The sequence below is a fragment of the Hyperolius riggenbachi genome, chromosome 2 (genome assembly GCF_040937935.1).
Source record: "Hyperolius riggenbachi isolate aHypRig1 chromosome 2, aHypRig1.pri, whole genome shotgun sequence".
NCBI classification, from domain to species: domain Eukaryota; kingdom Metazoa; phylum Chordata; class Amphibia; order Anura; family Hyperoliidae; genus Hyperolius; species Hyperolius riggenbachi.
Window position 1 is genome coordinate 338,748,025 of NC_090647.1, and position 288,358 is coordinate 339,036,382.

At 43.7% G+C, this 288,358-nt stretch overlaps 2 protein-coding genes across 3 annotated transcripts; both read right to left on the bottom strand.

Annotated features, from left to right (window-relative positions):
* Window positions 1-588: 588 nt before the first annotated feature.
* Window positions 589-67,244, bottom strand: LOC137546687 (peroxisome proliferator-activated receptor delta-like). Its single transcript, XM_068269435.1, has 6 exons — window positions 67,140-67,244; window positions 36,393-36,538; window positions 18,025-18,163; window positions 14,342-14,538; window positions 13,702-14,152; window positions 589-11,182 (listed from the first exon to the last, which is right to left on the bottom strand). The coding sequence occupies exons 1-6, from the start codon at window positions 67,147-67,149 to the stop codon at window positions 10,935-10,937; spliced, it is 1,191 nt and encodes a 396-aa protein (XP_068125536.1). The 5' UTR covers window positions 67,150-67,244; the 3' UTR covers window positions 589-10,934.
* A 19,869-nt stretch (window positions 67,245-87,113) lies between these two features.
* CELSR2 (cadherin EGF LAG seven-pass G-type receptor 2) lies at window positions 87,114-231,375 on the bottom strand. 2 transcript variants are annotated; one of them, XM_068269438.1, is made up of 36 exons: window positions 227,069-231,375; window positions 181,908-182,179; window positions 181,074-181,458; window positions 179,977-180,199; window positions 176,622-176,737; window positions 174,115-174,203; window positions 170,806-170,963; window positions 168,500-168,663; window positions 164,391-164,516; window positions 159,577-159,743; window positions 156,438-156,620; window positions 151,565-151,678; window positions 149,570-149,735; window positions 147,412-147,553; window positions 146,920-147,040; window positions 145,743-145,926; window positions 135,740-135,841; window positions 131,115-131,209; window positions 128,243-128,452; window positions 125,565-125,748; window positions 120,196-120,339; window positions 119,065-119,236; window positions 118,808-118,966; window positions 115,661-115,790; window positions 113,036-113,236; window positions 111,141-111,315; window positions 109,457-109,569; window positions 107,909-107,988; window positions 103,278-103,404; window positions 103,084-103,200; window positions 102,845-102,969; window positions 94,008-94,075; window positions 91,547-91,726; window positions 89,373-89,471; window positions 89,117-89,282; window positions 87,114-87,331 (listed from the first exon to the last, which is right to left on the bottom strand). In XM_068269438.1, exons 1-36 carry the CDS (start codon window positions 230,559-230,561, stop codon window positions 87,310-87,312), a joined length of 8,772 nt encoding a protein of 2,923 aa, XP_068125539.1. In that variant the 5' UTR covers window positions 230,562-231,375; the 3' UTR covers window positions 87,114-87,309. The 2 variants fall into 2 exon arrangements, with proteins under 2 accessions (XP_068125539.1, XP_068125538.1); XM_068269437.1 differs by having other exon boundaries at window positions 87,114-87,438.
* Window positions 231,376-288,358: the final 56,983 nt, after the last annotated feature.

A 288,358-nucleotide genomic window follows, 5' to 3' on the forward strand; every position in this document is an offset into this window, starting at 1 on the left:
ACACACAGATGCTGTACAGACACAAAAGATCAGTATCTGCAAAAGATCCGTTCCTGCCAAAGATCCGTTCCTGCAAATTGCAATGATAGTCTATGAGATCTGCAGATCATCATACACACATGAATTAACTGACATTCATCTGCAGATCAGATCCACCAGGATGGATTTTCAGATCTGCGGATGATTGCTTGATCTGCAGATGAATGTCAGTTAAATCATGTGTGTATGATGATCTGCAGATCTCATAGACTATCATTGCAATTTGCAGGAATGGATTTTTGGCAGGAACAGATCTTTTGCAGATACTGATCTTTTGTGTCTGTACAGCATCGGTGTGTGCAGCATCTTGCAAAGATTTTTTTCTGATGGGGAGTTCAGCTCCATAGAAAAGACTGTGAAGGTATGGCTCTCATACTACATGGAATGGGGTAGAATTGGTCTGTGATCTTTCATTTTCAAAAGACTATGGTCTGATGTGTGTATGTGGCCTAAACCCCACCAATCTCTTCCATGCTGAACAAAAATTGATCACTGTGTGCAAGGCAATTAATGGCCAAATGGATCTAAAGAAAATCAATGACAACCCAGAACATTAGTAAATTTATTTTGAATATTAAATACTTAAAATACATGTTAAGATTGGTAAAATGAAATCTTATATACAATAAAATATAAATCTATATCAAAAATAAGTTGTTAGTAAAATACAAATCATATGCCGATAATACATGTTACATTTTTAATTTTGAAAATTGTGATTTGATAAGGTATGAAATTGCACTATTATTCCAAGATCGTGTGAGTTCAGAGAGTTCACCAGTCATTAGAGAGGAAACAAAGTACACCGGTCTTTAGAGAGCTATGAAGGAATTTTGTCCTTGTTAAAAAATGCAAGTTTACTCATTTTAAGGCTTGGTCCACAATGGTGCGATGCAGTGCTCCATAACAGCCGCTTTGTAAGGCCTCTTTTCATTGAATGGCTGAACTGCTTGTTTGTTGAGCAGTTCATCTGCCAGGCTGCTAGCCACAAGCGCAGAATGGCAGCATTCAGTAACGCCGCGCATCATATTTGACTCGTGGCAGCGAAAACACGTCTCATGTCACGTCTAAGCACAGCAACCACCATGCTCAGATGCAAATACGAGGAGAGGGCGCTTGTCCACTGCGGAAGCAGGAAATTTGGGGCACAAGCGGCTAATGGAAAGTTTGGGTGCCGTTATTACCACTAATACAAATATTGTCTACTGGGCACCTAAAGCAGAAATATGGGTGCCCGATAAATTTATCAGGCACCTAGCCGCCCAGCTAAATTTTTTATTTATTAAAATGTATTGTTTTTAAATTTATCGTTATGAAATGTTGTTTTTATTTTCATTATCTACGGCAGGGGTAGGAATGGGATGCTTAAGGTTAGGCTTCAGTAAGGAGGTGTTTTTAGGTTAGGTGTCAGGAAGGTGGGCTTTAAGGTTAAACATTAAGGGGTGGGGGTTAGGTGTCAGGAAAATGGGTTCTAAGGTTAGCCGCCCAAAATTTCCTTGCGCCTCTTTTTCGTGTATGCTCCACCGCCTGTGCAGAGCACCTGGCTAGTGGACATAAGCAACTGACAGGCGATGAATTCACCGCCTTCAGCTGCCCATCTGAAAGAGGTTTATTGGAACAAGTATGTAGACCAAGACCATCAAATAGGGCCCTTTTCCACCAGCGCGTTTGCGCTGGCTGAATCGCAAAAACGCAAACCGCTAGCGATTTTACAATCGCTACGGTTTGCTTTTTAACATAGGAATCGCGGTAGGTCATTTCCACTACCGCGATTCGTTTTTGTCAGGAACGCGAACGCGCGGCGGAGCGATATTTGCCGCGATTTTGCTATGCAGTGCATAGCATAGCAAAATCGCGGCGGCAAACGTCGGGGAATCGGCGGTAATTGCGATTCAGCAATCGCTAGCGTTCAGCGTGAACGCTAGCGATTGCTAGTGGAAAAGGGCCCTTCGGGATCAATGATGAGATGTAGGTTCATGCAATTTTAAGCAGATTTATACAGCTTGAAAATGGACCAATAAAATGTTGCCTTAGGTTTGTTTTAAATAAATATATATATCACTAGCATAAAAATTGCATCAACTTGGAATTATTTGCATCTAATTAACCATCCCTGCAAACAAAGGAATGTCAAAACTAGAGACTAGGGATGATCAATGAGATGCAAATATTTACGAGCTCATGCAGATTTGTGACCAATCAATTCCCAACCAGGAAATAAACTTGAAAATATTTGCATCTCATTGATTATCCCAACTAGAGACTATCCGAGAGGTGCAAATAATTCCTAATTGCATGCAACTTTGAATTGGACCAATCAGGACTTATTAGCATCTCTCGGACTTAGGGCTCTGCGTTGCGCGTCACTCCTGGGAGTGGAGCTTATGATTGCATTCGCGGGCACAATCACCCTGAGATACAGGCAACCATGTGCTGCGATTCAGTGGTGAATTGCAGCACATGTATGGAAACAGCATACAGTGCAGTCTATGCACTGTCTGCTGTCCCTGCAATTGCATTTCCATAAATGCGGCTTAAAGCGTGCTATATGGAAATGAGCCCACACTAAACTCTAAGGCCTAGTGCACACCAGAGCGGTTCGGCTGCGGTTTGCGATCCGCTTGCGGGTGCGGATCCGCTAGGGTAATGTATTTCAATGGGCTGGTGCACACCAGAGCGGGAGGCGTTTTGCAGAAACGCATACTCCCGGGCTGCTGCAGATTTTGGATTGCGGATGCGTTTCTGCCTCAATGTTAAGTATAGGAAAAACGCAAACCGCTCTGAAAAACGGCACCACTACTACACCAAAATCGCTTCACAAAACCGCAAAATGCTAGCTGAAACGCTACAGAAAAATAAGAAAAAGCGTTTCAAAATCTGCTAGCATTTTGCGGATCTGCTAGCGGTTTTTGGTGTGCACCAGGCCTCAGTTACTTACAATTCATATTATAGGTGCATCTCATTGAATATCTCTAGTCAGAATGCCTTATCTGTATACTTACTTCAGGTCAGTATTACAGCCAGTACACTAGAAATGTTTAGAAAAACAGAACTTCCCTAGCTCTCTGACTGGTGTATACATTCATTTGCATACATGATCCATAGTGTTTATAGTAATGGTCAATAAGATGCAAATAATTCTGAGTTGATGTGGGATTATGCAAATTTAGTATCCAAATTATGAATCTTGAAAATAGATTAATTAAGTTCCACCTTGGCAGGACTCAACTCATCCATTATCAAGCTGCAAGAATTTGCATAATTCTGCATTAAGAATTATTTGCATCTCATGAATCATACCAATGTGTCCAGAACATGTTCTCAGGGCCGGAGCTACCATAGGAAAAAATGGGCAATTGCCCCAGGGCCCCAGAGCCTTTAGGGTCCCCCAAGTTGTCTCTCCCCATCTTAACTGTTGCTCCCCAGGGACTCTGCAGAGTCTGTTAAGTTAGGAAGTGATTGGGGGAGGGTCAGCAGCCAGCTCAGTGGCTCAGTAGGGAAATTTGGCTGCAACAAAGGGCCTCTAATGACACTTTTTGGCTCGGGGGGTGTCTGTTGGGGGGCCCCCAGGCTAATTTTGCCCTAGGGCCCAATTATTTCTTGAGCCGGCCCTGCATGTTCTAATGCTTATTCGCATTAAAAGCTTCCACCTAAGTACTTGTCATTACTAAGGACCTTCCTCCTCTTTGAAAAAGTACATTAAAGTGGAATTTAACGTATACTTAACTGTGCTTAAAATACCTTAAACTTTTGTTCTAAACAATAATTCAGCATACTTGTACTACAGGATAAACTCCATATTCAGCGTTTACTAATGTTATAATCAGTTCACGACAGATGCTAATGACTTTCAATGGTTATTTTACACCTGGAGATGCAGCTGGAGCAGTAATAAGGCCTGGAACCAATAGCAGTGCTTTTATAAGCATTAGTGATTTGAAAAGCTGTTGCTAATGTAATGCTATCTGTCTTATCCCGTTTGAGGGATTTCATAAAAATCCCCATAGCATTGCAATCACAAGTGCTTAGAACAGCGCTGCCACTTGGTCCCAGGCCTAAGGCTTCTTTCACACTGTGTCTGCTGTGTCGCGTTGCAACAGACAATATCATCAAAACACGATGTAATGAAATTCCTATGCGGCTATTCCATTGACTGCGCTATGTGGCGTTGCATCAGGATACTGTACAACATGCAGTATGTTTAAAGTGGCAGTGAGGCATACATTTATTGTACTGTATGGGTGAACCGCAATGATATCGCACAATGCAACTTTTGAGGTTTGTTACAATGCGATCTTATTGCAACACAACGTGCACTGCGAAAGGAGCCTAAAAGCATGTCATGTGAGCAGAGATCAGCACAGATTTTGTCAGGATCTCAAAAGTATAGGTACTCTACTGCTTTAGGGTAGGAACACACTAGGCAGAATCACATATGCATTTTCCACTATATGCTATGGAAAAGGCATATGTGGTTCTGCCTATTGGGTTCCTACCCTTAAAAGTAATCTGTCAGCATACCCATCTGAAATCATGCAGTTTCTGTGTAACATATGTATCAGATTTATACAACTAATGTAACAATGAATTCAATTGCACTGGTCGGCGATGAGCCAGATGTAGGCATAAAATAACTAATTTGATAGAGATCCAAAGCTTGCCACACATTTTCCTAAAGTTTTGTCCTTAAAGTCCATCCTTAGCAGCATGTTGGGCAGAAACTTCCCCTTCTCTTGCATCAGCAGAGATTTGCACATTAGTAGAAGCTTCGGCTTCCAGGCATGAGCAAACTTGGCCCTCCAGCTGTTAAGGAACTACAAGTCCCACAATGCATTGCAGGAGTCTTACAGCCACAGTCATGACTCATAAAGGCAAATGCATTGTGGGACTTGTAGTTCCTTAACAGCTGGAGGGCCAAGTTTGCCCATGCCTGGTCTAGGCGCACACTAGGCAGTGCGGAAAACCATGCATTTTTATTTTTTGGTGCATTTTTGTTTGCGTTTTGTTTTTTGGTGCGTTTGCATTTTGCTTTTTTTTTCAATATTTTACCATTATCTATTTAAAATTTTAAAAATTTTTTTTTTTTTAAAGTGCATGGGTTTTTGAGAACTATGCAGAAAGTTGTGCGTTTTGAAAAACGCACATTGTAAAACGCGGATATGAGTTTTTATATGCGGCCCATAGACTTTCATTATGGGCAAAGACGCTAGCGATTCTGCCTAGTGTGCCACTAACCTCACAATGATCAGTTCCCATAGAAGAATTTCCCCTGCTAGAAGAATGCATGGAGAAATACATGATTGGTTTAACATGTGAGCAGTCTGTAATTCTCTGATTGGCAGGTCAGGATCACATGGTCATATCTCACTTTTTCTCCCTATGTAGGCTAATTAAGACCAACCAATTACAGAAGCACATTCAGTCACCTGATAAAATGGTCCTGTGATTTTCCATGAATTCCGCTTGCAGGAGAAATTATTCTAGGACTACTCCTCTGTAATCAATATTATAAATATATTTTTTAATTTGCAAATCTAATTCCATTTTGTTGTTTTTTTTTTTTTTAATAATAAATGTGGATGGTCAATGAAATGCTAATAATTCAGAGTTTATGTACATTTTATGCAAATGTAAGCACCTCGGAAACTGACCAGTCAAATGCACCAGCTGCATGCTTTTGACTGATTTATTCACAAGCTATAAAATTTGCATCAGCCTGGAATTATGAGTATTTCAGTCACCATCCCTAGAGGTAAAATTAGTATTCAGTCTAATTTACATGCTAATTGTAAGCTAAATTCAGGTACTGGAAATTGGCCTGAAATAATGTTTTTGAGGCTGAACTGCTTATCCTCCTGGATGCTGGTTACAATTGCCTTTCATCTGCAATTACATGCAGCCAAACAACAGCTTTTGGTAACACAGCGTGTCACATTTCACACAAAGTGGCATTCCAAAACGGCCCAAAAACATCTCATGTCGCGTCTGAGGATGGGCCACTTCTTGGGAGGTGGGCTGCCTGTCCATCACCAGTGCTGAGAGCTTGTACAGGACACTATCACGAAAATCATGACATATAAAACGCATGTAAACACATACAATTAAGGAGTGTTTCTTCCACAGTAAAAGTAAAATGAGCCATAAATTACTTTCCTCTAATGTCACTTACAGTAGGAAGTAGAAATTGACAGATTTTGGACTAGCCCATCTCCTCATGGGGGATTCTCAGGGGTTTTTTGCCAAAAAAAGTGCAGCAAGCAGGGTGGCTGGTCAGCATCTTTGTATATATTCTTTTCAGGAAGTGTTTTTATGAGGATTCCAGGCCATGCAGAGAATCCACCATGAAGAGATGGACTAGTTTAAAACCTGTCGCTTCTGTCAGAACTCACTACTCACTACTACCTACTGTAAGTATCAGCATAGGAGAAAAGTAATTAATGGCTCATTTTACTTTGTAAGTGTTTACATGTATTTTAAAATGTACAATTTTTTGCAATAGTGGTCCTTTAATCACGCGCCCAGCCGGTGAACAGGAGCAGCTGACAGGTGGTGAATTCAATGCCTTCAGCTGCTCATAGACAGACCCAGGCATAAAATTAAATTACAATTGAAACCTCCACTTACCATATACATAGGTGTAGCTTTTGGTATAATCTTAAAGAAGAAAGTGGTGCAAGCACAATTCAGTAATGCAGTAGCTAAATGTATCAACATACACATTTTGAATACTATGAACATATGAACAGAAGCACTCATACTACATGGAGATGGTAATTGTTCAATCATTGGCCAACCAAAATTGGATGTGTGTATGCACCCTGAGGCTCCTTTCACACTATGTCATTTGTGTTCTGTTGTAATGCAAAATAACATTTCAAAATTAAACGATGACATTTCTATGGTACATTCCCATCAGGTGCGTTAAGGTGGGACCTGTCAAAGTAACGCATAGCATGCGGTGCGTTTACCAGGCAATACATTTTCATGTATTACTGTCTGTCCTGCTTTAAAGTAAATGTGCCCAGAGAAAATTACTACTGCCATACATAAGACATGGTCCCTTCTGCTTGGCCACAAGGAGGTGTCCTCCCCGCTGCTCCAGTCTGAACCTGCCATAATCATACTGCAGAACAAACATATATATGCCAAAAATAAACATTTGTACAAGAAACACACATACACATAAAAGTAAGGTAAGTGCTATAAATAGACCCTGCCTAATGTAAACAGTAGCTATTGCAGTGAAAGCAGCTGGCTCAAGTGAAAGCTTGAAAGAAATTAAGAGATGGGAGTAGCAGAATCTGTAAGGCCCAAATGTGGAACTCACAGTAATACAAACAGTTTTGGTTGCTGCTGTACTCTCAGGGACTCTGGAAGACCTCTGTGCTTGAGTCTTCCATGTGTGCAAATTTGCCACTGTTATTACTGTACATTGAGGTCTACTTTGTATTACCATTGAAGTAAGGCATATTGCATGGTGTATAAGAACAGTACTAAAAAGCTCTCACTCCCAGAGTACTCAACATATAAGAGACAACGCCTGTCAAACGCTATGTAAAAATGAAATAAGTTTTGCATGGACTGACCCATTAATGACTACAGTATATGACTCTCACCATAGTACTGTATTTTTTTTGGCAGCATATTGGAAAAAGAGTATAGAGTTTAAAGAACATTAAGTCAGTATCCATCGTCAGGTTTATCACAACATTGCATGAAGAAATGATGACTGTAAACCACAGGAACAAACCAGCTTCAGCCTTGAAAGATTGTAGGTGATTAGTCCTATGGATCACTACACTTTGAATATTTTGCTTTATCTTGTGAAATACATGTTCTGGTTTATTAAAGAGTGGTGCTTAATAGTCATGAGAACCCAGCTAACCAAGAGTCTGAAACATACACTTGTCTATAGGATCCAGAGTTACCTCTATGTAACACATTTGTTGGTGGAAAAAGTAAGTGCATTTCTAAGATTATTAATTTTAGATGTAGGGGATATTAAAATAAGGTGTTAATCAGCTGCATGTTTGGGATCCTCTACGAGAGTCATTACCATCTAATGCTACGTACACACATGCGACAACGATCGTTCGTTGAGGACGACGAACAAACTTTTAATTGACGAAAGAACGACCGAAGTAAAGTTAGTTCTAAAAAGTGTGTAACGATCACATCGTTAGAACGAACGTTACACCACGTAAAAGCACTTAATGCGCCTGCGCATAAAATTGTAAAGTTCCTTGGAGAAAAAGTGAAATACGCATGTCCAGCCTGGTACGAACGATCGTTTCCAACGATGTACCACTTTTGCTAACGATCGTCGGTGGTAAAAATCCGCCAAGACAGAACTTTGTTTTGTAGCAATTTGCCTCGTTCGTCGTTTGCCTTAATAGTCGTTGGTTCGTTTTTTGTAACGATCGTCGTTGGTAAAGATCGGGGAACGATCGTTACAAACGACTATAGTCGCATGTGTGTACGCACCTTTAGTCTGATGTTCAGGACACAGGTTTGTGGAAGAGAGTCATGGTTTAAAGGAAAGGTCTGAGGGTAAAAAAAAGAAATCTACTTACCCAGAGCGTCCTCCAGCCCCTGGCAGCCAATCTGTCCCTCGCTGTAGCTCCCATGTCACCTCGCCAGGTCCGCATCTTCTGTACCTGCGTGAGCACGCGGCTTTGCTCACGTGGCCTGGAGTGGTCCGTGCAGAACGCTTGAGGTGCGGCCGCATGCTCGCGCAGGCGCAGAAGATGCCGGCTTGGCAAGGTTGGCATCTGCAATGAAGGAGACCCCGGACCTGTGCCTGATTGGCTGGCATGAACTTGAGGAAGGCCCAGGTAAGTAGATCCTTTTTTTTTTTTTTTTTATCTTTGGATGTTTCCTTTAAGCATGAGTGGGAGAATTCAATGGAATTTTTAGAAACCACTATTGATGTTCACCAGACTGAAGGTTAGGAGATGAGACTCCACCAGTTCACTGCCAGGCAACATCCCTAGTAGTAGATGTAAGATAGATTCCACCAAGAGCAAGATACATTTCAAAGAACCTCAAGCAGCCGGAGTTCTTTCCTGCATTTATTATCAGATTTTCTGAGTCCGCCATGCAGAAAACAGTGATGTGAATAGCAGGGTTGCAATGAGGAAGCCAAAAACAGCATTGCTTCCTGTCAGGAGTTGGATAAGTTAGAAGGCTATTTAAATGCTACTCTGTAGACAGATGAGAGGAATACAGAACATTTTCATCTTGAATAAATACCAATATGTTTGGTGAATAGAAAATAAAGGATTTCAGGATAAAAGCTCTATCCTATCTATAAATATTGTACTGCCAATTTGATGGTATGGGCCTGACTCTGGATCAGGAGGGCTTGCCATAAATATGAAGCAATTAATTTGACTAGCAAAGTTTGCAGTTACTAGCAAATCTATATGTGAAATTAAGGTAAAGTGCAAATGGGTCATGCAGCAAGACAACAACCTAAAGACACTAATCATCCTACCTAGGAATGGCTAAATTTAAAGAAAATTAATCATTTGGAATGGCTGAGTCAAATTCACGACCTTAGCCTATAGAAATGTTGTAGAAAGACACGAAACTGACGCTTTACGTGAGGAAGCCGAACGACATCACTATACTAAAACTATTCTGTAGGCAGAAATAGGCTAAATCACACCCAGTGAAATGTGTAGCTCTGATTAATCATTAGCAGAAACATTCTTGCTGTCATTATTGTCTAAGGGGTGGTGTAGCAAATACTGAAAGGAATGGTTCACATATTTTTGCCACAGGAAAATAAGCAACTTTGCCTCATTTATTCACTAACTACATAACCATTAACCAAGCATAATGCTTTGGACTCTCATTTTCTAGTTTTGGGGCAGAAATACTGAAAATTAAAATTGATTCCAAAACTATTAAGCACCACTGTAAATATGTGCAAATGGTTTAAGTGCAAAGCACAATAACCTACAGCAAATAATAAGAATGACTCTACTGCAGAACAGAGAAATGCCATCCTTTTGCAATTTTCTTTCTTGAGGAACAACACCACATAAGATGGGGTTTAATCCACTGCTGGACATTCCCTCTTGTTAGGGTACCTAGATCTCTTGCCAACCATGGTATGTACAAGACAGGCTGTCATACTAGTTTCCAGTTGAGCTACTTGTGTCACTAGCCTCACTATTTTATATACTTCCATGGAGAATCCACTGGAGTATAATACATATATATATATTTATTCACCCTGAGTCTGGTTGTGGATTCTCCATAGAAACACAAGTGACCTCTTACCGGGGACAATGGCAGCTCAACTGAAAGCCTGAACTTTGCCTGTCTTATAAATTATATATGTGGCAATGGAGACCTCAAGATGCTATTTACTCAACCCAAACCTTATGCTGGATACACACCATGAGTTTCCGCGTCGCACGCGGCCGTCGATACGCGTCGATTTGATTATTTCAGAACATTTCTGAACGAATTTCGATGATTTTTAGGTCGAATGCCATGTAAAGTATGGCAAATCGACCTAACGATCCATCGAAGCTTGAATCGGACATGTTGGAAATAATCGAATCGACGCGTATCGACGGCCGTATCGAACGCGGAAACGCATGGTGTGTATCCAGCATAAGACTTACATTTTGGTGGAGTTACTCTTCAAACAAAAACTTTTCTGTAACAGGCCAAACTTACTACATTTCAGAGTGACATTGATCTTTGTGCATAGAGGAGAAATGTAAGAAAGCTTACAACATATTTAAGTGCTACTTTGATTCAGCAAAAAGGATATCATTTCAAATGTAAATTAACATAAATCAATCTGTTAAGTGACACAAATAGTCTGCTTATATTGCAAATGTCATGGAATCAGATACTACAATGTGTGCAAAATATCAATACATGTCTTTGTAGATCTCCTGCAGGAGAGGATGTAGTGACGCGCTGGACTCAGTACGTTTGATGCTGTGGACAAGCTCTGCATGCTCTGTCACCAGTTGCCGTAGATCTGCCATTTTATGAAGGAGTTTTGGGAAGAGGAAAGGTGCATCTGGGTGAGATGTCTGTAGATGACTCCTGAGAGCACTTAGAATTTTCTCCTGGATGTTTTCTACTTGGGAAGGGTTCATGAGGCCTGGGCGGTCTAGGTGGAAAAGAAAAGGTCATATTTAATAAGTACTACAGAAAAAGAAAAGAGAAAATGGAATAAACATACAAAACATTTAAACAAATGCAAGATCTGTGAACAAAGAAGAAAGATGAAAAGAAAATTAAATGAGTAAATCTAGGCAAATCTAAAATTACATATACCCAAAAGATGTCTTTGCTTGTCTGCCATTTCTTTTAGTTAGAAGGCATTATCACTTTGATAGTACCTTACCCTCACATTACCAAAGCATACAGACACTATTCAGTATGGTTCAGTCACTGAATACAGTAATTTTTAGCTGGACTGGGTGACAATTTTGTGTTTGTATCCTTGCCAACAGATGGGACATTTATTATTGTTCATTCGCTTGATCAAACAGATCACATGTTTTTCCATGAGTTCTGCTACACACTAGGGAATCTAATATACAGGATCTTCTCAAAAAAATTAGCATATTGTGATAAAGTTCATTATTTTTTGTAATGTACTGATAAACATTAGACTTTCATATATTTTAGATTCATTACACACAACTGAAGTAGTTCAAGCCTTTTATTGTTTTCTTATTGATGATTTTGGCATATAGCTCGTGAAACCCAAAAGTCCTATCTCAAAAAATTAGCATATTTCAACCGACCAATAAAAGAAAAGTGTTTTTAAAACAAAAAAAGTCAGCCTTCAAATAATTATGTTCAGTTATGCACTCAATACTTGGTCGGGAATCCTTTTGCAGAAATGACTGCTTCAATGCGGCGTGGCATGTAGGCAATCAGCCTGTGGCACTGCTCAGGTGTTATGGAGGCCCAGGATGCTTCGATAGCGGCCTTAAGCTAAATCCAGAGTGTTGGGTCTTGCGTCTCTCAACTTTCTCTTCACAATATCCCACAGATTCTCTATGGGGTTCAGGTCAGGAGAGTTGGCAGGCCAATTGAGCACAGTAATACCATGGTCAGTAAACCATTTACCAGTGGTTTTGGCACTGTGAGCAGGTGCCATGTCGTGCTGAAAAATGAAATCTTCATCTCCATAAAGTTTTTCAGCAGATGGAAGCATGAACCCACTTTTGAACCAGAAACGGGCAGAAGCGCCTGACCTGGGCTACAGAGAAGCAGCACTGGACTGTTGCTCAGTGGTCCAAAGTACTTTTTTCGGATGAAAGCAACTTTTACATGTCATTCGGAAATCAAGGTGCCAGAGTCTGGAGGAAGACTGGGGAGAAGGAAATGCCAAAATGCCTGAAGTCCAGTGTCAAGTACCCACAGTCAGTGATGGTCTGGGGTGCCATGTCAGCTGCTGGTGTTGGTCCACTGTGTTTTATCAAGGGCAGGGTCAATGCAGCTAGCTGTCAGGAGATTTTGGAGCACTTCATGCTTCTACCTGCTGAAAAGCTTTATGGAGATGAAGATTTCATTTTTCAGCACAACCTGGCACCTGTTCACAGTGCCAAAACCACTGGTAAATGGTTTACTGACCATGGTATTACTGTGCTCAATTGGCCTGCCAACTCTCCTGACCTGAACCCCATAGAGAATCTGTGGGATATTGTGAAGAGAAAGTTGAGAAACGCAAGACCCAACACTCTGGATGAGCTTAAGGCCGCTATCGAAGCATCCTGGGCCTCCATAACACCTGAGCAGTGCCACAGGCTGTTTGCCTCCATGCCACGCCGCATTGAAGCAGTCATTTCTGCAAAAGGATTCCCGACCAAGTATTGAGTGCATAACTGAACATAATTATTTGAAGGGTGACTTCTTTTATTGGTCGGATGAAATATGCTAATTTTTTGAGATAGGAAATTTGGGTTTTCATGAGCTGTATGCCAAAATCATCAATATTAAAACAATAAAAGGCTTGAACTACTTCAGTTGTGTGTATTTGAATCTAAAATATATGAAAGTCTAATGTTTATCAGTGCATTACAAAAAATAATGAACTTTATCACAATATGCTAATTTTTTGAGAAGATCCTGTACACCTGTTCCTACATCACTACTTCCACACATGGAAAAGACAAGGGGATGAATTCTGCAATAGCTACACCCCAACAACTCAAAGTGTCTGGTAACCAGATGAGTGAGAACTGTAACTGTTATGCATGAACCAGTCTGACAAGACCAAGTCACTTAGATCAGGCAATTTATCGTTTATGTAGTGCCAGCCTTGGGACTATGTTATGGTGTACATTTTTGCATGGGAATACAACAAACTAATTAATGACCTGAATTTTAAACATGTGAACACAATGAAAGGCATATCTGGGACATGGCTCATGCTACATTCACAAATGCACTCCGAATGCAGTATGCAGCACTTTCTGTTGTTACAGCTGCCTATGAGTCATAAAAATCTTTATAAAGTTTTGGTGTCAAACCATGATAAGTATTACAGATGTTTCCATGTCCACTTTTCACTACATGTGTACATGTGTTCTTTTCATAAATATGAGGAAAAGAGATGAGATAGGAAGAGAAATGATACAGCATGACAGAATCCAATATTGGAAATGATCTAACCACCACAGAGGATAATAGCAGCTACAAAGAGAGCCAGATCACTGTCGTTGAGTTCCAGTGCATTGAACTTGGAGGCAAAGTGAAACTTGGGCTCCATGATGTGGCAGAACGGAAGACGAAGACTCCGGAGAAATTCACGGGTAACGAAGCCACGGCCTGCGGCTACCAGTAGCCCATCTTTGTTCATAAGTGAGGCTATCATGCAAAATATTGCTTCATGGACCCCATATTTAAGTAGTGTGACCTGATCATTGAGGTAGAGAGCACTGAAGCCTGGGACACTTTTTGCAAAGTCAGTAAGGGCACGAACAGTCTCAACTGAAGTACACTGGCAGCGATAAAATACATGGACTCCAATTTCTGTACCAGGAGGGTCCAGCATTGGCAACTGTTCCCATACTACTCCACGTTCAGCCTGCCACAGGCTGTCCATGTCGTGTATCACAAACGGCTGTAAAAAAACAAAAACAAAAAAATTTAAGACTCATGTTTCAGAATTGAAGCATTAGTAGAAGTTACTAGAGCAATTACACCAAGCAGAATATAAATATCAAGATGGAAAGTCATTCTTAGCAATATAAAAATAAATGACTCGTATTATGCCCAGTAGAGGAACATCAATCTTTCTTTTCATACTTACTGATATGCTACTTCTGCCAGTCAGAATGTCCCTCGCTCTTTTCTTTGTCATGGTAAACGTGTTCATGTAGGAAGAGTGGATTTGTTGGGAGAGAGCCAGCAGGTCAGATTCCTGGTTCTCTGATTTTCCTGCATCTTTCGCTGAGGTCTGTATGAGGCGTCGCTTCTCCGCTTCCGGCATTCGACCAAATCGAATTGCTGAAATAAATTAATGGAGTGTAAAATTTAAGTGGATATACATTTAAATCTTTTTGTAGAGTACAGTCATTAACAGGGTGGCCTGATGCATCCAGCTGTGACATCACAGCTTTATTTATAGCCAAAAAGGAATCCTCTATTGACACTACCCCTATGCTGATAAAAGCAAGGTCCCACGGGGACGATTCTGGGTCTAGTCTATTTATGAATGACCTAGTAGATGAAATAAAAAGTAATGTTGCCATTTTTGCACATGACACAAAAGTTCTCCATATTTATCCATACAGCTGTATGGGTAAGAAAATAGTAAATCCAATTCTGATGAAACTGTAAACTCATGCATCTTGGGTTTACCAATGGTTTAGCACACAATACACATTAAACAGATGGGGACATCAAAGTTGGAGAAGGACTTAGAAGTACTGGTTGCCAATAGGTTATTTAATCATATTCAATGACAAGTAGCAGCAGCTAAAGCAAATAATATTTGGAGATGCATAAAACGCAAAATAAAAACATGGCATGCAAGCATACTGCTGATCTTGGCACTTCTGGGCACTACATTACAGGAAGTACATTATAGTTTTGGAACCATTACAAAAGCAAGCCACAACATTGATCCAAGAGATGGAGGGTCTCACCAGGTAAGTAAGATAAACTATCCTTAATCAGCCAGGAAAAAAACACCTTATAGAGGTGATCTGATTAACAAGTATAAATACACCAGAGGAAAATATAAAAGCTTGGCAGATGAGTTTTTTTGTCCCTAGGCTTGTACCCAGTACAAGGGCACATAGTTTGGTCCGAAAAAAAGACATCTGTCCATCAAGTTGAACCAGGAAAAAAACAAAAACCTAAAGAAAACTGTCCTGAGCCTTCAAATATCCCATTTGATCCAGAGAAAGGCAAAAAACCTTTACAGGCTTGGGCCGATTAGCCTTTAAAAGGAAAAATTATTTCCAAACTCCAGATGGCAGATAAATCCCGTGCAAATAAAAATAACACCTGTTAAAAAGAGTGCCAGATATAGCCGTTATTCAATTTATCATTTAAAAAATGGGGGCCCGGAAGTGCCGTAAAAATGTTTATACTACTGAAATTCTACTATTCCCCACTGTAACTTTAGTAAAATGAGCATCAGAAAAAAAGATAAAATATTGCTTAATTTACTGATACTCTGATACTTCATTCATATAGTAAAATATTTGTAATATCTGCTGATATTTTACTATGACCTAACCTCTCCCTACTCTGATACAGAACCCTCCTCTGGTGGGGCCTAACCTTAGCCCCCTGGCGATACCTTACCTTAACCCCCCCCTGTTGTGCACCTAATCTTACCCCCCTTCCCATGGGCAACTAACCTTAAGGAGGGACCTAACCTTACAGAGGGAATAGTATACTAATGCCTCAAAATATTATTTCCTGTTTTGTGCATCCAGTAATTGTATTTGCTTTAGCTACAGCTACTTGGCAATATACGGTTACTTAAAGGAAAACTTAAGTCAAATATAAAAAATGATTTTTACTCACCCGTGGCATCCCTCAGCCCCCCGAAGCTGGATGGTGCCCTCGCAGCCCCGCTCCGATCGTCCTGTCCCCACCGGTGGCTACTTCCGGGTTCGGCGACAGCCGCCGACAGGCTGGGAACGCGGCTGATTTTCCGCGTTCCCAGCCGCTATATCACCCTCTATGCTGCTATAGCGTATAACATATACGCTATAGCAGCATAGAGGGTGATTTAGCGGCTGGGAACGCGGAAAATCAGCCGCGTTCCCAGCCTGTCGGCGGCTGTCGCCGAACCTGGAAGTAGCCGCCGGCGTGGACAGGACGATTGGAGCGGGGCTGCGAGGGCACCATCCAGCTTCGCGGGGCTGAGGGATGCCCCAGGTGAGTAAAAATCATTTTTTATATTTGACTTAAATTTTCCTTTAACATGTTATCAACCAGCATTCCCAAGTCATTCTGCAAGTCTGATGCCCCCAGCTGTATGCCATTTACTTTTTTATGGTGCATGACTTTACATGTATCAACATTAAATTTCATCTGCCATATGTCTGTCCATATGACCATATTGTCAAAATCCTGTTGTAATATGTTATGATCCTGCTTAGTGTTGATAATTCTGCATCATTTTGCATCATCTGCGAAGATTGCTACATTACTCTGTATTCTGTCTACTAATTAATAAATAAGTCATTAATAAATAATTTAGTCAATTAGTCATTAATAAATAAATTGAAAAGAATTGGACTTAGCACTGACTCTTTGGTACCCCACTGCTAACAGTTTTCCATTTTACATATGATTTGACTATTACCATTGTTTGTCTTGTGGCACTTAACCAGTTCTCTATTCACATACACCTTTTTTCTCCTAGTCTCTATATCAGTTTCTGTACCAGGCTGCTGTGGGGAACAGTGTCAAAAGCATTTGCAAAGTCCAAGTATACTACATCTATTACTTTCCCCAGATCTAAATTAATTTGCCACTTCATAAAAGCTCCACATGTTTGTGATACAGGACCTGCCTTTAGTAAACCCATGCTGTTTTGTACAGCATCCCTTAGGATATCTTCAATCTTTATACACAACTGATGTTAAGCTTACAGGATTATGGTTCCATGGTTTTGATTTCTTTTCCCTCTTGAATAAGGGGGGGGGGGGGGGGGACATCAGCTGTAAGCTAGTCATAGGGAATTGAAAGAGAATCACAAAAAATAAGATAAAGTGGCTTATCAATAACTGAACTAAACTCATTTTAACACCAGCGGGTGGGTGCCATCTGTGCCAGGTGCCCATGTATTGATATTGCTTAAACATGCTTGCACACCTTACTGGGCTAGGCATTAAATGCTTAATGAGGTAGAGCCATATTATTAGAAAAATGCATCACCTTGATAAAGACAGATGCAAAGCATGCATTTACATTTTTGGCTTTAGCTTGGTCCTCCACAATCGAGCTCCTTGACTGATCTTGTAAAAGTCCTATAGTCTCTGTCTACTTTCTTTTCACATGCTTGTAAAAATGTGGGGGATTTAACTTTACATCACTAGCCACTTGTTCTTCCGCTTCCAGTTTCACAAGTCTGCTTCCCTTTTTGCAGTTTTTTGTTACATTACTTATAATTCTGAAGTGCCCTAATATCCTAGTCAGGAAATATTTTTCCCTTTTTTAAGGCTACTTGGCTCAAGCTTTGTAAAGGTTTTTTGCCTTCCTTTGGATCAGGATAGTGCTGATCCAATTTTTCTGGTGGAAAGTAATGGGTGGATACTTTTTTTTCCCCAAAACAAACCTAAGTAACTATGCAACAGTCCCCTTTAATTTGACAGCAGAACATCAACATCACAGTACGTATAGTAAGTAGCAACAATTCGCTGCATCGTAAAGCTCTGTGTCACTTTTACCTATTCTGTACGTGTGTGATTATGTTTTGAAAAATATTATTTTTTTGGGCCATAGGGCTCCTATGATGCAATTGCTTACCATTATGAGACATGCCAAGGTTTAGACATTTGTTAAAACGGCAGTATTGACATTTGTTTCGATTCTTCTTTTGTATTTTGCAGTTGCGATCGCAAAATTCATACTTAAGCCTCATCCGCAGTGTTCGGCGAAAGAAACCCTAGGAAATTGAGAAAATAAATATTTTAGGAAGCTACAAAATATCTAACTGTAACCTGCAGTAGAATTATAGCTAAAATAAAATGACTGATTGCAACTGTTATGTATCAAATATACTGCAATTTCCAGAAAAGCCACTAGATGGCTCTGTGTTCCTGACAGCTTTGTTATATCATGTTTTTATTATTATTATTATTATTAAGTATTTATACTGCAGCTCTGTACTAAGTATACAGCAGGGGTCTCAAACTCACGGCCCGCGGGCCATTTGTGGCCCTGTGGAAAGAATTTTATAATTAATATGTTAATCCTTATGTAAATCCTGTATATTCTCATGTGGCTATAAGGACCACATGCACAAGATTAGATTATTGTGTTAGAGTGACACTTTAAGTAAAAGGATTATTGTTAACCAGAGAATTATCACGATATCACATATATGTTATGTATTCTTCCTCTGAACTATTCACTGTGCGCAGTCTCATGTTTTTTCCACAGCACCTCCCCTCCCCCCTCAGTGTCATTCTGTGCCAGGCCCTGAGGCAGGATGTTGGGAAGGGCAGTCTAAACTAGTTTTCTGAAGGTGGATATGACTTTGAGAGGAATGAACCAAGGAACTGATGTCAGAATATTTCTCTTTCCTGTTGACTTTCTATTCATTTATGAAGGACACAGAGGAGGACCGGACCCACCCAAAAGAAGAAACTGGACATTGCTCATTGGACTCATGGGATTACAGACTGTTTGGAGGGAGGAATATATTAGCATGTTAACTGGGGTATAAAGATCGACAGGTGGAGGAAGTCTCCACCCTTTTGTGACTAGCCGGGCTGCAGCTAGCCTGTTTCTCCTTTAATAAATGCTGGTATATAAAAGGGTCCTCAGCTGAGTGAATAAAGATTTCATTTTCATTGGCACGAAATGGAGGAGTCTCATTGAGTAAGTTTATTTGCTTTTACATCTGGTCTTCATCGAACCGGAAAACCTATAGTCACAGAGAGGTGAGTCCTAGGAGCGCGTTTGCGACTGGCGAATCTGATAAAAAAGCTGGTGAAAGTCCACCGGGACTACGTTTCCTTCAAAAACAGGTGGCCAAACGCAACTAGAGCTCACGTCTTTGTGACGTACGGTTTATTTCGAACCGGGAGACTTCTTCAGCCAAGGTCGGTGAAATCGCCTGCTTAGGATTCTAAAACAAACTTCTCGGGTGTCCTGAAAGCTTCTTAAATTGTAAGTACTACCTTTTATTTCTGTAACTTCTCATACACAGGGCTGCGCTTAGAGTCTAAGTATTGATGTGTTGTTATATTGTTTTGTATGACACAATCTGTGGTCAGTTTCCTAAGCTACTGTGTGCCTCAGCGGAATTGTAAGTTCTCGTAATAGAACACAGCCGCGTAACAGGCAGTAATATCGGAGTGGATCTAGATCACAGGTTGTTTCTGTACTTCAGTCAGTATTAGCCCACACAGAGGTTCATCACGTTGAGTGTTGTCCAGGTCTCAGCTGCAGCCCTCGAGGTGCCTCAGCAGGAACGTTTCCATCTTAGTGCAGGCACTCTGCCTCAGCGGGAATTGTAAGATCTTTGCGCTGTAAATGCAGGAATTGTTACATCTTTGTGCATAGAAGGCAGTATATTCCGGGAGGGGACCACGGGACATTGTAAATCCAACAATAAGTGAGTGAACAGGATTGAAACAGCAGGAATTGTTACATCATAGTGCTGTATATAGATCAATGGGGCAAGGTACAGGCAAAATTAAAGCTACTGATGATGAATATGTCATGCGCAGGAGGAACAAAAACTGGGTAACATATTGTAGCCTGTGGAGGAGTAAATTTGGTTTTTCGGGACACCTTCACCCTGAGGGGTGCAAGAAACTCGTTTCTCAAATTAAATGTGAAGCGCAAGGTGACAGGAAGCTAGAAGGTCGGTTTGGTTTAGCAGAAGCTAAAATATGGCTAGAAGAGGCGCATAAGAGGCAGAAACAGGTGAATACGTATTGGTTAGGGAAAAAGAACAAAGACCTGGAAGTGGTAACATGCACTCCACGCCAAGACCCTCAGATCCCTCCCCCAGTCCAGGGCCAAGCCGTACCAGTCTTAGACCAGGCTGCGGCCCTCCCACATGACGCAGATGGGGCCCCACAGGGAGGTGGAACCAAACAGGAGGAGGAAGGAGGGGCCATGGGAGGTGTGGAGGTAGGAATAGATAGAGGGGGAGTGCTGACGAGGGCCACCAAAAAGAAGATAGAGGGGGAGGCAGGGGTGCACGTTTCACAAATGTATCCACCACTACCCCCACCATATGTGCACCTGCGGGCTACAGCCCCTGCCTGTGAGGCAACTACTATGCCCATGATTCAGATGCCAAACCCTGCGGGAGGTGAGGCTGTGAGGGTTTATAGGCCGTGGACAGATAACGATGTGAAGGAAGCTCTACAGGGCATACCCTCACATCGTGAAGACATAGATACATGCATAAGGGATATGAAAAACCTCCGTATCAGCTATGGCCTAGACGGGTTGGAATGTGAGAGGGTCCTAAGAGGGAAGTTCCAAACAGACTGGCACATGGTAGCTGGTACCTGGAACCCTTTTGATGCAGGGGATCCAACAAAAGATCCACCTGTTCCCCCTAAACCCCTGGTCTGGGACAGTGCTGATCTGATTCAAAGATATGATGCTGTACTTGACAGGGCTAAGGAGAAGTATAAGACGTCACCAGATTGGGGCCAGATTTTCATCATCACCCAAAGAGATGGGGAGGGAGTGGATGAATTAGTAGCAAGGGTGGTGGAGGTTTTCAACAGACATAGTGGCATAGCTCCCCCTGCTGACCGAACGGTAGATTCCCCATACGAACAACAACTTAAGATTGCTGTACACAGAGCTTTGAAAGAAGATGTGGGCAAGTTTGTGACAAAGCACATGGTTAATCATAGAACTTGCAGACTGACTGATTTCCTAGAATATGCCCGGCATGCTGAGCGTGTTATTAAAGAAAAGGGAAAGAAAGGGAAGAAAGCTGCAGCATATGTTTTCGATTACAGTGATGATGAGAATGGTTGCTATGTGAATGACAGTGGGCGTCCACCCCGCCCACGATGGCGCAAAAATAAGGATTATGAAAGTCGCAGAGAACGAGGGGAATGCTTTGAATGTGGAAAGAGGGGTCATCTGGCCAGACAGTGTCCCGAGAGACACCGAGGTCCACAATGACTAAGCGTGGGTGAAGGTACTGAGGTTGTAGAGATTAACTATGCAGATCGCTACAAGCCTGAGATTACCCTATTGGTGGCAGGTGTGAAAGTTAGATTTTTGGTGGATACAGGAGCTTGCAGATCTGTGCTGATGGCTGAAAGTGGTGTGAAGTGGAAACAGCAAGGATCAGTCCTTGCTAGGAATGCTGGAGGTGGGGCATCCTGGGAACCAGTTAGTGACCCAATAGTAGTGGAAGATCCCTGTACAAAAAAGAGGGTAGAATGTCAGTTCATTGTCTCAAAAGCCTGTCCAATTAACTTGTGTGGCAGGGACCTGATAGGTGACCTAGGCATCACCATAGCTCCTGGGGAGGATTCCCTTAGAGTGATAAGGGGGGGGCTCCATAGCCAAAGAGAGTTACATCTGGTATGGATTAATGTTGGATCAGTCCGCACACCAATGGGTTAAAATACAACTGGAAAGGTTTCCTGGAAAGGGGGACTGTACTACCAAGCCCCATGTAACTACCCACTTCCTCAACACATGTGTTCCAGACATTGAATATGAGGAAGAATATCCCCTGGGAAGGAGGGCGAAAGTGAAAGTGACACGTGTGTATGCAGACAGCAAAGGGAATGTTGTGTGTGCGTGTGCAGTACCAGGATACACCAAGAACTCCCCTTTTAACTACATGGGAGATGAAATGTACAGGTTGAATGAGGTGGTGCCCCATGTGCCTTTGAGAAAACCGCAGTGGGGTGCATGGAAACGGTGTGGTGAGCTTGTGACTAAATGGGAAGGCATGAAGAAGGAAGAACTGGAGATAGAGGGTGTAAGGTGGATGGATGTTGATCATGTTTTTACTGGTGAACTGACCAGGTATCAGGAGGCCCCTCCCAATTCTGCCTGACGGTTACTAACAGAACAGGACATCTTAACCGATGTCCCAATTCAGCTGTGGGCCAAGTCAAAAACTGATGTAGGCCTGATCAGAACAGCAGACCCCGTGGTCATTACGCCAAAAGGAAATTACAGACCTTACCAGAGACAGTATCCTTTGAAACCGGAGGCAGAGGCGGGCATTGCCCCTACCATACAGGGACTATTTGAGCAGGGGGTAATCAGGGAAGAAAAAGACTCTCCATGTAATACTCCTTTGTTCCCGGTACGCAAGAATGATGGGACCTACCGCATGGTCCAGGACCTGCAAGCTGTAAATGCTGCCATCATCCCCAGAGCGCCGGTGGTCCCAGACCCCAGCACCCTTCTTAACTCAATACCACCAGATGTGCAGTTTTTTACGATTGTAGATCTTGCTAATGCGTTTTTTTCTGTAAAATTGCATAAGGATAGTCAATTTTGGTTTGCTTTTACCTTCCGAAACAAAAGGTACACGTACACAAGGTTGCCGCAGGGTTTCTGCGAGAGTCCAGCAATTTATTCAACTGAAATTGCACGCTCCCTGGAACCCTTCCCTGTCCCACCTGGGTGTGTTCTCCTGACCTATGTAGATGACCTTTTGATAGCAGCCCCTGACAAGCCCCTGTGTCTGAAGGTGTCCCTTGACCTACTTAAGTTCCTAGCACAAGAAGGTCACAAGGCCTCAAAAGCCAAACTACAGTTCTGCCAGCAGGAGGTTAAATACCTTGGTCACATTCTGACTCCAGGGGGCAAGTCCCTAGACCATGACAGAATTACTGCAATCACTGCCATACCCCCACCTGTCACAAAGAAAGACATGATGACATTTTTGGGTACCCTGAACTACTGCAGAGCCTGGATAGTTGACTGTTCCATCATTACACGTCCATTGTATGATGCTATACATTCACAACCAATGGGTATGCTAGACAAGATACAGTGGGATGACAAGCTGATGGAAAGCTTCCAAAAATGCAAAGACAGACTTAAAGACCCCTTAGTCTTGGCCTATCCCGACTACAACAAGCCATTTCATCTCATGACAGATTGCAGAGAGGGATGCATGACAGCAGTTCTCTGCCAGGAGTGGGGTGACAAAATGAGGCCTCTGGCCTACTACTCAGCACCATTAGACTCAGTCACCAAAGCACTGCCACATTGTGTCCAAGCCGTCATAGCAGCAGCCAAAGCTGTGGACAGCACAGCAGGTATTGTTTTGTATCACAAACTAACAGTGAAAGTGCCACATGCTGTTCATGCCCTGCTCCTGCAGGAAAAGATGGTCTTGCTAACACCTGCTCGTCACCTGTATTGCACAGCCACTTTGCTTGGACAACCCCACATCACTGTTCAACGCTGTACCACCCTGAACCCTGCCACTTTACTACCCTTGCCATCTGACAACCAGTCTCCACATGACTGTATTGAAAATTCCCATCGTAGTTTTCTTCCCCGTCCAGACCTCCAGAGTGAGCCCCTAGAGGGGAGCAAAGTAGTCTTTGTGGACGGCTCTGCAAGCAGAGGAGAGAATGGAGAAAACCTAGTGGGTTATGCAGTAGTGACGCTGGAATCAACCGTGGATGCCGGTAAGCTCCCTTCCACGTTTTCAGCTCAAGCTGCGGAACTTTATGCTCTTACTAGAGCCTGTTTGCTGCACAAAGATCAATCCCTCACTGTCTACACTGACAGCCAGTATGCTTTTTCAACCGTGCATACATTTGCAGCTCAGTGGCACCAGCGGGGTATGGTTACAGCGGCAGGGAAGCCTGTCCGTCACAAAGAGTTGCTTCTCCAACTAATAGAAGCTATCCAAGCACCCTCAAAGTTGGCTATCTGCAAATGTGCTGCCCATAGAAATGATGACTCCCCTGTCACTCGTGGCAATAACCTGGCAGACAAAGCAGCTAAATTAGCCGCAGTTACACCCCCTGCTGACTTGCATTCCAAAGAACCTGAGTCTTTGCAGTCCACAGACCTGTTGAGTTTCCAAAAACAAGTCCCCCAACAGGAGATAGATAAGTGGCTTAAAGCAGGTGCCACTCAGTCTTCCACAGGCTTGTGGATGGTTGATGATAAACCTTGTATACCAAGGATTTTGTTCAGACTGCTTGCAATTGTGACACACGGGGTTTCACATGTGTCAACAGGAGGGATGGTGGCTATCCTTGAACAAAGATACCATGCCCCAGGTATACAATCCTTCCTTAAAAGTTTCTGTGCCCAGTGCACGATTTGTGCCCAGAACAACACGGCCAAAGGCTTAAAGCCAGTGAAAGGACACACCCCATCAGGTACATACCCTTTTCACACCATTGCACTAGACTACATTGAGCTGACACCTTCTGAAGGGAAGAAATATGCCCTGGTCATACTGGACATATTCTCTGGGTGGGTGGAGGTGTTCCCCACCAACAAAGCAGATGCATTAACAGTTGCCAAGGCCCTCACTAGAGATGTAGTACCAAGATGGGGGATCCCAGAGAAGATGATTAGCGACAATGGCAGCCACTTTGTAAATGAGGTTATATCCCACCTGACTACCTCATTGTGTATAGATGTCAGAAACCATTGTGCATACCATCCCCAGTCAGCAGGAAGTGTGGAAAGAGTTAATGGGACAATTAAGAATAAACTCAGTAAAGCCATCAAGGAAACAGGGAGAGGTTGGGCCTGGTGTTTGCCAGCAGTACTACTGAGCATCAGAATAACACCAGGAAGAAAGAGACTGTCACCTTATGAGATATTGTTTGGCAGACAGTACAGACTTCCTGACTTTGACACCCAAGAACAACCCCTAGAAGACTGTGAACTTGCTGACTTTCTGAAGTACACTTGCAGACAAAGACAGAGGGCCAGGTATCCGGGCCCAATACCCAAAGGGGAGGTGGAAGAGGGACAGGAACTGAATCCTGGAGATTGGGTGTGGGTAAAGGTGGTAAAGAGGAAGTGCTGGTCCTCTCCAAGGTGGGAGGGCCCCTACCAAGTCTTGATAAGCACACTAACCGCTGTCAGAATAGCGGAAAGAGCAACATGGGTACATCTGAGCCATTGTAAGAGGGCGCACATGGGCCTTCCGGTCTAGATTAATTGAAGATCCAGAGCCACAACTTGCTACAAACACTCACATGAAAACTTCGGTGGTTTTGAAATAAAAAGAAACTTTTTTTTTTTAGTACCTCGGTCATGACAAGTGTTTAGATTTCCTTCTAAAAACAGTAGCCAGATCCAATCTGTTCTTGATAGTTAGCACCACGGGGTAAAGAGGGGCGGAAATTTGAGATCGTGAGGCGACGGGAACATTTGCTTGAGCCTCAGTGCGACCACGATCTCAAAGGCTGTGGGAAGATATTAGAGGATTCTTCCTAAGGCACAGGTGTAGTTCTTTATCTTGAACCATGGTGAAAGAGGAGATAAAAGGGGGGGAACAGATACGGGAAAGGCTACATGGAGGAATTACTTTTCTTGAACCAGGTTGGGTCAAAACTATAGTATTTTAAAGAAAGAAGAAGAGCCCTGGAATGACAACGACAGATACTGACAATAACATCACAGACCCTAGAAGTGACTTGTTTAAGAATAATAAATCTATTGACTGATTAACTGACGGAACTAAATTTGTCTGTTGCATGGAAAGGAGAACATACCCGAAATCTTTCTCACGCCCAATTGAGACTTATACGTGTACATTGATGCTGCAAAGGTTAAATACTGGGATATGTGGGTGTGTAAACTGAAAGGGAAACTGGATTGTATGACGACACTGGTGAAAGCCTAAAAGGAGACCAGTGCCTGAAGCAAATGCCAGACAGTCCCTGAATGAGAATGCTCCTTCTTTTGTCCCATGTTCCTACATCAAATATGTATGTAACCTTAATGCAAACATGATGATGATGTGCTGAAAGGAGATGGCCAGGCCAACGTGTGAGGCAATAATTCCAGCTCACGGCCAGAGCCTGATTTTTTGTTTTTGATCATTTCACTTCTATACCCTGACGTGCTGTAGTGCATACCCATTTGCAGCAAAGGGGAATAGAAGGCTGTGTTTGCTTGGACCTCTAACCCCTGTAGTGGAGACACATTTGCAGATACCTGAGGCTTAAGTAAGCATAAGCACAGAAATGTGAATGTAAATATTCCTTTTGATATTCATATATAATCAAGCCACAACCCACAGTATTAATTATAAACAGGAGGGAAATGTGGAAAGAATTTTATAATTAATATGTTAATCCTTATGTATATCCTGTATATCCTCATGTGGCTATAAGGACCACATGCACAAGATTAGATTATTGTGTTAGAGTGACACTTTAAGTAAAAGGATTATTGTTAACCAGAGAATTATCACGATATCACATATATGTTATGTATTCTTCCTCTGAACTATTCACTGTGCGCAGTCTCATGTTTTTTCCACAGCACCTCCCCTCCCCCCTCAGTGTCATTCTGTGCCAGGCCCTGAGGCAGGATGTTGGGAAGGGCAGTCTAAACTAGTTTTCTGAAGGTGGATATGACTTTGAGAGGAATGAACCAAGGAACTGATGTCAGAATATTTCTCTTTCCTGTTGACTTTCTATTCATTTATGAAGGACACAGAGGAGGACCGGACCCACCCAAAAGAAGAAACTGGACATTGCTCATTGGACTCATGGGATTACAGACTGTTTGGAGGGAGGAATATATTAGCATGTTAACTGGGGTATAAAGATCGACAGGTGGAGGAAGTCTCCACCCTTTTGTGACTAGCCGGGCTGCAGCTAGCCTGTTTCTCCTTTAATAAATGCTGGTATATAAAAGGGTCCTCAGCTGAGTGAATAAAGATTTCATTTTCATTGGCACGAAATGGAGGAGTCTCATTGAGTAAGTTTATTTGCTTTTACATCCCTCGGTACAATATTTTGTGGCCCGCACCGGCAAAAGCAAAAGAGACACGTAAGCGAACTATTTTACCTTATAGTTCGCTTCAGTGCTCCCAAGTAATCTGCCGTGTCCCCGCCGCAAAACGAGGGCTGCAGAGCCCCCAAATCCCCCGGGCAAACATCCACGACTACGCTGAGGGGCAGAACTTCCAGCTGTAGCTCTGCCCCTCCTGATGTCAATCACCGCACGGATCGCCGCCTCTCCCCGGCCCTCTCTGTGAAGGAAGAGTGAGAGGGGTGGGCAGAGGCGGCGATCCGCCGCGATTGACGTCAGGAGGGGCAGAGCTGAAGCTGAAAGCTCTGCCCCTTCCAGGAAATGCCGGCGGATTGCCCCCCGGGCGATTTGGGGGCTCTGCAGCCTTTGTTTTGCGGCGGGGACACGGCGGATTACTTGTAATGGGAGCACTGAAGCGAACTATAAGGTAGGACACTTCATGTTAAGAAGAAATAATTAAAACTGTTAATAATGACATTTGAGGACTTTTTTTGTGAAATCCCTTATGCGGCCCAGCCTCATCCTAACTTTGCCTCCTGCGGCCCCCAGGTAAATTGAGTTTGAGACCCCTGGTATACAGTCTTGTCACTCAACTGTCCCCAGAGGAGCTCTCAATCTAATTCCTACCATAGTCATATGTCTATCTGTGTATCATGTAGTGTATGTATCATAGTCTAGGGCCAATTTGGTGGGAAGCTAATGAACTTATCTGTATGCTTTTGGGATGCGAGAGGAAACCGGAGTACCTGGAGGAAACCCACACAGAAAACATACAAACTCTGTGCAGATAGTGCCCTGGCTGGGATACGAACCACTACGCCACTGTGCTGCTTATCTCTCCACTTTGTGTTTAACCACTTGAGGACCTAGGGCTTTCTACCCCTTAAGGACCGGCCACTTTTTTTCCATTCAGACCACTGCAGCTTTCACGGTTTATTGCTCGCTCATACAACCTACCACCTAAATGAATTTTGGCTCCTTTTCTTGTCACTAATAAAGCTTTCTTTTGGTGGTATTTGATTGCTCCTGCGATTTTTACTTTTTATTATATTCATCAAAAAAGACATGAATTTTGGCAAAAAAATGATTTTTTTAACTTTCTGTGCTGACATTTTTCAAATAAAGTAAAATTTCTGTATACATGCAGCGCGAAAAATGTGGACAAACATGTTTTTGATAAAAAAAAACCCATTCAGTGTATATTTATTGGTTTGGGTAAAAGTTATAGCGTTTACAAACTATGGTGCAAAAAGTGAATTTTCCCATTTTCAAGCATCTCTGACTTTTCTGACCCCCTGTCATGTTTCATGAGGGGCTAGAATTCCAGGATAGTATAAATACCCCCCAAATGACCCCATTTTGGAAAGAAGACATCCCAAAGTATTCACTGAGAGGCATAGTGAGTTCATAGAAGATATTATTTTTTGTCACAAGTAAGCGGAAAATGACACTTTGTGAGAAAAAAAAAAAAAAGTTTCCATTTCTTCTAACTTGCGACAAAAAAAAATGAAATCTGCCACGGACTCACCATGCCCCTCTCTGAATACCTTGAAGGGTCTACTTTCCAAAATGGGGTCATTTGTGGGGTGTGTTTACTGTCCTGACATTTTGGGGGGTGCTAAATTGTAAGCACCCCTGTAAAGCCTAAAGGTGCTCATTGGACTTTGGACCCCTTAGCGCAGTTAGGCTGCAAAAAAGTGCCACACATGTGGTATTGCCGTACTCAGGAGAAGTAGTATAATGTGTTTTGGGGTGTATTTTTACACATACCCATGCTGGGTGGGAGAAATATCTCTGTAAATGACAATTTGTTAATTTTTTTTACACACAATTGTTCATTTACAGAGATCTTTCTCCCACTCAGCATGGGTATGTGTAAAAATACACCACAAAACACATTATACTACTTCTCCTGAGTACGGCAATACCACATGTGTGGCACTTTTTTGCACCCTAACTGCGCTAAAGGGCCCAAAGTCCAATGAGTACCTTTAGGATTTCACAGGTCATTTTGGGAAATTTCGTTTCAAGACTACTCCTCAAGGTTTAGGGCCCCTAAAATGCCAGGGCAGTATAGGAACCCCACAAATGACCCCATTTTAGAAAGAAGACACCCCAAGGTATTCCGTTAGGAGTATGGTGAGTTCATAGAAGATTTTATTTTTTGTCAAAAGTTAGCGGAAAATGACACTTTGTGAAAAAACACAATTAAAATCAATTTCCGCTAACTTGTGACAAAAAATAAAATCTTCTATGAACTCGCCATACTACTAACGGAATACCTTGGGGTGTCTTCTTTCTAAAATGGGGTCATTTGTGGGGTTCCTATACTGCCCTGGCATTTAAGGGGACCTAAACCGTGAGGAGTAGTCTTGAAACGAAATTTCTCAAAATGACCTGTGAAATCCTAAAGGTACTCATTGGACTTTGGGCCCTTTAGCGCAGTTAGGGTGCAAAAAAGTGCCACACATGTGGTATCGCCGTACTCGGAAGAAGTAGTACAATGTGTTTTGGGGTGTATTTTTACACATACCCATGCTGGGTGGGAGAAATAACTCTGTAAATGGACAATTGTGTGTAAAAAAATCAAAAGATTGTCATTTACAGAGGTATTTCTCCCACCCAGCATGGGTATGTGTAAAAATACACCCCAAAACACATTATACTACTTCTCCCGAGTACGGCAATACCACATGTGTTTCACTTTTTTGCACCCTAACTGCGCTAAAGGGCCCAAAGTCCAATGAGTACCTTTAGGATTTCACAGGTCATTTTTGTTTCAAGACTACTCCTCACGGTTTAGGGCCCCTAAAATGCCAGGGCAGTATAGGAACCCCACTAATAAGGTATTCCGTTAGGAGTATGGTGAGTTTATAGAAGATTTTATTTTTTGCCACAAGTTAGCGGAAATTGATTTGAATTGTTTTTCTTCACAAAGTGTCATATTCCGCTAACTTGTGACAAAAAATAAAATCTTCTATGAACTCACCATACTCCTAACGGAATACCTTTGGGTGTCTCCTTTCTAGAATGGGGTCATTTGTGGGGTTCCTATACTGCCCTGGCATTTTAGGGGCCCTAAACCGCGAGGAGTAGTCTTGAAACTAAATGTCGCAAAATGACCTGTGAAATCCTAAAGGTACTCATTGGACTTTGGGCCCCTTAGCGCACTTAGGGTGTAAAAAAGTGCCACACATGTGGTACCGCCGGACTCAGGAGAAGTAGTATAATGTGTTTTGTGGTGTATTTTTACACATACCCATGCTGGGTGGTAGAAATATCTCTGTACATGACAATTGTTTGATTTTTTTTACACACAATTGTCCATTTACAGAGAGATTTCTCCCACCCAGCATGGGTATGTGTAAAAATACACCCCAAAACACATTATACTACTTCTCCTGAGTACGGCGATACCACATGTGTGACACTTTTTTTGCAGCCTAGGTGCGCTAAGGGGCCCAACGTCCTATTCACAGGTCATTTTGAGGCATTTGTTTTCTAGACTACGCCTCACGGTTTAGGGCCCCTAAAATGCCAGGGCAGTATAGGAACCCCACAAGTGACCCCATTTTAGAAAGAAGACACCCCAAGGTATTCCATTAGGTGTATGGCGAGGTCATCGAAGATTTTATTTTTAGTCACAAGTTAGTGAAAAATGACACTTTGTGAAAAAAACCCAATAAAAATCAATTTCCGCTAACTTTTGACAAAAAATAAAATCTTCTATGAACTCGTCATACACCTAACAGAATACCTTGGGGTGTCTTTTTTCTAAAATGGGGTCACTTGTGGGGTTCCTATACCGCCCTGGCATTTTACGGGCCCAAAACCGTGAGTAGTCTGGAAACCAAATGTCTCAAAATGACTGTTCAGGGGTATAAGCATCTGCAAATTTTGATGACAGGTGGTCTATGAGGGGCCGAATTTTGTGGAACCGGTCATAAGCAGGGTGGCCTTTTAGATGACAGGTTGTATTGGGCCTGATCTGATGGATAGGAGTGCTAGGGGGGTGACAGGAGGTGATTGATGGGTGTCTCAGGGGGTGATTAGAGGGGAAAATAGATGCACTCAATGCACTGGGGAGGTGATCGGAAGGGGGTCTGAGGGGGATCTGAGGGTTTGGCCGAGTGATCAGGAGCCCACACGGGGCAAATTAGGGCCTGATCTGATGGGTAGGTGTGCTAGGGGGTGACAGGTAGTGACAGGAGGTGATTGATGGGTGTCTCAAGGTGTGATTAGTGGGGGGAATAGATGCAAGTAATGCAATGGCGAGGTGATCAGGGCTGGGGTCTGAGGGTGTGGGCGGGTGATTGGGTGCCCTAGGGGCAGATGGGGGTCTAATCTGATGGGTAGCAGTGACAGGGGGTGATTGATGGGTAATTAGTAGGTGTTTAGAGGAGAGAACAGATGCAATGCACTTGGGAGGTGATCTGACTGCGGGTCTGCAGGCGATCGGATGGTGTGGGTGGGTGATCAGATTGCCCGCAAGGGGCAGGTTAGGGGCTGATTGATGGGTGGCAGTGACAGGGGGTGATTGATGGGTGATAGGTGATTGGCAGGTGATTGACAGGTGATCAGTGGGTTATTACAGGGAAGAACAGATGTAATTAATGCACTGGCGAATTGATAAGGGGGGGTCAGAGGGCAATCTGAGCGTGTTGGCGGGTGATTGGGTGCCCGCAAGGGGCAGATTAGGGTCTGATCTGATAGGTAAAAGTGACAGGTGGTGATAGGGGGTGATTGATGGGTAATTAGTGGGTGTTTAGAGGAGAGAATAGATGTAAACAATGGATTTGGGAGGTGATCTGATGTCGGATCTGCGGGCGATCTATTGGTGTGGGTGGGTGATCAAATTGCCCGAAAGGGGCAGGTTAGGGGCTGATTGATGGGTGGCAGTGACAGGGGGTGACAGGGGGTGATTGATGGGTGATAGGTGATTGGCAGGTGATTGACAGGTGATCAGTGGGTTATTACAGGGAAGAACAGATGTAATTAATGCACTGGCAAATTGATAAGGGGGGGTCAGAGGGCAATCTGAGCGTGTTGGCGGGTGATTGGGTGCCCGCAAGGGGCAGATTAGGGTCTGATTTGATAGGTAAAAGTGACAGGTGGTGATAGGGGGTGATTGATGGGTAATTAGTGGGTGTTTAGAGGAGAGAATAGATGTAAACAATGGATTTGGGAGGTGATCTGACGTCGGATCTGCGGGCGATCTTTTGGTGTGGGTGGGTGATCAAATTGCCCGCAAGGGGCAGGTTAGGGGCTGATTGATGGGTGGCAGTGACAGGGGGTGACAGGGGGTGATTGATGGGTGATAGGTGATTGGCAGGTGATTGACAGGTGATCAGTGGATTATTACAGGGAAGACCAGATGTAATTAATGCACTGGCGAATTGATAGGGGGGGGAGGGGGGGTCTGAGGGCAATCTGAGCGTGTGGGCGGGTGATTGGGTGCCCGCAAGGGGCAGATTAGGGTCTGATCTGATAGGTAACAGTGACAGGTGGTGATAGGGGGTGATTGATGGGTAATTAGTGGGTGTTTAGAGGAGAGAATAGATGTAAACAATGGATTTGGGAGGTGATCTGATGTCGGATCTGCGGGCGATCTATTGGTGTGGGTGGGTGATCAGATTGCCCGCAAGGGGCAGGTTAGGGGCTGATTGATGGGTGGCAGTGACAGGGGGTGATTGATGGGTGATAAGTGATTGGCAGGTGATTGACAGGTGATCAGTGGGTTATTACAGGGAAGAACAGATGTAATTAATGCACTGGCGAATTGATAAGGGGGGGTCAGAGGGCAATCTCAGCGTGTTGGCGGGTGATTGGGTGCCCGCAAGGGGCAGATTAGGGTCTGATCTGATAGGTAAAAGTGACAGGTGGTGATAGGGGGTGATTGATGGGTGATTGATGGGTAATTAGTGGGTGTTTAGAGGAGAGAATAGATGTAAACAATGGATTTGGGAGGTGATCTGATGTCGGATCTGCGGGCGATCTATTGGTGTGGGTGGGTGATCAGATTGCCCGCAAGGGGCAGGTTAGGGGCTGATTGTTGGGTGGCAGTGACAGGGGGTGATTGATGGGTGATTGATGGGTGATTGACAGGTGATTGACAGGTTATCAGGGGGGATAGATGCATACAGTACACAGGGGGGGGGGGTCTGTGGGGGGTCCTGGGGAGAATCTGAGGGGTGGGGGGGTGATCAGGAGGGGGCAGGGGGGGAGATAAAAAAAAAATAGCGTTGATAGATAGTGACAGGGAGTGATTGATGGGTTATTAGGGGGGTGATTGGGTGCAAACAGGGGTCTGGGGGGTGGGCAGGGGGGGGTCTGAGGGGTGCTGTGGGCGATCAGTGGGCGGGGGGGGGGGCAGATCAGTGTGTTTGGGTGCAGACTAGGGTGGCTGCAGCCTGCCCTGGTGGTCCCTCCGACACTGGGACCACCAGGGCAGGAGGCAGCCTGTATAATACACTTTGTATACATTACAAAGTGTATTATACACTTTGTAGCGGCGATTGCGGGGTTAACATCCTGCCGGCGCTTCCGTATGGCCGGCGGGATGTTACGGCGGGTGGGCGGAGCCAGTTGCCGGGGGAAGCGCGCGTCATCAATGACGCGATCGCTCCCCCGGCATAGGAAAAGGACGCAACGCCCTAAGGCGTATTGCGGTCCTTAAGGCATCCACTTTGCCGCCGCCCATGGGCTGTGGGCGGTCGGCAAGTGGTTAACTTTCTTGATTATAAAAAGCTAGATTAAACTCAGCCGATAATGACTGCATCTGTGGAGAATAAAGCACATGTAAGTGGGCCCCAGCTCACCCTCAGTGTGCCAACAATCCGCCTGGTGGATTGACTTGGTAGAGCGCAGGCTGAGGGCATTGGTCTCCCCACCCACTTCCCTGCTCTGATGCTCCTTGTGACCCTCCTTCTTCCCGCACATGGCCACAGAATGCATAACTAGCCTAGAGGCTAGCTATACATCTGTACAGCCTTGGCCCAGAACTGTCGCCCGAGGAATCGACTCCTGATCAGTGATGGTGTGTGTGTGTAAAACTGACAAACAAGTGCATTGTCTCTACTGATGTCACCCAATCAAAACCCCAAGAGATGCAATAGATGTCTTTTCTACAAAAGAATGGATATTGACATATGTTCTACTCTTTGCACACCTTTCAAATCTTGTTTGAACAGCAGAACTTGTTGCATGGATGATTTCAGCCTCTTATTATACTGAAAGACTCATAGGATTGTATGCAATTCACTTTTTCACCTGAGTTTTCTCCTAGGTGATATTTTTACAACTTGTAAATAAAATGCCTTTTACACAACAAGCAAAAAAATACTCAAAATCATTTTGACAGTATTTTTTTACCTACTTTTTGGTACTTTTTCCATTGCAAAGTGCTAAAAAGTTAATTTAAATTGAAGATGAAAAATTATCTCCTAGGAGAAAAGTCAGGAGAAAAAGTGAATTGCATATGGCCCATAGTGCTGATACTGTGTGATAGTATTTCCCATCGGAATTTTCAATACTAGTTGCACCTCTACAGGAGCCTGATCTGATATCACCATGTCTTTATATGCGCTGCTTTCAATCTACTTATCAAGGAAAGACTTAGGAACATGTATTCTATTCTAGATGATGTGGAATGCATAGCAGAATAAACAAGAATTCCTGGTCATAAGGGAGCAGGCATCTCCAGGAGTCCCCTAATCCCAAGGTACCCATCATAGAGGCTTGTTCTTCTCTAACCCGCTGTCACCTTTTCTGTCTTCCCTACATTCAGAACTTCATTTAGTTTGGTGGTGACAAAATTATTGGTGTCAAGAGGAATGTTAAAATCACCGAAGATAATGGTAGGGATTTCAGAGGACAGGAACTGGAAAAGCCATGAAGAGAAATGATCTAAGAAAACAGAAGCAGTGCCAGGAGGGCAGTAGATAATTGCAATTTGGAGGTTAGAGGGAGAGTATTGTCGGACTGCATGGACTTCAAAGGATGGTAGAGAGAGTGAAGGAAAAGGAGTGAGTGTCTTAAAGGAGCATTTATGAGAGAGGAGCATGCCCACACCGCCACCATGTTTATTCCCACTTTTAGAAAAAAAAAAATAGAACTGAGGGCAGATTGTAGGCCCGGTACGTGTCAGTTGATCCTGTGGTTTTATTGCACTGTATTGTGGGATTTTTCAATAAATTTATCAGCCTTTTTCATCGACCTGGTCTGGATTGCAGATCCTTCCTTGTTTGCTTATGACTAAAGTAGAACCACCCATAAGAGAGAGCGGAAGGTGAGACTGTGTCAGAAGGAGTCGGCCAAGTTTCAGTGACCCCAAAGAATGTGAAGGCATTGGAAGTGAAAAGATCATGGATAAAGAAGAGTTTGTTACAGACTAAGTGGGCATTCCAGAGGGCAGCAAAAATAGGTGGGGGAGTAAGGTTATTAATATGAGTAAGGTTATGGCAGTGTATGAATAAGTATACCTCTTGGTCAATGTAAATCCTAATTTTGGATGTTGGGCTCCCTCTTTAGTGGAACCCTTACATTTTTCCTTTTTTTCTCCCTTCATTAAAGGATACATCCGAGGAGCATAAAGATGAAAAAATCCACTTTCCTGGGGCTACCCCCAGCCCCTGGCAGCTGTCCTGTGCCCTCGCCGCAGCTCCGCTCCCTGCCGGTGGCCCGGAGTCCCCTCCGGTACCAGAGGCCTACTTGCGTTCCAGCGCGGGTCTCACATAGTCTCGCTGACGTCATCCGGACTGTACTGCGCAGGCGCAGTAGCTCTACGCCTGCGCATTACAGTCCGGATGACGTCATTGCGACCCAGTGAGCCGCATGGTGAAATGCAGGAGTAGCCGACCTGGAAGACGACCTGGCGAGGTTGGCTTCTCCACCGGAGTGGACCGGGAGCCAACGGAGCTGCGTCAAGGGCACAGGATGGCTGCCAGGGGCTGGAGGAAGCCCCAGGTAAGAGGATCTTTTATTTTTATACTCCTCGGACCTTCCCTTTAAGTGGAAAAAATCTAAAGGTAAAATTGAGCAATTAGACAGAAATTTAATTGGTTGTGCTGGCATTTTTGCTTCTGTCTTGATAAATCAATCCCCTTACTGGCATTATTATCTTGTAAGAAACTCTCTATAGAGTATAGCAATCTGTGAATGGTTCTCTTCAAAGTAGAAAAAATAAATGTTACCTTGCAACCTTCACAAGCATGTACGCCATAATGGAACCCAGATGCTATATCACCACAAACTTTACAGTCAACGGTATGCTGACTATCTTGTGTTGGTTGGGTTCCTGAAATCTTCTCATCTGAAACTGGAGATCGAGATGGGATATCTGAAACATTAACAAGACACTTATTAGCATTTGTGTATCGGGAAGGAGAACTGCACTCAATCTGTCAATGCAGCATGTGAAAACACAACTGAACTGACAGTTATCGTCCAGCAATTATAAATAAATTCTAATTGCTAATAAAACAACCATCAATACAACTAAAGCTGATACACAATAGTGTAAAGAAATGTAATGCTGAATATCATCTGTCTACATAATAAAGTCTTGGGAACAATTTACAAGTACCTGAAGTTTCCACATTCATCTGGACAAACAATAATATGCAGTTAAAAACACCAAGGGACCATCCTTATTCAAAACTCCTTGCCACTTAGGAAGGAGATGCATTTTGTCTCCTAGAGAAAAGTACAAATCAGTTCCAGAACAACGTTAAAGAAAACCTGTAACATCAAAAAGTTCCCCTGGGGGTACTCACCTCGGGAGGGGGAAGCCTCAGGGTCCCAATGAGGCTTCCCACGCCATCCTCCGTCCCTCGGGGGTCTTGCTGCAGCCCTCCAAACAGCGGCAATGTAAATATTTACCTTCCCGGCTCCTGCGCAGGCGCTGTGGCGGCTCTCGGCTCCGAAATAGGCGGAAATACCCGATCGCCGTCGGGGTCTGCTCTACTGCGCAGGCGCAAGTCTCCGACGCCTGCGCAGTAGAGCGTTCCCGACTGAGATTGGGTATTTCTGTCTACTTCGAAGCCGAAAGCCGCAACAGCGCCCCCGCTGGAGCCTGGAAAGGTATATATTGAACAAGCTGACGGATTTGTCGGGCCGCTGTTCGGAGGGCTGCAGCGAGACCCCGTGGGACAGAGGATGGCGTGGGAAGCCTCATTGGGACCCTGAGGCTTCCCCCTCCCGAGGTGAGTACCCCCCAGGGGAACTTTTTGATGTTACAGTGTATCTTTAAAGTACCCAGTGAAACTCACTTTAGCTTTGATACTTACCTAAGAAGAGGGATGGCTGTAGATATTATAGAGCCTTCCTGTTCCTCCGTGCTCACCATCGATACTGCACCGCCCCCGCGACCCAGCCGCACGCATTCGCGGCCAGAGGAGAAAGGAAGCCAGGCACAGTGACAGTCAGGAACTTCAAAGTTCGTTGCGGGGTTGGGGACGGGGAGTGAGATGTTCCATCTGTGACTGGGGGGGGGGGGGGGGGGGGGGGCTAGGGGCGGAGTAGAGCAGAGCCAAGTTTCCTCTGCAGACTGCACAGCAAAAATGTAAAAGCTTCTCTGCCCCCCTTTCAAATTAAATAATGGTGCATCCGATACTTCTTGCTTGCTGTGCCGTCACGCAAGCGAATACAAAGATAGGTGGGGGGTGCATGTAGAGCACAGCAGCAATAGCAATGCATGCATTAGCTTAATAATATGCATTGCAATTGTTGATGCTGTGCTATGCATGCTTCCCCTGAGTCCCCCGGCCTGTCTTTCTATTCCAGGGGCACAAGAAAGCAGGCCAGGATCAGAAGCACCATTAGCTGTGAAGCTCGGCTCCCCCCCCCCCCCATCTTTTAATGGCATTGGTGCAGCCTGCCATTAAAGAGACTAGACTTCGCCCTCCATGAACCTACAAACCCCCACCAAACTGCACCGCAAGTGGCTGTCCCAGTCCCTTGGTATTAAGTAGCCAGAAGAATCCACAATATTAAGTAGCTAGAGACGCCCACAAGTATTAAAGGGACACTTAAGTCAAACAAAAAAATTAGTTTTACTCACCTGGGGCTTCCAATAGCCCCCTGCAGCTGTCCGGTGCCCTCGCCGTCTCCCTCCGATCCTCCTGGCCCCGCCGTCAGCCACTTCCTGTTTCGGTGACAGGAGCTGACAGGCTGGGGACGTGAGTGATTCTTCGAGTTCCTGGCCACAATAGCGCCATCTATGCTGCTATAGCATATATCATATACCATATAGCAGCATAGAGGGTGCTAATGTGTCTGGGAACACGAAGAATCACTCGCGTCCCCAGCCTGTCAGCTCCTGTCACCGAAACAGGAAGTGGCTGCCAGCGGGGCCAGGAGGATCGGAGGGAGACGGCGAGGGTACCGGACAGCTGCAGGGGGCTATTGGAAGCCCTAGGTGAGTAAAACTCATTTTTTTTGTTTGACTTAAGTGTCCCTTTAAGAAGCTAGAGGAACCTGTGAAGAAATGCGGCATCTCCTTCCTAAGTGGCAAGGAGTTTTGAATAAGGATGGTCCCTTGGTGTTTTTAACTCAAGGTGAGGCGGCTGTTTCCGCGTCCAGCATGGCGTCACAACGCGGAAAACCCACTGCATGCCGCATAGGCAGAGCGGCGGAATCCGCATTGGGAACGGCGGAATCCGCATTGGAGGTGGCGAGCTTGCCGCATGGCAGTGTCCCTGGCAAAGGGGTTGAGCATGGGGAAGCCGCCGCTGGTGTAGTGAGCGGTGCGGCGGCTCCCACGCTCGGTTCACTGGATACATTGCAAAACAGTACTGGTGTGGCTGGGACTGATAGTCCACCAAGATTCAGAGTGACACGCGCGCGCGCACAGAGGCAGAGCTTATATAACAGCCAGAAGTGAGTCAGCTGACAAATTTTACATCTCTCATTGGTCCAGCAATTAGGGAGGGGCCTGGAGAGTGTTCTGGTATATATACTGCTGGCTGTTCAGTTGCTGGTTGTCTGGCGTTGCGATCACTACGTGGTAGCACGCAGACCTGAGTCAGATCCGAAAGTGTTTCCGGGGACCAGCTGGAGCTGTAATCCTACACTTAGCTAGACTTTGTTGATAGTTTAAAGTACTAGTTTGATTGTGTTTATCTGTTATGACCTTCTGCCTGCCTGACCATTCTCCTGAACTCTGATCCTGTACTTTGCCTTTCTGATACTCTGTTGCCGAACCCCGGCTCGTCCTTAGACTCTGCATCTGCCTTCTGACTTTGTACCTCGATATTTCTGATACCCTGTTGCCGAACCCTGCCTGTACTTTAGACTCCGCCTTTGCCTTCTGATTCTGTACCTTGTCTGTCCGTGTGGTTACGATCTGATCTGTCCGACCTCGAGAACCGACCTTACTGTTAGAGGCGGTTCCCAGTCCTGATAGTGACACTTCCTCTTGAGCGTCACTCTCGTTCTGTCATTCCTTCTCTCAGCCTGACTCCTCCCTTCGGGGGAGTCCAGAAGGAATTGTGCAGTACTCCTTACTGCACTGAGGCCCAGTCCTCTCAATATTACTGTTTGCACCAAACACTCTACTCAGGTGTCCAGAGGTTAGCTTGTATATCTGATTATCGGTGATACTGCAGATCATCAATAATCGGGTATATATCTGTATTGCCAGTGATACTGCAGATCACCGGTAATCAGATCCTCTCTGTGTTACACCGATCGTTACAGAACCTCAGTATTAAGTAGCTAGAGGTGCCCCCAAGTATTAGGTAGCTAGAGGAATCTCAGTATCAATTAGCTAGAGGTGCCCCTGACTGAAGGGAGATCTAATCAGTGAAATGCTGAGAGCAGAGTGAGTAACCACTGATTTACAGTCTGATCAGAGAAGAAGGGAGGGAGGCGCTCAGGGAGGGGAGTGAGCTGTCTTTCCATCATCAGGCGCCTGTAGGCACGTGCATATAGTGCTTTATGGTAAATCCGGCCCTGAATGTCACTGAGTGTCCTCAGAGGAGCGCACAATCCAATCCCTATCCTAGTTATAGACTAATGTCTTCCCATTATATTATTATTATTATGTATTTATATAGCCCTGATAGCTTCAGTAGTGCTTTACAAAGTACATAGTCATGTCACTCGACTGTCCTCAGAGGAGCACACAATCTAATCTCTACCATGGTCATTGTCTAATGTTATACACATAAAAATGTATTTATATATCTCAGCCTATGACCATACCCACTTTCTGCTGCTTGGCCATGCCCTTTTTTGGTGCTTCACACGCTACAGGATTCACTGTTGGAGGCGCATAAACTGTCTTTGTCCCTGGTCAGTGAAAGCCCTAGATACGCCTCTGATGCACAGTATGGATGTGCTTGTGCATAGAAGTAATTAAGATATCATATCCTTTAATAAATTCTACAATTACCGCACCGCTTACTGCACCTCCCTTGGCCTGGCGTCTGTCTCTGTTCTTTATAAAAAAGTCCTGGTACAATGCAGGAGTCAGCGGGGTCGGCGCAGCGGCAGTATGTCCGTGGAAGTACACGCGTACTCCCGCAGGAATACATAGCTGGCCTGAGTGCCCTCTGACCCAGACATACTGCGGTTATGTCTTCGGCGGGAGTGCATTTGTACTCCCACTGACATTCTGCCGCTGCGCCGACTACTGCATTGTAACCATGACCCTTTTATGAAAAACAGAGACAGACACTGGGCTACAGGAGGTGCAGTAAGCCAATGTGCGCCTCCCCACACACACTCATGGAGTCAATTGTAGAACATATTAAGGTCTAAGTTATCCTTAAATACTTTTAGAGGATGCCCAAAGGCTACCAAAGCATCAGCAGATTGAGAACGTTTAACCCTGCACAGCATAGCAACTATGGGCAGCTCGGAGGAGCAGGAAGGCCCTATTCTTAGGTAAGGATCAAACCTGAGTTTCCTCACTTCAGGTTTGCTTTTAAGGATTAAAGGTCAAGGTATTATGAGCAGCCATCACACAGTCCTGATCTCAATGCAATTAAAAAATTAACCTTAAAAACTGAACTGAAAAAAAAAAAAAGTATTGGCACAGAAACTTTAGGATTTCTCCTAGTTTTCTCTTAGGAGATAATATTTAATCTTCTGTTTAAAATAACTTTTCAGCACCCTGCAGTTGAAAAAGTAGGTGAAAAAAGTGCTGTTAAAATTATTGTGAATATTTTCTTGCTTGCTGGTGGCTTAAAAGGCATTTTATTTATAATATGTTAAAATAGTAACTAGGAGAAAACGTAGCAGGAAAGTAAATAAAATAAGGGCCCATGGCACATATGCAATTAACCTTTTCTCCTACTTTTTCTCCTAGGTGAAATTTCCACACCTTTGCCAATATGCAATTAACTTTTTCTCTGTTGCAAAGGGCAAAGAGGAGGACTATTGACGTTTGACTGTCACATTGCTTTGCCTGGTAATAATTGCCTGCAGGGTTGTGAAGTCAAAACAATATTTGGGTACCTGGAGTAGGAAAAAAATGCACCGATTACGACTCCTTCTAAATTAAAACTGTAATTAAAAGAGTTAATATGATAAAATATTCTATTTCTCAGGTAATAGTCATCATAAATAACATATATACAGTAATAGTGCTTAGTTCCCAAAAAATGAAATAAACCAATAAAAAAAACAAGTTATTTGTGCTGCTGCAAAAAGCAGTCACCATATTTTTAAATTTAGATATACATATGTGATTGTGACTGTATATCTGATGTGTACACAGGAATCTTAATATATAATAAACTGGCTGATGGCCCGGCATTGCCCGGGTATGTATTTGGCTGGTGTTAACTGCGCCAACTTTTTCTAACCCTAACACACAATTACTCAATTACTCACTAACCTAGTTTGTGAGCTTTGCAGTCTTTGGCATCAAAAATTTGCATTGAAATAAAACAAATCTGTGGCTCCACCCCCTTTTCTGAATTTGAACCCCAGTCACCCAATGATCAACTGTACCAGGTTTGAGGCTTGTGCCATTAACAGTGCAAGAATGGCAGCAATTAAATATTCCCCTTCAAAATCAATAGGTGAATTTTGACTGGTTTCACAGTCATGAAACGAAGCAATGGGTTAAACTGGAATCCCAGATAATAGATTTGGATGTCAGGGCTTTACCCTGGATCCCTGTGTGTCTTAGAAAGTCTTTAGTTGATATCCCCTTGCTGGTACGGAATGTATTGACAATTTGGGATGCATTGTTGTAAGGAGGGGGATCTCCTTTACTGTATTCATCTATTCCGAGTCCTCTCACTTCCATTTTTGATAATTTGAGCTTTGCAGTTGCAGTTAGAGCGAATACTTTTTTGGGCCTTAATAGAAGGGACTGGCCAATAATGGGAACTTTTTTGGTTAATGTGTCCCCTCCCCCCATCGGGGATCTGCTATCTGCAGGCAGTAGCAGCCCCAACATCTCACAATGGTTACAATATCATCAATTATGTAGTTATGTTAAATCACTTTCACTCTCATCTCAGTTAATGAGGAATTGTACAGCCTTTGAGAGCCTATGTCTCAGTGAACATCGACCAGAACATGCCATCTCAAAAATGTATAAAATAGTGTTGGATGTTTCTCCCAGTCAGTTTAATCACATCTGCTCATAATGGGAAGCAGACTTAGGCAAACAGTTTACATCTAGTGACTGGAAAAAGGCATTGGCACTGACGCATGGGCCATCGAGGTCAAGTAAAGTACAGGAAAGGAATTATAGGCTCCTGATCCGATGGTTTCGTACCCCAGCTCAGATTTCAAAATGGCAACAGGGGGGCTCGGACATATGCTGCAGATGTGGGAAAGAGGTAGGGGATTATTTACATATGTGGTGGGGGTGCGATAGCATTTCTCACCTATGGAGACTAGCTTTTGAGTGGTTGGAGGAAATGAACTCATGTCATATAGCCCACTCCCCAGAGATTGCGTTACTCTCAATGTTTCCAGGTCCAATAAAAAACTCAAAGGGGACTATACTTGGCCATTTGATGTCCTCAGTCAGATATCTGATAGCCAAAAATTGGAAAGTTGACGCCCAACTGGGGGCAGTAGACCTGGCTCAAACCCTAAATGACACAATGAGGATGGAGGAATTAGTAATGTCGGCACAAAATAAGATGGGGAAGTTTTATAGTCAATGGGCAACTTGGTTGGAGTTCAGGGAGAGGCTCGGGGTAACGACTTTGATTGGAGACCGTGGGAAGCTGGTGGAGGATAATATGTAGTAGGATCTGAAGGCTGTGCATTTGGTCGAATAATCCAATTGGGCTGTGTTTTTTTTGTTTAGTTTTTTTTTTTTTTTGTTTTGTGATTGGTGTGTGTGTGTTATGTTAGCTCTTAATTAAATTTGGGTCTGGAATATTTTCAGGACCACCAAGATTTTAGCTACTGAGAATACACCCAGTATTGTGGTGTTGCCATTGAGTTATATCTGTACCGGCATGTTTTGGTGGCTGTACTGTTTTATATTATTGATTGTATATTTTTTCGACTCAAAATAAAAAATAAAGATTATAAAAAAAAAAAAATTTGATTGTTTTTTGTAGGTCCACCCACTTTTCTGCAGATTAATCCCAGTCACCCAGTGACCAGCTGTGCAAAGTTTGAGAACGCTACCATTAACAGTGTAAGAATGGCAGCAATTTACATTTTCCCAGTGAAATTTGTATTAGTCTCCGCCCACTTTTTGGTTATGGTGATAAAAAGCATCCTATATGTTATTCCAGGTAATGTACTATGTGTGTGCCAAATTTCATTCACATCCGTTCAGGCATTGTTGCATGCTTGAGTAACAAACATACAAACTTTCGCATTTACAGTACAATATTAGTGAGATAACATCTCTGCACTAAGAATAAAGCCTGATGTTTAGTTGTGTCACTAGTAGGGATGGTCAATGAGATGCAAATAATTCTGTGTTGATGCAAGTTTATGCAAATGAAGCCCCCACCCCCCCTTTGCTCATGATGAAATCAATTAATTTGATATGCTGTTAAATTTGGGGTTGGTGGCTACAAATTTAGTTACAAAGTACTACTATACTCTACATATGCACACCCTGCAGAGCTGTGAATCCACTGAGAACGTGGTGCACAACTGAACACAGAGGTGTTGTCTATCACCCGTAAACCTGGTTCAGATCATATGTTGAGGAATGTGTATTAGAGGAAGAATCCCCTTGTAATAAGTAGTTTTAATATTTTAATCGAGTAATCTAGATATGTGATGATTTGAGCTCTCTGCATAGCTAGGGCCCAGCTATGAAGGGAAGAATAATTATCTATATTGGATGTGACGCGATTGAGATATCAAAGCTATAGATAAATTATATATGTGATATTGATAAGACTGATCGAAAAGAAATCTTCTATTATTTAGGTTAGGGTAACAAGGCTGGGTTGGTAATTCTATAGACAATAGATCTGCTCTCAGGAATTCTTTGCTTTGAGAAGCAATGGTATGTATAGGATAACCATCCCCCCCCCCCAGTCAGAAGCTGGTCAAACAGCTGTATCTCATTATGTCACTAGTCCAAAGCAGTACAATGAAGCTGTTAGAATACTGGCTTCAACCAGTTTACCATGTGCTTTGAGATACATGAAATTGAAGCAGCTAGGTATGGAAGTCAGCAAATAGAAACCATAGCATGATTTAATTAGACCAATCCAGAGATAGGATCGTAATGCATTATGGGAACCTTCTAAGGAGTTTTAGGCGGGAATGATTCATTCCTGTTCCTCCCCTTGTCCCTTCTCTTTCACAATCACACTTGCACACAGACACATCAACAGACATGCAGACATACAAGCAAATACAATAAGTTTTTATTAATATACTTCCAGATTACTCAGCAATCAATTTGTTCATCTTTTGTAATCATTTATAATGTAACTAAGATTTGTACCTTTATTGATTTATTTTTGAATATTCATGGAAGATCAGTAATGTTAAATAAACAACCACATCCTTTTAAATGATTTACTCTGGTCTCTGAAAGACTTTGTTCTTAAATTACAAATCCCATTTCTAACACCCCTCATTCACCTGCAGAGTACCTGCACGTCACCCTTTAGACCTGTACCCACCTCGCAATTCTTTGGGTGAATTTCCCTACAAACAGCGATTTTTTTGGGGGGAGCGACGAGTGGACATTTCCACGATCTCACAATGTGGGTACAGGCGCTCGATCACACGAGCATCGTTTCGCGTTGCACAGCGATAACTGCGTTTTGTGTTTCATACTGTAAACCAACAAGATTGTTGTATGCAAATTAGAAAGGTTGGCGTTGAGGAGTTGGTGGAATAATAAACTGAGGAGTTGGAGGATTTTTGCACCAAATCCACAGCCCTGTTGTCTGGCAAGGAGAAAGCCCTATGTTGCCTTAGAGAACTTCAGAGAAATAGCTGAAAGGTGTATTATGTGGCATCTGCCAGACACTATGCCAATTGCATGTCTGTGTGCTCGTCAGTTGTAGTGTGTAGCAGACTGTCTACTTTGCGGCGTAATGCTCCACCCCCTTCGCATTGCATCCCCCACAAAATGCCATTCATATGACCCTGCGGCAGAGTGCACCGGCCAGGTGATATGCATAGCCCCCCACATTCCTCATGCCATCCCTCGCCCAGTGACGTACTCCCTGCTGGACAGGAAGTATGTCACTGGGATTCCCATGATTCCATGTCTGCATGCCTCACTGCCGCCGACAGTAACGTGCTGTTTAATTTGGTTTGCGCGCTTAAGGCTTACGCCCGTGTGCTAACCAAGCTTTGTTGATGATTTATTGTGCCCTTACAAATTTTTGTGCGGTCTGCTATGCCTGCCGAGTCCAGCTATGTGTGTTTCCCTTGTGGGTTACACTTTGAGTATACTGGGAGTTGCTGTTTTTTGAGGTTTGGGTCTCTTTATTGTTATTGTATTTTTTACATCTAATGCAATGATTTATTTGTAAGGGTGGTTATCTATTATGGCACACTCAGCCTTACTTTACCACAGCACTAGCATTTTTTGCTTTTGGTCATCATTTGATGATTTATGGTGCTGACTTTGTCAGCATGTTCTGTATTACATGCGTTTTACGCGTCAGTTTGCGGATTTCTGCGTTCGGCATAGCGGCTATTTGTATGGTTCCACATTTGACTTTCTGCGTACGTTTTTACGCATCGTTAGGATGCTTTTACCCATGGATGCGGCTGACGGATGTCGTTTGTTCCGTTTTTCGGCAGTATGCTTCTCGCATTGCCCTCTGGGAGATTGGGAGGAGCGTTATGACAGTGCTGTGGTTTCCCATCAGGTCCTCCTGACTTGTTAAGTGCTGATTGGCCATTAAGGATATGACACTTTTTAAATCATGCTGTGGTAACGGCTGCTGATTTACATATCTGTTATCCATCAGGTCCTCTCATTATGCTTTGCCCTGTGATTGGACATTCATGTTTTTTTGTATTGTGATGTTATCTGTAGGTCCATGTGACCTTATTGAAACTGTATATAAATGCCATTGTGGTTGTTATCTCTTTTGAGTGTGCCTATACAGCTTGAGGAAGGAGTTTGCCTCCGAAACAGCATCTGTCGCTGTCCCTGGGCTTTATCTTTATGCAATAAAGAGCTTAAATACATCTTCGTGGTGCTGCTGATCTCTACTACTCATGCTTTGGGAGCTGCTGGACTACAGCGCCATATCAGCTTAGCACACGGATACCCTCACTAGGGTGCTTATCGACTGTGGTCTAACGAAGGTTTGGGCATGAACGCACGCGTGATCGTGCGCAAACATTCGCGTAGCACGTGGGTGTAAGCATTTACATGCGCAAACCGTCGCGCGCGTCACATCGCATGGTAACTGCATAGCACGGGCGTGCTATCAGTTATCAAGCTTTTGTGAATCAAGCCCTAAGTGTGCTAGGCTTGATTACCTTGCCATTGCGTTACCATGCAGTAACACAGGGTAACGCAATGTGGAATTCCAATGAAAATGTAAAAGGGGCCTGAATAATAATATAACTTTATACACAGCTCAAGGCCAATAACCTTCAATTACTTGTGTAAGTGTACATTTATTCTGGTTGACCTTGCACTGTCTCACATATCAGTGATAAATATAGTGGCTGCATTCTATTTTGGGATTCGCTTTTTCTTTTCCCTTTCCCAATCCCCCTGGTTGTTTAAAGTTTTACAAACATTTTCTCTGATGGGAAAATATGAATAAAGCATTCCTGCATGTTTTTACATGCAGAAGCAGCAGCCATCTCCAGGGGCATTGTGATGGCCAGGAATCACATAGTAAAGTTTTGCTCTGTCAGTTTTTTATCTTTTTCCAATCATGGACTACAGCAACTTTATTAAAGTAAATCCAATAAATTGTATAAAAAATGTTTTACTCTCAGAATCAAGGCTTACAGCTTCTTAACAAAATATGGAAAGAGTGGGTTGAATACATTATACTAACTATGAATTTTTAGTTGTACCATATCCGTATAGTACAGATACACTGTGACTGTACCGCTCCAGGACAGGTTCCAGCGTCCGCTGCCAGATGACTAGCAACATACAAAACTGGACAGGCTAAAACGGACATTTGTTACTAGGCCCATAGGAGAGAATGCCCCTTTGGCCTCTCTGCCTTCTATAGATGTGAACTTAGGCACATACACACACACACACACATACATTCACTCACTCACACGCTCACACACTCACTCTCTCTCTTTCTCATGCTGCAGCCAGGATAATAAAGGTAAGAATGGGTATCCTGATCAATCTGTTGCACTGTACTACTGGTATATGTCTTTAACCTCCCCGGCGTTCTATTGAGATCGCCAGGGAGGCTGCGGGAGGGTTTTTTTTTAATAAAAAAAAAACTATTTCATGCAGCCAACTGAAAGTTGGCTGCATGAATGCCCACTAGAGGGCGCTCCGGAGGCGTTCTTCCGATCGCCTCCGGCGCCCAGAATAAACAAGGAAGGCCGCAATGAGCGGCCTTCCTTGTTTTGCTTAGATCGTCGCCATAGCGACGAGCGGAGTGACGTCATGGACGTCAGCCGACGTCCTGACGTCAGCCGCCTCCGATCCAGCCCTTAGCGCTGGCCGGAACTTTTTGTTCCGGCTGCGCAGGGCTCAGGCGGCTGGGGGACCCTCTTTCGCCGCTGCTCGCGGCGAATCGCCGCAGAGCGGCGGCGATCAGGCAGCACACGCGGCTGGCAAAGTGCCGGCTGCGTGTGCTGCACTTTATTTGAAGAAAATCGGCCCAGCAGGGCCTGAGCGGCAGCCTCCGGCGGTGATGGACGAGCTGAGCTCGTCCATACCGCTCAGGAGGTTAAGGATCCTCTTTAGAGGACCCTGAAAACAATCAAAAACATTACGTATGCTGTATGTCCAAATCCAAAGTTCTTCAAAAGTAAATAATTTATCCTCATGTAACAGTATGTACCGGACTCACCATCATCTTTGACTAATAACAGTACAAATTACTTCCTGGGCAAGACGTGTAAAAAGGGTGCAGGCCTTTATCAGGAATTAGGTGCCGCCATTTCCTGCAGTTGATACTTTGGGCTATATATCGCCAAGTGTATAATTTGGGCAAATAACCACACTCGCGGCTATCGTGTGTTGGTGGTAAACATTGGTAACTGTATAGCCTATTGTATAACCGCACTCCAGATCATAGCGGTGCAGGCATAGCTGAATAACGTTAACGGCTATATGAATAGCCAAATACGCTACTAAATACTTACAGTGACTCCGAGCCGAAGCTTGGGTGCAACCAAGTTCTTACCCCGCAGAGAGGGAAGCCTCAGGATCCTATTGAGGATTCCTTCTCTTATCCGCAGTCCTCTGTTACAGAGCGTGGCCCCGCTCCGAATCAGGGCCGCGCAGCTTCACTTCAGTATTAATGGCCGCACTGTAGCCTTGCGAGCCCGCCTGCTCATGCGCAGTAGAAAGGAGCTTGGGTACACTTTTAATATTTCCCACTAATGAGGTAAATATTTCAATTGTACTCCCACTCCTCTTTACAGGGTTGCTTTAAATACAATTTTTTTTTATCTGGTAAACCAGTAATAAGGAAGCTAACCAGACAATCCAAAAGTTAAAAATCACTCTATGATTCCCCAGTTTACCTGACTCTTATTTGGTACTTTGCCGCACAAAGTAAGTTGCAGGGCATACTGGGTTGTCTTTTTTTGCTTTTTTACTTTCCCCCTCAGACTTAACTAATGCAGCCTGATTGGCTGAAGCCTCTTTCCCTCCCGTTTTCCCCTTCCACACCTCTGTTCCTCTCCAATTGTAAAATTGGCCAATATTTCTCATGCTGAGACAATGTTCTTTCTATTACAGAGCTTGATGGGAGTGCCTGAAGACTGGAAGGAGGGCGGGTAATGCATACACAATCAGGCAGAGGAGAGCAAGGGAGGAAATGACATCAGGATTGGCTTCAAGATAGAGACAGTTAAAATGGAGAATCCTAAGAACGATTTTCTATTTTTTTACTATAGAAAAATCACTCAAATCAAAACGTGGACAATGCAATACATATGTTATGTAAGTAGAGCAAGTATTTATCTACTTTTTTCTGAGATAGTATGGCTCACTGCTCCTCTTTAAAGGCCTTGACCCTGAAATGGCAATATGTTAGAAACATAAATGCTACACTTTTTAGTGCCCTGTGTAAAATACAGACTTTCCAGTAAACGCTGACTTTCCAGTAAGTGCCCCAGATGTTTCCTGCAACAGTGCTCTGATGTTGGGGATGCCGGAGTGCATCCATTGCTATGGCACCACCATTACAGTGGGCAGCACACAGAAGTCATTACCTTGTGTGCAGGGGGCAGAATTGTGCACGAGATGGAGGGATGTGGGCAGGGGAGTTACAGATGCATTACACTGCCCGGTGGCAGACATCACATGGGACCGTCAGCCAGTGAGGGAGCAGATAGCTTCACTTTTCCATCATTGGCTGCCCGGCCCCATGTGACGTCTGCTGTCGGGCCAGCATCAACACCAACCAGCATAACAACCAGCCTGCCAGCCCAGCATCAACACCAGCCAGCCAGCCAACATCACCAAAAGCCAGGCCAGCCAGACCAGCATCACCATCAGCCAGGACAGCATCACCACCAGCCAGCCAGCCAGCCCAGCATTATCACCAGCCAGGCCACATCAACACCAGCCAGCATCACCACCAGCCAGACCAGCACCATCACGAGCCAGGTGAGCATCACCAATAGCCAGGCCACATAATCACCAGCCATGCCAGCATCACAACCAGCCAGCCAGCCCAGCATTACCACCAGCTAGGCCACATCATCACCAGCCAGGTCAGCATCACCACCAGCCAGCCAACCCAGCATTACCACTAGCCAGGCCACATCATCACCAGCCAGGCCAGCATCACCACCAGCCAGGTAAGCCTGACCAACATCACCACAAGCCAGACGAACATCACCACCAGCCAGGCCAGCCAGACCAGCATCACCACCAGCCAGGCCAGCCAGACCAGCATCACCACCAGCCAGGCCAGCCAGACCAGCATCACCACCAGTCAGGCGGCCCAGCATCACCACCAACCAGCCAGGCCAGCATTACCACCAGCCAGGCCAGCATTACCACCATATTCCGTATACAGGGAAACAAAAGAAGTAGTAATAATATCCTCTCAGGTGTGCCACAACACCTACATAGACTTTATACTGATAAAAAGGATATATGTAGCAAAAAACTGAAGAAACTTGAAGAGTTTATATGCAAAATACAAAAGATTTTTATTGAAGACAACACTTGTGCAAAAATATTTATAAAAAGTATCCGTCAAGGAACATTTTCCATAGCAGAGAATGCCAAAATGCATCAGTTGTTAACATCAAGATTAGTGCAATTGTGCAAATTGAGGCGACAACGTCTCAACGGCAATTCCTCTCCAGCTCCTGCCTTGTGCGGCTCCCGTGTCTGAAAATTGGATAAGTGGTTATACCTGGCTTCATGTTGTCCAGATGTTTATTAAGAACATGTGTTAACTATACAGATTTGTCTCTATTTGTGGAGGCTTGATGAAGGGTCTATCCCGAAACAAGTCGATGTTGTTGCCTCAAAACTGATGCATTTTTTGTCATTCTCTGCTATGGAAAATGTTCCCTGACGGATACTTTTTATAAATATTTTTGCACAATTGTTGTCTTCAGCATTACCACATACCAGCCAGGCCAGCATCACCACCAGCCAGGCCACATCATCACCAGCCAGGCCAGCATTACCACCAGCCAGGCCAGCATCACCACCAGCCAGGACAGCCTGACCAACATCACCACAAGTCAGACCAACATCTCCACCAGGCAGGCCAGCCAGACTAGTATCACCACCAGCCAGGCCAGCATCACCACCAGCCAGGCAGACCAGCATCACCACCAACCAGGCCAGCATCACCAGCAGGCCAGCCTGACCAACATCACCACAAGCCAGACCAACATCACCACCAGTCAGGCCAGGCAGACGAGCATCACCACCAGCCAGGCCAACCAGACCAGCATCATCACCAGCCAGCCCATCATCACCACTGCCAGCAGAGCATCACCACCAGCCAGTGCAGCATCATCACTAGTCAGGTCAGCCATCCAGCCCATCTTCACCACCAGCTACCCCAGCATCGCCACCAGCCAGGCCAGCCCGACCAGCATCAACACCAGCCAGCCCATACACAACTAGCCAGGCAAGCCAGACCAGCATCATCACCAGCCAGCCCATCGTTCTCAACCCCAGGCCAGCCAGACCAGCATCACAACCAGCCCACCCAGCATCACTGCCAGCCAGCATCACCGCCAGACAAACCAGCATCATCACCAGCCAACCAGCCCAGCATAACTAATTTCCTTATGCCTCAATGGCAGCACATTGGGTAGTGGCCCTGCCCACACTAACCCATTGGCCGAGTGAATATTCAAGTAGTTTGAGGCAGTAGAGAACACTGCTTTTTTCTCTTGTCCTCACCTCATGGGACTTTGCAGTTTTCTGCAGGACTTTTCTTTTACCCCTTACCTGCCACATCATGTAGCGTCCACGCAGTTCGACTCCCCCTGTGTGAAGGCCCCTGTTCAGCATGTAAATCCAGTTTATGGTGGCACCCCCGTTCTGCTGGTCTTGGGGGGTTTTAGGCATAGTGGTGGATGGTGGCTAAATGCTGCATTACCCTGCTATAGATATTGCCTACTTACGTTTTCAGTCCAATGGAGTGTAATGCGCACTGTCCTTTCCTCTCTGTCTGGTCTGCGGCGCCTGTTTCCCTGCTATGGCTGCGGCATGTCTCTCCAGCGTGCATTCCACGGTCGGGGGGCGTGGTCGGGAGGTCATGTGGCTCCTTTTCCGCATACGCCTCTGTCCCTTCGCTCTTCGAGGCTTATTCCCCACCTTCTGCCTCTTCATACCTCCCGATTGGGCTCCCCATCGCCATAGTAATGTGGGCGGAGAAGGATGTTCTCCTCAGACCAATGATGGAGGTGGGCGGGCTGCCGAACGTCTTCTTTCCTCTATTTAGTCAGCAGCAGCTGAGCGGAGCGCTGTCTCTGGACGCTTACACGCCTGGCTGCTGCTGTGAAGCCTGGATTTATGTATACTGTTATCCGATTTCTTAGGTGAGATGCTCTTATTGGCTGGGGGGTAGTATATGTGGCTGTATATATTTGGGGGAACCTCAATTTTGACTTTAGCTTCTTATTCACACTTCTTGTCTACTACTTCCTTCTATCTTTGCAGTGGGTTTCTGCTGCTCTAAAATGGACACTCAAGCGCCCAAATCAGGCCAGCGTCATATTGATAGGTAAGGGGGTTAGGTAAGTTTTATTTTTTATTGTATTAAATGGGAGTTATTCTCTTTAAAAATTCTAATAGTCATAATTTTGACTATTTTTCAGCCGCCCCAGAAGATCCTGACATAAAAAGTCAAAAAAAGATCATCAAGGAGAAGATCTGAGTCTCGTCGAAGATCTCCATCGTCTCAAAGATGTTCTTCTTATGCAGTAGGAGTAGATCTCCAGTCCGTAACCAGCCACCTATTCAACCGATCCCTCAAATTAGTGGGTGCTGGGCTTGTGGAGATACGGTCATCCCTGGAAAAAGTGTATGTACCAGTTGCTTTGCAGAAATGGCAGGAGAGCCGGAGCTATCTACAATAGACGTGTCAACTTTAATTAAAAAAGCAGTACAGGAGTCGATGGAGACATACGTAGCAAGTCTACCCTCAGGTGCACATCCAATGGCTGAGTCCCGGCCCTCCACTTCAGCTGCAGCTGTCTCTGAGGACACGGAAAATATCACGGGAGGATTTGATTTCTCTCTAGTACAACCTTTCATTAGATCCGTTAGAGAGGCAATTGATTGGGAACAGGAAGAGACCCAAGACGGAAAACCTAAAAAGCCCAGGTACTACAAACACCTGGATAAATCGAAAGATACATTCCCCTATATGGTGGAAATAGAAGAGATTATAAAGGAGGAACGGGAAAAACTAGAGAAGAAGCTGTCTTTATCCAACTGACTAATGAAACTGTATCCACTTTCAGAGGAAGAGGCTAGACCTTTGGATAATGCACCTGTAATGGACGCTTCTGTCATACGTCTCGCCAGACATAGGACTCTCCCTTTAGAAGGCTCTGTCTCTTTTATTGACCCTTTACACTGAAAGGCAGACTTGGATCTAAAGAAGATCTATATTTCGTCGCGAGGTGCCTGCAAACCGGCAATCGCTCTCACGGCTGTAGGCAAGGCCATTAGGGCCTGGCTGGACAGATAACGTAGAAGATGCAATCAGGTCTGACATGGAGAAGGAGTCCATCATCTCTGCATTAGATCTAAAGCTCTCTGCAGATTTTACTGGAGAAGCGGCTTTCGACGTTATAAGGTGTTCAGCTCGCTCAATGGTATACTCTGTGACTGCAAAGAGAGCTCTCTGGTTGAGATCATGGTCTGCAGATTCGAATTCTCGCCAACTATGGTGCAAGATTCCCTATGACGGGAAGGCGGTCTTCTGTGAAAAAATGGATGCAGCTATCGCCTTTGTCACAGGGGGTAAGTCGGGTCTACTACCACAGGACCGTCGTGGGAAGAAGCCTAACACTTCTCAGTCCTCCCAACAAGCCCGGTTCAGAAATGCGGAGTAATACCGTCCTGGTAGAAATTACCGCAAGAACTGGCAGAGTTCTCAATCAACTCTTCAGAGAGCTACTAAACAAAAATCAACCGTTAGTTCTGGGAAACAGCAGAAGTCCTTTTGACAATGGGTCAGTCCAGGATGTCCTGGTAGGAGAGAGATTGAAAATGTTTTCGGACATTTGGAAGGGAAAGATTCCATCCCCTTGGGTGAACAGGACAATCTCAACATTACTGGACTTTCAAAAAGTCTCAGAGAGACAGATTTATGCCAACAAGAATCCCTTAGTGTCTTTCAAAACAGGAAATATTGTTTTCTTATGTAAAGGAGTTGATCCAGAAACAGGCCATCTTAGAGGTTCCTTTACAAGAAAGAGGGAAAGGGTTCTACTCCCCTCTTTTCTTGGTGCAAAAGAAATCTGGGAAGTTGCGCCCGGTTTTGGATTTGAAAGAATTAAACAAGTACATAGTTTTAAAAAGTTTCAAAATGGAATCTCTACAATCCATTATGCAGGCAGTAACCCCAACCGATTGGATGCTATCAGTCGACCTGGAAGACGCCTATCTTCATATTCCCATCCAGCACAATTTACAGAAATATCAGAGATTTTCAGCGGTGGATCGGCATTTCCAATTTGTCTGTCTCCCATTCAGGATATCAACAGCACCGAGGACTTTCTCAAAAGTGTTAGTGTCAGTAGTAGCTTTACTTCCTCTACAAGGACTGCGTCTCCACCATTATCTGGACGACATGCTTCTCCTCTCCGACAACAAGAATACTATTCTTGCACACAGGTCCCTTTTGCTACAAACATTGAAAGACTTCGGGTGGTTAATCAATGTGAAGAAGAGTCAGCTGGAACCAGTCCAAGATCTAATTTTTCTGGGGGCCCGATTTCAGACTCACCACAATTCAGTTTCGCTACCGGACGAAAATATTCCCATCATTCAAGAGAGAGTACTGAACGTGGCAGTATCCACCAAGGCAACAGCGAGACAATGTCTCAAGCTGCTAGGAACACTCTTCTTCACCATTCCTATGTTTCCCTGGGCCCACTGGCACATCAGGGGGTTCCAGTTCGGGTTCCTGAACCAGTCGAACAGGTGGAAGTTAGATCAACAGATCATAATTTTCAACGCCATGAGGAAGAGCCTAGCCTGGTGGTTGGAGAGAGTGAACATCACAGCTCATATCCCGTTATGGATGAAGAAACCGACCATAGTCACGACCAATGCCAGTATGAGAGGCTGGGGTGCTATCTGCGACAGTCGAACAGCACAAGGGAAATAGGACTGCAAAATCGCGGGGAAACCAGTGAACTATCTGGAGCTGAACGCAGTACTTTGTGCTTTACAAGCCTTCCTACTGCAGGTTCAGGGGAAGAATGTACTGTTGAGAATCGACAACAGAACAGCAGTGTCGTACATTCAGAGACAAGGGGGCACTCGCAGTCTACCACTCCTATCGATCACCAGTCAAATCTTTCGATTTGCGGAGGATCATCTTTCTTCTCTAAAAGCGATTTACATACCGGGAATCCAGAACATAGAAGCTGATTTCTTAAGTCGGACTACCTTGGACAACAACGAGTGGTCTCTACACCAACAGTCGTTCAGGGACATATGTCACCTGTGGGGGACGCAGGACATACACCTGATAGCATCCAACACCAACAAGAAGTACACGAGATTCTATGCAAGATATCCGTACTGCCAAGCGGAAGCTGTCGATGCTCTATCAGTTCCTTGGAACTTCTCAACGGCGTATGTTTTCCTACCGATCCTGATAATTCACAAATTGATAGTCCGCCTAGCTTCAGAACAGGTGACCCTCTTAGAAGTAATTCAGAACTGGCCGAGACGACCCTGGTTTCCCCTACTGTTGAAGATGTCAGTGGCAGAGCCTTATCCACTTCCACTCAGGAAGGACCTTCTATCTCAGGGTCCTATCCTATATCCCAACCCGGAACGTCTAAACTTGACTGCTTGGAGGTTGCGAGGGGGAAACTCAGAAGATTAGGCTGCTCGGAGGCTGTCATTGCTACACTACTTCAGGCAAGGAAGAAGACGACTAACGCGACCTACCACAGGGTATTGTACAGATTTATTGAATATGCGTCAAATCGATCTTTTGACTTCCTTTTTCCACAGGCCCAACAAGTTCTAGATTTCTTGCAAACGGGCCTTGATAAAGGACTAAGCATCAATGCTTTAAAGGTCCAAATTTCAGCTATCTCAGCTCTTATAGACAAAAGATGGGCTTTCCACCCTCTAGCAAAACAGTTTGTATCAGCAGTTTTGAAGATCACACCTCCTATTAAAACAACTTTTCCGCAGTGGGACCTGCCACTAGTCCATTGAGGACTGTTCACTGTGGAATCTGATCCTCAAAACAATCTTCCTAGTAGCAATCACGTCAGCCCGAAGAGTCTCCGAGCTAAAGGCCTTATGTTACAAAGCACTCTACACAGTGTTCTACCCTGATAGGGTACAATTATGACCAGTGTATCAATTCTTACCAAAGGTTTCATCGGCCTACCACATAAACCAAGAATGGTCCTTACCTGTGTTCCGAGATAGTGAGTCATCACAAATACACTCTCTGGATGTTGCAAAAGTTCTGAAGGCCTACATCTCAAGAGTCCTTTAGGAAATCTGATAAACTCTTTGTGGTTTCAGCGGGCTATAGAAAGGGACAAGCTGCTTCATCCCGGACAATTAGCTCATGGCTTGTGAAGATCATCCAACATGCTTACCGGGCTATCAATGCGCAACCGCCAGAAGATATCAGGGCACAAGGAGAGTGTCCACGTCCTGGGCTACTTTCGCGAAGGTGCCCCCTGTTAAAGAGAACCCGAGGTGGGTTTGAAGAATATTATCTGCATACAGAGGCTGGATCTGCCTATACAGCCCAGCCTCTGTTGCTATCCCAAACCACCCTAAGGTCCCCCTGCACTCTGCACTCCCTCATAAATCACAGCCACGCTGCTGACAAACAGCTTGTCAGAGCTGGCTGTGTTTATCTCTATAGTGTCAGTATGCTGCTCTCCCCGCCTCCTGCAGAACTCCGGTCCCCGCCTGCATCCCTTCCCTCCCTGCTGATTGGAGGGAATGGAGGGGGGCAGGGACCGGAGCTATGCAGGAGGCGGGGGAGCAGCTGAGACTGACACTACAGATGTAAACACAGCCTCACAGCACGGCTGTGATTTATGAGGGATTGCAGAGTGCAGGGGGACCTTAGTGGGGTTTGGGATAGCAACAGAGGCTAGGCTGTATAGGCAGATCCAGCCTCTGTATGCAGATAACATTCTTTAAACACACCTCGGGCTCTCTTTAAGATCTGCCAAGCAGCAAATTGGTCATCAATAAACACCTTCATTGCTCATTATAAAGTTGATGTTTCTGCATCCACTTCGGTGGAATTCGGGAGAGCCGTTATCTCCTCTTCTTTAGCAAAAAAACGAATACATTTATGTTATCTTTTTTTCTTTCAAACTGCAAACCATTTCTCTCCCTTATTTTATTGTACTAGTTATATCCCAATGTGCTGCCATGGAGGCATAAGGAAAGCGGAAATTTGTATACTTACCTACCAGTAATTTTCTTTTCCTTATGCATCCATGGCAGCACATGGATCCCACCTGATTATTCGGTGAGTTAAATAGTTACAAAAGCAGTGTTCTCTGCTGCTTCAAACTACTTGAATATTCACTCGTCCAATGGGGTAGTGTGGGTGGGGCCACTACCCAATGTGCTGCCATGGATGCATCAGGAAAGGAAAATTACTGGTAGGTAAGTATACAGTTTTCTGCTTTCCAGGCCAGCCAGACCTGCATCACCACCAGCCAGACCGGCATCACAACCAGCCAGCCCAGCATCATTGCCAGCCAGCACAACCTCACTGCTAGCATCACAGCCAGCCAGCATCCCCGCCAGCCTGCCCAGATTCACCGCCAGCCAACCAAGCACACATCACAGCATCACCACCAGGCCAGGAGAGCACAGCACCACCACCAGGTCAGCCGATCAAAGCACTGAAGCCAGGTGAGGGGACATTCTGCCTATTATTGTGAAATGCTTCCTATTTATGATATTTCTATGTGAGAACACACCTCCCGCAATATGAGTGTCACTATATGTGGTGCATTGCAGTGCAGCAAGCTGCGTTACAAAGAGACCACTATACCGCACCGGAATGCACTACTGTGACCGCAGCCTAGCCACACTGCATCAAACAGTTAGCTGAAGATAAGCAGGCTAAGTGCATGGATTACTGGAAACCTCCTGTGGTTTGATGAGAGCAAGATAAACATATTTGGTTAATATGGTGTCATACGTGTGTGGCAGCAATCAGGTGAGTACAAATACATTTTTCCAGACAGCAGAGCAGCACACGTATGCTCTGGAGCGTCAGTGGATCCTGCAAAGGATCCTGGAATGGTATAATCTACCAGTTCAATATAGACACAGTACCGCTTCAGTACAGTGTGAATCCAGCTGTGAATAAAGACATTGAAAAAAAAAGACATTTTAACTTACCTGGGTCTTCTGCCGGCCCCCTGCAGCTGTCCTGTGCCCGCGTCGGGACAAACCAATCATCCGGTCCCTCACAGCGACCCACTTTAGTTTCTGGCGACTTAGCGAGTTGATGAACACTGCGCCTGCATAGCCCTGGCTGTGCACATCCTCGATCACACTCCCGTTCCCAGGAAAATCTCATACTGCGCATGCGCACAATGCTCCCGGCAGCAGGAGTGCAATCAAAGACGTGCACAACCAGGGCTGTGCAGGCGCAGTGGCCATCGTCTGACTGAGTCGCTGGAAATGAAAATGGGTTGCTGCTGGGGACCAGAGGATCAGTTTGTCACGGTAAGGTAAGTTAAAAAGAACCTAAACTGAGAAGGCTATGGATTTCTATTTTTAAAATAATACCAGTTCCTGTATCTCTAATACTTTTAGCCACAGCCTCTGAACAAGCATGCAGATCAGGTGCTCTGACTGAAGTCAGACTGGATTAGCTGCCTGCTTGTTTCAGGTGTGTGATTCAGCTTATACTGCAGCCACATAGACCAGCAGGGCTGCCAAGCAACTGGTATTGTTTAAAAAGAAACATACCACATTTCAATGGCTTTAAGTTTCCTTTAAGCAAGTGTACTTACTTACTTACTTTAAACTGGACTTACATCTTGCATCACTATTAATACAATAGTTGTTGCAGTGGCATATCTACTGTCTGGCTTATATTACAAATGTTCAAACAACTACACACAGCACAGCTGTACCTTGTAAGGGCCATGTCACAAAGCCAGCTGGATTGCAGCAACTAGCTACAGCCCTAAGGGCTGGTGCACACCAAAAACCGCAAGCAGATCCGCAAAATGCTAGCAGATTTTTAAACGCTTTTTTTTATTTTTATGAGGCGTTTTGCTAGCGTTTTGCGGATTGCTGCTGCGGTTTTCAGTATAGTAGATTTCATATATTGTTACAGTAAAGCTGTTACTGAACAGCTTCTGTAACAAAAACGCCTGCAAAACCGCTCTGAACAGGCGTTTTTCAGAGCGGTTTGCGTTTCTCCTATACTTAACATTGAGGCAGAAACGCATCCGAAATCCAAAAAATGCCTCACCCAGGCATTTTTCGTTTCTGCAAAACGCCTGCCGCTCTGGTGTGCACCACCCCATTGAGATACATTGACCAAGCAGATCCGCAGCCGCAAGCGGATCTGAAAACGCCCAAAAAGCCGCTCGGTGTGCACCAGCCCTTAGAGCCTGATGCACATACCAGTGGTAATATTGCCATGTGCAGGCCGGGCACAGGAATACTACCGTACTAATGGCAGCAGAGTACCACGCATTATACAATTAATTAGTGCACACTTATTAGTTGCAATAGTTGCAGCAGTTGTTCGCAAATCTAAAGAGATCTGTGGTAATGGAGAAATCTCAGAGTCAGCAACCAAAAGCAACCAGGTCATTGAAAACCTAAACTCCTTGAAGAGTGAGGGTGCGTTTCCACTAACGCGAATTCGCATGCGTTCCCCGCATGCAAATTCGCATAACCAATAAAAGTGAATGAGCCTGTGTCCACTTGTCAGGAAAACGGAGCGTTTTCTTGTGCAGGAAAAATCTGCTCAGCAGAGCCATCCGAATTCGGACACCGCACACACGCATGCGATTCGCATACAATGTATTTAATAGGGAATTCGCATGGTGTTCTTTCATGCGAATTTTCATGCGAATTCGCATACGATTTCGCATGGAATCAATGAAAAAGCACACAGGCACTGACTGTCCTCACCCATCTGTTCAACCTCTCCTTCTCCACCGGCATCTTCCCCTCTATATTCAAACAGGCCACTGTGCTTCCCCTGCTAAAGAAATCTTCACTTGACCCTGCTCTGCCATCCAACTACCGCCCAATCTCTCTCCTCCCTTTTGCCTCAAAAATTCTTGAACGCCTGGCCCAACAACGCCTGACCAACTTCCTTAACTCCAACTCCCTTCTCGATCCCCTGCAGTCTGGTTTTCGCACAGCCCATTCTACAGAAACAGCCCTCACCAAAGTGGTAAACGACCTTGCCCTTGCCAAAGCCGAAGGTAAATACTCCATCCTGCTCCTCCTGGACCTCTCCTCGGCATTTGACACTGTCGACCACTCCCTCCTCCTCCACTCCCTGCAGCTAATGGGCATTCAGGACCTAGCCTTAGCCTGGATCTCCTCCTACCTCTCCAACCGCTCCTTCACAACATTTTTCAATGGCTCCTCATCCACTCCTACACCCCTCTCAGTTGGTGTTCCTCAAGGTTCCGTCCTAGGACCACTCCTGTTCTCACTCTATACTGCCTCAATTGGTAAAATCATCTCCTCCATGGGTTTCAATTATCACCTGTATGCCGACGACACCCAGATATATCTCCACACCCCAGATATCTCCTCCTCTACCATGGACAAAGTCTCTGCCTGCCTCACATCCATTTCCTCCTGGATGGCTGCCAGGTACCTGAAGCTTAATTTGGACAAGACTGAGCTTCTAATATTCCCACCCCGCACAGCTGCACCCCTCGCAGATCTGCACGTCACTATTGAAAATACTACTATCCACCCTACCTCCCAAGCCCGCTGTCTAGGCGTTACTCTGGACTCTGAACTTTCCTTTACAGCCCACATCCAAGGTATTGTCAGATCCTGCAACTTCCACCTCCGCAACATCTCCAAGATCCGCTCCTACCTGTCACTTGACACCACTAAACTACTTATCCATGCCCTTGTCATCTCCCGCCTAGACTACTGCAATTCTCTTCTATCTGGCCTCCCCTCTAACCGTACTGACCCACTTAAATTGGTAATGAATGCGGCAGCCAGACTGATACATTCTTCTCACCGCAGTGCCTCTACAACTCCGCTCTGTAAAGCACTACACTGGCTCCCCATCAGCTTTAGGATCAATTTCAAAATCCTGTGCTTGGCCTACAAATCAGTGCACAAGACCTGCCCGACCTACATCTCTGATCTGGTCCACAGGCACATACCAGCCCGCCCCCTCCGATCCTCCAATGACCTGCGCCTAGTCGCACCACGCATAACTCAGTCACACGCACGATTGCAGGACTTCACCAGGGCTGCCCCTACTCTCTGGAACTCTCTCCCACCAGCCGTCAGACTCGCCCCCACCTTTAATACCTTCAAACAAGCTCTCAAGACTCACCTCTTCACGCTCGCATACCCCCCTACACCAGTATCATAATATGTTCTGTTAGACCCCCTCTCAAAAGACGCACCTACTGTCTCCACCCCACCCTTTAGATTGTAAGCCTCTGGCAGGGCCATCCTCCCTAATGTATCCATCTTGATTATGCAATCTTACTCACAACCACCCTTCTTGTAGACTCGAACAGTCTCTATCTTGACCTATGACACTGTATTGTTATCAAATCATTTGCATGATCTTGTTTTGTTGTGAGTTTCCGTATGTTCTACCTGTATGTTAACCCATTTATCTATTGTGCAGCGCTGCGTAATATGTTGGCGCTTTATAAATACAATAAATAATAATAATAATAATGGTTAAATTCGCACACAGCGTCATCCATGCGAAATCGTATGCGAATTCGCGGTAAAATTCGCATACAACCGCATGCGATTTCGCTCCTGCATACAAATTCGTCTGCGGAGAATCCGCAGCGATTTCCCACCGCACTAGTGGAAACGCACCCTCAAAGAAAACCGATGGGAAAAAAGTTTCCCAAGTGAATATGTAAGCCTGCTGACAACGTGGAATTGAAACAAAATTAGGTACTTATCCGTTAGCCGGGCGCATCCGGCAGGTGGCGCTAATTACTATTCCCCCTCGAGGCCGACATGGATAGTAGGTAAAGATGTAACTCTGGTGGAGTTTTGTCGCCACCTAGAGGATGCGCCCGGCTAACGGATAAGTACCCAAAATTAACCTGAGGCAATGCGTAGAGTTTAACACGAGTCACAAAAATACAATCACATATTTTATCATACTCTAATCAATGCTTTATTTCATATACTAACTGTATGTGTGTAGCCGTTTGTGTTGTCCCGGTTATATGTGAGGCTAATTTTGTATCGCTTAATGTGCAAATACATCATTTAGCATTATTTTTACACTTGCATGGCAATTTTAATGTTACATTTTTGTGTTCGCCGACAGTCATGTAATTTAAACATAAAAAAATGCACCCTAAAGATACACAATTTAGCACTGAAGTACCATATTATTCCAAAAACCAGGCGTTACAGCAAAATGCGGTTTCCTTCATCACCACATGGTGCTATAGATTCATGGACTACTTACAGTGTTCACAGTCACTACACCCAATATTGTAAGAGACCATGGAAGCTTCTGACTCAAGTGAAATCCAAATCTAGTAATAACTTTTTCTTTAACTTTGGATAGTCGGGGGAGTTACTGAGTTGGATAGTCAGTGGAGTTATTAGGTCATCCATCCCTGTCAGTGGTATTTTTCTATTTCCCTGTTTCAAAGACACACTGAGCCAATGGCAGAACCCTGAGGGGCCTATTGGTAAAACAGCAATAAACAGGGCTTTGAAGTTGGTACAAAAATCACCCGACTCCAACTCTAACTCCGACTCCTCAGTTTATGAAATCACCGACTCCAGGTACCAAAAATTGCTCCAACTACAACTTCTCAACTTCGACTCCACAGCCCTTGCAGGTTTCTGGAGTGAGTACAAAAATCATCTGACTCCTCAGTTTATAAAACCTCCGAGGTACTTATCCGTTAGCCGGGCGCATCCGGCAGGTGGCGACAAAACTCCACCAGAGTTACATCTTTCCCTACTATCCATGGCGGCCTGGAGGGGGAATAGTAATTAGCGCCACCTGCTGGATGCACCCGGCTAACGGATAAGTACCACCTCCGATTCCAGGTATCCGAAAATTGATCCAACTTCACAGCCCTGGCAATAAATCGCCACTGTTTGACTAGGTTCACAGTGGTGCATTGTGGTGAGTATAAAGGCTGCATTCTAAGGGCTGGTTCACATGGCTTTCAGAGGAGTTGCGTTCAGCGGCATTGCGGCAGCGTTGCGTTCGAGCTTTCAGTGGCGTTCAGTTGCAGTCAGTGTTTTTCTCCCCCACAGGGGGACATTAGCCACATCGGTTAACCGTCCCAGGACGCTACATGTAGCGTCCAGGGTCGCCTCGAACGCCAGGGATAATCGGAATCTGAACGCCGCGTTTGTGCAAACGCCGGTAAAAGCCCGGTATAACGCCAAGTCCCGAAAGCCGGCGGTAAACACGGGGCAGATGCCCGTGTTAACCAGTCCTAACACAGCTTGTCGCACTGCAATGCACTACCTATGCGTTGTTCACATTACGGTGCCAATGACAAAGCAGTAAGAATCTACTGCTACCTCACTGAAAGAAACTGCTGCAATTGACTTGTAGAGGATAAAGTAGGGTAAGGCCCTTTTACACATAATCAGTTGGTATGCGTTAGTGTGCATTAGTATGCGTTCATACGTGTTAGTGTGCGTTGCTATGCGGTTTTTCCATAGCAGTGCACTGGGAAGATTTCAGTTAAACCGCTGAACGTTTGAACTGTGCCATAGGAAAACATGGGCATTACTTTGAAAATCAGTTTTCTTTCAGTTATAACTGAGAGCAACTGATTTAGGCCTCTTTCACAGTGCGACATTAAAGTTGCACGTTAGAAAATGTTTTAACGTGGACTAACGCACAGCAATATTAAGTCTGTGCAACATCCACAGTGCACACGTTGCGTTGTGTGTAACGTGTAGCAATATTTAGAAAGTGCTGCATGCTGTGCGTTTAGCAATAAATCTGCTGCGTTGTGCGTGTTGCACATGCTCAGTAATGTTGTTTTTTTTTAAATGTAATGCATGCGCCGTTTTCGTTCCATCACTGTGCGACGAAAACGGCGCACCAAACACAGGGCTAAAGAATGTACTATAATGTCCAAGTTATAGTCTTTCAATGCGTTGCATTAGGGGCACGTTTTGCGACCTTAACGTTGCATCAAACGCAACGTCCCTCTGTGAAAGAGGCCTAAGTGTGAACGGGGCCTTAGCCACCTGAGTGGAAGGGACTTGCAATCACTTCTGACAGCCAGATCCTCTGTGGCCTCACAGAATGGAATAGTATTGGTGAAACTATTCTCATCTGTAGGATGACGCACCTGAAGTGAGAGAATGCAAATAAAGAATGCAAATTGCCTGACTGTCCTGCTGATCCTCTGCCTCTAATGCTGGGAATACACAATGAAGTTTTTTTGGCGCTATAGATAATTTTCAACAGGTCTGATATGATTTTGATCATTTTTCGGATCGATTTTCTCATAGAAGTGGATGGAAATCGATCAGAAAAACGATCGGAAAATCAATCGGCCTGTAAATACTTTTAGCCATTGACCCTGAACAAACATGCAGATCAATGTTTCTGACTGAAGCCTCCTGACTGGACTTGCTGCATGCTTGTTTCAGGTGTGAGATTCAGACACTACTGATGTCAAAGAATCAGTGTGAATCAGCCTCCATACGCCTTTAACTTCAGGTGTCCCTTTAATGCCACTTTATAAAGAGGTCTGTAAGGGTGCATACACACATCAGACTATAGTCTTTGGAAAATGAAAGATCACAGACCAATCTTACCACCCTTCATGTAGTATGAGAGCCATACTCTACACAGACTTTTCTATGGAGCTGAACTCCACATCAGAAAAAAATCTTTGCAAGATGCTGCACACACAGATGCTGTACAGACCCAAAAGATCAGTATCTGCAAAAGATCTGTTCCTGCCAAAAATCTATTCCTGCAAATTGCAATGATATGGCAATGATATGAGTGGCGCTTTGAGTCCGCAAGGAGAAAAGCGCAATATAATGGATTTTTGGCAGGAACAGATCTTTTGCAGATACTGATCTTTTGTGTCTGTACAGCATCTGTGTGTGCAGCATCTTGCAAAGATTTTTTTCTGATGTGGAGTTCAGCTCCATAGAAAAGACTGTGTAGAGTTTGGCTCTCATACTACATGGAAGGGGGTAAAATTGGTCTGTGATCTTTCAGTTTCCAAAGACTATAGTCTGATGTGTGTATGAGCCTTTAGGCCCAGTGCACACCGAGCGGTTTTTGGAGCGATCCGCCGGCCGCATCCGCCTGGAAAAATGCTTGGCTAATGTATTGCAATGGGATGGTGCACACCGGCGGTTTGAGGTTTTTGCCAAGCCGCAAACGCGCCTCCTGCTGCGCGTTTGCGGTTTGCTAAAAAACCTCAAACCGCCGGTGTGCACCACACATTGAAATACAATAGCCAAGCGTTTTCACTGGCTGATGCGGCTGGTGGATCGCATACAAAATCCGCTTAGTGTGCACCCGGCCAAATATCTGCTCTCTGCTCCCAAAACCGCTAGCGTTTTGACGATCTGCTAGCGGTTTTGGTGTGCACTGGGCCATAGTCTCAGTTGCCGATTGGGACAGTCTATTTGGCATAGAGCGGAGTGGATCAATTCAGTGTCTCTGCGCCATTTTCTCCTCGCAATTATGCCTGGGTGGATGGGTTTGCACCATAGGTGGACATCAGCCTGTCCACAGCAGGTGAGGACTTCACTTTAAAGCAAACAGATCCATTTTTTTAGCAAGTGGAAGCAGATGCAATTTTTAAAAATAAGATCTTCTTCCTGCTTTTCTCGGAGCTGCAGAAAAAGTACTGAACGGGTAAGTTTTTGCAGCAAGTGGAAACCGAGCCACACTGTCAGTGGCAGGACAAGGAAAGATTTTCCCAAAAGAAAACACTGAAGTCAGTAATCAAATATTTACTGTATAATCAGCACAGCGTGCCTTGTCATACTAAAAGCATGTAAAAGTCATACCACTAAGTACAAACAAAAAAACTTAACACAAGCATTAATGCATCACCACCCTAATCCAACTACTATATAACATCCTTTTTGTTCTAATTAAATAGGAAAAAAATTACATTGCTTTCTTAAAAGATTACCACATTCTTCCTAGAAACCCTGTAAGTATCAGTATGTGACAGGATAATTTTCACTCTTCTGTATAAACGTGTGCAGAAACTATCCTCCATACTGCTGCTGAACAGAGAAAAAGGATTGCTGTTCTGAAGCTACACATACAAAAGTATATCTCAAACTTACATACTTCCTGTTATGTTTACAGCAAGTACACTGCACATCCACACACAGACATCTTGAACAAGCAGACATTGCTCAGCACATATTTCCAGGCATGCATACACACTCATTTTACTTGTTATAGCTGCTAAGAAATAAAGGATGTATTATTTACCGTCTTTCATCTGTCTGCGATGTCACAAGATAATTTATTATTATTATTATTCAGGATTTAAAGAGCCACCCCATCCCCCTTCGGGCTCTGCTGTTTCCTGTGACTCGGATGACATCACAGCAGGCAGCTGGAATGTTTGTGTGAAGGGGGTGGAGAGTATTACAGACATTCTTTGCAAACTCTTTGGAACCCTCCTCTAAACTTCTGCATCCCTTCGGTCTGTGCACATGGATTACCCCCCTTACTGCAATTGTTTCGCAGCAAACATAAGCAATGATCTAGCTTTCTGGAGAAACTAGACAATGTACACTGTGCTGGCAGCAGCTATGCTGAGCAGGGTTGATTAGTGAGATACCATTTTTAATATGGATTTTTTTTTTAATTTAACATCTCATGCCTTCATCATTCTCTGTTTAGCATTACAATTACACATGAATGCCACATTGCTACCTGAGAAGACAGGACTTAAAAGTTTCATGCTGGGAATACACTATGCGTTTGTTTCGGCAGATAGATGGTTCGATAGATAATTTCTGACATGTTCAATCTAACTTTCAATCATTTTACTGCTCAATTTCTCATAAAAGTGAATGCAGGGGCATAGCAATAGGGGTTGCAGAGGTTGCCACCGCATCGGGGCCCTTGGCCCAGAGGGGCCCCGAAGGACCCTCCCTCAACTACAGTATTAGCTCTCTATTGGTCCTGTGCTCATAATAATCACTTCTATAGATACTTTGATTAGCTGTAATCATTAACAAACTGTTCCCCATGCCCTACTTGCACCTCTGACACTGTGGTTGTCCTTGGCAGGTTTTGGTGCGCCGTACCAATTGTTATGTATAGAGTGCTTGGGGGCCCCATTGTAAAACTTGCATCGGGGCCCACAGCTCCTTAGCTACGCCACTGAGTGAATGGAAATTGATAAGAGAAGCGAGCGGGAAATCGAGCGGAAAAAAGATCCGATCAAAAGGAAAATTGACCAAAAAAAAAACCGCATTGTAGCTCATTGTAAAAAAAACTAGCATTATACATACCTGGGGCTTCCTCCACACCGATCGCTCCCTTGCCGTTGTCCACAGCCTCCTGGATTCTCCGGGCAGAAGCTTCGTTATCGCTTGCAGTCGTGGCGTACTGCGCATGCATGGCTCGCGCGTGCCCCGCTGCGCTTCCGTTGCTGGTTGCAGTGCAGAACGCTTCCAGCTGCAAGAGCGTGACGGGGGAGTGCACGCGGGCGGATTGCGTCTGCGCCGATTGGCCCTGATTGACCAAAGATAACAGAGCTTCTACCAGAGGATCCAGGAAGCTTTGGATGGGATGGGGGGGGGGAGGGGGATCTGGAGGAAGCCCCAAGTATGTATAAAACTTTTAAAGAGACTCCGTAACAAAAATTGCATCCTGTTTTTTATCATCCTACTAGTTCCAAAAGCTATTCTAATGTGTTCTGCTTTACTGCAGCACTTTCTGCTATCACTATCTCTGTAATAAATCAATGTATCTTTCCCCTGTCAGACTTGTCGGCCTGTGTCTGGAAGGCTGCCAAGTTCTTCAGTGTTGTGGTTCTGCTATGAACTCACCCTTCCAGGCCCCTTTATGCACACTGCCTGTGTATTATTTAGATTAGAGCAGCTTCTCTCTTCTCTCTTATCTTTTACAAGCTGGATAAATCATCCTCTGAGCTGGCTGGGCTTTCACATACTGCAGAATTACAGACAAGGGCAAAGCTGTTTGCAGGAGAAAAACAAGCAGCCTGAAACTTCAGTGCATGAGAACTGCAGGGGGGGAAGAAACACACAATGATCTCTTGAGATTCAAAAGGAAGGGTGTATACAGCCTGCTTGTGTATGGATGTATTTTCTATGTGTGGACATACTGTACATCAACCTACTTCCTGTTTTGGTGGCCATTTTGTTTGTTTATAAACACACTTTTAAAAACTGTTTGTAACCACTTTTAATGTGGCGAGGAGCGGCGAAATTGTGACAGAGGGTAATAGGAAATGTCCCCTAACGCGCTGGTATGTTTACTTTTGTGCGATTTTAACAATACAGATTCTCTTTAAGTCCTGGTGTCTCAGGTACACTTTAAAGTGTACCTGAAGGAGAAAACTGCCCCTAGGGAGTATTTACCTAGGGAGGGGGAAGCTTCTGGATCCCGAAGAGGCTTCCCCAGTCCTCACCAGAGGGGATCCAGTGATGGGACCCCCGAAGATCTCCGACAAGGGCTTGTCAGCTGTGCGCAAAGGTGCATAGCGGCTTTCCGATGGGCTCCAGTAGAAATAGCTAAGCCTGATTGGGTTCGCTGTACTGCGCAGACGGCTCGTGCAGCTGAGCTGTGCAATAGAGAGGACCCGTCGGGCTTGGCTATTTCTGCCGAAGCTCATGTGGGAAGCGTGCCACCAAATAAATTATATGGTCTGGGTTGCTGTGGGGGAGCCAGCGCTGGAACGAGCCCGTGCAGGACGACAGCGTAAGCCTCATTAGGATCCAGAGGCTTCCATCTCCCGAGGTAAGTATCCCTCTGGGGCACTTTTTTCCTTACAGGTTTACTTTTAAACTTCATTTGAGACCCCTTTTACACTTGACTTCCAAAGCAGCGTTGTGTTACCCTGTTTTACTGCAGGGTAATGCAAGGCAATGGGGCCTAGCACACTTATGGCATTGCATCGCATTGCACTGGAAGTGCCCGATCAGCCACCGAGCCGGCGCAAAGTGAACAGCGCATTAACGTCGGACTTCCACAATGACGCAGTGGAAGCCATGTAAGTTAATGGGCGATGCAGGAAATGTAAACATGCTGGCGGGGACACGCATGCGCCAAACGATTTCTTGGTCAAATTAAAAACAAAAATCGATTTTTGTGTACCAATCATTTTCGGTTAAAAATTGCAGTGTGTGTCCAACCTTTAGGACGGTTTCACACTGCAAACTGGCGGCAGTGGTGCATTGTGCCCGCCGCAGCGCCAGAAACAGGACTTCAGGGAACACCGCATTAGTGCGCTGTTCCCTTTATGGCCACCAGCCAAGCAGAAAGTGACACATGCTTGCGGTCACTTCCTGGTTCGGGGTATGTGAAAGTGCACAGAAGCGTATTGTAAAAAATATGCTTCTGTACATGAGTGACGTCGGGTCAGAAAATGTTTAAAAATCCCTGCATCGCCATAGACTAACATGACTTCCAGGCCGACGCAGATCGCCGCAAGTTGCCTTAGAAGCCGCGCAGTAACGTTTTGGACCACATAAGACCGAGGACTTCCGGTGTACTGCACCTCGATGCATGTAATATGAATGATCCCATTGACTTGCATTAGGCAAGCGTAAACATGCGTAAAATTTACGCAATGCAATGTCCCAGTGAGAAAGGGCCCCATAGAATTGTATGGGCAGTGAGTTGACATGCAAAATTATTTTGCAACGCAACTGATCACTGTGAACAGGGCCTAAAGAATACATTTGGCAAACCTGAAAAAAAAAAGTTTTTATCACCAGGTGCTTCTTCCAGCCCCTAGAAGTCTGTTAGGTCCCACAGTGCAGCTCCGCTCTGAGCCAGGTCTCCGATCTCCCCTCTGTAAGATTGCAGGAGTCCCCCAGACCAGGGCCCAATGCCGGTGTAATGTCTGATTGTGCTGCCCGGAAGCTCCCTTCCACACTGAGTAGCACGCATGCTCCGTGTGAAGTTAATTATGCTGCTGGTGGTAAAATACTAAATATCTCCACTTCCACACATCCTACACTCCCAGGGCCGGCCCTAGGTTTCACGACGCCCTGAGCGAAAACTGATTTTGGTGCCCCCCCCCCCCCTCTACACCCTCTTCGCACATGCCAACACATGCACAGGCCCATATGCTATTCACCTTTTCTCCTGAGTTACCTCCTAGGACAATGGTTCCCACCCTTTTTGAAGTCGTATATCACACCAAACGCTCAGATCTCTGTGACACGTCACATGTGTATAATAGAAAAATACTAATAACCCCCAAATGGATGAAATGAGTGCATTATTCTGAATACACTTAAAATTAAGGCTAGAAACTTTCAAGAGTAACTGTCAGGCTGCAGAAGCTAATTTAAACCTCTATTCTCCTGTGTTAAACGGTTTAGAAGGAAGCCATAAAGCCATTAGTGAAGATAAAAATCTCAGTTACCTTTGATGTGTGCTTATCAGCAAGGCTTTTATAGAACCATAAGGACGCAAGCCGCATACTAAACTGCAAAGCATTCTGGGGCCCTCCCCTCGGCTGCTAATGAGACGTTACAGCAGCTTGTAATCAGTCCAGCGCGTAGCACTGATAAATCTCCAGGCAGAGTACACTGCAGGAGTCAGCTATTGTTCCTAGCCACATGGCTCATTAATATTCACTGCACACTGTGTTGTTCAAGTACGAGCTTATCTGTGATCAGGAAGCAGGCAGGACATGACGACACATTTGACAGAAAAACATGGAGCCTGCCATGAGCTGTCAGGAGCATCTATCTCTGCATATACTATATACAAATTCTGTGAAATCCAAACGTGGACAGTGAAATGCATATGTAATGTAAGTACAGCCAATCTTTAGCTACTGATATATGTGTTTATTTTCTCTGAGACCTTATACCTAACAGCTCCTCTTTCAGGAATATTCACAAAATTAGTGGGTCAGTCAGACACCAACCCCCCCCCCCCCCCCCAATTTGGTATGACAGCACAGCACCGACAATTTTTAACCCCGTGTTATAGCGGCAGTGCATTTCCCCCCAAAAAAGCGCCCTCAGACTCAGTATAGGTAGGTAGCCAGGTATAGGTGCCCCCAGTATAGGATCTAATGTGTAGGTGCCCTAAATATAGGTAGCCAAGTATAGGTGTAGGTCTCCCCCCATAGGTAGCCAGGCGTCAGTGCCTCCAGTATAGGTAGCCAGGTGTAGGTGCCCTCAGTATAGGTAGCCAGGAGTAGGTGTCCTCCCTCCATTAGATAGCCAGCTTTAGGTGCCCCCTTGGAAGCCGTCGCCCTGAGCGACGGCTCGGGTCGCTCAGGTCAAAGGCCGGCTATGTACACTCCCTATCTCCTGAACCAGCCGGGCTCAGGGGCTGCAGTTTGGCATAGAGGTCGTTCGGGGGGTCCCCTCCCTACCCTAAAAATTTGGGGAGTGTAGGATGTGTGGAAGCTGAGATATTTAGTATTTTACCACCAGCAGCATAATTAAATAGGAAATGTGGCCGCACAGTCTCCTACTGTGCATGCGGGGCAGTGCAAATTAACAGGCAGTGCAATCAAACACATCACCGGTACCTGGGTCGTTTTAAGCCTGTGGGCATGGCCTATTTTCCTCCAGCAGAGTAACACACAGCACTGTGTCAGCAGGTGGCGCTATCCCCCCCCCCCCCCCCCCGTTACAACATCAGCTGTGCTGCATCTTCCTCTGTACAGCCGTGGTGCTAAGGCTGGTCTCCTACTTGCAATTGCAAAATTCTCATAACACAGTGATTTTGCATCTTAAAACAGTGAGTCTGGAGCGATTCAAAGTGAGAGTAGGAACACACTAGGCAGAATCGGATTTGGAAAATTGCAGTCACTCTGTGGGTTCAGCTCCATTGACTTCAATTAGCCTAGCGCTTTTGGAATCATCAGCAATTGCTAGCAATTCCAAAGCATGGCTAAAAGTACTCTAGTGGTCCACAGCCCCACACATCGGGCGCTATATACAAATTATGTTGTGGCACAGCCGATGTTGTAATGAGAGGAGGGAGCCACCTGCTGATACTCTGCTGGTATTTGCTCTGCTAGAAGAAAATAAGAGAGAGGCCAGGCCCATGGACTAGTGGTATGGCTGACTGTAGCTGGGGACACAGCTGACTATCTATACTGGAGAGGGGGGCTACATAGCACTGGGGACACATCTAGCTATTTATACTACTGGGGAGGGCGTGCTTTAGCTATCTATACTGGGGGCGGGGGGCTACATAATACGGGGGGCACATCCAGCTATCTATACTGGGCAAGGGGGCTTCATAACACCAGGGCAATACCCGTGCCCCTGTGAGGTTTGTGGGTGTTGGAGTCAATGTTTTTCTCACATCCCTGTACTATAGCCCCTGCCCTGCTTCCTGGGAGACCCTCAACCACACCAGTGCACTAACACCTGTAACACCCAGCCCCCCATGATCCCTGGATAAATGTTTGGACTACAAAGCGGTCCCTGGGACAGAAAAGGTTTGGGGACCCCTGCTCTACAGGATCCGGAGGCTTCCCTCTTCTTAAGGCTCGTACACAAGTCCAACATGCACACAACCACATGACCAACATGACAAACCACACCACCTGTCGAACCACAGGACCTGTACGTACACACGCCTAGGCGGCTAAACAACCAACTCAATTAACATATTGCACATGCAAGAGGACTGATGGACTACACATTCAAAACAAGTGCAAGTCTTTCAAACAAACAACACATGCACCAACTGCATGATGTCAGACTAACATAGATCCAACAGTTGGATCGGGCAAACTGCCTGTTATCAGTTGCTCGGCAAGTTGTTTGCACGTGTACACATGCCTGATTATGCCTGATTATCATCCAACAGACTAAAGTCAGATGATAATCAGGCTGCAGGTTGGTCCGTGTGTACTTAGCTTTAAGTAAGAATGTGCTTCTTAACGCGAGGATCATCTCGGGTACACTTTAAATTACTGGAGGACCAGAGAACAGCGGCTACCAAAGTCTCCTAACATCAGGATAATTAAGCTTTTCTTGCAATCTCTCTTCTTTTTCTATACCTGAATTTCACCTTTCTATTACTTTCTCTCACTTTTTTTTATTCCTTTCTTCTCTTTTTACTTCCTAAAGTGGGATGAAACACCATATTATTAAGTGAAAAAAATTATAAAAAAATTAATCCAATAAGAAATTGCTTATTTATCTCATCTGTTGTTTTTAGTGTTCACTGTCAGATTTAGGAGAAATGTGATATAAAAAAGGTAAATTATATTTCTGCTGGTTTCCACCTTTACAGTTCTCATCTTTACTGCCATTTCCTTCTTTCTTTTTTTAACCCAGCTCTGTATTAATTTAATCGATTAGAGACATAGATCGCCACTAAATTGCAGGCAATGCTGGGAGGAGCAGGTGCACTGGCCGTGCCTCCAAACATGCAACTTTAGGTTAAATGAAAAGGAGAAACGAATCCGGGCACCGACCACAGAAGCAGTTCAATGTCACCTTTAACCACCTTAGCGGTATGGACGAGCTGAGCTCGTCCATTACTGCCAGAGGGTGCCGCTCAGGCCCTGCTGGGCCGATTTTGATGAAATAAAGAGCAGCACACGCAGCCGGCACTTTGCCAGCCGCGTGTGCTGCCTGATCGCCGCCGCTCTGCGGCGATCCGCCGCGAGCAGCGGCGAAAGAGGGTCCCCCCAGCCGCCTAAGCCCTGCGCAGCCGGAACAAATAGTTCCGGCCAGCGCTAAGGGCTGGATCGGAGGCGGCTGACGTCAGGACGTCGGCTGACGTCCATGACGTCACTCCGCTCGTCGCCATGGCAACGAAGTAAGCAAAACACGGAAGGCTGCTCATTGCGGCCTTCCGTGTTACTTTTGGCCGCCGGAGGCGATCAGAAGAACGCCTCCGGAGCGCCCTCTAGTGGGCTTTCATGCAGCCAACTTTCAGTTGGCTGCATGAAATAGTTTTTTTTTTATTTAAAAAAAACCCTCCCGCAGCCGGCCTGGCGATCTTAATAGAACGCCAGGGTGGTAATTCCCAGCAAACCCGACAGTACATACAGTGTAAATGGCCTGACAGCCATTTCGCAGGTTAACACCCACTTCATCAGAGGCAGAAAACTATTTTCTACCTCTGATGAAGCGGGTGTTAACCTGCAAAACAGCTGTCAGACCATTTACACTGTATGTACTGTCCGGGTTTGCTAGGAATGAATTAAAGGTGACATTGAACTGCTTCTGTGGTCAATGCCCGGAATTGTTTTTCCTCTGTATTAATTTAGCCTCCCTACCGCGACAGCTAGCTGTCCATCCAACTGCCTAGACAGCAGGCTTACATCACTGTGTAAAATCTACAAAGGGAGGAGAGATTCAATTACCTTCTTGTGACAATGTTCTTATGTTATCCAAAATAAGAAGCTGTTTGCTATTTGTATACTGAGATAAACTTATTACTGAAGCAAAAAAAAAAAAAAAAATAAATAAAAAAAAAAAAACAACAATAAAAAACTCCACAATCTCACTGACACGGTTCCTGCAATTAGGCAAAGGTAAAAGTAATAAAAATTGGGGGACATATTGGGACTTATTTTAGAAAAAAGGTATGTTACAACCTCCATTTAACTTACTGGAGGACCACCTACCCAAATGCGGATTTTAAACAGATTACTGAATGAGCGTTCACATGTTTTATGTTATCAGCAGAAACTTAGTGGGCCTGGTTTGTCCACTGGGGTGTTCCTTAGATAGCTCCAGTCGGTTAGTACTTGGCCTCTTCCCTTAGTATGTTTGGAATGCAGATCTTAAGTGTACAAAATAGTTCAACCACAATTAGTATTGTGTAGTCTTTATTAGCAGGAGTGCCAAACTCAAATACAAAGTGGACTAGAATTGAAAACCTGGGACTAAGTCGTGGGCCAACCGCAATGTCTAGTGGCCACCTCCCTCCCTTGTAAAGTTCCCTGGTGTCTAATGGCTCCACCTCCCTCCCCTATAATGTGCCCTGGTGTCTAGTGGCCCTCCTCCCTCTCCTATACACTTTGGTGATGTCTAGTAGCACTTATCCCTCCCCTTTACAGTTCCCTGATGTCTAATGCATCCTCCCTCTCCTATACAGTTCCTTGGTGTCTTGTGGTCCTCTCTCTGTCCAGTTCCCTGGTGTGTAGTGGTCCTCCCTCCCCATACAGTTCCTTGGTGTCTAGTGGTCTGGTGACCCTCCTCCCTCCACTACACAGCTTCCTGGAGCCTAGTGGTCCTCCGTCCCCTGCACAGTTCCCTGGTGTTTAGTGGTCCTCCCTCCCTCCTTTATACAGTTCCCTGGTGTCTAGTGCCCCCTTCCCTCCCCTATACAGGGCCCTGGTGTCTAGTGGGCCCCCTTCCCACCCTTAAATTGTTCCCTGGTGTTTAGTGACTCCCCCTCCTTTCCCTGTACAGTACCCTGGTGTATATTCCCTCCCCCATATTGCCTTCCTGGTGATCTACAGTATGGCTTCAGCGTCCCTGGTGGTCTAGAGTTCCAACATAATGCAAAGTGGGGAATCCACTAGTGTGCCAAATCTGATGGCTCCGTGCCCTGGGTTGGACATGTATGTATTACCGGAAGATATCCCTATGTAATAAGTACTTTTTCATCTACTTGTACTGTATAACTATCACGTTTATTTGCTTAAAGTGTAACTGTCGGGCATAAAATCAAAAATCAATTCTTTATTTTTAGCTGGTAAACAAGTAAGAAGGATGCTAACCAGGAAATCCAAAAGTTAAAAATCACTATTACTTTTCTTGTTGATAAATGATCATTCCCCAGTTTACCTGACTCTTATTTGGTACATTGCTGCACAAAGAAAGTTGCAGAGCATGCTGGGTTGTCTTTTTTTGCTTCTTTACCATCCTCTCAGACCTAACTGATGCAGCCTGATTGGCTGAAACCTCTTTCCCTTTTACACCCTCACCCTGGGTGAAATTTAGCCAGAAACTACCCTGGACACAGAAAATATGAAAACACTTTGCATTAGTGAGGGAACATATGTGAGTTTTTTTTTATTGAAATCTGTGTCTACAATGATCTGATTTCTCAGTAGAGTTGGGCCGAACCTCAGATTTTAGGTTCGCGAACCGGGTTCGCGAACTTTCGCGTAACGTTCGGTTCGCGTTAAAGTTCGCGAACCGCAATAGACTTCAATGGGGATGCGAACTTTGAAAAAAAAAAAATTATGCTGGCCACAAAAGTGATGGAAAAGATGTTTCAAGGGGTCTAACACCTGGAGGGGGGCATGGCGGAGTGGGATACACGCCAAAAGTCCCGGGGAAAAATCTGGATTTGACGCAAAGCAGCGTTTTAAGGGCAGAAATCACATTGAATGCTAAATGACAGGCCTAAAGTGCTTTAAAACATCTTGCATGTGTATACATCAATCAGGTAGTGTAATTAAGGTACTGCTTCACACTGACACACCAAACTCACCGTGTAATGCACCGCAAACAGCTGTTTGTGTAGTGACGGCCGTGCTGGACTGGTGCACACCATGGCGAGAGTGCAGGTTTTGGTGGCTTTACAGCCCATTTGGTCGCCTGGCTGATGTAGCTGAATGACAGAACAGTGACTGTCCAGCTGATCAAATTTGGTCTGACCACAATGAAGCAACGACCTTATTATCTTTTGTGTGCCCCCCGAGACACTCATCTAGGCGCCGGTCATTGCTTCATTGTGATACGCAAGCCCCTTCACCACGGCAAGGTAATGATCACGAAGGGGAATGGGCGCATGTACATGCCTTTTCTTTTGTTGTTGCAGCTGCCCGCAGTGCAGCCAGAAAAATTAGGCAGTCATGTACACGCACCAGAAAAATTATTACAGCGGCCGCTGCTAGCAGCGGCCTAAAAAATTCAGCAATCCGCCTGGAGTCCCGGACCCTGTTGGTGGTGGCGGAGAAGGTAGTCAAGCGGCCTGCAGGCAGACATGCTGTGTGGAGGGACTGGGAGCGACTTAGTCTTCTTGGGGCAGGCCAGGCAGCCAGTCACACGGCGTGCAGGCAGAGATGCTGTGTGTGCGGGGACTGACTTAGTCTTGGGGCGAGCAGCAGCCCTCCAGGATCCATGCCTCATTCATTTTGATAAAGGTGAGGTACTTAACACTTTTGTGACTTAGGCGACTTCTCTTCTCAGTGACAATGCCTCCAGCTGCGCTGAAGGTCCTTTCTGACAGGACGCTTGCGGCAGGGCAGGAGAGAAGTTGGATGGCAAATTGGGACAGCTCTGGCCACAGGTCAAGCCTGCGCACCCAGTAGTTCAAGGGTTCCTCATCGCTGTTCACAGCAGTGTCTACATCCACACTTAAGGCCAGGTAGTCGGCTACCTGCCGTTCCAGGCGTTGGTGGAGGGTGGATCCGGAAGGGCTACGGCGAGGCGTTGGACTAAAGAACGTCCGCATGTCCGACATCACCATGAGATCGCTGGAGCGTCCTGTCTTTGACTGCGTGGACACGGGAGGAGGATTAGTGGCAGTGGTACCTTGCTGGCGTTGTGCTGTCACATCACCCTTAAAGGCATTGTAAAGCATAGTTGACAGCTGGTTCTGCATGTGCTGCATCCTTTCCACCTTCAGGTGAGTTGGTAACAGGTCCGCCACTTTGTGCCTGTACCGAGGGTCTAGTAGTGTTGCCACCCAGTACAGCTCATTCCCCATGAGGTTTTTTATACGGGGGTCCCTCAACAGGCAGGACAGCATAAAAGACGACATCTGCACAAAGTCGGATCCAGTACCCTCCATCTCCTCTTGCTCTTCCTCAGTGACGTCACGTAAGTCAACCTCCTCCCCCCAGCCGCGAACAACACCACGGGAAGGTTGAGCAGCACAAGCCCCCGGCGACGCCTGCTGCGGGTGTTCTCCTGCCGCCGTCCCCTCCTCCTCCTCCTCCCCCAAAGAAACACCTTGCTCATCATCCTCTGAGTCTGACTCATCTTCTGCACACGATTTCTCTTCTTCCTCCTCCTCCCCCCTCTGTGCTGCCGCAGGTGTTGAGGAAACAGCTGGGTCTGATGAAAATTGGTCCCATGCCTGTTCCTGCCGTAACGGTTCCTGGTCACGCTCATTCGCAGCTTCATCCGCCACTCTACGCACAGCACGCTCCAAGAAGTAAGCGTAGGGAATTAAGTCGCTGATGGTGCCCTCACTGCGGCTCACCAGGTTGGTCACCTCCTCAAACGGCCGCATGAGCCTGCATGCATTTTCCATCAGTGTCCAGTTGTCGGGCCAGAACATCCCCATCTTCCCAGACTGTTTCATTCTACTGTAGTTGTAGAGGTAGTGGGTGACGGCTTTCTTCTGTTCTAGCAGGCGGGAGAACATGAGCAGGGTCGAATTCCAGCGAGTCGGGCTATCGCAAATGAGGCGTCTCACCGGCATGTTGTTTTTCCGCAGAATTTCCGCAAAGCGTGCCATGGCTGTGTAAGACCGCCTCAAATGCCCACAGACCTTCCTGGCCTGCTTCAGGACATCCGCTAAGCCAGGGTACTTTGCCACAAATCTTTGAACAACTAGATTCATGACATGTGCCATGCAGGGTATGTGTGTCAGCTTCCCCATATGCAAAGCGGCAAGCAGATTGCTGCCGTTGTCGCACACCACGTTGCCTATCTCCAGGTGGTGCGGGGTCAGCCACTCATCCACCTGTTTCTTAAGAGCAGCCAGGAGAGCTGCTCCAGTGTGACTCTCCGCTTTGAGACAAGACATGTCTAAGATGGCGTGACACCGTCGTACCTGGCATGCAGCATAGGCCCTGCGGAGCTGGGGCTGTGTAGCTGGAGAGAACTGCCACTCAGCCAAGGAGGAGGAGGACAGCGAAGAGCATGTAGCAGGAGGAGAGGAGGTGGCAGGAGGGCTGCCTGCAAGCCGTGGAGGTGTCACAATTTGGTCCGCTGCGCCCTGCTTGCCATCGTTCACCACCAGGTTGACCCAATGGGCTGTGTACGTAATGTAGCGGCCCTGCCCGTGCTTGGCAGACCAGGCATCCGTGGTCAGGTGTACCCTTGACCCAACGCTCTTCGCAAGAGATGACACCACTTGCCTCTCAACTTCACGGTGCAGTTGGGGTATGGCCTTTCTCGAAAAATAAGTGCGGCCTGGCATCTTCCACTGCGGTGTTCCGATGGCCACAAATTTACGGAAGGCCTCAGAGTCCACCAGCCGGTATGGTAACATCTGGCGAGCTAACAGTTCCGCCACGCCAGCTGTCAGACGCCGGGCAAGGGGGTGACTGGCCGAAATTGTCTTCTTCCGCTCAAACATTTCCTTCACGGACACCTGACTGCTGCTGTGGGCAGAGGAGCAGGAACCGCTCAAGGGCAGAGGCGGAGTGGAGGAGGGTGCCTGTGAAGGTGGAAGGGAGAAAGCGGCAGAAGCAGATGATGCACCTGAAGGAGGAAGAGGAGAAGGAGGGTGACTTTTCTTTTGTGTGCTGCTGCTGCTTTTGCTCAGGTGGCCATCCCATTGCTGTTTGTGCCTTTTCTCCAGGTGCCTTCGTAAGGCACTTGTCCCTACGTGAGTGTTGGCCTTTCCACGGCTCAATTTTTGTTGGCAGAGCGAACAGATGGCTTTGCTCCGATCTGAGGCACACACATTAAAAAATTTCCACACCGCTGAGCCACCCTGGGATGTGGGCACTATGGGGACCTCAGCAGCTGATGCTGAAGGGCAAGTTGGCTGGCTGTACATAGGTGGCGATACATGGTGCTGGACACTGCCACCAGCTGTTTCTGACGAAGAGCTGCCCCAGCTTCTTTCAGCAACTTCTCTCCTCCTACTACTCTCTGACTCCCCCTCTGAACTGTCCCCCTCTTCATCTCCTCTATTGGGAACATACAGAGGATCCCTATCATCGTCATCATCGTAATCATCTTGCCCAGCTTCGCTTGCCTCAGACAAATCCAAACATGCACCATCAGTAGGTCCTTCATCCTCCTTACTCGTTACATCCATAGTGTTGCCGCGTAACTCAAACATATGAGCTGGTGAAAATTCATCTGGCTGTAACAACAATGGCTGTGCATCAGTGATTTCAACACTAAATAATTCTTGCGAAGTGTCAAATGCAGCGGAAGTGGTGCTAGTAGTAGCGCTGGTGGCTGAGCAAGATGAGGTGTTCTGTGTCGCTAAATACTCAACCACGTCCTGACAATCTTGGGAGGTGATGGGACGTGCCTTCTTCCGAGCACTGTACTGTGGGCCAGGTCCACACGAAATTACATTTACACGACCTCGCGCAGATCTGCCGGGTGGCCTTCCTCTGGCTCTGGCACTACCTCTTCCTCTACCTGTTTTGTCCATATCGGGTATGCACGGAGTGGTATATCACACTGCGTGCACTCACGTAGGTAGGTGGGTTCACTTAACTGCACAGGTATGCGCACTGATGCGGTGGGTTCACTGAACAGAACAGGTATACAGTGGCGGGTTCACAGAACAGGTATGCAGTGGCAGGTTCACTGAACAGAACAGGTATGCAGTGGCGGGTTCACTGAACAGTACAGGTATGCAGTGGCGGGTTCACTGAACAGTACAGGTATACAGTGGCGGGTTCACTGAACACAACAGGTATGCAGTGGCGGGTTCACTGAACAGAACCGGTATACAGTAGCGGCTCCACTGAACAGAACAGGTATGCAGTGGCGGGTTCACTGAACAGTACAGGTATACAGTGGTGGGTTCACTGAACAGAACAGGTATGCAGTGGCGGGTTCACTGAACAGAACAGGTATGCAGTGGCAGGTTCACTGAACAGTACAGGTATACAGTGGCGGGTTCACAGAACAGGTATGCAGTGGCAGGTTCACTGAACAGAACAGGTATGCAGTGGCGGGTTCACTGAACAGGTATACAGTGGCGTGTTCACTGAACAGAACAGGTATACAGTGGCGGGTCCACTGAACAGAACAGGTATGCAGTGGCGGGTTCACTGAACACAACAGGTATGCAGTGGCGGGTTCACTGAACAGTACAGGTATACAGTGGCGGGTTCACAGAACAGGTATGCAGTGGCAGGTTCACTGAACAGAACAGGTATACAGTGGCGGGTCCACTGAACAGAACAGGTATGCAGTGGCGGGTTCACTGAACACAACAGGTATGCAGTGGCGGGTTCACTGAACAGTACAGGTATGCAGTGGCGGGTTCACTGAACAGTACAGGTATACAGTGGCGGGTTCACTGAACACAACAGGTATGCAGTGGCGGGTTCACTGAACAGAACAGGTATGCAGTGGCGGGTTCACAGAACAGGTATGCAGTGGCAGGTTCACTGAACACAACAGGTATGCAGTGGCGGGTTCACTGAACAGGTATACAGTGGCGGGTCCACTGAACAGAACAGGTATGCAGTGGCAGGTTCACTGAACACAACAGGTATGCAGTGGTGGGTTCACAGAACAGGTATGCAGTGGTGGGTTCACTGAACAGGTATGCAGTGGTGGGTTCACAGAACAGGTATGCAGTGGCAGGTTCACTGAACAGGTATGCAGTGGTGGGTTCACTGAACAGGTATGCAGTGGTGGGTTCACTGAACAGGTATGCAGTAGTGGGTTCACAGAACAGGTATGCAGTGGTGGGTTCACTGAACAGGTATGCAGTGGTGGGTTCACAGTACAGATATGCAGTGGTGGGTTCACTGAACAGGCATGCAGTGGTGGGTTCACAGAACAGGTATGCAGTGGCAGGTTCACTGAACAGGTATGCAGTGGTGGGTTCACTGAACAGGTATGCAGTGGTGGGTTCACTGAACAGGTATGCAGTGGTGGGTTCACAGTACAGGTATGCAGTGGTGGGTTCACTGAACAGGTATGCAGTGGTGGGTTCACAGTACAGGTATGCAGTGGTGGGTTCACAGAACAGGTATGCAGCCAGGAACAAGCTAAGCCTAACTAATCTTTCCCTATGAGAGACAGTCTGCAGCAGCTCGCCCTACTCTCACTAATGCAGGCACACGAGTGACCGTAATGGCCGCCGCTGCCTGCCTTATATAAGGGGGGTGGCGTTCCAGGGGCTAGTGTAGCCTAATTGGCTACACTGGGCCTGCTGACTGTGATGTAGAGGGTCAAAGTTGACCCTCCATGTGCATTATGGGGCGAACCGAACTTCCGCAAAGGTTCGCCTGCGGGACGCGAACGCGAAACACGGAAGTTCGCATGGAACCGTTCGCAGGCGAACCGTTCGGCCCAACTCTATTTCTCAGGAGCACAGAGAGCAATATAAACCAATGACATAAGTTCTATCCCCTTTCCCCAGTTAAAATAAGTAGCAGTTCTTCTGTAATCTTGGAAGTAGATCTGGAGATGGGGCTCAGAGGTCCATCTAGAGCAGGGCTGCCCAAACTTTTTAGGCCAAGGGGCCACATCACCGTTTATGAGATAGCTAGCAAAATAAACTCAAATTATGCTGATTGCCCACTATGCCTGTTATTTTTTTTTATCAGATAAAACATGTCCACTGGGAAAAAAACATAAACCATATGTAACCTTCAGTGTGCAGCATAATTTTCCAGAGTAGCAGCTACCGGCTGCTGACATAGTGGCGACTGCTAATGAATGTGGCTTTACTGCTGCAAGCAGAGCTAATTAACACTTTTTGTCCTGAATTTCTCCCATTTGAATGCTCTGTGTTGATTCAATGTGTTTATATATATTTTCTCAACCTGTAGTTATAAGCAGCACCAGTAGATGGTGGTGTGTTCTCACTCTTCATTGCTGTCTTTGCCATTTTGTGACTGTATTCAGTAGAGCAGGGGGTCCCCAAACTTTTTTGGTCAAGGGCCGGGTCAACATACTTCAGACTGCTGGGGGGCCGGAACATACATAAAATGATGTTGAAAAACATTACATTGAATTTAAGTATTGATTTCCCCCCCAATTTTGCCCGGAGGAAACCTCCCAGCAGCAGCCATTCAGTCTTGCGGCGCTAGCAGAACGTCTTTGTGCACCAGACAGTGAAGCATACCCAGGCGACAACCTGCTGTCCAGTTGGACAGCAGTGTCACCTGATGAACCTGATTGGGAGCAAGCAAATGACTGCTTGCTGGCTTCTACAATATGTGGATGGGTGGTGCCAGCACTGCTATTCTATATGCATGCTGCTGATATTTAAAGGTGCAGTGGGCCACATCTATAAGTTATACATTTGGTGTTTAGAGCGCCAGTGAAAAAGCCTTGGGGGGCCTCATTCGGCCCGGGGGCCTTAGTTCGAGGACCACTGCAGTAGAGTCTCAGTTATCTGGTAATGAGGGGATTGGCTGATGCCTCTGGATAAGTCTGCTTTCTAGTTACTTGTGACTCAATGCTAAAAATAGGCCTAGCTAATACAGTACTATATCCCACACTATATACATAACATAAACTCAGCAGTAATGTTAAAATACAGTAAAAGTATATAAGAACACAAATAAAGTGGCCTTGGTCCTGCCGGTGGAAAAGTGGCCACTGTCCTGCCAATGGCCTGTGTCCTGGTGTCCTCTTCTAGTGGTCTTTGTTCTGCCTTGTGGTGCTTAAAGGATACGTCCAAATTAAGAAAACTAGATCTACTTACCTGGGGCTTTCTCCAGTCCCTTACAGCCAATCTGTCCCTCACTGCAGCTCTGGTGTCCCAGAAGCCCCTTTGTTGGACATGCCGACCTCGCCAGGAATGCACAGAACACTCCAAGCCACGTGAGCGCGATTGGCGCAGCCGTAGGAGATCCCGACCTAGCGAGGTTGGCATGTCCAATGGAGGGGATCCTGGGACCCGTGAGCTGTGGGAAGTGGTCAGTGGATTACATGTGCATCCATATTCCATGCAAATAGGCACATACGAGCGTGGATGGTGAAAGATGGGTGGTGGGTGTGGGGGAGAGTAGCCTGACAGCTGTTTCATGCTCGTGGTGCTTCTTCTGAGGCTAGTGCCACAAGCAGCTGTCAGGTTCATTATCCTTTGAGCCCTACATACTTGTTACCTAGGGGTTCATAAATCCTCAAGCATACATCCAAACTTCAGCCTCTGACCCCTACAGCGGGCACCCTCCTCTCACTGGGACCCTACGAGGTCAGATTCACACTTTAACTGCAGCGAGTATATCTCATATCATCTAGTCCTTTTCTCTGCAACACGGACAGCCTTCAGCTCCATCGACATTTAGTCTCTGGTAGACAAATATTTTTGCATTACTATGCATATGTGGATGCATAGAACATATAGCCTAGCCTGGCATTATCAATTTTAAGTATAAGTGACTGTTTACACTGAGGCCCTGTTCACAGACAGTCATTATAACGTATGAGATATGCAACTGACCAACTGTGAGGCTTGTGCTTTTATGATCGCTTGCATTTGATTAGCGCTTGTTAAAAAAATCGCTCCCATTCACTTTCATTAAAATTGCGTGAAAATCGCAGTGATCGCGTATCCAATTATAGTGTGGATCCTGCCTTATTTAGTCATACCTTGCATGCATGGTTTTTCTAGCAACAATTCCTCTTTTGGTGATTCATATATTTGCCATCCTCATGTGTTAATATAGAGCCTTATGACTCCATCCTTCACTGTACAATTGTTTGTTCTGTGTTCAGCATTTAATTGCAACTGTTATGCATTTATTGACATATTCATTACCATATTTGAAAGCGTTTCCCCCGCTGATAGTTATTTCAGAGCTGGTTTGTTATCTACCATAAATTGTACAAGCCACCACTAGAGGTCTGTGACTGCCCTCAATGATCTTTTACTTGTATTTTATCTTGTGAGACATGTCACTTTTGACCGGATTCACAGTGGTCAGTTGCATAACGCACGTGTTATAATGAGTGTGAACTGCAACTGCAACATAAACTTTAATACAAAGCCTGCATGCAGCGAGTTAGAATAACGCGATCGGCTACAATGCAGTACTGTGAATAGGCCCATACAATTTTAAGGGCAGTGGGATGACATGCAGAAATATTCTGCAACGCAACTGAGCACTGTAAATGAATCCTTTGTTTATCTTTTGGAATATCATACATAGCAGTATGGCTATTCATTGGGATACATAAAAGAGAGTGGTGATGGACAGGTGAGTGTGCTCTGCTGCCAACAATCTGCAGCGGCCCTGGGGGAGCACTAGATGTGCCGGTCGGCCCTGTACTGCGGTGGAGGCAGTTCAAAAGATTTTTAATTGTTTGCAAGCTTGCAATGTGTGGCAGTAATAGAGCCCTCTCTGATCAGATTTTCATCAGAGAGAGCTTTATCTGTTGGTAAAATAAGGTGGCTATTTGCCAGTGTACCTTTAGGATGATATCATTATTCGCTAACTCAACGGTTTTAGGCCTCTTTCACAGTAGGACGCTGCCTTTTGAATGCAACGCAAATTACAACACAATGCCCCAAAAAAGGTCGCAACGCACCATAATGTCCGTTACGGTCGCATACAGTAGAGCATACAGTCAATGAAAAGTATGCTCCTAGGTCATTACTGAGCATGTGCAAACAGTCCAACGCAGCTAATAACGTGTATAACGCACAGCATGCAGCACTTTCTAATAATGCTACACGTTACACACAAACGCAACGTGTGCACTGTGAATGGGGCATTGATTTTTCATTGCAGTGAGTTATTTTGAGTTAAATGTTGTTTTAATGTGCGACTTTAACCTCACACTGTGAAAGAGGTCTAAAAGAGCAAGTTTTTAATATAATACATATCTTCAGGATAGGAGTCTGAGGCTAGGAACACACTAAGCAGAAACGCTTGCATTGCAGAAAACGCTAGTGCTTTTGTCACTAGTGAACATCTATGGGCCGCATGTATAAATGCATAAATGTGCACTTTACAATGTGCGTTTCTGAGAATGCACAACGTGTTGTATAGTTTTTAAAAATGCATGTATAATGCGCATAACGTATCTCAATAGAAAGTAGCAGAGAAATGCATTTTTGATTTTTTTTTTTTAACTACAAATATAATACTGTATTTTACTCCATTAATTAGAGAAAATAATAAAAATGCAAATGCAGCAAAAAATTAATTTTCCGCACTGCCTAGTGTGCTCCCAACCTCAAGGAGATGTATATTATATGGCTTGCTCTTCTGATTAGCAGAGTGATCCAATAAATGGGTTCATCCTTATTCAAAACCTTCTGCTCAAATTCTATTTATAAATAAGAGCAGCTGATTGTAGAAAGGCACAATAATCTGTTCTTATCAAGTAGCTTAATCCTTTTTCATAACTTCATTTCATATGACCAACACTAAATGGTAGTGTGAGAGTCACAGTATCAGCAAGCAAGAACAACAAAAATATGCATTTTATTTCCATACAAACAGCGATAGCATTTTTACAGCACAGTGCAAAAAACTGTAAATATTAATGGAAGTTGAAATCCTCTTTCTGCTGAGTAAGGATTAAAGTCTTAGTCCTCGATGGATTCTAGAGCCACAGTTGTTACATCTTCTAGTAGAGAGTATGTTATTCCAGGCAAGTGCTCAGATGGATGTTTCGTTGCTCCTGGGGTATCGAAAAGGTACGGGAAAAGATAATGTAAAGGTAAAAAAAAAAAATAAAGTTGTGATTATTATAGAATGGATTAATGAGGGGAATTGGGGACGATAAACCTGAACAGAAAAGAGAGGAAAAAAATGAAAATGCATAAATCATCCAGCAATAAACTTTAAGAAAGTACTGTACATTGAAAAACACAGGTATCCATTCTACTTTCTAAAAGCACAGTGTGACATGGATTAAAAGTAATGGCTGCCAACGTACGGTGCTGCTGCAGGAGTGACTGGGAAGGACACTGCCTGGGAAAGAGGTGACTAGAGTGCCGTAATCCCGGCGGATAGTGTTGAGCATTCATGGGTTGAGGTTAGTGTTAGGTGTAGGTAGGGGTAGGTTAGTGGGTAGTGTTAGGCAGAGGAAAGGGGTAGGTTAGTGTTAGGTGTAGGTAGGGGGTATGTTAGTGTTAGGTGTAGGAAGGGGGTAGGTTAGTGTTCGGCAGAGGAAAGGGGGAGGTTAGTGTTAGGAGTAGGAAGGGGGTAGGTTAGTGTTAGGCAGAGGAAAGGGGGAGGTTAGTGTTAGGTGTAGGAAGGGGGTAGATTAGTGTTAGGCAGAGGAAGGAATAGGTTAGTGTTAGGTCTAGGTAGGGGGGGAAGTTAATGTTAGACAAAGGAAAGGGGGAGGTTAGTGTTAAGTGTAGGTAGGGGGTAGGTTAGTGTTAGGCATAAACGGGGGTAGGTTAGTGTTAGGTGTAGGCAGGTTAATGTTAAGCATAAATGGGGTAGCTTAGTGTTAGGTGTAGATGGGGTAGGATAGTGTTAGGCATAAATGGGGGTATGGGGAGTAATAACAGGGCGCTCTACAGATACCCCATTCAGTGGATCGTGAGGAACGAATCCGTTTGAACGGACGGATGTGAACGGATCCATAATTTAACATTGGATTAATTCGCATCCATTAGGATCCGTTCTGTTCAGATCTGCGAATGGAGCGCCAGTGTGAACCGGGTCTATCTCTTTTGGACAATGAATAAACTGTCACAATATACACATTCCCTCGTTAATACTTCTCACATTCATCTATCCACTGTATGCAGTATCCTGTTTTTATACTTAAAAGGCCCGGTTCACATGGACGTCCCGCATCATCTTGTCCAAATGCCTTTCTGCCAGCAAGTATACATAAAAACATTTGAGAGCTTTTGGGGGCTTGCGGAGTTGCTTCCCAGCCTGCAACATTTTTAACCTCCACAAGGGGACACAGAAGCGCAGCACTTAGTGACCCTGGAAGCAGCAAGTCACTTCCAGGATCGCCTGAAACAACAGGGAAGATCGAAATCAGAACAAGGCATTCATGCTTATGATGGTAAATGATGTTAAATGATTGTACAGGTGCTGTCCATTCACTTGGCCCGTCATTAAGCGCGTGTGTAAACTGGCCGTAAACTGGCCCTAAAATGGGTTTTTACAGGATAAGAAGTGGGTGTATGCGGTCCTTTAGCACAAAACAGTCCACAAAGCAGAATTCTTGTGAGCCACTGATTTGTGCAATCTTGTCCTGTTGAATGTATTGTGAGGAACTGTGCCTAGGCAAGGAGATTCTGCTGTATGCAATATACTATTCAAAGCTACTATGCTTTGCCAAAAGGGTACTATGGCTGCACCCTGTATCATTTACTTCTTCAACAAAGTTTTAACACAAGTAATTAAAATGACAAAACATAAGTTAACAATACAAACAAATGTTAAATAAAAACAATGGTATATTCGCTTCTGGATATTATTAATATACACTTACTCAGATTCCGAGGATTCCTTTCTAGGTGTGTCTGGTTTGGCGCTCATCGGAATGGTTGTGACCCCATTTACTTGTCCCTGTGTGCTGTGCTTTTCTCTACTAGAAGGCCTCTGTCCAAGTTCATTATGGATCTGATTAAGTACAGAACGCTGTTTCTTTAAAATTCCTACAACAAGCAATGATATGTTCAGCATTATGCCCACCAATGAAACAAAAATGAGCTATTCCACAAGTAGCGTTCTTTCCATCCACTTGCCTTTCTGGGGCTGAACTGCTGCTGGCTTAGGTGATGCGTTCGCTGGGGCCATTGGAAGCATCTCTCCATTAGCTATAGTTCTTTCAGCTGTGCCGTTATCTGGTTAGAGAAACCCCAGATTAATGCCAAAATGTAAATACAAATTACATTACCCTACAGTCTAGACTTCATTCAAGAAGGTCAAGTGAAGGATTTTCTGAATGTTAATGCTAAAACATATTTATGGAGTCACCATCCATACCCAATAGGTTTATCAGGGTCCTTAGGGTTATAGCAGAGCAGAGAAAGTTTTTGGCGTGGCACACCTTGCCCCGATGGTGGGTGCATACCTGGGTGCTAAGCCACGGCACCCATCAGAATCAATAGTAGGAGTAAAGTTCGATTAGCACACCTTGCTTGAAATGCTGTGCCTGTTTACTACCCAGGTCAGCACAGATATGACAATTGTTTCAGTGCCACGGCGTGTCCCGTTCTTCAAAAAGTGCAGACAAAACACTAGTCTGCCACTTCTGAAGAAGGGGACCCGCCGTGGCCCCGAAACAATTGTCATATCTGTGCTGACTTGTGTAGTAAACGGATACTGCATTTCAAGCAAGGTGTGCTGACCGAACTCCTACTAGGGTTATAGCAGAGGTCTCTATCTCTACAGAGATATAGCTGCAATTAAGCACCATACAGACAATAAACTATAGCCAGCTGAAGAGATTGTTCATGATACTTTATGCTAGGTAAACACCATTAAATTTCCCAGCAGATCAACGGGTCAAAACAATTATTTCCAACTTGTCCCATCAGCTCCCGGGCGATAACAAAATCAATTTTCTGATCACTACTGCACAAAAAAATTGATTCCTTTATCGATCTGAAGCTGATGGGACATGTCGAAAATAATCGCTTCAACCCGTCGATCTGCCTGGTAATTGAATGATGTGTATCTAGAATTAGACAAACACTCTATAGGCAACCAATCATGTATGCTGGGCTTGGCCAAACTACATGTATTGTCCTGAGAAGAGATGGAGCAGAATCAGGAAGCACAATGTTACACATTTGCTGGACAAAGCAACTAGAGAAAAAAATCCTCTGTGGCCAGTTGCTGGTCACCAGTCACCAGAGCTTTGATGGGTACAGAAGAAGGGGATGCCTGTACAATCATCTGTCAGCTGAACCAATAGAAAAGACTGATGTCTGTATGTGGCTGAACCAGTGAAGTTGCATTAGATACCATTAATTATTATTAGCATGCTCTTATGAAGCTGTACTGATTTGGATGGACAGAAGGAATTGGGCCTCTGCTGAACTGCACATTTGTTGGGCACTTCAGCCTCCCAGCTGCAGGCCAACACTGCCATTCAGGTGCAATTAATATGCAGCCAAATGGCAGCATTTGTAACAACACAGGTTTCAGAGCTTGATACGCGGTGGTGTCACCTGGCGGCAAAGAACCCTAACATGCCACACTCATATGTGATCCTACTGGGGGGGGGTCCACAACCAATACGGAGCTCTAACAAGCGCCCAGCAGATACTAAGAAGCAGCTGACAGGCGTTGAATTCATCTCCTTTAGCCTTGCTTGTGAAAGAGGTCTCACTGACTGCAGAATGGCCAATTCATCTCCTGAATGACTAGGTGTCACCAATTCTGAAGCCTTAATGTGGAACTAAACTCTTGCACAAGACAGAAGGAATACATAGAGAAATGCACTCTGTACGTACATTATTTAGAGAGTTTAGCCTGTCTAATCCCCTCCCCCATCTGTGACTGATCACAAGTTGTAATTTAATCAGCTGTGTAAGCTGACTGCCATGGCAGAGAAGCTAATTTGTAAACACAGGATGTTAACAATATGTCGGCTTCCACAAAAGCAGGAAGTAGACACTACAGATGCAGGATTTGAATCAGCTGTAAAAAAGATTTTTTTTCTTTAAATGTTATTATGCTGTTGCTTATCTTTTAGAGCATAGAATAAGTTCTGAATTCAGGTCCACTTTAACATAATAAATCTTTAGCTTCTACTAAACGTCTTCAAATTATATATTACAGTGTCCAGTTAGGGTCTGTCAATTACAGTAATTTCAAAAGGAAGAACACAGTTGATTTGTTGCACTAGGGTAACAGCATCTTTTTTGCTTCACAAAACGCTATTCATGCTGTTAAGATAACAAGACAATACCCTTTTGTGCATTCTGCGCCAGCTTTTTATTGTTGAGGCTTGTTACAACATCCCAGGGTGGCACTCTTGGACCATCACCCCCATCATCATCACTGTCTGAGGACTGAGTGGAAGCAAAGGAGCAGCTGTGGTCATCGTCATCATCATCATCCATTGAAAAGTCACTTTCCGAGTCAGAATCTGTTAATGAGAAATGGATAAATTCACACAACAGAAACCAGAAATCAGCCAGTATCAGTCCCCAGAGAGATTCCTCTTTAGAGACAGCAGTGCCTGAACACAGGACAGTTGGTGCCAGTAACATTCTGATAATGCTTGAGGGAAGGAAGAGATCTCTAGGGCTGGAGCAGCAGATGGTGCACAGTGTGTCTGCTCCTGACTGAGGAGGGAAGCGTAATACAATGTGTTGGTGATCGCAGCTCTGCTGCTGAGAAATGGGAGCCCTTTCAATTTTTAATCAAGTGGCAATTTCCTGTTGTCAACAATAAGATAAACAGATGGCATATGCAGATCTTTGCTTCTGCATACTTGAGGGCTGCTCGAAGCTTAACATTTTTAAGCACACAAAAAAATTACTCTGTTCACTTCACAACTGTAAAGGTGGCTTTACACATATAGCTGCCCACCAGATTCCACCATCAGATAGATCAAAAAAACACTTAAGCCTACAAAAAAAAATAATCAAAAAAAAAAAATCAGTTTTACTTACCCGGGGCTTCTACCAGCCCCCTGCAGCTGCCCCATGCCCTTGCAGTCACTCTCGGATCCTCCTGTCCAACGCCACCAGCTACTTTCACTTTGCCGACAGGCCAGGCCACGTGTAGCCGTCTACGCATTCCCATCCGCAATAGCATCCTGCTCAGGGCGCTATTGCGGATGGGAACGTGTGGAAGGAGACACGTGGCCAGGCCTGCGCAGGCGCAGTAAGCCGTTGATGGAAAATGAAAGTAGCTGGCGGTTGGAGGCAGGAGGATCTGATGATGACTGTGAGGGCACGGGACAGCTGCAGGGGGCTGGTAGAAGCCCCAGGTAGGTAAAACTGATATTTTTTGTAGGATCCCTTGAAATCGGACAGGGATCTATCTGATCTGTGCCACACGCTAGGAACAGATTTTTAATAGATTTCAGTATGCCCACTACATTGATTTCTAACAGATACGATCAGAGTGATCAAATCAGACAGATATTGAAGTAAAAATTGATAAGTGTATGGCCACTTTAAAAGAAAACAAGTGAGAGCAGATGAAAACTACACTGATAGCTGCCACTCTTTTTCCCCCTTATCAATGCTACTTTTCTGGCTTTCACGTGAATATTCTGCCTCCAGGTATGCAGACGGGTAATTATCTTTGCACTCATCTTGAGTCAGCAATTCAGAAAGTGTTAAGTTGGTCGTACACATTGAAATGGCCACACAATGTGACAAATCAATCCCTCTCTGATCTGAATCTGATCAGAGAGGAATCAATTCCCCCATACACAGATTTTCAATAGATTTCACCATCTTCGATACAGTTCAAAGCTATGGGCTATCAATCTACCACCATGTCCGATCAATTAAAATGTACCGTTTGTTCCCTCTTCCATTCTGGACTTTATCAATGTCCATTTTAATGGACACGTCAAAAGTCCCTCCGCTGCTTGCGACTATGGAAAGTATATTAGACAAAGTTTTTGTTGAAATAACATAAAATTAAAAAGAAAGTACTTTGGACAGAGCAACCAATTTCTTCCAAAATAATGTACAGATAAAGTGAGAAATTAGGAGAGGTTCAGGAATTTCCTCTATCTCCCCTGTTTTTGGCATTGCCTGTCCATTTTTAGCTAAAAAGCACTACAGTGGTGCTGTGGATAGCACTTTTGCTGGGCCCTTGCTTGAATCCCAACCAGGGCACTATCTGCATGGCGTTTGTATGTTCTCCCTGTGTCTGTGTGTTAACTCTAGGCACTCCGGTTTAATCCCACATTCCAAAAACATGCAAATAAGTTACCGTAATTGGCTTCCCTTTAAATTGTCCAAAGCCTACAATAGACACATGACTATGGTAGGGATAATTGTGAGAAACTGACTTCAAAAAAAGCCATACACTACAAAAATAACAAGTAGCAATTCATATTTGGTATTGTAACTCACCTACATCTTATTATTGATATTGTTGTAAAAGTGGCAAGATGTTTTGCAGTGTTGTGCATTAAACAAGGGTGTAAGTTACAAACTTGAGATAAACCATCACAAAGGGATTTTTTGCTGTTGGGTAACCGCACCACATGGGGCTACAGCCGCTGCCAATCCACTGCATTAAATTACAGCCAGAAAGCAGGATGCAAGTAATCATTTAATTTCTATTTATTTTTGAAGAGCTTTACACACTGTGTGATGATATGTTTAATTGTACCAGAAAAAAAATATAATGCAATTTACTGCACAAACTAGAAGGAATAATTCATGGCTATACATTACCATCTTGGCGATCTTTTCCACCATTTAACTCCAAAAGAGATTGACCATTTTTAAGTCCAGCTCCATCCCTAGGGGTAAATAATACAATTGTTATGTATATAGTGTCACTGTAAGCTTAAAAACTTACATGCAAAGTGGAATTCAGACAGGTAGATCAGACAGTGAATGCTGCCATAAGCGTGGAATTTAAACCAAAATATTTTCTTTTCTCTTTTTTTCTGGCCATGAGTGGGGTTTCTAGATAAGCAGTAGTGGACTCCCTGTGTTACCACTGTGGGTACCCATGTATCAGGGTGAAGATGAAAGGAGACCAGACTGATGAAGCCAGTACAGACACAACTTGTGCAGGATACACTACAGAATTAATTGGCTGCAGACAGGACCATGACTGCCAGGATACTGTGGAAACTTCATGCTCCCATCCAGTGACTAAGCATTACCTTGTACTCATACTGTGCTGCATGATCTGGTTTGCATGTATTCCTGTATTGTCTTATTGCAGTATGTCACCCCTAAATATTGTCTGTAACCCTAACTAATGTACAGCGCTGCGTAATAACTTGGCGCTTTATAATTACAATAAATAAATAAAGTAATAAAACAAATCTGAAACCGAGCACATTTGCCTGGCAACAGCATCTGGACAACCTCTTTGCCTAGGCACTTGTTAGATGCACCGAGCTCTCTTAAAACATCTGGAGGTAGCTAGTGACTGACAAAAGTAACACTAGATGCAGAGAACATCAGGATTAAAGTGATGAGTGATGGTGATGAGAACATCATTGCCTGCTTTGCAGTATTTACTGATAGGACATTTTAAATTCATTCACTGTATTAAAAAAACAATTGCTCTGCTTTTTAGGGGGAGGAGGAGGCAGATAGAGTTTCCTTTTAGTTCCACATTTAAAGATAGTGAAACTTTACTGTAAATAATGCATTCTAAATACTGCTCAGGCCCCTTTTACACTTGCATTGTAAACCCATGTTGCGTTAGCCTGTTTTACCGCATGGTAACGCAACGGCAATGCAAGGCAATGGGGCCTAGCACACTCAATGCGTCGCATTGCGCCGGAAGTACCCGATCCGCTGCCGACGTTAACACTGGACTTCCACGGTGACGAAAGTAATGTAAGTCAATGGACGATCAATACCTTTTAAAAAGGTTGGTGGTGGCGTTGCAGCACAATATAATAGGGGACAATGAAATATAATAGGGATCCCCAGGAATCCCAGTGATGGACTTCCTGTCCAGCAGGAACTGCATCACTGGGCTAGGGGCAAGGGGGGAGGAAGGCGCAGTGCTAAGCATATAACACTGTCGGTGCATCATTTTTTAAATTCTGAAAGCACATGTTTAGTGTAAACTAGTAAACAATAAGCATTACATTTGGCAGTACATTTTTAAATTTTAATAATCTATTTTCTATCCTGCCCTTCTCTTGAACATAAAGCTGAATGAGGATGACATGTGCACTTAAATGTAGTAACCAAAAGGATATCCTACTGCACCAGATGATTGGGTAATAGTAAAAAAAACATCTTTATTCTTTAATCCAGTGCTGTTTAACTTCACGGGCATTAAGGGACAATTTTTTTTCTGACTACATGGTGGAGGGCTGACTTCCCCTCCCCCAACTGCGCTCCCACCCCAGACTCCGCCACAACTGTCCACCCCAGTATAAGTAGCCAAGTATAGGTGCTCAGTACAGATGGCCAAGTATAGGTGCTCAGTACAGGCAGCCAAGTATAGGTGCTGAGTATAGGTGGATCAGGATAAGGCCCAGGATAGGTAGCTCTGGATAGGTAGCTCAGGATAGGTAGCTCAGGACAAGGCCCAGGATAGGTAGCTCAGTATAAGGCCCAGGATAGGTAGCTCAGGATAGGTTGCTCAGTATAAGGCCCAGAATAGATAGCTCAGTATAAGGCCCAGGATAGGTTGCTCAGTATAAGGCCTAGGATAGGTAGCTCAGTATAAGGCCCAGGATAGGTAGCTCAGGATAAGGCCCAGGATAGGTAGCTCAGGATAAGGCCCAGGATAGGTAGCTCAGGATAGGTTGCTCAGTATAGGGCCCAGGATAGGTAGCTCAGTATAAGGCCCAGGATAGGTAGCTCAGGATAGGTAGCTCAGTATAAGGCCCAGGATAGGTAGCTTAGTATAAGGCCCAGAATAGGTAGCTCAGTATAAGACCTAGGATAGGTAATTCAGTATAAGGCCCAGGATAGTTAGCTCAGTATAAGGCTCAGGATAGGTAGCTCAGTATAAGACCCAGGATAGGTAGCTCAGTATAAGGCCCAGGATAGGTAGCTCAGGATAGGTAGCTCAGTATAAGGCTCAGGATAGGTAGCTCAGTATAAGGCCCAGGATCGGTAGCTCAGGATAGGTAGCTCAGTATAAGGCCCAGGCTAGGTAGCTCAGTATAAGGCCCAGGATAGGTAGCTCAGGATAAGGCCCAGGATGGGTAGCTCAGGATAAGGCCCAGGATAGGTAGCTCAGGATAATGCTCAGGATAGGTAGCTCAGTATAAGGCCCAGGATAGGTAGCTCAGGATAAGTCCCAGGATAGGTGCTCTTCATAGCAATGACTTACCTCGCTCCAGCGGTGGGGTCTGTGGCTTGTCACTGTTTCTCCTCCTTCAGCCGCAGCTCTCCTGACAAGCAGGGGGGACGAGCGAGTCACGTATGAGAGCACGGCGTTCCGATAAAAAATGTGGCCGCATCCCATCAAATTCTGCTGCCGCGCTGCTCCTGGCCAATCAGGGAAGGGATGGGGAGGGGAGATGCATTGCTGAAGGGAAGAGAGCCTCTCCCCTTCAGCCGCATATCTCCCCTCCCCAACCATTCCCCGATTGGCTGCTAGCAGGTGGATCAGGATAAGGCCCAGGTAGGTAGCTCAGGATAGGTAGCTCAGGATAGGTAGCTCAGGACAAGGCCCAGGATAGGTAGCTCAGTATAAGGCCCAGGATAGGTAGCTCAGGATAGGTTGCTCAGTATAAGGCCCAGAATAGATAGCTCAGTATAAGGCCCAGGATAGGTAGCTCAGTATAAGGCCCAGGATAGGTAGCTCAGGATAAGGCCCAGGATAGGTAGCTCAGGAAAAGGCCCAGGATAGGTAGCTCAGGATAGGTTGCTCAGTATAAGGCCCAGGATAGGTAGCTCAGGATAGGTTGCTCAGTATAGGGCCCAGGATAGGTAGCTCAGTATAAGGCCCAGGATAGGTAGCTCAGGATAGGTAGCTCAGTATAAGGCCCAGGATAGGTAGCTTAGTATAAGGCCCAGAATAGGTAGCTCAGTATAAGACCTAGGATAGGTAATTCAGTATAAGGCCCAGGATAGTTAGCTCAGTATAAGGCTCAGGATAGGTAGCTCAGTATAAGACCCAGGATAGGTAGCTCAGTATAAGGCCCAGGATAGGTAGCTCAGGATAGGTAGCTCAGTATAAGGCTCAGGATAGGTAGCTCAGTATAAGGCCCAGGATCGGTAGCTCAGGATAGGTAGCTCAGTATAAGGCCCAGGCTAGGTAGCTCAGTATAAGGCCCAGGATAGGTAGCTCAGGATAAGGCCCAGGATGGGTAGCTCAGGATAAGGCCCAGGATAGGTAGCTCAGGATAATGCTCAGGATAGGTAGCTCAGTATAAGGCCCAGGATAGGTAGCTCAGGATAAGTCCCAGGATAGGTGCTCTTCATAGCAATGACTTACCTCGCTCCAGCGGTGGGGTCTGTGGCTTGTCACTGTTTCTCCTCCTTCAGCCGCAGCTCTCCTGACAAGCAGGGGGGACGAGCGAGTCACGTATGAGAGCACGGCGTTCCGATAAAAAATGTGGCCGCATCCCATCAAATTCTGCTGCCGCGCTGCTCCTGGCCAATCAGGGAAGGGATGGGGAGGGGAGATGCATTGCTGAAGGGAAGAGAGCCTCTCCCCTTCAGCCGCATATCTCCCCTCCCCAACCATTCCCAGATTGGCTGCTAGCAGGTGGATCAGGATAAGGCCCAGGTAGGTAGCTCAGGATAGGTAGCTCAGGATAGGTAGCTCAGGACAAGGCCCAGGATAGGTAGCTCAGTATAAGGCCCAGGATAGGTAGCTCAGGATAGGTTGCTCAGTATAAGGCCCAGAATAGATAGCTCAGTATAAGGCCCAGGATAGGTAGCTCAGTATAAGGCCCAGGATAGGTAGCTCAGGATAAGGCCCAGGATAGGTAGCTCAGGAAAAGGCCCAGGATAGGTAGCTCAGGATAGGTTGCTCAGTATAAGGCCCAGGATAGGTAGCTCAGTATAAGGCCCAGGATAGGTAGCTCAGGATAGGTAGCTCAGTATAAGGCCCAGGATAGGTAGCTTAGTATAAGGCCCAGAATAGGTAGCTCAGTATAAGACCTAGGATAGGTAATTCAGTATAAGGCCCAGGATAGGTAGCTCAGTATAAGGCTCAGGATAGGTAGCTCAGTATAAGGCCCAGGATAGGTAGCTCAGGATAGGTTGCTCAGTATAAGGCCCAGGATAGGTAGCTCAGGATAAGTCCCAGGATAGGTGCTCTTCATAGCAATGACTTACCTCGCTCCAGCGGTGGGGTCTGTGGCTTGTCACTGTTTCTCCTCCTTCAGCCGCGGCTCTCCTGACAAGCAGGGGGGACGAGCGAGTCACGTATGAGAGCACGGCGTTCCGATAAAAAATGTGGCCGCATCCCATCAAATTCTGCTGCCGCGCTGCTCCTGGCCAATCAGGGAAGGGATGGGGAGGGGAGATGCATTGCTGAAGGGAAGAGAGCCTCTCCCCTTCAGCCGCATATCTCCCCTCCCCAACCATTCCCTGATTGGCTGCTAGCAGCGCTGGCAGCAGAAACAGCTGCCGGGCAGCAACATTTGATGGGACGTGGCTTAGCGGCCGCGATCTACCCATACCGCTGAAATAAAAAAGACGGAGAGGTAGAAAGACTAGGTGGGCCACGGGAAGACCTCTGGCTGGCCGGATGCGGGCCGCCAGTTGGACGGTGCTGCTTTAATCCAACATCAAACGTCACAGTTATCACGCTATGATTAAGGAGTCATACTTTGCTCCAATATGCGTGAGCTTTTATCTGTAACGTTTGATGTTGGATTAAAGAACAACGATTTTTCCACCATTACCCAATCATCTGGTGCAGCGGGATATCCTTTTGGTTACTACTTGGACTTTGGCATATGATTTCCCTGCTCCCATATGTGCAGTGAGTGTGAGCTGGTGGTTTGCCCATTCCCTGGATAACCAGGCCACAGTAATTGAAGCTGCGGGCATGGGTTCGTTCACGGCCCTAGCTAGCCTCCCGTATCGAGGAACCAGATGTTCTCCTAAACTAACCCATTCCATGAATACAGTCATATACGTCTGGGACTCTGTCAGGAAATTGCAAACCAGGACAGGTCTCACCTTACCTTCCCTTATGGAATAATAACTCTCTCTCTCATTTTCTTTCCATTCCTGACCCCTCAATTTGGGCAGACAGAGGTACCGTATATACTCGAATACAAGTCGACCTCACGTATAAGTCGACCCCCAAAAGCTGGTATTTTTCAAAGTCTCAAGTATAAGTTGGCCTAGGAAAGTTGATGGGTGCAGGTGGGGACTAGGAGGGGTTACTGGCTCTGCACTTGGGGTCCAGCAGAAGTAATGCCTGCACTTGGGGAACAGGAGAAGTTAATGGCTGTAGTGCATAAAACTCTGCAGCCATTAACTCCTCCTGGTCCCCAGGTGCTGCTTCAGCTTTTCACCGTTCAACTCATTTTGTTCTGCATTCTGATGCTCAAGCTCATTACTGTAATAGGACCAGGAGAAAAAAAATACATAATTACTGACTGCTGTCTAGAGAAGGAAGTTCCATATTAGAAGGCGTTTTAAAAACAACCATTCATGGGCATTTTTTCCACACATCACATTTACCCCTACCTAAAGTTACAGTACTTGCAGCCTCCCAATATAACCCAGCATTCTACTGGCATTCTCTTTGTGCACCCTAGTTCTCTCCTGGCAGTGTTCTCACATATGCAGTGCGGATATATACATCTAGTACTATGGGCAGTTTTCCCTACAAACTCCCCCTCCCCTCCCAGCCGCCATGGTGCCTGCCGCTCTCTCCCCGGGTGGCCACCTCTCTCTCCCCGTGTTCAGTGCATGCAGTGTAGCAGAGCTGACATACGTTACCTAATCCACCGATGCACGCTGTGTCCTTTGATCTCCTCCTCGTTCATGCCGGCGAGCATACTATAGCGTCTCTCCTGCTTCAGTACCATGTGAGTCCCGATGTCACAAGCAGGAGAGACGCTATAGTATGCTCGCCAGCATGAACAAGGAGGAGATCAAAGGACACAGCGTGCATCGGTGGATTAGGTAACGTATGTCAGCTCTGCTACACTGCATGCACTGAATACGGGGAGAGAGAGGTGGCCACCCGGGGAGAAATCGGCAGGCACCATGGCGGCTGGGAGGGGAGGTTTGTAGGTAAAACTGGCCATTATTATAATTAGGAGGAGGCAGGAGGGAGGGAGAGCTAGAGAGGGGGCAGTGCAGTGTAGAGTAATGAGGAGAAAGGGGCACCCCGACCCCGGCTATAAGTTTAGGTCTGACTCGGCTATAAGTCGACCCCTTCACTTTTACATTGTGAGTCATTACTAAATTTCTCGACTTGTAGTCGAGTATATACGATATTTACAGGCTAAAAGACATCCTAGATGGCGACAAACTCCTGCCCTTCGACCAACTTAAAGCTCGATACCAGCTAACTAACAAGTACTTTTTTAGGTACATCCAACTCCGTCACCCCTCCCCTCCTTCGATTCCCCTCTACTGGTGTCTACCCTACCTCTAGAATCCAAAACTGCGCTTCAGAATCTTCCTAAAGCCCTATCTTCTCTCTACAGGTCTGTCCTCCCAGTCACCCTACCTTCCATCTTCAAACTCTTTGAGAGGTGGAGGGCCGATATCCATGATCTTGAACAGGCTGATTGGGAGTAGGCCTTGCAAAATTTAGTTCCTTCATGCATCTCCGCAAGAAACAAAGTAATTGCCCTCAATTGTCCGCAGCTAAATTACACCGCTTCAATGCTCAGGTTTTGGACTCCTGTGCTCGCTGTGGCCAGCAAGATGCCGGTTTCTTCCATATTTTGTGGTAATGTCCTTACCCCTTACAGTACTGGCCTGAGATTGGGAATTGGGTTCAGAAATTATTTCCGAGAGCTGCTATTGTACATGAAGCCAAAAAAATTATACTAACTGATCAACTCTGATATAAAAGGAGAACCCAAACGTCTCCTGTTTCGAAACATTCTGTTTTATGCCAGAAAATGTATTATATTACATTGAAACCAGTCATCACCTCCCACTACAGAAGACTGAATAGCTTATATAAGAAGGGAGCTAGCTCTACTTCTGGTTTAGGTAGTTGGATACTCATGATATTGACCTGTGCTAAGCTTACTGTTCTCTTAATCAGATATGGGTTAATTGGGTTACCCTACTTGATATTACCATCTAAGTGGGGGGGGGGGGGGGCTGCTCTGGTCTGCTGCAACGGTTTTATTAATTGGTATATGTTGTATTTCTTTCTGTTTTTTTTTGTTTGTTTTGTTTTTTGCCGTATGTTTGGCAACTGTGTTCTTAATTAAAATCAGTAAAATTTGTCTTTAAAAAAATGTGTGGCTAAAAAAACAAATGTGCAATCTATTTAAATTTTTCATGCTCCACCCTTATCACTGTCTCTTTCACTGCCCTTTGCCACCACCTCCACCCACATTTTCTATTGTACTGTTGGGAAACGTAGTTTGACCTTAATTGTTCTTCCTACTTTGAGAGTGACACTGCACCACTTCTGATTTAGAAAGTGTATATATAACTGGTAACCATCTGGCTCATACACACAGCCTGATCAGGAAACCCATTAACCATAAATTGATGAACAGATATAAAAATAACATAGGCAAGTGCATAGACTCCTAAATCTAAAGCAGATTTAAAGAGGAACTTTACTGAATTCAACTTAATGATTAGAATTGCTTATATTTTACACATTATTTAGTCAGTGTTTGCCCACTGTAAAATCGTTCCTCTCTTAATATACTTTCTTAAATTTATGAGGTGGTGATTTCTTTACTGCTGGCAAAAACATCAGTGCAGAATGTTTGTTGTGTGTTCTGAAGTGAGCTGAAACAACACCTGGTCTCCCAGAATGGAGGAGAATTCTGCATAGCTAAACAGCCTGGGCTATACATCACAGGGAGTGCATAGTTGCATACCAATATACAGCAATATATAGATATATGAAGTGTTTCTAATGCTGAAACCATGATAACTAATGTAAAATTAGGTATCCTGAATAATGTATTACATTCTACTATGTGTTGTTGTGGTGTCCCTTCAAGGGGATTCCACACCCCCAACAAAGACAGGCCTCATTTCTCAAGTATCGTTAGACCTGGAGGTAGGACTTTTGCTCCAGAAATTAACTACATGTAATGATAAATCTTAGATTCCCTCCTCTTCTCTAGTCTTGGTCCCTTTGACCAGCCTAATTGGGAGAAAACTGAAGCCTCTAGCTCCTTTGGGGATGACAAAATCTCTTTGTCCAATGAAAACTGCAAATAGTGTAATAAAAAAACTCTGGCCACACTCTGGGGGCTCAGGACTGGCCATGAGGGCTGCCAGAGAAGGGATCTCGCACAACCAAACTGTCTGATTGTAAGCACTTCTAGCATAGAATTCGGGAATTACATTGTAAGCATAGACCACATAGCATCATCTTGTTGCTAACTACAGTCTGCCCATTTCCTACATAAACCTAAACTGTTAACAGATCTATCACTCAAACAGCATCTTACCTGAGCAGGATTGGCAGGTAACCCTGACTACCTCTTGAGGCAATAGAGCTGTGCAAAGAGCCAGTTGAAGAACCAAATGGCATATGATAGAGCTGACCATCTAAGTAAGAGTTGTGTGGATGTGACTGTAAGATAGAAATATATGGTCAGATGCAGACACACTGCAATTACAAACACGATACAACATGTGACATACAGAAATAAAAGGAAAAGCAGTAACAGCCCCAGGATGTACTTACCGAGGTTAGAGTGGATTTTGTGGTGACACTTGGTTCATTCATCTTACTGACACTGTGTTTTAGTGATCTGTGTACTTCTTTGCTGAATATTACACTGATCAGGAAGATAAGAGGACCCTGCCAGAAGAAAGCACTATGATATAAACATTCACTTGACTGTGCGGAACACCTGCTTGCAAGATTAATTACAATACCTGAGCACAAACAACGCCAGCGTAGGTATAGTGGAGCAGCAGCAAATCACTGTTAACTGACAGCAGAGCAAGAGTCCAAGATATGCTGACCAGAAGAAGCAGGAAAATGGAACAACGGAGTCCAGACCTAAGAGCAAGCAAAAGCACAAGATTAAACAAGGCTTTACTGGGATGTACTAACATAAAAAACAGCATTTGCTCCATAAGGCAGCAGTACGTTTGTCTGCATTTGGTCCAACGCCACCTTTTCCTTTACTTCTCAAACACATAATAACGGCTTACAACCACTAGTTAAAGTGCCCTGAAGAGCCATAGCATGAATCAAACCTATAGTGAAGTACTACCCACTGGCAGATCATAGCCAGATGGATCAGAGATCTCCGCCGATGAACAATCGTTCCCTGAACCATCTGGCTGAATCTGCAAGCAATTGTTCGCAGCCCGGGAAACGAAGATTGTGTAAACGATTGATTACGCAATCAGGGCAAAACCTGCAAAAGTCAAGTTTCGACCCTCAGTGATTCAATCCAAAATGGCGGTAGTTCTAAAAACAACAATCACAGTGGGTGTCGTGCAAATTTTTACAAATTGTAATTTTTACAAATATAATTTTTTGCTAAACAGTATTGCGCAATATCGTGAAGAGAATTGTTTCTGCCGCAAAATGGCTAGGAAAAAAATCACTTAGTGGATATGGGCCTTTAGTTAGATGGTTATGCAGGTATATGATGTGCAACATTACAATTTGTAGCTGTTTGTACAGTCAGGTAATAAAACCATAAACTCTGATAACTTGAAATTAGTAGAATGTTACTTTTGGTCACAATCTGGCTAATTTGTGAAGCAGAACATATCCAGTCGATAAACTTACAACATTTTTCAGGCAATTTATCAATCAAAAGCATGACTGGCACCAGTGCTACATTTTCTTTTAGCAGCCAGGAGGAAGATGGTTCATAGCTTAGTATGACATTAAGCAGTACAATGCTATCAGAGGTCCCAGTTCAATCAGTCTTTAGATTACTGTTGAACTTTAACTGAAATCAAATGGGGCAAAGTGGTACATTGACCACTACTACTTAATTGATTTACAATTGGGGGAGCGATCAATTGCCTGCTAGACTGGTCTATTTTGAACTTTGTATGGCTAGAGTTCAAGTCCTAATCAGCAAAAAATATTAATACACACATTTTTCAAATTACATACATTTCCCATTATATATGTGTCTGTTGGTAGCTTATAGTGTATTACTACTAGAAATATTAGTTTAATCAAATATACTGTAGTACCCAGTTCTGATTGGTTGCTATGAGGAATTGAGTGAACAGTCCATTACTGTTTGTACCATGTTATGAAATAAAATCTAGTACTGTACAGTATATCATTCATACAAAACTGAATGTGACTGCCACTACCAAGAAAGCTTTCCTGTTCAACAAAAAACAGGTGAAACCACTTTAAATCAAACATGTTATTACTTGTAAGCCCAGCAGCCAAACTCAGACACAGCTTTGTTTGAGATAGTGTACACTACTGCATAGCCATACAGGAAGTGAGAGCTATGCAATAAGATACGGTAATATGAAAGGAACATAAATAAGAGAATGCAGCGCTGTTCATTTCCTTGCTATGTACTAATTTAATTTGTTTTTGGTCAGCTGCTCCCACTTAACAGCCATGCTTTTGGTGTATATGCAGAGCTTCTGTTTGGGTTCAAGGTGCGTTTGTAGTTCCTGGGGGGGGGGGCTCAGCGCATCTCTGATGGAGGCCATTCGGAGGCGGCCTGGTGTTGTGCTGATCCATCTTTTTGCGCAATTTTCAATTTTCGATTTTACTTGATTAGCCGCACCCAGGCTATGCATTTACATGGGTTAGGATTTAGTTAGTGTTAGGCCCCTCCCATGGAGGATTGACTTCTTCGCAGTGGGAGGGACAAGTACTTAATAGGTTGCATGCAAGCTGTTACAGGAAACCAACATCCTCCAGTGGTAGACAGGTCATGAGTATGCTCGGTGTGTATTATATCCCACAAGTGGGGCTTGCACTCTTTTGCAGGTAGGCACTTGCCTGTTTTTAAGTAGCGCTGTTCATTCCCTTGCTATGTACTAATTTAATTCGTTTTTGGTCAGCTGCTCCCACTTAACAGCCATGCTTTTGGTGTATATGCAGAGCTTCTGTTTGGGTTCAAGGTGCGTTTGTAGTTCCTGGGGGGGCTCAGCGCATCTCTGATGGAGGCCATTCGGAGGCGGCCTGGTGTTGCGCTGATCCACCTTTTGCGCAATTTTCAATTTTCGATTTTACTTGATTAGTGGCACCCAGGCTATGCATATACATGGGTTAGGATTTAGTTAGTGTTAGGGCCCTCCCATGGAGGATTGACTTCTTCGCAGTGGGAGGGACGAGTACTTAATAGGTTGCATGCAAGCTGTTACAGGAAACCAACATCCTCCAGTGGTAGACAGGTCATGTGTATGCTCGGTGTGTATTATATACCACAAGTGGGGCTTGCACTCTTTTGCAGGTAGGCACTTGCCTGTTTTTAAGTAGCGCTGTTCATTTCCTTGCTATGTACTACTACTTAATTGATTTACAATTGGGGGAGCGATCAATTGCCTGCAAGACTGGTCTATTTAAGTCCTAATCAGCAAAAAATATTAATACACACATTTTTCAAATTACATACATTTCCCATTATATATGTGTCTGTTGGTAGCTTATAGTGTATTACTACTAGAAATATTAGTTTAATCAAATATACTGTAGTACCCAGTTCTGATTGGTTGCTATGAGGAATTGAGTGAACAGTCCATTACTGTTTGTACCATGTTATGAAATAAAATCTAGTACTGTACAGTATATCATTCATACAAAACTGAATGTGACTGCCACTACCAAGAAAGCTTTCCTGTTCAACAAAAAACAGGTGAAACCACTTTTAATCAAACATGTTATTACTTATAAGCCCAGCAGCCAAACTCAGACACAGCTTTGTTTGAGATAGTGTACTGTACACTACTGCATAGCCATACAGGAAGTGAGAGCTATGCAATAAGATACGGTAATATGAAAGGAACATAAATAAGAGAATGCAGCGCTGTTCATTTCCTTGCTATGTACTAATTTAATTTGTTTTTGGTCAGCTGCTCCCACTGAACATCCATGCTTTTGGTGTATATGCAGAGCTTCTGTTTGGGTTCAAGGTGCGTTTGTAGTTCCTGGGGGGGCTCAGCGCATCTCTGATAGAGGCCATTCGGAGGCGGCCTGGTGTTGCGCTGATCCACCTTTTGCGCAATTTTCAATTTTCGATTTTACTTGATAAGTGGCACCCAGGCTATGCATATACATGGGTTAGGATTTAGTTAGTGTTATGCCCCTCCCATGGAGGATTGACTTCTTCGCAGTGGGAAGGACGAGTACTTAATAGGTTGCATGCAAGCTGTTACAGGAAACCAACATCCTCCAGTGGTAGACAGGTCATGTGTATGCTCGGTGTGTATTATATCCCACAAGTGGGGCTTGCACTCTTTTGCAGGTAGGCACTTGCCTGTTTTTAAGTAGCGCTGTTCATTTTCTTGCTATGTACTACTACTTAATTGATTTACAATTGGGGGAGCGATCAATTGCCTGCTAGACTGGTCTATTTAAGTCCTAATCAGCAAAAAATATTAATACACACATTTTTCAAATTACATACATTTCCCATTATATATGTGTCTGTTGGTAGCTTATAGTGTATTACTACTAGAAATATTAGTTTAATCAAATATACTGTAGTACCCAGTTCTGATTGGTTGCTATGAGGAATTGAGTGAAGAGTCCATTACTGTTTGTACCATGTTATGAAATAAAATCTAGTACTGTACAGTATATCATTCATACAAAACTGAATGTGACTGCCACTACCAAGAAAGCTTTCCTGTTCAACAAAAAACAGGTGAAACCACTTTTAGGCTGGTTTCACAGTGGGACGTTACAGGCGCACGTTAGAGCAGCCTGTAACGCAGCCCACCGCACAGTAATGGAAAATCAATGGGGCTGTTCACAGTGCGGACGTTGCGTTACATTGTAACGCTGCGTCACAAGACAACGTACTGCATGCAGTACTTTGGACACGGCTGAGCCGCGTTAGACTGCTTGCACATGCTCAGTAATGTTGTGGAGGAGAGGAGAGCGGCCAGGCACATGGCTAATTAATATGCACTGCACGTTATGACGTGCAGTGTTTACTTCCTGGAGCAGCCGCTCTGTGCGGCGATTGGCCGGCGGGACCACGTGATGCCGCATGCGCACAAGAGTGTGCATCACGGCATCACTGACGCCAGAGTGAGCTGCACAACGCGGCTCACTCTGACGTCCAGATCCAGCACCACCAGGCGTTGAGTTAGGGGGACGTTATGCGACCTTAACGCCCCCTCTAACGCAACGTCCTGGTGTGAAATTAGCCTTAATCAAACATGTTATTACTTATAAGCCCAGCAGCCAAACTCAGACACAGCTTTGTTTGAGATAGTGTACACTACTGCATAGCCATACAGGAAGTGAGAGCTATGCAATAAGATACGGTAATATGAAAGGAACATAAATAAGAGAATGCATAGGATGGATAAGCAAAGTATGACACAACACTTACGCTGTCCCTTTCTTTTGGAATCCTTTCCTTTGTGCAGCACAGGACACTCGGCCAGATATCACACACAAAAACAGCCCAGTCTTGTTTCATTAAGAAAAGAAAAATAATCTCACATGAGTAAGTTATGTACATTGCAAGCGCTGTAGCAAACTTTATTACGGAACTTACGTCTGAAGTGGACATAATGGAATAGAGAACAGCTAATAAATTGAAAAGGTCTAAAGAAATGTTGAAAATCAATTTACTTAAAACAAACCTGAGGTGTGAGACCTATGGCAGCTGCCATATTTATTTCCTTTTAAATAATACCAGTTGCCTGGCAGTCCTGCTGATCTTTCTGGTCACAATTTGGCTCATTTGTGAAGCAAAACATATCCAATAGATAAACTTACAAACTTTTTCAGGTAATTTATCAACTATATTACACACCTAAAACAAGCATGCAGCTAATTATGTCAGATATGTCATAGACATCTGTTCTGTATGCTTGTTCAGAGTCTATGGCTTAAAGTATTAGAGGAAGAGGACCAGCAAGACAGCCTGGCAATGTGTATTATTTTAAAGTAAATAAACATGTCAGCCTCCATATCCCTCTCACCTCGGGTTCAACTTAAAGCAAACCCCAGCTGTCAAAGGGAAAACAAGTTAGATACTTACCTAAGAAGAAGGAAGCCTCTGGTTGGTCCAGAGGCTTCCTATGACTTCCTTGCACCACCACCACTGGCTAGGACCCTCTTCTACTTCACGGCTGTGCTCCCCTTCATGTACAAGCATGGCAGTAATGTGCAAGCATGAGTGCAGTTGTGCCTGCTCAGTAGCAGGAAGCTGCTTGTCCATGGCCGCACTTGTACAGTAAGGAAATCGAGGCCACGACAACATATCTGACAAGTTCTTGTCGAATATGATCCAAGGGTCTGTGTGTCGCAATGGTGGGGTCAAGGAAGAGATGGGAAGCTACTGGACTATCCAGAGGCATTCCTCTACTTAGGTAGGTATCAAACTATTTTTTTTTTTTTTCGACAGCTCAGGTTTTTTTTAAATGGAGTCTGCCAGGCTTTAGAAATGGTCAATGAGAATATGCAAATAATTCCATCTTTTAAGCAAGCTTATAGAAATTGTAAGCATCCTGAAAGTGGGCTAATCGACAGGAAGTGTTTTTCCATCATGCTTAAGTGGGATTACAAATGTCAAAGAACTATTTTGAAATCAGACAAAGATAAGTTTCCTGGTTGGTTATGAGTGAAACGGTTCATTTGGGCACACTTCCCAATTCAGAGGCAGATACTACACTCTCTGCCTACTTGATCACCTGACAGCACATAGCAGCCATTCTTCAGCTCTGCTCACCTCTGTTGCCAAGATAAGGTAGGTATTGCTACAGAGAATGTATCACTGCAACTTCAGAGGTTAGAAGACGTGCCTTACTTATTACATATACAGAGCAGCTTGACATGGATATACAGGCTACACAGCAATTCATTATGTAATTACATGACTTTTTGGAAAAGAAACATTAGCTTTTCTTTATTACGACATAGATTTCCTTACTGATATCACAAAACCAGCAGGCCCAGCAAAGCTCCAGATTAAAGTGTCTGACACAGAAAGCCAGCAGAAATCAGGGTTGCCATAGCCTTCAGGGTCAAGTCCTACGGCCAAACCTAGAGAAGACAGAATATATAAGGAATTGCACCGAATAGTACAAGGTATAGGTCACTATTACAGATATATCTCCAATAACAATAAATACTGCCTCATAAGAAGCAGTGTTTCCAATCATTAGCATTTCTGCTTTTAGTCATCAGTTTTGGGTCATTATCTTGTCAGGGGATCCAAGGCCTGTTCGATAATCCGAACATTTGTATAGTTTCGGACTCCAAGCACTCAAGAGCTGCAGCCACTGGGATGCAATCAAGAGTCTACCCTGTAGCGTTAGGGAGGCTTGCCTAAGGACTCCTTACTGAATAGGTACTGACTATAGCCAGGATTTGAAACCTGGTCTCCTTTTCAAAGACGGTGCCCTTAACCAGTACACTATCCAGTCACTGTACACTATCCTGGTTGTTTATAATAAATAGAATGGAATGTGCAAATATACATGCAACCAAGCATTTCAATTCCGCAGTGAATCACAATGCATGGATGGAAACATCAGAAAGTGAAGTATACGCACTTTTGGTGTCCCTGTGTTGAGCACACACTGGACCTTATTCAGTTGACTTTTTTTCCTAGATGAAGAAGTACTGTCAAAATTATGTTAAGCATCTTCTTACTTGCTAATGGATTAAAAAGTATTTTATTGCCAAGGTGTGAAAATATCACCTAGGAAAAAAAGTGAATTGCATATTGGCCCCTGTGTATTGCTGAAAAGGCAATCAGCAATGCAAAAGTGGAAGGCCTAATGTCTTTAAAGTCTTGAGGTTTCAATTGATCCTTGCACAAACTTTAAGTCATCCTGAGTCAGGCAAAGCAAAACAGCTCAAAACATAACCAGGCCATCTCTATGTTTCACAGTAGGTATATATATATGTGCTTAATTTTTACATCTCTGAACACATAACTGAAAATAACCTAGAAGCTTCAGTTTTGTTACAACTGTGCAAAGTTCATTTTTCCAGAACCACTGTGGCTTGTCATTACTGGATGCATTTTATTGAATTCCAGTCTAGCTCTTCTTTTATAAATCTACTGTCACTTGAAAAGCAACGGATGGTGGAATAAGACAATGCTAGACTTGACCTTGGAGTTCAACTTCCATCTCTTTGGGATTAGTTCTCAGCTTTTTGTCTGTCTGTTCTGGGATAAATCTTGCCTTTGTGTCCAGACAGAGTCTAAACATCTTAATAATTTTTGCTACTCTTAGCACAGAAACATCAAGCTTTACTAAGGCGGTCTTACAGGAGGAGATTCTGTGTTTACAATATATGTCCAGAGCCTGGTTCTGGAGAGGAAGATCTGTTACTACCGTGTACTAGATGCAATTACAGTGAGGCTAAGGGGGTCATTTTAAAGACAGTGTATAAAAAGTGTCCTTACTGTTTATAACTATTATACATGAGAAAACCATTAAGTAAGGGTACAATTCTAAATAGACTTTACAAATCAAGATGGGAAGGGATCAAAACTAACCTACCCACTAATCACCATTTTACAGAACTAATAGTGAAGACATTATTTATTTGTGTATGGCCAACATTACCGTTTTAACCAAAGCTGAATGTAGTAGACTTACCAGTGATAAAGGCTGGGACACCCCAACCCAGGGCATAGTAGAACCTCATTGGACCAGTATTCACATCTCGGACTTCACTCAGTCGGCGATAAATGTGCAAAATTTCAAGAAATACCCAAGAAAAGCAACAGAGCGAGAGGAAATGGAGGAGGATAGCAATGATGGTGCATGTAAACTAATAGAGATGGGAAAAAGAGATGAGAAGGTACATTCAATAATTATTTAAGCAATGGGGAAAAACGAAATTAACTGAACAACTAACAGCATTTTTTTTTATAATTCAACATTATACTGGCCTATCTAAAGCATTTTTGTCATCAATAACAGTACAAGCATAAAATAATTAATCTCAGTATGGCAGAAGGCAAAACTACAAACAGAAAGTTCAGTTCAACCCCATCCCTTGACTGTTACATATCCACATATCTTCAGACACTTTGATTGCATGCCTGTTCCTGCTGTTAAGCATGTGAAGTTGTGCGAGACTGAACTTCGGATGTAGTGTTTGCGCATTCTTGTTTGCTATTTCAGAGAAACAGCCTCTGCTAAAGAACTTATATTACTCCAGTATTACTCTCCATGGACTTGCTGACTCTGAACTGGCCTCATTAGCCCAAGTAAGCTCCCACATCTGGTCCCAGTCCACACTCAATCCTATACACTTCGTTGCTTGCAGGTAGTTGCCAGATCATTGTGGAGGTCTTCTTCCTGATCACTCTGGCTCCCTGTCAGTGGCGTAGCAATAGGGGTTGCAGAGGTAGCAACCGCTTCGGGTCCCTCCCTCACCGGCAGTGTTAGCTCTTTATTGGTCCTGTGGTGACAATAATCACTTCTATAGATGCTTTGAATAGTGGTAATCATTAACAAACTGTTCCCCATCCCCTTCTTACAACTCTGACACTGAGGTTTTGTTGCGCCATGTCAAGTGTTACATATAGAGTGCTGGGGGGGGGGGGGGGGGGGGGGTCAATGTAAAACTTGCACTAGGGGCACATAGCTCCATAGCTACTCCACTGCTCCCTGTTCCTGTATACCTGCTACTGGTTTAAGGACACTCGAGGTGTAGTGGTATAGTGGGCAGCACAGTGGCATAGTGGATAGCACTTTGCCTTGCAGTGTTGGGTCCCAGTTTGAATCCCAGCCAGGGCACTATCTGCAAGGAGTTTGTATGTTCTCCCTGTGTTTGTGTGGGTTAGCTTCAGGCACTCTGGTTTCCTCTCACATTGCAAAAACATACAGATAAGTCAATTGGCTTCCCCCTAAATTAGCTCTAGACTTCAATGGACATCTGACTATGGAAGGAAGTAGACAGTGAGCCCCTCTGAGGGACAGTTAGTGACAAGGCTATATAATCTGTAAAGCACTGTGGAAAATGTCATTGCTATATAAATACTACTAATAATAATTTGGATGCTGCCATGTTTATTTCCCTTTAAACAATACCAGTTGCTTGGTGTTCTGATTAACATTCAGGCTTCAGTAGTGTCTGAATCATATACCTGAAACAAGCATACAGCTAATCCAGTCATGTAAATAATGCCTGGTACACACAATGCAACTTTCTGACAGATTTACTGTCAGATCGATTCTTTCCAACATGTCCAATCTGATTTCTGATTGATTTTCCATAGAAGTGAAAGGAAGATCGACTGAAAATCAGATCGGACATGTTGTAAATAATCGATCTGACAGTAAATCTGTCAGAAAATTGCATCATGTGTACCTAGCATAAGAATCAGGGATGCAAGGAAATTACTATTTAAGATAAGCTCTACAGATAACATTATTTATCTCATAAGTTTATTTTCAGTTGAGGTTTGCTTTAATTTCTTTCTCTCAATATGTTAAATACACTAGTCACAGTCTGTATAACTCCCTGCACATAAAACACTTACCTCCATGTCAGCCTGGTTGATACCCAGCAAGAAGCTGAGCTGAGACAGGAACAGGGCCAGCAGCAGATTCCGATGGATACTATGCTGATTGAAACGCAGGGATTGTGGGATGCACAGGAAAAGTAAAGTGAGAACAAGAAAGCCCAGGGTAACCCCTATGCAGGAGTAAGTAATGATGCGCAGTGGTAGCACCTCTCCGTTCTGGAAATAGAATGTGGAAAAGTAGGATACGTTAAATTGGTTCTTGAAATTAGTCAAGTTACAGGATAACTGCACACAACCTGTTCCCCTAATTTCCATATCCAAAAAAGGAGTGGCATGGGATAGTGTCTGGTAACAGGGATAGACCCTTTCAAAACAAAACAATGATGCCCCTTCCTACCATGTTACTTACTAATAAAGATGATCTATAAGGCGCTAATAATTTCTGCTTGCATGCAAATAATATGCATATTGTATGCCTATTGCAACTGGCTAATCAAATGCACTTCCTACCAGTCTGGACTGGCCCATTCCCAAACTACCTCCAATATGCATTACATTTGCATGCAAAGCAGAATTAGCATCTCATTAGAGTCTCCTACTGTCTAAACATTCCCAAGTGACTTTCATACCTCTTATGTTTTTGAAAAGACATCCCTACTGTGCAACAGCAGACAGGATCACCCCATTTTGGGATATAACAGGAATGGGGTAAGCGGCTTACTCTATAGGTGTACAATTATCCAAAAAACAAAAATATGAGCATTCACTGTGAATACAGTTGGTCAGATTATTTTGCAACCATCTTCTGTTGTTCTCAAGTACATCAGGTTTTTTTTCCTTATGTAGAACACATAAACTAATTAAAATATAAAAATAAATAACCCCAGTTTGGAGGTCCAAGAGAGCTCAGTGCTAGACTTGAAGAGACTCTGCACTGAAAAATAAACCCTCTGGAAGATAATTACCTCTGGAGGGGGAAGCCTCAGGGTTCCAATGAGGCTTCCCCCTCCTCCATATCTTGGGGGAATCCATCGCTGGCTCCCCCGAAATTTCCTCGACAGGATGTGCCTGCCCGAGTAATATTTACCTACCGTGATACTGCGCAGGCGCACTAGCAGCTCTTCATTCAGGTAAGGCGGAAATAGCCGATCCTCTCCACTCTACTGAGCAGGTGCAAAAGATTTGCGCCTGTGCAGTAGAGCGGATACAATCGAGTTCGGTTATTACCATCTTAACCCGAACGGAGAGCCGCTAGTGCGCCTGTGCAGGACCGTGGTAGGTAAATATTTACCTCGCCGCTGTTCGGGGGGGGGGGGGGGGGGGGGGACACAGCGCTGGATTGCCGGGACACCGGAAGAAGCCTCATTAGGATCCAGAGGCTTCCCCCTTCTGAGGTAAGTATCCCCCAGAGGGGTTTTTTCAGTACATATTTTCTTTAAGCCTGGTACACACTCAATTATGATTGGCCAATCACTAACCAATTTTACCAACTCCATGTAGTATGAGGGTCATCAGATATTTAATACTATGAATGGATTGTGCAGGAAAAAAGGAAAGACAACATACCAAACCAAAGGGTTGCGTACAAACATCAAATTTTGTTCAGCCAATGACTGGCCAATTTTACCACCTCCATGTAGTGCAAGAGTCAACAGATTTTGAATACTATGAGCAGGTTTTGTAGGTAGACCCTCATACTACATAGAGGTGATAAAATTGGTCAGTGATTGGCCAGTCAAAATTGGATGTGCATACTAAGCCTGGTACACACCTTTAATTTTGATTTGCCAATCAGTGACCAATGTACACACCCTTCAGCTTGGTGTGTTGTGTTTCCTTTTTGTACTCAAATCACAGATCATTATGCTGTGAATACACGGGTCGATTTTGCCTCTCGATTCTCCTGCTCGATCGTTTCGACGCTCGATTCTGCAGTCAATTCTCTTATCTCCCGCTCGTTTTTTTTCTTATCTTTTTCCATTCACTTCAATCCGGAATCGAGTGGCGAAACGATCGGGCGGGAGATCGGACATGTCGGAAATTATCTATCGAGCCATCATAATGGCTCAAAATCAAGCCGTATATTCCCAGCATTAAACCTAATGTGCAGATAACAGATTGCAGATATGCGAATCGACCTGTTGCACACAGCAGCAGTGCAGAGTCTATAGGAGGAAATAGAATTTACTAGATCAAAGCTCCACAACAGTGCTGGTATACTCTGGCGTAGATGTACAGACTGTTATTATTATACGTTATTTATAAAACACCAAACATTACAGTGCAACATAATAAAAGACATATAGGATATGGGTTAAAACCATACGCTAAATGTTCATGAAAACATGACCCATGAAAGGAAGAGGACCTTGCCCTATCAGACTTACACTCTGCTTTTACTGGATAAGTATTGGTAAACACTAGACATTTAGGGGGTTCTTACCATATATCTCTTCAGATATGGAAATTAGTAATGTTTTATACTTGAATTATTAAAATGGGACAATTCATGAGTGATTTTAGAACACATGTATTTCATGCATGCTGCTCCTTAAGGAAACCACTCCAGCCATGTTAGAAGAACTTGATATCTCCCTATAGTCCTTTTACAAAAAAAAAATCCCCACTATTCAGACTCACCTCTCTACGTGACATATCCATTAACACTGCAAAGCTGGTCATGTGATTGCATTGGCAGCTGATGTGTGTTTCATTGCGAAAAACCAGCTCACAGCCCCGAGCTGACCATCCACCGCCTGGTGTGGGTAGTCTGAAAGATAATTAAAGGTGCTTTAAATGAGATGACATGAAATGCAAACATAAGTGACCAGCTGTGCCACAGCCACTACACGTTGCCTATAAAGAGTCTAAATGTGAAGGGGAGTCACCCGTGTGGACATTGCTCGATCTGTAATTTAATGCCCCCAACCAAATTTATAATCAATCATAGAGATGACAGAAGGGTCTATCTACAGGATTTTATAAACTGCCAAACTCCCTGGGTTATATACATGCTTGAATGCATATGTGGGAAGAGGTATGTAGGACAAACCCAAAAGCCCTTGAAAATCAGGATACAGAAACACCGATCTACAATAAAATTGGCCCCCAGAGATAATCTGGAAGGTAAGATGCTCACCACAGTGGCAGCACATTCCCTATTATGTACACCTGGAAATATGGACAGATGGAGGGTCTATGGAGTCAAAAAACTATTCCTCAACAATAGAGGTGGCAATCATACAACCAGACTGCTACAGTTGGAGTTACAGTGGATACATAGATTAGGTACGAGATGCCCTATGGGCCTTAATGAAGAATTTGGGTTTGGGTGCTTCTTGCCATCTTAATGAGGTTTGAGTGTAACCATATGAGATTGGGGTCACTGCTTATCTGGTGTGGGCACCACACATTTCGGGCCTGTATCACTGTTGTGGGTGTGTAGGGGGCTCTAGAAATTAAGATATCTATAAGCTCACTTGTGATGTCTCTTATTCTAGGATCTCAAGGTGAGGAGATCTGACTTTTATGTTCTTGTGACATTCTTTATGATATTCTCCAAGACCCTAAGGTGAGAGGGTCTGACTTTCTATACCATTATAACCCCATTTGTTTTAGGACTGTGTTTGTATAGCCTCTCTATCATTTGATCTAAGACCGTGAGGTAAGACGGTCTGACTCTCTTCAAACTTGGGAGATGTGGTGTTGTACCCATGTGTTTATCTGGGGGATGAGTATTAATACTGTGTATCCTTTATGTTCCCCCTGTTTGAACCTATAGGGCTCTACATTCCCTTTTGAATGCCTTATGTGTCAAGCGATGAAGAATCTATACATGGCCACATGGACTAGTATTTAAGAAGATGATGGATGGAGAATCTAGGAGGGATGCGACTTTTTGGATGTGTCTCATATATATATTTTGGATGTGTTCTATATACACATCTTTTTGTGAAATACACAGCTAAATCTACTGTTGTATGCAATTGTTTGGGATTAATGTTTATGGAATGTAGCCATTGGATATGTCTATTCCTCCCAGCACTCAAATTACATTTGGTTTGTGACATAGGCTTGTGGTTACAATTATAGTTACATGAATATTGTTTGTTTTTTTGTTAAAGGATGCTGTCTTCTGTTCCACCACTAGATGTCCTTGGCAGTCTCTCTTTTTCTTATCTTCTTCTTTCCTTATCCTGTTCTTGTCACTGCACCAATTGTACTGTCCACCAGATGTCTCTGCAGAGTCTGCATGGAGATTCCTATGCTTTCCAGTGAATTTTGTCTGACAGGAGCCACCGTAGTCTTAGGGGCGGATACGGCAGCGCCGTTGCTATGGCGACAGCACGCCTGATCACGCCGATGACGCGGCCGCATCCATTGCGGAAGTTTAGCATTTAGTATTTAAGCGACTAGCTGATAGATAGCGTTATCCCTGAGGTAGCTTCTGGCGCAACCGGTAGGATCTGGATCCCCACGGCCCCATCCTCTCCTTCATACGAGGGTAAGCTCTGCTCAGATGTGTGTATTATTGCTTTCCTTACACGGTCATATCTTAACTTGATCTTTACCTACTGCGGGCTTTGGTCCATTACACGTGGTCAATTGATTCTGGATTTGTTTGGGACTGTTCCCTGTTTCATATCCCTTCATTTTCTCACTGGTCTTTTTCCCTGCACTATTCCCCATTGATTATTCATCACCAGTTTTAGTCCCTTCTGGACTTTGTTATTCTATTCCAAAGCATTGTTAACACTCATTGTGGTATTGCTAACACTCATTGTGGTTCACATTCATGTCTATCATATGACCCTACTACAACTGTAATGCACAGCACTTTATGTATTTGTATTTTTGCACAATTCCTTAACCAGCAGCAATTGTCATATTGTTTTATAACCTCTGTGGCTCCCTGGGTCGTTGGTCATGCTAATATAGCTATTAAGCTTTTTTCATTTATTATACCAAAGTGGCTGTTTATTTAAACATGCCCATTGGATCAGCACACTAACGACCCCGGGTCCCACTTCCACTGAGCGGATCTGTGATTATATTGTATTACATTACAAGGGAATGTGGATGGCAAGAGGCCAGGGGATCCTCATTGTTGTTTTTAATTGTTTTTAACCAGTATGTCGTTTGAATCCAGCAATAAAGATACATTTATAAGTTAAGATTTTTGTGGTCTGAGTACTACTATTGATTGATATTAGGGGGACTACTTTTTCCTTTTTCTGTGAATTTATCTATTTTTGGATCGATGATCCTAGTCCCTAGAGATGATATTTCCTAATATGGTACAGCTGTTGGTAAATTGCACCAAACAGCAAGTTTGTGGGCTCTAATTTCTGAAGTGAATAATATGAAATGCAAACTGAAGAGTCTATCTACACACAAACGCATTGCACAACAACAAAACAGACAGTTCTCCTAAGGTGACCGTAGATGATATAATTTTTGTTGTTTCTTCAACCAGAGAAGTCTCATCGATTTTTTTTCTGCTTGATTTGAATAATTAGAACAATCTAACCAATATACTTTACGCTTATCGTTGTTGTTTTTTTTTTTGTTTTTTTTAAATCATATAAAACATTTGTTTTTGTATTTTTCTATCTTATTTTCCCAACAATTACGATCAGATGTTACGCCATCAAAAATAAATAAATAAATAAATCTTACATTTTTTGATAATTTTTATTGAAATCACATGGCAAAATCAATCAATCTGATTGAATCGTGGATGGCCACCTTTACAAGTGGTATCTGGAAACGCAAAGATCTACTTACTGTAGAGAGTGATTCCAATGAACACATATAGGCTTAGAGCGTTCCTGTGTCTCTTTAAGTCTGAACTGCACTGTGATTGGCTGATCCAGAGTTTCCCCTTCTTCTTCGTGAATATAAATGCTCACCACAGGGGAGTTTATCACAGGTCGTTTAGGCACTCTAAAGGAAAAGAAAAGGAAAAAGTGCCACATGTTGGTCTTTACATTAAGATATATACGGTACATATTTCCACTGCTGTTGGCATCTGCTCTGTGTACCTTAGGCTTCTCTTGTCAGGGTCCCACCTCTCAGGCAGTAAAATGCCCAGGCCATGGTATACTATGACAGTTACCACAACTTCAGAGTCTCTTTGGGCCCCTTCCATCCATGTCACCTTATCACGCTTTGCTCTGTTTTGCTCTGAACGATCGCCTTCTAACATATCTGTGCCTTTTTTTCAGAATTACAGAAAGTGGAAAAATATAGAAAACAACCAGTTAACATATAAACATAGTAATAAAAAACATTATTTGGATCTATTTAGTTTACATTTATTTTAATTGAGTTCTTGTTACAATAATTAAAACAGGACTTTACTCCTCCCCCCTCCCATTAGGAAAAGTTCCTCTCACCTACTACTGTGTTTGTGAGATGATTTAAAGTAAGCCTGAGGGGAAAAAACATCCTTACCTGGATGATCTAAAAATTCTCCAGAACTCTATAGGCTTCTCATTGCATTAAATGATAAGCAAATACTTCTGTGTTTATGCAAATGTTATGCAAATATATGCAGCTTGAAAATGGACCAATCAAGTCCAACCCAGGGTTAAATTGATTGGTCCATTTTCAAGCTGCATATATTTGCATAAACGCTGAAGTATTTGCATATAATTGATGATCCTGAACAGCTGCTGATCATGATACATGGGGGGGGGGGGGGGAGCTACAGCAGCAAGTTAGAGGAGATGGCCAGATGCAATAAGGACCCTGGAAGTGGTTAAAGAACATATACTGTATATAATCTGGGACTGTGTATCTATTTTTCTTCCCTCATGTACACTTTAAATACCATTATGATTTTTCTAATTTCAGATACCTGTAACAGAAACATGACTAAAACTATTAGGTCTGTAACCAATGAGAGAAAAATAGGCAGCTCTAACAATTAGTCCCAACCATTGATACAGTATTGATTGTACAATCATACCAAATCTATGTGATATAAGGGACTAACTAAAGTAACTGTCCAAGGCATATTCACTCAGTTTACACACAACTCGTGTCACTCTCACATATAAGGACCCCCTTATCAAATAAAGAGACCATAATTATATGTATTGGACTGTGATTTCAGCCCAAGCAACAAGCTAATTCACACAATGAATTCGTTTTATTGTATCACCTCTTACCATTAAAATTGTGGGACATAAAGTTTGTGATGGGAAGAATAAGTGCAGTCTCCTGATCGCTTGGCTTTACTCCACGTAGGGTTTCATACTGTGGCAGTGTAACACCGGCACGGTTGGCTTTATCCAAACGTGTCACAGACACCACTGTTGGGTGAGAAATACACAAAGAAAAAAACAATGATTTGAAACATTTCTGCAGGTTATCTCCATTATGTGGCTACAAGTGACAAATGATGCTTGCAATGTCTGACTTTAAACTTGGAACAAAAACCATTCCTTGCTTTGCTCTAACCATTGGGATTGTAGTGTAACTAGGCTGGAGCATGCCTCTAACATGTCCTTTAACAGTACAATATTCTCCATTGAATTGTACAGAAAACCACGTAGTACATGGAGAAAATCGACATGAAACAATTCAACGGTCGATTGAAATACAGAATTTTTGTCAATCAGAATGTTGGATTTTACAATCATATATGAAGAGAGCAAATATCCTAATCCTCCCAATTATGAGAACAATTGATCATTACATTGATTACTTATGATCCTGCAAATCTGATCAAATGATCACATCTGAGGAGAGTTCAGTACTGTTAATAGGCACCATTAAAAGTGCTTAAGCCAAATTGGGTAGAGCAAAGTGGGAGTTTTCAGGAAAAGCCATTATCTTCAAACGTAGAAGAACAGTATGTAGGATGGAGCCTAGTAAAATGTTCACCTGCTCAGGGGCGTCTCTAGCCATTTTGTCACTCCAGGCGAGAAAACCTGTGGCGCCCCCCCTCCCCCCGTGTGGTGCCCCGCTGATGAAAATAATCGTAATGCAGCAATGTTTCACCATAAGACAGGCATGGGCAAACTCGGCCCTCCAGCTGTTACGGAAATACAAGTCCCAGAATGCATTGCAGGAGTCTGATAGCCACAGTCATGACTCATAAAGGCAAATGCATTGTGGGACTTGTAGTTCCGTAACAGCTGGAGGGCCGAGTTTGCCCATGCCTGCCATAAGATAAATGTAATGCGGCAATCTTTCACCATAAAATAATCATAACGCATCAATGATTGACCATAAAATAATCATAATGCAGCAATGATTCACTATAAAATAATCATAACGCAGCAATGATTCACCATAAAATAATCATAACGCAGCAATGATTCACCATAAAATAATTATTACGCAGCAATGATTCACCATAAAATAAACATAACGCAGCAATGATTCACCATAAAATAATCATAACGCAGCAATGATTTACCATAAAATAATCATAACGCAGTAATGATTCACCATAAAATAATCATAACGCAGCAATGATTCACCATAAAATAATTATAACGCAGCAATGATTCACCATAAAATAATTATAACGCAGCAATGATTCACCATAAAATAATCGTAATGTGGCCAGCGTTCCCCATAAAATAATTGTAATGCGGCAGCGTTCCCCATAAAATAATCGTAATGTGGCCAGCATTCCCCAAGAAATAATCGTATGTGGCCAGCGTTCCCCAGGAAATAATCGTAATGTGGCCAGCGTTCACCAGGAAATAACCGCATGTGGGCAGCATTCACCAGGAAATAATCGTATGTGGCCAGCGTTCCCCAGGAAATAATCGTAATGTGGCCAGCGTTCACCAGGAAATAATTGTATGTGGCCAGCGTTCACCAGGAAATAATCGTATGTGGCCAGCGTTCCCTAGGAAATAATCGTAATGTGGCCAGCGTTCACCAGGAAATAATTGTATGTGGCCAGCGTTCACCAGGAAATAATCGTAATGTGGCCAGCGTTCACCAGGAAATAATCGTAATGTGGCCAGCTTTCCCCAGGAAAGAATCGTATGTGGCAGCGTTCCCCAGGAAATAATCGTATGTGGCCAGCTTTCACCAGGAAATAATCATAATGTGGCCAGCATTCACCAGGAAATAATCGTATGTGGCAGCGTTCCCCAGGAAATAATCGTAATGTGGCCAGCGTTCCCCAGGAAATAATCGTATGTGGCAGCGTTCCCCAGCAAATAATCGTATGTGGCCAGCGTTCACCAGGAAATAATCATAATGTGGTCCGCATTCACCAGGAAATAATCGTATGTGGCCAGCGTTCACCGGGGAAATAATCGTATGTGGCCAGCGTTCACCAGGAAATAATCGTATGTGGCCAGCGTTCACCGGGGAAATAATCATATGTGGCCAGCGTTCACCAGGAAATAATCGTATGTGGCAGCGTTCCCCAGGAAATAATTGTATGTGGCAGCGTTCCCCAGGAAATAATCGTATGTGGCAGCGTTCCCCAGGAAATAATCGTATGTGGCCAGCATTCACCCGGGAAATAATCGTAATGTGGCCAGCATTCACCAGGAAATAATCGTAATGTGGCCAGCGTTCACCAGGAAATAATCGTATGTGGCAGCGTTCCCCAGGAAATAATCATATGTGGCCAGCATTCACCCGGGAAATAATCGTAATGTGGCCAGCGTTCACCAGGAAATATTCGCAATGTGGCCAGCGTTCACCAGGAGATATTCTCAATGTGGTAGCGTTCCCCAGGAAATAATCGTATGTGGCCAGCATTCACCCGGGAAATAATCGTAATGTGGCCAGGCTGGCCAGCGTATGCAGCCTAGAGGAGCCACTGCCTGCCAAGTGTTATTGGCGGTGGTGGTGGGGGACTCAGGGCCAACCAGGGGGGCATATAAGAAATTATCAAGAGCAGAGGGCACTCACTGTGAGATGTCGCCTCTGCAGATAGTGTGTTTGCACAGTGTAGCGCAGCCGGCGGTGGCACTGGTCCTGGTGCGCCGTCACACACACTCGTATACTCTCGGTCACACGATGCGTTCCAGAGTATGTGACAGGCGGGGGGCGGAGTTAGGGGCGGCGCCGCACGTATAAACAAACTAGCGTGCGGCCGCTCGCTCTGCTGGAGAGGAAGAGGGGGCGGACCAGTAGGCGGCGGCACCGCACGTAAAAGCTGACTAGTGTGTGGCTGCTCGCCCTGGAAGAGGGCGGGGGCGGATCAGTAGGTGAGACAGGCTGAGCTGCCTGTCACAGCCGGCTGCGCAACCTGATAATTAAAAAAAAAAAAAAAATAACACACACAACGCGGCGAGAGAGCGCCCACGGCCACACACGGCGCTCTAGGCCAAAATTTATTGTTGCCTAGTGACAGCGACGCCACTGCACCTGCTGGTTGGGAAGGGATGACACAACATTGTTTGACAGACCACCAGCTACAGGAAAATGTAAACAGAACTCCATGTGTTTATTTTATTTTTAACAGCAATCCCATAAAATACACCAATAATCATTATGAAGGTTTTAGTTCACCGTAGCCTTTGCATTGTTAGTAATGGTGAAAGGGGGTCTTTCCATTACTCAGCCAAATCCCATATCTGATGCAGCTGTAACAGAGAAATGTCCTTGATATAATCATGTGACATCTAACAGCAAATGAAGAAGCTGCTCACCACAGTGTCACAACTGAGCAATTGTATTGGAGCTATAAAAATCATAGTGCATGTTTCGGGTAAGAGCTCTTCATAGGCACACCCAAATAAAAGACATACTCCAAAATATGTAATATGATTTTTATAGCGCCAATACATATGCTCCATTACAAGACTTTCTTTATTTGTTAGTGGAAGGCTGTTTGTACTGACCAGGTTTGGTGTACCTGGTCCTAGGGTGGACACCAACATCCCCTACTTGACTGCAGTTAGGGCTTGTTCACACTATGAGCGTTTGCTGTGTTTTTTAAGCGCTGGCGATTTTGTAAATAGCTCTAAAAGCGCTTGTGCAATGATTTCCTATGGGTGTGTTCATGTATGAGCGCTCCGTTTTCTATTGAATCGCAAACGCGGCTCCTGTACCATTTTCTGAGAGTTTGCATTCAATAGAAAGTGTAGGGAAATCGCAAAGCGCTTGAAAAAGCGTTTTGAATTGTGATTTACCGAGCGCTTTAATAAATAAATACATTGTATTTATTAATTTCCGGATAGAAGAGTCCACTTCCTGACTTACGTCAGGAAGTGTCAAATTTAATCACTCAGCAAAAGCACTTTTAAAATCGTTCAACAAATCGCTCAGCGTTTGCAATTGCGCTAGTGATTTGTAATGTGAATAAGGCCTAAGTGTGCATGGTGTTAGGTAAGTGGAGGATTTTTTGCATAGTAGTGTCAGTCTGGTAACCCTGGATCCATTCATAAAACCTTTCCGCAGCAAGGAAAGAGAGGGTTCCCTAGCTAAAGAGCCCAACCCACTAACCTGACAGGGTTAGATTTGAAGCTCACAAATACCTTTTTAGATTTTTGTGCTCCCCCCCCCCCAAAAAAAAAAAACAACAACAACCAGGCGCAGAAGAATAGTACACTATATTAGCATTATTACATTTAAAAACAAAATAGTCAACCTTTGCAACAAATGAAATAATTATGTTCCTTATAAAATAGGTACGTGCATCATTTCACCTATACAATACCTGTATGTGCAACCATTATTTCTTCACTGTAAGGGTCCTTTCACTCTATGGCGGTGCAGCAAATTGTCGCACTGCTACCGCAGCCTAAGGAAAGTCTATGGGGAAGTTATACTTCCCACGTTCCGGAGTGCCTGATTTAACCCTAGCACATACCTACATCACCGGAAATCATGTTAGTCTATGGCGACGCAAGGTTCTTTAAACACGTTGGCATTGCGACATCACGGCACGCATGCGTGGAAGCATAGTTTTACAATATGCTTCCATGCACTTCCGCATACCCAAAACAGGAAGTGACTGCAAGTGTGCATCACTTCCTGTTTGGACGGATGCCAGATAGGGAACACTGTGTAACTAACGCGGTGTTCCCTGAAGGCCGGTTTTGGCGGTGCGATGCGGTGGAAACACCACACTGCTGATGCCAATTTGTAGTGTGAAACCAGCCGTACAAGTGCTGCCATAATGTCTCCCATATAGCAGGTGCAGCCCTTATTTCTCACATATGACAGGTGCAGCCACTATTACTCCCATATAACAAGTGCAGCCACTATTACTCCCATATAGCAAGTGCAGCCACTATTTATCCCATATAACAGGTGCAACCACTATTTCTCCCATGTAACAGGTGCAGCCACTATTTCTCCCACATCACAGGTGCAGCCACTATTTTTCCCAAATAACATGTCCAGTCATTATTTTATATCTACATGAAGAGCCTTGTCTCATCTGGTGCAAAGGGAACTTAGATTTCCACTATCAACCTCTGTAGCAACTTGGACAGCGGTGTTACAAGCCACAACAATAGATTCCAATTACTATTTACAAAAATGCTCTCATACTTAATTTTCTGGTAGGTATCCAACCTTATGCAGGCCTGTATTACAGAATACTCACCTATGTTTTGTGTGTTAATAGTGAACGGATTCAAATATGTATGTTTCATATTACGGGCCACGTTCTTCATGTAGGTTTCGTAATGCTTTAATAATAGAGCAGTGCCTGCTTCCGAAGACTGGATGCTGTCCCAGTGTTCTTTAGTATTAAGATCAAGAAGATAACTCCCAATCTTCACAACATTCTATCAAAGAAACACAATAACTTTGATCATGAAATCATGCTTTTCGCACAACAAGAAACAAAAAAGTTTTTAGAGATAAGGCTAAGATTTTTTAGAACTACCATTTGTAGGGAAATCAATTCTGTAATGCATATTTCTAGGGAAGAGAGTGTATTGTAATTACTTTTTGGACACCAAATTGAGGTTATTGACCTGACTATATAGTAAGCATTTGGGAAAAGCAAAGACAAAATTAATATTGCCACTAAGGCCTTTTTGCACACTGAGGGCTTGCGGAGTGCTCATTTTTTTACCGTCAAAACCACCACCCATGCGATTGAAGATAAAACCTCCCAACAACACCTAAGCAGTAAGAGGCTGACGTGATTGTATGCACACAACATGCAGCGTTTCAGCTGTAGTAACTGCCCTAAACCACAGTACATGTGTGGGCAGCCGCCAAGTATTCATATTGTTCTGATTCAAATGCCCTAAATATAATTAGACCAATAGGTCCTGGTAAATAATATTAACCAATATTATTTTTTATTATTAAGTATTTATATAGCGCCGACATATTACGCAGCGCTGTACAGTGTATATATATATATCTTGTCACTAACTGTCCCTCAAAGGAGCTCACAATCTAATCCCTACCATTGCCATATGTCTATATTATGTAGTGTAAGCACTGTAGTCTAGGGCCAATTTTTTTTAGGGGGAGCCAATTAACTTATCCGTATGCTTTTGGAATGTGGGAGGAAACCGGAGTGCCCGGAGGAAACCCACGCAGACACGGAGAGAACATACAAACTCTTTGCAGATAGTGCCCTGGCTGGGATTCGAACCAGGGACCCAGCGCTGCAAGGCGAGAGCGCTAACCACTACGCCACCGTAGTCACATAGGAACAGTATGTCCCTTTTAGCCCTCATAAGATGTTAATCTTGATATGGGCAAATAGGGCATTTTGGGGCAACCAAGTTCTCGATGTATTCAGAGTGTAGAGACACGTTTTGAGTCAGATCATCTAATAATTAAAACATATATTTTATTATAAACACATAAAACAGATTTAAGAAAATTTGCATATGGCTAGAACAGACACAAGCTGATAGCCATCAATGTAATCAGTGGTAATCAGTGTTACATACAATAACAAATCCTAATACAATTTTTTGATTGCTCCCCTGCATGGGGGGCTTTTGAATGGAATTTGTTCCCAAGTAGTGGCCCCCACCATATAAACTAAAGTGGGGTCACACTGGGATCAGAGTGTCCGTATATACTCTAATAGCAATAGATATACAATGACCGAGATATACTCAATGTCTTGGCACGTTTCGTGAATAAGACGATTGTATAATTCACTTCTTCAGGAGTAGCGTATTCTCGGCTTAAAGGCACAAATACACTGTAGGCTGGTATTTCTCTGTAGGTTGTAAGTCAAGGAAAATTAGCAGGTCCTGTCTGAGCAGTTATCTGACAAAACCACGTGGAGTCAATGGAGATTTCAGTGTGCGTCTCCAGTATTCATATTTTAGTATGTTGTGGAGTGGTGGTAAGGCAGCAGATACTGGTAAATGCTTGGTTTAGACAATGCATTAACACTAAAATCCAACTCTCAGATGCCATGTTCCAGGCATTTACAAAACTATCAGTGTAAACTAAGCCTTACATATTTTTGTAGTATTTTCCAGCAACCAAAGGCAGATCGATAGCAAGATCATGTGACTGGTATGAGTTACAGGAGGTTTAAAGTGTACTCGAGACAAACCTAATCGGAAAAAAAAGAGATGCATACCTATGAAGAAGCAAGCCTCTGAATCCTATAGAGGCTTCCTTGTCCCCCAGGAGACCACCATTGCCAAAACTTTTTCAACTAAAGCTTGTTGGATACGCCATGCTGTGTACGAGCATGGCTGTCCTGTGCCTGTGCAGTAAGCTGGAGCGACTCTGTGCCACTGCGGCTCTACTTGCACGGATGCAGCACGGCTGCGCTCGTGCAAAGCGAGATGCGTGGACACAAACTTCAAGAGGGTCCCGAGCAGCGACAGTAGTCACAAAGAGGACATGGGAAGCTACTGGAGCATTTAAAAGCTTCTTCCTCAAGTAGGGTGTCTAATGTTTTTTCTTTTACGTTTGTCTTGGGTTTGCTTTTGTATTGTTTTGGGTAGAAATAGATGCATATATACTATAGTATATGACTGCTGAAGGTAATCCACATAATGTATTTCAGTATTTATACTGTCACAGCATGACACAAGACTCACTTGAACATAGATATGCCCCTGCAAGGAATGACTTCCTGTATAATGTTTGTATATATGTAATGGCTATGAATGTATACTAACATAACATTCAACATCATCCCATCTATTTGTACAATTGACAGCTACAAGTCAGCCCATCAATCACAGAACCTTCATGCACACTGATTTTACTGAAAACCATTATGCTAAGCATTATACTTGCTGCCAGTGAGGTAGCTGCTGTGGATACAAGTAAAAAGGTTACCTCTGTGAAATGTACATCCTGAGTTGCTGCCAGGTTGAAACCACTTTCTTGACTTTGTTTCTGCAGAATGGCATTAAGAAGCTGGTATGATATCAACACATCACTGCCCAGGAAGGCTTCTGCTTCTTGTGTGACATTTAGTAGGTCATGAGCAGCATTCTGTGCAACAGCAGGACTTAGAAGTGACAGGTTTCCCTTCAGTGTGTCCAGCTGAAAAATAGATGCGTACAATTTTATAGGAGTCATAGGTAACTCTTCTATAGTAAAAAAAAAAATCTATATACAGGTGGCCATACACCATCAATTGTTTTTCTTTCAAATTAAGAATTTAAATAAATATAATTATAGTAAAAGTTTTAGAATGAATGTAACATTTGAAAAGTTAATCAGAAATATCCGCAGCTTCCAATGGACTTTACATTTTGCTCAAATATATTTCAAATTAATACGATTATAGTGATGATCACCTGCCACTCATTCTCAGCAAGACTTTGAAAATTGGTGAAGGGGAACATGTGTTCCCTGAGCAAATCAAAGTCCCTGTATATTAATGAACATGACTCCAATCAGGAGCCATGTTAATTCATATTAATGAAAGTAATAAGTAAAAAAAGACCATTTCCTGGTAACCCAGGTAGCGTTTGTAGTGCCATCTTTTGGCCAAAAAGTAAAATTAAAATACATAAAAATTACTATAGTAATTTAAAAAAGTAAAAAAAGATTGAACACTTTCTGGTAGTCCAGGATCGCCCCATCGAAGCAGCTCAACTTGGCGCACGCTGTGCACCCTGTAGAGCATAGCTGCAATTCTTTAGTCTTTGGCTGCGTACTGGTAATTCGGATGCCGGCAATAGCTGGACCCCGAGTTACTACGACCCAGATGGGGGAACAGTATTTAACATCTATGGGAATTCTGGCAGCTGCTGGGCGAGCCATCATGTAGCTTGCCTGTGCCCAACTGCCTGGAGACTATTTAATAGGTACTCCACACAATAGTGTTTATAGTGCCATCCTGTGGCCAAAAATTTAAATACGGTACATTAAAACATACTTTAGTTATTAACCCCTTTTAAAAGCAAAAAAGGGCTTGTAATTATTGAAAGGGTACAAAAAAACATATATATGGCAACAAATATATTATCGCCATACACTGTACTAGGAACATAATTTAAATGTTGCGATAGCCGGCACAAATGGGCAAATAAAATGTGTGGGTTTATCTACAGTAGCAAAACTATAGGGGATGGAATTAGAGAAATAGTGTACATTTTTCCTTGTTTTTCCCTATAAGATGTATTGAAAATAGAGCAATTACAAGTATCACCCACAAAAACCTAGTTTTTGGCGAAAAAACAAGAAATAGATCATTTAGGTGTGATAAGCAGTGAGAAAGTTATGGCCAAATAATGAGAGGAGCATTGACAGGTAAAAATGGCTCTTGGCGGTAAGGGTTGTGTTAAGTGGTTAAAGAAATATTGACTTGTGGGGACACCAGACTGAAAATAATAATACAAAATACTTTTTTTATATGAAAAAAATAATTATACATTGGTTGGTCTACTTAAAGAGGCACTGCAGTGAATACAGTATATTATTCAGGATACCAATTTTTACAGTTATTTTCCTGGTTTCAGCATCAGACTCACCTTCTATATCTATATCTTGCTGTATATTGGTATGTAAACCCGCCCTCCCAGCAAAGCTTAGCCTAGGCTGTTTAGCTATGCATTCTGCGAGACCAGGCATTATTTACACTGGCTTTGTAATTCCTGGAAACAAACATTCTGCAGAGCTGCACCTGACAGGGCTAAAGATGTCGCCACCTGTGATAAATTTCAGAATGTCAACCAGGGTGAGGAAAGATTTTACTATGGGGAAACACTGAATAAATCATTTATAAATAAATATTTTTTAAAATAAGCAATTTTACTCATTACGTTATCTTCACTACAGTTTCTCTTTAAATCTGCCATTTTCATATGGAAATGTATTTTAAGTTGTAAAGCTAGCTCCCATCTTTCCCACACTAGTCTTGACACTCCTACCTTTATTGTACTGTGCCCCAAGCCTCTATAAACAACTAGTTCTACATCAGAGTCTCTTATACAGTATGAGAGCAACAAATTACAAAGAAGTTCAATTTCGTATATATTAAAAAGTAGGGGAAAAAAAAATCACATATAGAATTAAAAATTCCAACGAGTTTGTCATAGCTTATTAAAGTAGCCTGTCTAAAGATGTGTATATGTATTGTAATTTCTCTTGATTGCCATTTTGTCAACTGTCTACAGATTTCATCCAAGATTTCCTAGGATCCTCATCTTCCTGTTCTAGTAATTAGCTCATGGCTTTCCCACAGTGCTTTGCGTCAAATTTCGCACGGCCTGTTGCTAGAAATATGAAATCTCCAGCTAATGGAGGATTCATTTGTCTCTGACAAAGTGCTTACTTTATAACATGGGTTAGCACACAAGCAATATCTTTTACTGCACTAATGAAACAGAAAGCAAATTGTCCACTGAAATGCAGTAAGTGCAGATGTCTGATTTGCAAGTTTCTGATTGGCTGATCACATTCATATCAACTTAGCTCTGCTTTTGGTGTACAATAAAAAGTGAGACATTATCGTATGAGTGTAACATGATGTAGTATGATGCGCAAATGACTCTAGTAGGGATATGATTGTGACCCCTCTGAGGAACAGTTAGTGATAAGACTATATATTATGTAATGTTGAAGACATCAGCACTATATAAATACAAAATTAATAAGTAAAACATTTCTAATCCTTCCCTTCACAAAAAAAGTTGAGGTTATTCAACAAACTTTTAAACTTTTCAGATATTTGTAAGACACCAGTGTAGCTACATACCAGTCCTTTCAGAGGTATGAGAGAACGGGAGGTGCAGTTTGACAGGTCTGGAGGTAGCCAACCTCTGTGTTCATCACAGTGACGTATAGCAGTGCCTGCATGGACAATGAAATACTATATTACAAAATGATCCATCAAACTGTTAACTAACATAAATGCAAAGCCTTTATCCCATCAGCAGCTTCGAAGGAATAATCTCATTTGAGATAAGTGCACTGCTTTTGATGTCAGCCAGCACAACTCGCTGTGCTGTAAATTCTTGGAATGCTTTAATGTCTCTCAGCTAGCAGAAAATGTAGAAATTGTAGTATTGTCTTACACAGCTCCCTAGTGACAAGTGGCCATAAATACACATTACAGCAGTACTAATTATTAGAAAGGAAATGCAACAAATAAGTAATTAAAAAATAAATTGGCCTGGAGCACTTGCAAGCTTCTAAATAAATTGGCTGCTAAAGGATTAAAGGGCACCTGAAGCAAAAAAGATATGCACTCTTTTATTTTTGTCCCTTTTTATAAAATGCCAATTGCTTAATTGTGTCATGCTGATCTTTTGGCTACCTGTTAGGGAATTACAAAGTACTAATGATGGAGAATCAGTGCAACAGTCAGATAAATAGCATTTTAAAATGATAAACAAAATAATGACACACTCCACATTTTTCTTACTTCAAAGTTACATTACATGCAGTACATTATGCATTACACAGTATGTAAAAACTGTTTTAAAAAACACCCTTAGTGCATAACCAATTTATTTAGCCCCACTATAGAAGGGCCATCTAATTTTGTCTTGCCAGTGCCTAAATAAATAAGCTGTAACATCACTACCCTCAGTGAATAAAGACTTATATTTAAAGGTCCCCGGTTCGTATCCCGGCCAGGGTACTATCTCCAAGGAGTTTGTGTGTTTTCCTCATGTCTATGTGGGTTTCCTCCAGGAACTCCGGTTTCTTCCCACATCCCAAAAACATACACATAAATTAATTGGCTTCCCCTAAATTGTCCCTAGACTACGATACATACGCTACAGGATGCATACATAGACATATGACTATGGTTGGGATTAGATTGTGAGCCCCTTTGAGTGACAGTTAGTGACCAGACAATATACTCTGTGCATCGCTGCGGAAGATATTGGCAAAATATAAATACTAAATAATAATAAAAAAAATGCCAAACAAACCTAAAATAAAAACACAGCAGGGCCAGATTTGACTAGATTTTGGAGGACCAGCAGAAATAGAAAGCACCCGTCCAATTTGATTGGTAGATGATCATGCCACAAAATGGCAGTGAGCAGCAATAAGAATTGCACGGCAGTGTTTATCTGGTTATAACTAGTCTTGTGCTTTATAGTAAGTAGGTTTTTAAAGCAAACATTATTTCAAATACATGTGACATTATCTGCATCTTCAAATAAGGGACATGCTTACTAATGTATGTTTTCACAGCAGCTTCTTTCCAATAGCTGATATCTGCTGGTGATGTCATGTGTAAGCACAGAACAGGGAAAGTTCACAGTATTTTTAGCTTGAAATGCTATTTTTCACCTCAGAAAGTCAGTAAAAAGAGCTCACTATCAGGCAGGAGCTATTTCTGATCAGGTCTTTACAAAGTTGAGTGAATTATCGATTGTGTGTAAACAAGAAGAAAAAAAGCCATAAAACCTAATTAGTCCTCAAATGACATGGAGGACTAATTATAGCGGATCCGAGATAAAAAACTAACTATAACAAGTAACTTGTCTATATATCTTATCTAAAGTTTAGATTTACACAGCAAATCTAGCTGCAAACAGCTTTATTCCTGTGATACATAGTTACATAGTTATTTGGGTTGAAAAAAGACATAGGTCCATCAAGTTCAACCAGAGAACAAAGTACAACACCAGCCTGCTCCCTCACATATCCCTGTTGATCCAGAGGAAGGTGAAAAACCCTTACAAGGCATGGTCCAATTAGCCCCAAAAAGGGAAAAAATTCCTTAGCGACTCCAGATGGCAATCAGATAAAATCCCTGGATCAACAACATTGGGCATTACCTAGTAATTGTAGCCATGGATGTCTTTCAACGCAAGGAAAGCATCTAAGCCCCCTTTAAATGCAGATATAGAGTTTGCCATAACTACTTCCTGTGGCAATGCATTCCACATCTTAATCACTCTTACTGTAAAGAACCCTTTCCTAAATAAATGGCTAAAACGTTTTTCCTCCATGCGCAGATCATGTCCTCTAGTCCTTTGAGAAGGCCTAGGGACAAAAAGCTCATCCGCCAAACTTTATTTATTGCCCTCTGATGTATTCATACATGTTAATTAGATCCCATCTAAGGTGTCTTTTCTCTAGACTAAATAAACCCAGTTTATCTAACCTTTCTTGGTAAGTGAGACCTTCCATCCCACGTATCAATTTTGTTGCTCGCCTCTGCACCAGCTCTAAAACTGCAATATCTTTTTTGTAATGTGGTGCCAAGAACTGAATTCCATATTCCAGATGTGGCCTTACTAAAGAGTTAAACAGGGGCAATATTATGATAGCATCTCGAGTTTTTATTTCCCTTTTAATGCATCCCAAAATGTTTTTAGCTTTAGCTGCAGCGACTTGGCATTGAATATGATTATTTAACTTGTTGTCGATGAGTACTCCTAAGTCCTTCTCCAAGTTTGATGTCCCTATCTTTGTAGTCCCTTACACACTCCAATGAGTTCTGGGTCACCATGACCTTGCTGGTTAGTCTGTGCCTCTCGGATTTACAAGCCCTACTCCATAGAGCCAAATTAATCCATGCACTGATGAGGATCAAACAATCCGAAACAGTCTGTATGCATGTTGGATTATTATGGCTCTGTACAAATTAACAAGCTGACACATCATTGCATTCCAGCAGTTCTGGAGGTGTGTTTAGCTTCTAAGGGTACAATGGTTAATTTGCATATATTCAGCAGTGTTGCTCTGGGAGACATCTCAAGCTCACTCCAACCTGAATTATCGCAAATTCTTTCTGTTTTAAGAAAGCAAACTTTTGTTTTTCTTAACATCTTAGTAAGGGGGCTTTTAGGACCATTGTAGTCCCTTACACACTCCAATGAGTTCTGGGTCACCATGAGCTAGCTGGTTAGTCTATGTCCCTATCTGTAACCCATTTATTTTTTATTGTGCTAGACCATTGGTACGACCAAAATGCATGACTTTACATTTTTTAACATTGAATTTCATCTGCCATTTATGTGCCCATTTAGCCATCCTATCTAGATACTTTTGCAATATGACGCTATCTTCCTGAGAGTTGATGATTCTGCACAATTTTGTATCATCTACAAAAATAGCAACATTGCTTTCTACTGCATCTACTAGGTCATTAATAAATAAATTAAAGAACACTGGACCCAGTACAGACCCCTGTGGGACCCCACTGCTAACAGTCACCCATTTTGAGTATGAACCATTGACCACAACTCTTTGTTTTCTGTCCATTTTCTGTCAATACAATGAGAGCAGACATGTTCTGTTTGTCACATTACACACAGGCAAGCTGCTATGCAGCTCCAGCCCTCAGCCTGTGAACTTTTTGTTCAAAAACAGTGTTTATTCTTACATAGAGCTGCCGCTGTGATTTCTGCCGCCTGATCGTTAAATTCATGAATGGGAACGATGTTCCCATTCATAATCTCCCCGCCGGCACTGTGATTACAGGTTTCCAATGGAAACCTGCGTCACTTCCTTAGTTACAATGTAACAACACATTGTATCCTATGTAGCGTACAAAGTACGCTAATAGGATTTTTGCTCAGTGGGGACATCTTGTGTGCCAATAGTAAAATACACCAACTGACTTTGGGGGGGGGGGGGCGGGGATAACATCTATGACAAGAGGGCATATAATTATTAAATAATTGGCTAAAAATTAGCGGTGGATGTAAAACTGAAAAAATGCACCTTTATTTCCAAATAAAATATTGTCACTATACATTATACTAGAGATATAATTTTAACGTTACAATAACTGGGACAAATGGCCAAATAAAATGTGTGGATTTTAATTATGGTAGCAGGAATTATTTTAAGACTATAATGGCCGAAAACTGAAAAATAATGATTTTTTTCCTTTTTTTCCTTATTATTCCCATCATAATGCATTTAAAATAAAACAATTCTTAGCATAATGCACCACACAAAGAAAGTCTAATTGGTGGCGGAAAAAACAAGGTATAGATCATGTTGTTGTGATAAGTAGTGATAAAGTTATTGGGGAATGAATGAGAGGAGTTCTGACAGGTGAAAATTCCTCTCGTCCATAAGGTGAAAAATACCCACGGGCTGAAATGGTTAATGTCTGCTGCTGCGTACTCATTCTGATTTCCTTTAGAGCAAACTGTACAGGTGTGCAACAAACCAGCTGTTTCAGATGTATACATGGCTTTTACAGACATAGAGGAATGATTTGCATACACCACTTACTGACTTACAAAGATGCATTATGAGTGTTGCTTCTCACTGACTTTGCACTTGGAATATGTAATAATGTTAATCCAACAAGTTATCTTTGTTCCACATCCTCTATATACAATATATCATACTAAAATAATTATCAAATGATTGAGTATATAGTCTAAAGATAATTACCTATGGAACCCTTGGGACATGATACAGCAGTTGGCAGTCCAAATCGTGTTCTCGGCCACCAAATCTCGGCTTCCACAGCTCGGGGGCAGCTGTCATAGTTCACTGTGAAAGGCATTAACAATGAGATGTACTACATGGTATAAAAAAAACAATATTAGTCGCTGAAAAAGAAAAATAATTGCTCAATAATTCATAAAACTACTGGTCTAAATATTAAAGGAAACCTGTCACTATATAATGTTCTCAATGCAAGGATACATAAGGTGACAGGAGCTTACTTAAATTATAATATATTAGAATGGAGCCCTTATCAATAATACAACACATTTGTCTTATTGATATATGCCCCATTTAGAATATTGGCAAGCTAGTCCAATATATATTAATGCAGCTGTAGTGTGTGCTAATCCCTGTATTTAAAAGTCTGCTTCTAACATCTCGACATAGAACTGATGCACAGGCCAGTGTTATGCTGTAACGCCTGGTTTTACACACAGAGTACTACCAAAACTTGAACCCTAACTCCTGCTGCTTTAATGAAAGTCAGGTTATTTTTCTGTGTTGAGGTTGCATAAGTATTTACATGCATAAAAATGTAATACTAAAATGATTATGCAAGCAGGACATATTTTTTTTATTAACCACTTAAGGACTGCAGTCATAAAACCCCTTAAGGACCAGAGCCTTTTTTTCCATTCAGACCACTGCAGCTTTCACGGTTTATTGCTCGGTCATACAACCTACCACCTAAATGAATTTTACCTCCTTTTCTTCTCTCTAATATAGCTTTCTTTTGATGCTATTTGATTGCTCCTGTGATTTTTACTTTTTATTATATTCATCAAAAAAGACATGAATTTTGGCAAAAAAATGATTTTTTTAACTTTCTGTGCTGACATTTTTCAAATAAAGTAAAATTTCTGTATACATGCAGCGCGAAAAATATGGACAAACATGTTTTTGATTAAAAAAAACCCATTCAGTGTATATTTATTGGTTTGGGTAAAAGTTATAGCGTTTACAAACTATGGTGCAAAAAGTGAATTTTGCCATTTTGAAGCATCTCCGACTTTTCTGACCCCCTGTCATGTTTCATGAGGGGCTAAAATTCCAGGATAGTATAAATATCCCCCAAATGACCCCATTTTGGGAAGAAGACATCCCAAAGTATTCACTGAGAGGCATGGTGAGTTCATAGAAGATTTTATTTTTTGTCACAAGTTAGCGGAAAATGACATTTTGTGACAAAAAAAAAGGGAAAAAAAAAATTCCATTTCTTCTAACTTGCGACAAAAAAAAATGAAATCTGCCACGGACTCACTATGCTCCTCTCTGAATACCTTGAAGTGTCTACTTTCCAAAATGGGGTCATTTATGGGGTGTGTTTACTGTCCTGGCATTTTGGGGGGTGCTAAATTGTAAGCACCCCTGTAAAGCCTAAAGGTGCTCATTGCACTTAGGGCCCCTTAGCGCAGTTAGGCTGCAAAAAAGTGCCACACATGTGGTATCGCCGTACTCAGGAGAAGTAGTATAATGTGTTTTGGGGTGTATTTTTACACATACCCATGCTGGGTGGGAGAAATATCTCTGTAAATCACAATTTTTTGATTTTTTTACACACAATTGTCCATTTACAGAGATATTTCTCCCACTCAGCATGGGTATGTGTAAAAATACACCCCGAAACACATCATACTACTTCTCCTGAGTACGGCGATACCACATGTGTGGCACTTTTTTGCACCCCAACTGCGCTAAGGGGCCCAAAGTCCAATGAGTACCTTTAGGATTTCACAGGTCATTTTACGACATTTGGTTTCAAGACTACTCCTCACGGTTTAGGGCCCCTAAAATCCCAGGGAAGTATAGGAACCCCACAAGTGACCCCATTTTAGAAAGAAGACACCCAAAGGTATTCCGTTAGGAGTATGGTGAGTTCATAGAAGATTTTATTTTTTTGTCACAAGTTAGCGGAAATTGATTTTAATTGTTTTTTTTCACAAAGTGTCATTTTCCGCTAAGTTGTGACAAAAAATAAAATCTTCTATGAACTCACCATACTCCTAACTGAATACCTTGGGATGTCTTCTTTCTAAAATGGGGTCACTAGTGGGGTTCCTATACTGCCCTGGGATTTTAGGGGCCCTAAACCGTGAGGAGTAGTCTTGAAACCAAATGTCGCAAAATGACCTGTGAAATCTTAAAGGTACTCATTGGACTTTGGGCCCCTTAGCGCAGTTAAGGTGCAAAAAAGTGCCACACATGAGGTATCCCCGTACTCAGGAGAAGTAGTATAATTTGTTTTGCGGTGTATTTTTACACATACCCATGCTGGGTGGGAGAAATATCTCTGTAAATGGACAATTGTGTGTAAAAAAATTAAAAAATTGTGATTTACAGAGATATTTCTCCCACCCAGCATGGGTATGTGTAAAAATACACCCCAAAACACATTATACTACTTCTCCTGAGTACGGCGATACCACATGTGTGGCACTTTTTTGCACCCCAACTGCGCTAAGGGGCCCAAAGTCCAATGAGTACCTTTAGGATTTCACAGGTCATTTTGCGAAATTTGGTTTCAAGACTACTCCTCACGGTTTAGGGCCCCTAAAATGCCAGGGCAGTATAGGAACCCCACAAGTGACCCCATTTTAGAAAGAAGACACCCCAAGGTATTCAGTTAGGAGTATGGTGAGTTCATAGAAGATTTTATTTTTTGTCACAAGTTAGCGGAAAATGACACTTTGTGAAAAAAAACAATTAAAATCAATTTCCGCTAACTTGTGACAAAAAAATAAAATCTTCTATGAACTCACCATACTCCTAAGTAAATACCTTGGGGTGTCTCCTTTCTAAAATGGGGTCACTTGTGGGGTTCCTATACTGCCCTGGGATTTTAGGGGCCCTAAACCGTGAGGAGTAGTCTTGAAACCAAATGTCGCAAAATGACCTGTGAAATCTTAAAGGTACTCATTGGACTTTGGGCCCCTTAGCGCAGTTGGGGTGCAAAAAAGTGCCACACATGAGGTATTCCCGTACTCAGGAGAAGTAGTATAATTTGTTTTGCGGTGTATTTTTACACATACCCATGCTGGGTGGGAGAAATATCTCTGTAAATGGACAATTGTGTGTAAAAAAATTAAAAAATTGTGATTTACAGAGATATTTCTCCCACCCAGCATGGGTATGTGTAAAAATACACCCCAAAACACATTATACTACTTCTCCTGAGTACAGCGATACCTCATGTGTGACACTTTTTTAGCAGCCTAGTTGCGCAAAGGGGCCCAAAGTCCAATGAGCACCTTTAGGCTTTACAGGGGTGCTCACAATTTAACCCCCCCCCACATGCCAGGACCGTGAACAAAGCCCACAAATGACCCCATTTTGGAAAGAAGACACCCCAAGGTATTCCATGAGGGGCATGGTGAGCTCATAGAAAAAAATTTTTTTTGTCATAAGTGAGCGGAAAATGACATTTTGTGAAAAAAAACATACAACAATTTCTGCTAACTTGTGACAAAAAAATAAAATATTCTATGAACTCACCATGCACCTCACGTAATACTTTGGGGTGTCCTCTTTCCAAAATGGCATCATTCGTGGGGTCTGTCCTGGCATTTTAGGGTCTCTGCAATCATTACATGTATGGCCAGTATTAGGAGTTTCTGCTATACTCCTTATTTTGGGCATACGGGTACTGCACTCTGGGCTGAAAGGAAAAATGACAGTCAATCAATCAATCAATGTGGATGAAAAAATATCTGCCAAAAAAATGTGAAAAAAAAGAGGGGAAGGCGTCTGCCAGGACATAGGAGCTGCCACCCAAAAACGTCCACCCACTCAGCTCGTATGCCCTGGCAAAGCCGATTTATCCATTCACACCGATCGATGTGGATGAACAAATCATTGCCAGAGTTCTTTTTTGATACAAAGTGCTTGCCAAAGCATAGGAGCTCCAACACCACCCCTCAGCTCATATGCCTCGGCAAACGTATCTTTTTTACTGCAGAGGAGAAATCTCGTCCTGCAGCGCTGCATGCACCGACTTGTGTGTAATCTGACAGACACACAATGCTTCTGTCAGGATGCACCATCAGTGCTGCAGCTGGTTGGTCGGTCGGTCGGTCCACCTGGAAGGGTAAAGGATGGAAAAAAGAGAGAAAAACACACACAAAAAAAACAAGCAAGCAGCAAAGCAATAACTTCATTAACATCAACTTTTATAAACTTTAATGAACATTTTTAACCCAAACATTAACATTGGGAACCAAACATTAACTTTTTTGCTTACCTGTTTTTTTTATTTGTTTTTTTTTTTCTTACCTTTCTGAGGACAAACCTCTCGTCCCCCATGGGACAATATGCAAAGTGCAAATCGCACAGAGATGTGGCGAAGTACATTATGCACTTTGTCCCAAGTGAAAGGAGAGGTTTCTGGCAGCATTGTGTATTAGGGTCTCTGGAAACCTGATGTCTGGGTTCACACTGCATATTGGCGTATCCGGTGGGTCGCGCGCACCGCATCGCCCCAAACAGACCTTCAGAGAATACCGCTAGAGTAGCATTCGACAGTAATCGCATTCGGCCTAGTAAGTAACTGCGTCGCCGTAGACTAACATGACTTCCGGGCCGACCCAAATTGCCACAGAAGCCACCCAGTAACGTAGGCAGTAGGCATGCACTAGCGTTAAGTCAAGCACTTCCGGCGTAGGGGGGGGACCGCAAAGTGTGACTTTCGCTAGGCAATTTTCCCTAACGCATCACGCCAGTGTGAAATAGCACAGAGACCCTTGTGTGCCTACTGCTATGTTTGGAGTTCCCTACTCTCTAAAAGTGTATCTGCTCATGATACCTCTGGAAACACTCCCCTAGGCATAGACCAGGCTGGTCAGGACACATGGGACAGTAAACAGAGGTGTCACGCCTTGTTCCAGCCCTGCTGCAGACACGACAACGTTTTCTTGGGGTGCGTTGATTTGGGCCACACGGAATGGGAAAGGCGTAGTGCCTTTCATGCAGCCGGCTAACTGCATTTTGGGGTTGGGCCACGGCACCTCCTGGATACAGGAGTTCCATAACGATGTCTTCCTGGAATTTAAGGAACGCTCCAGTTCTCCCAGCCTTACTGTAGAGAACAAAGCTGTTGTAAATACCCAATTGAATTAGATAAACAGACACTTTTTTATACCAGCGTCTGGTTTTGCGGGAAACTAAATAGGGCCCTAACATCTGGTCATTGAAGTCCACCCCTCCCATGTAAGCATTATAGTCGTGGACGGCGAGAGGTTTTTCAGTGACCTCAGTTGCCCGTTGAATTTGGACTGTCGTGTCTGTGTGAATGGTGGACAGAAGGTAAACGTCCCTCTTGTCCTTCCATTTCACCGCGAGCAGGTCATCTGTACACAAGGCAGCCCTCTCCCCCCGTGCAAGCCGGGTACTAACGAGCCGTTGGGGGAAGCCCCGGCGACTAGGCCGCACGGTGCCACAGCAGCGGATCCCTTCTATCTTTAAATGCTGATAGAGGGCCACACTTGTGTAGAAGTTGTCCACATAAAGATGGTACCCCTCCTGGAACAAAGGTGACACCAAGTCCCACACAATCTTGCCACTGCTCCCCAGGTAGTCAGGGCATCCGACCGGCTCCAATTTTGAGTCTTTTCCCTCATAGACCCTAAAACCATAAGTATAGCCTGTGGCCCTTTCACAGAGCTTATACAGTTTCACCCCATACCGGGCGCGCTTGCTTGGGATGTACTGTTTGATGCCAAGGCGCCCGGTAAAATGTATGAGGGACTCGTCTACACAAATGTGCTGTTCAGGGGTATAAGCATCTGCAAATTTTGATGACATGTGGTCTATGAGGGGTCGAATTTTGTGGAGCCGGTCATAAGCAGGGTGGTCACTCCGATGACAGGTTGTGTTGTCATTGAAGTGCAGGAAGCGCAGGATCATCTCAAACCGTGTCCTGGACATGATAGCAGAGAACATGGGCAGGTGATATATTGGGCGCGTAGACCAATAAGACCGCAATACATTCAATTTGACTAGACCCATGTTAAGGAGAAGGCCCAAAAAAGTTTTAAGTTCGGAAACTTGGAGTGGTTTCCACCGGTAAGCCTGGGAATAGTACTTATTCGGGTTGTCGGTGATGTATTGTGTGGCATAACGGTTGGTCTCAGCCACAATTAAGTCGTAGAGATCCTCGGTGAAGAACAGATGAAAAAAGTCTAGGGCCGTTACTAGATTATCTGTCTCCACCTGGACTCCAGACTGGGCGGTGAAAGGGGGCAGTACGGGTGCGGCGGAACCAGGGGATTGCCAATTGGGATTTGCCAGCACCTCTGGAAGACTATGGGTAGTACGGGCCCGTTTTCTTGGTGGCTGCGACTCGGGTCTTAATGCACGTGCCACCGAACCAGTTTCAACTTCCCTTCTGGTGCTCACCACTTCACCAGGGTCTACGGAAGTACTGGTGCCAGGTCCAGGAGATGCTGCGCTGCTGGTGTATGCCTCACCATGAAACCTCAGACCAGCGCTAGCACCACTCTGCTGCCCTTGAGGCAGATCCTGCGCCACCTGCGGTCCAGTGACATGGGGTGTGGTACGCCTGGCTCTAGCCGGGACCTCAACCTCGTTATCGCTATCGGTCAGCGAGCCACTGCTGTCCACAGGTTCGTACTCTGACCCAGAAGATTCGTCGGATGAGATGTCCCAATCGTCCTCATCCGACTGGGCCATGTACCTGAGAACCTCATCATCGGAATACCCCTTTCTTGCCATGGTGGGCTGCTAAATTTAGGGGGTATTCCTCTGAGACTACCCAGGAAAAAGAGCACCTACCTAGCAAAAGGGAGTACTTGCGGAGCAGAAAGCTGTGGTCACTGAGTTTTGGAAAAAAAAAATCAAAACTGATCTTTACAGTGCCACAGCTATTGTACAGTGTTTTTTGCAGTGATCAGAAAAAAAATTCTGTCACTGCGGTGGGGCAGGCTGAACGCAAGTGCAGGCGAACGATCAGGCCTGATCGGCAAACACTGCGTTTTTAGTGGATCCTAATGACCCCAATATAGATCTGTGTGCGATCAGTAATGATCACTTACAGATACTATATAGTACCAATGCTGATTAGCGACAGTGATGACGCTAATCAGCGACTAATTAGTGACTGTGGTGCGGTGGGCTGAGCGCTAACTGACACTAACACAGGGGCCTAGCTAACTGGCCTAACTGTTAACACTAGTGATACTAAAAACACTATTTTTAGATCACTAGGATAGTGACCGGGGGGGGGGGAATCAGGGGGCAATCAGACAGCAATGGGGGCAATCAGAAACAATCACAGACAATCAGAGGGCAATCAAGGCAATTACAACACAATTAGAGCCAATAAGAGTGATTAGAGGGCAATCACAGCCAGTCAGCGCAATCAAAGCCAATCGCGGGGCAATCGAAGCCAATCACAATACAATCGAAAACCAATCACGGGACAATCGAAGCCAATCACGGGACAATCGAAGCCAATCACGGGACAATCGAAGCCAATCACGGGACAATCGAAGCCAATCACAGCACAATCGAAGCCAATCACGGGACAATCGAAGCCAATCACGGGACAATCGAAGCCAATCACGGGACAATCGAAGCCAATCACAGCACAATCGAAGCCAATCACAGGACAATCAAAAACCAATCACGGGACAATCTAAGTCAGTCACAGGGCAATTGAGACAATTGGAGCCAATCAAAGCACAATCAAGCGTTACAAACAGGAGATTAGATATACACAATGGCAGGGGGGTGATCTAGGGCAGGGTGGAGTGATCAGAGGGAGATATAAGGGCAGGGGGGAGGGTGATCAGGAGCCTGCAGTGACAGGTGGTGACGGGGTGATTGATAGGTAATTACAGAGGAGAAAATAAGCAAGCAATGCACTGGCGGGGGGTCTGTGGGCGATCTGAGGGTTCGGGTGGGTGATTGGGTGCCCGCAAGGGGCAGATTAGGGTCTAATCTGATGGGTAGCAGTGACAGGGGGTGACGGGGTGATTGATAGGTGATCAGAAGGTAATTACAGGGTAGAATATATGCAAGCAATGCACTGGCAAGTTGATCAGAGGGGGTCTCAGGGCAATCTGAGGGGGTGGGCGGGTGATTGGGTGCCCAAAAGGGGCAGATTAGGGACTGATCTGATGGGTAGCAGTGACAGGTAGTGACAGGGGGTGATTGATGGGTGATTGATGGGTGATCAGTAGGTGTTTAGAGGAGAGAAAAGATGTAAACAATGCACTTGGTAGGTGTTATGAGGGTGGGCCTGTGGGCGATCTGAGCGTGTGGGTGGGTGATCAGATGCCCGCAAAGGGCAGGTTAGGGTCTAATCTGATGGGTGGCAGTGACAGGTGATGACAGGGGGTGATCGATGGGTGATTGACAGGTGATTGACAGGTGATTACAGAGAATAGCTGTATACAGTACAGGGGGGGGGGGAGGTCTGGGGGGGGGTCTGGGGAGGATCTGAGGGTGTGGGGGGGTGATCAGGCGCCCCCAGGGGGAAGTTTAGGACCTGATCTAAAAGATAGCGTTGACAGTTAGTGACAGGGGGTGATTGATAGGTGATTAGGGGGGTGATTGGGTGCAAACAGTGCTGTCAGGGGGTGGGCAGGGGGGGGTCTGATGGGTGCTGTGGGCGATTAGTGTGCAGGGGGGGCAGGATCAGTGTGCTGGCATTTGGACTCACAGTGCTGCCTTCCTCTCTGGTGGTCGATCGAGCGCTGTGACCACCAGGGAGGAGGCAGCGTGTATAATACGCTTTGTTTACCTAACAAAGCGTATTATACACTTTCAATTGGCCATTTCAAAAAGTTGCAACCCGCCGGCGCTGCTGATTGGCCGGCGGGTTGACGTCACATGTGGGCGGAGCCTAATGCCGGCGATGCGCGCGCAGTCCGCGCGCGCGATCGCCCGCAATCCCCTCCCCCAGGACCCGACGCCATTCTGCGTTACGTGGTCCTGGGGCTGCCACTTTGCCGCCGCCAATATGAAGTAGGCGGTCGGCAAGTGGTTAACTAATAGAAAATGACTTTCACACATAACTAAGATAATGCACAAACTATATGTCCTCGAATATAAAGTTGACTTTGTGTATAAGTCAAATCCAATATTTGACCCTCGTAAGCTGGACTTTTTTTATTGACTCAAATATAAGTCTACCCAGCAACTTTATTGGAATCACATTGGTGACCAGGAGGAATTAGCCCCTACATTTTGGGGCCAGGAGAGGTTAATGACTGCGCTGCATAAAGTATTGCTGCCATTAACCCCTACTGTCCCTAAAGTGCAGCCAGCAACTCCTCCAGGCCCCCAAGTATATCAATCACCCCCCCCCCTTCATAGTAAGTACTGCAGCCCAGTATCTCCCCCCCCCCCCCTGCTCTTTCCTTGTTAATTGTTGTGGCCAGGATTTTCAGACCTGTGTTTTCCAGAAATTTTCTTTATCAAGGAGTTGTCACTTAGCAATGGATAAATTGTTGCAAATGGGAATGGTTATGAGACAGAAATTTAGTTCTGACTTGAGTCAACCCGTGTACTTTTATTTAGTTAGTCAGACCAAAATTTCTAGACTTATAGTTGAGTGTATACAGTAAGTATTTTACACATTAAAAAGGAACTGTAACTAAGGATTGAATCCCAATCAGTAGCTGATACCCGCTTTCCAATGAAAAATCTTTACATTTTCTCAAATGGACCATCAGGGGGGGGTCTGTATGACTGATATTGTGGTGAAACCCCTCCCACAGTATTGAGTCAGGACCGAGGTCCTGATAGTTTCCTGTCTGCAAACCTTGTTACATTGTGGGAAATAACAGCTGTTATATCATGATTTAACCTAGATTAAGCATTAATTCCATATTCTATATGTTATGTACATCATACAGTGTGAAAGAGCATGTGAAAGAGCATGCAAAAACGTAACATACTGTACAATGTTTACAGAAAACTGTACCTTCACATCCACTGGCTGTGACTTCTGCAAAAGGATTGTCACACCGATCACACTGCCGGCCTATGACACCTGACTTACAGGGGCACTGCCCAGAAATAGGATCACATGTTCGGCTGAGGGAACCAGTGGCATAGCAGTCACACTGTATGCAGGCCTCAGATCCAGGAGGATGAAAATGATTATCCTGAAAATAAAAAGACGTGGAGAAACTGAGTCATAAATAACAGAGAATGAAAGGAAGAAGAAAACAAATCATTAAAACTAAAATAAAAAACTCTTACTGCGAAGACCATAGGGCTGCTATGCCGTTCTTGCAATCATAGCTCCCCACAGAGTAACACTAGGTGGCACACACATGCATACAACACATCTGTTGGTGTAGAGCCCCCGCCTACACAACAGGCATGCATTACTGGACTGTATCGTGACTGGGCGTCATATATAGTCACTCCTCCCCATCTCTTTTAAACATTCTATCACCCCTGCATTTCTCTCTTCTGTGATAGTCAGTATAAGTAAAATGTTTACCTGATTATTGATCTTTCTCTCTCCCTCTGTTGTACTTTCTATTCTTCTATTTTTAGGTTCAGTACAGACTTGCAATACTAGCTGCCTGAAATGTTAATTCCCTTTACAACCATAGTCCTTTCCTATTTGCCTAGTATTATATTCTGCCCCATGGAGAAGGGAGAGGGCCAAGGACCCCTAAATATTGTCTGTAACCTAAATTAATGTACAGCGCTGCGCAATATGTTGGCGCTTTATAAATACAATAAATAAAATAATTTAAAAAAGGACAATTGGGAGTGAGCTACTGTGAGAAATAATGGCAGTTGAGCATGGTTTTCCAGTAAGCCTGATTGATAACAAGAATGCAGTAGGTATCAGTGGACATCTGTACATATTCTACAAAGTTGCCCAACACAATCAATATATAACTATGTAACTATATGTATATTATTAGTGATACTGGAAATATACTGGTACTTCAACATAAAGATTTGAACATCTTGATTTTCCCATGGCTAATAATGTGCGGCCCTAGACAACTAAGGTGATCAAAACCACTGGAAATAGTATTGGAGATCATCATGCCACCATTTTACTCAAACACCAACTATCCATCTTTCTACACACACAGACTGCTCTATACTGAGAATCTTATCTGACATCTCACCTTGCAGTGACATTCTCCAGTTGTTTTGTTACATTCCGAATCAAAACCTTTGCTTGTATCACAGTTACATGGGCCACAGACAGGATGTCCCCACCAACCACGTGCACATGGCTGATCCAGCCTGTAAAGTACAGTATAACCATAAGTAAAGGCAACCATATATGTTTGCTGACTTAAAGGGAACCTGAGATGAGAGAGATATGGAGGCTGCCATATTTATTTCCTTTTAAACAAAGCACGTTGCCTGGCAGTGCCCCCGATCCCATGTTTCTAATACTTTTATCCATACACCTGGAACAAGCAGACAGACCTGGTGCCCTGACTTAAGTCTAACTGGATTAGCTGCATGCTTGTTCCAGGGTTGTGACTCAGAGACTAGTGCTGCCAGGAGATCAACTGGAATTGTTTAAATGGAAATACATATTGCAGCCTTTCTATCACTCTTACCGCGGGTTCCCTTTAAGCAAAGATAAAAATTACTTTTTATTTCACCTGTTCTCACAGTGTGGTCCATAATATCCTGGAGAGCATTCACATATATATCCATGGGGAGTGTTTAACTGTAATATGCATATAGATTGGTGCTTACATGGATTCAGGTCACAGGCACTCATACAGTAATTCCCATAATATCCTGCAAAGAAAATACAAAAATGCATTTTGTAAAACACTAATTATTTGCTTTATTATTTAAAGTTTGGATATTTCAGAGAGGGGTTGCCATTTCTGCTGGGTTGAAACCATTTGTGTAACACTAAAAGACACTGATTGCTGGCAGAGCCATTTGTAGCCATGTCAGCTGTTTGGGTGGAGGATTTAGAGAACACTGCATGTACTGTATAGTTATGGTGTTCTGCTGCAGTGGAGCTACCTGGTCCTTTTTACGGAGACGGGAAGGATGATAAGTGACAGACAAGTGGGAGACATTTACATTTATACAGCTATGTACCTGAGTTATGTTTTGTAATGACTGACTTGATTTACGGATAGTATAAACATGCCGTGCCTTGTTTGGAAAGCTTTATTGCTCTATTTACTTTAATGATAATGTCATTTACTCACCTGTACACCATGTTTGCTATTACAAGTTTTGTTTTGTAATAGACCTGTCATGACTCTACTTTTGCCTTTTTCAATAAAATTATTTGAAACTTAGAGCGCCCTAATCGTTCCAAAAAGTATGTTTTGCTGTACTGTGTATGTCTACACTTGAGTTGCTTGTGAAGTCCACGTAGATTAGCCCAAAGGCTGCTCAGCTGGAGCTGCAGGAAGAGAGTGTTGGGCTGCAGAAAATGCAGAGATGATCACATACCTCATGGCTCATTTACAAGGAAATGTGCTCTGCAATCAGTCTTTAGGCCTCTTTCACAATGGGACGTTGAGTTTGATGCGACGTTAAAGGCGCACAACGTGCCCCTAACGCAGCGCACGTAGGTTATGACATTGGACGCTATTTTGCACTGCGTTATGTGTCACTTGACGCGCCGTTTTCGTTGCATACTGATGGAACGAAAACAGCGCATGCGTTACATTTAAAAAAAAAAAAAAAAAACATTACTGAGCATGTGCAACACACATAACGCAGCAAATATATTGCTAAACGCACAGCATGCAGCACTTTCTAAATATTGCTACACGTTACACACAACGCAACGTGTGCACTGTGAATGTTGAACAGACTTTATATTGCTGTGCATTAGTCTGCGTTATAATTTTTTATAACGTGCGACTTTAACGTCCCACTGTGAAAGAGGCCTTAAAGCTACATTTTACTCTCAGATTTACATTATACATGAATCTGCCTATCACAAGCGCAAGTATGCAGGCAAGCGCGGTCCGTCTAGCCCCCGCGTGCAGCTTCCTCGATCCCTGCTGTGTGTGCAATCTTCGGCCTTATTGATGCCATTGTCACCTGCATCTGCTGCCCTATGACAGTGTTACCTACACAGCACCAATTGCTGGTGACACAGGCTTTAAGCAGCATGGTGGCACAGTGGTTAGCGCTCTTGCCTTGCAGTGCTGGGTGCCTGGTTTGAATCCCAGCCGGGTCACTATCTGCATGGAGTTTGTATTGGTTTGTATTTGGTTGTATTTGGTTGTCTGTGTCTGTATGTGTTTCCTCCAGGCACTCCAGTTTTATCCCACATGTCAAAAACATCAGATGGCTTCCCCCTAAATTGGCTTAGACTATGATATATACACTACACCATACATACATAGACATATGACTATGGTAGGGATTAGATTGTGAGTCCTTCTGAGTAACAGTTAAATGACAAGCCAATATACTCTGTACATCGCTGTGGAAGATGTCGGCGCTATATAAATACTAAATAATAATAATAATAAAGCCAGGGAAGACAAACACAGCAGTGATCGAGTAAGAGGCGCACAGGGACCAGCCGGATGGTGTTTGCCTGTATACTTGCTGTTGTTTTGTGTGCCGCCCTGTACTTATTCTATAGGACCCGTAACTGGATTATAGATAAATACAAGGTACTTCATTTATGTATGGATCATTTATTAAATTGTACACTACCATAAAATGCACAAAACGTAATTATTGTGGAGATCATATGACTTTTGTGAATGTAACGTGAAATGCTGACCTCACAAGCCGCCACATACAGAAAACACAACAAAAGCTGACCTGGATGACAAGCACAGGAGTAGTTGTCCCAGTCATCTCTGCAGTAGCTGTGATCGGGGCATGGGCTGGAGTCACACGGGTCAGGAAAACTACAGCCAGACTCTACATTCAGAAGAAATGCACTATCTAAAGGCAATGGAGAATTGAATGCGCCGACCCGAACACCCTACAAGAAAAAATATTTCATCATTAGTCAAAAGGTAGCATAAGTAGTTATCGTTTTTTTTGTAGATTCTATAACACTGAGACCTGTGGCATAAAACTGCATCATAGTGATTCCATCTAACAAGTGCTAAAACTTTCTAAAAAATTAACTCCTAACTCAAGGCATTGTACCACCTGAGAAAATACAACGTCACACAGAACTTGAGAAAATACAAAGTCACACAGGGATGTTCACTCTTATATTTTCAACAAATACTAAGGAACTGTAGGTTTAGTTATTTAGGTCAACATTAGTAGTCACATTTCTGGATCAAAACATGAGTGTAGGACTGCTTTTCCACTTCCTGCAATCCGCTTCAAAAAGGAGATCAGAGGCATTTTGCTGATCGCAACAGCACCGTGATTTACATGTAAATCGTTTTTTTGCCCACATCACAAATGCTGGCCTGCACAATTTTCGGTGGTATCGCACTTTGTTCCCGATGGCTGCAAGGCGCAATCGCAGCGAGTGGAAATGGCAGGTTGTGTGATAGCAAATGCAGCAGATTGTGTAATGGCAAATGCAGCGCTTTCAAGTGTAAAAGTACCCTTAAGGGAAACCTGAAGTTTGGGAACCATGGAGACTGCCATGTTTACTAAAAAAAATACTAAAAATCTGTCTCTTTTGCTCGCCTTTCCTCCTCAGTAATTTAAGGGAACTTGAGGTGAGAGACATATGGGGGCTGACCTATTTATTTACTTTTAAATAATGCACATTGCCTGACTGTCCCACTTATTCTCTGCCTATAATACTTTTAGCCATAGACACTAAGGGCCCATTCTCACTCGCGCAATTAGAAGGCGTTTACTGCTAATCGCCGAATCACCAGCGATCATTAGCACTCTTTAAATTAAACACTAGCGCAATGTTAACTGCCGTGATCGCTGGTGATTCAGGATTAGCGGTGAACAACAAACGCACTACATGCAGCATTTTATTGTGATTTTAGAGCGATCGCAATTACAATGTTAAAAAAGGGCTAGTCGTGAATGCTCAAAATTGCGAGAGTGTACAGTGATTTTTACGTGTTACGCGTAAATAAGGTCCTTCAGTTCAGATTTGAAACAAAACTTGTTAGCATCCAGCATGGGTAGATGGAGCCAGGCTGGTAGAAATTTTACGAAGAAATCAGCAGTGGCACCTTCAACATTACTCTCTCTTCAGCTTTTCTTGAATGTAGTTTGTAAAGCTGCAGAGACCTTAGAATAGGGGTAGGGAACCTATGGCTCAGGAGCCAGATGTAGCTCTTTTGATGGCTACATCTGGCTCACATACAAATCAGTAGGGCTTGATACACTAAGCTACACTGCTCAAGCAGCGCAAGTAAGATTTGTCAAAGTAGGCATGCTACTGCTGTAGCATGCACTACTAACTTACTCACACTAACCCAAAACTAATGGCTGCTCCAATTGTCCCACTCTGGGCCCTGTCAGGTCCAGTGACTTCATAGGACGAGATTCCCGCACTTTGATTGGCCCAATATCCTGCTTGTCACTTGAGCTAATTGTACAAGGAGTTAGTCTGCATTTCTCCTGTCTGACTCTTGGGGAAATTGCTGATGTTGCTGAAACCCATGATAAGCTGAAGAAAACGTGTCTGACACTTCCACTGCCCAGCAGATCAACTGTATACACATCACCATGGCAACAGGGACATAGCCCTACTGTCCCAGTTTGAAACATATTGTATGGCTCTCATGTAGTTACATTTTAAAATATGTGGCGTTTATGGCTCTCTCAGCCAAAAAGGTTCCTGACCCTTGCAATAGAAGTACAACAAACACTGCTCACCTGTAAACATCCTCGGAAACCTTGTAAAGCTGTATTATCATTGCTCGCTGCAGCACCAATGCTAAGATTACTCAGTGTTGTGCCTAAGAGATCACTGGGAAATTTGTCTTTCACCTTTAAATGGAAGGAATAATACAAAAAAAAAAAAATCAGTTTCTAATATTAGCTTTCAGTACTATATACTGAATACCGTATATACTCGCATACAAGCCGAATTTTTGACCCCCAAAAAGGGGGCCAAAAGTTGGGGGGTCGGCTTGTATGCGAGTCATGGGTGGTGGTGGACCGCACCCCCCCGCCCGCTCCCTCCTCCTCCCCCCTCCGCGGCCGCCGCTGCTATTATCTGCTTTAGGCAGCGGCCGCTTCCTAATCCGGGTTCCCCTCTTCATCATCCGTATACAGTAAGTGTATCACAGCAGTGCGCCCGGCGCTGCTGCTGTGACGATGCAGGGGGCAGGAAAAAGCGGTTCCCCTGGTAACGGCGATACACATCGTTACAAGAAGCCGCGCTCTTTCCTGCCCCCTGAATCGTCACAGCAGCAGCGCCGGGCGCGCTGCTGTGATACACTTACTGTATACGGATGATGAAGAGGGGAACCCGGATTAGGAAGCGGTCGCTTCCTAAAGCAAGTAATAGCAGTGGCGGCCGCGGAGGGGGGAGAAGGAGGGGGGGGTGCTATACTGGGCACTATACTGGCTATACTGGGCACTTTACTAGCTATACTGGGCACTATACTGGCTATACTGGGCACTATACTGGCTATACTGGGCACTATACTAGCTATACTGGGCACTATACTGGCTATACTGAGCACTTTACTGGCTATACTGGGCACTTTACTAGCTATACTGGGCACTTTACTAGCTATACTGGGCACTATACTGGCTATACTGGGCACTATACTGGCTATACTGGGTACTATACTGGGCACTATACTGGCTATACTAGGCGCTATACTGGGCACTATACTAGCTATACTGGGCACTTTACTGGCTATACTGGGCACTATACTAGCTATACTGGGCACTATACTGGGCATACTGGGCACTTTACTAGCTATACTGGGAACTATACTAGCTATACTGGGCACCATACTGGCTATACTGGGCACTATACTGGGCACTTTACTAGCTATACTGGGCACTATACTGGCTATACTGGGCACTTTACTAGCTATACTGGCCACTATACTGGGCACTATACTGGCTATACTGGGCACTATACTGGCTATACTGGCTACTATACTGGGCACTATACTGGGCACTATACTGGCTATACTGGGCACTATACTAGCTATACTGGGCACTATACTAGCTATACTGGGCACTTTACTGACTATACTGGGCACTATACTAGCTATACTGGGCACTATACTAGATATACTGGGCACTATACTAGATATACTGGGCACTATACTGGCTATACTGGGCACTTTACTAGCTATACTGGGCACTATACTAGCTATACTGGGCACCATACTGGCTATACTGGGCACTATACTGGCTATACTGGGCACTTTACTAGCTATACTGGGCACTATACTGGCTATACTGGGCACTTTACTAGCTATACTGGGCACTATACTGGCTATACTTGGCACTATACTGGCTATACTGGGCACTTCACTAGCTATACTGGGCACTATACTGGCTATACTTGGCACTATACTGGCTATACTGGGCACTTTACTAGCTATACTGGGCACTATACTAGCTATACTGGCCACTATACTAGCTATACTGGGACACACTGGAGGGATAACGCGCCTGCACCAATCCAGCATTTCCTACCCCCGGCTTATATGGGGGTCAATCATTTTCCCCTGGTTTTTTCAGGTAAACGGGGGGTCGGCTTATATGCGGGTCGGCTTATATGCGAGTATATACGGTAAGTAATGGAAATTACAAGCAGTGAGCTGGCCACCCCTCTGGTAAATGGTATATATACAGTGGGTTGCAAAAGTATTTGGCCCCCTTGAAGTTTTCCACATTTTGTCATATTACTGCCACAAACATAAATCAATTTTATTGGAATTCCACATGAAAGACCAACACAAACTGGTGTACACATGAGAAGTGGAACGAAAATCATACATGATTCCAAACATTTTTTTACAAATAAATAACTGCAAAGTGGTGTGTGCATATTTATTTGGCCCCCTTTGATCTGAGTGCAGTCAGTTGCCTATAGACATTGCCTGATGAGTGCTAATGACTAAATAGAGTGCACCTGTGTGTAATCTAATGTCAATACAAATACAGCTGCTCTGTGACGGTCTCAGAGGTTGTCTAAGAGAATATTGGGAGCAACAACACCGTGAAGTCCAAAGAACACACAAGACAGGTCAGGCATCAAGTTATTGAGAAATTTAAAGCAAGCTTAGGCTACAAAAAGATTTCCAAAGCCTTGAACATCCCACGGAGCACTGTTCAAGCGATCATTCAGAAATGGAAGGAGTATGGCACAACTGTACACCTACCAAGACAAGGCCATCCACCTAAACTAACAGGCCGAACAAGGAGAGCGCTGATCAGAAATGCAGTCAAGAGGCCCATGGTGACTCTGGACGAGCTGCAGAGATCTACAGCTCATGTGGGAGACTCTGTCCATAGGACACCTATTAGTCATGCACTGTACAAAGTTGTCCTTTGTGGAAGAGTGGCAAGAAGAAAGGCATTGTTAACAGAAAGCATAAGAAGTCCCGCTTGCAGTTTGCCACAAGCCATGTGGGGGACACAGCAACCATGTGGAAGAAGGTGCTCTGGTCAGATGAGACCAAAATGGAACTTTTTGGGCAAAATGCAAAATGCTATGTGTGGCAGAAAACTAACACTGCACATCACTCTGAACACACCATCCCCACTGTCAAATATGGTGGTGGCAGCATCATGCTCGGGGGGTGCATCTCTTCAGCAGGGACAGGGAAGCTGGTCAGAGTTGATAGGAAGATGGATGGAGCCAAATACAGGGCAAACTTGGAAGAAAACCTCTTGGAGACTGCAAAAGACTTGAGACTGGGGCGGATGTTCACCTTCCAGCAGGACAATGACCCTAAACATAAAGCCAGGGCAACAATGGAATGGTTTAAAACAAAACATATCTATGTGTTAGAATGGCCCAGTCAAAGTTTAGATCTAAATCCAATCGAGAATCTGTGGCAAGATCTGAAAACTGCTGTTCACAAACGCTGTCCATCTAATCTGACTGAGCTGGAGCTGTTTTGCAAAGAAGAATGGGCAAGGATTTCAGTCTCTAGATGTGCAAAGCTGGTAGAGACATAACCTAAAAGACTGGCAGCTGTAATTGCAGCAAAAGGTGGTTCTGCAAAGTATTGACTCAGGGGGCTGAATAATTACGCACACCCCACTTTGCAGTTATTTATTTGCAAAAAATGTTTGGAATGATGTATGATTTTCGATCCACTTTGTATTGGTCTTTCACGTGAAATTCCAATAAAATTGATGCATGTTTGTGGCAGTAATGTGACAAAATGTGGAAAACTTCAAGGGGGCTGAATACTTTTGCAACCCACTGTATATATATATATATATATATATATATATATATATATATATATATATATATATATATACATATACAGCAGGGTGAGGATTTATAATTAATTAATTAATAATAAACAATCAATGTTGTAAAACGTAATTATAATCTTTTAAAGGAGCAGGTATATACATGCAATAAAAATCTATATGTCATGTCTTTATGTCATACATGGCCTAACACGGTGAACTGCAAACTTGGCTCTCCAGCTGTTAAGGAACTACAAGTCCCACAATGCATTGCAGGAGTCTGACAGTAACAGTCATGACTCATAAAGGCAAATGCATTGTGGGACTTGTAGTTCCTTAACAGCTGGAGAGCCAAGTTTGCAGATCACTGGCCTAACACATGTTTCATGGCCGCTTCAGCAGAGGCAAAATGTTGCAATATCAAAAAATATGACAAACGGGCCCATATGCAATTTACTTTTTCAATTACTGTTATTTTGCAAATAAGGGATTGTAATTACTGATAAAATATAATGAGAAAACAAAAAAAAACATTGTACTAGGAACATAATTGTTGTAATATCCAGGACACATGGGCAGATAAAATGTGTAGGTTTAATCTACAGTAGCACTTTTTATTTTCAAACTATAATGGCTGAAAACTGAGACATAATGACTTTTTTCATTTCTTTTCTCCTTATTACCTTTAAAATGCACAAAAAAAGAATTCTTAGCAAAAAGTACCACCCAAAGAAAGCCTAATCATTTAGGTGTGACTTTAAACCTTAACTTTAGCTGGCCTGCCCACCACCAACTCCCCTTAAAAATGAAGATCAGTTTCAGCAGTTCCATAGGAAATCGGTGCCAAGGGCAAGGGGTGCCATGGACAATTGTTTGATACTGATAGTCATGTCCAGGAGAACTCATGGAGAAGCATATGATCAGTTTGGTCAGGTGATGGATATGTAAGTCTCTGATTTGCTAGTCATGATCATGTGATAAAACAGGATGAGATCACAGCAGATCAGAGCTTTGCAAATCTATCAGCTGATCAAACAAATTACATGCTTCTCCGTGAGTTCTCCTAGACATGACCGTCACTACTGTTTGGGTATGAAATGCTTGAAGCAAAATATGTCTTTTTATTTTCTCCATATCCACACAACATTATACACAAGTATGCTTCAAAGCAGTTACATTTAAACATAGAAGAACCCATAAAAAAGTGAGACATGACTTTATCTTAAAATTTAGGGGGTCAGTATCACTGGGTCTTGTCCCAGTTTTTGATTTGTGACGCATGCTGAATACAACACTACACACTTCTGTTTTGTCACAAGTAAAGAATGCTATGAAGATACCGTACCTCCTCCTGGCCATAGTCGATGTGAAAGACGAGAAGGTGACTTTCAGTCAACACAGAGTCATTTTGCAGCTCTAGAGATATGTGATGCCATACTCCGTCATTTAACTTTACGTGGGGTAGATAAAACAAGGCATGCACGCCTGAGGGGCCACGTAGAGACAAGAGAGGCGAGCCCTCACTCATCTAAAATACAGAGATATGGTTTCATTACAGAGTATGCAAAATTAAACTGAAAGATTATGAAATGTAGTGAAAAAATAAAATACAATAAAAAACAAACAAACAAAAGAAATAGGAAACTGGAGATAAACGGCACAACCTTTTAGTAAGTGTTACGCAACAGAAGATATGAGTAGAGAGGACTGAGTGGATTGTATGTAACTTCACAGCTATAAGAGGAATATGTTTCCTTTTATAACAATGGTTACATTATTATCAGACCTGCATAGTCTCATAGAAGCATATGTCAGCAGGTAGGGGAAAAAACGTGTTACAATGAAATAGTTACATAGTTTCCAGGCAATTACAAAAAAAAAATCCATCCCCCCCAAGCACTCACCAGAAAGCAAGCAAATAGATTGATATAGATGTGTCTATTTAAAAAGTTTAATTAGGTCACAAAGAAAAAATAGTTATGTGACCATAGGAACTTTAGGTTCCTCCGGGGGAAAAATAACACCAAGACACCGGGAGCCCAATATGGTCTAGTAACTTTTAGGAAATTGGAGTAGAGTGGTAATGGAGATATACACTCGCAAACTCCGCCTGCTAGACCAGCAACCACCACATGTGGGGACATCAAACCAACCCCACTTGATTGAACAGATCTCTCTGTCTGGTTGGTCACACTCTTGAAAGAAGGTCTCCAGCAGAAAGCTAAGGTCAGCATTCCAAGGAAGGTTTGGAAATAGATAACACAGGGAGTGAAGATGTGCCCAAAATGGAAAAATATTTAAGAAAATAGAAACAAAATGCAAGGTAAATACAGAGACTTATCTAATAAACAAAACAAAACCGAAAGTTCAAAGGATTTATGACACTTCTGAGACACTCTAGGCTCTTTGCTGGATTCTTATTTGCAGTTTTTTTTCTGACCAGAAGATGTGGTCTTTACCTCACGAAATGCGTCATCCACAGAGCAATAAATCCTTTGAACCTTATGGTTTGTCATTTATAAGGTAAGTCTCTATGCTTACCTTGTAGTTTGTTTTTAATATTTTATATAATTTTATCATTTTTGTGCGCCTCTTTACCTCCTATGTGACCACAGAACTTATTTTCCTCTTGGTTCTCAGCAAGGAACAGTACTGCAGAAGTCCAGTACATGCCTCTCTATAATGAAGGGGTTCAGGGTGCTGCCCAATGAATTTATGACACAGTTCTCCTCACTAGAAGGGGGTTTATGGGAAGAAGAGATCAGTGGTCACATGACCATGATTTTGGAGCCAAATGCAGGGGTTTCAGCTAACTTTCGGCTACTGACTTGCTGAATAGGGGAGAGGGATAGGCTGTACTTTTAATTATCTGGGAATCAGTTTTAATTTAAATGTGCTACCACAATAAAATTGCATACTTCAGCATAAGAGAACATGAAGAACTACCTGAACTAATTACATTTTCCTTTTTCAACGAGAAATTATACACACACCTTTCATTAAAAGTATATCATTCTTGCATAGCCACGCTGAAATCACATTAAAAATGTTCAGTCAAGGTTAGTGACTCAATATACAGCTAGGTAAATGATACTAGAACTACAATGTTCTAGTAATTTAGGTCTAAGCAATATTTGCTAAAGCATATCCCCAGTCACAGAGAAGAGTGTCCAGCTTGCAGTTGGCCAGGGATCTGTTATTACATGTAATTGCTTTTCATCAGATCCTGCAATTTTTTTTTCTGAAAATGCAGTAGACATGTACTATAGTATTCTCTGACACCAAACTGCTGCTTGTATGGCTGCTAAAAGAGCAGGTCAGAATTTATCTCACATTTCTCCTCCCTATGTGTGCCTTTTGTTTACATGCAGCCCTTGAGCAGAGATGAGCTGAGCTGGCTTTACCTCCTCTCACCCTAGCTGGCATGCTCAGCTAGGCGGAGTTTCACTCTCCCCGTGAGGTGATCAGGTGTAGTTTTGATAACAGGCCAATTGACTAGTGCTGATTTTTAGGATTAGCAAAAAAGTGAAATTCTCCCAAACACTTCCATATTTGGTTTTAGGTTCTCTAAGCAAACACCTGCAGTATTTTGGTGAAAACCTGTCAGGCTATTCCATAAAGCCTGCATGCAGCTCCTACTAAGAGGATTATGATAAGCAGGGATATGACACTTGATGCATTAAATGATGGTTAAGTTGCCGTGCACTACTTGCGCATGGCACTTTTACTGCTGCTGATCTCGGGGAAGCATGTTAACCCATTAGCGTTACCCATAGCAATACGCAGATTAACTCGGTAATGCGCATGTTTCTATTAGGTTAATGGACGGTGCTACCCCGATATTAGCACTGGTAAAATTTCCGTGCCTGCACACAACAACTTTACCGCCATTTAGTGCATCAGGCCAATAGAATCTTATGTGAGGAGAAACTAGTCTCCTCACAAGGACTCTGGAAATCTTGTATATGTGACTATCACTTAGTATATAACCTCACCAGAGCCTTTAAATAACTGCCATTTTCCAGCCACAGGCATTTGCTCTCTGATGATCTAATTACATTGGCACTATGGCACTATGCTGAGGAGATAGCAAAGCAGGATATTTTGGAGGTTAGAATAAATGACTTTTCCTGCCATGTAGTACACATTCTACACTATTTGGATAACAGAAGTCAAGGTATTGAAAGTAAGCACAGAGATGATCTCTTACTTTTCATTGCTTGGTGCTGTGGGGCTTATCATATTGCATTTACACTGCTCCAGACCAGGCAGGGAGGAAATGACTACATATGCAAAGAAAAGTACTAGAATAAGTCTTTTCCTCACCTACTCTGCACTCACATTGTTTTTTTCCGAGCGGTCCCCCATGCTGCGAACCCTTACAGCTGGTGGGATTTAGGAAGTAAAATGCTTAAATACATCAGGTAATGCAAACATTTCTAGAAAAGTTCTCTATAAACATGAAGTATAACTGTTAGATATACCTGCAGTATAACAGCACTGTTATGTTCTCCTTGTGCCTGCAATAAAATGGCATCCAACTGCCGTGTGCGAATCATGAGGCTTAAATGCCAGGGAACAGATACATGTAAGGAAATACTTTTCCAAAGAATTACACCATCTCCAAGAAAACGAAACGTGGACAGCATTTCTGAGGAGAAACAAAAGTGTTAGAAGAAAAACAAAAAACAAAAAAAAAAAAAAACAACACAAAGAAACATCCAAACATCCAAAAGATACAGACGTTTGCTCTAAAATTTCATCAAGTTCACAGAAATGTGACATTGGTGTTGCTAGAATTTCAAGCAATTGGTTAGATTGCCAAATGATTGTCTGATCAATCAAATTGCAAAAAAGTGTTAGGCGGTTCACATGGTTTGATAAAAGTTTGCAAGGCAGGTCATTTGGGCACTGAGCAATGCCTGGGAATTTGGGCTCTGCCATAGACTGCAATGTTAATTGCAGTTTTAGCAGTGTATACCAGTGTATAGATTGGGAGTCAGACTTATAGCCAGTGGGGTTTTATGTGCAGGAAGGGATGGGTAGTGTTAGGGATAGGGTAGCAGCAGGGTTAGTTTTGGAGTAAAAAATAGATTAGGTGAAGTCTTAGTAGAATATCAGCAGTATTGCTAATCTTGTACTAGCCAGTTCTCCCAGCTCCCTTTTCCCATGTATGCCAATGTTAGACCAGTATAAAACAAGTCAATTGTGAAACTACAATATTTTTCTAAACTATACAATTAAAAATATACAGTATTTCACTCAAATGCAGGTTCATTATGGACCATAAGCAATTAACTTTTTCTCCCAAGTTTTCTCCTATGCTTATTAAATAATTTGTTTCATGTTCTCTTTAAAATAACTTATACCTTTGCGATCAAAAAAGTAGTGAAAAATACTATCAACATTATTTCGAGTACTTTCTTACTTGCTGGTGGTTTAAAATGTATTTTATTGACAAGTTGTGAACATATCAATTAGGAGAAAACTCAGAGGAAAAAGTTCATTGCTGGAAACTACCCTATAAATTAATATTCAATGAAAAATAAAAAAAGATTTCCATCCAATGTTCTAAAATGACGGATTTATCTCCGATCGGAATTGATTCAGAAACAAATCAATTCCTGCTACACACAGCATATTGATTTTCAATCGATTTAATCAGGGAATCTATAAAATATTTGATGCAGTGCAATGCAATGGGCCATCGACCTACCGCTGCTCCTGCCCCAACCCAGACTAATGCTAGGTACACACCATACAATTTTGTGTTAGATAGATGGTTCGATAGATAATTTCCAACATGTCTGATCTTATTTTCGATCGTTTTTCTGATCGATTTCTCATAGAAGTGAATGGAAATAGATAAGAAAAGATAACAGAATCGAATTGGAAATCGATCGAAACATCGAATCAGAAATCAATTGGAGGGAAAATCGACTGAAAAAACGCATCTGGGGTACCCAGTATAACATAGATTTTCCATTCTGTCCAATCTATACTTTTGTTGGTCTGACATTTAGTGGTAATCAATTACCATCAAATTAGATCAGAGTGATCAAATCTGTAGGGAACCAGATGGGAAAAACGATTTATGTAGGCTATCCAAGTGGTAATATTATTGTACTATCTTTATACCACTTATAAATCAAATAGACTGTCCATTTTAGGTAGACTTGACCAATTTGATACAGGTTCTCTGCAAGATTTGCAATTCCGATTTGCAATTTTAATTTTCCCTGGATGTTATAAAAACAAAAAGAAAAAAAAAACGCAGCATGCAGTACCGATTAAAAATCGCAACTCGGAATCACATGTAAAATCGCATCAAAATCGCAAATCAGAATAGCATGTAGTGTACAGGAGGCCACAATCTTATCTTCTCTGATTGAATTCAATTTTCTAAAGCTAAGTTTATAATATTCAATTGATCTCAATGACCGAATCAGTTAAAAGGGGGACACGATAGAAAAGCTTGACTGCATGGTGCCGTGTTCTTTTCTTCTACACCAAGCTTTGTGAAACCATGCAAATTGAGTGGTTTTACTAATTTTTATCATATTTCAAGAGAAACCGTAATCAAGAATTGAACTTCATCCCAATCAGTAGCTGATACACCCTTTTACAGGAGAAATCTATTCCTTTTCTCAAACAGATCGTCAGATGGCTCTGTATGGCTGATTTTGTGGTGAAACCCCTCCCACAGTGTGATGTTCAGCACCTCACAGCTCTGAGGTCCTGACATCACACTGTGGGAGCCTTGTTGCATTGTGGGAAATAACAGCTGATTCCAACTGTCAAAAAAAGGGAGAGGAAAGATTTTACAATGAGAAAACACTGAATAAATCATTTATACATAATTATTGTAAAAAGTAAGCACTTTAAAGGCCCACTATCATGAAAATGTGTAGAAATTAAAATACACGTGTATTAGTAATACATTTCCCAGAGTAAAATGCACTGTAAATTACTCTTTCCTATGTTCCTGTCACTAACAATAGGCAGTAGAAATGTGACAGGCCGGACAAGTCTTGGACTAATCCATCTCCTAAACAGGGGATCCTCTGGAATTCCTTTATTTTCAAAAGCACTCCCTGGATGGCAAAGGCACACTCCAACTGCCAGAATAGTGTTCTCAGGTGGAGAATGGCTTTCCAGAACCACTGTTAAAGAATACCTCCAGGCATATTAAAAAAACAAAATCCACTTACCTGGGCTTTCTCCAGCCCCTGGCAGCCATCTTGTCTTGTGCCCTCCGGTGGCTTCCAGTGTCCTTCGCAGTACAATCCTGATGACGTCGGCCAGACCATGTGACCAGCACAGTGGAACGCACAGGAAGCCGACCTGGCGAGGTTGGCATCTGCAGCGGAGGACACCAGGAGCCACCGGAGCTGCAGCAAGGGCTCAGGACGGCTGCCAGGGGCTGGAGGAAGCCCCAGGTAAGTGGATTTTGTTTTTTTAATATGCCTGGACCTTCCCTTTAAGGTCCTTTCCAAGGAATGCCTTTGAAAAGACTAAAGAAAATATTGGAAATCCCCCACAACAAGATGTGCTAGTCCAAAATCTTTCAGATCTCCCAGATTTTTACTAGTTACTATAAGTGAAAGCTACATAGGAAAAAAATAATTTATAGTGCATTTTACTCTGGGACAAATGTTCAACTAATACACATGTATTTTGAGTTTTCGTGATAGTTGTCTTTCACTTAAGGACCAGGGGATCTTGCTGTGATCTGTGCTGCCTGGGCTCTCTAGCCCACAGCACAGATCACTTTGCAGCCAGGGCGATCAGACTTCCTCCCTTTTTTCCCCACTAGGGGGATGTCCTGCTGGGGGGGTCTGATTGCCGCCGGCTATCTGCGTTTTGCGGGGGGGGGGGCTCCTCAAAGCCCCCCTCCGCATCGATTTCCGCCCTCTCTGCCCTTCCCTCCCTCTTGCTATGGGCTGCGCAGGACGGAAATCCGTCCTGCGTCGCCTAGGATAGGCTTCAGCCTATCAGATGCCAGCGATCCCCGGCCAATCAGAGGCCGGGGATCGCCGATCTCCTTTATGGCGCTGCTGCGCAGCAGCACCGTATGATGTAAACAGCGGGGATTTCTTCCCCGAGTGTTTACATTTCGCTCGCAGGCTGTTCACGGAGACACCCTCCGTGAACTGACATGGAAAGGCCGTTTCCATGTAATACCACTGACGACCTGCCGACGCCTATCGGCGTTAGACGGTCGTTAAGTGGTTAAGGTAAAATTGAATCAAAATCACAGGTTACCATTTAGTACATAAAGCCAAAGCCCTAGATTAGAACAGGGCATAGTCATTGGTTCGACATTGGCAAGTGTGGTCAACAGCCATGCTGAATCAGGGTCAATAGAGTAGCATTGTCCCACATCATTTTCATTTATTTCTTTGTATACAGTTACATGGATGTATATGATCTCAGATAACCAGGTTCACATTACATTCTTTTGAGGTTTTCTTTAGGAAACCCTCTTTTGATTTAGAGGACATGTCATTTTCTTAAAAGTGGACCTGAACTCTTGCACAGAACACAAGCAAAACAGAGAACACTGCACCCTGTGTGTTTTTAGAGAGAAGAGCCTGTCTCATTCCCCCTCATCTGTAAATAACCCCATATGTAATTTGATTTCTCAGAAATTTAGCAGTCTCGGCAGACCCAGCTAATATGTAAGCACAGGATGTTAACACGTTGCCTGCTTTCATGAAAGCAGGAAGTAGACACACTGCAGACTTAATGCAGGGGTTCTGTAAGCTGTACCTAATACATGTTTTTCTTTGAAGGTTATTATTCTGTTGCTTATCTTTAAGAGCAGAGAGGAAGTTCTGAGTTCAGGTCCACTTTAACCCTTTGTTTGCTTCCATGAAAGCAGGAAGTAGACACAGATTTATTGCAGGAGTTCTGTAAGCTGTAACAAAGAAATGTTTTCTTTAAAATGTTTTCTTTATTATGCTGATGCTTATCTTTTATAGCTGAGAGGAAGTTCTGAGTTCATATCTGCTTTAATTTTTCTTTAATGCCTGATAAATGTGTGTGAGCATATAAGAGGCAGATGCAATGACAGAGCTGGGAATGTTTCGGCAGCATGGAAATGGCAGTGACAGATGTGTGTGGGTTGGCAGAAGGTGTAATTGGAAGATGGGAACTGCCATAAAACTATGTGCCTGTGCTTAAAGCAACATCTTCTGGTGTGTCACAACACGCCATCTATAAATAAATAATGAAACAAATAGTTACATGGCAACATAACGTCTGCAACATTTCAATGGTAATTTATTTTTCTCACCTTTCTCACAGTCTTTGCCTCCATAGCCCAGAGGGCATTCACATGAATAACCATTCCATCGGTTAACACACGTTCCTCCATGCTGGCATGTCTCTTGTTCACACTGGTTTCTTTTTGCTGGGCACCCTGATCAATGGCAATACAGGTTATCCCCTAAACTGTCATCATTATTATTATATCCATACAAAGTTACTGGAAGCAATACAGTATTGATTTTACATACTGGATGCTATAATAATAATAATAATAGCAGTGAAACTACAATAGCACTAATAAACATGCACACTGGACTTAGCAATTGTCAGAAGTAATGTCTCCCCATTTTGATCATTTTTAAAATTTTACAGATGGCATTACCAACCCTCTATACTTTGCATAATTACATGTCAAAAACTGCTGCAGTTGCAAGGATTAATTGGTGAAAGTGTCAAATGGGAATGCCAACTCCTGCTTCCAATTAATTTTTGCTGCAGAGCACTCCTACTTTGTGTAGTTATTTTCTCATACAAAAAGATGGACGTGTCCAGGCAGTGGCGGACACAGCCAGCAGTGGGCCCCTGTGCAAAATTGTAATTGTGGGCCCCCTATGACCTGCGGCGCGCGTATGGGCGTGGCTACAACCTGCGGCGCGCGAAGCGCGCCGCGGCAAAAATTAGTGGACAGAACCTGCGGCGCGTAGCGCCGCGGCAAAAAAATGGGCGTGGCAATGACCGGATGAGGGCGGAGCTAACTGTAACTTAAAGCGAACCCGGGGTGAGGGTTTATTTCCTTTTAAACAATACTAGTTGCCTGGCGGCCCTGCTGATCTATTTGGCTGCAGTAATAAACTGAATTACACCAGCAACAAGCATGCAGCTAATCTTCTCAGTTCTGACAATATTGTCAGAAACCCCTGACCTGCTGCATGCTTGTTCAGGGTCTATGGTTGAAAGAATAAGAGGCAGAGGACCAGCACGGCAGCCAGGCAACTGGTATTGCTTAAAAGGAGAGAAATATGGCAGCCTCAATATTATTCTCACCTCAGGTTCCCTTGAAAAGTGCAACGCAAAGACAGTGGGCCCAAGTTTTGGTGACCCTTTCCCCAGAAAATTCACATAATTGTGCAGGTTTTCTCAAGAAAATACACATATATGCCCAGAAAATACGTGCAATCATGTCGGCAGATATGCCCAGAAAATACGTGCAATCATGTCGGCAGATATGCCCAGAAAATATGTGCAATCAAGTCGGCAGATATGCCCAGAAAATACGTGCAATCAAGTCGGCAGATATGCCCAGAAAATACGTGCAATCAAGTCGGCAGATATGCCCAGAAAATACGTGCAAACAAGTCGGCAGATATGCCCAGAAAATACGTGCAAACAAGTCGGCAGATATGCCCAGAAAATACATGCAATCAAGTCGGCAGATATGCCCAGAAAATACGTGCAAACAAGTCGGCAGATATGCCCAGAAAATACGTGCAATCATGTCGGCAGATATGCCCAGAAAATACATGCAATCATGTCGGCAGATTTGCGAAGAAAATACATGCAATCATGTGGCAGACCTGCCCAGAACATACACCTGCTAATATAAATAAAACAAAAACATTTACTCACCTGCAGCAGCAGACCTCCTGTCCCAGCCTCCATCCGGCGCGCAGCTCCCATGGGTGGTTGGGTGGATAGGTAGCCTAGTGGGTGGGTGAGTGGGTGGGTGGGTTGGTAGCCTGGTTGAGTGGGTGGGTTGGTAGCCTGGTGGGTGGGTGGGTAGGTAGCCTGGTGGGTGGGTGGGTAGGTAGCCGGGTGGGTAGGTAGCCTGGTGGGTGGGTGGGTAACTAGCCCGGTAGGTAGGTAGGTAGCCCGGTGGGTGGGTAGGTAGGTAGCCTGGTGGGTGCGTGGGTAGCCGGGTGGGTGGATGGGTAGGTAGCCTGGTGGGTGGGCTGGTAACTAGCCCGGTAGGTAGCCGGGTGGGTGGTTAGGTAGGTAGCCGGGTGGGTGGTTAGGTAGGAAGCCTGGTGGGTGGGTAGCCGGGTGGGTGGGTAGGTAGGTAGCCGGGTGGGTGGTTAGGTAGGTAGCCGGGTGGGTAGGTAGGAAGCCTGGTGGGTGGGTAGGTAGCCGGGTGGGTAGGTAGGTAGCCGGGTGGGTAGGTAGGAAGCCTGGTGGGTGGGTAGGTAGCCTGGTGGGTGGGTAGGTAGGTAGCCTGGTGGGTGGGTAGGTAGCCTGGTGGGTAGGTAGGTAGCCGGGTGGGTAGGTAGGAAGCCTGGTGGGTGGGTAGGTAGCCTGGTGGGTGGGTAGGTAGGTAGCCTGGTGGGTGGGTAGGTAACCTGGTGGGTGGGTTGGTAACTAGCCCGGTAGGTAGCCGGGTGGGTGGTTAGGTAGGTAGCCAGGTGGGTGGTTAGGTAGGTAGCCGGGTGGGTGGTTAGGTAGGTAGCCGGGTAGCCGGGTGGGTGGGTAGGTAGCCTGGTGGGTGGGTTGGTAACTAGCCCGGTAGGTAGCCGGGTGGGTGGTTAGGTAGGTAGCCGGGTGGGTGGTTAGGTAGGTAGCCGGGTAGGTAGGTAGGTAGCCGGGTGGGTAGGTAGCCGGGTGGGTAGGTAGCCGGGTGGGTGGTTAGGTAGTTGAGTGGGTGGTTAGGTAGGAAGCCTGGTGGGTGGGTAGGTAGCCGGGTGGGTGGTTAGGTAGTTGGGTGGGTGGTTAGGTAGGAAGCCTGGTGGGTGGGTAGGTAGCCGGGTGGGTGGTTAGGTAGTCGGGTGGGTAGGTAGGTAGCCGGGTGGGTAGGTAGCCGGGTGGGTAGCTATCCGGGTGGGGGGCCCGACTCCTATCCTCCCTCCCTCCCTTCCTTCCTCACCTCGGGGGGCCCCCTCCCGATATGCGCGGCGGGAGAGTGAGCGGCAAATGCAGGAAGTCTTCAGGGCTCTCCAGGCATCCGCTAGAGGCCCAGCCGCTGAGTCTCCAATATGTCTCCAACTGGAGACATATTGGAGACCAAGCGGCTGGGCCTCTAGCGGATGCCTGGAGAGCCCTTCCTGCATTTGCCGCTCGCTCGCTCTCCCGCCGCGCATATCGGGAGGGGGCCCCCGAGGTGAGGGAGGGAGGGAGGATAGGAGTCGGGGGGCCCCCGGGAATAAAATAATAATAAAAAAAAAAAATATTAAAAAAAAAAAAAAGTACTTAATGCCATGGGCCCCTGAAGAAAACGGAACTTCAGGGGCCCTCGTGCGGCGGCACGGCCTGCACGGCCGTATGTCCGCCCCTGTGTCCAGGCAGTGTGTACTTCAGACTACTGTTGCCATGGTTTAAAAAAAATGAACTTACAACACACACCAAAGAAAATAATTGAGTGGTTAGGTGCCCTAAAATAAATGGATCCATAGAATTTTTTTTTATGAATTCTGATGTTACACGTTATGTGCACTGTTCTGTCCCCACAAAAGAATAATTTATTATTATTAAACATACAAGTTCTCTTTAGTCTTCATTTTATCTTTCACTTTTAATTCCTAGGATTAATCACTTACATTTTACCCCCTTTTGGGTCTCACATGGTTAATACTGCCACATTTATAGCTGTCCGATGAAGAAGTGGGTTTGAGAATACAAAATGTGTCAGGATGCCTCCCACTCCTAATGATTAAAGCTGTCCAAAGGGCACCTGAACTGACAGTAAATCTATAAAACTACACAGACCTGTGTATGTAGTATGGGGTCCTAACAATTATTTGTGATTTACTCTGTCATTACTGTTATATACAGCCCTGTTAACCCCAAGAATTGATAAATATATTATCTTTATTCTGCATTACTGTTATCTGTATCCTGAACATAAGCCATTAAACGGAGTTGATAGCAGTTTTTTATATGTTGTGCCTTTTATGAAGGACGTATGGATTTTATATATTTTTGTATATTACAAATAATATGTAAAGTTTCTCTTTTCATATTCTTCAATAACTTATCCTTCTTTCACACCAGTCACACTATAAGAACAGTGGACATTGCTTTGATCTTAATGGGTCATTCTACACTTGCTTGAGTATGTGGGTGAGTGGGTGTGTATGTGCGTGAGTGAGTGCGCAATTCATTCAATCAATCAAACTAACTGCAACTAGTTGATTTATAGTCTCTTACCTGAAACTGTTCCGTTATTTGCAATGTACTCTCCCAGGTCCACTGCTTTGTTATCTATAATAAGTTCCTTCATGCAGCCCACAAAATACTTGTGCCTTACTGGAAAATCTTCAGGCAGATTAGGAATTCCCCCCAGCAAAAGAGGACCTGTTAGATCCAGAGACCTGTGTCAGAGATGACAATGTCAAGGACAAGTGTAGATTTGCAGGAGGCAGTTCTGTTAACAAGGGACTCCACTTATGCAATTACACAATATTGACAATTTCTGCAGCACTTTGCAGAGTACTTCAAACAATATATAGCGTGTTAATTGTCCTTCAACAGGAAATATTTTTTATTATAGTCCGTTGTCTAAAATCTCTACTACAGTCTACAGCCAGTTTGGGAGGAGGAGGGAGCCAAGTCACTAACTTTGGGGGATTTGGGATGTAAACTATGTAAACATGGGGAGAACATACAAACTCTATGCAGACAGTGTGCTTCGCTAACATTTATACCTGAGACTCTAGTACTGCAATGCAAGATTGCTAGCCACCATTGAGTTATGACATTTACTGTCTCCGTTTTCCTCTAACACATTTGAGGCTTCTATAATGCAATGCTATTTTGAAGTCATTTCGTTTATTTTTTAATTGTTTTGTTAAAGCAGACCTAAACTCTTGCAAAAGAGACAAGTAAAGAAAAGAAAAATCCACCCTGTGCGTGTATATAGAGAAGAGCCTGTCTAATTCTTTCTTATCTGCAAGAAATGAGTGAATGTAATTTGAGCTGTCAGCTCTGTTTGATGTGTGCTGAGTTGTGTGCCTATCTGTGAACACAATCAACAAAACTACCTGATTATCGTCTGACTTTAGTCCGTTTTAGACTGTTGGACGACAATCAGGCATGTGTACGTGTGCAAACAACTTGATGAGAGACTAATAACAGGTGTTGCACCCGATCCAACTGTTGGCCTACAGTCGTCTGATATTGTGCAGATGGTCCATGTGTACAAGTTGTTTGGATGACTGTAAACGACTTGTACTTGTTTTCATTGTGTAGTCCTATCATTCCGCAATCGTGCGCAGTATGTAAATAAGTTGGTTCTTTATCAGTTCGGACATACAGGTTGTGTGGCATGTCAGGTCATTCGGTTTGTCGTGTCGTGCGGGTGGTCGTTTGCACGTTGTGCACTTGTTGAACATGTGTATGTGGCTTAAAGGAGTTATCAGGCAAAAGTAGCCCAAATGTGCTTTACTCACCTGGGGCTTTCTCCAGCCCCTTGCAGCCGACTGTCCCACGCCGACCGCTCTGCTCCCCGCTGCTGTCTCGGTCTCGCCGCTCGTTATTTAGGCCGACCGCCTGAATAGAACTACTGCGCTTGCGCAGTTCGCCGCGGCCCACGTGGCCACGATTGTCAGCGGCGCTTTGCGCAGGCGCAGTAAGGCCAACCCCGTGGTCGGCCTGAATAATGAGCGGCGAGACCGGGACAGCAGCGGGAAGCGGAGCGGTCGGTGTGGGACAGTCGGCTGCAAGAGGCTGGAGAAAGCCCCAGGTGAGTAAAGCCCATTTGGGCTATTTTTGCCTGATAACTCCTTTAAAAGTGCCCACTCAACTTGGTGGCTGTTCGAGCATCTGATTATTGGATGCAAATCCGTGCTACCATGACGGAACACCTGGCGCTGTTTCCCCTAATGTAAATGTGCCCGCCCGTGCATTTAATACTTTACCCGTCTGCTGTCTCCCGCTGTGTTCCCCATGCATTGGCAGGATGACGTCACAGCAATGCGGACAATGTATGAAGACCATGGCGGAGACAGCGGACAGGCAAAGTATTAAATGCATAGGAAGGGGGCACATTTACGGGGGGAGGGCAGTGACGGAAGCGGCGAATGTGGCGTCACAAGGACGATTCCTAAGAGATTTCATGCTTTGTCTCTAAATACACAATTTTTCAAATGAGAAAAAGTTAATTGCATATGGGCCTTAGACTCTTCAGAATCAGTCACAAGTCTCCTCTGTTTGTATACACTGGGCCCGATCCAATCAACATTTTCTCCTATTTTTTCTCCAAGCTGATATTTTCACATCTTTAGTAAATTGACCTGCAAGACTTCAACAAGCAAGAAAATACTGAGACTAATTTTAACAGCACTTTTTCACCTACTTTTTGGTACTTTTTTAATTGCAGAGTGCTAAAAATTTTATTATAAACAGAAGATAATAAATTATCTCCTAGGAGAAAAAGTGAATTGGATTAGGCCCCCTGTGTCATTATACTGTATTTCATCATGACCTCTGTCTTTGTGAATAGTTTTCCAACTCACTTTTTGGATCCTGATTGCATTCCTTGTGCGGCACAGGCATAGTTTTCCAGGACATCCCCAAAGCGCAAGGACATTTCAGTGTTGCAGTTATCGACAGTTACTACAGCCACCTTCTGTTCTGAGGGTCCAAGCAGGTCACCTGATCTGCTTACAGTTGGCTGAAAAAATAAAACAACGCAGTGAACATAAATACCCCTACCCATATTTTACAACTAATCAAACTGGGCCCCGTCACCTGTTCTCAACTGTTATTACCCCAAAGCCACTTACCAGTTTGTTCTGAATCGTGAGGACTTTTGAATGTAATTGTTGGTTATGAAGCAACATAAGATAATTGGAATTCTATTACTAGCCCACTAAGTTGGCTACATACATTCTTGTTTCTATGATACTCCAAGGGCATAAATCACATTAAGATGATCTCCTTCTGTCCTTTCCCCATAGGTTGTACATGTCCAGGGTGCCTTTGTGCAGCAGAACACAGTTCTTAAATCCCATCAAAACCCAAAAACTGAACAAGGCAGATATTCAGAGCAATCATGTTAACTCATTTAATTGTAAGTATTACTTAATTGATCTGTTCAAAATCAAAAGTCTTTGTGTAGCTGTGGTAGGCTGAAGTACCTATCTAAGCAGACCTAAAACCTCTAGAGCAGACCAAGGTGTTCCAGTTGTTCGCCACCTACTTAAAGTGTACTTGAGACAAAAATAAAAACATTTATACATATCTGGGGCTTCCTCCAGTCCCCTTTAGGCCCTCCAAACCACGTCCATGCAAAAAGGGCGTCGGGGAAAAAAGAGCGAGTGGTGTAAATGATAAGTGGTAATAGCGTTTATAAAAATATTGTGTTGTATTTCGTTTACAATAATGCTTTACAAATTGAAAACCTTTAATAATGTATATAGAATCGCAAATTGTGAATACGATAATCTTCCCTGTTTTTAAAGTGAAACTTATAATTACGTTTGTTAAAACCGATAATATATGTATAATCGTTATAATTGTATAATATTATGTATAACCTTCATTTATCGGCTCCCGGCTGGCATCTTTTCCGTATCACGGCATCCGGCATAACTTCCTGTGTCACTGCAGTGACAGCGGAAGTACAAATAGAGGGCGCTCTATTTGAACTTCCGCTGTCACTGGAGTGACAGAAAGTTATACGCGGATGCCGGATGTGTGATGCGGAAGGTGATGGGAGAAGATGCCAGCCGGGAGCCGATGCGGAGAAGATGCCGGGACCAGGCGGAGAAGAAGACAGTGGTGGACCAGGGGACTCGCGCCGACCGGAACAGGTAATGTATGCAGGGGGGGCGGCAGCACCACAGATTGTGATCAGTTTCAGGCTGAAATCGATTCATAATCTGTTTGCAGTAAGGTGGCCATACGATCCCTCTCTGATCAGATTAGATCAGAGAGGGATCTATCTTTTTGTTGAATCTGATGGCAAATCGACCAGTGTATGGCCACCTTAAGACCCCCCTGGTGGTGCCTAACTCTAAGACCCTTTACTGGTGCCTAACCCTAAGACCCCCTGGTGGTGCCTAACCCTAAGACCCCTGGTGGTGCCTAACCCTAAAACCCCCTTGGTGGTGCCTAACCCTAACCTCCCCTGGTGCTGCCTAACCATAAATCCCCCTGGTGGCGCCTAACCCTAACCCCCCCCCCCCCCCCCAGTGGTGTCTAGCCCTAAATTCTCCCTGGTGGTGCCTAACCTTAAGACCCCCCCTTAGTGATCGCTTTATTGTGTGGATACTAATGTTTTACAAATGGTGACTGTAAAAAATATATTACAATTTACTTACTGATTGCTTTATTATGTGGATGATAATGTTTTACAAACAGTAAGTGATAACATTTTAAATAATGTTTTAGTTAAATACAATAGATATGTTTAGTATATTTGTAAACGTGATTCGTCATGGGCACATTTTCTAAACTTAAATCATCACAAGAGCAGTTTGAAAACGTTAATAATCTCTGGGCGCCGTTTGAAAACGTTAATAATCTCCGGGCGCACTTTTTTCCTGTTCGGCGCTCGTCAAATGATATTTATTATGGGAGTGAATGGTGGCGCCCTTTTTGTCCACTTGCCGCATACACCCAAATTTCTTGCTTCCCTCCAAACCCCCCTTCAGGCCCTTGTCATCCTCCCGGGCCTCCTTGATCTCGGTCTCAGGAGCGCGATAGGGTCACGCGCGTATGGCTGGGCCACACATGTGCAGTATGTGATGACAGGCAGCGATTGAAAGATATAACTGGATGCCCAGCGGAAGATTGAGGTGGCCCAGGAGGACCGCGAGGCCAATGGCCAGAAGGTTGCTGGCTTTTGTCCTTTAAGCTGTGTACACAGGCTAGATATAACTCACCCAAGGAAGTGATAACAACCTCCTCTGCCAAGTAACCAGTATGTATACAATAGCCAATTCCCCCCCCCCCCCCCCCACCAACCTCAGCTGCTCGGCCAGCGATCAGCTCTGTGGATGACCTCCGATAGGTGCTGCCCAAGAGCACTGTTCTTTACACTCACCCGGTTCCCGCATGATGTCACACCTGCGCCACTCCATCAGCCCTCTGCCCCCTTCACATAGCAACTGAACACATTGCTTATTGGCAGTCTAGGGACGCATCTGTACAGCATTGGCACGACAAAGACGCCAGAGGGATTGGGTCCCTATACCCACTGGGCGACATGCCTCATATGTGTGTTTGAGGCTTTACAGTGAATTTGAGTTTGGCCTACTTTGGGTATCATATGGTCACACGTCTGACCTGCCCAGCAGCTAAATTCTGTTAGGAGTCCTGCAACTCCCTCTTTGGCATCATGTGCTGGAACATCTGTTGACTTCTACTGTCCAGCAGCAGGATGCCCTCTATAATAATCTGCAACTCCCAGTTTCATTAGTGGGCGGAATGTGCCTGCTTTGCCTTCCACTTACCACCAGCAGAAACTCCCCTACCAATCTTCAAGCAAGCAGCTGTAGTCTTCCTTTTCAAGGAATCTACTTTCCCTATGACTCTGCTTCAATGCATTTAGGCACCTATGTTTACTGCATTAACTCACCTTCCCTGTAACTCGATTTTGTTCTTCTGACATGTGGAAAATGAAAAAAGTCAGAAAAGTGAAGGCTTCTGTACGACTGCACAAGGGATCATAGGATCCCTGAGTAATTAGGAAAGGATCACACATCTTGTGGAACTAGCTTTTAAAAAATCCCATTAACTGATGAGTGTACAAGCCATGACAGGTTCTCTTTGAGACAGTTAATTATGGCTTAGAGCTAAGTCATGTTACTGAATCTCACCTTGTTGAAATAATGGAGATGGACTGTGTGCCACTGCCCATCACTTACTCCTCCAGGCACAAAAGGAGACACTGTTGTAGTAAATTCTCCTGGATGAAAAAGAGAACATCTCCTTACTTCCAGTGAAAATCGCAAGTTACTATTAGCATAAAAAGTCTACAAAAGATAAGTGTTTCACAAACGTAAGCAGAGATAAGAAGCATGTAGGCATTGTCAATACAACAATAATCAGATTCCAGATGCCATTTTTTTATATTGTGCCATGAAATAACAATATGAGTAACATTCATTTTTCCACTACTTAAAGGGAACCTGAAGTAAGAGGGATATGAAGGCTGACATATTTTTTCCTTTTAAACAATGCAAATTGTCTGGCTATCCTGTTGATCCTCTGTCTCTAATACTTTTAGCCATAGACCCTGAACAAGCATGCAGATCAGATGTTTCTGACAAAGATCTGAAAAGATTAGCCCCATGCTTGTTTCAGGTGTGTAGTTCAGATATTACGGCAGCCAGAAATATCAGCAGGATGCCAGGCAACTGGTATTGTTAAAAAGGAAAAAAATGGCAGCCCCCAAATCCTTCTCATTTCTGGTTCCCTTTCCCGATCGCGGCTCGCAGGCAAATTGTAAACACGCGGGGAAGAAATCCCTGCTGATCAATACAAAAAAAACAGAGATCAGAGATCCCCGGCCTCTGATTGGCCGGAGATCTCCACCGTCTGATAGGCTAAAGCCTATTGGAGGCGGTACAGGACGGATCTCCGTCCTGTGCCACCCAGATCCGGAGGGAGATGGAGGTAAGGGGAGGGAGGACGGAATATCACTGCGGAGGGGGGCTTTGAGAAGCCCCCCCCCCCGCAAGGCACAACAGAGCGACGGCGATCAGACCCCCCCCCCCCCCCAGCAGGACATCCCCCTAGTGGGGAAAAAATGGGGGGGAAGTCTGATCGCCCTGCCTCATTCACGATCTGTGCTGCGGGCTGGAGAGCCCACGCAGCACAGATCACACAGAAATCCCCTGGTCCTTAAGTGGTTAAAGTGATCCTCACATTACCAACACAGCATAAAGTATTTCATTATGTTTACTCCCTCAGTCCTTCCCAGATCCAAGAGGTAAAAGTTCTGCAGCTTTAAACCAACAAGGGCTAAGTTAAAGCAAAGAAGAGTATTTGAAAAAATGAATGTGTGTGAACCAGTCTGTCTATGCCCAGAGCTCCCTGGGTCATGTCACACTGGAGACTGAAATAAAGCAGCTGGTTGCCAATCATAGTAATAAATAGCTGTGTTTGGTTGCTCACAGATGAATCTAGCTTGGTCACAGCTATTAGTTGTGGCAACTGAGTTACCATGACCAAGGTGTCCTTGTGATATGGTCCTGACTGAGTTTATGAGGTCCCACGTGACCTAGTCATTAGCATCAATTTCTGGACCTGTGATGTCCTGTTTGCTACTAATCACTATATCAGTAGCTGAGACTCGAGCAACTAATAATTACTGCCTTTATATAGTGTAATTAGTGAAGGAAAATGACAACAACTACAGTAGTTTACAGCAGCGCTGCGTAATATGTTGGCGCTTTATAAATACAATAAATAAATAATAAATAAATAATAATAAATAGTGATAGCAACTAGTTGCTATGATTATTGTATGAGATGGGCCTTAGTGCTGTAAATAACGTCAGTGATTAATCAGAATACTTCCCTAAGAGATTGTGACTACATACATATTGTGCGAGTTTTCACTTCATGGACACCTGTAGTTCTTATAACTCAACCCCTTTATGGTAATAAACTGTGAGCGTGGCTCCGGTTCAGCTTGTTTTGAGAAGTCAGTTGTACATGAAGTAAAATAAGAAAGGTACAAACAATTCTTTCCATGTCTGAGGGAAGATGACTTTAAAGGGAATCTGAAATGAGAGGAATATAAAGGCTGATGTTGTTATTTAATTTTAAACAATACCAGTTACTTGGCTGTCCTGCTGATCCTCTGCCTCTAATACTGTTGGCCATAGACCCTAAAAAAGCATGCAGATCGGATTTTTGTCAGAGAAGATCAGCAGATTAGTTACATGCTTATTTAAGGTGTGTGATTCAGACACTACTGATGCAAGAATGATCAGCAGGACTGCCAGGCAACTGGTATTGTTTAAAAAGAAATAAATATGGTAGCTTCCATATACCTATTGAAAGAATCACACACCTGTATGGAGTGGTTGCTGGTGCAGGATCCAATAGCAGTAGAATCCAAGCAATCGAAAGAGGCGTCCGCACACAGTCTTATACAGGATGATATAACGCCTTTATTGTTCCAACACACACGTTAGGACATCTGACCATCACAGCCTGTGATGGTCAGATGTCCTAATATGTGTGTACTGGAACAATAAAGGAGTTATATCATCCTGAATAAGACTGTGTGCGGACCCCTCTTTCGTTTGCTTGGCCTCCAAATACCTCTCGCTTCAGGTGACCTTGAAGAAGAAGTGTTGTAGATGACAAGTACCTGCAGAGAATGTCAGCTGAACCTGCTCATTCTTCACCTCCAAGACAATGAAGTCATGTTTACCGTTGAATCTCCCGTTATACATAAGCAGACCATTTGGTTCCTGAGTGGCAAAACTGAACAAATAAAAAGCCTTTCAGGTTACTGCTCACAAATGATTTAAAGAAGATCATTGTAAACAAAATACAATAAAGCTATGATAGCAGAAAGATAAAAAAAATAAAAAATTGCATGTGACAATAGTCACTGTCAACTACTGTACTTGTAAAATCCCTGAACATTATATTACATCATGGACTAAAAACAGACATCTCAGTTTGTGCATAGAACCATTTAGGATGTGTACAGTAAATACTTTTGCTATCGTTTAGGCAAGGTTCACATTCCTCAGTTGCATAACGCACACGTTATGGGTGTGAACTGGAGTAGAGACTGGGCATGGACTTTAATACAAAGCCTGCATGCAGTGAGTTAGACTATTGTGATCAGTTACAATGCAGTACTATAAACGGGCCATAGAATTATATGGGCAGTGAAGACTGGAACCCCCTTAGAGCATTTTTTTGAGCATTTACGGAGCACTTTCAATTGCTAGCAATTTCCCTATACCTAAACGCTCTGCCAGTGTAAGTGGATGGGACAGATGCCACTAGAGCAATTGTGATTAAGGATCGCAATTGCAGGACATGCAGCATTTTGGAAGCATTTCAATTCTAACGAATTGTGTAAGAGCAGGGAAATCGCTCCCAAAATCGCTTGCAAAACGCTACCATAAATCGCTAGCAATTGCGACAGCATTTTGTGCTTTCTAGTGGGTTCCAGGCCTGAGTTGACATGTAGAATTATTCTGTACGGCAATGACCACTGTGAACAGGGTGTAACGAATTAATCCAAACTCCCGTGAAAGTTATTATTCATATGCCCAATCTTATTGCAAGGAAAATGCAGGGTACGTGTGGCTAGCTTTTAAGGAGAACTTGCAAAATGTTGTACCATTTGTAATACACAACTCTTGAAAACATGTTTTCTATCAAAAGTTATAAGTTGCAGAAATGTTTAATATTCCAAAAAAGTCAATTCTGAAATGCTGAGAGATGGATGAGGCTTTTCTACTCTGCGGAATTGTGTGCTGGTATATACTTATAAGCAATATTTTCTAGGAAGAATCTGACCAATCTTTTGTCTGAAGCTCCCAGTCAAGCATGAACCAGCTCCAGCTATTGTGACTGAAGCTGGCACCTAGAGTCAATAAGTTTTCTCCTAAGTATATTTTCAAGTCTTATCAATAAAATACCTTTCAGGCTGGATGCACACTGGTCAGTGCGTGAAAGGTCGCGTTTTCTGTCATGTGCGTTCTTGCGCTTGTAGTGCATTTTTAATGCTTTTTTTGTGTTTGAGTTTTCCCCGCATATGTGTTTTTCTTGTGTTTTGCGTGCATTTTAACATGTTTGCGGTTTGCATATACGAAACGCATATGCGCTTTGTATGCGTTTTTCTATTGCGTTTTATGCAAATCACTAGAAAGACAACATGAAGTGGAAATACATCAGAAAACATTTTTTTTAAAAATCATATAAACGCATTACATTATGTTACCATTGACTTTCATTATGTGTGTTTTTGGTGCGTTTTTGAAAAATATGCAACAAAACTGCACTGCGATTCAGCAAAATCGCAAAACGCTAGCGAGTTTTAAATCGCTAGGGTTGCTACTTTAACATAGGAATCGCGCTAGATATTTTCCACTACCACAATTTTTTACAAAGCACAATTACTTTCTGGAGCAATTCTGAGAGCGATTTTGCAATGTAAGTGCATTGCATATGTAAAATCGCAATTGCTTAACTAAATTAATGAAAAATCGCAAGTGCAAGCGCTGGCGTTTAGCGATTGTGATTGCGATTGCTAGTGGAAAAGGGTCCTAAATGTATATGAATGTCTTTTTTTACCAGACATGCAGAAAGTTTCCATGTTTTACAATAGGCTCCTTCACAAATGTCTGGTTGTGGTTGCTGCAGAAAAATCACATTGTCATTCATTTGATGAATGGAATGCCTCCGCTCCAGAGTGACAGCGAAACTTGCAACAGTCCCTGGAAAAGTACAGTAATGACAAAGTCCATACCAATGTCCGCCTCACTCGCTGCACCCAGTGTCAGATGTGTGCAAATCTATGGATGTATCGCTGTCTAAAAAAAAAATTGTGCAGGTTTGTGTGTTTTTGGTTTGTGTGTTTTTGAACCAAGACACACAAACCTTTGGAAAGTGTTAAAAGGTTCATACTTTCCAAAGGAACGTATAAGGGCCTGTCCTGCATATCCATTGGTCCACTGCTGTCTGCTCTGGAAAGCGGTCTGGCAGTGGACCTAACAGTGTGTACACTGTTCAGAGATGCTGAATACAGAAGTTCTAAACAGCTGCTCTGCACAGTGCTCAATATTGAAAGTGTACACTATTACAGAGAGCGTTTACTGAGCCCTAAAGCAGCTGCCACTCACTCCCTGGTCCCCTTCCCCCCTGAAAAATCTGTTCCCCTTCAAGAGCTAGAACTAGACAGCATAGCTCCCAACTGTCCCTCTTTGGAGGGACAGTCCCTCTGTCCCTCTTTGGGAGCCCTGTCATGAACCAGGAAAAAATTGACCAGTGTGTTTTGAATTATAAAACAACATATTTTTCTTATGATATCTTTATGGTATGCGTGACTAGGGGTGTGACAGGGGGCGTGATAAGGGGAGTGGCAGGGGCATGGCTTAAGTGTCCCTCTTTCTCATCTTAAAAAGTTGGGAGGTATGAGATAGGAATGAATGATAAGACTTTCTTGAGCTGTAGTTATAGTGCTGGCCACAAAGAGTTTGTCTCTGAGCAGAGGCAAAGAGAAGGTGGGTAGGGTTAGCTTTGTGCTCAGAAGGAAAGACTGGCTGATGCCCTTTCCCAGCTTCTGCCTGACTAATTCAAGTGGGTGAGGATGGAATAGGAGAGTAGTTTGGATGGAACACCGACTGCTATTCAGCCCAGCCAAGCAGCATCTGACATTGACACAGGACATTAGAACTGCAAATCCAGCCAACCATATTATAAAAAAACAATACTGCAAAAATGGTTTAACCTTAGAGCACTGTAAATTATCACAGACTATGATCCTCATATTATGCAAAAAAAAAAATGAGCCTGAACTTTAATATGAAGCTTTAATGTCACTGAAATTATGAGCTTATCACATTTCAGGAATTATATTTTAAGAATCAAAGTCAGTAGAGCCTGATTATTAGAAATCTACCTTGACCTTCTCATACTTTCTTACTCATGAGAGAACATTAATCTTGTAATGTGTCCATAATAACATTTTTCACCCTTACCTCAGTGAAAGTGTAAAATGAAATCTCTGTCTCAGGCCACGGAAAGTAACAAATGATTCTCCATCAAAAGCTCTTGTAGTGACCATGCAGTATGGTGCTTCATATTCCCCAGGAGGACACTCGCAGTGGAAGCCGCCTAGCAACAGATTAACACATACTGCTCCATTTCTACACAGCCCAGCAGAGCAGCGGGCAGAACGCAATGCAATCTCACAGTGTGGACCTGAAAACATATAATGAAGTTCATTTAGTAAATGAGGGTATCCAAATGTAGGACAGCCGTAAACAATGAAGATAACAGGAAATAAATTACATAGTTACGTAGGTTGAAAAAATAAAACACGTGTCCATCAGGTTGAACCTTACAAATCATCTCTCTGACTCGATCATTGTAACATCTTTCTACATCTATCATCACAGCTGTGGCTACCTTCCAAAATTAAAGTAGCAGTAGCGGCCTCCATGCTACTGGGCGGGCTCTAGCAGCCATTGTGTGCACTTGATACAGGAGGAGGAGCTGCGTGGCCCAGATGTGAAGGGGGCCGCACTTAGCAATGGGTGGCTTGCGACAACCGAGGAAAGGCTTCCCTCTCTAAGTACCGTAGTAAGAGTCAGATTTTGAACCCGAGCTACGGCTTTAAGTTTTACTACATTTGCCGCATGCTTATTCTGTATTCCATCAACTAGGTAATTAATAAATAAACTGAAAAAGATTGGACCTAATACTGCCCCCACTGCTAATAGTTTCCAATTTTGATTATTACTACAGAAGAGTCATATCTCTCTCCACTGAATGGCTGAATAGCCATGAGGCAGTGTTAAGTCTGGGGCTCTTTAATCATGTCAATGCCTTGTCTTAGCAGTATCTATTTCTTGTTGTGATGGATTCTCTAGTTACTCATCAAGTACAATTCATTTTACTTGTCCCTATACATTGTAACTCCAATAAAATAACCAACATGTTCTATAGCTTTAGAAAACAGCAGAATTCCAGAATTCCCATTTATTTTGTGATTGTTTATACCTTGCAATAACTTCCCCTATATAAATCCCTTTACCAATCAACTAAAATTCTTCATCTGTCACCCATATCTTACCTGTATAATCATCATTGCACTGACAGGTGTAACCACCTTCATGACTGTGGCACGTGCCATGTTCACCACAGGGTCCTGTGTAACATAGGTCTACCTCTGTTTCACAATAATCACCAGCAAACCCTGTTGGACATCTACAACGCAGCCCTCCAACAGGCAAAATTGGACGGAAGAGCAAGGTATCTGAGGCTAGGAAAGGAGCAGAACTGTCAAAGCGAAGGGCAGACACACACAACATGTAGTTGGGGCATGGCTCTCTTAGGCATACATTGTCATCAAAAGGCAACACCTTCTGCTGTGCCAGCACAGCCAGCAAAGTGCGGTTTAGGAAGAGTAGCTCACGTAAAATTTCAGAAGGCAGAAATGTCCCTTCAGCATTCTGGACCTGCATGACCAATATGAAAGAAACAATAAATGAAAAGAAAAAGAGGAAACTTTAAAACAGAATACTGCATAAAAACTAAATAATTATTCCCCTATCAAGTTTACACATGTTGTGCTGAGGCAGGGGGTCACACTTGTCCGTGCCAAAAACATGCCCAACTAGTTAAAGGCCAATTAAACCCCAAAACAAGTCACATCGATGGAGGGGGGTGCAGGTTGTGCAGGGGGCCAAGATGGCTCAGTTTTGTGTGTGTGTGTGTGTGGGGGGGGGGGGGGGGATCTTGCCGGGTTCTAGGTATGCCCCTGCTTGAAGCCGTAACAGTAGGTATAAAACCATTGGCTCAAGACAAATTACAGCTTTTCATTGGATGTTACAGGCTACATTACAGCTGAGTTGCTCCACTTTCTAATGTTTTAATATATGCTATACTGAAATTGTTTAAAACTCACCAAGAGGCTGACATTCAAGATCTGTTCCTGTGTGGTTGAATCTAAGGTGAAAGACGAGACTTCATAGTCATCTGAAATACTGAAGACCACCACACCATGTGAAGGAATAGAAAGGACGTGAGCCACTGAGCTGATAAACAAAGGCAACATTGGGGAAAGGAACTGGTACTGGGAGATCCCACCAAGGCGCAAGGTGATGCTGTGAGAGAGCATTTCATCAGTAATGATAGCCACCTGCAAAGTACACAGCGCAGTAACACGATGGACTCCATCTGAAAGGGAAATAATACAAGCATAAGAAGGTAAATTTATGACTTAATACCGTACTCTATTTTACATATATAAGTGATATCTACAAAATACTTTTATGCCCTACTGGACAAAGAGTCATTTGAACACACACTGTAAATCACTGTGGCATATGCTGCCACTGTATTAATAATTTCAATAAAATGTGTTATTAGACACTGAAATTCATTTCCTTTCACATGGAACCACCCTGCCCCCACCTCCTCACAGAAAATCTCTACAGCACAAAGCATAAACAATGCCTGTTTAAACTTGAAAGCATGTCTATTAGTCCTCAGGGATATCTGGCTTCTTTTTTGTAAAAGTGTAACCAAGTAATTGCAAGTCTCTCTGTTTACAGAGCATACTGGGTTAGTCAGTAATCAAGTTAAAAGCCTATAAGGAAAAAAGAAAGTCATACACAGCCTGTAATCCATACTGGCGTCTTTAAGGCCCCTTTTACACGTGCATTGAAAACGTGTTGCGTTAACCTGTTTTACCATAGGGTAACGCAACGGCAATGCAAGGCAATGGGTACTAGCACTCTTAATGTGTCGCGTTGTGTCAGAAGTGGCCGATTCTCCGCAGGGGCAACAGCTTGTTACCGCCAGACTTCAGCGGTGGTGAAAGTAATGTAAGTCAAAGGTCAACGCTTTCTTTTTAAAAAGGTTGATGTCGGCATTGCAGCCCACATCCTCGGAACAACAGAATACGAGGAATCCCAGTGGGGTACTTCCTGTCCAGCAGGGAGTATGTCGGGTGGCGAGGGGTGTGGGAGGGGGGGTGGAGGGGGCGTAACTGTTCATATGACCCTGTTGGCACACAATGCCACAGGGACATATGTTTTTGGTTTTTGTGCATTGCGGTGCGATGCGGCAGGGGCGGGGTATCGCACCGCAAACACACACCACAAGTGTAGAACTGGCCTAAATGTACATCTCTTTCAAAGGTTTTGACTTGCAACAATTTTTAGTTATTATCATGATTGTGTATTCATATAGTGTTAACATCTTCTGCAGCACTTTACAGCATCCGTTTTCATGTCACCAACTGTCCCTCAGAGGAACTCAAAATCTTATCTCTGCTATTGTTCACAGTCTAGTGTCCCTATCATAGGCTAAAGTCTTGTAAAAGCATGACTTGTACGAAGCATCAGGGCTCAGCACCTGAGTCGAGCTTGACAGAGGCACAGTTGGTTTTCAGGCCTGTTCCTTTGAGGGGGGGGGGGGGGGGGCAAGCTGTGAAATCAGCGGTGGGCTGGGTAACTGGAGAGAACAATGCTCCTGCCTGGCAGTAATCCAAAGCGATGCCCCAGGTGGTTTGCTGGCCGAGTGGCTGAGAGTGGTCGGGGGGTTGCTGCTGAACACACCTTGGATGCTGGGCAGAAGTGGTCACCGTCAGTCGCGTCTGCCAAGTTTCATCTAGCATTTGTAAAGAGCTTCATTTTGCTTTGGGAGGGGGATGGTGCAATTACCCTATCAGTATGTTTTAATAATATATGAACTGTATTCAGTGTACTGGTCCAGGTTTAATACATGGACCCCAAAGCAACAAGGCAACAGTCCCATCCATACTTACAATATTGGTCTAGTTATGTCTTTAACGATAGCTTTGGAGAAGCTCTACAGTTTCCGCATGCATCTGCAGTATAGGAATAGCCAAAGAAATTCTGATAATTCCAAGGTGATGCAAATTGTATGCAGATGTATGCAGCTTGTAATCAAAATCATCAGCTGTATAAATTTGCATGAAATCATAAAATTTGCATTTACTGTCCATCCCTACTACAGTTATGTTAAACTTAAATACCACTGTTTGCATCTAAGTTTAGAGGCTCAGTGGGAGAGAGTCAGAGGGCCTGTTTTTTTATTTAATAATACTTCCTACTTTGGATGTGCTTTTCTTCAGCAGACTTCCGGTCCCCAAAACCGCAACCCGGTATAAAGAGAGGTGAGGCAGCACTGTGGCACATGGAGTTGCTCTACGATACATACAGGTAACACTGTGCTCTATGGTACCTGTGCCCATCATAGAGTGGTTGCTTCTCTCTGTTTACCTTGCAGGTGCTATCACAGGAGCTTGGGACCATTGCAACAACCATATGTGGAAAATGCCACATCACAGGCAAGGAGTGTCATCAGCAGTTTTTATGAGCAATGGATAAAGTGCACTGTAAAGCAGCAGTTATGAATGCATGTTTGGTTTACAAGGACAAAAAGGGAATGATCTGTATGGTTCTGCCAACTATCCCAAAGTTATGTACCTGATTTCTGTCCAGGAGGTAGAAAGGAAAACCTGCAATAACCTGCTATATTGCCACTGAACAGCAAGTAACAAGAATGATACCAATGTTCACAAAGGCTGGGGGTGCACTTGTTTGATTGGATGGCGTGTGCAGTAAATACATGTGAAATCGCACATAATGCAAGTCCATGGGCCCCATTGCAAATCACAGCTATTACGTTTTGAAAACTAACATGTTAAATCTTCCCGCATACTGTATGTGAATCTCACGTGATTCACATACAATGCTTTCCTATTAGGGGAAAAAAACGCATTTGTTTTACATCCATTTTGTACCAAATAAATATGACACTGAATTTCTGTACACCGAAGAAGGAAGCTTATTAAAAAAATGGAATCACAAACTCATACAAAATGCAAAACCAAAAATGCAAAACACATAGAAAACGCAGAAACCCACTTGGCAGAATACTCATGTTTATAAACAGTTTTATAAGTGTGCTCCCAGCCTGACGTGTTTCTGAAGTTTTCTTTGTCTCATCCTTGTACTTGGTTTCCCTAAAGAATTGTCAGTGAGTACAGCATAATTATAAGATCCTCCATATGCTAGCTAAACAACCCTCTCTCCAGTCCCAAACCATGTATGTGTTGTACATTGCAATGCAATCAAGTACAGTACACAGTGCTCAGCAGGAGACAGGAGAATAACCGGGCGCGCCTGAATGGGTTTACTTTCTGCAACTGTGAGCATTTTTGTCTGATCTTTATTTATGAATAGCTATTGCTGGAAACAGCATTAATAGCGTTTATGAATGATATAGAAAGTTCAGCACACTGAAAGGGAATGAATGTATTACGAATGCTGCTACTGGGCATAATCAAGAGATGTGATCCAGCAATCTAAGGTGCACCCACCCATCTCGTAAAATCACTTCTAGTTCTGGGATAGGCACATGCTTTGCGTAATGTTAGACAGGTGTACTGCTTCTGGAAGTCAGGCAATTACAGCCCCCAGCACTGGTTGGGAGTCTGAGATGAACAAAATAACAACCATGACAGCATAACAGCCTCCTTTGAAACACCTGCTGGCAGCACATTATTGTCCAGTATTAAATATCTGTACAAAAGCTCCTCTTCCTCCTCAGTGGTCCTAAATTTTTAGACCAAGCAGTTTTTGATGCATTCAGCGGATGAGTCCAAATAACTTATTTAGAATTTAGAAATGTAGAAGTTGCATAAAATGACGTTTTCAGTTTGGCTAATTCTTGGTTCTTTAGCAAAAACTAGTCCATTTTAACACAGTGGGCAGCTGTAGGCAAGTGAAATTTACTTCAGCCTACTTACGTTTATTCATATGGCTGATCAATTAGTTTGTTATTTAAATTAACTTGGTTGTAGTGAATACTAATTTGTCCAAGGAACCAATGAATCACACAGTCATAAAATGACGGAAAGCAGTGTTCATTGCTTTATTGCTGTAATTTCCCATTTACTAAACAGACAAAGGCGGACACTACTGCTACTCTCATATTTTGGATGCTTTACCTCTGCCAGAGGCCCCAGCTATTCAAAAATGCAGCAATACGTCTTTCTACTCCTGGAACTATTCATCGTTGACTTTGTTACCCTGAAGGCAGCAAAGACAATGCGAGTCAGCAGGAGAAGCGTCAATCCTTGCTTGCCCCCATTGAATGTTGCCACGCTTGTGCTATTTTTTTTTTACTGGCTTATGGAATGCTGTGGGTTCACTTTTAGCAGCATAACACTAGTTAAGAAGTGTTTTTTAATTTTCTATATACAAGGGGGGCTAAAATGACAATATTCAGCAAAGAAGTGAAGTTTTCACCCACTTTCTGAAGCTAAAATAAGCTGGCTGACACATTGCTTGGAAGCAAAGACCAGACATAAACTTCATGAAAAGGGTTTAGAGTCCCATGTTGCAGAGACAAAAGTGAGCTGGATAGAGAACATAAGGGTAAACCTACAGGCTTGTTAGATACTATGATTACCGGTAAATGCCTACATGTGAGCCTCTGAAGATGTGCTGGTGAATGCAAAACAACTATCAGGCGAAGGCATTGTCCAGTGGATCATTCTGAGATCATATTCAATGCCAAGCAGCTGTAGCTAAAGCAAATACAATTTTGGGATGCATAAAGTGGGGGGAAAATGTGATGCCAGCATAATACTGCTCTTGTTTAGCTCTCTCTTATAATAACAGTTCATAGCACCACAGTACATGAATGACATTGGAGCTTTGTAACAAGTGCAGAGACAAGACAAAACATTTAAAAGAGGGATGGAGGTTCTCACCAGGAAAGGTAAGATAAACTGGGCTTATTTATTCATAGAAAAGACAGGCAGGGAACAAGCTTGAACCGTAACCAAGGATTGAACTTCATTCCAATCAGTAGCTGATGCCCCCCTTCCCATGAAAATTCTTTACCTTTTCGCGAATATATCAGGGGGGGTCTGTATTGCTGATATTGTGGTGGAACCCCTCCCACAGTGTGATGTTATGACCTAGGTCCTGACAGTTTCCTGTTTGTAAGTCTTGTTGCACTGTGGAAAATAACAGCTTTTTCCAACTGCCAAGCAACCAGTATCTCCCTCTGTGCATATGTACGGTAAATCTATGTGGGTGTGGTTATAGATAATGGTAGGTGGTGCTGCCTAGTTTTTTTTCTTGTCTGCCAGTAGTAATAATAATTACATGCAGGCTGAATGCGGATCAAACAATATGAACAAATTACATGGCGAATATCAATCATTTCTTCATCTCTATTCTATTTTTTAACTTCTCATTTTGCAATGTATTGATTTAGTTTTTTGTCCCTTTTCGCTTAAGTTCCTCTTTAACCATTGTAACTATGTCCTTGTGCAGCTGCACTTATTGAAGAATTTATTCATGTGAGCTAATAAATGTCACCTGTGATTTGTATGCTGGCTCCTGCCCTCTTATGTTGAAATGTATCCTTCTTTTTAATCTTAACCAAGTGTGTAATGGTAACTCATTTCATCTAAGAAAGGCAGCTGCAATGCAGCACAACACAAGTCACAACAGACAGCCCTTGTTCCACCTCATGTAGTCCAGGGCCACCATCACATGCTGCCTGCAGATGCAGAGTCCTGGAACAGTTCCAGGGGAATTGACAAGTATACAGGTCATCAAAGGATTACGCAAATATGTATCTGCTAATTCAATGGTTTGTCTTCTGTAATTTGATTATCAAGTGGTAAAAAAATGAAGTCCAAATGCCTACAGCACAGTGAAGTGTGATATTTTTGACATATTTTATTTTGATATAAATTATAGATAAAAAAAAAACACGTTGAAATGATTGTTGACTTTAGGAAGCATGCCCCCACCTCTACTACACATTGACAGCATCGAGGTTGAAAAAGTTCCCTGTGTCCGCCTACTGGGAACCAACATCTCCAACGACCCGAGATGGAAGGCCAACACCTCCTCCACCCAGCGGAAAGCACAGCAGAGGCTATACTTCCTCTGCCAACTGAAGATGTTTGGCATGGACCAGAAGCTTCTCATGAGCTTCTACACCGCCACTATCGAATCTGTCCTCTGTTCTTTCATCCTCGTCTGGTATGCTGGTTCTTCCACCAGCCATAGACGCAAACTACAGAGGGTCATCAAATCCACTTCCTCCTCTGGACCTCCTCTACAACTCCAGACTACACTCCAGGGTACTGAAGATTGCCAAGACACTTCTCACCCAGGTCACCACTTTCAGTTGGCTCCCTTTGCGGCTGAGGTATCGATGCATCTCCACCAGGACCAAAAGACACAGAAACAGCTTCTTCCCTTCAGCTGTAAACTCTTTGAACTCTGCTCATGCTCTACCCCCCTAGTTCGTTTCTTCTCTTTCTAGGCTGCAACCGACAACTATTTTGCACTCCTACTCATTGCACATAGTCAAGGGCAAATTGGTGGTCTTACTGCTAAGTTTTGTGTAGCTATGCAACCCCGCTGGGTACTGCCGTGTTTTGTATAGTTATGCACCCCACTAACATTGTCTCTGCTGTCTGGACAACAGACAAATCATATCTGCTGCTTATTGTACATAGTTTAAAAAAAATTGTGTATTTTTCATGTGTTTTTGTGAAGAAATGCTGTCTCTGATGTTTTTATGTGTACTAACCTATGCTCAAGCCTTGTATGTGCCAAGCCCAATCCCGGACACGACCCAGTCGTGCTTGGTGAAATAAAATGATGAATAAAATAAAAAACATAAAAATAATTAAATTATTTATTTAGATGTCATGTTAAGGGCACTTTTACACTTACCGTGTTAAGTCACGTTACGTTACCCTCTCCCACCACACCTTGTCACAATGGCGTTTAAAGCCAATGGAACATGACACACTTCCTGCGATGCGACGAAAGTGCTCCGTCTGACACATAAGCTGCAGTGCGTTATCGTGCACCACAAGCAATAAAAGTCAATGGTAATGAGCAAATATTTATACCGGGGGGGGGGGGGGGGGTTGGAGTGTTTTGCAGTGCAGTGCACACGCCCAGATACTCAGATGACAAACTTCGTGTCCAGCATTATACATGTGACTGAAGGATGCGACTTTTTGAAGGAAGGTTGCCTCCAATTTCCCTGTTAACGCAGTCTGACCCATGTACCGCAGTTCAATGGAATGGTGTGGTGCGATGTGGTGGACATTTTGCCACATGCAAATCACATCCCACCAAATGTAAAAGGACCCTAAATGTTACATATATATGCAAAACAGGCTTAAGCTACTCCTGCTTAATAGTACGGATTACTGATTTTGCACCCTGGCATCTGAAAACTATACAGCATGTGCATAAGCACTGTGAACCAGAGCTGCTAGTCTCATAGTTTCCCTTATGCCTTTCCCTGCATCTTGTAAACACACCCAATCCCCTGTTGCAACAGCATTATTTAAGGTGCGTACACACGTCCAACTTTATGCCTGATTAACGTTTAAACTGGTTGTTTGAACGACTTGACGTTTAAACAACAAATAGTTTAGACACCATGTACACACTGACCAACAAGTCGTTTGATATGCTAATTTACCGAATTTGCATTTTGTTTAACCAACTTCATAATTGACAATGGACTGGATACAACAATAGACTAGATTAAATGACTTGTTTTTTGAATTTCTATTATGCTGGGTACACACGGTAAGATTTTCCGTGGCGATTTTGCAACCCGATCATTTTGCCTGCATGATTCCGCACTCGATTCTGTGCCCGATTCTCTTATCTTCATTGGTTTTTCTTATCTTTTTTCCATTCACCGCTATGAGAAACGAGTGCGGAAACAATCAGGAGCAATATCGGACATGATGGATTTTATCTATCTGATCCATCTATCGCACGGAAAATCGTACCGTGTGTATTAGGCATCAAACTAACAGACTTTCAAACAACAAGTCGTTTGTACACATGTACGGACCTAACTGTCGTTTGAACGACAGTTAGTCCACGGATCAGCCAAGCGGATCAATCAAAACTGCTGCTATCAGTCTAACAATCGAAAGTACACACGTCCAACTGACGTTCAAACGACCAGTTTGAACGACAAGTCGTTCGGAAAAATCAGACGTGTGTACGTACCTTTAGTTACTGTATATGTGGTCTGAATGACATATCTATGATTTGTTATCAGCACATCAAGTCTAATAAGTGATGTCAGCTCACATAGTAAAGGGAGAAATTGCAGAGAGCATTGATTAGTTCAGACATGTGGTATGGACAACTGATCACAGATATATGATTCAGATTACATACATGAACATAATGCTGTCATATATGGCTATTAGAAATTGTGAGGAGTATGCAGAGGGAGGCAGAGGGCAATCTTTGAGATGAGCAGGTACAACAACCCTGGTATACAGTAAAGTGTTTAGAGGAAGAGTTTATAAACAATAGGCAATAAGGGGAGAACAGGGAATGTTAATTCAGTATTATTGTATTAACAGGGCACACTCATACTATAAACACTACACTGCACTGTAGCTGAGTGGACACTGGACAGGCAATGGGTAGGTGCAACAAATCCATGCAATACAATGCTAATAATAATAAAAATCCGAACATTTGTATAGCGCTTTTCTCCTGTCGGACTCAAAGCGCTCAAGAGCTGCAGCCACTGGGACGCGCTCAAGAGGCCACCCTGCAGTGTTAGGGAGTCTTGCCTTGAACTCCCTACTGAATAGGTACTTGCCCTAGCCAGGATTCGAACCCTGGTCTCCCATGTCAAAGGCAGAGCCCTTAACCAGTACACTATCCAGCCACCGCTGCTCACTTTTTCAGACAGCAGATGCTTTCCTATTCATTATATAAAAGGTACGCATCTACACTAAGACCGCAATGCATACTGCAATATAATGTATGTTTTGTACTGCAAACCTTGCATTAATGCAGCTGAATGGCAGCATTTGTAACCCCACGGGTGCCAGCATTTGACACGAGGAAGTGGGGGTTAGCTGGTGGCAAAAAAGTGGCAACGTCACATGGCCACGGCGGTCAGATGTGACTCAATATGATATTTTTCAGTCCTCTGTATTTTTGAAGTTATCTGTGTTTGAAATAGGATATGCAAAACACTGTCCATTATTTCCTGCCATACTGCTGTACCAATATGATCCAGAAAGCTTCTAAGACATAGGAAAATGGCTTAAATGGTTCACGATCCCAGTCGCAAATCTACACCAAGGTTCAAACTCCACACACACTACAACAAACTGTGCAATTCAGGACCTAATCGAAATCCTTGGTGTTAACAGTGTTGCTGGACCACAAAGGCTATGGTGAGGTATTCAGCTAGTTCATGTGTGCAGACAAAGTAGGCCACACTGTGCTGTGCGGCTGCAAAGTTGTATTCCTAGTGGCCACTTGTACAAAACGTGTCTGCAAACAGTTCGTATTGGATGTATATTTACCACTCCTCAGTGGCGGTACCCCTCTATAGTCCTCAGTAGTCGGCAGCTGAATGGTAGGTACGTGTCACACGGGCAGATCAATGGATTGGATGATGGCAGGTGGTGCAGTCTCAGTGCCTACTGTTCAACATGTTTCGCAGTTGCAAATGACGGCATCTTCAGGAACAGCACTGTGTCTTTACACTACTAATGTATCCAGCCAAATGGCATGCATGCCATAAATAGCGTGTGAGTGCCATCTACTTTCTCTTCCATGGCTCTCATGAAGCCGGAAATGATCTGCACGTCGTGGAGCAAATTCCCATCTCCATTACGGAAATCCGAAAATCAACGGAAATCTGAATATTTAACAGAAATCTGCATTTCAACTCAGATTCTGCTTAGCTAATGTGTTTCAAGCTGGTTATGGTCAGTGGAAAAAACAGGAAGAAGAAAGGGCATCCGCATTCCTATCTTACTACTTGCAAAATTATGCGTTACCATTGTCTTTAAAAACTGAAGAAAGTCAAAAAGTAAAAAAATATATATATAAATAACCTCCACATACAGTAAATATATATCAAGAATACCGTTAGGGTTTCAGAGGTATCAATATGCAGTGGGAAAACATACTTCATAATCATGACGTTTGTACCTATAACTACATGCTGACAAAATGGCTGAACACACACACATATAATAGGTGACAATGTCACCGATAAGATGTGTGCCCAAGAACATCTGCAGTAGACAAGTAGCATAGGAGGAGCACCACAAAACTGGACAACAGTCAGTGTGCCACGGTCTTCGTCCCAGTGTCTCTTGGGACGCACCAACACCAACTTTCTCCAAGGAGACCGGCACCACTTAAGCAGAATAGTATTTAAGCTCTTTTGTTGCATACAAAATGGCAATACAATGACAGCCGCTGTTTCGGGCCTAGCCCTTTATCAAATTGCAGTAGCCACTTTTGGCTACTGCAATTTGATAAAGGGCTAGGCCCGAAACAGCGACTGTCATTGTATTGCCATTTTGTATGCAATAAAAGAGCTTAAATACTATTCTGCTTAAGTGGTGCCGGTCTCCCAAGAACATCTGCAGCAGGTGGGGCAAAGAGTATACATCCCAGAAAAGGCAGAGCAGCGGAACAAAGAATTTCAAGTGGGCAAGAAAATGACAACATTAATTATTTTATTGATAAGGTATAAAATATCACCCAGGCAGAAATGAAGGAAAGGCGTGTCGCTTGGGGTAAAATTACACATGCCCAGAACATGTGGGTCCCGGTTTGCCCACTTCCAGTGCCAAGAGTCATGTTTGGGGATGCCACTTGTCCCTGTTGCAATGGTAATACTCTTCTAAGCAATCACTTCCTTACTGGCTGCTTGGCCCCATGTAATCCTTGGCCGGGCTGGAAAGCATCTGTAGCTCTGCCCCCTACACGCCGAGTAAGAGAGGATGTATGTGGGCTGCAGACCGCCTACTGTGATCATGAAGAAGGCATGTTGCTATTCGCCATGTTCGCCAGACAGGACAGCCAGCCCAGTATCTCTGTCAGCCAGCACAGCCCAGCATTACTGCCAGCCAAGCCAAGCATCATGGCCAGACAGCCCAGCATCTCCACCAGCCAGGCCAGCCAGCCAGCCCAGCATTACAGCCAGCAAAGCCCAGCATCATGGCCAGCCAGCCCAGCATCTCCCCCAACCAGGCCAGCCAGCCCAGCATTTCAGCCAGCAAAGCCCAGCATCATGACCAGCCAGCCCAGCATCTCCCCCAGCCAGTCCATCATTACTGCCAGCCAGCCAAGCCAACCGAGCAGAACCCAGCATCTCTGCCAGCCCAGCGGAGCCCAGCATCACCGCCAGCCAGCACAGCTCAGCATCTGCACCGGCCAAACACCACAGCGAGCCAGCTCAGCCCAGCACAACCCAGCATTACTACCAGACAGTCCAGCAGAGCCCAGCATCACTGCAAGCCAACACAGCCCAGCACAGCATTACTGCTAGTCAGCAGAGCCCAGCATTACTGCCAGCCAGGCCACAGCATCACTGTCAGCCAGGCCACAGCATCACCGCAGCTTAATCACCAGACAGGCCAGCACAGCATCACCACTAGCCAGCACAGCCCAGCATCACCGCTAAACAGACCAGCACATCATCACCATCAGACAGACCAGCCTAGCATCACCACCAGCCAAGCCAGCCCAGCATCACCGCCAGCCAGGCCACAGCATCACTGCCAACCCAGCATCACCACTAGACAGGCCAGCACAGCATCAGACAGGCAGCATGGAATCACCACCAACCAGCCCAGCGTCACTGCAGTACTAGTGTTGGGCGAACATCTAGATGTTCGGGTTCGGGCCGAACAGGCCGAACATGGCCGCGATGTTCGGGTGTTCGACCCGAACTCCGAACATAATGGAAGTCAATGGGGATCCGAACTTTTGTGGTTTGTAAAGCCATCTTACATGCTACATACCCCAAATTTACAGGGTATGTGCACCTTGGGAGTGGGTACAAGAGGAAAAAAAAATTTAGCAAAAAGAGCTTATAGTTTTTGAGAAAATCGATTTTAAAGTTTCAAAGGGAAAACTGTCTTTTAAATGCGGGAAATGTCTGTTTTCTTTGCACAGGTAACATGCTTTTTGTCGGCATGCAGTCATAAATGTAATACATATAAGAGGTTCCAGGAAAAGGGACCGGTAATGCTAACCCAGCAGCAGCACACGTGATGGAACAGGAGGAGGGTGGCGCAGGAGGAGAAGGCCACACTTTGAGACACAACAACCCAGGCCTTGCATGAGGACAAGAAGCGTGCGGATAGCATGCTTTGTACCACCATGCAGTCATAAATGTAATAAAGATAAGTGGTTCAATAAACAGGGACCACGCGGCAACGCTAACCCAGCAGCAGCACACGTGATGGAACAGGAGGAGGCGCAGGAGGAGAAGGCCACGCTTTGTGAGACACAACAACCCAGGCCTTGCATGAGGACAAAAAGCGTGCGGATAGCATGCTTTGTACCGCCATGTAGTCATAAATGTAATAAAGATAAGAGGTTCCATAAACAGGGACCGGCAACGCTAACCCAGCAGCAGCAGCAGCAGCACACGTGATGGAACAGGAGGAGGCGCAGGAGGAGAAGGCCACGCTTTGTGAGACACAACAACCCAGGCCTTGCATGAGGACAAAAAGCGTGCGGATATAGCAGCAATGCTTTTTGCCGCCATGCAGTCATAAATGTAATACAGATGAGAGGTTCAATAAACAGGGACCGGAAACGCTAAACCATCCCAGATGTTCATCGGTCATGTTACTTGGTTGGGGTCCTGGAGTGTTGCGTAGTCGTTTCCAATCCAGGATTGATTCATTTTAATTTGAGTCAGACGGTCTGCATTTTCTGTGGAGAGGCGGATACGCCGATCTGTGACGATGCCTCCGGCAGCACTGAAACAGCGTTCCGACATAACGCTGGCTGCCGGGCAAGCCAGCACCTCTATTGCGTACATTGCCAGTTCGTGCCAGGTGTCTAGCTTCATGCCCGGTTTCAGGTCCAGCGGTGCCAGCCACAAATCCGTCTGTTCCTTTATTCCCCTCCAAATTTCCTCCCCTGTGTGCTGCTTATCCCCAAGGCAGATCAGCTTCAGCAACGCTTGCTGACGCATGCCAACAGCTGTGCTGCACTGCTTCCACGATCCTACTGCTGCTGGTGCTGGGTTAGCATTTCCGGATGAGGTAAACAATGGTATATAGTCTGGCTGAGCGGTGTACACAGAGTGTCAGTAAACAATGGTATATAGTCTGGCTGAGCGGTGTACACAGAGTGGCAGTAAACACAATGCTATATAGTCTGGCTGAGCGAGCGGTGTACTACTGTTCCCAGCAGAATCAGAGTGGCAGTAAACAATGGTATATAGTCTGGCTGAGCGGTGTACACAGAGTGTCAGTAAACAATGGTATATAGTCTGGCTGAGCGGTGTACACAGAGTGTCAGTAAACAATGGTATATAGTCTGGCTGAGCGGTGTACACAGAGTGGCAGTAAACACAATGCTATATAGTCTGGCTGAGCGAGCGGTGTACTACTGTTCCCAGCAGACACAGAACAGTAAACAGAATGCTATATAGTGTGGCTGAGCGAGCGGTGTACCACTATTCCCAGCAGACACAGAACAGTGAACAGAATGCTATATAATGTGGCTGAGCGAGGTACACAGAGTGGCAGTAAACAGAATGCTATATAGTGTGGCTGAGCGAGCGGTGTACTACTATTCCCAGCAGACACAGAACAGTACACAGAATGCTATATAGTGTGGCTGAGCGAGCGGTGTACCACTATTCCCAGCAGACACAGAACAGTAAACAGAATGCTATATAGTGTGGCTGAGCGAGCGGTGTACCACTATTCCCAGCAGACACAGAACAGTAAACAGAATTCTATATAGTGTGGCTGAGCGAGCGGTGTACCACTATTCCCAGCAGACACAGAACAGTGAACAGAATGCTATATAATGTGGCTGAGCGAGGTACACAGAGTGGCAGTAAACAGAATGCTATATAGTGTGGCTGAGCGAGTGGTGTACTACTATTCCCAGCAGACACAGAACAGTAAACAGAATGCTATATAGTGTGGCTGAGCGAGCGGTGTACCACTATTCCCAGCAGACACAGAACAGTGAACAGAATGCTATATAGTGTGGCTGAGCGAGCGGTGTACTACTATTCCCAGCAGGCAGCGACACAATGACAGGGGGGACCCTGGCTAGCGTGGCTGGAGCGCAAACTACCCTGCCTGCCTACCCAAAGCTAAACCCACAGACAAATGGCGGAGATATGACGTGGTTCGGGTATTTATTTACCCGAACCACGTGACAGTTCGGCCAATCAGAGCGCGTTCGGGTCCGAACCACGTGACCCGTTTGGCCAATCACAGCGCTAGCCGAACGTTCGGGGAACGTTCGGCCATGCGCTCTTAGTTCGGCCATGTGGCCGAACGGTTTGGCCGAGCACCGTCAGAATGCTATATAATGTGGCTGAGCGAGGTACACAGAGTGGCAGTAAACAGAATGCTATATAGTATGGCTGAGCGAGTGGTGTACTACTATTCCCAGCAGACACAGAACAGTAAACAGAATGCTATATAGTGTGGCTGAGCGAGCGGTGTACCACTATTCCCAGCAGACACAGAACAGTGAACAGAATGCTATATAGTGTAGCTGAGCGAGCGGTGTACTACTATTCCCAGCAGGCAGCGACACAATGACAGGGGGGACCCTGGCTAGCGTGGCTGGAGCGCAAACTACCCTGCCTGCCTACCCAAAGCTAAACCCACAGACAAATGGCGGAGATATGACGTGGTTCGGGTATTTATTTACCCGAACCACGTGACAGTTCGGCCAATCAGAGCGCGTTCGGGTCCGAACCACGTGACCCGTTCGGCCAATCACAGCGCTAGCCGAACGTTCGGGGAACGTTCGGCCATGCGCTCTTAGTTCGGCCATGTGGCCGAACGGTTTGGCCGAGCACCGTCAGGTGTTCGGCCGAACTCGAACATCACCCGAACAGGGTGATGTTCTGCAGAACCCGAACAGTGGCGAACACTGTTCGCCCAACACTATGCAGTACAACCACTAGACAGGCCAACACAGCATCACCACCAGCAAGGCCAGCACAGCATCACCGTTAGCCAGGCAGGGCCGGTTCTCTCATGAAGCAAGGTGAAACATTTGCATCAGGCACAGAGATTACAGGGGCAGCATGTTTGTACTGTGTTTACACTAACAGCATGCAGTTAGAGTAGGAGGAGAGCGAGGTGAAGAGGTTATAATTGGGGAAAAGCAGCTTGTTGTGCTGTGTGCAGAATCTGACAGTGAGTGAGGAGGGGGGAGGTAGGAAAGCAGCAGTATTTCATTTGGCTTGCACAGCAGAAGGGAGGAGGTAGCACTGCTGTCCTGATCGCACAGCACCGGACAGTTTACTCTGCTTCATTTAATGTTCTCACATGACATGCTGCAGCTCAACACAATAGCACACTGGCTGGCTGTGAGTCTGTGACACCACCAGCAAGGCCAGCACAGCATCACCCCCAGGCAGGCTGCAGCATCACCACCAGCCAGGCCAGCACATCATCACCACCAGCAAGGCCAGCACAGCATCACTGCCAGCCATGCCAAAACAGCATCAAAGCCAGCCAGCCCAAAACTGTATCTCATACTCCAGATGTGGTCTTACAAGTGATTTAATGTAAGACTTTAAATATTTTTGCTACTGTGAATTTGCTATATGTTGGTCTCATAACTTTATTAGACACAAACCTTGCTTTGAAGATATATATAAATTCTCATCTCTGGGATATCAAGCAGCCATAACTAGTGAGAGTCCATGAGGAGCAAATAATTATGGCTTATGCTAGGTACACACAATACAATTTTCTGGCAGATTTACCTGCCAGATCGATTTTTTCCAACATGTCTGATCTGAATTTCGATAGATTTTCCAATTGCTTTCCATAAATCGATCGGAAAATTGGCTTCAGGTTGGCTTCAAGTAACGGGGAAGATGGTTTTAACCAAGACTGTGGCAGGGGTAGCAGACCACAACACACAAAACCAGGGTAGCTAACAGAGTGTGCTCTGACAGGTCACTGTTTTCCTTAGCTCCCTCACTGAGTCCTATGGTAATAAAAAACACTTTACAAATATTACTTGAATTCATTTCAACTCAAAGGTGCCGATTAACAGTACAACTACAAACTATCATATTTTTGATAGGATCATTCAGACTGAAAGAAAGGGTCATATTTCATCTATCCACATCACTAAAGAACCCATCGTGCAATCATATCTAAACCGGTTAAGATCCTATCTATGAAAAAGTCTGCCATGCAGGATGTTTATTTCTTTAGTGTAACCATGAAAAATGCAATAATTCAGGATTGATTGGGCCTATCAGTGTCTCTGTTTTCATACAATAACTGGTTCATACAAAGTGATCCTAATAATCAAATCCAAAATATGACCGTTCACTAAAAATTGTACCATTAATGGGCACATTTAGTCTTGGTTTCGAGAAGCTCTTTCAAATCCTGTAGTGACTTTGCATTTTGGAAAGTGGTAGAAGACGGATGGGGCGCAGAGTTTTCATAGTCGACCTGGCACAGACATGTTTGTATGTAGTTACTGTAGGTGAAAGTAGTGAACAGAAGAAGATGCTTGAGCTACCAGTACATACTTCTGCAAAGGGAAAATATTTGCTTATTTATACTTTTTAGAAAACAATCACCATCCTCCCCACTCATAAGAATGCGGGTCCAATTACCAGGCCGGATTTCACCTCAGAATATGAGCGTCTGCCCTTCCCCCAACAGGTGTCAATAGACAAGCTGATATAATGTGCCTTTCATCTCAGGAGCTAGCAGCTATGTTTGCTCTATTCAGTACTTCAGGTTTGTACACAAAGTTGCATTCCAGTGTAGACAAGAGGTACTGAAGCAGCGTGGCCATTATACTCTGTGGAGAAAGCTGCTCACTGAAAGTGTTTACAGTCATCGCCAGACAGTCCACAGCTGAAAGAAAGTAATGAATGTGTTGGAATAATGACCTAATGTACTGCTGGAAAAGTAAACATGGTCATATTTGTGTACGTGTTCATACGCTGCTGTACCCAGCATACATATACGTAACCATATGTCTATAAAGTGGGTTTTATAGAAAACTGAGATGAAAATTTGAATACGCTGATCCAAAGCTGACACAGAATGTAATAATGAATAGGCTGTATGTTATAATCTGGTTAGAGCCTCACTTTGCAGCACAGTGGTCCGGAGTACAAATAGCAGCACTGAACACTATCTGTTCGGAGCTTGTAAGCTCACCCCATGTTTCTGTTGGCTTTCTCTAGGTGCTTTGGTTTCCTCCTACCTCCCAAATAGATCAATGGAATTCCACCTTTGTTAGAAAAAATTGCTATGACATATATGTTGTACTCAGGTCATTTTGTAATTAAATGGTATCAAAACATATATTTTCTGCTCAGTTTGCAGCTTACTTTGCATGTCTTTAAGGGCCTGGGTACTCAAATAGGACTTTCCCAACGATTGCATCTTTACTTTTTAGAGGTGTAAGATAGAGACCAACAGAAAGTATCTCAGTAATAGTGTGATAGCCAAACATAAAAAAGAACATTGAAACTCTGCAGGAACGTAACCTGTTCTAATCAGAAAACTGACACATCCAATACTCAGTTTGCTGACAGGAAGACTGAGCTATGTATATGGTTGTCTCTGCAGGTAACACCGATGGAGAAGCATGTGATTTGTTTGATCAGCAGATAGATTTGCAAAGCTCTGCTTAAGCACATGACCATGACTAGCAATTCAAAGAGACTTGCATATCTATCACCTGTCCAAACTGATCACATGCTTCTCCATGAGTTACAACATCGTTATAACAATCAGTCTTTCAAACCTTTCTGACAAACCTATGCGGCAGATGGATTCCTTGTTTTCCAAAGATTTCCAGCTTAAGGCTAAGTTCACAGTGAGAGCTGCGTTGCATTTCCTGTAAAAACAGGAATGCAACTGAACAGAAATGTTGCACCATATGTTATGCAACCATTGTGGCCTATAAAGCGAAGCATACATTCAATGAAAAGTATGTCACTAATGGCGCGTTTGTATGCGGTAAAGCATTGCATGCACTGCATTAGGATACTGTACTCTGTTGGGTCATACAGCATGCACTGCGAACATTGCATAAACTAATGCAACGAGTTTGTGCATTAAAATACCACCGTTGCACTGCAGCACCCCGCTGTGAACTTAAAGTAAACCTGAGACGGGAAAAGAAAAAAAATATATACATACCTGAGGCTTTCTCCAGCCCCCTCCAGGCTGATCGCTCCCTTACCGGCTTCCTTCTCCACCTGGACCGTCTGCAGTTGGCCCTGGAAAGTCCTCCGATCTTGGGCATTCTGCACTTGTGCGGGCAGGTACTACTGCGCAGTCGCAGATCGCACCTGGCATCGGAAGCACGACGGGGAGCGCGCACAGCCAGACTGCGCCTGCGCCGACAGGCCCCAACCGGAGGACTTTCCGGGGCCAATTGCACATGATCCAGGTAGCGGAGGAGGACCACGAGGGAGCGGTCAGCCTGGAGGGGGCTGGAGGAAACCCCAGGTATGTATATTACTTTTCTCATCTCAGGTACACTTTAACCTAAAGCAACACATTTTAAATAATGTATATAAAATCCCTTGTATAGATCTAAACTAAGGGGATAGTTTTATGTTTGTTTGTTTTTTGAAAGAACGTTAAAGAGTCAGGGTTTCTGAGGGACTGTAACTGATGTATACTGTTCAATGTCTACACACAAATACTTTGTACTTCTTATAAACATTATGAATTTTGCAAACTATAACTTGAGTTTCATAAGGTAACAAAAAGGTGAAGGCTTGATACATGAGTCAGGAGCTGGTTTTAATGTTTGTTATGCAAATGATCAAAAGTTCCTTTTTGTAAGTGCAATTGCCTGTGACCTGCACTCAGCGTGCATATCACACTACTGTATATTTCCACTTAGACAGGGCGAACTTTTGTTGGAAATCTGTGGGTTTTGCAACACTAAGGGAAACGTGCACCGCCGCAGATAGTGGACCCAAATTAAACCTTAAAGTGGACCCAAATTAAAAATACAAGATTTCAGAAATAAAATGTATTTTCTAACTTATAATAATAAATAGCAGCCTTTTTTTCAGCTGCTTGATGACAAATATAAAATATTTTACATTTATTGGAGAAACCCCTCCCTTCATTTCAAATTGCCGGACAGAATCCGGCAAAATGCTGGAGTAGGTAGCGTCCAGCAAAGGAGGAATTGCTAATGGCTGCCACCTGTATAACCCTAGTAATGAAAAGAGAAGGGTGAAAAGCATGCACTGAAATGCTCATAGGCTTGAAGGAGTGTTTATTTATCTTTGTATGTGTCAGAGTAATGCAACTAAATATTTTGAATTAAAAAAATGTTTGGTTTGGGTCCGCTTTAACATCAATAGGCCACTCAAGAATCAGAATTTTTTTCTTTGTTTGTCAGCCTTCCATGATAAAAAAATAAATAAAAAAAACGTACGGTTTTCTGTTTTTTCCTGCATATTTCAAGCATTTCTAATCCTATTATAATTTTTCCGCAAAATGAAAAATTGCGAAATCGTGTTTAGGAAACACAAACAAAATGTGATTGCAGAGGGATTGAAAAATAAAAAAAATGTTGTCAGGTAAGGCAGGGCACACACTTGTCTTTCAGTTGTCTGTGCGCATTTTTCTGCATGTGTTTCTGCACACTATGGGCTTGATTCACTAAGATAAATAGCATTCCTTATCCAAGTTAACACACCTTACCAGAGATAACACGCCTTATCAGAGAATCATAGCGAGTTCTACAAACTTATGCCTGCTAATTGGCAATGATGAGAGCTCCACTCGTCCTGCCCTGAGCCCCTGCGGGTTCGTAGCGCTCGCTATGCTACTCTGATAAGGCGTGGTAACTTTGATAAGGTGTGTTATCTCTGATAAGGCATGCCATTTGTCTTAGTGAATCAAGCCCTATGTGTGTTTGTGTGCAGAAAAACGCACGTCTTTTCACATTGATAGAGAAAACTGTCAAAATGTGCAGAATTATCCTGCAGGATGTCAGTTTTTTTTTATGCGCATGAAAAACGCATTTAGGCCTCCTTTTCACGAACTGTTGAACTGTGTGCTAAGCAAGCAGTTACCAGGCAGCAGTCAGCAGTTACCAAGCAGCGACAAGCAGTTACCAAGCAACAGTGAGCAGTTGTGAGAGTTTGAGAGGCATTTCACTGCCTGTCAACAGTTCGTGGAAAAGAAGCCTAAGTGTGAACTAGCCCATTGATTAACATGCATTAACATCAGTTTTTCTGGGCAGAAAACGTGCATGAAAACAGTACAGAGTGTCCTAAGTCTAAAGGTGGCCACACACCATACAATTTTTTAAATATCTGTTCAATTTAAGAATTGCAATCAATTTTTCTGACTGACTGTAACATTTAAAAAATATGACCAGCCGATTCAATCAATCGCTATGAATGAATGATCTCTGCCAGAGATCGATGCTGCAACGTGGCTGCCTGATCTTAATGTTGATTGATTTGATCAAACAACAATCCATTGTACATGCTGGAAAGATATCATTCGAAACAAGTCAGTTGGTTGGGCAGTGGTAACTGCGTTCAATTTCACAACGCTCAGTGGACCCCCGTCTGGTCTCCCCCTATGTGTACCCCGTGCCGTGGTGAATATGGAAGCAGTGCTTAGCTCATCTGTCTGTTGGCATGCCTCCTCCAGTGTCTCGAGTCTTCTCTACATCACCGTCAGGTGCCTGTACCCCGTGACCTGATGGCATGAACGACTTCACGCACATGCTGTCGGGTCATGTATGTACAGATGCCTGATGGCAATGGAGAAAAGACATTGGAGGAGTCGCACAGGCGGACCGGAAAGCTAAGCACTGCTTAAGCACCACACCACAGTGTATTTGCACTACACTGGCAGCAATAGATCCCTCTATGATCAGATTTGATCAGAGAAGGATCTAAGTTTGAAAATTCTGGCCCATCGGGTAATGTATCAGCACCATTTTGCTTTATTTGACCTCAGTGTTTAGGGATCTGCCTGGAGTTCAGACTAAAGAGTCTATTTACACAGAGAATCTGTGAATTCCAGCGATAGTAACTGGATCTGTATGTAATGTGACCCAAGTACAGTATTAACATACTACCGCTGTGGCAATACTTTGAAATGCTGCAGGGAGGAAAAAAATATTGAAGTGGGGGGAAGGGAGTGACACATTTTGCTGTGGGATGTAAGCAGCCTTTTTCCCAGATAATAAAAAATAAAGTGACGTTTTGGCAAATTTTCAAGACTTCTGAACTGCAGGTGTGACTGAAAGCAAGGACATGAGAACACTGAGCTTACAGCATGTATTCAGAAGCAACAACTAAAGTCAATGTGATCAGATTTTTCCATTCTCAGATTCCATTCCGTATCGATTAGTGGAGTGCAGGGTACTGCTTGAATTGGTTCTTTCTTCGCTGACTCATGATTGTCACCTACAACTATAAGAAAACCTGAAGCGAAAATAAACTTATGAAAAGTCTCATGTTGTTTTTCAGTACCGGAAGAGTTAAAAACCTTTAGTTGTTATCTAAGAAAAAGTGCTTCTCTGAGCTCTTCGACCCACTGGTTCGAATACAGTCCTGTTTTCTGAAGCACTTAAACAGCAAAGAAACAGTGAGAGACAGCTTGAAATAATGTTTTATTGCAGGAAAGTTCAAAGGGTAATTATTTCTGCTTTGTTTTATAAGACTTAAAAGACAGAGTGTGGTTTCTAAACTGTAAATATGATAGAATGATACATTATATAAAAAAAAAGCTATACAAATGAAAATAAAAATATGAGACTATTTTCTTTGCTACTAATGTTCTATTCGTTATGTGTGCTACACATACAATTTATTATAGCATAAGTTTTTTTTCACTTCAGGTTTGCTTTAAAGGGAAGCTCCGAGAAGCATAAAAAAATCTACTTACCTGGGGCTTCCTCCAGCCAATGGAAGCCGTCCGGTGACCTCGACGCAGCTCTGGTGGCTCCCGGTCCCCTCTGGTGCAGATGCCGACTTCGGCAGGTCGGCATCTACTTGCACTTCAGCGTGCAGCTCACTGAGTCGCACTGACATCATCCGGACTGTACTGCGCAGGCACAGAACTACTGCGCCTGTGCAATACAGGCTGGATGACGTCAGTGCGACTACGTGAGCTGCACGTTGGAGCGCAAGTAGGCCTTTTTTACTGGAAGGGACCCCGAGCCACCAGGAGAAGAGCTGCGGCGAGGGCATAGGACGGCTGCAAAGGGATTTTTTTATTATTATGCTTCCTGGACGTGTCGTTTAAGTTCTCAATATATAATATAAGCACAGTACTCCTGAAGGTACTTATTGCTGGGAACTAGTAGGACAGTGGAAACTGTAGGATAGGTAGTTGAGCAAGGAATGTGGCTGATGTTGTTTGACTGAGAATTGGAAGGTACCGTAAGTACGGTTACAAATAAAATGTGGCTGGGTAAGACGTGAATGGAGTGGAAAAGAGCACAGTGGGGATGAGAACAGAGGCAGAGGGCCAGGACAGGTAAAAAGGAGAAATTAATACTAAAAACAACAGCAACCTGTTATTAAGATCTGGGAAATTAACCAGATAACACATAACAATCAAGGAAGCGATAACATTTAACTTTTATTAAATCACTGTTAAAAATATAATATAAAAAGCAGCCCAGGGGGGCGATTCATGTACTGCTGGAGGAGAAATGAGGGAGGGGCAAAGTGACCAGAACCTGCTCATAATAAATCAAAGGCAGTGGCCAAATAAAAAGTGGAGTGGAGAACTGGGGACATATCAGACACCCAGGGCTAGATTTACGTGCCTACAGGCGCCTGTGGATGGAAAGGCGGCTCACTCCCCTCCCCTAGTGCCTCCCTCCCTCCTTCCCTATGCAGAGTCCCGAGCAGAGCATAAATGAGAGGTTACTCACCCAGCTCTCTGCATTCCGCTGACCAGATCTCCCTTCAGTCAGTGGCACCACTAGCTACTTAATACTGAGGGTACCTTTGGTTACCTAATGCTAAGGGACACCTGTGATGGGCAAGGGAAGTAAATGAGAAGTGACAACTGGGACAGTTCAGCGGGAGTTTGTTGTTTCATGGAGGGTGAAGTCTAGGATGCCATGACATCTGTGTTTATAGGCTCCAGTGATGTAAATCCAGGCCTGCAGACACCTGTAGTCAACAGAGTATGTCTATACTGACAATATCTAGAACTAATGTTCCACAGCAGAGAGGCGGAAAATGCAGTAGTTAAAACAGACATTCTTATCCTGCTCCTCATACATACAGTACAATCGAAAGGTGCCCATTAACGATTCAATTTTCGGAACAATCATTTGGGCCAACCAATGCAGGAGAAAATGATAAGCAGTCCATTCAGACTAATGGTGCCCATACATAATACAATTTTTTTCATCCAATCTTACCATTTCTATGTAATATAAGGGAACTGCCTAAATTATCCTTTCAGTATATTCACTTAATTTACCCTTATACTACATAGAAATGGTAAGATTGGATGAAAAAAATTGTACCATATATGGGCACCATAAGGCTCTTTTCACACTGGGACCTTTTCATTGCGTTGCGTTACCCTTTATTTACTGCAGGGTAATGCTAAAGCAATGAAAACCTATGGGGCATTCTAGATCCGATGCAATGCGCCAGAAGCTGACATCCAAAAGTGCATTCTTGGCAAGCACCCGCGGTGACGTACGGCGTCCGGAAGTCATGTAAGTCAGTGGCGCTGCAGTTATTTCAAACTGTTTTGCATTCAATACACTTTCGTGCACTTCATATTTTCGCCACAGGAAGTGAGCACTGATTTTAAGGCTCATTACTGAGGATTACTGCAGGTAATGGCAAAGACTTTTTTTTACATTGCGGTAACCGTAATAAAATGCTGGTTTCTAGTGTGAAACCGGTCTAAAACAATTGTTCCAAAATTTGGAACAATCGATAGAATGATCTGTAGTCCTTGGTTACCACCATTAATGACATCCAACCGCCTCCATGATCAATCGGATAGGGAGATTCTTCAGTCGTATATGCGATCATTCAAGAGATTGTACCATTGATGGGCACCTTAAAGCCTCTGAAATCTTTTTTTATCTTTTTTTTTATTTAGTACTGTTCAGCATTATATCATAAGTGGATTTTCATATCAAAGTGGAGTGTTTTATACTAGAGAAAAAGCCCAGCAAAGTTCCTGGGCTCTGCAGACCCTATTTCCTGGTAGAGGCACAGCTTTACACTGTAGCTCTGCCTTTACTCCAGTCAATCTCTGCGGATCTCCGCCTCTCCCTGCCCCTCTCAGTGTTCTTTCACTGAGAGGGGCGGAGAGAGGCGGAGATCTGTGGAGATTGACTGGATAGGAGGCAGAGCTCTGCCTCCCCAGGGCAGCACAATCTGCGACCTGCAAAGTCGTGGAACTTTGCAGGTCTATTTCTGTAGTATAAAACACTCCTTCTCCCGTGGGATGCGGCAAATACACTTAGGATATAATGCTGAACAGGATTAAATAAAAAAAAAAAAACTGAAAAAAACTAGACTTCAGAGTCTCTTTAAAGAGAGTCTGAAGCGAGAATAGATCTCGCTTCAGACCTCATATATAGCAGGGGCACGTGTGCCCCTGCTAAAACGCCGCTATCCCGCGGCTTAACGGGGGTCCCTGTCCCCCCAAATCCCCTCCGTAATGCGGGGGAGCGCTTCCGCATTGGGGCAGGGCTAACTGCCGCAGCCCTGCCCCACGCGCGTCTGTCAGCGCGTATCTCCGCCTCTCCCCCGCCCCTCTCAGTCTTCCTTCACTGAGAGGGGCGGGGGAGAGGCGGCGGTGCGCGGCTGATAGACGCAAATGGAGGCAGGGCTGCAGCAGTTAGCCCTGCCTCCAGGAGCGACCAAGCCTGCGACCAAGTGTCGCAGTGGGGGGTTTGGGGGTGAAGGGACCCCCGTTCAGCGGCGCGTATGCGGCGGTTTAGCAGGGGCACAAGTGCCCCTACTAAATATGAGCTCTGAAGCGAGATTTATTCTCGCTTCAGAGTCTCTTTAAGTATTTCCTTTATTCTTTACAAAAGCACACCCTGGAATACAAAGATGCCAGCCAGCTTCCCTACTCATTTGCGCATCTAGCCAGTTGGACTAAGCAATTGCCACTGAGTGAGTGCTTGTGAAAATAAAGATGGGCCACACCAAAATCAGTGACAGCGACAAAGAGAAAAAGTTTCATAGTACAGTCATAGTGCATTTTACCCTGGACAATTGCACATCTTATGTGTATATATTTTTCATTTTTTTTTACAATAGAGGCCCTTTAATAAGAAAGTACACACCGGTAAGCTCAGCAAAATCTAAACCTGGATGACAACATCTGACAACTGCCCTGCAATTCTTTCCTTGGTGAAGTAAAACCCCTTCAGATCTACACTTTCCAAGAGATAGGCATAAAAAAAAAGGAAAATACTAGAAGGTTACTAAAACACACAAAAATACAATAGTACCCCTCATGAATAGTAAGGAGCTTAAAAAGATTAGAATATGCAAATTTCCATAAAAAAACACCATCTGAGCCAATCAAAGAAAGCAGCTGCTGATTAATTAGCTGGAAGATGAATAATTAACCACAATAGAAGGCTAAATTTAATTATCTCCTTGGATCACTTGAGATTTGCTCTGAAGTATTACTCGCTTACAACCACTGAAGTATAAGAAGGTCAGATTTGAATTTGCTAGAGAAGATCTAATTTATCTGCCTAGTTCAGGAACAATGTTATTTGGAAATATTAAACTATAACTAGGCATACATAGGTTGGTCACAGACAGATACTTTAATTAAATCAATCCACTGTGACTAAAAATAGGTTGTATAGTACCGTATATACTTGCATATAATCCGACCCGCGTATAAGCCGAGGTACCCACTTTTCCCTCAGTAACCAAGAAAAAGTGATTGACTCACGTATAAGCCTTTTTCCACAGTAGCCACATGTGCCCCCAGTACAAGTCAGCCCCCCTTTCCATAGCTAGATGGTCCCCAAGGATGGTACAGCTGTATCTCAAGATGTCACTAGATGGTGTCATAGATAGACAGTGATTGCCACACAGAAAGAACACTCGGATCATTGCACCCCTGACACGCTGCTTGCATGCTCCGCTCCACAAGCCAGGGCACACAGATAGTCCTGAGCAGTGCACTCTGCAAACCATGTTGCAGGGGATGCAGGGCATGGACACAGCAGGGAGGCAGCTGGCAAGAGCAGGTTCACTAGTGCACAATCCTTATGGTCCTCTGCCAGTAACAAAACCTGCTCCACCATCCATTCTTCTCCACTGACTCGCATATAAGCTGAGGGGGTAACTTTCAGAACATTTTTTGTACTGAAAAATTAGGCTTATACGCGAGTATATACAGTAATCAATTCACTAGATTTCAGCAGAAATGGCCATCAATGCTCTGCCACTATTTTCTGCTTACTGATGCAGAGATTTTCCAACATGTTCAATCGCTCAAACATTGGTTGTGATCGATCAAACATGTTGGGGGCAATAAATAGTAGATTTCCAGCAAACTCAAAGTGCAAAAAATCAGTTCATGAAATCTTCTAAACGCAAGTTGCTTGGTGGTCCCCCTGACCCTTTGTCTCCTGTTACTCTGTGATCCTGCTACTTTTAGCTATAGACCCTGAATAAGCAAGTGGATCAGGTGCTCTGACTCAAGTCTGGCTGGATTAGCTGCATGCTTGTTTTAGGGTTGTGACTCAGACACTACTGAAGCCAGGAGATCAACAGCACTGCCAGGCAACTAGTTTTGTTTAAAAGGCAATAAATATGGCCCCTCCATATCCCTCTCACTTTTGGTTTACTTTAAGATTAAGGCCTTGTTCACACTATACACGCTGCATTACGGCAGCGCATATGGTGAGCGATCAGCAAGAACATCAGAAGTGCATAGACAGAACTTCTGACGTTCAGACTATGTGCACTGCACAGCAGAGCGATGCGCTGTAGCACTGCTGCACGCATTTTCCGCAAAGCGCATCGCTGATCCCATTCACTGTAATGAATGGGATCAGCAGTGCAACTGGCATCTATATATATAAAATCGGATGTGTGTATGTGTGTGTGTATGTTCCACCATCACTCGAAAATGCTGTGACTGATTTCAATGAAACTTGGTAGACAGATCCCTTACTACATGGGAAGATATGTTATGGGGGTTTTGAATCCCCCTTAAACACCTGGGTGGAACCATAAACAGCCAATCAGATTTCACCCATTCACGTCGATGGCTAAAATGTAAAAGGCTGCCATTCTCACAGTAATAAAGCACGGCAATCGGCGCTGCCTAATCTAAACGAGGCCTAATATACAGGATCTTCTGAAAAGCTTTATGGAGATGAAGATTTCATTTTTCAGCACGACCTGGCACCTGGTCACAGTGCCAAAACCACTGGTAAATGGTTTACTGACCATGGCATTACTGTGCTCAATTGGCCTGCCAACTCTCCTGACCTGAACCCCATAGATAATCTGTGGGATATTGTGAAGAGAAAGTTGCAAGACGCAAGACCCAACACTTTGGATGAGCTTAAGGCCGCTATCGAAGCATCCTGGGCCTCCATAACACCTGAGCAGTGCCACAGGCTGATTGCCTCCATGCCACGCCGCATTGAAGCAGTCATTTCTGCAAAAGGATTCCCGACCAAGTTTTGAGTGCACAACTGAACATAATTATTTGAAGGTTGACTTGTTTTGTTTTAAAAACACTTTACTTTTATTGGTCGGATGAAATATCCTAATTTTTTGAGATAGGAAATTTGGGTTTTCATGAGCTGTATGCCAAAATCATCAATATTAAAACAATAAAAGGCTTGAACTACTTCAGTTGTGTGTATTTGAATCTAAAATATATGAAAGTCTAATGTTTATCAGTACATTACAGAAAATAATGAACTTTATCACAATATGCTAATTTTTTAGAAGATCCTGTATACACCACACCATTTGTGTAACATGATAGAGGCAGGTTTATGGTATGGGTATGTATGATTACCTATGGAACCGGGACATTGGTGTTTATTGATTATATGACAGCTGAAAGAAGCAGCAGGGTGAATGTGTAGGGCTTTACCATCTGCTAAGACTCAGCCAGATGTTCCAAAACAGAGAGGATGATGCTTCATAATACAGGTGAACAATAATCCAAATATAAAATAAAAGCCATGAAAGAGCCCAAGAAAGCAAAGAAGTACATAAAACAGTCAATTCGACTCATTCGACCCATTTCACTTTCTGAGGACAGAACAGAAGGTACAACGACCAAAAAACAAGTGAAAACTGAAGAATGTTGCAGTGAGTCTGGTAGAAGCACCCAAGTGCTCCTCAGTAATTACCGGTACTTTCTTTTAAAACTACTTTGTGGCGAGGAGTGGGGTCATGGATTATCTTTCTGTGCTGCTGCAGCGAGTGCCAGTGGGGTCTGTACTGACCCATCCATCAGCAGAGGGAGTGTCAGATTTAGTCCGACACTTTGATCAGAAGGGCCTGACACCATACTGGACTAGATTCAGCAGTGACGCAGGCTTCGAGGGCCCATATAATATATATATTACGTGGCGCCGCGGAGCAGCTTGGGGTCAGCAGGGTACTTTCTGCAATGGCCAGCCTTTTCACTTTTATTATATGTGCCAGCATCTACAGTGGATTATCTTGGTGTAAACATTTGCATCCTGCAAACTCTAAATTTCTGTATGGATATTTTCTGCTGAACAATACAAAGAAATATAAAAGCAAAGAACTGTGTTATTTGCTTTTCTATATGCGCAATGGAAATATATATTCAAATGCACATTTCTAAGCAAATTGTTCCTAAAGCACAGATATAAACAGCTCTGTTACAGAAAATCGAATCTTATGCTGGGAACACGCGATACTTTCTTTTATGGTCGATTCTCCGCGCGATCGATTTACCATTCGATTCTCGGCTTGATTCCCTTATCTTTCGCTCATTTTCTTATCTTTTTTCCATTCACTTCGATGAGAAATCGAGCGGAAAACAATCCAGCGGAGAATCAGACATGGCGGAATTTTATCAATTGAAGACATCTATCGGAATGATTCTACCGCAAAAACGAAACGTGTGTTCTCAGCAATCTAAGCAAAGATTACCTACAAGAGGACTCTGAGCTGTAGTGGATATAATGTAATGAATTGTTTTTTCTACAATATTAATTTATAAATAATGTACTCAGTGTTTGCCCATTGTAAAATCTTTCCTTGCCCTGATATATAGTCTTACATTTATCACAGGTGGCGACATCTTTACTGCTGGGAAGGTGCATTTATGTGAAATGTTTGTTTACACTGCGCTCTGAAGCCAGTATAGCTAATACCTGGTCTCTCAGAATGCTTTGGGGTGAAGAATTCAGTATAGCTAAAAACTCTAGGCTAAGCATCACTGGGATGGTGGGGTTACATACAATATACAGCACTATATAGATATAAGGAATATGTGTGATGCTGAAACCAGGATAGTTAAAGTAAAAGAGGGTGTCATTAATAAATTACCCCATTCTACTATAAGTCATTGCTTTTGCCTCTTTAAATGAGAGAAATACAGAGGCTGCAATCTTCATTCCTTTATAAACAACTAGCTGATGACCCGGCGTTGCCCGGGTATGTATTTGGTTGATGTTGGCCCTGCCTACTTTTTATAACCTTGACACACAGTCATGTAATGACCAAGTTTATGAGCTTTGGGGTCCTTGGCATCAATAATTTGTATTTTTCCATTAAAATGAAACAAATAGGACTGGCTGTTTGTGGCCCCGCCCCCTTTTCTGAATTTTAACCCCACCAGTCACCCAATGACCAACTATACCTGGTTTGAGGCCTCTGTCATTAACAGTGCAAGAATGGCAGCGATTTAAATATTCCCCCTGAACATCAATAGGTGAATTCTGATTGGATTTTGTAGACTCCACCCACTTTTCTGAATATTTTTTGCAGTCACCCAATGACAAACCATGCAAAGTTTGAGAACCTTGACGTTAACAGTGTAATAATGGCTGCAGTTTACATTTTTCCAGTGAAATTTGTTTTTGGCTCTGCCCACTTTTTAAACTTTGACACACAGTCACTCAATGACCAAGTTTGTGAGCTTTCAGGTTCCTGGCATCAAAAATGTGTGAATGGAAGCAGTTTATCCAGCAAATAAATCTGATTGGCTGTTTGTGGCTCCACCCCCTTTAGTGAATTTGAACCCCAGTCACCCAATGACAGACTGTAGCAGGTTTGTGGCCTCTGCCATTAACAGTGTAAGAATGGCCGCAGTTTAAATATTCCCATAAAAATAAATAGGTGAATTTTGATTGGCTATTATGGGCTCCGCCCACTTTCCTGAATATTAATTCCAGTCATCCAGTGACCAAGTGTGCCAAGTTTGAAAACCCTGACATTAACACACACACATACACACACGAGTTTATATATATACATGCCAGTTGCTTGGCTGTCATGCTGAGCTTTTGGTTTCAGTTCCCCTGCAACAAGCATGCAGACAGTGGAGTTAGGGCTCGTTCAGACTATGCGAGCTGCCGTGCGCATTTTGGCAGCGCGCATAGTGTGCAACATGCAAGACCGGTAGTAGGGCATAGACACCCCTTCTACCTTTCCCACGCCCTTCTACCTTTCCCATGCACAGCGCAGCAGTGCGATGCGCTATCGTGCTACTGCTACATTTTTGGGAATCGCAGCACAGATCCCATTCACTCTAGTGAATGGGATCTCTAGCGCAGCGCATAGTAGCGCAGATGACGTGCGATCAGACGCGTTGCGTTCCGATCGCACAGCCATCTGCGCTAAATGATGTGAACGAGGCCTCAGAGTATCTGATTTGCATGCTTATTCTGGGCCAGTGACTTATAGTATTAGAGGCAGTGCGAGTCAGGCAACTGGCATTGTTTATTTGATTATGAAGATGGCGTCCTCTGTATTTCTCTCACTCCAGGTTCCCAATAACTTGCTCCACTTATCCCATATCTCTCTGGTACACTTTAAGGTACAAGGAATATACAGTTCTTTGTGTAAAACACATTGGGCTTGATTCACAAAGCGGTGCAAACTGTTTAGCACGGGAGTGCTAAACAGTTAGCACGTGAAATGCTTTTCGCTGACTTTTGCGCGCGCAAATTGCCGCGATCGGGGACTTTTGCGCGTGCAATTTGAATTGCGTGGGCAAAATTCCGCGATCGCGCGAATCGCGGCAATTTGCGCGCGCAAAAGTCCGCGATAAGCACTTCACGTGCTAACTGTTTAGCACTCCCATGCTAAACAGTTTGCACCGCTTTGTGAATCAAGCCCATTGTGTTTTATTTACTAGATTTAGCATGAAAATCTATATTTTAAATATTTTTTCTATCCTTTATCAAGAGAATTTAACTATTTACCAATTAGGGTTTTTTTCTCTTTATACGACAAGATCTGCAGCTAGGAAATATTTTTCGTTTTACTGCTGTGTAGTTAATCTTTCAAGGTGGCCACTAATGATCCAATCTTTTTCATCCACTTAAGCTGGACCCTAACAGTCCAATTTCTAGCAAAAAAAAATAAAAAAAATTGTTCGAACGATCAGATAATTCTGTATCAGATGAGATCAATTTGATTGTAAATAATATGCATTTAAGGGCAAAGTTGATTATGAACGATTATAACAATCTGATTGGATTTACGTTTTTCTTGTTGGTTATGATAGATAGAAGCGAAGATTGGTTCGGTGATGGTGTAGTGAACAATGTATTACGATATTTCACCTCCGATCAGAATTATCTGATTGTTTAAAGAGAACCCGAGGCGGGGTTCTCACAATGCAATCCACATACAGAGTCTGGGTGTGCCTATACAGCCCAGCCTCTGTTGCTATTTCAATCCCCCCTAACTTCCCCCTGCGCTCTGTAATTACCTATAAATCACAGCTGCACTGTGCGGGCTGTGTTTACTTCTGTATGTCAGTCTCGCTGCTCCCCCACCTCCTGCAGAGCTCCGGTCCCCGCCCGCGTCCCTTCCCTCCAATCAGCGGCCAGGGAAGGGACGCGGGCAGGGACCGGAGCTCTGCAGAAGGCGGGGGGAGCGGCAGACTGACATACAGAAGTAAACACAGCCCGCTGCGACACGCTGTGTGTCGGTAACTGTAATTTATGGCTGATTACAGAGCGCAGGGGGAAGATAGGGGGGATTAAAATAGCAACAGAGGCTGGGCTGTATAGGCAGACCCAGCCTCTGTATGTGGATTGCATTGTGAGAACCCCGCCTCGGGTTCTCTTTAAAGATTTTTTTGCTAGGAATTGGATTGTTAGTGGCCACTTTTAGGCAGTGCCCTATATTACATAGAAATGGTAAGGTTGGATGAAAAAGATTGGATCATTAGTGGCCACCTTTAAAGAGACTCATCTCACTACAGTTTTTTTACTTACCCGGGGCTTCCTCCAGCCCCATAAGCATGGCTGTGTCCCTCACCGTCCTCCTATGATGTCCCTTTGAGCCGCGGTGAGCCCCGGTAAGTGGCTCAGTGACGTCAGTGGCAGACCTTCTGCGCAAGCGCAGAATGCCCCAGCTGACGTCACTCAGTCAGACTGAGTCTGACTGAGCCGCTTACCGGGGGTTGACTGCGGGAGAACGGCGGCACTGAGAGGGTGGCGAGGGACACATCCATGCTTATGGGGCTGGAGGAAACGAAAAACCGCAGTGAGACTCATCTCTGAGTCTCTTTAAGTAGCAGGATATCAACATAGTGAACAGTAGGACATAATTACCAGCCATCAAGTCACAGGACTTGTTAACTGTAATGTTCTAAGATTATTTACAATTTCAACAAAACAAGAGAGAGGAGATAGAGGTGCTAAAAAAATGAAACATTTATACTATTTAATTTTTTTTAATCTAGTAGTAAACAAAAGCAGAATAATTATATTAAAAATACACTTTTTAATCTTGATGTGATAGTCATATTAATGCCAACACTTAAAATGAAAAAAGATGCATCCGTTACTAACGGGAAAATATTTCTATCAACAAAGAATAAACAAAGTAACAGAAATAAAGAGAAGCCCACTCCCACAGTGGAAGAAGAAAATGACAAAAGGCACACAGAAGAGCAGGTTCCATGTCAGTGTAACCAGATCTGTGTGAAGAGGTAACCACTTTATGTTAATCCAAAGCTTGGGTGTAAAAGCTGAAAGATGAGCCAGAGAAAGCCAACAGGATTCCAAACTGCCTATAGACTCAACTGTATAACGGCACTTCACGTTCTATTATCATCTAACAAACCACTAGACTTGTTTTATGCTACACTCGATTTGCATGCAAATTTCAGAATGCAAGGAACCCTTTTATACCAGTGTGATACGATTGCAATTCGATTTTGCCTTATCACAAATGTCCTGCATGCTGCATTTCTTCTGTGTTTTGCCTTGTGTTCCTAGCATCAAAGAAAAATCCCAAAATGCAATTGCAAAAAAATGGCAGGTTGGTAAGCAGCACTCACCAGGACAGGCCTTTAGCAACTTCTATAAGGTCTGGAGGGAAGCTTCGTCCACGGCGAGATCATGCCCACAAGAGCATGCTGCCCTGCTGCTGATAACAGTTGTCTGGCAGAAGCTATATAATTATTATGTGAATAAATGGATCTCTGATGAGGAGGAGAATAGGATCCTACAAACAAAATAAAAATAAAAAATCCTGTTGCTGGTGTAGTCCTGACAATTTTATTCTTACTGACATTCCTTACAACAAAACGTCCAGCAGCTGCTGATGTCTTTCTGGCAATTTTAAACTTAGCATGGATCTGCCTAAAAGGGTTCCTACTATTTCTAGAAAATCCTAGTTCTGTTGATTTCTTACTTCCAATGTTATACTTACCAGGGTGCACCGAAGCTCGGGTACACAATCACATACTTATTTAAGAAGAGGCAAGCCTCTGGATCCTAATGAGGCTTCCCTCGCAGTACTTGGATCCCCTTTTGCAAAGCACAAACCTTCCAAAAATTATCAACAAGGGCTTGTCAGTAATCTGATCGGGGCCACGCTACCCTTCAAGCGCGAACATGGCTGTACTGCACCTGTGCAATAAGCTGGAGTTACCAGCGGTACTATGCTACTGTGCAGACGGAGGAGTGAGGAGAAGAGAAGTGCGGCCCCGAACAGCTGGAGGCTCTGCAAGCAGCAACGGATGCTGTAAGGAGCCTCATTAGGATCCAGATGCTTCCCTCTCCTTAGGTAAGTATGCGTTTCTGAACTCAAGCCTTGGCTTAGATTCACTTTAAAAACTCCTGCTATTACTTCTAATCAAGCTCTGCTGCTAGAGTCCTGCTGACAGTCTTATACTTATAGGGACCTTACTAAATATGGACACTGCTATTCTTCTACTTATAGGGACCTTACTAAATATGGACCCTGCTATTAATGCTATTAATAAAATTCCTGCTGGTGATATCATATTGCCACTAATTTGCAACTTAGCTGTGCACTAGCTAAAAGGTGTCCTGCTATTACTTCTATTCAAACTCATGCTGCTGGTATCTTACTGCCAAATGTATACTTTATGGGGCCATGGCAAAAAGCAGCTCTGCTATTACTTCTATTAAAAATGTATTGCACGTGCCGGTTTCTCAACAGTGTGGTGCTCTGACAATAAGGGGTCCAGCTCTTGCTTGTAACAAAATGTTCTACTGCTGCTGCTCATGTATCATTGCAATTTTTAATAAAGCAGAAAAGATGAGTATAGTTTCTAATACACTGTATAATGCTGGACCTGGGCCCAAATTGGGAGGAATATGGAGACTGCCATATGTATTTCCTTTTAAACTATACCAGTTCCCTGCTGTCCTGCTGGTCTTTCATGCATTAGCAGTGTCCGAATCACACACCTAAAACAAGCATGTGGCAAATCTAGTCAAACTTCGGTCAAACATCTGATCTGCATATGCTTGTTCAGGGTCTATGGCTATAAAAGTATTAGAGGCAGAGGATCAGCAGGCTAGCCAGGCAATTTGCATAGTTTGAAAAGAAATAAATAACAGCTCCATATCCCTCTCACTTCAGGTGTCCTTTAAATGGGGCCTAACAAAATGTCCGTGTGAGTCCTGCAACCACATATTTTTTAAATATCTGTTTTACAATAATTGTATTTTACTTTTACACACCCTGGTCATATTCTAAACAAAAATGTAATGTTTGTTTATAATATTTCATTTTCTAACTAAATATTTACAGAGTATATTGTCAAAGTATATTGTCTTGTCACTAAGGCCCGGTTCACATTAGCGTTCCCTGTCCGAATTCGCCGGGCCGGATCCGGACCGTATACTGTACAAACGGAACGTACGTTCCGCATAGCAATGCAAAGGCTATGCGGACGTTCACACGCGTCCCTTCCGTACAGTACGGAGCCGGACTGGATCCGGACTCCGGACACTTTTCCAACATGCGCTATTTTTCGGTCCGGATCATCCGGCACACGCACCCGGACCGGAGCCTGACTGCACCATCCGGAAATAGAAAGCAATGGGAAACGGAAGCACAGAACACACTGGCTACAAACACCTGACGTTCTACCCCACTTCCTATGTGTATTCTAGTGGCGATTTTGGATGGGGACACATGGGAAGCATTTTGGAGTGGAGCAGCAGTGACTTTAACGTGCTGGAGCTGTTTGGCAGTATGTCGGAGGTGGAGGTGAGGCCTAAACAGCGGAGGACCTGATTCCACAGGTGCACCTTCTGCTGACCTCCCAGACCCCAAAATTTTTATTTATTTGTAATCTCTTTTGCCAAACGGATCCGGATCGCAGCCTGATGTACACCTGATGCAACCTGACCGGATCCGGATCGGATCCGGATCAGAACCGTACGGTGCACAATGCAGTTTTAAATGATGGTTTTTATTATTTAGTGAGAAAAAAACCCTCAAAACCTACATGGCCCTGTGTGAAAAAGAAATTGCCCCGAACCTAATAACTGGTTGGGCCACCCTTAGCAGCAATAACTGCAATCAAGCGTTTGCGATAACTTGCAACGAGTCTTTTACAGCGCTCTGGAGGAACTTTGGCCCACTCATCTTTGCAGAATTGTTGTAATTCAGCTTTATTTGAGGGTTTTCTAGCATGAACCGCCTTTTTAAGGTCATGCCACAACATCTCAATAGGATTCAGGTCAGGACTTTGACAAGGCCACTCCAAAGTCTTCATTTTGTTTTTCTTCAGCCATTCAGAGGTGGATTTGCTGGTGTGTTTTTGGTCATTGTCCTGCTGCAGCACCCAAGATCGCTTCAGCTTGAGTTGATGAACAGATGGCCGGACATTCTCCTTCAGGATTTTTTGGTAGACAGTAGAATTCATGGTTCCATCTATCACAGCAAGCCTTCCAGGTCCAGAAGCAGCAAAACAACTCCAGACCATCACACTACCACCACCATATTTTACTGTTGGTATGATGTTCTTTTGCTGAAATGCTGTGTTACTTCTACGTCAGATGTAACGGGACATGCACCATCCAAAAAGTTCAACTTTTGTCTCGTCGGTCCACAAGGTATTTTCCCAAAAGTCTTGGCAATGATTGAGATGTTTTTTAGCAAAATTGAGACGAGCCTTAATGTTCTTTTTGCTTAAAAGTGGTTTGCGCCTTGGATATCTGCCATGCAGGCTGTTTTTGCCCAGTCTCTTTCTTATGGTGGAGTCGTGAACACTGACCTTAATTGAGCCAAGTGAGGCCTGCAGTTCTTTAGATGTTGTCCTGGGGTGTTTTGTGGCCTCTCGGATGAGTTTTCTCTGCGCTCTTGGGGTAATTTTTTTGTCGGCCGGCCACTCCTCGGAAGGTTCATCACTGTTCCATGTTTTTGCCATTTGTGGATAATGGCTCTCACTGTGGTTCGCTGGAGTCCCAAAGCTTTAGAAATGGCTTTATAACCTTTACCAGACTGATAGATCTCAATTACTTTTGTTTTCATTTGTTCCTGAATTTCTTTGGATCTTGGCATGATGTCTAGCTTTTGAGGTGCTTTTGGTCTACTTCTCTGTGTCAGATAGCTCCTATTTAAGTGATTTCTTGATTGAAACAGGTGTGGCAGTAATCAGACCTGGGGGTGACTACAGAAATTGAACTCAGGTGTGATAAACCACAGTTAAGTTATTTTTTAACAAGGGGGGCAATCACTTTTTCACACAGGGCCATGTAGATTTGGAGTTTTTTTTCTCACTAAATAATAAAAAACCATCATTTAAAACTGCATTTTGTGTTCAATTATGTTATTTTTGACTAATAGTTAACGGCTTTTGATGAGCAGAAACATTTAAGTGTGACAAGCATGCAAAAGAATAAGAAATCAGGAAGGGGGCAAATAGTTTTTCACACCACTGTATCTCCTCATGACCAATTCTCAGGAATTTCTTTATTTTCAAAAGCACTCCTTGGATGGCAGTGGCACATTTCAACAGGCAGAATCGTGTGCAAAGGAGGAGACTGGCTTTCCAGCGCTGTTGTACAGGTCCTTTCCAGGGAGTGCTTTTAAGGCAAAAAAAATAAAATAAATACTGTAAATCCCTCATGAGGAGATGGACTAGTCCAAAACTTGTTAGATTTTAACTAGCTGCTGTACGTGACAAGTACATATGAAAAAAGAAATGTATAGCACGTTTTAATCTGGGACAAATGTTCAACTAGTACACATATATTTTAAATTGTAAACATTTTTGTAGTAGCTGTCCTTTAAGGATCATCATGCAGGCATAATCCAACCTCCTGTCAAAATGTCTATTAACTAGCAGGGTGCTTAATGTGGATGTTAAACTTGGGCAAGCACATATTATTCTGCATAGACAGGGTGGGGGAACTACATGCTCCTGCTGGAGCTCAAAGAAAAACTATAATGATCAATGTTTTTGAAGACTGAAGCAAGATGAGTACATGTCATCACACGTCTATGTCAAATATTAGAGGTTTAATACAGTTTCCCCTACAATAATAATGTCTCAGCCCCCTCCCACAAAGCTGTAACAAAAGGTGTCACTCTCTCACAGATGTGTTCCCTAATTATTTGTTTTTATTCTGCTGTATGGAAAATCCATCAGGGGACTGCAATACCATAATTAGTCTTTATAATGGGCGCAGCTGTTGGGTGGCACTGGGAATGCTAGTTAGGATATCTTGCTCCTTATGTCCCCAAGAGATATAAGAAGTTTAACTGTACTCTGCTTGAAGCATGGTTGTAGGCAAGAAGAAATTCTGCACATACTTTGTTTATTCAGGTAGTAAGAAATCAGGGTAAACATTTTGTAGAACATGCTTTAAGCTAAAAACTTGGTAGAATCTATGGGTTTTAAGCAATATTTTTGGACACCACTAGCAGTTGTACCTTGCATGTTCAGATACACTACAGCTAAAAGCAGAAAGAGTTGAATGGTAACTAGGATGATACAAGGCCCTGTAAACCCAAAAAAGTAATTTATATGAGGGTGTTTCACCAAGAACCATTTATGAAGATCATAAAACTATGCATTATACAGTATATTACAATTTTTCAAACACTATCCTGCTGTTTTTCACTAGAGAGTGACTCTGCCTTGTCATTATCTTCAAGCATAGTAGTAGTAGTAGTAGTAGTAGAGTGTTGTACAGTGTTAGCCATCATGGCACAACACTACTGCTACTGTTATGCTTGAAGATACCACAATGTACCTCACTTTCCTGCCTTGTCATTAGTGTAATTTATAAGCTTAATGAGTGGAAAGAGCTCCTGCCTTTCACCAGTAATTTCTGTGGTGGTCTTGAATAGGAGCAGGTGGAGAAATTTATGCTGCACAGCAGGATACCACCAAGCTGTGGCCCTGATGTTAATTCCACTGGTGACAGCTGATAAGTTGACAAGGATCCAGTTACAATGTATGGGGAACATGCCAACTACAAGGATGGAAAAGACAGGCAGAGACCAGGAGTCTAAAGAGAAGCCAAAGTCATTACCAGGATAGTTTATCAGACTATCAGAAACTAAAAAGCAAGCCTTTACATCAAAAGCAAGTCAGCATAAAAGGAACCAGGAGGGAGAGTGTCACATTATTGCTAGGATACATGATTCAGATACCAGGACTAATTATGCAAGAGAAAAAAAAAACACCTCAAACAAGACTACTAAGAACCTTTATTTAGTGACTGTCTCAGTTCACCAAGTTAAATCTAAAGCCACATGACATCATTGGCATCTTGGCGATTTGCCTCTCCAAAATATTTCAATAAGCAGATAGCGTAGACTAGGAACAGCTCCAGGGGCAACAGTGAAATGGCTGATGAGCTGAACGAGTTGCTAGCATCTCATTGCATTGCAAAATTGGATATTTCCTTTCCAGTGAAATACACACAAAAATAAAATCCTCCATAGCAACCTCATTGGAAGATAAAAGTGATAGAAAAATAACAGGCACCATTAATGTTTTGTAATGTTGTGTAAGTACACCAGTACGGTGACCATTACCGCAAATACCTAAAATTATAATCCTAAACAAATGATTAGAACATCGTTACAGACAATCATGGAGGAACTAGTCTTTATTCGACTTGCTCTTTGTGAAGTGCATAGTTCCACATTGACCAGATTGAAAGAGCTTTTGAGGCCTTCATAAAGGTTATAGAAGACTATTAGCCTGAGATGGGATTTTAGGTTACCAAACAAATGGAAATAATTTTGAAGAATCTCATAATTCATTAACGACATTCAGTTTTTGTCATCTCTGTCATTAATGACTGGATAAAATAACAGCCAATGACAAGTTGGGAGTTAGCTTTAGGGACCTGTATTTTGGCTGCATGGACAAACAGGCTGTACACTGACACACATGCACTGCTTGAGAGACTCTACTGCCGAGAAACATCAGAAAACCGTAGGATTACATGATCTCTGACATTTTGGTCCTTGTGTATAGCACCTCTGACCACACACAGAGTTTCTCATTGTGTCCAGCAGTGCATCTCTAAGTACTGAGCAGTAACACATCCAGTATTGCAGGACTTAATACTTGATAAAATGCATTTGGTTTACTGAAATATTCTACAGCATAGGCAAATGCGGGGGGGGGGGGGGGGAGTTACAGCTGCCCAGAATCCCCCCTCAGACCAGGGCTATTGCTGTGTCTGAGGCCAGGCACAAGTTGAGATACCAGAATATCTGCAGGCACCCTGCAACTCACAGCACTGCCCCCATTCTTTCCCTGCTACAGTTGACTTTGGATGTAGTAGCAGCATGTGTACAGAGCAAGGAGCAGCTCTGGGGAACTTAACAGAGTCAGGAATGAGCACAGCCCTTTGTCCTGCTGTGTGAATGCATTACTTTCCTTTTCATTACCAATGTCGGCTGTCCTCATTATTATCTGTATCCAAACTGCTCCTGATTGATCCCGTTGTCGGTCGGGAAATTGCATTATGTGTACCCAGCATGATGTCCTACCATATTATTATACTGTACTAGTAGACCTAAGCCCGTTTAAAAAAATGGGCTGTAGGTCTCTCTCACCGCCGCCACCGGCGCATGGCAGCACGCGCACCTGCCTGCCGTGTGCACACGCACACCCTTCTGCCATGCGCGCACCTGTCCGCTCACACCCCCTGGCCCCATTGTCCTCCTTTCCCAATGGCTACACATGCGCAGTAGCCAAAACACACGGGACACAGGGACAGGAGGATGACGCAGGGACAGTTAGGGTTTTAGTACTTAGAATTGTGCGTAACTGAGGAAGACCTTTCAAGAACCCCCCCCCCTTGAAAATCCAGGGTTTGCCCCTGTACAGCATACCTGAAAGTATTTGTGAGCAATTAAGGGTAATTAGCATTTGTTCACTCAAGAAATTACTAGTATCCTTGCAGACAGTGATCAAAATTAAATACCATAATACAGTACTTGGGAAAACAGTCCTAGCTGGTTTATGATGATATAGCAGAGTCATCAAAGCCTGCAAAATCTCAAAGATGGACAGCACATTAGGCAATATGCCCATTTCATTGTTGCTTACAACTGCCTCTAATTCCTCAATGAAGAGTACAGTAACCTGCAAAAGCATTATGGGCGTGGATTCAACCTGATCTTCCAGTCCACAGTGTCTAGTCTCCCAGAACTGTAGGAAGCACAGATGGGAGCCATGTGCTGCTGCTTAGCAAACAAAACACTATTGCATAGAGACCAGCTCACGCCACCAGGTACCTAGCCACATGTAGAACTGTATGTGACCTGGCTGAATAGCCACATTGAGCAGGGCTAGTTCTTACATTTTTCCCTCCTGATGCCAACACAAATAGCACTCTTACTTTTTCTGAGGCAAAACAATCAAAAATCTTTGCAGTCTGAACACATGAGAGCTGTTGTACTATGGTTCTCTTGAGCTGGATAATATTGGAAAAGATTAATAATCCTGCAAACATGGACAGGATTAGGTTTGGAACCAACAATTGGGTAATATCAGATCATTGTGTGTTTAAAGAGGCCATAAAAATTCAACCGAATGGTTTGACTTTTCCTGTTTTTTCAATAAAAACGATTGATTGCATAGCGTAAAATCAAATGTAATTTTTTTACCCAATTTGTTGATCTATTGGCCGTATGTCATGGTGTTCATTGTGCACTGTGTTGGACGTTCATAGCTTAAAGTGGATCTGATCTCTTGCCCAGGGCAGAAGGAAAACATATTGAAATGCACCCTGTAGGTATTTAACGAGCTTAGCCTGTCTAATTCCCCCTCATCTGTGACTAATCACAAGTTGTAATTTGATCTCTCAGCTGAGCAGCTAATTTGTAAACACAGGATGTTAACCCTATGTCTTCTTCCATGAAGACAAGAAGTAGACACACTATAGAGTTATTGCAGGGTTTGTATCAGCTATAAGAAAAATGTTTTTCTTTAAATGTTATTATGCTGTTGCTTATCTTTTAGAGCAGAGAGGAAGTTCTGTGTTCAGGTCCGCTTTACGGAAATCAAACCAATAGTTCCATGGTTTACCGGAGTGAAAAATAAGCACATGCCCATCAAGTTTTACATCTACACCTTTGCTTACATGTGTCAGATAAGCAAACATTCTCACAGATACAAAATAAAAGAAGCTAAACTTTTTTTTGTGTTGGAAGAGAGCAGCACAAGGGGGCTCATATACTCTGGTTTGTTCGATTGACTGAACGGACAAGTCTTTTTCCTGTGAACAAATCATACTGTGCCTCTGCCTGAAACTCAATGGTCAGGATGGAATTTCTCACATTAGCACTGGGTTAATGATCCTACTGGTGAGAATGCCATTAGCTTCATCCACAAACATAAAGCCCCTAAGGAAATAAATATGGCAGCCTCCATATTCCTCTAGCTCCAAGTGTTCTTTAAACTACGTGTAGTTTACCAAGTAGTGAAGTATGCATACACTGGATCCTTCAGTGCCACTTCATTCACTTTTCATATCACACTCTAGACTCAACCTACATTTAAAACATTAGCAGACATCATGAGGTCTGAATATTTCAGTACTCATTGTCATGTCTACATAACACATCAAGGATACATGGATGGATGATCACCAAACACAACAATGTCAGACTCATAAGAAGCAGCCCTCATATTGCCATGCTCATCTCAGTTTGCCTTCTCTAAAGCTGGAAGAATATTGTGTCACTGCGTGACTCACAGGCAGTAACTGACAATACTGTACGGCAGAAGGGAAGCTGATATTTTGAGCTTTCTATAATGGTGGAGCCCAAGCCAAGGTTCTCACACCTCCGTCAGTCATTTGCATACACCATACAAAGACCTGGCAGTGTTAAAGACAGAGAAAGAGACAGATCCAGTTTCTCTTTGTACAGTGGAAAAATATACTAGGAAGTTAAATGAATTGTAAGCATATTAGTCTAAAGGTGGCCATACATGGTACAATTTTTCATTTTTTTTTATTAGATAATTTAGTTCGATTATTCCGTTACATCGAATATAACGATTTTTCCAGCATGTCGATCAGATTTATATCGAAAAAACGGGATAATGGTTCGAATTTCTTGATCGAAAAAAAAATATTTTCAACTTTCATTCAATTCGATCATTTAGATCAAATAAATGGGAAAATCGAACGTTTTTATTGCATCGTGTATGGGCACCATAAAGGAGATTATTAATGATCTGATATACCGATTGCTTTCGGGCAGATTCAATCATTCTGAATCAATCTGACCAAAATCTGTTGATTTTAGCAAAATCAAACGACACATTTCTGCTGACTTAAGTATTAAATGAGTGAACAATTCAGTTGGGTGAAGTGAAAAATCTAATATGGTACACATAACAGGGGTTATATTTGATCTTAGCTGAATTCCATTTGAAATCAGAGGGTGCCACATAGTGTAACAAACAATATTTATGTACGCAATCAGTAAGGGCTCTTACACAAAAAAAAAAAAAGAAAGAAAACATTACTGAGCATGTGCAAACAGTCTAACGCAGCTAAAAACGTGTATAACGCATAGCATGCAGCACTTTCATTTAACGTGCAGCGTTAGACACCAACGCAACGTCTGCACTGTGAACAGCCCATTGATTTTTCATTGCTGAAAGTTATTGTGCGTTACATGTTGTTGTAACGTGCAACTTTAACGTTGCACTGTGAAAGAGCCCTTAATGTCAATCATTGAACAGCATAAGTCATTATCAGTTTGTGAAAGGCCTGCTGGCCAAAAAAAAGTTTTGTTCTGTTAAGAGGTCCCTACATGAGATAATGGCTGTTATTAATTTGCAGGCAGATTACTGGTAGATAATTTTGATAAAATCTTCCTAAAATCTGGTGGGGTAGCAGGTGTGAAGCCCACCCAGTAGCCTAAAACCAATATTTTCAATAGATTACATAATCAATTCAACCAAAACAATGACTATAACAAAAATATGAAAAAAAAACTAGGGCCATATGTCCTGGCGGCTTTAAAATCCATCCGAAAATGCACACTCAAACACGTTTTTGCATAATCTTACCACAGAATTGATGAGGTCTCGTCTTAAAATTTAAATTGTAAAATATATAAATCATGTAAAAAAATGAAGCATGCACAGAAAATAAGTTATTGTACTTTAATGCATTGTATTGGTTCCTGGCATAGCATGAAAGGGTAACCATTCATGTATTTGTTGTTGCCTCTGTCCCAGTTAGGGCATTTTTTTTTATAGTGTTATTTTCTATCCCCGGGAACAGTTGACACTATGACAAGAAATTACGCAAATTCAAAAATGTTACAGATGTTACTAAAACATAAATCAGGAATAAATCTCCCGGTGGAGTTCCAATTTTGTTAACACTTGTGAATTAGAGCATTTTTTGATTTGGGGAAGATTTCCTTTAACTTCCTGTCATGACAATAAATGGATATATCTCCTTAACAGAATCACAGAGAGCTGAACAAAATCGACAGAGGCTTTTGCAACTCAATGTATTAAAGGACACCTGAAGTGAGAGGAATATGGAGGTTGCCATATTTATTTTCTTTTAAACAATACCAGTTACCGGCCGATCTTTCTGGCATCAGTAGTGTCTGAATCATACACCTGAAACAAGCGTGTAGAAAATTCAGTGGAACATCTGATCTGCATGCATGTTCAAGGTCCGTGGCTAAAAGTATTAACAACAGAGGATCAGCAGGACAGCCAGGCAATATGCATTGATTAAAAGAAAATAAATATGGCAGCCTACATATCCCTCTTACTTCAGGTGCCCTTTGATTGTTAGCTAGACTACCATTGTTAGCCATCACATTTGAATCAAAAATAGAAAAACAATTCAAAGGGATTTCTACTTACTAACAGGGATGATCATTTCTCTGAGAAGAACGTGATCACATGATCATAACCATCCAATCAGAGAAGTGCAAGCTGTTCACTTTATAAGCCAATCGTGATTCTTCATTAACTCTTCTAGAAAAAAAATTCTTCAAGCAGAACTAATCATCTCTAATTATATACTGTCAAAGCAAAGTGTAGTTATCAGAGCCTACCTGTAACTGCCACCTCCATAGCAGCTTCTAGTGGTCGGTTGCTGTCAAGGTCGTTGCTTAGTTGTAATTCTCCACTACTTGTGTTGAGCTGAAGGAGGCCTAGCTCATTTCCTTGGAGGAAGGTGAAGCTCAATGAATCGCTGATATCAGGATCATGTGCTGGCACTTTTCCAATAACTCCACCTGGAAAACTGCCTCCTCTTCCAATGTAGTGATTAAAGACCACTCTGAAGTTACTCAGAGAAGGAGCATTATCATTAACATCGATTAAACGCACTTTTACAGTAGCTCTGCTCACTAATGGTGCCGAGGTGGCTTGGACCACTATCACATATTCATGTCGTTCCTCATAGTCTAAGTCAACTAGTGCAGTCAGCTCTCCGGAAAATATATCCAATTGGAAAACCTCTGGGATGTTGCCTTCAACAATCTGATACATTATTTGGGCATTGACTCCTTCATCAGGGTCAGTGGCTGTAATCCTGGCCAGTGGTGGTCCAAGAGGGCTGTTTTCTAGCACCATAACTTCCAGTTCATCCCTAGCAAATATTGGTGCATTGTCGTTAACATCCAATACCGTGATAATAATTTCAGTTGGAGTGCGATGTGGCGTTGGATGTCCCTTATCGACTGCAAAGGCCGTCAGTCGATATTGTACAACATTTTCCCGATCCAGCTGTCTTAGTGTCCTCACAATACCTGAGGTATACTCCACTGTGAAATCTCCATCACCATCATCTCCACCTGTAAAGGTGTAGAAAACCCTTCCATTAAGACCTGAATCCCGATCAGTGGCAGATATCTGGAGGACACTGGTGTAAACGGGTGCATCTTCAGGAATGGTACCGCTGTAGGATGCTCGTTGGAAGACTGGTGGGTTGTCATTTACATCACTTACTAAAATTTCAAGATATGTAGTATCAGACTTTTGAGGAATACCATTATCATGGGCTGTTATAGCTAAAGTATATGAAACTTGAAGTTCATAGTCTAATTCCATGGTTGTTGTAACTGCCCCAGTATCCGGATCAATGGTAAATTGTGGCATACCCTCTTCTGCTACATAAGTGATGCGAGCATTTTCCCCTGTATCCTCATCTGAAGCACTGATGATTACCACTGTGGTACCTATAGGTTGATCCTCTTTCACACTTACTGTGTAGTGTGAACTTTGAAAGACAGGTCTATGTGTGTTTGCATCAGTCACATTGACCATGACATGTGCAATATCTGTACGCATCCCATCTGAAGCAGTTATAGTCAATATAAACTGCTTCTCTAATTTATAATCTAGTGGCAATGCCAGGGATAAAAGGCCACCACCTCCTCCTAAACTTGAGATAGAGAAGCGATGTCTGGTATTACCAGATGTAATCTGATATGTGATGGTAGAATGGAAATCTCTGTCCAGTGCCAAAACTGTCAAAACACTAGTCCCAACAGCTGCATCTTCATTTAGTCGTGCTTGATATTCACTTTGAGTAAATTCTGGAGCATTGTCGTTAACATCGAGAACTTGCACAGTTACAGCAGCAGATGAACACAAAGATGGATGACCATGATCACATGCTTCTACTCCAAAATTGTAATGTTCAATTTCTTCCCTGTCCAATTCTGACTGAACTATAATCCAGCCAGTGCTATTGTTTATAGAAAATGGCCCAGCATTACCTGTAAGTTTATATTCCAGTCTGGAGTTGTCTCCTGAGTCTGCATCTAGCGCCTGAACCTGCAGTACAGAATAACCTAATGGTGCATTTTCCAAAACAGCAGCTTGAAATGGACCACTCACAAAAACAGGTCCATTGTCATTCACATCCTGAACCTGAACGCTAACCAACCCCGTAACATTAGATAGTGGAGGCCGTCCACCATCTTGTGCTCTTACCCTTAGTGTGTGTTCTCTACCTGTCTCAAAGTCGAGTGTACCTGACAAATAGATGGCACCAGATTGTGGGTCAATGGAGAATGAACCACGGGCATTACCACTCAAAATGCTATAGTGAACGGCAGCATTAACACCTTGATCACGATCTGTTGCGGTAACAACTAGGATTTGTGAGTCAGGTATAGTATCTTCAGGTACACGTGCTAAATAGTGTTTCTCACTGAACTGTGGTGCATTGTCATTCTCATCCTCCACTGATATATATACAGTAGTTGTGGTACTGCGGGGCCCAGGATCTTGCCCTTGATCATCTGCCTGTACAACTAGTTGGTAAGAAGCTCTCTCTTCCCTGTCTACTGATTCTTTCATCCTGATAACTCCTGAACGTGGGTCAATCTCAAAGGCTTCCCCTGTTCCTGATATAATGTGATAAGCTATATTGGAATTGATCGGGGAATCCCCATCAGTAGCACGTACAGTCATTACCTCAAAGCCAACCTCCATATTTTCTCTAACACTCTCTCTATATTCAGCTTGTTCAAAAACTGGGTCGTGGTCATTTGTATCACTAACTGTTATGGTCAGAGTGGCCATTGCAGTGCGGCGGGGGATGCCAGCATCAGTAACAGTTACTCTGAAAACATGGGTGGCCTTTGTTTCTCTGTCCAATTCCCTTGTTGTTGTCACCACCCCCGTACTACGATCCAAAAAAAAGAAATTTGATGAGCGACTATCAAACAGTGCATCCATGAAGTACTCTAACCGGCCAAATTCACCTGCATCTGGGTCTGAGGCCCTCAGGTGCACTACAAATGTCCCTGTGGGTTTGTTTTCAGGTACAGACACTTGATATGTGAGTGTCTGGAATTGTGGACTGTTATTAATATTTCTTTTACCTCTAGGCACTCTATGAGCAGCAGTTGCATCCATTATTAACTGAGGCAGCATTATCCTCCAATATAAAATGAATCCTTTTCTTGTCTGCCTACTGCACGCCTGGCAATGCAGTTTCAAATCAAGTGGACTCTGGGTAGTAAGGCAATGATAATGTGAAATAAATAATATCCCACGAGACAAGGCTGCTCCCTGATTGCCAACAGTTTTGCATCTCAATTGGCATTTGCCCCATGGCGAGGGTTGCACATCTGGGACACTTAGTAGTGCTAATTTAGGAATGAGGCATACTTGAGCTGAATTGTTATGAGGGTCATGTTTAAGATGAAGAATGGTAAAGATATTCAGTGGCGAATGTGGTTTCAATGGGACAGCAGCATGTACTAAACTGGTGATTGCTGAGATTGACTGGATTGCTGTAGGTACAGGAGAAACACACGTCCATGAAAGCAGCAGTGATGAGGTATCTGTGAAGAGCATTTTAGTACTTTCTTCTTGTACTACAGAAAGTGAACAATTTCCCTGTAAAACAGAATGTGGAATACCCAGTGCCATGTTTAAAGTCAATAATAACACAAAAAGTGTGGATGTACCAATAGAGCCATGCCTCCATGAGGGGCCTGGAAAAGGGCCTTGAAGAAACACAGGTGCCATAAATCTGTTCTCTGGCCACTCCCCTCTAAATGAACATGGTTTACAAAAAATATCCATTTTTGACTTTGCTTGTTGTGTTCTTGCCTATGCAGGCAGAATGTCTTTTTGAACACCAGGGATGACAAATGTGCCAGACATGTAGGACTGCAGATCTACAATCAGCTTCCAAATAACAAGCACGGTTCTAGGAAGGAATCCTATAGAAGCAGTCGCCAACAGTACATACCAGTCCAGGTGACAGGGCCCAGTCTCGCTCCATCTCATGCAGTATTTTAAGGTCTCTTATCTCACTGGATGTCACCACATTTCAGGCTCCTAGTTGCAGTACAGATCTCTATAAACACTCCTGAGTTTGTGATAGGGGAGGCTTTGCTCTTGTGTCTGCAGGCTGCTCAATCCTCTGCTGTGTGCTCCAGGAAGCAAATACAATCACCCAGTCTATTCTGTAAATAAACTAAATTCTGTACCTGCTTTCTCCAGGATTGCAGTCGCTTGCCTTAAATTAGATCGCCCAGGTTGAAATCCAATAAAGGTTAATCCCCTTAAAGTGGTAATTCCATGTGAGGTATTCCAGGCTAAGCATGTTCTTTAGGCAGACTCGTCACTGCTGATTCCATGAAGGTAATGCCATCCTCAGAAGATGTGCCCGAGCTCGTAGATGCACAACAACTGTGCACGGCATGATACTGCAGGAGCGCCTGTCTAGGTTTCTCAGCTGCAGAATGAATGAGAATTGCCATGGGGAGGGGTGACTCAAGAGCAGAGGGGGAGGGTACAATGAGGCTGGAAATTTAAATGTACATTTCTCTATAGAAGTGGAGTGCACAGAAGGCCATCGATTGTTGTCAATATAGATCAGGGTTCAGATGATCTGATTTACATATTTGTGGCTAGTGTGTAAACAAGGAGCAGGTAGCTTGAGTTAATATATGAAGGTTGAATCTCAGTTGTTGGATTCTGCAGAGCTTACTAGGTCTTTGCTTTTTGTTGTTTAACCAAGCTATCCCAGGAACCTGCAGGCACGACTGAGCCTTTTGAAAGGCTCTCAGAATTTTAAAAGGGAAATGCCTCCCTGTCCCTGGGAGGGAATGGGGAGGTTGGATCACAGCTCATTTATGTTATCTGATATTAGCATTTGAATAGGTGGAGACCAGAAGGGTGAAGCAAGGATTTATTCACAGTGTGGAAAAGCTATTTTTCTTTTTAACTCCTTTTTGTTATCTTGCTGCACTTGTTCACAGCGAATATTATGATGGTGCCAAATGCTGTGTTCTGCAGGCACATGCAATTCTGGCACTGCAGTCAGCAGTGAAATATAGTATAGTACACATACATTATTTTAGTAAATATACTGTATAACATTTTATCTCCAGGAACAAAATTACAAAACAGAGAGCCTGTTGTGTAAGGCTCTCTGTTAACCATTTAAGCCCGCAGGTGTTTTCACCTCTAGGACAGAAGCAATTTTCCCTTGTCAGCACTCCTTCCATTCATTTGCCAATAACTTTATTACTACTTTTCACAACAAAACGATCTACATCTTGTTTTTTTCACCACCAATTGGGCTTTTTTTAGGTGGTACATTTTGCTAAGAGTTATTTTATTCTAAACGCATTTTAACAGGAATAATAAGAAAACAATGCATTATACATCAGTTTTTGGCCATTATAGTTTCAAAATAAAACATTGTACTGTACATAAAACCCACACATTTTATTTGCCCATTTGTCACGGTTATTAAAACATTTAAAATATTTCCCTAGTACAATGTATGGTGCCAATATTTTATTTGGAAATAAAGGTGCATTTTTTAAGTTTTGCATCCATCACTCATTGCAAGCCCATATAGACAAAAGATAATAGTAATATACCCTCACCACATACATATTAAAAAAGTTTAGTCCCTAAGGTAACTATTTATGTATTTTTTTTAACTGTATTTTTTTTATTTAAAAGTTTTTCTTTTTTAATAGCTATGGGGGAGGGTGGGGTGTTAATCAGTCTTTATTAAATGTTTGCTGTGGTTTTTTGGCCTTTTTCTACTTTAATTTTACTTTTTGGCCACTAGGTGGCGCTAAGCACTCTCCTGGAAGATACCAGGAAGTGCTAGATCTTTTTTTTTTTTTTTTTTTTTACATTTTGTGACTTTCTGTTTTCCTGAACCAAGATGCCTCCTGATTGAAAGCATCTTGATGCATTCACAGGGGATTGTTTGCCTCAGGGGAACACGTCTATGCGTGCGCAACTGCTGCAAAACAGCTGGATGAATATATTCATCCAGATTTCCTCTGAGCGGCGCTTTTTAGACAAGTATATTCGTCCAGTTAGTGAGAAGTGGTTAATGCTGCCATGACTGGCCGGTCTCAGCAGGAATAACTCACTAGTATGTCCAAGGTCTGAAAGTCCCCCTCCATCGGCAAAACCGACGTGGCAATTCTTTCTAAAGTCTTCCGAGCTGTGGTCACTCCCACCTGTGTCGCCTCAGCCTGCCCTCAACTTGGCAGCTGCAGCCTAATAGTCGAGCTGGGGACAGGCCACCGCAACTCAGGTGTGGGCAGCCAGAGCTTTCGAAAAAATGGCCACAGTGGTCTTGTCAATGGAGGAGGGTATGCAGATGACCTTTTACGTTATGGGTGTGCAGGTGATTTGCTGCCGCTGACACCCGCTGATCCTGAGGGCTCTTTCGCCCTTATATTTACACTCTTGTTCCTCTTTAAGCATCATGGATGACATGATGGTTAAGTGGTTTGTTTACTGTCCAGGACACTATTTGCATAGTCCTGTGTTTGCTTAGGTTTCCTCAAGGTACTTCAGGTTCCACCCAAAATTCAAAACATACTGAAAGGTTAATGGACTTACATATCCCCCACTCCCCTCCAAAGGAAAAAGCCTTAGGATGTTCATTCATTAAGCCACAGTGGCCAAATCTGACAATTAATCAATTACTCCCCAATCATTAAGGTAAGTAGTCATCATTTCACCATTTTTTTCCACTTGATTCTGATCAGATTTCAGCAGTAATTTAACCCCCCTCTAGCTAATTAGCTGCTATGCATGTTGCTGCAGGAATGTCTTTTGACATTACTATAATGGGGCGCAGCTCAATAATCCCACATTCTCCACTCCACCTCTCTACAGAGCAGAAATCACTGATTGACTGCGTCTAAGGTGCCGCCCATATAATTTTGGGCAAAAATCGTTTTAGGTCTATATGCAGCTTTTGTGATACAAATGTTTATTTCACTACTATTGTAGTTTGGTTGGGACTTAACAATTTAAAGTGGGCCGGAACTTAGAACTCCTCTCTGCTCTAGAAGATACACAGCAGCATAATAACCTTTAGACAAAAAACATTTCTTTGTTACAGCTGATACAAATCCTAAAATAAATCTGCACAGTTTCTACTTCCTGATTCATGGAAGCAGACATATTGTTTACAGCCTGTACTTTCAAATGGGCTCATCTGCTTATCTGCCAGAGGCAGTCATGTGACACAGGGGGGAGATCAAATTACAACTAGTGATTAGACACAAATGAGGGGGAATTACACAGGCTCTATAAATACATACAGGGTGCATTTCTGTTGTGCTTTCCTTGTGTCCTGTGCAAGAGTTCAGGTCCACTTTAATCAGATATTCAAAATCTATAAAATACATCTTTGAAAAAAATACAAGCTCTTGTTTTAGCATGTCAGTATCTACAGCTACAATCCATATGTGATGGGAATGGCAGCCATGAAAGCATTTTTATTGTAGGCCAATAAGGATCCCAAATACATGGAATTTATCTGCAAGTGTTTATATTATGTACTAAAGCATAACTGCTATGTCTTAGGGAACCAGTGTTTCTAGCAAACCCCGGGTACAGCGATGGGAAAGTTAGTTGCATGCAACTAAGTCAACCTCTTACTTGCCTAATGGAAGGAAGAATACATACACTCGCACACAGTTACTCAGAAGGTAGATGAGGTATGCGGATGATGCCAAATGATAATTTTGACAAATGTGCTACCTACCTGAATGATGACCGGGTCAACATGTAATTTACCAGCTCATTTCAAATCAGGAGGCAGTGTTCTTGATCTGAAAATACAAGCCATTGGGAACACCCTATTTATGGCAGCTATTGGAAATCTACAGCATCCAAAAGGCTTTACATAGGCATAGCTTTTATCCCCAACATGTCACCCAGTTCTTGTTTTATAGACCAATTCCTTAGTCTGAAACTTTTGAAAACAGTCATATTAACTAAATAACTACTTGGCATATAGGGTAAATCCACCAGAAGATCTTGATATTGCCATACATAGGGACCTTAATCAAGATCAGAAGTCATTATTAACCAGAGGATACAAGAAACCAGACGATAAAAGAAATATAGAAACACTGATCTTTCTCTTTCACAGCTTTGGTGGATCCTGTGAGGTCCTTCCAACCAGCACACAGCTGAAAGTAGAAAACCCTCAGGCAGGGAACACACTTGACTGAGAACTCATGTTAATCAATGGGCTAGTGCACACTTACTGTGTTGTTCGCACGCAGAAAAAAACCTGACATTCTGCATCATGATTCTGAACATTTTGGCAGTTTCCTCTATCATTTACATCAGCTGCTGTGAAAAAACGTGCGCGTTTTCCTACATGGAAACACACTTAGTGTGCAGAAAAAGTATGCAGAAAAACGCGCACGGAAAACTGTAAGTCAAGTGTGTTCCCTGCCTCAAGCTGCCACAGCTACTAGCTGAGCATTCCCTCCCCTTTCCCTGGCACTTTGCAAAGTGATAAAAAAAATGGGCATGTTAGATCAATGTACAATTGATGGAATGACCAAATATTGATGAAAATATAGATTTTTTTTCAGATTATTATTAGTCAAATGCTTACATTGAACCTAACATCTAATTTATTAAAACACATTACAGTTTATGAGCACTTTAGATGAGTTTCAATATGGAAATTCAGATTATTACAAATTCCTACATGCATTTATGGCTTGGAAAGAAAAAAAAATGCCTCGGGCCCAATTTCACACTGGGGGCGGGGATTTCAAGACAATATGTGGAATATGGACCCTAGGGTGAGAAAATCACACTGTATAATGTGTGAGTTTATATATATTGGAAACTTATTAGGTTTAAAGCAAACTGTAATTTTTAATTGAGGTACTCTTTAAATTTTCTTGACAAATTCTTACTAGTCCACACCACCAACAGGGCTTATGATCACTTTAGCAGCATGTTGTGGCAGGGGGTGGACAGTATGCTGCAATCAACGTAATAGAAGAACAGAAGAATATAAGGAGAGAAGAGTGCAAGGAAAAAAGGCAGAATAACCTGAAGAACAATGAAGAATAAATAAGTATGCAGATGAAAATTAAGGAAAAATAAATTAACAGAGAAGAAGGCAATATCAGAAGAAAAACAAATTCAGATGTGAACAAAGAAGGAAACTGATGAAAGTACACCAATACAGAAAAAAGAAATAAAAATGTATTATTTTTGTATATTTTAAGTTTTTATTTTAAATAAATGTTTTTTCACTTTAACCATTTGATAGGGAGTAAAAAAAAATTGTATATATTTATCTGGGTGGAGACAGTGGATGTCTTCTTATAGTTAAAGGGGTTGTTTGTTAGCTATCACCTAAAAGCTTAAAGTGGTCTAACACCCAGCATTTCAACTTTGCTTTAAAAGATTGCTTACAGCTTATAAACTATTATGCCAGATTTTTTTTTTTAGCAGAAATTCACTGAATGGATTAAACATGACATTTTAGTGCTGCATTTAGCTAGAAATGCTCCTCGTGCTTGCTTGTTTAGTTACAAATGTATCTATCTACAATGTAACAAACAAACACTGCTCTAAGAGAACAAAGAGGGCTTCCCCGGCAGGCTTTTCAAAGGTCTATTTGTATATCAAATAAAGATACATTTGTAACTACAGGTAAGAACGGATGCGGATTCCTAGTTAAATCCAACACTAAAATGTCATGTTTAACCCATTCAGTGAATTTCTGCTTAAAAAAAAATCTAGCATAATAGTTTGTAAGCTGTAAGCAATCTTTTAAAGCAAAGTTGTAATGCTGGGTGTTAAACCGCTTTAAGTTTATTTACAGTGCTGGTTTAAACCTGAATAGTATGGATTGTCTTGTCACCTAACTGTCCCTTATGCTGAGAATACACGGTACGTTTCTGTATCGTGTATCGACCAGCTGATCCGGCCAGCTGATAATATTCAGCTGGCCCGATCATGCCGCTAGACCCGCGCCCGCTCGAGTCCCGCCGAGCGGGAAGCGATCCGCGCGCACGCAGGGACGCGGCTCGATCGATCCAGCGGCTAATCGTGCCGCCGGTCAACTCGTGTATCCCCAGCATTAGAGGGAGCTCACAATCTAATCCCTACCATAGTCATATGTCTATATATGTATCCTGTAGTCTATGTATCGTGTAGTGCATGTATCATAGTCTAGGGCCAATTTAGGGGAAAGCCAATTAACGTATCTGTATGTTTTTGGGGTGTGTGAGGAACCCAAAGTGTCTGGGGGAAACCCACACAGACACGGGGAGAACATAGGAACTCCAAGCAGATATTGCCCTTGCTGGGATTCGAACCAGGGCCCCAGTGCTGCAAGACGAGAGTGCACTCGCTATCCCACTTTGCTGATTTGATGGTATTTAAAACGTTACATCTGCTACTAGACCATTTTTAGGTTCACAGTGGTTTGTGCCATGGGTTAACTGGTTTGTCAAGCAAAACTCCTTTAATATATGTCAGTAAAGAAGAAAATTCACCTTGATTATACACTTGCTTCAATCACGCTCACATTTCACCACAGCTATTGTTTTGCAATCCTTTGAGTCATACTGGACCCTATTGCCACCCCTGCAAGGCAGTGCGATTGTGGCCTGAAGGAAATGTATAACTGATGTGGGGAAATATCCTACAGAAAAAAATGTGGGGAAATATAACAAAAAATAAAAAAAACTATCATGCAAACAATGAAAATGTGTACAAAGTAAAACAGAATTGCTGTCCATAATAACCAGACAGGCGCTGGGTATCAGTTTTCCAGAGCTGTCTTAGGGCTGGTGCACCCCAAGACACCCCAAGGCGTTTCTGCCTCAATGTAAAGTATATGAAAGTGGAAAACTGCTCTGAAAAACGCTAGATCAGAGTGGTTTTCCAAGTGTTTTTTTTTTTTTTTTTTTTCAGAAGCTGTGTTCAGTTACAGCTTTACTGTAACAAAATATATTCTGCTACACAAAAACACTCCAAAAAATGCTAGGCATGTTTAGAAAATCTTAAAACATTCCTAGAATCGCTCTGAAAAACAGCAGAACCGCTAGCGGTTTTTGTTGTGTACCAGCCCTTACTTAGCCTCTGTAGTGTTTTCAAGGAAATTGCATAATATAGGTTTAAATTATTCAGGTGAAAAAAATGACAAGCCTCGGTTGTAAGGTAGATCGGCAACAGCATAAATCATGGAAAGGGAAATGGCTACACTCCTGCGGCATGTGAGGTCTTCTGTGCAATGCGGTGAGTGGGTGTGAAATTAAAAGATGGTTCCTGGTTTACAGTGCCACATTCTATCCTCCGCTAAATGCAGCATCTCACTGCTAATTTTGCATGTACGTGGGATCCAGTCTGTGGGTTGTGAGAAGTGGGTGCTTTTAGCCGCAACAGCTGACAAGAGATGTTAACGCTTTCCTTACCAAAGAGTATCTGAAAGGATGATTCCAGCTAACAATAAGACTAGCTAATTACATCACTCACTGTTCCCACACTCCCTGTTTACCTTCTGTGTGTTCACTCCCTACTGTCTGTCACCGGCCATACATACTCTATGCCTTATTCTTCAGTCAGGCAGCTTTTGTGCCCTCTGTATTAGCACCTGTGCAGTTTCTCTATCTCAGGGTAAGAATTATTCTGATTAAAAGCTGTGGATAGGAACAAAACATTTCACTTCTTTCAGTAAACATTCGTATTACATCTACAGGACCATTTTACATTCTACTTAATCATACTCTTTACATGATTTGCCCCAGGAAAGAGCAGTAATTGACCAAGATTTTGCCACCTGAACGATTGCTTTATTCATAATATCACAGCTCATGGTGTTTGTCAGGGATCAAACTGATTCTGAGATTGCCAATAGGGATGAGCGAGAACGATTTTGCAAAAAGAGAAATCGTTCCAGAGTGTGAGGGGGCCACAGGCTGTGTACGTGGGGCTTAACTCACCTAAGCAATCGCCTCTCTTCTGATGCGATCCATGCCCTGATCCATCTTCTTACACTTCCACCTTCTAAACCGGAACATCTGCTCCAGAGGTGGAACTTTCGAAGATGAAGTGTGGCATGGAGTGCATTTGAAAGGAGGCAGCGGCTTAGGTGAGTTAACTCCTGCATACACAGCCTGTGCCCCCTCCCCAAACAAGCAGGGACAAACATGCGATGTGACTTTTCCCCTCCATTGCTTTTGCAAGATGTGCAACTCAACACCCCACTGTGAACGTAGCCAAAGAGAAAGTGAGGACAACTTATCAGATCAGCCTGACGACCCAAGTCGTCAGGCTGGGGGACATCAGTTCACGAAGTATGACCACGAACACGGGCGCGCCTCAAGGATGCGTCCTGTCTCCACTGCTGTTCTCCCTTTACACAAACAAATGCAGATCCAGGGCAGACTCAGTTAAGGTCATCAAGTTCGCCGACGATACTACTATCATTGGACTCGTCACCAAGGACAATATCCAGGAGTACTCTCGGCAGGTGGAGAGAATCTCCCTCTGGTGCAAGGAGAAAAGGCTGGTGCTTAACACCACAAAAACTGTAGAACTAATTGTTGACTTCAGAAGGTCTGCTTCCACCCCACCCCCAATTCACATCGATGGTACGGAGGTGGCAAGAGTACCCTGCGCTCGCCTCCTGGGCACCACAATCTCCAGTGACCTCACCTGGAGGCCCAATATCACGGCAATACAGAGAAAAGCCCAGCAGAGACTGTACTGCCAGCTGAGGAAGTTTGGCATGGCCCAAGAGATTCTGACCAATTTCTACTCCGCTACCATTGAGTCGATCCTCTGCTCATCCATTCTGGTCTGGTACGCTGGAGCAACCGCCAGCGACAGGCACTTACTTCAGAGGGTCATCAGGGCGGCGGAGAGGGTCATTGGGAGACCTCTCCCCTCACTTGCCCTCCTACACAACAAAAGACTGAGATCGAGGGCCCTGAAGATCGCTAACGACCCCTCTCACCTGGGCCACTGCCACTTCAGTCCGATGCCATTGGGACGGAGGCTTCGGGCCATCTACACAAAGACGGCTAGGCACAGTAATTCCTTCTTCCACTCAGCTGTCAGCCTCCTGAACTCCCTCCACATACTCCCATCAGGGCACCCCCACGACACATAGAACTGCCACGGACAGAGCCAACTGCTGCTCTAGTATGTAAACTGGAAATGCAAATGTAAATAAAATGTAATGTTATTGAAATGCAAATGTAACCGTCTGCTACTGACATGTGTAACTGTAAATTTCTGCTCCTGTTGCTTATCTACGTTATCGATTGTCTCTTCTGAGCCAAATGTACTGTGCCAAACCCAATTCCGGGCATGACCCAGTCATGCTTGGCGAAATAAACTATTCCTGATTCCTGATTCCAGATGACATAAAACATACTTAAGCTTCCTACACACACTTGAGGCGGCTGGTTAAAGCCATCTCTGCTGAGAATCTACCTCCTAACACATAGCTGAGAAATCTGGGAGCCAGATCTTCTCCGACAGGCACACTGTTCTCCTTCTTAAACTTCTTGCTGCAAACCTCTCCATCGTGCGCTGCACCATATTTCTTTCTCCTCCTAGATTGCAACTGTGTTGACCGGTTGAATCCTGGTTCTTGCAGGTGACAGTGATTATGCATGTGCAGACAGCTTAACCATGATAGCATACACTGGTTTGTGAACATCACACCAAATGTATTTTGTTGTATTGTGGCACAACAGACAATATAATCACATCACAACACAGCACAACACAGTATACAATTATATTCCAATGGTGCTTCCACACTGTTGCATATGTGGTGCAGCAATTTCCGTCTGAATAACACGCAGCATGCTGTGCGCTACCAGCCGATGCATGCAGTCACAGATGTGGTGCAAGTATAAATCTACGGACTGTATGCAGCCCTGCATTGATGACATCGCACCATGACTTTTCATCACCGTTGCACTATGATCCTATTTTTTAGGATGTGCAATGGGTAGAAAGCGAAAGTACCCTAGGGGTCTTTTCACACTATGCATGTTGCATTGCGTTAGGATAGCAACGCCAAAAAGCCAAATCACACATTAATCATGCGGTTCGACCATACAGCGAAGCATACAGTACTATGAAAGTATGCTTCATCTTCCACGGGAAATATGCATATTGTTCGGAACGCCAACAGGATCAATAGATTAATTTAAAAGGACTCTAAGGAAGCATACACTTGCACACCTTCCTACGGTGTTGGATTCCAGTTAGTAATTTTCTGCTTGCTGCAATCCAAAGCTATGAAGCATCTTTTGCTTTCCGACACAACAAAGTAAAAGATTGCCGCAATGTTTGTGGAAAGCATGGCAGCTTTTTCTTTATGAAATTTTTCACTTCACAAAGGTATGTTACTTGCCTTTCTATCAGACTGTTCCACCGCCATGAATTCTGAATCAAAGCAAACACGCAGATCTGGAGTTTTTACTCCAGTCTGACTCCAGTGGCTGCATGCTTCTAGTTGCACATGTATGACCAACAAACTACTAATTCCAACAGATCAGCACAACAACAAGGCAATTAGAAATAAAGTTGTCAGCCTCCTTGAGTTGTTTTATAGGACAACTGAAGCGAGAGGGATATGGAGTCTGCCATATTTATTTCATTTTAAGCAATACCAGTTGCCTGGCATTCCTGCTGTTCCACTGCCGCTAATACTTCTTGCCATAGACCCTAAACAAGCATATGCAAATCAGAATCAGAATCGTTTATTTCGCCAAGCATGACTGGGTCATGCCCGGAATTATTTTTGGCACAATACCTATAGCTCAGGGAGAGACATAGATGGAAAGAGACATAAATAGATAGCAGCGACAGCAAAGGCATCAAGTACACCTTACATTACAACATTCCAATATAATCAGGAGCTTCTGACATCATTGTCAGACCTGACAATATTAGCTGCCTGCTTGTTTCTGTTGTGATTCAGACACTACTGCAGCCAAACAGTTCAGCACAGTTGCCAGGCAACTAGTATTGTTTAAAAGGAAATAAACACAACAGCCTCCATATTTGTCTCACTTCAGTTGTCCTTTAAATGCATAAAATTGTCTGTATGTCCATTATTTGGCACATTAGAAAGCACACAGTAGTGGTGTTTTCATAATTTCACTTTGTTGGTTTTCTTTAATTTGTCAACAGGTGCAGCTGAACTTTGCATGACTGTTCTTTCAGAGCCTTGGTGTACTGCTGGCACACACACATGCATGCATACCAAGATGTATCAGGAGTGGAATGCAGCTTGCATTCCAAGAATCCAACCTATTCCCAGAATGATTGTGCTGGGTGTGGTAGACAGGTAGGGCCAGCTCAATGCAGGAGGTTTTCCTATGTGTCCTGCAAATACAGAGAGAAGAAAAGGACACCATGGCCCTGTGACACCTCACAGGAGGTGTTGCTAGAAAGTGAAAATGTGTGCAAAAGTAAGAGTAGAAATAGCATACTTCAGTAAACTTTTGGAACTTTTTTCTTGCTGGGGGCTGAAAAAGTATTTCCCATGAGAAAACGAAGGAGAAAAGTTTCATTCGTGACGCGATCAGCCGCCGGCGACTGGCTCCGCTCCCCTCACGCTGTAACCCGCCGGCCGCTCGGAAGCGCCGGCGGGTTACTAGCACCCGGATCGCCGCACGCAATATGTATAATAGGCTTTGTAATGTATACAAAGCCTATTATGCAGGCTGCCTCCTGCCCTGGTGGTCCCAGTGTCCGAGGGACCACCAGGGCAGGCTGCAGCCACGCTAGTCTGCACCCAAGCACACTGATTCCCCCCCCCCCTGCTCCCTGATCGCCCACAGCACCCCTCAGACCCCCCCTGCCCACCCCCCAGACCACTGTTTGCACCCAGTCACCCCCCTAATCACCCATCAATCACTCCCTGTCACTATCTGTCAATGCTATTTTTTTTTGTTAACCCTAAAACTGCCCCCTGCACCCTCCTGATCACCCCCACCCCTCAGATTCTCCCCAGACCCCCCCCCCCCCCTCACACACACACCCTGTGTACTGTATGCCTCTATCCCCCCTGTAATAACCCACTGATCACCTGTCAATCACCCTTCAATCACCCCCTGTCACTGCCACCCATCAATCAGCCCCTAATCTGCCCCTTGCGAGCAATCTGATCACCCACCCACACCAATAGATCGCCCACAGATCCGACATAAGATCACCTCCCAAGTGCAGTGTTTACATCTGTTCTCTCCTCTAAACACCAACTAATTACCCATCAATCACCCCCTATCACCACCTGTCACTGTTACCCATCAGATTAGACCCTAATCTGCCCCATGCGGGCACCCAATCACCCGCCCACACGCTCAGATTGCCCTAAGACCCCCCCTTATCAATTTGCCAGTGGATTATTTACATCTGTTCTTCCCTGTAATAACCCACTGATCACCTGTCATTAACCTATCAATCACCCATCAATCACCCCCTGTCACTGCCACCCATCAATCACCCCCTGTCACTGCCACCCATCAATCAGCCCCTAACCTGCCCCTTGCGAGCAATCTGATCACCCACCCACACCAATAGATCGCCCGCAGATCCGACATCAGATCACCTCCCAAGTGCAGTGTTTACATCTGTTCTCTCCTCTAAACACCAACTAATTACCCATCAATCCCCCATCAATCACCCCCTATCACCACCTGTCACTGTTACCCATCAGATTAGACCCTAATCTGCTCCTTGCGGGCACCCAATCACCCACCCACACGCTCAGATTGCCCTCAGACCCCCCCTTATCAATTCGCCAGTGCATTATTTACATCTGTTCTTCCCTGTAATAACCCACTGATCACCTGTCAATCACCCATCAATCACCCCCTGTCACTGCCACCCATCAATCAGCCCCTAACCTGCCCCTTGCGGGCAATCTGATCACCCACCCACACCAATAGATCGCCCGCAGATCCGACGTCAGATCACCTCCCAAGTGCAGTGTTTACATCTGTTCTCTACCCTAAACACCAACTAATTACCCATCAATCACCCCCTATCACCACCTGTCACTGTTACCCATCAGATTAGACCCTAATCTGCCCCTTGCGGGCACCCAATCACCCACCAACACGCTCAGATTGCCCTCAGACCCCCCCCCCCTTATCAATTCGCAAGTGCATTATTTACATCTGTTCTTCCCTGTAATAACCCACTGATCACCTGTCAATCACCCATCAATCACCCCCTGTCACTGCCACCCATCAATCGGCCCCTAACCTGCCCCTTGCGGGCAATCTGATCACCCACCCACACCAATAGATCGCCCGCAGATCCGACGTCAGATCACCTCCCAAGTGCAGTGTTTACATCTGTTCTCTACCCTAAACACCCACTAATTACCCATCAATCACCCCCTATCACCACCTGTCACTGTTACCCATCAGATTAGACCCTAATCTGCCCCTTGCGGGCACCCAATCACCCGCCTACACGCTCAGATTGCCCTCAGACCCCCCCTTATCAATTCGCCAGTGCATTATTTACATCTGTTCTTCCCTGTAATAACCCACTGATCGCCTGTCAATCACCTGTCAATCACCTATCAATCACCCATCAATCACCCCCTGTCACTGCCACCCATCAATCACCCCCTGTCACTGCCACCCATTAATCAGCCCCTAACCTCCCCTTTGCGGGCAATCTGATCACCCACCCACACCATCAGATTGCCCCAGGCCTACCCTCAGATCACCTCCAAAGTGCATTGTTTACATCTGTTCTGCCATCTAATCACCCACTGATCACCCATCAATCAGCCCCTGTCACTGATACCCATCAGATTAGACCCCTATCTGCCCCTAGGGCACCCAATCACCCGCCCACACCCTCAGAACGCCCTCAGACCCCAGCCCTGATCACCTCACCAGTGCATTGCTTGCATCTATTTCCCCCCTCTAATCACACCTTGAGACACCCATCAATCACCTCCTGTCACCACCTGTCACCCCCTAGCACACCTACCCATCAGATCAGGCCCTAATTTGCCCCGTGTGGGCTCCTGATCACTCGGCCAAACCCTCAGATCCCCCTCAGACCCCCTTCCGATCACCTCCCCAGTGCATTGATTGCATCTATTTTCCCCTCTAACCACCCCCTGAGACACCCATCAATCACCTCCTGTTACCCCCCTAGCACTCCTATCCATCAGATCAGGCCCAATACAACCTGTCATCTAAGAGGCCACCCTGCTTATGACCGGATCCACAAAATTTTCCCCCTCATAGACCACCTGTCATCAAAATTTGCAGATGCTTATACCCCTGAACAGTCATTTTGAGAAATTTGGTTTCCAGACTACTCACGGTTTTGGGCCCGTAAAATGCCAGGGCAGTATAGGAACCCCACAAGTGACCTCATTTTAGAAAAAAGACACCCCAAGGTATTCTGTTAGGTGTATGACGAGTTCATAGAAGATTTTATTTTTTGTGAAACGTTAGCGGAAATTGATTTTTATTGTTTTTTTCACAAAGTGTCATTTTTCACTAACTTGTGACAAAAAATAAAATCTTCTATGAACTCACCATACACCTCACGGAATACCTTGGGGTGTCTTCTTTCTAAAATGGGGTCACTTGTGGGGTTCCTATACTGCCCTGGCATTTTAGGGGCCCTAAACCGTGAGGAGTAGTCTAGAAAACAAATGCCTCAAAATGACCTGTGAATAGGACGTTGGGCCCCTTAGCGCACCTAGGCTGCAAAAAAGTGTCACACATGTGGTATCGCCGTACTCAGGAGAAGTAGTATAATGTGTTTTGTGGTGTATTTTTACACATACCCATGCTGGGTGGGAGAAATCTCTCTGTAAATGGACAATTGTGTGTAAAAAAAATCAAAAATGTGTCATTTACAGAGATATTTCTCCCACCCAGCATGGTTATATGTAAAAATACACCACAAAACACATTATACTACTTCTCCTGAGTACGGCGATACCACATGTGTGACACTTTTTTGCAGCCTAACTGTGCTAAGGGGCCCAAAGTCCAATGAGTACCTTTAGAATTTCACAGGTCATTTTGAGACATTTGGGTTCAAGACTACTCCTCACGGTTTAGGGCCCCTAAAATGCCAGGGCAGTATAGGAACCTCACAAGTGACCCCATTTTAGAAAGAAGACACCCCAAGGCATTCTGTTAGGTGTATGATGAGTTCATAGAAGATTTTATTTTTTGTCACAAGTTAGCGGAAATTGATTTGTATTGTTTTTTTTTTTCACAAAGTGTCATTTTCCGCTAACTTGTGACAAAAAAAAAATCTTCTATGAACTCACTATAGTCCTAACAGAATACCTTGGGGTGTCTTATTTCTAAAATGGGGTCACTTGTGGGGTTCCTATATTGCCCTGGCATTTTAGGGGCCCTAAACCGTGATGAGTAGTCTAGAATCCAAATGCCTCAAAATGACCTGTGAATAGGACGTTAGGCCCCTTAGCGCACCTAGGTTGCAAAAAAGTGTCACACATGTGGTATCGCCGTACTCAGAAGAAGTAGTATAATGTGTTTTGGGGTGTATTTCTATACATACCCATGCTGGGTGGGAGAAATCTCTTTTTTGCACCCTAAGTGCGCTAAGGGGCCCAAAGTTCAATGAGTACCTTTAGGATTTCACAGGTCATTTTGCGACATTTGGTTTCAAGACTACTCCTCACGGTTTAGGTCCCCTAAAATGCCAGGGCAGTATAGGAACCCCACAAATGACCCCACTTTAGAAAGAAGACACCCAAAGGTATTCCGTTAGGAGTATGGTGAGTTCATAGAAGATTTTATTTTTTGTCACAAGTTAGCGGAAAATGACACTTTGTGAAAAAAAAAAACAATTAAAATCAATTTCCGCTAACTTGTGACAAAAAAAAAAATCTTCTATGAACTTACCATACTCCTAACGGAATACCTTGGGGTGTCTTCTTTCTAAAATGGGGTCATTTGTGGGGTTCCTATACTGCCCTGGCATTTTAGGGGCCCTAAACCGTGAGCAGTAGTCTTGAAACCAAATGTCGCAAAATGACCTGTGAAATCCTAAAGGTACTCATTGGACTTTGGGCCTCTTAGCGCAGTTAGGGTGCAAAAAAGTGCCACACATGTGGTATCGCCGTACTCAGGAGAAGTAGTATAATGTGTTTTGGGGTGTATTTTTACACATACCCATGCTGAGTGGGAGAAATATCTCTGTAAATAGACAATTGTGTGTAAAAAAAAAATCAAAAAATTGTCATTTACGGAGATATTTCTCCCACCCAGCATGGGTATGTGTAAAAATACACCCCAAAACACATTATACTACTTCTCCTGAGTACGGCAATACCACACGTGTGGCACTTTTTTGCAGCCTAACTGCGCTAAGGGGCCCAAAGTCCAATGAGCATCTTTAGGCTTTACAGGGGTGCTTACGATTAGGCACCCCCCAAAATGCCAGGACAGTGAACACACCCCACAAATGACCCCATTTTGGAAAGTAGACACTTCAAGGTATTCAGAGAGGAGCATAGCGAGTCCATGGCAGATTTCATTTTTTTTGTCGCAAGTTAGAAGAAATGGAAACTTTTTTTTTTTTGTCACAAAGTGTCATTTTCCGCTAACTTGTGACAAAAAATAAAATCTTCTATGAACTCACCATGCCTCTCACTGAATACTTTGGGATTTAGTGCCACTACTCAGATGTCTGATCAGTTGGTGATCTGCGGAATCACCAATAATGCAGACGCTATACCTGATTATGTGTGATCCGCAGAATCACCAATAATACCAGTATAGCAAGACCCAGAGTAGAGTGTATAGTGTTTGGTGCAACTGTAACTTTAATGGTTTTAGAAGCCCCTACCAGAGGAATGGGTAAGGTACAATCTGGACACAAATAAGACAGAGTAGACATAAGGCTCCCCAGTGGGGCTGGGAAGGATACAGACAGAGAACACGGAGATAGTTTGGCTGGTCTCCGCCAGGGGTGCTGGCAAGGGACAAGAACCAATCAGACGGATAATAACAGATGTTTACCAGATAGCCTACAGAATTAGACCAGCTAGTCCTATCAGAGGAGCTGGCAAGGAACTAGCTTAACTGGCAGCAAGAAGCTACCCCAAACCTTTCCAGTGGAGCTGGAGAGGTGACACAAGTGACCCAGACAGCTATAGCTAAACCTTCCAGAGGAGCTGAGAAGGTACCATGAATCTCTAAGCTTATACCTCAGGTCTAAGCCCCTTCAGAGGTACTGGCTGGCACTAGCTACACAGTACTACTAAATACGGCCAGAGCTCCGAGGGTTCTGGGAACGTATTAAGAGACATGGTAACTGTATAGTTTGACAAGACCTCACCAGAGGTGCTGGGGAGGTACTATAGAAACTCTGACCGTGGTAACAGAGTACAGAACTATAATAGAATAACAAGGCCTCACCAGGGGGGCCGGTGAGGTACTATCGGTTGACTGACAGAGAAAGGGAGTACACCAAGTAATACAGGTAGCGAGGCCTCACCAGTGAGACTGGTGAGATACTACCAGTGTACTGCCCGTATGATCAAGTACAAACCCCAGCAAGCTGGGGATACTGGCACTGAGATATAGAATCACCTATGGAGCGGGTGATTCAGATAGTACAGCAACCTAGTGGTCCCCTGAGGGGCAGGCGTACAAACAATAATGTAATTAATGGTCGCCAAAGGAATGGGCGATTCAGATCGTACTGCAGCCTAGTAATCACCTTAGGACTGCACTAAGAATAACTTCACCAGAGGCGCTGGTGAAGCTATCACCTCACCAGTGGTGAGGGCCCACTGGTGAGCAGAGTGGTCTGACAGGCAAGGTTCGGCAACAGAGAGGTAACCAACGGTACAGAATCGTGAGACAAGAGAGTAATCGGAATTCAGGCAGCGGTTCAGCAACTAGTAAAGTAGATAGGCAGAAGTACAGGGTCGGAGAACAAGATCATAGTCAGAGTAGCCAAAGTAATACACAGGAAGTCAATACAGAATAATGCAATAGTGAACTAACTATAGATAGATGTATATGGCAAACACTGCATATACATCTATCATCAACTGGAACCTAACTACAATAAACAGAGATCCTAGTTTTGTGTGAAATCCCTGGTTTCCTCCCAGATCAAAACACACCAGAACTAGTCTAAGGTCTGAGCGCTGACACACAAGTATACACGACAGCAGACAGCGCTAGACTGAAGCCCGAAGGCTTAAGAAGCAGAGGAGACCTCACTGGCACGCCCCCTGCAGCAGCCAATCCGGGGAGCCGTGAGTCTCCTCTGATGTCAGCTGACCAGCAGGTGAGCTGACAAGCCCTCTCCCCAAATAAAGGTCCTGTCTATGCGCGCGCCCGCGCGAGACAGCGACCCCGCAGGGCAAAGATAGTTCTGTCCCCGGCGTCCTAGACGCCGGAGAGACGGAGAGGGGCCCAGAGGCAGCGGCGGTGGCGATGCAGTCCGCCGCGGCTGCATTCGTTACACATGACAGGTGGTTAGAAAAGTCAGAGATGCTTCAAAATGGGAAAATTCACTTTTGGCACCATAGTTTGTAAACGCTATAACTTTTACCCAATCCAATAAATATACACTGAATGGGGTTTTTTTTTATCAAAGACCGAGCAATAAACAGTGAAAGCTGCAGTGGTCTGAATGGAAAAAAAGGCTCTGGTCTTTAAGGGGCGAAAAAACTGTGGTCCTCAAGTGGTTAAACACAAGGAGCACTTCCTTCTTATCTTTTTTTTACACTTTCTAAGCCATATTGTGGTACTTTTCGGTTGAACAGATGCATATCTTGGAATTATTTACAGTATGCGCCAAGTGAGCTCCCCCATGGACTAGGGGTTTACTATACAATTGTACAATGAGTTTATACACCAACCTGTCCTGCACCATAATACAAATCTCTATGTCAAAAAGAGGATAACAAGTCGGCACTACAATGCTAGTTTCTATATCAAACAATGCAGCTTGCTTATACAATGGAGAAAGAGCACAACTGGCACCGCTGCTGTGTGGACATTTATTGCTTACAAGTGACACATATAAAGCTGGTATAGCATAATGCAGATTGTGTAATATGCGGTAAACGATACCAGGGATCCGGAATCAGTCTCTATCAGTGGGTGCGGGCGGGCACAAAAGCCTGACGCCGTGTCACGCCAAGTGGCGCTTCTTCCGAGGCTGTGTACTATATAAATCCAAATCCCATTCAACCAACAATTATAAAAGAAGTGCATCATATGTGAATGTTAAGATATTTCTACCGACCTTACAGGGTAAACAGTTCACCAATGCTTATTTATTCACAGGTTGGGGGGTGCCATGTAGCCCTGGGTCCTCACTGTGGGAGCCAAGAAGCATTGGGTACCACCAACATATCATTAGGTGCGGGCTCTTACATGCCCATGGTGGTGCTAGAGGGATGAACCAGCAGTACGCATTACCAGTAGCAGATGAAAAGGCGTGCAGCAGAGGGTAGGATATCTTCCACTACTTCGTTTTCTTGTCACTACTTCGTTTTCCTGTCACTCTCCTCCTCCTCTTCAGGCATTTCTTCAGGCGGCAGTGGTGCCTTATCAGACAGCTGTATTACATCCTCCTTCCAGTCATACAGCAGGGGAACAGTAACTGAAGAAGTGGCAGGAGTCAAAGCCTGTTGAGCGCCACCTTCCTGTAGTGTAAAAGAGACATGCCATAGGACAGGGGGCTCAGCAATCTACCTTTTACACTCAAACTCATGGAGCATTAGGAGCTTTAAGAGGTCTTTGATAGTACACCTGATAAATGCGGCCAGAATACTCATTGGTAGAAACTAGAAGTCAGCACAGGGTCCAACAATGGGGAATGGCTGGGAGAAGTAGTCCATATACATAGGATGGAGCAGCTAACACCAGAGAGAAGGTGTGATGGGTGATTAGCGATTTCCCTCTGGGAAAGGTGGAGGAAATACACCGAAACAGAGGATTATAGGCGGATGCTGGGCAGTGGATCAATGGCGGCTTCAGGAAGGGGGGAAGGGCACAAAGGGCGCACAATGGCTGGCTGGTTGGGCCCATCTGGGTTATCAAAATCAATGTTTGTATGGCGAGATTTAGATATTTTTTTTTTGCCTCAGGTGATAGCATTAAGGCTTTCTAGTTCAGCAATAATAGGAACCAAATAAAAACATCACAAACAGAACTCTGAGGCTTTTGAGCAAAGCAGACTGTCCAAATGATGGTGCTATTACTGAAGAAAAGTTATCTACAGATGTACTTGGCTAATTGGCTGGCATGCTTAAATCCTTACTTGCTACCAAGCTGTTCCTGCGTGGATAGATCACAGACAAATCATTCCAGCCCCCAGCCTGTGTCCCACAACTCTACAAGCAACGGGAGGCAGAAGAGGCAGAACGGAGAGAAACACTGGCCCATATGCAATAGCTTTTTTCTTCTAAGTTTTCTCCAAGGAGATCATTTTTCATCTACTATTTAGAGTAACTTTTCAGCATTTTGCTATTGAAAAAGTACTTAAAAGTAGGTGGAAGAGTTCAACCAAAGCTATTTTAAGTATTTTCTTGATTGCTGGTGAATCAAAAGGCATTTTATTGACAAGTTTAAAAAATATCACTTAAGGGGCCCATACACCTAACGATTCTCCCACCAATATACAGCAGATTAGATCACTGTGATCGAATCTGCTGTGAAATCGTTGCGCAAACACTGACAGAACGATCGATTGATCGGTCTGTGTGGAAGATTTCGCCCGATCGCCGGCGGGTCGGGAGTGCGTCGATAGCGGCGTTCAAATGCCCGACGACCGACGCTAGCGGCAATACATTACCTGCTCCGCCGGCGCGTATCCCCTCTGTCCCTGCTGCTCCTTCTCCGCTGGGTTCCGGGTTCCGGCTGGCTTCACTTACTTCCTGTCCCGACAGGAAGTTTAAACAGTAGAACGCCCTCTGCTGTTTAACCCTCCTGGCGGTAACCCCGAATGTAGTTCGGGGTAAGCCGCGCAGGAGGATTTCTCAGGCCCCGCTGGGCCGATTTGCATAATAAATTTTTTGCTACACGCAGCTAGCACTTTGCTAGCTGCATGTGCACACCGATCGCCGCTGCTCCGCGCCGATTCGCCGCTACCCCGCCGCACCGCTGCGCTGCCCCCTGGCGGTTTTTAATAGACCGCCAGGAGGGTTAAACTTCCCCGGACAGAAAGAAGTGAAGCCAGCTAGAACCCAGCAGGAGAGGGAGCAGCGGGGACAGAGGGGGACTCGCGCCGGCCGGAGCAGGAAATGTATAGCTGCCGCGGGGCGGCGGCAGCGGCAGCTCCACAGACTGTGATCGGTTTCATGCTGAAATTTATTCACAATCTGTTTGCAGTAAAGGCAGCCATACGATCCCTCTCTGATCAGATTCGATCAGAGAGGGATCTATCTGTTGGTCGATCTGATGGCAAATCGACCAGTGTATAGCCACCTTTAGGAGAAAACTCTAGAGAAAGGATTAATTGCATATGGACCAATGTGCATGTAATTCCTTATTTTAGCAGCTAAGCTTTGCTAGAGATTAGAGCTTGTATTTTACAGACAGGAAGTTTTGAATCAGGATTACTAACCTGATTCAAAACTTTCTGTCTGTATAATACAAGCTCTAGTTTATTACCTAATTTAAAAGAAAAACAGTAAGCTTTAAGCTTGTAAGGCTTCTTCAGACTCTATTCCTTTTCACTGACAATGTTAGGACATACAATCAGAAGGCAGTAGAGATATTTTTTTTGCAACTATAAGTGTCATTCAGATACAGTAATTACAAAGAATCTTGCAAGGATTATAAGGTATTTACGGCAAATAGATAATACCCTTGGTTTACTGAACGCCTACATAGACTAAGGCTGACATGCAGAGTTTTTAGACTGTTCACTGTATGCTGCTGGGCCCTGGAAACAGTTAACTGAATATTACTGAGCGGGAGGGGGGGCACAGTGATTCTCAGGGGGGGGGGGGGGGCAAGTGCCCCAGTGTAGTGCTGCCCATGCAGAGGATAGCACCTGTAGCGAACCTGGGCAACAACTGGGACATATACTTAAAATGAGGCACCCAGGGTAAGGAAGATGCAGACCTTTGACTCCCCCCCCCCCCCCCACACACACACACACACCTCCACCACTATGTAAGTATGTTTTCTTTTTTTCCCACTCCTTTTTCCCTTTTTCTTTGGTTGGCAAGTTGTTCCTATGGTGGTATAACGTGAGCACTGTCTCGGGGTTATACTTTGGCATTGCAATTTATGAGAGTATTCGGTGTCTGGTCTAGTGTATGTAATCCAAAGAAGGCGATAGGAGCAGGGAGAAACTTGTTAAAGAAGTGGTTCTTCATTGTCAATTCTTTTATATATTTTTGTATTAGCTTATTTTCGGGATAATATTTTGGATAAGGAATTGTAATACATATATATACAGTGGGCTGTGAAAGTTTGGACAACCTTGTTATATGATTTTCCTGTATAAATCGTTGGTTGTTGCAATAAAAAATGTCAGTTAAATATATCATATAGGAGACACACACAGTGATATTTGAGAAGTGAAATTACCGGTAAGTTTATTGGATTTACAGAAAGAGCACAATAATTGTTTAAACAAAATTAGGAAGGTGCATAAATTTGGGCACCACAAAAAAATAAATTAAATAAATATTTAGTAGATCCTCCGTTTGCAGAAACTACACCCTCTAAACACTTTCTTCCAATGAGAGTCTGGATTCTGGCTGAAGGTATTTTGGACCATTCCTCCATACAAAACATCTCTAGTTCATTCAGGTTTGATGGCTTTCCGAGCATGGACAGCTCTCTTTACCTCACACCACAGATTTTCAATTATATTCAGGTCTGGGGACTGAGATGTCCATTCCAGAACATTGTACTTGTTCCTCTGCATGAATGCCTCACTGGATTTTGATCAGTGTTTAGGGTCGTTGTCTTGTTGAAAGATCCAGCCCCGCCGCAGCTTCAGCTTTGTCACTGATTACTGGACATTGGTCACTAGAATCTTCTGATACTGAATGGAATCCATGCGTCCCTCAACTTTGACAAGTTTCCCAGTCCCTGCACTGGCCACACAGCCCCACAGCATGATAGAGCCACCACCATATTTTACTGTATGTAGCAGGTGTTTTTCTGGAAATGCTGTGTTCTTTTTCCTCAATGCATAACGCCCCTTGTTATGCCCAAATAACTCAATTTTAGTTTCATCTGTCCACAGCACCTTATTCCAAAATGAAGCTGGCTTGTCCGAATGTGCTTTAGCATACCTCAAGTGGCTCTGTTTGTGCTGTGGGTGGAGAAAAGGCTTCCTCTGCATCACTCTTGCATACAGCATCTCCTTGTGTAAAGTGCGCCGAATGGTTGAACAATGCACAATACAGTGACTCCATCTGCATCAAGGTGATGTTGTAGGTTTTGGTGCTTGTCTGTGGATTGACTGTTCTCACCATTCGTCACTTCTGTCAATCCGAGATTTTTCTTGGTCTGCCACTTCAAGCCTTAAATTGAACTGAACCTGTGGTCTTCCATTTCCGCAATAAGTTCCTAACTGTGAAAACAGACAGCTGAAGTCTCTGAGACAGCTTTCTGTATCCTTCCCCTAAACCATGATGATGAATAATCTTTGTCTTCAGGTCATTTGAGAGTTGTTTTGAGACCCACATGCCCCACAAAAAAAAGAGGAGGGAAACTTAAAATTGACCCCTTTAAATACTCTTTCTCATAATTACATTCACCTGTGTATGTAGGTCAGGGGTCACTGAGCTTACCAAGCCAATCTGAGTTCCAATAATTAGTTCTAAAGGTTTTGGAATCAATAAAATGACAGTACCCAAATTTATGCACCAGCCTAATTTTATTTAAACAATTATTGCGCACTTTCTGTAAATCCAATAAACTTTATTTCACTTCTTAAATATCACTGTGTGTGTCTCTTATATGATATATTTAACTGACATTTTTTATTGAAACAACCAACAATTTATACAGGAAAATCATGTCGATTTACAAGGTTGCCCAAACTTTCGCATCCCACAGTATGTAATCCGCATATAATATGTATGTGTATAGATTGTTTCTATTTGCTTTTTGAAATGTATTGGAATTTTTTTTTCATAAATAAAGAATATTATTTTTTTTTTAAAAAGAATAAGATTAGTATACAATGCTTGCTTCTCCAAAAATCACTGGTGGCATGTTGAAGTTGCGCAGCATTTGCCATGAGACTTATCCCCAGTGCCCGGACTTAGGGGCACCCCTGGTAGAAGCATCTAGGCCATATACTGCCTCAGTGTCTTGTAAAATGTGAAAATGTTTAAACAGATGTCAAAACAAATTCAAACATAAATGATCCAGGTTATATGGGCCACTTACAGGACCACTATAAAGAAAAAGGTAACTAGTTAAAATCTGACAGAACGGGCATGTTTTGAACAAGTCTATCTCCTCATGGGGGATTGTCAGGATTTCCTTTGTTTTCAAAAGCATTTCCTGGATGGTAGTTGTGAAGTCTAACTGCCAAAAAAGGAAGATACCAGCCAGCCTTCCTACACATTTGCACACTATTTTGGTAGTTAGACTTCGCAACTGCCATTCAGGAAATGCTTTTCAAAACAGAGAAAACCCAATGAGAAGATGGACTAGTCCAAAACCTGTCAGATCTGTCAGCTTTTAACTGCTTACTTTTTTTCCGCTATAGTAGTCCTTTAAGCCTCATATACAGGAGTCAGGACATGATCCCTTGGCTAATGGTTTATGTTCAAGGCTGTACAGACATATCTGCAGGCTAGCGACATGTTCTGTCACTAAGGAGGGGTGGAGGGTTGACTTGTGGCGCTCAATGGTAGAGGCAGAGTGAGCGAGAGAACTACAGCATCAGACTGAGCTGTTGGATTTCTTGCAGATGTATTGGGGCCGCCTAACACACTAGATTCTCGCCGGAGGCATTTTTAACAGCTGCCTCAGCCAAATTTAATCTAGTATGTGTATGTACTCAAAGGAGGCTGATGGTTCGGAATGCACTGAAAATATATTTATATTGTTTTGAAAACAACAGCTCCAAAATCTCCACATATGTGGTTAACTGATATCAAAAAATTAATTTAGAAACTTCAAAATACTGTACACAATACAAATATATGTTAAAGACCATCAAAGGTAATATAAATAATAATACAATTTAAGGTTTTAAGAACACAGAAGACAATCAGAAAAAAATGAAAAAAATGTGCAAGATAGTTAAATATGTAAATTCACATTTAATTTAAAATTCAGCATCCAGTCCTCCCCCATCACCACCATCCAGAGTGCAATTAAATAAAACAATAGGGCACAGAAGACGCTTCTATTTGTTACTGCCTCAGGGGAAACAGGTTAACGCTTTCCTATCAGCACTATGGTTATAATCACACTTATCATAAATCAATGGGGCACATGTCAGAACAGGGTCAGCCATGCCTGCATAAGAGGCTCTGCTTATGGGCTGTGATTTGCTGCTCCTGTTATCCCAGTTATACTGACTATGACTGCATAAACTTGACTGGAATTTACAATTACATATAATGTTTTATGACTAGTTATCACTACCAAATGCACAGCACTTCCTGTACAGGAAGGAACATTTGGGTTTCCTGCCATGCAGAATGTACTGTGCTATGTAGAGGGGAGGGTGAGAAGAAGCTGAAGATGAAGTAGCTCTGAGAAAAGAGGGCATAGATGCCTGTATTTGGCATGGTCACAGCAGAACGTAGGCGGAATCAAATAATGAATATAACATAAAAGTACAATAACCTAGATTACATGCACTGCATTAAAGTGGCACATTCATTTAAAGTGTATCTTACATGATATTATGAGATACACATGGGTATGTATAATTATATACCTACTAGGTACTTGTCTGAGGTCCCTTTTATTGATTTATTTTTTGTCCTTGCAAGTGTCAGTAAACCAGTGCTTCTATTTATGTAAATGAGGCAATTAAACAGCAGTAACCAGCAAAGGAGAGGTAGGCAGGTAGTGATAGGTAGGTAGTGGGGTAGACAGTGACAGAAGGCATTGAAAGCCATATAGCGGTAGGCCAATAATTACATTAGTCAGCAATGTCCCCCAAATAGTTAAACAGCATGTTCCTACAACTCATAAAATTAGACAAGATTTCCCCCAAATAACATAACTAGAAAGGCACATCTCATCAAATAACATCAATAAGCATTTATACCAATTCAGTTAAAACTAGAAATAGGTGAACAAAAACATTTTTTAAATATAAGCAGACACCAAGGACTGTAAATATATAGATATACACATTTATTGAAAATACCCCATTTTCAATAAATGTGTATATCTATATATTTACAGTCCTTGGTGTCTGCTTTAACGGAGGCGAGTACACCACGTCCTCCCAGCAATTTTTTTAAAAATTTTATGTACTTTTATCTTTCTGGCGCCTCTGTTCACCTACCAATATATTTGAGTCCACCCCAGGTGGAGGGGTGATCTACCCCCTTTCTTTCTATCTACAGAGAGCGACTTCTTAATCCTGAGTGAGGACAGGTCTAATCTCCTCACCTGCCTAATGAGTGGTTACCTAGGTGGTAACAAGTGTTTGTGAGTATTACCATCTCACTGTTTCATTTATCCAATCAATTTTGACATACTACACCATATTGGGCTCTCGATTTCTCTTCAACTTTATTTTTTAAATATAGTCACATGCAATCTACAATCAAGTCTACAATCAGGCCTGCTAAGCATAGGCTTATCAGGCTTACTATATAAATGCAACTCTAAGTCGATTAGACCTTGGTCGATTTATGCAACGGTATTTCAAAGTACACCGGTTTCTAAGTACAAAGAGAACGACCGAATTAGACCAGAATTAAGCCAGAAGAGACCAGAAGGAACAGACACAAGACTTTAGCAATCTGATTCACGGTTAGTGCAATAATGTTGTCTCTGCTCTTCATGATTAGCCTGCTTTCCCCTGCTATTCTTAAATCTGTACACTCATTGCATCCTCCTGCTGTCAGCAACACACTCTACATTTCTCCCTCTCTTTTATCATCTCCACAGGTTGCTTCTCATGAAACTTTCTTATTCATACAACCGCGCTATACATTTCATGCTCCAACTACCCATAAATCTAAATCCCACCCTATCATCCGCTCTCTCTGCCTCCTACTACTCCTTGCTGCATGTGACATTTCACCAAACCCCGAACCCTCTCTGCCGGCTCGCTCCTCACTCTTGCACACTAATCGCACTGCAAACAGCCAACCACATGCACACCGAAACTGCCACAACCTTATTAATATTCCTCTTCTACCCCCTCCTCCCCACCTATCTCTTCTGCTCTCTGGAATGCCCGCTCAGTCTGCAACAAACTTCCTTTCATCCATGACCTTTCAATTCCAATGCCTTCACCTTCTTTGGGGTCACAGAAACATGGCTGACGCCTTCTGACACGGTCTCACCTGCCGCCCTCTCTTATGGGGGATTCCACTTTAGTCACACGCCTAGAAGTGGGAATAAACATGGCGGTGGTGTGGGCATTCTTTTCTCTGGTAGATGCTCCTTCAAGCCACTCACCCCCATTCCTTCTCTTTCTCTACCTTCCTTTGAAGTCCATGCAGTCCGTCTATACTCTCCCTCTAACCTCCAGATCGCAATAATCTACCGCCCTCCTGGCCCTGCTTCCTTCTTCCTAGATCACTTCTCTGCATGGCTCCTCCAGTTCCTGTCCTCCGATATCCCTACCATCATTATGGGCGACTTTAACATTCATGTTGACACCAACAATTCTGCCGCCACTAAACTTCTGTCACTTACTTCCTCCTACGGCCTGTCTCAGTGGTCCACTGCTCCAACTCACTCTAATGGTCATACACTTGACCTCATATTCACTCGTCTTTGTTCTATCACTGATTTCACTAATACTCCTCTACTGCTCTCTGATCATAACTTACTAAACTTCTCTCTCTCCTCCTCTCTTCCTACCACCCTGCCTCAAGCACGCTCATATACACGCAGGAACTACTGCAACATAGACATGCAATCTGTCTCTGATGCCTTGGCACCTCTCCTCACACAACCATTCAGTGACCCTGACTCAGCAGCTGCACACTATCACTGCTCAATCACGCAAGTCACGGATGCATTCGCACCCCTCACCAATGTCCGCCCACACCGTGTCAGTCGCCAACCCTGGCTGACCAAAGCTACTAAACAGCTAAAGGGGTGCTCTAGGGTAGCTGAACGCCGTTGGAGAAAAACTAATACTAATGAGGATTTCATTACTTACAAAAAAGAGTTGAACAAGTTTAAAACTGCTCTCTCTTCTGCAAAACAATCATACTTCTCCTCCCTCATATCCTCCCACTTGCACAATCCAAAGCGCCTGTTCAGTACTTTCAACTCCCTTCTCCATCCACCCCCTCCTCCTCCTTCTTCATGCTAATCAGCTGAAGAATTTGCAACATACTTTACAGATAAAATTGCAAAAATCCGTAGTGTGTTTTCCACGCAGACATCAAACTCCATCTCCACTCCTCTTGTTGACTGCTCTCTTTCCAGTTTCGCTCCACTCCCCGAACATTCGCTCTCTTCCTCTTCCCTTATCTCCAAATCCCATCTAACCACCTGTTCTTTGGATCCTATTATCAGGAATATAGCAGCTAGTTATGAGGCTGATGATGTAAGGATAACAGGAACAAATTTCTTTCATTTTTCTATCTGCTGTATATTTTGTCAGAGGTGTAGGTATGTCAGCCAGTCTGGCTTTTGGAAGGTGTCACCTGGATAATGTCTGTATGTAAATTAAATTTGCATTCAGGGCAAAGATCAAGGGAACTGTCATTGTCTTCATTGAATAGACCAGTCACCTTCAATAGGCAAAGGAACCTGGACAGTAATTAGGAACTGTCTACTTAGCCACTAGCAAGGAAACACTTACTTAGACAATTACCCGACCAGGTTGAAGCCCACACAGGCGTTCGGCTACCTCTTAGGCTGAATAGTGGGCTGGAAGTGGAATTGCTTTGAAATCTGTAAGTGTAAACAGGATACTTGTTGTTCTCAGGATACAATCTTACCTGTGAAATCTGCAACCTTCAAAAAGCTAAAACAGGAACCCGTTAAAGTTCGCATATCACAGGAAGACTAGGACAAGCGTTCGGTGATGTCACAAACGGGGAAATTGCATTAGTTCCGGGGGGCTGGACATTAAATGCCCCAGGGGACACTTCAGACTATTTAAGTTGGTCCAGGACAGTCACAGGTATCTTCTCCTGAAGGTAGCGCATAGCGAGGGATGATCTCGACTCCTGGTCGAAAAAACGGCGTCCTCCCGTCAAACAACGTTCTAACCTAAGCTGGTAACGTTCTTTTTTTCCCCCGTTTATTTTTACGCAAATATCCTTGTGTGTATTTTTGTAACTTTAATCTTGTAACTTTTTTACTTTGTTTTTGTACATACTTTGTTTTTGTATATATTAAGTTCTGCATTGTTCCATGTTTTTTCTGGAATATTAAATTGTTATTTAAATAAGTTGACTTCTGCTGTACTAAACTAACACTCATAGCCTAGAAGGGACTGAAGTGCAACTGTGTATAAATCCATGCCTAATTGTACGTTTGAGCAACCCTACCGCATGAGATTGTAATAGCATTGTGTGTGGGGGCATTTGTCATGCGTTGGCCTAAAGCACGCAGCTGACCCAACGTACGAAAACACCAGTGCAAGTAGCTCGACAGCAGAGTGGCTAACAATATCGTTCGGAACGACTGTTAGTGGTTTTGCTTCACTACAGTGTAAGATTGCAACTGTGCGAGTGCGTGTGTGCGTGGCGTTCCCGTATTCAGCTGACCCGAATACGAAAACGCGGATTGCGTGCTGAGCACTCGACAGCCGAGTGGACGTGTCTAGCAAACCGCTAGTGGTGGCAGTGAGAAGTGTTCTAAGGGGTCCCAGCCTTGTTTTAGCTTGACTAAGGCTGCTCCCCGCTTGATCTCGTCAAACCCGCAGTTGGGAACCGTATACGCAGGCGTGCCGCGGGTCGGTTCCTGACACCTATCCCATCACATCTCATTCCACAGCTATCCACATCCCTCATCCCTGCCCTAACATCGCTGTTTAACCTATCCCTACCCACTGGAATTTTTCCATCCTCACTCAAGAGGGCTGTTGTAACACCACTACTTAAAAAACCATCTCTAGACCCCACCAAACTTGCTAACTACCGCCCAGTGTCACTTCTCCCATTTGCATCTAAATTACTTGAACGCCACATTCATGCTGAACTAAGTCAGTATTTATCTGCAAATTCCTTGCTTGATCAGTTCCAGTCTGGCTTCCGGCCAAACCACTCCACAGAAACAGCCCTCACCAAAGTAGCTAATGATCTCCTCACAGCTAAATCCAAAGGCTATTATTCCATACTCATCCTTCTAGATCTGTCATCAGCATTCGACACTGTCGACCACACTCTACTCCTACAGATCCTTTCATCTATAGGAATAAAGGACCTCGCTCTCTCCTGGATATCTTCCTACCTCTCTGGAAGGTCTTTCACTGTTTCTTATTCAGATCAGGCCTCCTCTTCACATCCTCTGTCTGTAGGGGTACCTCAAGGCTCTGTCCTCGGTCCCCTCCTCTTCTCTATCTACATGCACGGTCTTGGTAACTTAATCAGCTCATTTGGTTTCCAATACCACCTTTATGCAGATGATACACCACTGTACCTCTCGGCCCCAGACCTTAACTCCCTCCTCACACGGGTTCCCGACTGTCTGTCCGCTATTTCCTCTTTCATGTCCTCTCGCTTCTTAAAACTTAATATGAATAAAACTGAACTAATAGTCTTTCCACCATCCCTGTGCACCCCTTTGCCTGATATTACAATAAATGTTAACAACACGTCTATAACATCAGTTCCCAAAGCACGGTGCTTGGGGGTAATATTTGATTCTTCTCTCTCATTTACTCCTCACATTAACTCCCTAACCAGCTCCTGCCATTTTCAACTGAAAAACATAGCACGTATCCGACCTTTTCTCTCCCATTGACAAAACCAAAATGTTAGTACATGCTCTTATTATATCTCGATTGGACTATTGCAATATATTGCTTGGTGGACTTCCAACTAACCGACTAGCACCGCTCAATTCTGTACTGAACTCTGCTGCTCGACTCATTCATCTCTCCTCTCGCTCTTCCTCTGCTGACCCTCTCTGTCAAGCTCTTCACTGGCTACCAGTTAATGAGAGGATTCAGTTCAAACTCTTAACCCTAACCTACAAAGCTCTCCACAATCTCTCTCCCCTGTACATCTCCTCACTAGTCTCCAGATACCAACCCAACCGCTATCTAAGATCTGCACACAAGCTTCTTCTATCCTCTTCTACAATTACCTCCTCACATTCACGTGTACAAGACTTCTCATGTCCCTCACCCCTCCTCTGGAATGCCCTTCCACAACACATCCGCCATTCTCCCACCTTTGAAATCTTTAAACGCTCCCTCAAAACCTACCTTTTCCGACAAGCATATTCTCTAGCTTAGGCCATGCACCCACTAAATAACCTAATTACGCACTGCTTGTACATATACTGTATACTTCCCCACCTCTTGTTTAGACCCCATTCCTTTAGATTGTAAGCTCGCAAGGACAGGGCTCTCACCCTTTTGTGTCATGGACTGTTATTAATTTAATTGCTTGCACACTGTTAGACATTTATACATTTTAGTCATCATATTAATTCAAATTGTAATCAGCAGTGCTGTATCTTGTATCAGTGTTCATATTTGATGTATATCATTGTCTGTATCATTATGTATCCCTTGTTTGTTTTCTTACATTGTACTGCGCCACGGAATATGTTGGCGCTTTATAAATAAAGAAATAATAATAATAATAATGCATGAAATAAAAAAAAAGTTCTAGAAGAAAACACGGCTACAGAAAAGGGCAAGAATAGAAGGAAGGCAGTCTGTTAGCTGAGGTGTCAGCATAATAACTGAGTGGACCTCAAGCATTATAATTAAGTGAATGGAGAAACACTTGGGGCTTTCTTGCCCTAAATAAAGATAGTCATCACTGCAAAATAAAGAGGAAAGTAGGAGGTGTGGCTTAAGAGATAAAAATCATGGCAGTATACACCCACACACCTACAGGTAAACAGAAAAGAAAAACAGTTGGCAAATGATAAGATGTCTGATAATGTTTGGGAGAGAACCCCTCCCCCTCCAAGGACCTTCTTCCATGGATCATAATGTACAAAATTAAGAGATTGCATTGTTTCTGCCCAGTGGTGGTGGTGCTACTGTTTTTGCTATAGAGTATCTGTAATAATCCATTTTGCCATCCTTCCACTCCCACACACACAAAAAAGCTGAATCAATAAATAAAGAAATCTATGTAACAATACAAAAAAACAGCTAAATAAAAAAATTCAGTATACTGTATGTTTATATGTTTAAAACCCTGAAATGTTTTTTTTTTTTTTTAATCCTTTTGCTGGAATATAGCTACAATGGCCTTCTGCCTGGCCTCTCAGGCTTGTTGGTAGTGCCATTCAGCCACTCCGATTCCACAGGTTAACTGAACAATGATACCCACATGTACACAAGGTTTTACTCTCTCATTTTGTAACCAAGGAAGCTATTTTACAATTTCATATCAAGCAAATGGGGTGCCACGTGATATTTTTTCCCATGTTGCCCTCCAGCACACATAAAGTGTCCCTGTCCACAATTTCCCTTCCCTTTATTTATTTATTTACTTTTTATGACATCATGTTCTCCTCATGCAATTTGCTGCATTTAGCTGCTGTAGTTGCATCCAAGGACCAGGAAAAATTCAATCATTTCAGTGAGCTTGCAACAGTACACACACCAGATTGAATGAATGCAAGCGGGGAGTCAGGGCCTTAAAGGACAACTGAAGTGAGAGGAATATGGAGGCTGCCATATTAATTTCCTTTTAAACAATACCGGTTTCCTGGCAGCCCTACTGATCTATTTGGCTGCAGCAGTGTTTGAATAACACCAGAAACAAGTATGGCTTGTGATTATGGCTAAAAGTATTAGAGGCAGAGGATCAACAGGACATTGCTTATTGCTTAAAGGGAATGTCCAAGCAAAATAAAAAAATGAGTTTCACTTACCTGGGGCTTCTACCAGCCCCATGCAGCCATCCTGTGCCCTCGTAGTCACTCACTGCTGCTTCAGTCCCCCGCTGGCAGCTTGCCGACCTCGGAGGTCGGCGGGCCGCATTGCGTACGTTTTTACGCATTCCCGCTAGTGCAGGAACATTAACACATACATTTTTACGCGTTACTGGTTCAATGCGTAAAAATTTACGCATTGAACCAGTAACGCGTAAAAATGTATGTGTTAATGTTCCTGCACTAGCGGGAATGCGTAAAAACATACGCAATGCGGCCCGCCGACCTCCGAGGTCGGCAAGCTGCCAGCGGGGGACTGGAGCAGCAGTGAGTGACTACGAGGGCACAGGATGGCTGCATGGGGCTGGTAGAAGCCCCAGGTAAGTGAAACTCATTTTTTTTATTTTGCTTGGACATTCCCTTTAAAAGGAAATAAATATGGCAGCCACCATATGCCTTTCTCTTCAGTTTTCCTTTAAACCTGTCTTAATAACATGACACTGTTTGTGTGTCTCTTCTCACCATTACCGCAGTCGGCAAAAGTTCCTCACAGCAGAATTTGCTGTCAGGTTTGCTTCAGATCTGTATTTTAGCAAGAACTTAATAGACAATTCAAGGTTCCAGCAGCTACAGCACTCTTTATTTATGAGAACAGCATTTCTGCATGCGCATAACAGTCACCCTTCTATTCTACAGTGATTAAACAAATAATTAAAAAAACATCTCCAACCATTACTGCATTATACAATATTAGGCTGGGGTTACTCTTGGACCACTGTGTCAGTGCTTCTGAGAATTATATTTGTTTTACAAATAAGAAGGAAGGATAAAGAAGTTATTGACAGAGTGAAACTTACACACCATTACCAATAATTATAAAAGTATTTAGCACTTTATTTACTGATACACATTAGGCAGTGTAATACTATCAGTTTGTTTTCTTGAATACTGTTTACAATGCTGAGAAACAAGTCTTGCAGGAATTCTGTGCAAATTGACCACTTCTGATGTTACACTCTGGTGGCTTCATTTTAAACACAAGCATAAGTGGGTGAATTTAAAAAAAAAAACAGAAGTTTCTCCACATTACTCTAAAGAAAAAAAAAATCAGTCACAATGCAGCGTGTCCTGAACACCGGTTACATATTGGCCTGAATCAATTACTGGAGTTTAACTGTAAGATATCTCCTATTGCCCTATCATTACACACAGGCCCATAGGCAAATCACTTTTTCTCTTAAGTTTTCTTGTAGATGAACATTTATTATCTGCTCTTAAAAATAAATTTTCAGCATTTTGCAATTAAAAAATAACAAAAGTAGTAAAAAAGTACTGTCAAAATGATTTTGTGTATTTTTTTGCTTGCTGGGGGTTTAAACGGCATTTTATTGACAAGGGCGCATTTGCAATTAACTTTTTCTCCTGAGTTTTCTCCTTGGTGATATTTTTTAACTTGTCAATAAAATGCCTTTTCAGCCACCAGGAAGCAAAAAAAATACTCAAAATAATTTTCATAGTACCTTTTCACCTACTTTTCGGTACTTTTTTAGTTGAAAAGAGCTGGAAAGTTATTTTAAATCGAAAATGAAAAATTATCTCCTAGGAGAAAACTCAAGTGAAAAAGTGAATTGCATATGTGGCCCAAGGTGTGAAAATATCAAATTTGAGAAAACTAAGGAGAAAAACTGAGTTGCATATGGGCCAGTTTACTGGGCCACTGAAATGTCATTTTAGCACTTAAAATCATTGTGCGATTTCCAAATTACATCAAGCTGACTGACTTAAAGGACAGATGCAAGGTATTTAAAAAACAAAAATCTTCTTACCCAGGGCTTTCTCCAGCCCCTGACAGCTGTTCTGTGCCGTTGCTGCAGCTCCGCTCCCAGTCGGTGGCCCGGAGTCCCCTCCAGTGCAAATGCCGACCTAGCTAGGTTGGCATCTACTGCGCCTGTGCGAGAGCCGCTCACGGTCATCTGGAGTGTTCTGCACCGGCGCAGAACTGCTGAAGAAAAAATTCAATAAAAAAATCAGTTTGGTGAAAAAAAAATGTATTCTGGGCTGAACTACAGCTGTCATCATTACCTACGTAAACAAAAGGAAAAGGAAACCACTAGGGCCTAGTGTGTTATCCTCAGGTGATAGGCAACTACTGCAAAGGCTTCAGGGTTTTTTCTTTAGCCCACCCCCTACTTGCGCAGACCAAAGCTTTCTTTTTCTGACCATTTATGTGGTCCTGTTATCCTTGTACGTGTAAAGTGAGGGGGCCAAGAGGGAGGGACTATAACTCTCTCCAAGGAGAGACTGGATCAGGGGCACCACCAGCAAGCAAGCAAAGCGCGCCCCTGCTTGCCCTCTCCCTCTAAAGAGGGGCCTCTTTAAGCTCGCCGAGTCGCACTTCATTGTGCATGTGCAGCTCGGCCAGGCTGGTTACACCGTTACGCTGTCCTCCCTGGGAGCATTCTGCACCTGCGCAGTAGTACTGCACAGGTGCAGGACGCTCCCAGCCATGCAAGGGCTAGGGGGGAACGTGCTTGGGTGGCCTGCTCCTGCACGACAAAGCACAACTCCGCCAGGCTTTCAGCATGAATTGCGAGGGACCGGAGACCACCCAGGGAGACAGCGAGGGACGAGCTGCCTTAAAGGAAACCAGCGACGTATTAAAAAACAACTGTTATACATACCTGGGGCTTCCTCCAGCCCCATGCCGCGGATCACTCCCATGCCGCCATCCTCACTTTCTTCAGCTCCGGTACCAGGTTCCCGTAAGTTTGGCCGCCACAGAGATAAGTAGAGGACACACTTTTATTGCGCAGACTGGCCACGACTGACAGAACTTATGGGACCCGGTACCGGAGCTGGAGAAGAGTGAGGATGGTGGCGTGGGAGCGATCCGCGGGCATAGGGCTGGAGGAAGACCCAGGTATGTATAAAACTTGTTTTTTATTACGTCTCTGGTACACTTTAAGGGGGCTTAAAGAAGTCCTAGTTAAGTATGGTACTAGAGACACTTCTCATCTCAGGTACACTTTAAAGAGGAACTGGAGTCAAAAAATAACATAATGAATAAAATTGCTTAGTGTTTACAATATTCATTTATAGATTATTTAGTCAGTGTTTGCCCATCTTTCCACTTTCTGATTTTATTCTGAAATGTATCACTGATAGTGACATAATTAGTTCTGCCAGGTGATCTGTACGAATGTTCATTACTGAGAGTTCTATGCACACAGGGAGATGTTGCTAGCTTGGTAGTTGGAAAAAGCTGTTATTTCCAACAATGCAATGAGGTTCACAGACTACAAACTGTCAGGACCTAGGTGCTGACATCACACTGTGGGAGGGTTTTACCACAATATCAGACCCTTCTGGTGATCTATTCAAGATAAGAGTTCTCATGGGAAAGGGGGTATCAGCTACTGTTTAGGATGAAGTTCAATCCTGGGTTAAAGTTCCTCTTTAAAGGAAACTAGAGACGAAAACTCTTCAAAGTTTTATACACACCTGGGGTTTCCTCCAGCCCCATCCGCACGGATCGCTCCCACGCCGCCATCCTCAGTCTTCTCCGTCTTCTGCACTGGGTCCCGTAAGTTTGGCCAGCCGCAGTACTATTCTCCACCAGAGGGAAACAGAGGGAGCGCACTGCGCTTGCTCAGACTGGCTGTGACTGGCCTAACTTACGGGACCCGGTGCAAAAGATGGATGAATATGGCGGCGTGGGAGCGATCTGTGCGGGGCTAGAGCAGGGGTGTCAAACTCAAATAGTCGGAGGGCCGAAATGTAAAACTTAAACCAGGTCGAGGGCCGACAGCCATATTTATTCTCCCCTCCCCCCCCCCCCATTTGGAATGATCACACAACACCCCACAATTTGCACCGCACGTCATAGCTGCGGTGCAACAACAACAACAAAAAAAGGGGGTTGCCAGGCATACTTGCCCCAGGTAAAGGTTAGCCAGGTATGTGCCACTAGCATAGGTAGCCAGGCATAGGAGCCCCACTATAGGTAGCTAGGCATAAGTAGGTAGTATAGTATAGGTAGCCAGGCTTAGCGGGTACCCCACTATAGGTAGTCAGGCATAGGTAGGTGCCTCAGTATAGGTAACTAGGCATAGGTAGGTGTCCCAGTATAGGTAGATAGGCAATAGGTAGGTGCCTCAGTATAGGTAGCCAGGCAATACGTAGGTGTCCCAGTATAGGTAGCTAGGCAATAGGTAGGTGTGCCACTATACTAGGTAGCCAAGCAATAGGTAGGTGCCTCAGTATAGGTAGCCAGGAAATAGGTAGGTGTCCCAGTATAGGTAGCTAGGCATAGGTAGGTGCCTCAGTATAGATAGCCAGGCTATAGGTAGGTGCCTCAGTATAGGTAGCTAGGTATAGGTAGGTGCCTCAGTATAGGTAGCCAGGCAATAGTTAGGTGCCTCAGTATAGGTGGCCAGGCAATATGTAGGTGTCCCAGTATAGGTAGCCAGGCTATAGGTAGGTGCCTCAGTATAGGTAGCTAGGCAATAGGTAGGTACCTCACTGTAGGTAGCCAGGCAAGAAGTAGGTGCCCATGTATAGGTAGGTAGGTGTCCCAGTAATAGCCCGCTGGCTATTTCACTCTACGGTGCGCGGGTGGTGGCAGTTCTGCATTCTGCACACCAGCGTGAACCCCGCACTGAACACAGGGGAGCTGTATGTCCCTGACTGATGGCGCGCGTATACAGGAAGTTCCTGTATATGCGCCCCATCAGTCAGGGACATACAGCTCTCCTGTGTTCAGTGCGGGTTCAGGAACATACAGCTCTCCTGTGTTCAGTGCGGGGTTCACTCTGGTGTGCAGAATGCAGAACTGCCACCAACCGCTGCACCGTAGAGTGGAACAGCCAGCGGCGAGGAGAGGACAACGGCCTGCTGCTAATAGAGGAGGGAGGGAGATACCCGGCCGTCATCGGGAGGCGGAGCAAGTCGGGAGGCGGGCCAGCTTTCAAAGCGCCGTGGGCCACAGCTAATGTTAATTAAAAAACAAGCAGCGGGCTAGGTTTTCTGGCGTTGCGGGCCAAATTTGGGCCGCGGGCCAGAGTTTGACACATGTGGGCTAGAGGAAGCCCAAGGTATGTATAAAACTTTGACGTGTCCTTTTTTCTGGTACACTTTACAAGACAAACCGTAACCAAGAATTGAACTTCATCCCAATCAGTAGCTGATACCCGCTTTCCCATGAGAAATCTATTCCTTTTCTCAAACAGATCATCAGGGGGCTCTGTATGGCTGATGTTGTGGTGAAACCCCTCCCACAGTGTGATGTCAGCGCCTTACAGCTCTGAAGTTCTCACATCACACTGTGGGAGCCATGTTGCATTGTGGGAAATAACAGCTGAATCCAACTGCCAAAAAAGCCAGCAGCATCTCCTTCCAGTGACATCATCTGCCAGCAGTAAAAATGTCACCATGTGATAAATGTCAGAATGTAAATCAGGGAGAGGAAAGATTTTACAATGAGCAAACACTGACTAAATCATTTATACATAATTAATTAAAAATGAAGCACTTTTTATTAAATTATTTTCACTGGAGTTCCTCTTTAAGTACCTGTCTTAAAGTGGACCTGAACTCAGAACTTCTCTGCTCTAAACGATGATCAGCAGCATAACAACCTTTAAAAAAAGACACACATTTCTTTGATATAGCTGATACAAATCATACAATAAATCTGAAGTGTGTCTACCTCCTGCTTTCATGGAAGCAGACATAGGGTTAACATCCTGTGTTTACAAATGAGCTGCACTGATAAGGACTGTCGAAATCCAAGAGATCAAATTACAATTGTGATTAGTCACAGATGAAGGGGAATTAGACAGGCTAAACTCCATAAATGTATACAGGGTGCATTTCTCTGTTTTCCTTCTGTCCTGTGCAAGAGTTCAGGTCCACTTTAACCTCCCTTGCGGTACTGACGGTTATACACGTTAATACAAAACATGCTGTGAACAGTATTGATTTGCATACACGTCAATACTCTCCTGCATTACATACTAGACCCTTGCTTGACACACAGTGATATAATTAAGAATGCAATTTGTTGTAAGCACATCTGTAATACCATTTCTTTGGAACAACAACTAATTGTGTATCTTTTTACAGGTGAAATCCTATCTTCTTTCAAGGCCTAAAGCGCCTCCCTGCAATAGTGCCAAACTTTCTACATTGGTAATTGAAGACTCTTCTTTTGGTCTAGAGCACACTGCCTGACTGATATCATGTATTAGCTACTGTGTCCCTGTGCAGGGGCATTTCTAGCTTTTTTGTCACTTTAGGCAAGATGTCCTGTGTCACTTTCCCCTGGACAAGATGGCCTGTGGCACAAGAAGACAGAAGGAGGTACAAAGGGAGGTACAGGGGGACATAGGGACACATAGGGGCAGAGGTGGCACAGGGGGACTGAAGGTGGCACAAGGAGACAGAGGGAGGCACAAGGGGACAAAAAGAGGTAAAACCGTCCGTGGGGCATGGCTTTGTTTGGGAGGTGTGGCTTAGTTATGGGGTGGGGCATAATCAGGGCATGGCACCTCCCAGGACAAATGTCTAAAAATGCCCCTGTCCATGTGCCTGAAATTACTTTGCTTACTTCTTACAGATAAAATAAAGGGTTTATTGCACCAGCCTTGAAATAAACATATAAGAAATCATATAAGTAAAATCAAGGTCTATGCATTTCGTGGGTTATTGCCCACTTCTTCAGGACCAAAATATAAACGTCTGTTAATGAACAATCAAATAAATTCACACAGTTATCGATTCACATTACACATAACCATTCTCTTTGGTAAGAGGCAGAAGAAGGGATGTCACTGTATATCATATACCAATCTCAAAAAGTAGTGTAGTCCCACTAATTGCTTCAAGAAGCAAGTTGAATTGAACTCATAGTTCAAGGAACACATAGAGGGGACAAGGATGTTAGCAGCTACCATGTATTACATTGTTTGGCTTCTCAATGAGTGAAAAATAGCTTTTTAATATACTTTTGACTAGTGGCCAATCATATTTTATAATACATATAGGCTTTCTTGCTACAGCTTTAACGTCCTTTAATGTTAATTAGAAATTCAGTTTAATATGTAATATGTTACAGCATGATTCATGAGCTTTTTCTCAAACATGAGTCATTAGAACTACCAGTATTATTACCACAAAAACTTTTTATCACTTGGCTGTGTGACAATAGATCTGCATGGCCTGCCTTTGTTTTGCTTCACTGCCCTTGAATGCTGGTGACTGTTGTAATCGAATCAGGCCTATTGAAGTGAAAAGGTGCAAAGGGATGCAATAAAAGAGACTTCTATTGTGTACTTACCTATATAGATAGATGTGAATTCTTGGTATCTAACTAAAAGATCCCGTTGCCTTTATTTCCATCAAATGTATTAACTATGTTTAACAGAAGCACACTGCAGTTGAAAGTTATGGTCATATACAAAATGGCTTCTGTGGCTATAAAGCTTGTTATATGATTTTGTACTGAGGTGGCATTACTTTAATATGTATACTATTAAAGAGGCACCATAATGACATAAAGTAAAATGTAGTTAATTAACCACTTCTCTACCACATGTTTTTTCCCCTTCAAAAGCTCTTCCCATTCATTCGGTAATAACTTTATCACTAATTAATCATAATGAAATGATCTATACATTATTTTTTTTCCGGGAAAAGCTAGGCTTTCTTTGGGCAGTAAAAGTTCAAAAGTGTCAGCGCTCAGACGGTTTTCTGGGGAGTTTTCCCACACATTGCCTTCATATAAATCGATCCAAACGATCCCAATTGCCTTTGTGTGGACAGCCCTCAGGGAAGGTATATATAAAAAGAGACAAAAGCAAATATATAGTGTAATACTGTTAGGAACTTCCTATATCCACCACCTTCCGTATAAAGCACCTCAAATAAGTGCGACCCGCTCTGAGGGCCAAATATTGCGCTCACCAGAAGTAATGGCTGCTCGATTATAAACAGCAATATACGCCTGCTGGGAAATACCCCCACGATCACTCTCGTTCTTCCCCGACTAGGGCAACTTCTGGTCCTGGGTTAGTTTTTCCTCATATGCATGGGGGAGAAACACATAACATAGTGTAGCATCTCAATGACCTTATTAACCTCCACCTTGTGCGAACACAGCCCCTGTGCACCTCACCCTCAGAGATTGTGTAACACACTTAGGCACACTATTGCGCTCACCAGATGTGATGGCTGCTCTGTTACAAACAGCACAGTCCGCTTAATGTAAGCTGTCACAGAGTCTGGTCTCTTGCTTCCTGACTGCAATGGCTTGTAACGGAAATCCAGTCTTCAACTCAGGCATAAGGGGAGAAGAATACACAACATAGTGCAGTATCTCTGTGCTTTGGTGCACCACCACCACAACCAGTGTAAACACAGCCCCCCTGCACCACGCCCTGTGTATCCACCAATGCCACACCAAAAGCGCTCACCAGACGGAATGGCTGCCCATCTACAAACAGCTCATGGCGTTTTTAAAAGATCCCCCTTCGGCTTACTGGTCAGTCACCAAACTGCTCAGGATATACACCTTTAAAACTGAACAGAGACTTCCATTGCGCAGTAAACTTATTTAATATTCAATAAAAAGTGATAATACACTCACATATTCCAAATAGGTAAAAAGCGTATAAAATAATCCAGCGTCCTGGATACAATCAGCGTGTTCCTCCGTATGCCGCCCTGTAGCTCCGCGGGCGGAGCTACAGGGCGGCATACGGAGGAACACGCTGATTGTATCCAGGTGTATATCCTGAGCAGTTTGGTGACTGACCAGTAAGCCGAAGGGGCCATTCCGTCTGGTGAGCGCTTTTGGTGTGGCATTGGTGGATACACAGGGCGTGGTGCAGGGGGGCTGTGTTTACACTGGTTGTGGTGGTGGTGCACCAAAGCACAGAGATACTGCACTATGTTGTGTATTCTTCTCCCCTTATGCCTGAGTTGAAGACTGGATTTCCGTTACAAGCCATTGCAGTCAGGAAGCAAGAGACCAGACTCTGTGACAGCTTACATTAAGCGGACTGTGCTGTTTGTAACAGAGCAGCCATCACATCTGGTGAGCGCAATAGTGTGCCTAAGTGTGTTACACAATCTCTGAGGGTGAGGTGCACAGGGGCTGTGTTCGCACAAGGTGGAGGTTAATAAGGTCATTGAGATGCTACACTATGTTATGTGTTTCTCCCCCATGCATATGAGGAAAAACTAACCCAGGACCAGAAGCTGCCCTAGTCGGGGAAGAACGAGAGTGATCGTGGGGGTATTTCCCAGCAGGCGTATATTGCTGTTTATAATCGAGCAGCCATTACTTCTGGTGAGCGCAATATTTGGCCCTCAGAGCGGGTCGCACTTATTTGAGGTGCTTTATACGGAAGGTGGTGGATATAGGAAGTTCCTAACAGTATTACACTATATATTTGCTTTTGTCTCTTTTTATATATACCTTCCCTGAGGGCTGTCCACACAAAGGCAATTGGGATCGTTTGGATCGATTTATATGAAGGCAATGTGTGGGAAAACTCCCCAGAAAACCGTCTGAGCGCTGACACTTTTGAACTTTTATTGAGTAATTATACATAACAGTGTTGCGAACCGGTGTTTGAAGGTTTGAGGACTTATTTGGCAGGAGGAGCGCAACACTTGTGAACATTGTTTATTTCTTTGGGCAGTACTTTATGCTAAGAATTATATTATTTAATATGCATTTGACAACGAAGAAGAAGAAAAAAAATGAAAAAAAAATCACAATTTCTCAGCTTTCAGCCATTGTAGTTCAAAATTAAAATATGGTATTGTAGATAAAACAGACACATTTTATTAGCCCATTTGTCCCGGGTTATTGTAATGTTTAAATTGTGTCCCTAGTACAAAGTATGGCGATAATATTTTATTTTGGGTTAGGGGTGAAAGAGTTTCAAAAATAATGAAAATGTATTTAATTTTTCTATGGTAAGTGAATAATGGTGTATTTGGAAGTAGTTTTACTTTTGGCCACAAGATGGTGCATTACTTACTCAGTTTTCTAAAAATAGAAAACAGAACAAAATATTTACATGTGTTTATAGGTGTTTATAAACAAGGATGTAGAAAAGCGTGGCAGAAGTTGCTAAGTGGTTAATCAGGATACCCACTTTTATGTTAATAATCCTGGTCCCAGCATCAGAAACACTTCCTATATCTACTGTATATGTTGCCATATATTATATGTAAACCCACCCTCCCAGTGATGTCACAGCCTAGGCTGTTTAGCTATGCGGAATTCTCCTCCCAGAGCATTCCGGGACACCAGGTATTATTCTCACTGGCTTCGGAACTCTCAGTAAACAAACATTCTACAGAGGTGCACCTGACAGCAGTAAGATGTCGCCACCTGTGATAAATGTAAGACGGTAAATCAGGGTGAGGAAAGATTTTACAACAGGCAAACAATCACTAAATAATTTCTAAGGCCCGGTTCACATTAGCGTTTTTTTGCAGAGCCAGCTGTACGGATCTGGCCATCAGGATCAGGTAAAAAGTGACAGTTTTTACCGCTAGTGTGCTGTAAACTGTCAGTTTTCTATTTGTTCCTATGCAGCTGCAAAACCTTCCGTTTCCGTTCCGCTGGGCACAAGGGTCCCGACATATAGGTCCTGCAGCATTTTTTGTCAGTTTAGGGGAGCGGACAACGGATCCATACAAGCGGATGGATGTGAACGGATCCATTGGTTAACAATGGATCCGTTCGCATACTGGACCGTTTGTACAGCATACAGTACATTCCGCTTCCGTTTTGCTCACCGCTTTTGTTTTATTATGGTTTTATTTCTTTATATGACTTTATTTCTGCTTTAAATCTTCTCAACTTGTTCCAGACACAGTTTGTAAAAGTGCATCATTATAAAAATGTTATATGATTAATAATAATTTAATATTAAACGATGTATAATATAGCACCAGGGCCCAAAAGTACAGTAATTACAATTTTCTCCTGAGTTTTCTCATAGGAGATAACTTTTCAACTCCTTTTAAAATAGCTTTTCAGCACTTTGCAATTGAAAAAGTACTAAAAAGTAGGCTGAAAAGTACTACCGAAATTATTTGGAATATTTTCTCGCTTACTGGTGGTTTAAAAGGCATTTTATTAACAAAGTGTAAAATATCACCTAGGAAAAAACGCAAAAGGAAAAATGAATTGAATATTGGCCCAGGACTTTAAAGCTGTCAGTCAAAATGTCATGTCAAAAATCACTAAAAGCCCAATCTTAAATATAATTGTATTTATTACGTGTACTTGGAACACTGACACAATTCTGTTTATTTTGAAAGCTGAGAAGATATTTATGTCATACAGACTCTGCTGAAATCCCTGTTCCCCTATGCTGTATCCCAGCTGTTCAGTGGACTGGGAAATCCTTTCTTCTCTGTATTTGGTCTCCACGGTTCCCTCCACAGTGCGCTTTAGAATGGCATAGTGGACACATTTCTCCCTTTTGTTCTATTATCCTGTCCTCTTTTATAAATCTTCTGCTCTAGGGAGTGGAAAGAGGGAGGGCCAAGGGTAGCACCGAAAAGAGAAAGGGATGGGGCACTGGATTTTGGCTAACAAAATGCAATGAAACGAAAGGGTAAAAGAGAACTTCTATGACACCTGCAGGTTTAAAGAAACATACTTAAAATGTTCATTGCATTGAATGACTTACACAGCAACATTTTACTAACTGCACAACTGATTGTACTAAGGCAGCTGTAGGCTGGAGATCACCTGAGACCATAAGTGAAACTAAAACTAACTTGGATTTATTTAAATGTGATTGCCATTCATTGACGAGTGTATGCAATCTGATTGCTGAAAGCTTAGCAGTTATATTATCACAGTCAGCTGCATGTATCTGCATGCACCTCTCTCCGATGGTGTGCAGATCCTATTTATTTATGACAAATGGCATTGCACTTTGATGAGCACACAAATGCAATCAACTATGTGTTGTGTTCCCACATCCAACTGCTACGTATAAGAGGGAACATATACATATACAATTTCCCCCACCACCAAGTTACCCTTTCTCATCCACCCCACCAGGCTACTTTTTTATGCCCCCAGCAGGAAAAACATTTGGGGGAGAACACTGATAGTGATTGTGTGCTCCTCTGAGGACAGTCAGTGACATGACTATGTACTCTGTAAAGTGTTACAGAAGATGTCAGTGCTATATAAATACATAATAATAATATGGTAGAGTATTAGACTATGGGCTTGAATGATCAGTGGCGTCGCTAGGGGGTTTGATCCAAGGCACCGCCCCCGAACCTGTTGCCATGGTTCCCCAGATCCATGCGAGTCTCCCTCCCCCAGGGCCGTTTCGGCCAGTTTGAGCGGCAGGAGGTAGCGCGCTGGGCGGAGCGGCGGGGGGAGCGGGCACCGGTAATTACAAACTGACCTTCCTCTGTGATCCCCGCACGCAGTCTCCAGCTTCTTTCTATTTCCTCCCCCGGCAGCAATCCATTGGTTACAGCGCCTCCTGTGATGATGTAACCACATGTCATCACAGGAGGCGTTGTTACCAATGGATGGACGCCAGGGGAGGAAGTAGCAAGGAGCTGGGGGCTTCGTGCGAGGATCGCAGAGGAAGGTGAGTTTGTAATTACCTGTGCCCACTCCCCTGCCACTGGAGGCACCTACCTATCTAATCTATACTGGGGAAAGGTAGGTTACCCCAGTATAGGTTAGATAGGTAGGTTTCCCCAGTATAGGTATAGATAGGTAGGTTTCGCCAGTATAGGTTAGATAAATAGGTTTAAATCTGGCTCTGGAGGGGGGGGGCGAATTTTACATCCTCGACCTGGGTGCAAGTGTGCCGGCTCCTGGTCCCTGCTGCCTCTGCACTCAGACCTCAGATCGGCGGCGCCCAGACAGAGGCGTACCCTACCAACGGACACTGAGCATGCAAGCCCAGTATAACCGCCAGATTACAGCACACAGGCCAGCCTGTCCAAGACAAGACACAATCGAGGTGAGGGGCTTATTTATGTGAAATACTGCCTATTTAATATATTTAAGTTACACCACTGCTATGTTCATGTACTTGTGGCCCCACCTAGGATAATGCCCACTTTCCATTTTTCGCAGCACATTCATTCCTTCTTGGAGCCCAGTGGTGCCCTGGATCTCACAGGAACCTAGCAACACACCTGTGAATCATCAAGCTGCGCTGCTTAGCAGGAGCAGCCGCTATGCATGCCTTACATAGCAGGGCTCACTGCTATGTAAGGAGCTTGCCTTTCTTAGTTATGCACTTTGCTTACATAGCAATGCATGTAACTTTAACTGCAAGTGGTCCTCTGAAGTATCATTACCGTGATACTTCACTCGCGGCCGCTACTACGTTAATTTACATTGTTGTAACTAAGTAAATTAACGTAGTAGCATAGTAACTATTCTTCACAGGACCGCCCGCAGTTAAAGTATGCACGTTGCTATGTAAGCAAAGTGCGTAACTAAGGAAGGTATGCTCCTTACACAGCAGCGAGCGATGCTATGTAAGGCAGGAAAAGCGGGCACTCCTTCACATTAAGCTGCCCTGCTGAATCAGGCCCTATCACTATGGTAGGATTGGATTGTGAGCTACTCTGAGGACAGTCAGTGACATGACTATGTACTCTCTAACGTGCTGCAGAAGATGTCACTGCTATATAAATACATGATAATAATATGGAAGGATATTAGACTTTGACTATGGTAGGATTAGATTGTGTGCTCCTCTGAGGACAGTTAGTGATATGACTATGTACTCTGTAAAGTGCTGCAGAAGGTCAGTGCTATACAAATACATAATAATAATATAGTAGGGGCATCACCCTATAACTATGGCAGACCAGTATTTCTTAAATATTTTTTTTTAGCATTTCCAAAACATTTTAGATCTCAGGAAAGCTCTAGAAAAAATAGTATCTGCTACTAACTGTACTTATAAATCAAAGTAAAGTGAGTTACAGATAACATTTTTAAAGAAATCCTGAACTCAACCAAAACTTTCAAACTAACTACAGTGTGGGACAAATTACTTGCTAGAGATGTTGGTAGTCCCATTCATTGCCTTCAGGGTCCCACCTATTCCCCATTCTGCCCAAATATAATATTGGACTGTATGGGTGGTGAAATCTTGTCAGACAGGAAAGCCAGTGGCTGTGCACAGTCGCACACTTACTGTGAGAGGAAGTGCTTACGTCTGTTGGAGAGAAAATGGACATGAGTGCTTCCTCTTACTGGGTATGCAGTTTGGAGCTAGAGCATTGTTCAATCAAAAAGAGTTGGCACATCCAAGGTGAATCTTTATTAGTTCCATATAAAATATATAGCCAATGTTTCGGAGTCACATAGGGCCCCTTTGTCAAGGCACAATTTGCTCGAGGGCAAAAATCTGTCTGCTGCTGTAAACAAGCTCCTGTAGGCTGAATGGGAGAAGACTCCTCTAGACACTCGCGCACAGAGATGTGTACTCAGCATCTGGTAAAAGTTAATCGAGAATGGTGGATTTTTAATGGTGTGTGGTAGATTGTCAATGTATTAATAATATATACACCCAAACAATTTTCTCAGAGTTTCCAATCATTTTTATCATAATTGAGGAAAAATTGAACATATGTGTGTGGTAGTACATTGGTCAGATTTTTGAATGTTACAATCATTCAGAAAAATTGATTGAAATTTTTTACATTTTAAAAAATGGTATGGTGTAAGGCACCTGTACACTAGCAGAGGGTGGACCCCGTAATTTGCTTACAAAAATAAGTGTCCGTGCGGTTACACATAGCAAGCACTACGAAAATCCAACTGAAGCACTTGCATTGGATAATGGCCTAAATGACTATGTACTCTGTAAGGGGCTGGTGAAGATGTCAGTGCTATAAATACATAGTAATATGGTAAGACCTTCAGTTACATACACATGCTAGACTTAATTTGAACATTAATCTACAGTACAGGCATTCCCCAAGCAAATTTTATCTTAAATAACAGCCACCCCTTTATCGGCTTGTTCCCCTCCTTACCTCCCCCACCAGAAGCCGCTGTGTCCGCACTGCACCACTGTCCCTCTCCAACTCCATAGCAACAGTACGAATCTCTGTGGCATACTAGAGCAACACATATGTATAACGCTCATTTTCTGCACTGTTGCACACTGAAATGAGCTGAGTTCTGACAGGTGATACTAGAGAAGACACAGAACATTTGTATCATCCTTTTTTTGGGCAGTAAAGCCAGCACTAGTCTACTTTAGAGGACCAAGCAGGAAACTTCATAGGGCAGCTAACATGATTGGGTGGACAGTGCCCTCTCAAACTTCTAGGTTTCACATAGGCTATTGTAAACTTTGCACACACTATTTGGACAATCACAACACTTTGTGTTGTAATGCTGGGGATACACTGTACGTTTCTGTACCGTGTATCGACCAGCTGATCCGGCCAGCTGATAATATTCAGCTGGCCTGATCAAGCCGCTCGACCCCTGACCGCTCAATTCCCGCCTGCGGTCAATGGCAGGGTATCGATCGCTGATAAGGAAGCATCGGCGGGGGCCAGCGGGAATCGATCCGCGCTCATGCGCGGACGAGCGGGGACGTGGCGGGGACGCGGCTGGGGTAGATCCAGCGGCTAATCGAGCCGCCAGTCGACCCGTGTATCTCCAGCATAAGAGAGTACTGTGATTTGAGAACTGCTCCCTAGCAGGGGTGTTGCTAAGGTTTTTGTGGCCCCAAGCTGCACATAACTCGTTAATCCCCCCCACCCAACCCAAAGAGAGCAGTGCACTGTGGCAAAAAATGGGTATGGCTGAGCTATTTTGCGGGCTGGGCCCAATTGCATGATGCTATTGTGCTGTTGTGCATGATGCTATTGCCCCAGCCCAGGTAGTGAAATGTCCCACCCCTTCGCCCAGTATAGGTAGTCATATGTCCTCTGTCTGTCCCTCCCTCCCCCAGTGTAGGTAGCCAGATCCCGCCCTCAAGCACAGATAGCTATATGTCACATGGGTGCTGTTAAGGTTTTTGTGTCCCCACCGAACATTGTTAGGATACTGAACGATCTATAGTGGGGGATTAAATTGTGAGCTCCTCGGAGGGCAGTCTGTGACATGACTATGTACTGTGTAAAGCACTGCAGGAGAGGTCACCACTATATGAATACATTGTAATAAAATGGGAGGTCATGTATAATAATAATAATAATAATTGACATACCACTATAGTGGGGATTTGATTGTGAGCTCCTGTGAAAGCATTCTGTGACAGGATCTCTGTAAAGTAGAGCAGAAGGTCACTGCTAGATAAATACATCAAAATATTATGATTCAAAACAAGGTACAGTGACCCCATCTGAACACTAACACACTAGTTTTACAATAAACTATGGATAAGCAAAGGAATAAAGTTCAGTGTAACAATAGCACCTCCCGCTGCATAAAATATACCTTTTAATTCAACATATAGAAATAGTATACCTATAAAACCTCTATATAGAGGGAAATCGCCTTTTCTATGTGCACATAATGATCAATAAAGCTTGAGCAACAATCTAGAATGTGATGAAAACAAGACCTATCGAGCGCTTCACAAGAAAAGCCAGCTGCCAGAGGTTATTTCCAATCCACGGTGGAACTGCCAAACAAGTATCTGTAATCCTCAGCGCTGCTGTGACAATCACTCCTACTGCTGTAGCCTGCAATCACCCAGTGCTCAATTGGTACACAGTGGACACCACCAAAGGACAAACCACAGGCCAGGCTCAGTAGGTTTAACAGGGAGTTACACTTTTTATTTCACAGTCTGCAAATAAAAATATATCCCCTGATGACGGCATAGAGCCATAACCTGGTAGGGAATGAGAGACGGGCTACCTCGATCGAGACCACTTTGATGTATAAAACCTTATAGGCGTATTTATGCAGTGAGGGTCCAGTATGCATGGACCCACAATGTAAGTGACTTGTTTTTAATGATTGCAGACTGTGAAATAAAAAGTGTAACTCCCTGTTGTTAAACCTACTGAGCCTAGCCTGTGGTTTGTCCTTTGGTGTTTTGTCCCCTGGCGTTGTTCGCCGGGTATCGAGGATATATGGCTGGATCATTTCTGAGGATACTGTCATATGAGTAACAAAAGGTAAGTATGTATGGTTAATTAAGATCATTAAAGGACTTTTTGTGGTTGCGTTTTTATTTCGATATAAGTCTTTGTGGAAATGTTCAGAGTGTGGGAAATATTTTGCCATAAAGGAAACCTTGTCAAACATGAGAGAACTCACACTGGTGAGAAACCACATTCATGTGCTGAGGGTGCAAAATGTTTTGTACAGAAATCCCAGCTTTTCAGACATGAAAGAAGTGTGGGAAATGTTTTGTAAGGCCCGAGAGATCTCACACTGGTGAGAATCACTATTCATCTGCTGAGTAGGGGAAATGTTTTGCACAGAAATCCGTTCTCATCACACATGAGATATCACAAACTGGTGAGAAGCACTATCCATGTGCTTAGTGTGGAAAATGTTTTGTTTGGAAATCACATCTTGTCAATCATGAGAGATCTCACACTGGCAAAAAAAACCTCTATTCATGTGCTGAGTGTGGAAAATGCTTTGAGATTAAATCATACCTGGCCATTCAAGAAAGATCTCATACTAGTGAGAAGCCCTATTCATGTGCTGATTGTGGGAAATATTTTGCAAATAAATCAGACCTTGGCAAACATAAGAGATCACACTGGAGAGAAGCCATATCCATGTGCTGAGTATGGGAAATGTTTTGCACAGAAACCACAACTTCTCACACATGAGAGATGTCACACTGGTGAAAAGCCCCATTAATGTACTGAGTGTGGGGAATGTTTCCAGTGTAAAGGCTCATACATACATCCAACTTAATGCACAACCAACCGCAAAACATGACAAACCACACAACAAGATGTTTACCTGACAAGTGCGTACACTCACGCCAACCAAATAAACAACCAACTCACTTAAAAGCTATGCGTGCAAGTTAAATGACAAACTGCACGACATGTCTACATTCAACAACAACAAAGTTGTTCAAAAGACTTGAGGCTCATACACATGTACCAACAATCTGTCCAACTATCTTTCAAACTTTTCTGTTAGAAGATAAGTTGGGTGTGTACGGCTGACAAACAACCAGTTGACCAACTGATAACAGGTTGTTTGTCAGATCCAACCAGTGGATCAATCTGACCAACTATCAGGCAGGTTGGAATGTGTGTACAAGTCTTTTGAACAACATTGAATGGGGCCATGTTGTGAAGTTTGTCATTTAGCTTGCATGCATCGTATTTATGTGAGTTGGTTGTTCAGTGTGTATGTACTTGTCAGGTAAACAACTTGTTGTGCGGTTGGTCATGTTGTGCAGTTGGTTGTGCATTATGTTGGGCATGTGCATGAGCCTTTGTACGTTCCAACATGCATAGAACAGACAATTCCATTCTCCGGGGCAAACAGTCTGTTATTTCAGCCAATTCCCACCTAGAGAAAGAAAAGGAAAATTGCTGGGACAAAAGAGGGAGTTACCTATGTGTGCGTCCAAAACATTGCTCAGAAATAAGCCTATTCTCACACAGAATCCTCCTTGATGCCTAACCATCCCTCTGCACAAACACCCTTCCTAACACCTAACTCTAACTGGCACCTCACACAAACACCTTTTCTGAGACCGAAAACTATCCGCCACTAACACCCTTCCTGACACCCCCCACCCCTGCGACCAAGATTTGGCCACGGCCATAGGGTTGCATTAAACTTAGCGTCAAGGAAGGGTGCCAGCTGCGCCCGGTAAATATCTGGATTCGTGGCCTACTGATATTTATTGTGCGCCTTGGGTGCCCAAAATTTACCTTCCTTGTCGATAAATTTAATGGAACCCTATGGCAGCGCCCACATTTTCATCACTAGCAGGTGCACAAATTTCTTGCTTTTGGTACCTACCCCACCATGGCTGAGAAAAAGGAAAACTCTGCTTTAGATTAGTTACAGCCAATAGAAGTAGAAGTGCAACAAAACTATTTCAATGCTGGTTTATGTCAGTGCTATATATTTTGAATGTTTTCTGTGGTCACCTTCTTTCATGTACTTTTACGTTATATGTATTATTTGGCCATGCACACTTTCCAATGCTAAACATCCCTAACGTTTTCTCCTTTTTTTGGTGTTTGCCAAAACACCCAAATTTGGTGTTTGCCATAAGTGCAATTCTTTCCATATATGGCAATGTCCACAAGGCACCGGCGCCTTGTGCTGAACACAAAAGGCTCCAGCCCCAGACCACATAGCACCTCCCCTAAGGGAGATTTCTATGTCAATCATTGACTCGCCACAGCATTAGTCAGTGCAGCAGGGGGTGACCCAAGATGCCGCAGGTGGCTGCTCTATATCAGCCCCGCCCCTGACAGACAAGCAGAGTGGGCGATGTGAGAGGGGAGTGTCATGCTCTCCCTTTCCCATCACCAATCAGCCCTCGCTGTACTCCTGAGCACCTCCAACAGTGCTCGCTCTATCCCTTCTCTCCCTCCAGACACCAAGTAAGCCCCTGCTGGTTCATCACACCTTATGCCTGTAATATGCATTTGCCACTGATTGCAGTTAGAAAATGTTGGACATCGTATATGGCCTCTGATGGTTATACAGTATTGTCCCCAATGACAATTTTAATTACAAGTGTAGGGAAAATGTATGAACCTTTTAAATTGTTAAAGTCCTCCAATGTTTGTACTCCTATTTGCCTTACTTATGTTAGTAACTAATAAAGATGGGGCTTTGGCTGGAGTTGGGCCATATGTTTGGGTGTTATGTATTTGTCACTGGTGTTGGCGGTCTATAGTCTGTGATATATCAGCACAGTGAAGTGTGGATGGTCTTTCTGTGTTTTCCTCAGTGTTTGGGTGGCAGCCCTGTTCTCTGTCCTACCTGCTGTAAATCACTGAGCTGATTCCCATACATCACACAATGCGGAGGTCTGGCCAGCACAGCACCGCTCGTTTAGGCCTCACCCCCACTTGTGTGCTGCTTGCAACACAGGTGGCCACGCATCACCTATAGCAATGCATGGCATGCTTTCTTGCAGTTCTTTTTTATTAAATTAAAGCATTCTCTGATTTTTTAAATGGTGTTGTTACTGTGAGTGAGCACATTGCGACTGAACTAGTATTCAATAACCTTTCAAAATTCCTCTCTATTGTCTGATATGACCCTTGCTACCTACACTGTCTGTCACAAGTTTTGTAAAAATCTATAGTTATTGAAAATATCTAGTCTTTACTGTGAGTGCAGGCTACATCACTGACATTTAAAAGGTAGTTGTGTTTGGCCAAAGAAAAATATTTTTAAGTGCAGATATTTGTACAGAATCAAAATTCACAGTTAAATATTATTTTCGCTATATATGCTCATATTATTCACTATATCATTGTCACATACTCTCTGCATCTGGATATTATTTTTTTTTTATTTGTCATCACTGAACCCCCAAAAAGCCCCCAGACCCTAATGGCATGTCGCCGACCTGCCCCTGTTCTCAATTCCATCTATGCCACGTCCTTAAGAAAAGGCAGGGTCCCCTCATATTCAAAAGAAATCTGTCATCATCCTTGTCCCCAAGAAGTAGGGAGATGCTGATCTTACCAACTTCAGACCCATTGCCCTTACGTTTGTCATCATGAAGACCTTCGAAAGGGTGGTCTTCTCCTTTCTTAAACACTTAAAAACACTCCTCCTTGACCCGTTCCAGTTTGCACACAGAGCAAACAGATCCACCAACAATGCTATTAACATCTGTCTGGAATTTATCTATGACCACCTGAACAGACCAGACTCATATGCTAGGATCTTCCTTCTGGACTTTAGTTTGGCCCTGAAAACCATCTGTCCCACTCCATGGCTATCCCTCCCTACACCTCTGGATCACTGACTTCCTCACAAATAGGTCCCAAGTTATCAAGCAGGGCAACCTCTCCTCTCAACCAACAGTCACCAACAACGGAGCCCCACAAGGCTGCGTCTTATCACGATCCTGTTCACTCTCTACACGAACAAATGCACATCCATGGCAAACTGTGTAAAAATCATCAAATTTGTGGACGACACCACCATCGTTGGCAACCCATCTCCAGTGACCTGAGCTGGAAGTCCAACACCGCCTCTACCCAGAAAAAAGGCCAGCAAAGACTATTCTTCCTTTGCCAACTAAAGAAGTTTGGTATCACTCAGGAACTTCTGAGGTGCTTCTACTCCACCACTGCTTAATATGTCCTTTGATCATCCACCCTGGTCTCGTATGGTGGCTCCTTCACCAGTGACAGATACACGCTCCAAAGGGTCCTCAGATCAGCTAAGAAGACTATTATTATTATTTATAAAGCACCAACATATTCCATAGAGCTTTACAACATGCAAAACATACAACAATGGGAGCCATAGATACACGAGTAGTTCAGCATACTGTACAATCAGGACAACCAGTGACGCAAGTACATATATATACAATGAATGTGTAGTTTGAAAATTATCACCAATACTGATAGATGTTCATTTGATAAATTGCACAGAAACAGGAAACGAAAGGGAGTGGTCCCTGGGCTTAAGACACTGGGGGAGTAGACAAAGGGATTAGCAGATGAGGCAGTGAGCTTTAAATCCTAGCTATAGCAATTTATAAGCTTCTCTGAATAGGTGTGTTTTGAGGGCATGTTTCTCCAGACTTGGAGCATGACGGATAGCCTGTGTGAGAGGGTTCCAAAGGACAAAGGAGAGTTGACACTAGCGAGGACTCCTGAATGCGAGAGTGAGAGGAGGTGCCCAAGCTGGACCTCAAGAGGGTCTCTTGGGAGGAGTGAAGGATGGATGATATATAGAGATTAATAAGGAAATGTATGGAGGGGATAGCATATGTAGAGCTTTGTATGATAGTGTTAGGAGTTCGAACTACATCCTTTTGGTGACTGGTAGCCAATGGAGGGATTGGCAGAGAGGGGTATCTTCAGAGGTGTGGGAGGAGAGGTGGATAAGATGAGCTGCAGAGTTCAGCAGAGAAGCATTGGGATCATTGGGAGACCATTCCCCCTCTGGAGTTCCTCCACAATTCCAGACTGTGTTCAAGAACAATGAGGATAGCCGAAGACCCCTCCCACCATTGCTACCGTATCATCAGCCGGCTACCATTAGGCCGGAGGTTCCGGGCCATCTCCCCAGGACCTCAAGGCACAAGAACACGTTTCTCTCTCCGCTATCTCTTGAACTCACTTCATGCCCCCACCCCAAGATCATTCCCCTTCCTTTTCCACCTTAGGATGCTACTGTTCATTGTTGTATACTGTTGTTGTATTCTGATGTATCCTGTGATGATGCTCTGCAAATCTCTTTTACTAAGTATTGCATTCTTCTAATTTAAATAGGAACTGCCACGAAAATCTTAAAATTTCAAACACATACGAATAAGACGTTCATTTCTTCCAGAGTAAAATGAGCCATAAATTACTTTTCTCCTATGTTTCTATCACTTACAGTAGGTAGTAGAAATCTGACATTACCGACAGATTTTGCGCTAGTCCATCTCTCCATAGGGGATTCTCATCATGGCCTTTATTGTTCATAAAGACATTCCCTGAAAAAGATTTATACAAAGATGCTGGCCAGCCTCCCTGCTCGCTGCACACTTTTTTGGCAGTTGGATGGAGCAACTGCCATTCACAAAGTGCTTTTAAAAAAAAGAAAACCCTGAGAATCCCCCTATGAGAAGATGCGCTAGTCAAATATCTGTCGGTAATGTCAGATTTCTATTACTTAGTGTAAGTGACAGCAACATTGGAGAAAATAAATGTATGGCTCATTTTACTCCGGAAGAAACTTCTTATTTGTATATGTTTATATGTATTTAAAATTGAAACATTTTCGCGACAGAGGTCCTTTAAGTCTTGTATGTTCACTGTATGTGCCAAAACCAATTCCGAGTATGACCAAGTCATACTTGCGAATAAAACTGATTTTTAAAAATAATTCAGCTAAAAAGCCTAGCCACATTTCTTGTAACACCCTTCAAAAACGCTTGGATAAATTGACATATAGCTTGAGCCTGGCGACCCAACTCCTCTCAGATCAACTCCATGTGATCCACGTCCGTTGACTGGACAGGTCATTCCTTGACAGTGAGGAAAACTGATGGATTGTTTCACTCCGAGTACCATTTGCACAGCTTAGAAGTACATCTGGGAAGATGACGTCAACATGAAGTAGTAGGCCAGGCAGCCATTATTGTCTACCATGCCTTATACCTTAAGGTGGCCATACAACAGGCGAATTGGATGAATATCAGTGCCGCCATGTGCATGCCCGACTGACAAAGCGACCAATTTCGGGACGGAAATTGGTCGCACGGTTGATCGTACATGCTGCAAGATGTCGGGCTGAAGTTGGTTAGTTGGGTGTGCGGCGGTACGAAAACGAGCAACGAAACGACTAAATGTAGCAGCCTGCAAGCAGTGTCTGTCCATCTCGCGGGGGTCCGCATACACGCTTGTATGTGTACGCGTGTATGTGTAACCCGGGAAAATGGACAGACACTGCGTGGAGGCTGCTACAGGACAGGTAATGTATAATGCACACACTGGGGTGGGGGGGCACATATATTAGGGGGCAGCAGCGGTGCAGATGCGGTGGGTTCAGCCAATTCCCCGAAAATTTCATGCTGAAATCGGACGGGAATCGGCCTGTAGTGTATGGGCAGCTTCGACAAGAGACAAATTTATCTCTAATCAGATCCGATTAGAGATTGTAATAGATCGCGGAAAAGCCGCCGCGTGTACTGGCGGCGAGGCGGCTGATTCCGCGTCCAGCGCGGCGGTTTGCACGCAGCAGCGTGCGTCTGGTGTGGCTGGGTCTGTTAGTTCCCACAGGTTGAGGAATACGCGCGCGCGCGCTGAGAGGCAGAAGCTTTATGACAAACGAGGAGGGATCAGCTGACCTAGTTGGTCAGCTGACCTCAGAGCAAGTGGCTATTAGTTGATCGGTGATGGGTGGCGCAGGAGAGCGCCGCTCTATATATAGTCACTGCTGGTCAGTCTCTGGTTGTCTGCCGTTGCGAACACTTACGTGAAAGCACTCAGACCATAGTCAGATCCTACAGTGTGTTAGAACCAGGAGGACCTGGGAATTCACACTGAGCCAGATTACTTCTGTGTTATCATTGTGTTCCTCGGGTGGTCCCACTCAAAGTCATTACTGTTGCACCAAACACTCACACTATATAGGTGTCCAGAGGTTAGTTATACTTGGATTATTGGTGATTTTGCAGATCATCAATAATCAGGTATATATCTGTATTC

What these genes read in the sequence shown, in the direction of transcription:
- CELSR2 (XM_068269437.1), bottom strand. Translation starts at nt 230,561, where the DNA reads ATGGATATTTTTTGTAAACCATGTTCATTTAGAGGGGAGTGGCCAGAG. An exon ending in TCAGCTGACATTCTCTGCAG is followed by an intron (nt 174,204 to 176,621) that starts GTACTTGTCATC and finishes TTTTTCATCCAG; the next exon opens with GAGAATTTACTACAACAGTG. An exon ending in AAATAACGGAACAGTTTCAG is followed by an intron (nt 164,517 to 168,499) that starts GTAAGAGACTAT and finishes GCCATTGATCAG; the next exon opens with GGTGCCCAGCAAAAAGAAAC.
- LOC137546687 (XM_068269435.1), bottom strand. An exon ending in CCTTGGCATGTCTCATAATG is followed by an intron (nt 14,539 to 18,024) that starts GTAAGCAATTGC and finishes AATTTATTTCAG; the next exon opens with CAATTCGATTTGGTCGAATG. An exon ending in CTGGCAGAAGTAGCATATCA is followed by an intron (nt 14,153 to 14,341) that starts GTAAGTATGAAA and finishes GTTTTTTTACAG; the next exon opens with CCGTTTGTGATACACGACAT.